This window comes from Mauremys reevesii, linkage group 1 (assembly GCF_016161935.1).
Source record: "Mauremys reevesii isolate NIE-2019 linkage group 1, ASM1616193v1, whole genome shotgun sequence".
In the NCBI taxonomy this organism is placed as follows: Eukaryota; Metazoa; Chordata; order Testudines; family Geoemydidae; genus Mauremys; species Mauremys reevesii.
The window spans coordinates 260,294,103-260,582,460 of NC_052623.1; the positions used below are offsets into that span (position 1 = coordinate 260,294,103).

General features: G+C 44.0%; 3 protein-coding genes across 20 annotated transcripts; 1 reads left to right on the forward strand and 2 right to left on the reverse strand.

Annotated features, from left to right (window-relative positions):
- Nucleotides 1–10,425: 10,425 nt before the first annotated feature.
- WASHC3 (WASH complex subunit 3) lies at nucleotides 10,426–44,529 on the reverse strand. 5 transcript variants are annotated; one of them, XM_039520604.1, is made up of 7 exons: nucleotides 44,354–44,529; nucleotides 41,624–41,722; nucleotides 37,169–37,231; nucleotides 35,425–35,556; nucleotides 29,500–29,610; nucleotides 18,635–18,699; nucleotides 10,426–12,513 (listed from the first exon to the last, which is right to left on the reverse strand). In XM_039520604.1, the coding sequence occupies exons 1-7, from the start codon at nucleotides 44,402–44,404 to the stop codon at nucleotides 12,429–12,431; spliced, it is 606 nt and encodes a 201-aa protein (XP_039376538.1). In that variant the 5' UTR covers nucleotides 44,405–44,529; the 3' UTR covers nucleotides 10,426–12,428. The 5 variants fall into 5 exon arrangements, with proteins under 5 accessions (XP_039376538.1, XP_039376537.1, XP_039376536.1 ...); XM_039520603.1 differs by having other exon boundaries at nucleotides 29,500–29,607; nucleotides 37,169–37,234; nucleotides 44,354–44,527; XM_039520602.1 differs by having other exon boundaries at nucleotides 37,169–37,234; nucleotides 44,354–44,510.
- An 18,215-nt stretch (nucleotides 44,530–62,744) lies between these two features.
- Nucleotides 62,745–97,022, reverse strand: NUP37 (nucleoporin 37). Of its 3 annotated transcripts, none has more exons than XM_039483923.1 (10): nucleotides 96,938–97,003; nucleotides 92,872–93,083; nucleotides 88,444–88,568; nucleotides 87,308–87,380; nucleotides 82,566–82,660; nucleotides 71,411–71,501; nucleotides 67,671–67,852; nucleotides 65,215–65,265; nucleotides 64,531–64,624; nucleotides 62,745–63,194 (listed from the first exon to the last, which is right to left on the reverse strand). In XM_039483923.1, the coding sequence occupies exons 2-10, from the start codon at nucleotides 93,031–93,033 to the stop codon at nucleotides 63,081–63,083; spliced, it is 987 nt and encodes a 328-aa protein (XP_039339857.1). In that variant the 5' UTR covers nucleotides 93,034–93,083; nucleotides 96,938–97,003; the 3' UTR covers nucleotides 62,745–63,080. The 3 variants fall into 3 exon arrangements, with proteins under 3 accessions (XP_039339857.1, XP_039339864.1, XP_039339847.1); XM_039483930.1 differs by having other exon boundaries at nucleotides 96,879–96,977; XM_039483913.1 differs by having other exon boundaries at nucleotides 62,746–63,194; nucleotides 96,883–97,022.
- A 23-nt stretch (nucleotides 97,023–97,045) lies between these two features.
- Nucleotides 97,046–214,974, forward strand: LOC120369950 (PARP1 binding protein). Of its 12 annotated transcripts, none has more exons than XM_039483803.1 (12): nucleotides 97,046–97,150; nucleotides 99,048–99,201; nucleotides 112,115–112,345; nucleotides 118,177–118,275; nucleotides 120,024–120,194; nucleotides 129,362–129,516; nucleotides 174,738–174,921; nucleotides 179,038–179,216; nucleotides 182,642–182,723; nucleotides 207,176–207,341; nucleotides 208,113–208,409; nucleotides 210,565–210,650. In XM_039483803.1, the coding sequence occupies exons 2-12, from the start codon at nucleotides 99,052–99,054 to the stop codon at nucleotides 210,633–210,635; spliced, it is 1,785 nt and encodes a 594-aa protein (XP_039339737.1). In that variant the 5' UTR covers nucleotides 97,046–97,150; nucleotides 99,048–99,051; the 3' UTR covers nucleotides 210,636–210,650. The 12 variants fall into 12 exon arrangements, with proteins under 12 accessions (XP_039339737.1, XP_039339771.1, XP_039339775.1 ...); XM_039483828.1 differs by lacking the exon at nucleotides 210,565–210,650 and adding an exon at nucleotides 214,927–214,974 and having other exon boundaries at nucleotides 97,047–97,150; XM_039483810.1 differs by lacking the exon at nucleotides 97,046–97,150 and adding an exon at nucleotides 97,512–97,761.
- Nucleotides 214,975–288,358: the final 73,384 nt, after the last annotated feature.

Here is a 288,358-nt window from a genome sequence, read left to right on the forward strand (position 1 = left end):
TTTTAAATGCATTCAGGTGGTTGGAAATAATCTTTTCAATATGTTTGTAATTTGGTGGCCAGCTTCTTGTCTATGTCTGTTCTCTAAACTAAACTGAACGTAGGTCAATGGTATTATGAGCCATTACCACTCTAATCAAAGAATATGCAGACAATGGCTGTTAACAACTGATCACAGAACTTCATCTCTTGCCATTGATAATGCCAGCATTAGTCTGGGTAAACAATCTAGCATTGCTCAAGGGTTCTTGGCAAAGTCCTCCAATGTCATCATCTGGCACTTACTGAATCACAGCAGTGAACAAATAGCGAAGAGTGCAGCAACCGAGAAAAACAGAAACTCTTTTTCACTGTTCTTCCACTCTCTCCCTTGTCATACTCTTCTTCTTGTTAAATAGATACACTGGATACAGCAAAGACCAAATGTTCATTTGGAAAGCAGGGGGATACATAATCTACAACTGGTTAAAACATTAACTGTGTGTGTTTAGTTTCCTACATCAAGGAAAGATTCCTATAGGTTCTCAAAGCCAGCATAAACTTGGGACTTCACTATGAGAACATAACTAAGTATTTGGGAAGACTCATGGTGGGAATAAGGCATAAAATTGTTGGAGAATGAAGTAAACGAACTATTAGAGAGCACACTCGTGAAAGCAGAGGAAGAATGCATCCTTTGCTAGATTTGTCATTTATGATAGGTCTTATAAAACATTCCATATTGTCTCTCTCAGCAGCAGTGTGATGGTAGGATCATTTGATACCCAGTTTCTCACTGTGCTGCAAGATTTCACGTGACAATGTGGCAAAGCTATTGTTACTACAGAGCTCCTGATACAGAAAAGTTTATAGAAGAGTTATAATTTATTTAGACCAGATTTTGATAAACAAGACCAAGTACTAATCCATATGCATGTATAAAATATTTGATCTCCATCTCTTCCTGTGTACAATTTTTCCCATTCACTTTCTTCGCTTTATGAGCTGCACTTCTCCAATAAGAGGCTGCTTCCAAGATCATGAACCATTTTACTAGGGTTTTGGCTTCACAGACATAGTCCAAAAATACATTCAGGAAGAAAAAGGGACCATCAAGCTAAAGGACACAGCACATATCCTCGGATGGAGTGTATTACAACTTCCAACTAGAAGTTTCTGTGTCAGTTATATAGAGAAAGGGCAGAACAGCAAAGATCCATACTTTCCTCACGTCTAAGCATGTTCGAATATGGAGTTTAAGTTCAGTCCATCAGAGACATGATACCAGTCATTAAGATAGTACAAGATCCAAATTTCCTCAAAGGTTATGGCTGTTCAGATGCAGGATTTTACTTTGGACCCATCTCTAACATTTAGGGTTACCAGATAGCAATGGTGAAAAAAAACGGGACATGGGGTGGAGGGTGATAGGAGCCTATATACGAAAAAGTCCCAAAAAACAGGACTGTTCCTTTAAAAATGGGACATCTGGTCACCCTACTAACATTTATCATCTCAACATCAAAAAAAAAAATGGCCTGAAGATGGGCCATAGCTTGCTCAAGAAGAGAGTAGCAATTGCTGAGGCTGAAGATGCTGCCATGTTCAGTTGTTTCTAATCCAAGTTAAAAAAACAAAATCTTAAACTAAATATACAGGTGTCCTGCTGCATTTTGTCCATACTCTTGGTCTAGTTTTGGATTTGGATTTAAATTTACAGGATTTTAAAATAAATAGTGGTTTAAATCAGTAGTTCTCAACCAGAATACACTCACCCCAGGGGTACACAGAGGTCTTCCAGGGGAACATCAACTCATCTAGATATTTGCTACATAAAAAGCACTAGCGAAGTCAGTACAAATTAAAATTACACAGTCAATGACTTGTTTATATTGCTCTGAAATGTAAGTGTTACCGAAATATTGGGTCCGTCTAGCTGAGAGCCAACAACAGCCTGACAGGGATAAGGAAAGATTGCTTTATTTTGCAGAAAAAAGGAGAGTTCTGTACTCAGGTACAAAGAACTCTGCTTCATACAAATTTTACAAACTTTTTATACACTTTTAGACAAAGACCATGCCATGTTAACACTTCATTGGTGGTTGCCAGACCCCGTGAAACTGTTATCTGGTCAGTGAAAACCGGCTTGGAGCTAGTTTTTTCTGCTTTAAGGCAGAGGAGAAAAGACAGTTCAAAAGTTCAGGTTACTGTGTACGTGAGGCTTCTGCTTCCCTCTACTGGCTGCCTGCTAGTTGTTAAGGGGAGCTACCAGTAACTTTCACAGTCCCCCCTTCGGGCCTGGCAAGCCCACATTGTCAGGCCCGTTACGCAATTTGCGGTCTAGTTGGAGGGACAGGAACTGAGTTTTTCTTTGGACAGCAGAGCTTCTGGTTACAGCAGTACACAGACATTTTGCACATTGAATTATTATTATTTAAATAACACATAAAAAGAAAAGGAGGAAAATAATTTACTTAACAATTGTTCGGAAGAGCCCTGTAAACCAGGACCCAAGGTCTGGGAGAAGGTCCTTAAAACTAAAAGTGTGATTAAGAGATACAGCATGAAATACAACAGCAGCATTTTTAATAGCTTGTAAAAAAATTTTAATTAAGCCAGAGTGATTAACATAAAAACAACATTTTTCCCTGATGCGAGCGCAAGCCCCCCCTATTTTAGCATTTATGGCATTTAGCACACATTTATTCTGCAAAGCTACTTTTGCTACCTTATTAATTTTTTGTTGTAATTTTTGGAAAGCGTTTATTGATGCATTAGCCGTTTTTTTAAGCTTTGCAGAAATATTTACTATTGCTTTTTTGAGCTTTGCCACCCCCAACCCAGGAATAAGAGCACGGACAAAGGAATGGAATCCTGTTTGTCTGACAACTAAGGGATTTACGGCTCGTTTTGCTCGAGCTTTTATGGAGGGGGTGAAAAGCTTGTGAGAATAGCTTTTCAGGTACCGTCTGCTTTTGGCTTTTCCGGGTCACGGTGGGAAGAGCTGGCGGTGCTCCCTCGAGGTCCGGAGTCGTTTGCTTTTGGCCCCGGCCTAAGGGCTAGTTTGACTTGGGTATGATGAATCCAAGTGTCTCGCTCTTTTACACGAATCGCAGTGTGGGAAGTAAGGAGGACTTGGAAAGGGCCCGCCCACCGGGGTTGGAGAGGCTTGTGTTTTTACTTTTTTACATAGACCCAGTTTTTTGGAGTGATCCAATGGGCAGGGATATTAGCGGGTAGTGACTGAAATTGAGCTGCGTACCTGTGGAGAGATATGAGAGTAGTTTGGAGGGAAACAACATATTTGGTTAGCTCCTCGTCACCCCAAGTGGCTAAATTAGTCACAGGTCCTGGATTAGCAAATCCGGTGTATTGCCTGCCAAATAAAAGTTTAAAGGGTGAGAGACGGAGCCAGCCTTTGGGGGCGGTTCGAACTGCCAAAAGAGCCAGGGGCAGGGCCTGAAGCCATTTTAACCCAGTCTGAGCACACAGTTTAGAGAGTTTAAGTTTTAACGTTTGATTTTTTTTTATTTGCTTAGAAGATGGTGGTCTTTAAGGGGTGTATAAAAGCCAGGTGATACCTAGGGCTTTTGTAATGTATTGAATAACCTGGGCAGTGAAATGGGTTTTTTGGTCAGAGTTAATAGACCTAGGAGGGCCAAACCTAGGAATTACGTGGTTTAGTAGGGTTTTTTTTTACTTTTAAGGTGGTTGCTTGTTTAGTTGGGAATGCTTTGATTTAACCAGTCAGTTGGCACACGATTATAAGAAGGTACTTGTAGCCTTGGCACTTAGGCATTTTTGAGTAGTCAATTTGGAGTCGTTTAAAGGGTGTGTATGCCCATAACCTGGCTTCGGGGGGGGGGGGCCTTTAGGTTCCCCCCTTGGATTGAATTTTGCATAGATGTTATAGGTAACAAGGATTTGTTTAGCTTCCTGGAATACTTTAGGGGCATACCAAAGTCTATTCACAGTAGCCGCTATAGCTTTTGCTCCACCGTGTGTTTTTTGATGTAGTTTAAGTAGGGCAGGCCGCAGAGCAGCTTGGGGCAAAGCCCTTTTTTTATTTGGCAGTTGCCACTTCCCCCTTGGCGTCTTGGTGGCCCCTATGCTTTTCCAATGCTTAACTTTTAAAGGCTCAGGGGTAAAAGGGGCCAGGACTGGAGTTGGTGGGAGAGGGGACGTGAGTGCCATCTGGTGTGCAACATAAGGCTGCAAGGAAGCCACTTTTGAAGCTGTACTAGCCAGCCGGTTGCCACGGACGGTGGGATCATTTTCTTTTTGATGGGCCCGGACATGGACGATGGCAACCTTAGATGGCAAATGAATGGCTTTTAATAATTTTAGGATTAAGGGCCCATGTGCTACCTTAGTGCCACTGGAAGTAATAAACCCATGTTGTGCCCACAATTGGCCTGTGGCATGGCAAATACCAAAGGCATATTTTGAGTCGGTATATATGTTTACAGACTGACCTGCTGCCAGCTCACATGCTCGGGTGAGGGCTACCAATTTTGCTGCCTGGGCTAAAGTGGAGGGTCCCAGGGGGGCAGACTGTAATATATTAAACTGAGTAGTTACTGCGAATCCAGATACTCGCTGGCCTTTTATAACCCGTGCAGAGCCATTCGTATACAGTTTCAGTTTAGCATTTGGAATGGGCACATCTGAAAGATCTGATTGAGGTTTTTTTTGATGCTGGATTACCTGAAGGCAGTCATGTGAGGGCTTATGCTCACTGTCCGGGAATGGTAAAAGGGTAGCAGGGTTCAAGGTATGGCACTGTTTAATTTTTAGGTTGGTTTTAGATAACAAAAACTTTTAAATGAGTTAGTCTTTGAGAGGTTAAATGTTGAGTGCCCTTTTGGACTAACAGTTGTTGGGCTGCATGTGGGGTCCGTAAGGTCATTGGATGGCCCAAGGTAATTTTTTTTGCTTGGGGGTAGCAGGAGACCAGCTGCAACAACTGCTTGGAGGCAACCAGGAAACCCTTGTGCCATAGCATTCAATTTTTGGGAATAATAAGCTACAGGCTGTTCCTTAGGTTTAAAAGCTTGTGTAAGTACACCGGAGGCCACCCCTAGACGCTTATGAACATAGAGCACAAAAGGCTTTTGATAATCGGGGAGTTCAAGGGCTGGGGCTGAGGCCAAAGCTGCTTTGATTCCCTGGAAGGCCCTAACAGCCCCAGAATTCCAATGGAGGGGCTCCTCGGCATTATGAGTGATTAATTTAAAGAGGGGTTTAGCCATTTCCCCAAAACCTTCGAATTCAGGAACAGCAAAATCCTGCAAGGCCTAGAAATTCCCGCATTTCACGCTTTGTTTTTGGTAGGGGAATGTTAAGGACCGACTGAATACGGGTACTGGATAACGCTCGATGCCCCGGGGTGAGCACATGACCAAGATAGGTTACCTTATTTTTGGCAAACTGAAGCTTAGAAGGGGATACTTTTTTTTTTTTTTTGCCAGGCAATTTAGCAAGTAAATAGTGTCCATTTTACATGTTACCTGATCCGGGGAACAAACCAGGACGTTATTCACATACAAGAGATATGTAGACCCACGCGGTAGGTTAATATTAGCTAAATTGCGTGTCAGGATGGAGGAGAAAATAGTTGGAGACTCGACATATCCCTGTGGTAGCCGGGTCCAGGTTAGTTGCTTTGCTTTCCCCATCTCTGGATCCGTCCATGTGAAGACAAAGATATTTCAGCTGTCTTGATTTAGAGGAATACTGAATAAGGCATTACACAAGTCTATTACTGAATAACAAGCGGTACCTGCTGGAATGGCAGAGAGGATAGTGTGGGGGTTAGGTACCGCATTGTGATTAGCCTGGATGACTTTATTTACTGCACGCAAATTTTGGACAAATCGGTATACCGGTTTTTCCTCTGGATTCAGGTCAGGTTTTTTAACAGGCAGAATGGAGGTGTTGAAAGGAGACTTAGTGCGAACCAACACTCCCAACCGCAGGAATGTGTTGATAAGATTCCGGAGGCCGAGCAAGGCTTCTCGGGGGATGGGGTACTGACGAATTCGAGGAATGTCAATGCCTGGCTTTAGGGTTATTCTTACCGGCTTTGTCCGGAGAGTTCCCAAGTCTGCCTTTGAAGTGCCCCACAGGGAGGTTTTTACCTCCTGTTTGAGTCGCTCAGGTAGGATCGAGCCCGCAGGCAGGATCGAGTCCTCTGAAGCCTGGGTCAAAATAGCACATAGCTTGGGGAGTTGGTTTTCAGGCAGCCGAAGGATGATTTTGTTATTTGAAAAGAAAATCTGAGCACGCAGTTTACGCAACAGATTTTTACCCAAGAGGTTAACTGGAGAGTCAGGAGCTAATAGGAAAGCATGGGAGGCAGAAACACCAGAGATTTTTACAGCAGCCTTTTGTAATACAGGACTGTTAAATGGCTTTCCGCCTATACCCATTACCGGAATGCTTTTATTTGTGAGATTCCCCCTTCTTTGGCTTGGCAGTAACAGTAGAAAGGGCAGCCCCTGAGTCCAGAAGACAAGAATAAGCGGTTCCTCCCAAAGTTAAACGGACCTGGGGGGCTGTGGAGGAACAAACATAAATGGTAAAGTCATTTGAATAGTTAACAAGTGAACCCCCTGGTCGCCGTTATTTGTTACTATTAACAGCGTCAGTTTTTTTTTTTTTTTTACAGCCATTTGGTGTTGAGGTCGGGGTTGTCGTCCGGTACGTCTGTTTGGGCACTCCCTTTTTCAGTGACCAAGCTGTTTACAGTAATTACATATGTTATTAGCATGACTTGGGGCCCCCCCTTGATTTGTTTTTGGTTGCCACTTGGGGTTCCCCCACCTTCCTCCTTGTTTCTTACTTCCAGTGTTTACAAGGGCTGCTAGCATTTTCACCTGTTTGGTTTTTTGAACTTTATTTTTTGTGTGATACACACAGGTGGCCACGCTTACCAGTTCCTTTAGGGATTTTCCCTCAGCGCCCTCGAGCTGCTGCAACCGCTTATTGATGTCCGGGGCTGACTGAGAAATAAAAATAAGCTTGACCGTGGACTGTGTGTCCGAGGCCTGGGGGTCTATGTTAGTAAAGGTACAAAATGCTTTACAAAGTCTTTTATAGACATTTGTATATTTTAAGCAATAATTTACTGCCCTTAAGGGGTATATTTATACAAATAACAAGAACATCCAGAGGTATAACAGTTAATCCAAAAGAATATGGAAAGGTTAAAGCCCTCATGCTTCAGTGTTTAAATTAATCTCTTTTAGGGATTAGGATGAGACTTTCACATGGAGGGCACCCTCCTCTTAAGCACCTTTTCTGAAGCATCCAGTGCTGGCCACTGTCAGGCAAGATATTGGATTAGGTGGACCACATGTTTGATCCAGTATGGCAATTCCTAAGTTCCTATATAGAGCTTTGAACATATAAAGCACTACACACATGGTAAGTATTAATAGCATGACATTTTAGACATAAGAGACCTGCAATCATCCCATAAAATAAGATCCCAAATTTGGTGGAAATAATTAAAAGAACCACATGTACACTGTTCTGCAGATAAAGCTATATACAGCAATTCCAAGGTGAATATGGAGGCTAGATTCCTGATGAAACTTAAGCCTATGATTTACTTTACAATGCTTTGCCATGCCACCACTATCAAAAGCAAAACTGATTTCAGTAAATGTACTAGACTGTTAGACTGCAAATGGGTGTTGGTGCTGATTCTAGTGACAAAGTATTATATTGCGTATGAAGTTCTTATTACTTCATTGATAAAGCAGCAGACCATGAAGTGAAGAACTATTTATTTCATTTACTCATAAAATGGGGAAAAAATCCCCAGAGAGCATGGTTATCTTTTCCTTTCATTAGGCACTGACTGTAAAATTCAACTGCAGCAATGGGATTTTCCCTGCCTGATATCCAAAACAAATGAGTCAGTCAACATATTAAAGGGGCAACTGCATGAAGGTTAAAATATTGCTGTGAGCTTGAAGCATCTCATATCAGTGCAGAACCAAGTGTCCCCATCCTCACACTCGTCACCAGATATTTAAAAATCAAAAAACAAATAATGTCAACTTGCAAGAAGGACCATGAAACTTCTTTTCAATCTACAGCTGATCAGGGGAATTGGGTGGAAGGACAGCCCAGTGGTTTGGGTGCTAGACTAGGACTTTGGGAGACCCAAGTTCAATTTGCTGATCTGCCATAGACTTCCTGCATGACCGTGGGCAAGTCACTAAGCCACTCAGTGCAGATGGGGAAACTGAGGCACGCTGGGGATAATAGCACTTCCCTACCTCACAGGGATGTTGTGAAGATAAATAATAAAGATTACTGCAATATCGGAGTGCTCCCTATGGAGGCTAAGTACCTTAAAGAGTTATTCCAGCTATGGACTGAAATAGCCCTCAGGCCTATAAAATGTAGCATTGCCCTAGATAGAAGTTTTAAAATATCTATGACTTGGCTGCAGAAAGGTGTATTTATCTGAATGTCTTTCACCTCATTTATTCTCTACTGCATCTTTTAGGAGTAAATTGCTGCTGGCAACTGCTTTTTAAAGCAGGCTTACCTGGAAAGCTGGCCTTTCTGTGGAACGAAATACTATTTGAAACTAGCATGGACCCAAGATGAACCGCTCTCTTGCGCTGTTTTGCATTGCACAGAAGACCATGAATGCTTACTGAATGGAATAGGTTTAGCCTGCAGGAAGTGTTTAAGGACAAATCAGAGTTAGAACCAGGTAACTAGAGAATTCTAGGATAGAGAAGGGAGGGCTAGGGCAACAATTTTGACAATATCCAGTCCTAAACCAATCTCCCATATATGGACTCATTGTTTCAGCAGGTGCACTGTGCTTCCCTTCCCCTTCCTGGCAGAGGCACAGCCCCTCCCTCAGCAATGAGATGGTAGTAACATGCAGATGAAGTTGAGGCTGGAGGCCAGGTGGAAACAGCACATTCCTGGCACCACAGGAGCAGGATTGTGATTGGCACTCAGGTAATGCAGGTGGAGAGGGCAAGACGTCACATATTCAATAGAGGGTCTAAAGAGGTTGAGGAGGGGAGGGGGAATCTCTCACTGAAGCTAAGAGGGAGGGGATAGTTATTTCAGCTTCTACACTTCAGTTTAAAACCAACAGGCATGTTTAAGATTTTCAAAGTTAAGTTATATTTCCACTGAAGTGGGAACAACTGTGAAGAAGTGCAGATGGCAGCAAGATGTCTGTAAACCACGCAAAAGAACTGCATGACAACTTTGTAAAGTGCTGACCCCTCCCCCTGCGTAGAAATGGTACCCAAAAAACCAAATGATTCTAACCTGCCCAATAGCAAATACTACAGTTAAGGTCACATACAAGCTTCCATTTAAGGCTGGTCAGTCATAAGTGTCTGAAATGCCACCATTAAAAACAAACATTTTAATCCAAGTTCTTTGAAGTAAATGAAGAAATTCAGCTGTTCAATTATTAGTGACCAGAGGAAAAAAAATCCTTTAGTTTAAAAAAGTCTCAATTCACTGTTAATTTAAAAGTGGCATTAAAAAAACAAATTAAAATAACCTCTGAATCGTCTTGCTAAATTCTTCTTGAGGAATAATCTCTGCTATATCTGAGTTAGATATGTTGTATCTTATGTTTGGTGAGTAACAATTTTAAAGATTAACCACTAACCCCACCCTTTATGTGACATAATCATAGCAAGGTCAGAACAATCTGGAACAATTTACCAAAGGTCATGGTGGATTCCCCATCACTGACTTTTTTAAAATCAAGATTTAGAAATACAACCAACATCTGCTCTAGGAATTATTTTAGGAAAGTTCTATGGCCTATGGTATTCAAGGGGCCAACTAGATGATTACAATGGTCTCTTCTGGCCTTGGAATCTATAAGAAGAGACAAGGTTTTGCAAATTAGTTTCTCTTGCCAGGGCCTAACAACAGGAAGTTGCCCCTCATAGGAGACCATCCTCTGCTCATTTAGGGTGTATCTACAATGGAAAAAGAGGCAGAGGACAGGACTTGGCTTTCAAAAGTGCAGAGCACCCAGCAGCCACCATCAACTTAAAGCAAGAATGCAGGTCACTATTGGGATTTCAGTGGGAGCTGCTGGATCCTCAGCAGTTTTGAGAGTCAGGTCACTTATTCAGTTGCCTAAATATGGACTGAGAAGTCTATTTGCTCCTCTTCTTAAAAATCCCCCCCCACCACCAACTGTGCTTCAGCACATTCAGAATCAAGATACGTAGAAAAATTAAATAATTTACCTTTAGAGAAGATTACAGATCCTCCACAGGTAGCCTTATGTAACTGTGTAAAGTGATCATTGTGCAACTCCACCAATGAGAAAATGAAATGCAAAAATGTTAACTTGTTTTAAATAGGATTATGACAATTCTGTGAAACCGGCAGACTAAAGATTTTAATATCCGTTAAAATGAACAGTCACAACTTGTTTACAAAACATAGCTTTAATTATATACACATGCGTCAATCAGTTTCAAACAGACTTCATGAAGTACCAGTGTTTTAGTATATGTGAAAAAACATTACAATACGCATTTAGGTTCTGAAATAACTATTTATTGCTAACATATCTTAATACTTCTTACTTGAGCAAGTGCTACCTTAAATGTGATCTATTAATATTAATTAGTTATTCTTTAGTGCACATCGCGTTCATATGGGTTATAGATATTTTAAACGTAGAGGTTATACAGAGAGGCTATGTCCACACTACAAGAGCTACAGCAGCACAGATTCAGCACTGCAGCTTTGCCATAGTGTAGAAGTTTTCTATAGTGATGGAAGGGGTTTTTAGAAGAATACTGCTGTCAGCCTAGCTGTGTCTACATTGGGGCTTAAGGTGGCTCAACTACAGTGCTCGGGGATGTGAATTTTTTCACATCCCCTATGTGACATAGCTTCGCCAATCTAATTTTTAAGTGTAGTCCAGGCCAGAGTTTCATCTCTTCCCATTTTGCTTATATAAGAGCTGTCCTTAAAAGTTACCGAATGAGCAGATGAATTGCTGGAGCAAAGCCTTTATCTGAAGCAGGAGGATGTAATGAGCTCTTTAATGAAACCTGGTAAGTTTGCTCATAATCAAAGCTGCAATTCTAGTCTTCCCTCTGTGTTTTAAGATGAATGTGAAAAGACACTGTTTAAATGATCCAGCCAATCTAGTAGTTCTGCTGCACTTAGCCTAACATTTCAGTGTAGAAATTCAACTGTGACCCACTGAGACCAAGTACATGGAAGACTTTGATGTAAAACACATGGTATCATACAAGTCTTACAGAATTTCATGCTGTTTGGTCCATACAGTGAATTAAGTGCTTTAGAAAAAGATATTAGCTCTGTGGATAAGTCAGGCACAGAATGGGTTTCCTCATACCTCTCCCCACTTCAATCCCCCCCATGTAGCTTTACGCTGGTTCAAAGACACCACCTCCAGAGGTGAGAGGATGTTTTATCATCTGGATAAATTAATCCTTGGTTTTTCTGATGAAACTATCAAAAAGGACACCAATTATGAGAGGGTTTCTTATCCAACATAAGATGGACTAAGACCACAGACCACTTTAAATGAGCCAAACAGCTATCAGAGTGTGGTTTCTACTTTTGGTTATTACAGACCTGTATCACAGTGACTAAGTGGTGAAAGGCTTCAGAATTCCATTAGTAATTTTCTGGTAACCCATTTCCTTCACAATGCCATTTTCAAAACAACTCACTGGAGTTGTGTAGTCTTATACTCCACTCTAATCTGGATTTATACAGATTCATTTTTTTTAAAACAGAAATTTCTTTATCAAACTTTATATCAAATTCAGAGTCTGAAGCCAGAATAGCAGTTTACACTTTGAAAGTTAGATTTAATTTTTTTTTAATATCTGATTTTTAGATCAGTTTGCTATACAGAACTCATTGGGTTCATTATAAAATAGCTAACTTTTGTATTTCTTGCTGCATCATTTAAATATAAAACCATCGCATAAGAAACATTACAGTGCATCAGTCTGAAATTAGGCCATTCCAATTTGAAAAGCCTAGCCTGCAAGCTATGGGATTGGAAGAATGAATTTAGATAAACAAAATGTTAAATTACAAGTCTAATCATATCAGACCAAAGTCTTTAATATTAGAGTTTCACAAATGACAGTAATATATAAATAGTATTTTTTACTTCTGCAAGACAGAAGAATCTTGTATAAGGCCTTCTCAGTGTGTGATAATGCATTATGAGCTATACCAATTGAGATCTTAGTTCAGGTTGAATGTGTTTGTCTGTTAAAACTTTCTGGAAGAGAACATGAGGACCTCAGCACCAAAAAAGGTGTTTGGTTTTGTTTGAGCCATATGAATAATTATTTACCATTCTCCTGCTATAATGTAAAAAGCGCCGAATATATAGCACTTAGCAGAAGTTGTCTAAGGCAGAAATCAGTTTCTTTAGTCACTAAATGAAGATTCACTGTCAGAACTTTCTTCTGCATTCACTTCATCTCCCCACGCAGGCACTAAGGCATCTGGTGTCCTAAAAGTGAAGAGAAAGATTATACTTCGTTAAATTCCAAGGGAAAAAATATGATCAAAAAGCTATTAATAGCTTGGTTTATTTAGCAGCTTTCACCATAAACTTACACAGCATTTTAAAAACAATAAAACCCGAGTTTACAATACAAGATATAAAAATACATTGGGTTGGAACCTCTTCATTTTCAACTGATGTGTAACTTCAGAGCTTTCAGTCCACTGGATTTTAAGACCCAGTAGAGTTCAGTTTGGAGACACATTAAGAGAGCACCAGAAAATTCCTTAGTCACTAAAAGAAGTTTTACTGGCACCTGAAGAGAAAGCTGAAAGCAGATAGTATTGATTAATCCAAATTCTTGTACAATCTTCATGAGTTCTAGGACCATTACAGAATGGAACATGCTGTGCCCCATTAAGCAGTGAAAACAGTACATGACAGGAAGTGAATACAGTATGCAACTAAAACTGCAGGATAATTTTAGGTAGGCAAAAACAATTAATTACTCAGACTGGAATTTGGCTAGGATACCAAGACTGAAAATCTGACTTGCAGAAAGTCACAGGATCTTCAGTGACTACAAGCAGTCAACCCTTTGCATTTACTCTGAAATACAGGAAGTAGTGTACTCTTAGATATGCTAACACTATGCCAGAACATTTGTTCTGTATAAATTCATGGGAAAACATGCCACCTAATGAATCACCAGCATCACTTCCTGCAGAACCTGTTTTTTCTTGGAGGTCCCCCAGCCAAGTATTTCCTAGGCTCAATCCCGCTTAGTTTGTGAAATGTGACAAAGATAAGTGCCTGATGGGGCATCTCTCCTGGCACAATTTGACATTAAGCGTGTACATAGACTCACAGACTTTAAGGTCAGAAGGGACCATTATGATTATCTAGTCTGACCTCCTGCACAACGCAGACCACAGAATCTCACCCACCCACTCCTGTAACAAACCCCATACCTATGTCTGAGTTACTGAAGTCCTCAAATTGTGGTTTAAAGACCTCAAGGTGCAGAGAATCCTCCAGCAAGTGACCAGTGCCCCACACTGCAGAGGAAGGCGAAAAGCCTCCAAGGCCTCTGACAATCTACCCTGGAGGAAAATTCCTTCCCAACCCCAAATATGGCGATCAGTTAAACCCTGATCATGTGGGCAAGACTCACCAGCCAGCACCCAGGAAAGAATTCTCTGTAGTAACTCAGATCCCACCCCATCTAACATCCCATCACAGGCCATTGGGCATATTTACCTACTAATAATCAAAGATCAATTAATTGCCAAAATTAGGCTATCCCATCATACTATCCCTTCCATAAACTTATCAAGCTTAGTCTTGAAGCCAGATATGTCTTTTGCCCCCACTACTCCCCTTGGAAGGCTGTTCCAGAACTCCACTCCTCTAATGGTTAGAAACCTTCATCTAATTTCAAGTCTAAACTTCCTAATGTCCAGTTTATATCCATTTGTTCTTGTGTCCACATTGGTACTAAGGTTAAATAATTCCTCTCCCTCCCTGATATTTATCCCTCTGATATATTTATAAAGAGCAATCATATTCCCCCTCAACCTTCTTTTGGTTAGGCTAAACAAGCCAAGCTCTTTGAGTCTCCTTTTATATGACAGGTTTTCCATTCCTCCGATAATCCTAGTAGCCCTTCTCTGTACCTGTTCCAGTTTGAATTCATCCTTCTTAAACATGGGAGACCAGAACTGCACACAATATTCCAGATGAGGTCTCACCAGTGTCTTGTATAACGGTACTAACACCTCCTTATCTTTACTGGAAATACCTCACTTGATGCATCCTAAGACCGCATTAGCTTTTTTAATGGCCATATCACATTGGCGGCTCATAGTCATCCCGTGATCAACCAATACTCCAAGGTCCTTCTCCTCCTCTGTTACTTCCAACTAATGTGTCCCCAATTTATAACCAAAATTCTTGTTATTACTCCCTAAATGCATAACCTTGCACTTTTCACTATTAAATTTCATCCTATTACTATTACTCCAGTTTACAAGGTCATCCAGATCTTCCTGTATGATATTCCAGTCCTTCTCTGTATTAGTAATACCTCCCAGCTTCGTGTCATCCGCAAACTTTATTAGCACATTCCCACTTTTTGTGCCAAGGTCAGTAATAAAAAGATTAAATAAGATTGGTCCCAAAACCGATCCCTGAGGAACTCCACTAGTAACCTCCTTCCAGCCTGACAGTTCACCTTTCAGTATGATCCGTTGTAGTCTCCCCTTTAACCAGTTCCTTATCCACCTTTCAATTTTCATACTGATGCCCATGTTTTCCAATTTAGCTAATAATTCCCCATGTGGAACCGTATCAAATGCCTTACTGAAATTGAGGTAAATTAGATCCACTGCGTTTCCTTTGTCTAAAAAAAATCTGTTACCTTCTCAAAGAAGGAGATCAGTTTGGTTTGGCACGATCTACCTTTTGTAAAACCATGTTGTACTTTGTCCCAATTACCATTTACCTCAATGTCCTTAACTACTTTCTCCTTCAAAAATTTTTCCAAGACCTTGTATACTACAGATATCAAACTAACAGGCCTATAGTTACTCAGATCCCTTTTTTTTAACCTCTCTTAAAAATAGGAACTATGTTAGCAATTCTCCAGTCATACGGTACAACCCCTGAGTTTACTGATTCATTAAAAATTCTTGTTAATGGGCTTGCAATTTCATGTGCCAGTTCCTTTAATATTCTTGGATGAAGACTATCTGGGCCCCCCGATTTAGTCCCATTAAGCTGTTTGAGTTTGGCCTCTACCTCGGATGTGGTAATATCTACCTCCATATCCTCATTCCCATTTGTTATCCTACCATTATCCCTAAGCTCTTCATTAGCCTCATTAAAGACTGAGGCAAAGTATTTGTTCAGATATTGGGCCATATCTAGATTAGCCTTAACCTCCACTCCATCCTCAGTGTTTAGCGGTCCCACTTCTTCTTTCTTTGTTTTCTTATTTATATGGCTATAGAACCTTTTACTATTGGTTTTAATTCCCTTTGCAAGGTCCAGCTCTGCCTGGCTTTTAGCCTCTCACTTTATCCCTACATGTTCTGACCTCAATAAGGTAGCTTTCCTTGCTAATCCCTCCCATCTTCCACTCCTTGTACTTACTCAATTTCAGTAAGGCTTTCTGCTTTTTCTTAATCACCTCTCTAAGATGCTTGCTCATCCAGCTTTGTCTAGAACTCCTGCCTATGAATTTTTTCCCCTTTCTTGGGATGCAGGCTTCTGATAGTTTCTGCAACTTTGACTTGAAGTAATTCCAGGCCTCCTGCGCCTTTAGATCCACAAGTTCTTCAGTCCAATCTACTTCCCTAACTAATTTCCTTAATTATTTAAAGTTAGCCCTTTTGAAATAAAAAACCCTAGTCCCAGATCTATTTTTGTTTATCCTTCCATCTAGTTTGAACTGAATTAGCTCATGATCACTTGAACTACGGTTGTCCCCTACAACCATTTCTTCTATGAGGTCCTCACTGCTCACCAAAACCAAATCTAAAATGGCATACCCTCTTGTTGGTTCTTCAACTATTTGGTGAAGGAATCCATCAGCTATCGCATCCAGGAAAATCTGAGCCCTATTATTGTTACTAGCACTTGTCCTCCAGTCTACATCTGGGAAGTTAAAGTCTCCCATGATCACACAATTCCCATTAGTGTTTACTTCATTAAAAACATTAAAGAGGTCTCTATCTATATCCAAATCGGATCCCGGCGGTCTGTAGCACACCCCAACCACTATCTCAGGGGAGGCTCTAGTAGCTTTCTTTCCCAATGTGATTTTTGCCCAGACAGACCCTGTCTTATCCATTCCATCACTTATTTCTTTACAGTCTACCTCATCATTGATATACAATGCTACTCCACCACCTTTGCCTTTATTTCTGTCTTTCCTAAACAGCACATACCCTTCAATACCTGTACTCCAGTCATGACTACTATTCCACCATGTTTCTGTTATCCCTATAATATCCGGTTTCGCTTCCTGCACCAGTAGCTCTAGTTCCTCCATTTTGTAACCTAAGCTTCTCGCATTAGTGTGTAAACAATCTTAATTTTTGCCGTTTGGCTTCACTGACATTCTTTACCCGATTAGACACAGACATTCTACCACCAGTATCACCTATGAGACTGGTATCTACACTACCCTTCCTCCTTATGTCCATTCTCCTACCCACAATTATATCCTTTCTTACTTTGTTTTCTTCCCTCTCAATGTTAAAGTCTGGCGTGGAGATTACTTGGACATCTCCCAACCATCTCCCCCAAATTCCTAGTTTAAAACTCTCTTAATCAGTTGTGCCAGCCTCCACCCTAGAAGTCTATTTCCCTCCTTACTCAGGTGAAGTCCATCCCAAGAGAACAGTTCTCTGTCCACGAATGCTTCCCAGTGGCCATACATCCCAAAGCCCTCCTTATAGCACCACTGCCTGAGCCATCTGTTGATCGCCATAATCTTGTCACACCTTTGTTGCCCTTCTTTAGGAACAGGCAGAATCCCACTGAAGATCACCTGAGCCTCAATTTCCTTAAGCATCTTCCCCTGTCTGGCATAGTCTCCCTTGATACGTTCCAGTGAGAATCTAGCCATACCATTTGTTCCCACATGAAGGACAATCAGCAGATTCTTTCCCGCTCCCGTTAGGATCCTTTTCAGCCTCAGGTCTACATCCCGTATCTTAGCACCCGGCAGACAGCACACCCTTCTGTTCTCCAGATCAGCTCTGGTTACAGGCCTGTCTATTCTTCTCAGTAAGGAGTCTCCAATCACGTAGACCTGCCTTTTCCTGGTGATGGTGCGATTCTCCGGTCTATCTCCAGTTCCCTCTGGATGCAAGTCTTCTCGATTTCTACTGTCCCTTGCAATTCTCCGCAACCCATCCCATATCCTCCTGGGGCTCATATTTGGTGTTATTGTCTCTATTGACTCTTCCTCTCTTCCTACAGGACTAGTTGCTCTTCTCTTCTTTCTTGCCCTCTCACCTTCAGCAACCACCTGCTGTGCCCCTTCTTCATTTTCCAACTCCACAAACCTGTTCCTGAGCTCTATTTCTCCTTCACTAGCCCGTCTTTTCCTCTGCCTGGTTCTCTTAGTCACATGCTTCCACTGTCCACTTTCCTCACCCAGCAGTCTCCCCTCAGAATTCTTTGGTCCTGATTCCATCTGCAAGTCTGAGCTTTTCCCTTCAGCCTCATGTCTTTGCTCCATCATCTGTTCGAACTCAACCAGAGTTTCCACCTGCATCTCCAATCCTCGGATCTTTTCTTCCATCAACTCTATCAGGCGGCACTTCATGCAGATGAAACTCTTATCAGGTACCCCCTCCAGGATCATGTACATGCCGCAGCTTCCACATCCAGTCATCTTCATTGTGTCTTCCACTGCTGCCGTTGTATCGGTCATAGCCTTCCCACCTAAAAACTGTTAGTCCAGGAAACAAAACAAAACCACCACCACCCACAGCAAAACAAACCCCCCAACGGGCACCAGAACACTGGCAGAACACCACCCACTCCCTTCGCTAGCCTGTCTATTCCTCTGCCTAGCTCTCTTAGTCTCCCCCGCAAACTCCCCTTGCAAACTCCCACTGAAACTCCTGTTTACAGCTCTGTTTGCTAGCTCCTGTGCCGCTGCAGCTGTCTATGCCGCTGCCTGACTGGCACCTTTATAGGACCCCTAAGCAGAGAAGCCCATATTTATTTTATAAACCTTCAGATAGGCTACAGGCATGGTCTTTGGTGTAAGATCTAGGATCCCAATTGATCTGAGGTCTCTTGGGACTGAAAGCAACCTGAATTTTTGGTGTAAGTGACCATTTGTCACTAAATCCAGTTTGTTGGGGTGGTAGGATAGACTAGAGACTACAAGGGGACTGTCTGTGACTCCATGGTAAGACTGTTCTAGCGATCCAGGAGTTCACATTCATTACTGGCTTGGTAAAATCTAATTGTAGAACATACCACCTGTTTGAGATACCTGCCCTGAGATAGGCACTCTCAGTTGTTAACCATTCCAGACAACATGACTGAAGCCTTTAAGTGTGTAGCATTCCAACCTTAGTATAAAGATAGAAGTATTACTTACTCAAGGAGATCTGGGTCTAGCCCCTCAGAAATCATTTTGTTTCTTATTGCCATTACAGGAACACCCTGTGAGGGAGGGGAAAAAAAGTGTTTAAGTGGTATACTACTACTAAACAAAAAGTGAAAATCTACTGGAACAAATAGACTCCACAGTTGCTTTTAGGCACAGATCACGTGCAATGCTTTGCTGTGGTGACTGAACCATATCACTGCTGTTGAATATATGGAAACTGTTTAGCTATGGTGGCACCTGGAGCAACAGGGCAAATGTTCATAATTTTAAGCTTCTGAGGGATTTCTCTAGTTAAACAAGGAATAGAGAGGGTGATCTGCATTTACAGCTGTAGGCATCAGCAATACAGCTGACAACGTTAATGTACTGTATGTTCAAAACAAAAATTATTGCATTAACAAGACACTTTCTAAACTTCATTGTTCAACCATTTGCTTTTTGCTACATCCCATTCCTCATCTGTATATTGTCTGTTTAGACTGTAACCCTGTAGTGAAACGGCCTGGCTCCCAGCTGCACCTGAGGGGGCCGAGCCAGCACAGCCACCAAAGTGGGTGGAGTCACCGCCACCTGTCCCCGCCCCCTGGAAGTCAAGGGGCGGGACAGGAAGTATAAAGCCCCGGCCCCAACGCTCAGTTGTGGCTCGGCCGCTGGAGAGGACAGACACTGGTGCCCGAGCTCCTGCTGAACCGAGCCTGCCCCGAGCCCGGTACCCCGAGGAGGACTGGCCGAGCCTGCCCCAAGCCCAGTACCCCGAGGAGGACTGGCCGAGCCCACCCGTGCACCCGTCTCCTGAGGAGCCAATGCTGGTGGACCCCCCTACCGAAGCCATGATGACACAGGTACCAACGGAGGGGGAACTTGGAAGTGGCCCGGGGATAGCCGACCCCAGTCTGGCTGCCGCCGACCCTGAGCCTATGTCAGTGTGTTGCAGCCAGGATCCCCACTGACTGCAGCGGATCCACGCCGCTGCTAGGGCCCCGGGCTGGGATGCGGTGGAGTGGGTGGGCCCGCGTCCCCCCTGCCACCCCCCCTCACGGGTGGCAGTCTCCCCCCTCAACCCAACGCTCAGGCTTAGAAGCCTGGACTTACCTGTCTGCTGCTCAGCCCTGCCTGAGGGTCTGAGCCCTGTACCTGAACTGCTGCTCAGCCCTGCCTGAGGGTCTGAGCCCTGTACCTGTTGCTGCCCCGCCCTGAGCTAGGGCTTGGACTTTGACAAACTGAACTGCTGTGTATTTACTCAGCCCCTGCCCAAGGGTCTGAGCCCTGGACTACTGTTTGTTGCCCCGCCCTGACCTAGGGCTCGGGCTTAAGGTACTGTGTGTCTGCTCAGCCCTGCCTGAGGGTCTGAGCCTAGGACTACTGCCTATTGCCCCGCCCTGATTTAGGGCGTGGAATTTGAGACTGAACGGCTACTCAGCCTCCTGTAGTGAGGTGGCCTGGTTCCCAGGCGCCGCGAAGGCGAAGAGCGACCCCTCACCTGACAAGGGGACCCATACACAGACCCTTACAAACCCCTTTCGGGCAGAGTCAGTCATTTTACCACTACTAACGTGCCTAGTACTCTAAGGCTTTGACCTTACTTACACACGTGTAACTTTACTCACAATACAATTATGTACATGCATGTTTAACTTTAGGCCCTAATCCTAATTTATAGCAAAGGATGTTCAAGTATTTTCTATCTTACTCTTTCCTGACTTGTTAATTTTTTTGTAACCATCCAAAGTTATTTAATTCATAAAGATACTGTTCCATCAATATTTTCCATAAGCTTGAAAATTAGGTATTCTAATATGTTATAGTCCACAAAAAGAGCAAACTACTTGGTACACAAGATACAACTAGATTTGTTTGTGTCTAAAGACTTAAAGGAAAGTTATCAATTACACATTACAATGCCAAGAGTAGCAAACATTTGACTGCTTAACAGTGCAAGGAGTGGGACTGAACCCCGTAATTGAACACACATCCTTTCTGCCTTTAGGTAGCCAGTCGGAGGGGATTAAAAAAAGATGATTAAAACAAACTTTAAAGGATTTTTTTATTTAAAATTAAATAAAAGGTTTATTTTTTTAAAAAAACTATTGAATTACATTTAACATAGGTTGTCAATGTTAAGACCTACATTTACTAAAATCTATTAAATTAAATATTCAGTACATATTTGCTACTAAGTTTTAAAGAAAGTAAAACCACTGAATGGGTGGAAGCTACTGGTGAAGCACCTGGAACCAGAATTTGTTGAACTGTTAAACCATCTTTTGACAGCAGTGGCTTCCTCTGTAGGTGCAGAGAGATTATTTTCTTCATTTCAGTTTAATGATTAGTTCATTCAAAATTAAGAAACAAATTGGGAGTTGAAGAAGAAAACAAGTTTTCCTGCTTTTTCTTCTTCCAATCTATGAATAAAAATTAGGTGTGAGGATGAAATCTACTGGTTCCAAAACCTTGAGGGACATAGTGACCAGAAATAATCAGATGAAATAAATAATTAATAATTTACTACAGTTAATACTTCCTTTAGTAAATCAACTTTAAATGCAAAAAATATATCCAGGCCATTTAATACCAATTTAATACAAAATTAAAATGCTGGCTTTGTGCATTAATTGAATTTGAGTATCCATCCAAATAGAGCTTAACATAAAGCACAGGTAAAAAATTAATCTAGTAAATAAGAAACTCATCATTCACCATTTTCTAAAATATAAAAATTAAGAATCTGAAAAAAGTAAATTAAGCTATACAATTGCTTAAATTCTGTAGAGATATAGCGTATCCTCCTGATTAGCAAAAAGAAGCACCAAATTTAGTGTAAAAGCTATATTTAGTTGCAAATAAACATGTTTTAATGACTACCGACAAATTAGAATTTAGTCTTTCTTCAGGAAAATGACTAAAAAAGTACAAATGTAATACATGATTAAAATTGATATTTAAATTACGGTTTCCTGCTTGCTGATTTAAATCAGTGATTTAAGTCTGTCACCCCATGGCCAGTTCAAATCTGGTGCATAAGGTAGTGGACAAGTAATATTACACAATGGCTGTTCAGTGATTTATAGACAACGAGACTGAACTACTCCATCATTGCTAGAAGTAGTCCCTTCAAATCAGCATTAAAACACTGATCTCATCTACAAAAGCACTTCACTAGTCATTTTCCCACCATCGTCTAGCACTGGTGAAGTTTCACTTTTAGTAATAGAGGAAGTCCTAGAGTAGGCAGGGTGCAGATGTGAGGGGCTTCCAGTTTATTGCACTGAATGAAGCATGTATAATTACCTGCCTCGTGGACAGGTGGTGTATGTGTGCATTCGGTGCAAGCAACTCGTGGCCCTCAGAGACCGAGTACAGGCTCTTTAAATCAGAGTGGCTGAACTGGAGGAGCTAAGAGACAGAGATATACAGACGAGACTTTCAGGGACACAGTAGAACAGTTCTACCCCACAGTCTGATGGAAACAATCCCATAGTTGGGACAATCCTTCCAGATGATGTCATGGTCTCGTCTCATTAAGTCTACCACTGTAGGGGCGGGGAATCCAGTTATTAGGAAGAGACAGGTAACAGCAGTGGGGGATTCCAGAAGATGACCAGGAGAACTGTGTGGTGAATTGCCTGCCAGGTGCAAATCTTGCAGACCTCTCAAGACGCCTTGATAGACAATATGCAATGGTCATGGTACACGTAGGTACCAATGACATAGGGAACGGTAGGAGAGAGATCCTGGAGGCCAAATTTAGGCTGCTAGGTAAGAGATTAAAGTCCAGGACGTCCATGGGAAGCATTCTCCGAAATGCTTCCATTTCCACACATAGGGCGACTTAGACAGGAAGAACTGTTGACTGGATTCATGTCACCTCAGGATAGAATGCTGAGAAAATTTTGACACCATTAATGACTGCTTCTTGGAACAGCTAGTCCTGGAACTCACAAGTGGAGAGGCAATTCTTGATTTAGTCCTAAGTGGACCACAGGATCTGGTCCAAGAGGTGAATAGCTGAACCACTTGGTAATAACCATAATGTAATAAAATGTAACATCCTTATGGGGGCAGAAAAATACCATTGAAACAAATCACATTATCATTTAACTTCAAGAGGTGCAACTACATAAAAATGAGGAAGCTAGTTAAATGGAAATTAAAAGGAAGAGTCACAAAAGTGAAATGTCTGCAAGATGAATGGAAACTATTTAAAAACACCATAAGAGGTTCAAACTAAATGTAATCCCAAATTTTTTATATATATTAAAATTAAAAAACACGGCTAATCATGTCTCACTAATCTATTAGAATTATTTGATGGTGTCAGAAAACACATGCACAAGGATCATCCAGTTGAGATTTTCAAAAAGCCTTTGACAAGGTACCATCCCAAAGGCTTTTAAGCAAATTAAGCAGTCATGGGTTAAGAGGGAAGGTCCTCTCAAGGATCAGTAACTGGTTAAAAGATAGGAAACACAAAGTAGGAATAAATGGTCAGTTTTCACAGTAGAGAGAAGTAAATAGCAGGATCCCCTAAGGATCTGTATTGGACTAGTGCTGTTCAACATTTATAAGTGATCTGGAAAAAAGGGGTAAACAGTGAGGTGGCAAAATGAAGATACAAAATTACTCAAGATAGTTAAGGCCAAAGCTGACTGCAAAGACTTTCAAATCGATCTCACAAAACTGGGCAAGAAACTGGCAGATGAAATTCAATGTTGATAAATGCAAAGTAATGCACATTGCAAAAAAAATCCCAACTATATGTACAAAATGATATGGTCTAAATTAGCCGTTACCACTTAAAAAAAGATCTTGGAGTCATCATGGATAGTTGAGCAGATGTTTTCAGAAAATCTGCAGTGGCAGTCAAAAAAGCTAGCAATGTTAGAAACCATTCTGAAAGGAACAGATATGACAGAAAATATCAGTACCGCTATGTAAATCCACATCTTGAATACTGTGTGCAGTTCTGCTCTCCCCATCTCAAAAAAGATATTAGAATTGGAAAAAGTACAGAGAAAGGCAACAAAAAAAAGATTAGGGGTATGGAACAGCTTCCATATGAGGAGAGATTAAAAAGACTTGCACTTTTCAGTTTGGAAAAGAGATGACTAAAGGAGGATATGATAGAGGTCTATAAAATCATGAATTGTGTGGAGAAAAAGAATAAGGAAGTATTATTTATCCCTTCAGATAACACAAGAACCAGGGGTCACTCAATGAAATTAACTGGCAGCAGGTTTAAAACAACATAAGGAAGTACTTCCTGAGACATAGACAGTCAACTTGAACTCATTGGCAGGAGATCTTGTGAAGGCCAGAAGTGTAACTGGGTTAAAAAATGAATTAGAGAAGTTCATGGAGGAAAGGTCCATCATCAATGGCTATTAGCCAAGATGGTCAAGGACAACTCTATGCTCCAGGTGTCCAGACCAGGGACTGGATGATGGGCTGAATCACTTGAAATTGCACTGTTCTGTTCATTCCCTCTAATGCCTCTGGCACAGGCCACTGTTGGAAGACAGACTACTCTGCTAGCTGGACCACTGATCTGACCCAGTATGGCCATTCTTATGTTCTTTCCATCATGTTATCTAATTTATTAACTGGCTACTCACGTGTGTCATGGCAGAAGTGAGCCTTTAGGAAATATTAGAATGCTGAGAGGGCAGAGAGACCATGCAGTCATCCAACTCATGAAGGGCATTCCAGATGTAAGAGAGCATGGGGACAGTTGTGGGACAAGCAGACAAATGTGTTGAGGCAGGCACCATCAGTGGAGTGGATGTGACTAGAAGCAAAAGGAAAAGGTGGAAAAGCAAGAAGGGGTGATTTACATAGAGCCTTGAAAGCAAGGCCCAGAAGCCTAAACTTGATGTAATGGAGGAGAGTTGACAGTGAAAGGATTCAAGGGGTGGGGTGTGTGCGACAATGGTCAGATAACAGGTAAGAGATTATTTTAGCAGTTGTGTTTTGTATGAATTGGGAGGCACAGAATAAGGTTAACAGGAAGAGCAGACAGGAGGATACTTCAATCAAAGGCAAGAAGTGAGGGTCTGAATGAGAATTTTAGCAGGAAATGGAGGGGAAAAAAAAAGAGTGTTGGAAATTATACAAGAAGGAATGGCAGGATTTAGACACAGGCTGGATCTGAAAAATCAAATAGGTCGTTGGGAGATGACTCCCTTCCTGAACCTGCTAGCTGTGAGCCTGGGTGACAAGGAAGACACTGGTGTTGGCAGGGTCGCAGAGAAAGAGGGAGCAAAAAGAGCTTGGGAGGAATCATCAGTTCAGTTTGGGCCATATTAAGCTTATGGCAATACATCCAAACAGAGAATGAGACGTAAGATTCAGTGAAAGGAGGAAAGTCGGGAGTGGACAGGTAGATTCGCAGTAGTGTAAGATGGCAAGTTGAAGTCATGTGAGCAGTTACTACTTGGAAGAGGACAAAATGAGAAAGGCAGGCAGGAAAGGAGGACCTCCTAAAAGATACACTGAAGGTATGGCCAGAGAGGCAGGAAAGGACAATAATCTGGACATTTAAAGGAAGAATTAGAATGGGGAAACAGTTAAAGGATGCAGCAGGAAAGAGGAAATAAGAACGGAATCACAATTTAAAATGACTCCTCTGAATATAATATTAACATATAAAGTCAAGCCTGAGTGTGCACTGGAATATAGGCATTCAAATATATATTAGAGAGAAAAATGCCTTCCTTTCATTGCAAACCCCTCAACAGCTTGTACGCATATTCAGCAACAGCTAAACATTCTCCCACTGGACAGATACCCTAGAACAGTTTGGCCCACAACATTTTGAAAGGAATGTTCCAACAGTATCTGCTCCTGTGTTTCCACTAGTACTGCTCAAAGAAAACTTGTTGCTTTGCCATCCTCTGCTGCAGAGGTCAAGAAACACCATCTGGATGACTGCATGCCAAAAAGAAAGTGTCTAGTTTCTGATCTCCAAGGGACTGAGCTTCTGGTGGTCCAAAAAGGACATGGGAGACCTCAAAAGGTAAATGAACAGCAGTGTGGGATTTTTTGGCATTGAAAAAAATACAGTTTGTCCAAGGTAAGTAAAAAAAAAAAAAAGCAGGCACCCATGACTGATGGATTAGAGAAGCATGTCTGTACTACCATCACAGGAGACAGAACACAGAATGTCCAGTCTGGTGAAACAATAGCAATGCTAATTCTGTTGCTGTGATTAACATTTTCCTGTGTGCGCTTGCATTGAAAAAAAAATAAATCACAACTCTAATTTTATATATAAGTGGTCACATCCAACAAACAATTAAGTTCAGGAGTTTATAATAGTGTCAGATATAGATTAATTTATTTTTATTACTGGGTGTCACACAGCTCTGTTGCCATCTGCCACATTGAAACTTCAACCCAAAGTTTGTTTTTTTTTTAAATGCATAAATCCTTTGGAGTTGTACACAGCTACAAAATATCTAACATTCTCTCCTGAATTTTAGGATTCATAAGCCCTGGAAGCTAATTGTTTTAACAACTAAATTAGAAAAACAGAACAATTTAATCTTTTGCACTTGTGTTGTAGCAGTTTCAGAAAACATCAGACTTGTCAGCTTCTACATGAATTTGTTATGTGTCACCTGTGATGAAAATACATAAAAGGTGTAAGCTGGTGAAGTTCCTATCCAGTTCTAAACAAAAGCTTTACACAAGTAAAAAACTGACTTATCCTGGGACTTTTTTTTAAACAGGTAATTCCAAAATACTACAAATATCCCTAGCCTAAATCTTGTGTGTAGTTCAGTTACTTCTAGGGTTCCTTTCCCCAGCCTAGCCAAGTGAAATGGGACCCATACTCACTTTCTGAATACTTAAATACTGGCTCAGACTGAGGAAAAATACCAGACTTACGGGTCTGATCAGATATGGCAAAACCTATATAGTATTTTATCTGTTTTGGTATATCAACAAAGATTTTGTACATAAATCCAGTAAGGATGAGTTCTGATAAGTGCCCAAGGAATTTTTGTTTGCAATGTTGTTGCAGCTCTGCTGGTCCCAGGATATTAGAAAGACAAGGTGAGTAAGGTAATATCTTTTATCGGACCTCTGGATGACGTCATTTGTCAGCGGCATTTCGGTGGATGCTCGTCCGCCACCACAGTCCTCCGTGGCTCGTCATCTGGCACTTGCCAGACGAAAAAGATTGGGGACCACTGGAACAGGGTGACCAGATAGCAAGTGAAAAATCGGGACAAAGGATGGGGGGTAATAGGCACCTATGTAAGAAAAAGCCCCAAATATCTGGACTGTCCCTATAAAATCAGGACATCTGGTCACCTAGTACTACAACCACTGCTGGCAACAGCTACATGAACTGAGATAATTCATTAATCAGAAGACAGTAACTTTAAAAATATTTGTTTGAACAGACTGTCTTGGCAAATACAAAAAAAAGCATGTTTACTTTTAGCATGGAAGTTTGACTTTCCTACCACACCATTTATTGCTGGCAATGGAGCCACCAGGACTGCCAGAACAAAGGATAAATGTGGAAAGCGAGATCTCACTCAGTTACTAAAATCAATGTAATTACATATAAAAGACTTGGGTACCCTACTATCACTAAATCAATCATTAAAGCAACAAGTTAAAGTAATGTTCTCCTCCCAGAAGTATTACTGACCCTCAAGTGTTCCAAATAGCTTGTAATAAACTAGCCATAAACTGCTAATTTGTTACTCAAAAAAAAATCAACAGAAAATTTCTGGGACAGCACTGAGGTCTGGTGGTAGATCCCAAAAACTGCACCAAGTTTGAATCTTGAGTGCTTTGCTTGCAGTTAATTCAACTGCAAGGAAGAAGGGATGAACTGAGTGGTTGGTTCTGCAATTCACATCTCTAGGACCTCTAGCAAAACAGGAAAAAAAAACAGATTTACATTAGATATTTCAAATGTAAATAAGTAGAGGAAAAAAATCTAAGAGTTGTTCATGCCCTATTTATACATGAAGTGCCAACAAAAATAGGGCTTCTAATTAAAATATAAAATTGGGGGTGTCTATCTTCTACAGTTTTGCAATTTGATTGATTTTTTTAAAACTTGCCTCCCCATAAAATCTCCGGTGTTGCGTCTGTGTGATGGGGTATAAAAAAAAATAAATCAATCAGTACTTATCCAATAAAATACAGAAAAAAACCCAACAGAAATGGTTACTTGGTACCTAAGGGCAATCATATGACTGTCGGAATGTGATTTCTAAAGTGCACTAACGTATTAAACATCAATTGGTGCATGCAGACCCTACTGGTGCGCACTAAAAGGTCACATTACAAAGAGATTACTCATTACCAGTGTACAAAGAGAAAGTTCCCCAAAAATCTTAATTTTGGACATCTACAGAGAACTCAAAGTTGCTAACAATAAACCCTGAAAACCCCCCAAAACAGAAATCCTAAATAAAAAGGTATAAGATGTCTAATTTGTAAAATTCATACTTTCTTCTTAAAGGAGATCGGTTTCTCAGGTGGTAACAAAACCAAAAGGTGTGAAATTTATCACACATGTTCACAATAGCATGTCAGCAACTACTATTTTGCAGAGGCACTGTAAACACATCAATGCTTGGTGTTGAACAACACCCACAAGATTCTTTTGTATCATTCCCTCAAAAAAAAGGAAGCTCTATTAATGATACCACTGTAACAAAATTAAGCAGAAATGTGCTCCAGTGCACATGGCTGATATCTGAATAGACAAGTAAATAGTCTAGCAGTTTTGGATCTATAACTAGATCTAGTGTTACACTTTACTTTGCCTGAGATCATAAGATTTACTCTAGCTTTTATAAAGGTATAAATTGAGCTAAGAGGCTTATGTCACAGCAAATGCAATACATATGAATATTCAATTGATAACAGTTTTCTGCAAGTTAAAGTCATGGGGAACACTTGAGTTACAACTGTTAGAAAAATAATGGAGACCAATGAAGTGTTCCCTGGGAAGGAGGAATGCAAGAGCAGGAATATGCTATTCCTCTCACTATAGCATTATTCTCTTAAATTTAAGAATAATTAGTCTATTACATATGTAATCTAAGACGGTGGTTTTCAAATGGGGCCACTGGTGCTCAGTGGAGCACTTACAGGTCAAATGGTGCTGGCTCCTCTGTTTCAAGTTGTTTCTAGTCTTTTCATTATGAAGAGCAACCTGGACCCCTTGATAGATGGGGCTGAAAACATGGAGCAACAGCCAGTCAATTTGCCTTCACGTAGAATCAGTGCTACTTAAGGGGAAGAGGAAACCAGAGCTATCCGTGAGACAGGAGCTGCCAGACATCAAGAGAGAAATACCCCAGGATAAAGAGAAACCAGCTGCAAAGCAGTGTGTATGTCCACGGTAAAGGGAGAAACAAAAATAAACAAGAGGAGAGAGGAACAGAATGGGTGAGGGACAGATGAAGAGCAAAAGTAGACTGATCCTCCCAACCCCCCAAAAAAGATATTATAAAGAGTTAAAATATATACATTTTCCTGTTACCTTCACACTTAATGATATCATAGCTGTCAGATCTTGCATGAATTGGAGAGGTGATGATCTACAAGATACTCTATTCAGAAGCGGCCCACATTAAAACAATGTTTGAGGCCCCTCAGTCTAAAGTGTGAAGGGCTGCATATTTTCCCAACTTAATTTGTGATATCCTATCTGCCCTTCAGATAGGTGCAATAGTCAGAAGTCACCATAATAAGAAGTTTGTGTAAATTAGGAAATCTCTGGAAATGAAGAAACTATTAGTTATATTCATATACAATTTCATCATAAAAAAATGTCAAGGAATTTCAAATGAAACTAGAGAAAGAACAAACAGGCTTACCACTTGGACCATTTTGAGATATCTGGCATATCTTGGATCCTTGGCTACAGTCATGACATTTTCTGCTGCTGCTTCTGTTTTCTGTTGTCCTATCTCATGTATGCTATTCTGCTGTATACAGAGAACACTGTATGTAAATCTTGAGCAACAACATAGATCAGGAGTACATAAGGAGAGTTCAGCTAATAAGATTTGGGAGTAAGGTAAAATTATCTCCTGTTTGCCCCAATGGACAAACTATAGACTTCTACATGTACACACATTGCCACTTGGGATTACTTTCATTACAGTGTTTGTCACAATATATTTTTGAAAGAGAAATTGTTTTCAACAGCATAAATAATTTAATTATATTCAAAGTTTGTGTGTTAAAGAAGTCATGAAAAAGCTGTCAGGCTGATGATCAAAAGCAATTCTGCTTCACTCAAACAGCTTTATTACATATCATTCAGTCAATTCAAAGTACTATACAAAAAAAAAAAAGCTGAGATTTTTCAAGTGTTTCATTTGCCTATGTCAGAGTAATATTGACCTCTCTAAAAAGAAAGTCTTAAAAAAGACTGATCCTGTTCCTTTAAATTATACACTTATCCCAAACAGGTCATTCATAAAGAACATTATCTATTACCTAAAAAGTAGTTATTTATGTTTATCTTCTACTGTTTTGCAATTTCATTGTATTTTTAAAAACTTGCCTTCTATATGGTATACTGTATAGGTAGTACCTGCGTTGTGTCTGTGTGATGGAGTTTACAAATTCTACACCAGGTAAGAAGGGGTTAAAGAGCAGCTTTGGGCTCAGGCAGCCACAGTATGCTGCATCAGTGAGGCATGCCAATTTTGGAGAAGCCTTAAAAGGCAGAAACTCAGTTCAGAAGGCCAAAACCTTGGGAGATGGACAGATCTCTTCCCACTAGCTCCCAGGAAGGAGAACTGCAGAGGACAAAGATGGCAGAGGGTTCCTGCAAACCCTGCAAGATAGCCCTAAGGACACTGGGCGATGCTACAGTTCATCAGGTATCTCCTGAAAGGAGGGAGGGCTAGGGATGTATTTGGATTATTCTTGTGTTGTGCCTTTCGTTTGAGGTCTGGGGAAAGAAGGCTGCAATAGGAAGAAGCAGGAGGTCTGAAGAACCAGATCTTGACTAGCAGCAAAGAATCCTATGGCACCTTATAGACTAACAGACGTTTTGCAGCATAGATCTTGACTGCCTGCAACAGGGGCCCTGGGCTGGAAATGAAGTTCCCTCTAAGCTGTGTGGCTGTGTAGCCGCTTATTAAGCGCTGCACAGGCACTCAGGGCTGTGGTGCAGAGAGAGGCCTCTTCCCAAGCCCTGGACCTGCCCCAGCGTCCCTCCCCAAGCTCAGTCAAGCCCCGGCCCTGCTGCAGCCAGGCAGGGCTGGTGCAACCACTAGGCAAACTAGGCAGCTGCCTAGGGTGCCAAGATTTGAGGGCGCCAAAAAGCGGTGCCCAAAGCGTCTGGGATGCTCACCCGGCGCTGGCTAAACGTGTAACCCTCTTCCCGCCGCTGTGCGAGGGGGCGCTGCGGCTTTGATCAGCTCCGGCCGGCAGGCTGGGAAGTGATGTCATTCCTTCTCCAGCCGCCGGGGGCACTGCGCTGCTCCCTGCTGCTCTGGATCTGCCCCAGGGCCCCCGCCCCCTCTCCCCTGAGCTCTGCAGCAGAGCCAGGCCTGCACTCACTGGTGGGGGGAAGTGTAGAGACGCGGCCGCAGCTGCGCCGCCGGGGAGTGCTGGGGCGTGGTTCCCCCCTATCCCCCAAGCCAGACCCCCCCGCTCCCGTTCCCTGCCCCACAGAGGCCTGGGGCACCACACACCCACCCCCGCAGGGGGGCTGCGTAGGGCCCCAGAATATCTAGGGATGGCCCTGGTACCTGCCACCCTGCCCGCAGCCAGCCCCTGCCACACCCCCTGCCCTGCCCGCAGCCAGCCCCACACCCCGTCCCCAGCCAACCACTGCCTGAAGCCAGCCATCCCCACACCCTGTCTCTAGCCAGTCCCTGCCACACACCCCCTGCCCTGCCTGCAGCCAGCCCCACACCTACTGCTCTGCCCGCGGCCAGCCCCACACCTCTGTCTCCAGCCAACCCCGCACCCCATCTCCAACCAGCTCCGCATCCCCTGCTCTGCCCGAAGCCAGCTAGCCCCACACCCCCGGTCTCTATCCAACCCCTCACACACCAGCCCCGCACTCCCGTTTCCAGCCAGCCCCTGCTGCACCCCCGTGCCTAAAGCCAGCCTCCACACCCTGTCAGGTTATTCATTTATTTTCATTAAATATGTAGACTAAATAATTAAATTAATAAATTTTCAAGATGAATCTGTATTAATTCTAATGAACTTTTTGAAAGTTTATAATAAGTGATGCTCCAAGGGGAGGTGTGGGGGCGCAAGGTGGAAGTTTCGCCTAGGGCGCAAAATATTCTTGCACCGGCTGTGCAGCCAGGGGACAGGTGCCCCTCCCCTGGCCCAGCTCAGGCCCAAATGTGCCAGGGCCAGGAGCGCCCCCCCCGGCCCAGCCCCAAACCTGCTGTGGGCAGGGGACAAGGGCCCCTCCCCTGACCCTGACTTGCTGAGGCTAGGTGGCCAGCTGCTGCTGCAGGGAGAGAGAGCTGCCCACTGTAGACCCAGGGAGTCCCACTGCACCCCAAACCCCTCATCCCCAGCCCCACTCCAGAGCCTGCACCTCCAGTTGGAGCCCTCATCCTCTGCACCCTACCCCTCTGCCCCAGCCCCTCATCCCCAGCCCAGAACCTGCACCCCCGAGCTGGAGCCCTCACCCCTCCCGCACTCCAACCCTCTGCCCCTCATCCCCGGCTCCACTCCAGAGCCTGAATTCCCAGCCAGAGCCCTCACCTCCCCACACACCCCAACCCTCTGCACCAGCTCTGAGCCCCCTCCCACACTCCAAACCCCTTGGCCTCAGCCTGCCACATTAATTTTATTATGTGCACTAATATGGAGGTGATGTGTCATATTGGTGCACATAACAAAATTCATTCCACACATGGGTGGGGAAAAATTAAAGGGAACACTGGAACCCAGGGTAGAGGGAGACTGAGTTCCCCTTCAGGCCACCAACAAAAGGTCCAGGGCCCTCACCAGGCAAGGTTCATGAGGTCTAGGGGGTCTAGAATCTCGCTTTAGTCCTACCTAGTACATGGCTGCTGGACTGTCACTAGACTGGACTCAATTTTACCTCAAAGGGGTGAGACTAAAAAGTGACCTGGCTGGAGGGCAGAGTCACAAGACAAAGCAGGCTGACTGGAGGTATATCTACACAGGCATGAAAGATGCATGGCACGGGAGCAGCTGGCCCTGGTCCACTGACTCTGAGTCAGAGGGCTAAAAATTGCTGTGTTCATGTTCAGGCTTGAGCCTGAGCTCTGGGACCCTCCACCCCTACATGATCCCAGAGCTTGGGCTCCAGTTTGAGCCCGAAAGTCTACACCGCAGCTTCACAGCTCCAGAACCCGAGCCTTGCAACCTCAAGGCAGCTGACCCAGACCAGCCACAGGTTTTTTTTTGTAATCCCTGTGAAGACCTGAACGGTGGGTGGGTCAACAAGGCTATGGAGAGGAAAACCTTGACACCGCCACATCCAGCCACAAGATGGGTACACTGGCTAGTGAGTCACTTTGTCACAGTCTGAATCAAGGACAAAGCTACACAAGTTTCTGAGAAGCTTACGTTATAGGTAAGGCCCTGTAAAAATCACAATTTCACAGGTGGCACAGAAATTGTGAAAATGCCCTCAAACTATAATCTTTAAAAAAAATTAAAAGCAAATGTCTACAAAAACTCTTTAATACAAAAAATTAACCTGGCTAGTCAATTTCAAGAACAGAAGGAATTGTACAGGTAATGTCAGTCAATTTTGACTAAGGTTACTTGTAAAATTCATTCCATCTTTAGCCCTAATTACAGGACATTAAGACAACATTTTCAATTGCCAGATGCCTACTTGATGCTACCTCTTGGACTTTTATTTCTTGGCTCTGACACCACCACCAGGGTAGTGGCTCATCATCAGAATCCTGAGATATCTATCTAGCTCAATTTCCCCATGTTGTACTTTTTACCTTTAGGGGATAAGAGTAAAATGGTAATTTTTTACATTAGGTAAAGCATTTTAGTTGCTATTTAAGTAATCTGTGTAGCACCCTCTAGTGGTAAAATGTATAAACTACCTTTTTTTTTATTAAACCCCTCTGCCAAGTGTTCAAACGTCATTTTATCAGTAAGAGACCATACATACTAGAGAATCAACAAAGATTTTAAAGTAATAATTTGTCGGTTGTGTCAAATTTTAAAACAGTTTGTAAAATTTCATTGATATATCTAATACTTAATATGTATTGTTCAGTTAAACATAAGGAATCTTAACAGTAATATCCATTACAAACACTGAGAATACAAAACCCACAATACCAGATTAAAGAAAAATTCAAAATCTTAAAAAAACAAAAACACCTGAGTCAAGCATATTGTTTTGTTTGTAGGCAGAATACGTAGCGAGAACAAATTTCAATTGTATTTGACTAGATTTTAAAATCCTGATCATTGGCACAAATTAAAAATACTCCTTTATACTAACATACCAATAACCCCCAAATGACTCTGATGTTAGTCCTAACTTATTCCCCATATAAATTGAGTGTTCTCACTTAAAGGTATGAAAAAAAATACAAAAGATTAAAGGAAGTATTTTTGCTAATATAATTAGATTATCTTTTTGCACTAATGTTTCCCTCATCTATCATTTTGATCTCCAATATTTGGACTTGGGAGGACAGAAAAAGATTAAACTATTAAACTCATTCTCCCAGACTATGTCAAACTGCACATTTGTTGACAACACTTAATTGTCCATCTGAAGATATGAACCTGAAGCCCATTTTCAGAAATATGTAGTATTGCTTTAAAATGCAGAGTCAGTGGAAGTTTTCAGAGAAAAGTTTAAAAGAACTGCTAATTATTGACTGAAATGACTGACATTGTGCAATACTGCCTAAGAAACTGTCCATGTTTGCGTCTACTTTGCTATTTCCCTTTAGGGTCAGTGTAAATGAGCAGAATGTGTCTAAAAGTGAGAGATTATTTCATACCGCAATTCTGCAGATGAATCTACAGTTACTAAGTATTAATAAGCCAGGAAGAGCAACAATCTGTTGGATTTTCAATACTGCAGCCATCATCACTTCACAGCAACTCCTGCCAAGTTTGAGACTATCTGGGCTGAGGCAAGCTATTACACAGTAATTGCTATAAAACAGAGAAGAGTGGGAGACTGAGGGTGAAATGATCAGGAAAATCCATCAGTTCTTTATCTCAAAAATAAGGCAAGAGAGTCGTGCTTTGTGAAATGGCCAACAGGAGTGCTAATTCTTAATAAACCAAGAGCATATGTAAAGCATATCTAGCCTCCTTTATGCTGATAATCATTTATAGTAAAAGTGCTCCTCTAATAAACAGAGGATTTAATAGGGCAAGAATGCATTTGCAATAGAATGTGCTAGAAACTTGTTGGTTTCAGCTGAAAGCTCAGATTCTTAAAAAAAGGGGGTAAAACTGGAATGGTGGGATTTGAAATTTTAATCTCATGCATGATGTTCCCTGACCCTTCTTACCTACCTAGTTCAAGTTGATGTTTCAATGGGATTTAAGAAAAATGTAGGAAATAATTTCTCAGTATAATATTTATTAAATGACTTCAAACATAATTAAACAAAAAAGTGTAAGAAGCTTTTTTAAAAAACAACACTTAAATAACATGAAATGGAAAACATATTAGAGTTAAAGTTTGGTCTGATTTTTTCCTTACACATACTTGTTCGCTCCATCTTGTTCAACCAAGAGGAAACACTTTCCAAGAAGAAGTATATTTTTTATACTTTGATACTTACTTCTGACTGAGGAGATACAGATACTGAGTGCTGATCTGTAGTGGCTTGTGGAATGGGACCATTTGTAACACTGTTCATATTTGCACTCGATACTTCAAATTTGACATCTTCTAAGCCGGGAATAGATGACAACTAAATGCAGAAGATAATTTTCAAATAAACTGAGCGTAACATCTTAAGTTTAGCCGATAACATGTATTCCCATCACCTAGAAGTCAGCACATACACCAGTCTAGCAAGGAATTCAATGGATAGTACCCATGTCAGCAAGATAATAGTTTTGGATTTCTTCATTCAGGCCTGGTCTACTAGAGTTGTGTGAAATTTTTTAGACAAACAGTTGATTTGCAAAAAGTGTGTTTCATTTGACTCAAAATTATGGTAAATCCATGTCAAGTTCACAATTATTTTGGCCTCAAAAATATTTTTCAGGACTTAGATACTGAGTGGTGGTGCCTCTCTTCTAACTTTTAACCCAGTGGTTAAAGTAGTCACCTGAGATATGAGAGACTCAAGCTCAATTTGCCCCTCTGCTAGAGGGGGAGAAAGGATTTGAACTGGAGTCTCTCACATTACAGGTGAGTGCCTGAGCCACTAGGCTACAAGATATTCTGAGGCCGGTCTCAGGGTCTCCTATTGAAACTGTTCCACTATATATAAACAAACAAACACTGGAGAAAGGACTTGAACATCCTAAGTGAGTACACTAATCGCCAGGCTAAAGAGTCATTCTGGTTCTCTTTCCTTGGACCAGTAACTACTCAAGGTCATTTATAATGGCAATATGTAGTCATTCATGATTGCTTAGATTCTGCAGATGTTGACAGCATTGGATATTCATCCAGGACAACCCTCCTACTCAGCCTGTACAAGCAGGATTTTTCAATGCTTCTATTTCACAACCGCCAAGAAAGATAAATATATAGATGCATGGGAACCTTCTGCTTCCATTTAAACTTTTGCACTTTGAAGTTTGAGTTAATTCCAAACAGAGGGCCTCCTCCTAGTGAAATCAAGGGGAGTTCTGTTACTAATGTCACCAGAAGCAGGTATATATTTGTAAGTAGATGACTACAAAGCTGTATCTTTTGGTCATACAGGATACATGTTTTCATCCAAATTATATATCTGCCTTAAATTTGACATAGTTCAGGTTATACTTTTAATTAAAGCTTTATAAGCCATCTAGTTACTTAAAAATAACTTTTTACTTTATGTGGAAGTTGGTGGAAACACATCCAACCATAAACAAACTAATCCACCAAGGTCTAGTGACATTAACCCCAAGACCTTTACTTTAAAGTAGATATAACAGCTAACAGAGTTAGTGTGGTATGTGCAGTTTAGGAGCAAATTACTTATTGTAATAAAGGATAAAATTATATTTAATCTTTCCCTCCTCCAAACGAAGAAAAACTTAACAGAAGAGAGTACTAAGGATAAAACCAACATCACTTTCTACTACATGCTGCCTGCTCCTTTGTTCCGTGTTCCACAGCTGTTTAAACTGTACAGTAAGTGGTAAAGCATGAGAAAGTAAAGAGTTTGCAGTAAGTTTTGATTTAGCTTGAGCTATAATTTAAAGTTGTCATTCTGACAATTTATTTTAATACATTAAATTCCATTACAGCACAGTTCTGATGACAATTGTACTTCAGTGCAAAAGTCTGCTAATTATAAGGAAGTTAGACTTTGAGCATCATAAACAAAAACCACCAAAACACATCTATATATACATACACACCTTTGCATCCAAAATGTTAAGTGTCGTTTCAATTTGTTGGATACGGAGAGAGAGAGCTGACAACTTCTAGGAGAGAAAAAAAATTAAGACATAACAGCACTATTCAATGCCCTTTTAAAATCCAAAACTGGCGATGGTAAATCAAGGAACATGTAGATAAACAAGAAATATACTTCTGTCCTCAGCCTATTGAAGATGCAAAATAAGTGATATGGCAACCCTTGTTAGAACAAGAATGAAGTGTGCTAACTGTACACCATTAGACACTGCTTCATGTTGATTCCTATATAGCATGTGTTGGCATTAAAGTAATTTCACTACCTACAGCTCTTTCCCCATTAATAGCAATGCTGCCAACAGGCAGTAATGGGTATATATAGAGAGTCTACATGCAAATGAGAATAATAGTTAATTGAATCTTACTCAGGGTATTGGGGTAATGAAGTAGGCATACTGTATCCTCAAAGTTGCTTGCTTCAAAGAACTTATATCAAAAATGTGAAAGATGAGAAGCATATATAAGTAACTGACATACAAGGAGGGACTAGAGGAGAAAAGAGACAAATCAGAAAAAATACAGGGAAGTGAATGGGAGTCATTGACAGTCAAAACCATTGGTAAGCCAGAACAAACTAAAACCTCACCATGCTCCAGTTCCATCTCACAAGCAATTTTTGTATAAGGTTCTTTTAAAATGTAACTTATATTTAACAAAAAATTAATCCACAAGAACTGTCACTTCTTTATCTAACCATTGCCATATCTAGCCAGACCATCGTAAAGTTGGGTAGCAAGTATGTAGCATTTTGACTGCCTTCTGGCATGCTAGCAAGATTCTGCCCAGCTCATAAGCAGAACTTTAAAACCTCAGAAAATGGCAATCCTTGCCAACGCTTTAGAGAAACAAAGAGGGGCAGAGTGAGACAAAAATTACAGTATCTTGACTTGTTTACAGATGAGTCTTTGCTCTTTACAATAAGTTAATCTACTATTTAGGGAAAAAACAAGCCACAATCATACATAATATTACACATCTTGTTTAATTTGACAAAAGCCAGGAAATTCAAATTAAAGACAGTATCAGATTCAACTCTGAATTTCCTGGCTTTTGTCAATTTACGTTGGGGCCTTTACATTTAATATAGTTTTTGTACTTAATAAAAAAATGAATTTATATTTCAGAAAATACATATTTTAAACCGTGGGTAAATATGTAGTTTGTGCATGAGACTTAACAGTTTTTGTGTGTGCTGATTAAATATATAGTTCTGTTTTGGAAAGTGTGTATTTAATAGGCATCCTAAGGAGATATTGAGGTCCTATGGCTTCACGGAAATCTCATAGATTTTGGAGTACTGACAAAAATTCTATTGAGGTAGTCAAGCTGCCACAAATACCAAGAGCTTCTTCTGCTAAAAATCCAGAATTATGTTTAGTTTCTCCTCTTCAACTCTTTATGCTGGCACAGTAGCCAAATATTACATTTAAAGAGTCAGGTGGATGATTCAAGGCAGCCTTAATAGATTACAGAATCTTTCATATCTGTATTAGTCAAACTGGATTTGACTAAATTGTTACCACTGATAAGATTGTTTGGTACTCTAAAGCAAGCTAAAGGACAATCACAAAAAAGTTACTACTGACACCCTCAGCAAAAATGAGGCGGCAAGAAAGCACATTGAGACTGAACTAACATCTCATCTTCAGAAGAAGCCCTTTCAGAAGGAAGACAGCTTGCATGGTGCTGCCTGTGACTAATCAGAAAAACTTTCTTGTGCTGTCAATAGGGAACATTTTCATAGGCACTAAATTCACCTTAAAAACCTGTCACTGTCCGCTGGTTTTAGCACTTTGAAATAAAAGAAATTAAAAACTGGCCCACATTATGCACTAACTACATGTCAATTTTTTTTTAAATCAAAGTAATTTTAAAACTATAGGACAAAAAAGCATCTTAAATAATTACCTTCTTTAAAAAATGGAGTCAGAAGGAGCGAGAGAGAGAAGCAAGTCAAAAGTTGGATAATTTGGTGATAGTGGATAATTACATTATTCAGCTATGAAGAAGGATCAGATTTATGAAATGGACCCAGTGCCCCTGCTTCAAATAAGCCACAGCAAATGTTTAATGGCTGAGCCATGCTGAAGAAGGTAATGCTGAAAATCCATCATCTTCCTCCTTACTCCCAGTTTCTTGGTAATGTACTATGCATATGTCTAATGTAGGAGCAGGATTTTATAATGTCCCATGAGAATTAATGTATGATTTGATTTCATCCTGTCAGCCTCCCTTTTTGAATAGCAGAAAGGAATGACAAAGCAAAACAATCCTTATGGTCACCTGTTTGTTTTAGGATAAGTTATAATGTCTACTATGGTTTCCTATATGTATTACAAATTAGGCACTCTAGTTAAATATACATTTCTTTGTTTTAAGGTTTTAGTAAGCAAGAGACAGGATCTTGTATTGTATTTATGTTAAGGAGATTAGAGGAATGTTGAGGGCCTGAAGCCCCAATGTGAATGGTTTTAGTTATAAGATTTAGCAAGGTTTGATTTACAATGTATTCTGCTGAATATACAGTACTGCTGTCTGTATACCTTTGAAGGTTTCTGTAAGAGATTGTTTGTGTGAATGAGGAATGCATGCATCAGGAAAAGATAAGGTGTGAAAGCCATCACAAAAGTCCAGATGGTCAAGAAAAAGTGAGAGACTTGGAAAGACCAGGAGACAATCAGAAAACATCCATTGTATCCGATGCTAAACGTGTTAGCAGCAATGACGACCTCAGAGGTGAGGCAGGCACCCCTGAAGGCGAGACAACAAATAGAAGATAACAATGGGAAGCCTGACAATAACCATCAAATGATAACAGCACTTAAGGACTAATGATTAGAGGATGACATTGCAAAATGCATGGACTCAAATGGGAATTGCGACCGACAAGAGTCCAGCTCCTCACTTGTGCTCAATCTAACTGGCCATTAGCAGGCCTGCAGCCCGGGCTGGGGCTCCAGCTATCTCTGCCACCCGGTCCTTTAAATAGCTGCCAGAGCCCTATGCATTCATCAGGGCTCAGCGCTATTTAAAAGGTCTGATGCCTGCAGCCAGCTCTGCCCCCTGCCCTGTCTCCAGCCTGCCCAAAGCCAGCCAGCCCTTCACACACCCCTGCCAGCCCTGCACCCCTGCTCTGTCTCCAGCCTGCCTGAAGCCAGCCAGTCCCACAATCCTGTCTCCAGCCCTGACAATCCCTGCTGCACTTGCCTTGCCTGCAGCTAGACCCTACCTCCAGTCAGCCCCTGCCCTGCCTCCAACCAGCCCCCATGTCCACTGCTGCCCTGCAGTTCCCAGGGCAGTAACCCTGCATACCTGCCTCAATGAGGAATCAACAGCATATATGAATCAATGTACATAATATATAATTTTATTATTTATATAGTTATGGAAAGTAAATAATAGAAGGAAGAAATGAAAGGCTTTTTGCCCTGGCCATTAGATTGACGTGGGCTACAACAGACTGGTAACTATAAACATCAACTGGCGGGGGAGGGGGGGGGGGAAGGGAGGGAGAGAGAGAGAGAGAGAGAGAGAAAGTGTGTGTGTCTAAAAAGCATATGCTAACTGTTGTATTTTCAATAAATGCAGTGTTTTTGCCTTCTCCTATAAAAGATCCCATGTGCTTTGTATAGCATAACACTAAGCTGTAGCTCACGAAAGCTCATGCTGAAATAAATTTGTTAGTCTCTAAGGTGCCACAAGTACTCCTGTTCTTTTTGCGGATACACACTAACACGGCTGCTACTCTGAAACTAATCCTACACTATCCTCAGACTCCCAGACCAAAAAAAAACAAAACAAAAAACAAACCCCCCAGTAAAGCATAGAATGACACCAAAAAACCTAATCTGACATTTTTATTAGACTTTTGATTGAGGTTAAATGGACTGAGATATTTATTTCACAACTTTCACATCTCCGCACGACCACCACCACTAATGTTTAACAGGTACTTCTGTTGGCAGATTCTGCTAAAAGAAAAAGGAACTGAATGGGCATACAGAATGAAGTACCCTCTCAACCTGTGCTGGTCTCGCTATTTTATGGTTGAAACACATTGATAAGGTAGGAGATTTTGCATGCATTTGTATCATACCTGCTTTGTGGAAGAGAACAGTCTCTAAGACTATCAAATCATGTAAAATGTCCAAACTTCAAGACATAAAAATGGGCTATTGGCTTAGTAAAATTAGAGGTTTCTCTTACACAGGTGAAGAAATCTGCATTAGTCCACTTACTCAGCCTAAACCTTAAGTGGGGAGTGGACTAATCCTTTCAACTCCAACTAATATGCATGGTCAACTGGCACTGAAAGATGCAAAAAAACCGAGCAATACTATACTAGTATATGTTTATCCATGTGAAGACTGATGCAAAGTGATGCAATATGAACATACCTCTTCACAAACAGTAGAAAAGCGGTTAAGGAACTGCACTGTGTGAACCACAAACTGGTTTAGAAATGCCACAGTTCTTTTCTGCTGAATAGCTGGAACCTGTAACAAGATTAAATTAAAATGAAGACAAGTGCAAAGTACTTCACTTTGTAAAGAAAAATTAAATGCAAAACTACAAAGTGGGAAATAACTGGGTAGGTGGTAGTACTGCTGAAAGATGTGCAGGTTATAGTGGATCGCAAATTGAATAAGTCAACAAGGTGATGCAGTCATGAAAAAGCTAACAACATTAACAGGAGTGCTGTATGGAAGACACAGGAGGTATGTGACCCATTCTACTTGGCACTCGGAACACACACTCAACTTGAGAACCGTGTCCAATTTTGGGTATCATGCTTTAGGGGATGTGGACAAATTACAGAGAGTCCAGAGGAGAGGACCAAAAGTGATAAAAAGTTTAGAAAACCTGATCATAAGGAAAGTTTAAAAAAATGGGACATGTTGAGTCTTGAGAAAAGAAGAGCGAGGGGGGACGTGATAACATATTTGAAGACAGTTAAGGGCTGTTATAAACAGAACTGATCAGTTGCTCGCTGTGTACACTGAAGACAGGACAAAAAGTCATGGGCTTAATCTGCAGCAAGGAAGATTTAGATTAGGGGTTCTCAAACTGTGGGTCAGGACCCCAAAAAAGGCCAAGGCTGGTGTTAGACTTCTTGCTGGGGCCTAGAGGCGAGGCTGAATCTGAAGCCCCACCACCCAGGGCTTCAGCCGAAGCCTGAGCCCCACCATCTGGGGCTGAAGCCCAATGGCTTCAGCCCTGGGAAGGGGGCTAAGGTTATATGTCCCCTGCCCAGGGCAGAAGCCCTTGGGTTTCAGCTTTGCCCGCCCCTCCACCCCCACCCGGACTCAGGCTTCAATCCCACCCCCCGGGATCATGTACTAATTTTTGTTGTCAAAAGGGGGTCATGGTGAAATGAAGTTTGAGAACCACTGGATTAGACATAGTTAAGCTAAGAAATAGGCTTCCAAGGGAGGTTGTGGAATCCCCATCATAAGAGGTTTTTAAGAACAAGTTAGACAAACATGTCAGGGATGGTTTAGGTTTACTTGATCCTGTTTCAGTGCAGGGCACTAGACTTGAGGACTTTGAGGTCTTTTCCAGCCCTACATTTCTATGATTCCATACTCAACAGATCAGCCAATATTCTCATAACTCCTAGCATTAGAGAAAGCAAAGTGTTTAGATTTGAGATGGTATCCAGCATTAGCTTTAGCTCCAATAGCATGACATGGCAACCATTAAGGTCTTGTTATACACTAACTAGAAGCGGGAAAGAGGCATGAAGATAATCGGAATGGTGTGATTTTAATAGCCTGTATTTCACAAACACAACAAGAAATGAATGCTATGTAAATCATTAGAAACACATTCCCAGCTTCTGAATGGGGTTGTATAGAATCTATATAGCCCTGATGACTCAACACACAACATTTTTTGAATGGCCACTGATTTCTCACCCATGTATTCTCTTGGGTCCAGGACCTAAAATAGCAAGCCTTAAGACAGTGCAATATTGTAACCCAGTGGATAGTATTTCTATAGTATCAGAGAGGTAGCCGTGTTAGTCTGGTTCTGTAAAAGCAGCAAAGAGTCCTGTGGCACCTTATAGACTAACAGACGTTTTGCAGCATGAGCTTTCGTGGGTGAATGCCCACTTCGTCGGATGCAAGCATTCACCCACGAAAGCTCATGCTGCAAAACGTCTGTTAGTCTATAAGGTGCCACAGGACTCTTTGCAGTATTTCTATAGTGAGACAAGCTGCCTCACCTGTATGTGACTCAGCAGCTGGGCTTAAATTGCCCTTAAAAAGACACTGAGTATTTGTAATAGAATAGTTTTGTTATAAACAAATGAAAAGGTTTACAAAGTTTGTTTAGCCACATTATTAATGGTCATTATCTTTCACAAGAACAGGAATCTTTTTCTTTTTAGATACCACACAGAAATACATTGGATACCAAAGTGAAGGAGCAGGGAGAACAGAAATGGCCTGATACTGCTAGTTGGGGAGGAACTGCTCCAACTCACAGATTTTAGCTGGCAATGAGCACAGAGGAATGACACAGGACATTGTGCAGGTGTGCTTCCCAAATAGTTTGCTACTATAGTTATTTGCCACGGAGTTTAATGACGGAAATGCAAACCAATGCAGGAGATTTCCATCGGGAAATACATAGTTTGAGGTCAATATTACTTCACTGGCTTGGCACACTACATACCTACTACATACCTGCTGAAGTAGAATATGCAAAAGAGTCATGTCTGCATCCTGCACAGAAGTGCAACCACGATTCCCGAACGTTTCCCTCGTGCAAGGATTTAAAAGACTTTCACCTCATATACATCTCGGGGGGGGGGAGCGGGGGAAGAGTCACAGAGAAAACACCAGCGACTCGCTCGAGGTGACTCTCAGGCTCCTGCTTTACAACTGAGGCTCAACTCCCCCCTCCCGTCCCGCAAGGGAAACAGCCCCCGGTGCGGGGAGTGCGAGACGAGAACCACCATCGATCCGTCAAACTGAGCCCCTCCCGCGGAGCGCTGCGCTGGTGGGGCTGGGTAGGGCGCTCCCCAGCGAGGCTCACACGCGAGGCCGAGGGGAGCGGGCCCCAGGGGAAGGGCCCCCGCGCCGGGGAAGCTGAGGTGAGGGCAATGGGGGAGGCCATACCTTGGTCAGGTCGATGCCAGAGCCCACGAGGGGCAGCCCATCCTCATCCATCCCCTGCGGCCAGAGCAAGCGATACCCCCACCAGACCCCAGCCCGGAAGTCTCCGGCACTCCGTACCGAGGTTGAGCTCTACCCCCGGATACAAAACTTACTCTACAGGGCATGGCCGGACGCCCCTAGAGAAGGGAACCGGTGTTCCGGCGCATGCGCATAGGCAAGCGGAGAACGCGGAAGACCCTCGGTCGCCCTACTGCATCATGGGAGTTGTAGTTCGACGGGGCGGGAGCGGCTCTGGCGCTAGGGCGGGTTTCTCTCCCTGTGCTCAGCCAGTGCGTGTCTAGAGGCGACTGGCTCGCCCGCCTGCGGGTGCATGTCCCGCCCCTCCCGCCCTCCTTGGCCTTCGCCTGGGCGCTCCCACGCCCTCGCTTGCCTGCACAGGTTGTGGGTAGCGGGGCTCTGTGAGCCCAGGGGACCCACCCCCGCCCCTCCCAATTTTATTCCAATTCCATTTTGTAGCAAAACGAGCCTTCTCCAGCACCACCATAGTAGCTGTCATGGGGTGATAACCGAGGGTGACCAAGTGTCTGGTTTTTGACCAGAACACCCGGTCGAAAAGGGATCCTGGTGCTTCTGGTCAGCACCACTGAGCGGCCCGTTAAAGGTCCAGTCGGCAGGGCTGTGGCGCTAAGGCAGGCTAATCCCTAGCTGTCCTGGCTCCACACTGTGCCCTGGAAGTGGCCAGCAGGTCTAGGTGACTAGCGGCTTAGGTGTGGGGAGGGCGGGCAAGGGCTCCATGCACTGCCCCCACCCTAAGCACCAGCTGCTTGTTAGTTGCAAGGGAAAAAGCATCATACTACTGCTATAGCTACCAAGATGCTCACCAATTACTTTGCCCGATCTGCTCACAAGCATGTGTGTCACGCTTTGGACTTTGGAGTCACTCCAAAATACACAAAAAGAGCATGAAAATGTCATTGTCAAACCAATGGACTATACACACGTTTCAAGACACATACTGGGTTTCTTCAGCATTTCTTCGAAATCTTGGACTGACAACAAATGTATGACACCTCCACAACCAAGCAAGGCCATTCTGATGCTTATTATTAATTATCCTGAGTGAATAATAACTTTTTTAAAACCATAACAACATTAACTTTAAGAGCATAAACCAAATAAATAAAATCCCACAGTCCTTTACAGAGCTATAACTCCAGCTACTTAACTACCACACAAGTACAAGGGACTGAGTAATTCTGCACAGTAGGCTTTTTAAAGTGAAGTGGGGTGGGGGAAAGACACACAGGCCCCTATGCAGCAGTCCATCCCTAGTCAGCAAAGCACATAAGCACATGATAAACTGTAGACCCATGTTTAAATCCCATTGACCTCAACAGGATGCAATCACACTTTTAAGATTAAGCATTTGCTCAGTTGCTTTGCTGAATAGAAAGGACTTAAGCGCACATGTAAATGCTTTGCTGCATTGGGAATAGCAGCAGCATACCTCTATACAAACTCTTTGCCTCTGACCAGACCAGAAAAATTGAAAAGAGTTCAGAACAGAGCAATAAGAATGATCTGAAGTCTGGAAAACCTGCCTTACAATAAGAGACTTAAGAAGCTCAATCTGTTTAGCTTATCCAAAAAACGGCTAAGGAGTGACTTAATCTTGGTCTACCAGTACCTACCTGGGTGAGAGATTTCTGATAGTAGATGGCTTTTTAATCTAGCAAAATCATAATGAGATCCAATGGAAGCTAAAGATAGACAAATTCAAATGAAATAAGGAACAACACCATTAAACAGTGGCATTAACTAACCCTTGGAACAATTTACCTAAGAATGCAGTAGATCTTCCATCACTTGACGTCTTTAAATCAGGATTGGATGTCTCTTTAAAAGATGTGTTCTAGCTCACTGTTTCTCAACTGGTGGGCTATTACCTCTATAGGGCTCAAGAAAGACACTGAAGGAGATCACAAGGTGCTGAAAATTTTAATACAATCTAAAGCAAAGAAATCTCACTCCCCCACTTCTTATACTCTCTTGCCCTCTAACGTCAAGTATTCTCTGTCAATCTGTCAAAATCTGCCCACAAATAAATTATATAGGCTTATTATGGTTATCATTGGTACATTTTTACTCTTACTTTTATAGTAAATGTAAGGAGGTCACAACGATGTTTAACATCAAATAAGGGATCGACACCCTGAAAGGCTTGAGAAACACTGGTCTAGCTCAAGCAGAAGTTATGCGTTTCATGCAGAAATTTTGGGGTGAAATTCTATGGCCTCTCTTATACAGGAGGTCAGACTAGATTATCATAATGACCCATTCTGGCCTCAAAAATCTATGAATTTGTGCTGTTGAATTCCTGGTCAAAAATCTTGGAAAAATAAAATTCTCTAGTCCTGATATTTAATTATGTCCATTTTCCAATCAGTCCACAGCACTGTCTATATTCGTCTTTGAGGTTGCAGAAGTGAACTGTTACATCTCTCATATTCTGGGAACTGTCCTGCCAAGGACAAAGTATGTGATGAGCTTGTTTTAATTTTATTTTTTCCAAATAAATTTAAATTTTCAGGGATCTACATTTCATCAGGCTAAACTAGGCCTTTGTTTTCCATATCTTTTAGTTGTGGGATAAGGCATTTTTTTCTCTATTGCTTAAATCTTTGAGCTGGTCCTGTAATTTCATCACAGTCTATTCCAGTTGTATAGTGCTGTGGGCACTGATCCAGGTCTTAACTTATGTGCCAGATAGTTGCTTTCTAACTTACTGGATAGATCAAGATTCCCCCTCCCCCATTTTTTGTATTACACCTCATTTAATTTTCTAAGCTAGAAAAATTGGTATCTAAAATAGCTGAAATTAGCAGAGATATCATTCATCAGACTTTATGCCAGCATGGCACAAAGAGCTGTGTGTCCTTCATATTTTCTCCTTCAACTTCTACAATGATCTGCTATTCATTTTCCCCCCTCCACTTTTCATATTTTCACTAACTCGAGGCCAGAAATTCTGCAGAGATATTCTAAGAAATATTATCTGCCCAGTTTTTACAAACAGGAAGAATCTATAGCTTATAAAATGGGGTTTAAATCAGGTCCAGTGGGTGATCTCTGAGCCCTCATGTCCTTCCTCAAACTGTGAAAAACATGACCTATGCCCTCCCACTGAGGTAAGTGCCACCCGGCCACAGCCTCACCCCAAACTCCTTCCCACACCTCAACCCCCTTCCCCAGGTCTGAACACTGTCCCACACCAAACTCCTTCCTCCCCCCCAACCCTCTGTCCTGCCCCTGAGCCCCCTCCTGCACCCCAAATTACCTCCCAAAGCCTGCACTCCACAGCCCCTCCTGCACCCCAACTCTCTGTTCCAGCCCTGAGCCCCCTCCTGCACCCCAAACACCTCATCCCTGGCCCCACCTCAGAGCCTGCACCCCCAGTCAGAGCCCTCACTCCCTCCCATACCCCACCCCTCTTCCTGAACTCAGAGCCCCCTACAGCATCCTGAACCCCTCACTTCTGGCCCCGCTGGAGCCTGCACCCCTAGCCAGAGCCCTCACTCCCTCCCACATCCTACCCCTCTGCCCCAGCCCAGTGAGGGTGAATGAGGGTGGAGGAGAGCAAGTGACGGATGGAGGGGGGAATGGAGTGAGCAGGGACGCAGGGAAGGTACGGGGCAGGGCAAGGGTGTTCGGTTTTGTGTGATTATAAAGTTGGCAACCCTAGCAGCGGCATGAGATTTGCGGAGGTTTAACCTCCTCCAGCCTCCATTACGTGCTGCCTATACCCTAGGTATTTCAAGTTGAATGGACACTTGGCAATTTCAAACTTCTCTTTCCTGTGCATCAGATCCCCAGCTGTATAATAGGGATAATGCCATCTCACTTCAGAAGGGGGTTGTGAAGATATATAAATATTTGTGAAGCAGTCAGAAACTAAAGTGATGAACACTATAGAGTATATTAATAATTTTGTATGTAGGGCAGGCTTTGGATGGCATGTGTGTAATAAGGCCTGTGTCCACATATTGAATGTGGAGAAAAAAATAAATATTGAGTATCTTCCCATTTACTGAAAGTGGCAGGGGTCTTATGAAAAAAATAGGATGTGATTGTGTAAATAAAGACTGTAACAAAATGCATATGCACAAGGCAGGCACAGTGAGGTTGCACAATAACTGACTTCTGGCATTTCTGAACTTTTGAGTGCTTTATTTTGCAAACTTAATGTTCTTCTAACAAGGTATTATTTATGTGATCATGTGTATAAACTGTAATGCCAGGTTCATTCAAATTTTAACAGCTGGATTCCATAATATTTTATCCCTAGTGAATTGAAAGGTAGTAAAAGCTGTATAGCTAATATCCTCCTGAAATACATCTTCTGTGTTGTTCAGCACCATTGTATTTGTGCAGAGGCCTTTGGCCCAATGCAGGAAAGTACATGTTGTTTTCTCTAACGTTCAAAAAGAAATAGCTCATTCCTTTGTGTGCATGTTTGTTTATGTTAGAGATAGGGAAAGAGTAGAGGTCATTGTTGTTATAATTTCTAAGACCTGACAATTTCAAACGTAATGATGCTCCCACCTGTTTATTCTTCTTCAAAAAATCCTTAAAGAATGTTTTAGAGGCTGCTTTTTTCACAGCAGTAGATTGGAAAAGTTGGTGGAGCTCTCTTTGGTAGAGATTGACTATCCTGGGGCTCTACTAAGCCAAGAGAGTAACATTATCTTGTACAAGATTCTGAAATGGGAATACCTTCCATTTACATTTTGAAAAAAATTGCAGGTTTACACTATATTCCTCATTAAACTTAGCTGAATCCTTACTTAGAGCTTCCTGCAATAACCTGTGGCCTTTACTGTACACCAGAGCTAAATGTTGTCAGAGGGCAAATTCAGAGCAGACACAGCAAAGGATGGGACTTATCGTACAAATATGGAAACATACATGGGCAGGGATGGTGTCCCTGGTCTCTGTTTGCCAGAAGCTGGAATGCGCAACAAGGAATGGATCACTTGATAATTACCTGTTTTAATCATTCCCTCTGGGGCACCTGGCATTGGCCACTGTCGGAAGACAGGATACTGGGCTGGATGTACCTTCGGTCTGACCCAGTATGGCCGTTCTTATGTTCTTATCCAAGGTAACTACAAAGTGTTTTGAAAAGGTTCTCAAGGCAAATAAATACATGATACAAGAATAAAAGCATCCCAGGAAATGCAGAATATCTATTTTTCCTACAAAGGAATTAGGAGGGCACTAAAAATACTTAGTTTTATTGTGTCTGCTTCATCTAAAGTAATATAACTGATTCTTGTACAGACAATCACATATTACTGCTACTGAGGCTACAGAAAGTGTGTCTGCTAGGCACTTACTATGAAAACACTTGCGCTTGTACTTAAGTTTACTCCTATGAGTAGTCCCACTGATTTCAATGGGACTACTCACAGAAGTAAACATAAGCACATATAGTGCTTGCAGGATGGGGCCTTGGTATGCAAATATAAAGGCTGATTAATTGAGTTCTCAGAAGTCAGAAAATGCAACTTAAGCTTTACCTGAATTCTTCCTTCTTGTGTGTATTCTTTAAAACATGTCCTGTTCTCTTTTTCTCATTGTTAAGGATATGACTTGGTCATGGAGGGCACATTAACAGATCTTTATGACTTCTTCGGCTTCAGCCCCTTGTGGCGGGGCTCAGGCTACAGCTTCTGACCTGCCATGACCATACCCCGATTTTGTACTTTTTTACCATAGTGCTCCATGAATTTTGCCTAATTTCACTGGGACAAAATCTTATCCATACTCATTGTAGGTGACTTGTCACTAAAATCTTTATGAACTCTCAAAATGCAAGTTGTAATAGCGTATACAAACTCACAAATAGTAATATAATGTACAGTAATATAGACTTCAGTCTTGGTTTAATTTATAAGCTTCAATGAGATCTACAAAGCAAGCTATGTTTTAAGAAAACTGGGTCAATGGTTTGTCAAGGTTTGGTAGGATATGTGCTATTCCCCGATTTTAATGGGCCACTTCACCTTGAATCGTCTCTTAGAAAAGTGTTAACTACTTATGTTAAACAATCTTTTCCACCTTGTATTTAGCTTTGGCACTTCTAAGGCTTTGTCTACACCAGCACTTTTGTGGGCAAAACTTTTGTTGGTCAGGGCTGTGAAAAAACAAACCCTGAACAACATACGTTTCACTGACAAAAGTGCTGGTGTTGACAGCGCTATGTTGGTGGAAGAGTATCTCCTACTGACATAGCTACCACTGCTCGTTGGGAGTAGTTTAATTATGCCGGTGGAAGAGCTCTCTCGCTGGCATACAGCAGCTACACAGTAGACCTTACAGCTGTGCCACTGTAAGGTCCATAGTGTAGACAGCCTAAGAACCTTTCCCAGACCTGAAGAAGAGCTCTGTGTAAGCTCAAAAGCTTGTCTCTTTCACCAGCAATAAAGGGTATTACCTCACCCAACTTGCCCATATTTAACAACCTCTTGGGAGGACCCCTATTTCTTTGCCAAAACCAGCAAATAGGCTTTCAAAAGGGTGAGCTCCACAGCTCTCTGACTCAGAGACTGGGCCATCTGGCTTCTTCATTCCTGTTTCTCTTTGTGAGTTCTCAACAGCGAGTCCAACTGAGTTCAAACTCTAGCTGAGACTTTTTTTTAACCTCTTCAGGGAGCTATGCAATTGGTAAGTATCTACAGTGACCCAGAGAAACTTTTTAAAAACAAAACCAGAATGCAGTGTCTGAGACTCCATAGGTTAGGATGGAAAGGCTAAGCTTAACAGAGTCTATACAGACAGAAACAAATGCCCTAGTATCCTATGCTCTCCCAGAATCCATCTTGGCTCTCTCCCTGTCTGTCTCCTTGTTTGACTTCCTGAGCGCTGTGTGTCTCTGGCAGCACCCCTAAAACACAGTTGCTGGACCTCTTCTGTTTTTGTTCCAAACTGCAGTCCTGGTGTTTCCACATCTCCTCCTTCTGGGGCTGCCAGGTATTAAGAGCTAATGTCCTGGGTGTAGAGCCTTTGATTCATATTTGGTGATTCCATTCAGTTCTTGAGGGCACGTTCTTACTAACTCAGACACGCTACTGACTCAGACATCCCAGCCCTTACCCCCTGTTCAGGGGAAGCAATTAATGCCTATATACCAGTGGCTAGTAATACAAAGTCAGTGGGTAAAATGAGTCACACATATTGGTCATTGACATATTACAAACATTCTCTCATTCTCCATTAAGCTGTAAACAGTTAAAGCTGAAAAGCCCAGAGTTTGATAAAGTCACAAATTTAGTCTTTTTTGATTCAGCCCAGTCAAACTCTTAGGACTCGTTCATATTAGGGAAATTTGCAGTAATGTAACTACATCAAGGTCATTTTACCAGAGCAAATCCATGCAGATATAGTCTGCTCATACAAAATGAGAATTACATCACTGCACCATGTCTACATTAAGGGTTTGCACCAGAGGAACTACACTGCCTTATTACACTAGTATGAATATACCTAATCTAGGCAAGCCCTAAATCTGAGCCAGGGTTAAATGTGATCAAAAGATGAAGTGTCTCACAGTATCCCCAAAGTCCTGGACCTTTCTAGTTTTTTATCAATCAAAAATTCAAACAACAAATTCTATTTAATGTGTTATAAACACATTTTACTTATTTCCTAGATCTCAATGAGCAATTAGTTCTGCTATTTTTGAGTTCTACATGCACATTTCATTAGAAGATAGAAGCAAGTTGGTGTTGGATTTAATATAATACAAACACAAGGGCAGTTTATTTTGTTTAAAGTTAAAAAAAAATTCCACTCTGAAAAGCCAAACCCTGGAAAATTTCAGTCCCAAAGGAATATGTTTCAAGAAGTCATTTAAAATCCCAATTGCTCATAATAGTTGGAACTCTATCTTAAATATAGTATGTGTTACCAGTGTATTTTTTGAGGAAGATGTTATCCAGAAGATGCCTAAAAGAACTCTTTTAAACTACCTTAACAGTAAAAAGAACAGGAGTACTTGTGGCACCTTAGAGACTAACAAATTTATTTCAGCATGAGCTTTCGTGAGCTACAGCTCACTTCTTCGGAAGTGAGCTATAGCTCACGAAAGCTCATGCTGAAATAAATTTGTTAGTCTCTAAGGTGCCACAAGTACTCCTGTTCTTTTTGCAGATACAGACTAACACGGCTGCTACTCTGATACCTTAACAGTGTACACTCTATGGAAGAAGAATGAATCTCCTTTAACAAAGAAATGTCTGTAGTTTAATGTTTCCAGACAGCACTGGGGAAACTAGTAATGATTGAGCTTCCAAAGCTTTAGATACTTAGTGAAACCTTATCTGAACTTCTTTGGTCTGCAAAATTGGACAAGAGATCTTGCAAGAATAGACTTTCTTGTGAGATTTCTAATACTTCCTGCTTATGGTCAGGCCAAAAATACTGCAAGGAAAGCTGTCTCAGAGCACTTCTGCTCCCAGCTGGAACCAGGAAGTACAGAGGGGAATGAAAATGAAATAAACATAGAAGCAGCAGGAAAATTATCCAAATATTTTCAAACCCTATTAAAAGGTGTTTTTTATTTTATCTGAACTAGTTCTTCCATCTCTAGGTCAAACTTTAAATACTAATTCCTACTAATAAGTAAAGAATGAATAAACTCCAGTGGAAAGATATATAATAAATGTGACATAATATCCAAGTTTACTCAGTAAATGGTTTGAATTATTGTATCTTATCATCCCCTTTATTGGATAATTATCAACTGATACAAGCTATGGGTCAAAGTAAAGTAGATAATGTGTGCACATAACTGAAGGAAGAACATGGTCACACACACACAAAGTGAAGTGCTGTCCAGGTTCAGGACAGCTGTTTTAAAAATTATTTTTAAGGTGAGCTTGCGTGTTGGTGAGAAGCTAATCTTAGAGGGACTTAAGCCAACTAGAAGTACTAAAGCTGCATCTACACAGAAAATATCAAAGTTGTGTCTCCAGCACCAGGAAGATCAAATATCCCATCAGCACGTCTTGTGATTTGCATGCCCTAATGACAATAATATGGAAAACTAAATTGGCATTGAAATTCTTATATTGCATAAAAATGGAACTTCTAGTCAACAACAGAATGAAACATCAATAATTCAAATTGTTTGCACAAGCTGAGTAAACTGGCAAATACTACTGTAACTTGCAATTGTTCATATATATTTTATAATCTTATACAAATGTTACAGTTCCCAAGATACAGTACTCTGTTAATAATCAGCACAGAAATAAAATAGCCATACAACTAAGAAGTAAATTAAACAGAAACAAAAAGCTGATCCAAGGAAATTTCCCAGACATGGTGTCATCTGATCCTCCATAGGGGCAACAATTGTTTTTACTAAGGTGGTCCAATAGACAAGCTGAAAATGTCAGCAAGTAGATTCATTTTTTCCCCCCATGAAGTCCTCTAAATCCATGCTTACAAAGGAAACTCTGGCAAAACTACATGTAAGAAATTGATGTGTCCTCAACAGATTTTTTTTTCATAGTTTGAAGCAAATAAAAAACCGCTGATATCCCAATGACTTAGCTATATGTTAATATGCACCACTGGCAAATAAAAGGTTCCTGGCATATCAGCCCTTCACAGTTAAATACATTCACAAAAGCAAATTTCTAGTGTAATCTCTTTTTTAAAAGACTTAATTAAAAACAAATGTTAGCTGGTTTGAAATTCTTTGGCTATGCCTGTTATGTTTTTAAATCCACCAAGTGTTATACTAAGGAAACTTCATAGCATTCTCCTCCTATTCTTAATCCTGGACACTGACAATTTGATCAAAACATGTTTGAACAAGCTGACTTTTAAAATACTTTTATTAGTGCAACATTTATTGTAATACTGTAATATCTTCATCTGAGCTATGACTGTGCTAATAAAAATGGAATTAGCAAAAGTGCTACAGTCTGAACTCTGGTAAAGAACAAAAATGATTTTGTTCTGTAGAAAAGTACATGAGAAACACACTGAACAAATAGTGACTGCTCTTTTTTTTTTCCCCCCCCAAACACACACTTTATAGAGGATTGAAACAGTACTAAGAAAAGCAGACTTGGCAATACACCTCCAAATCCTGGAAAGCAGTTCTGAGATAGTCCTTAAAAGAAATTTAAAAAAATCAAAAAAATCTTGGCCTTAAAACTTAAATACATAACCACGCAAAGTAGAAAATAATTTCTTCTCCAGTAGTATGGGATTTGAGCAGCACCAGGAACACCACAATATTTAGGTCTGTCTCAAAATGTAACAACAAATTCTCAAAGCAGATTGGATTGCGTATGTGAGATATCGTCAACTGCACGTATAAGTCCAATATAAAAATGCTTATAATATACAGGTGAAATAAAAATGGGATTTCTAGGGCACCAAGACATTTCTCTGTCTATGCACTTCTATAGTGCTCATCACTGTTTCAGTGTCTAGGATGCATAGGCTTTGGCAGTTTAAATTTCACCTTAGAGCAATGGTTCCCAAACTTTTACAACCCGTGAACCCCTTTCACTAAAATGTCAAGTCTCGTGAACCCCCTCCTAAAAATGAATATTTCCAGGGATTTTCTCCTTTACCTGAGGATAAAGTATAAAAGCGGTAATCTTGGAAGTATAACATTTCTTTTTATGACATGCTTATTACACACTATTATTTATCATTACAGTATTTTATTACGTTATGAAAACGGCACCACTCTTCCAAGATCTCACTTTTGCAGCTTGTGTCACTTTGATGAAGCCTGTTATAAGACAAGTCTCCTAGGTTTCATCAAGGAGTATCAGATGTGAAACAGCACGAAGGTATTTAAAGAGCCAACTCGAAGAGTTCCTCCTACACAACATTCAGGTCTTGAGCAGTCCAGGCAAACAACGCACGTTCCACAAAGCTTAAACTTGTTCTTCATAATAATTTAAAAAACAACACTAGCAGCCTATTTAATTTTAAAAACAGTAAAAAAAAATCCACCTCCCTTTCAATTTCTTATAAGGCATCTTGAAGTTTAAATATTCTCAGTGTGATGATATGCTTGCTTTGATCTCCTTAGCTCTTGGAAGGCCCCCGGGGCTCTGGGCTGCTGGCCCTGTGGTGCCTGGGATCCCTAGGGACAGCTCTGTCTGCCATTAGAGAATTTTTTCCCCAAGAACCCCCTGTAACATTTCATGAACCTCAGTTTGGGAACCACTGAGGTAGGGGCACTGTTCTTTGATTGCTAATCCATATGAACTGTTTTTGGCAGATGCCACCCATTTGTCCTTGCTTCTCTTCTGACCTATGGAGGGGGTAGATCTTCAGTGCCCCCTTCCTGAACTTGCAGAAAAATGGTTATGCCTTGGGAAAAAGCATGCCTATATCTGCTTCCATAGGTTCAATAAGAGGAAATGCACAAGTGGAACATATTTTTGGTTTGCTTCCCATGCTAGAGCTAGAGACTTGCTGTAGTTGCAAGGTAAAAATATGCTGCAGTACCTCAAAGCAAGAGAATGCTAGCTCAACAAATACCCCCTAGGTACACACCTCTGACAATATCATTCAATTCGCTGAAATGCATCCACCAATATCAGGAGAAACTTAGTCCCTGCTTATGATCAGGGGCGGCTCTAGAGCCCAGCGGGGCAAGCACCCGCCTGGGGCGGCCCTTTCCCAGGGGGGCGGCAGGCTGCGCCGGTGGACCTGCCGCAGTCATGCCTGCGGGAGGTCCACCGGAGCCCGGGGACGACCGGACCTGCCGCAGGCATGACTGCGGACGGTTCGCTGGTCCCGCGGCTCGGCTGGACCTCCCGCAGGCATGACTGCGGCAGCTCAACCGGAGCCGCCGGACCAGCGAACCGCCCGCAGCTGCGGGAGGTCCAGCTGAGCCGCGCGACCAGCGGACCCTCCGCAGTCATGCCCGCGGCAGTTCCGCTGCTCCCGCGGCTCGGGGGCGCCTCCCGGGCATGATTGCTTGGGGCGGCCAAATTTGTAGAGCCGCCCCTGCTTATGATTGACTAGTTTGACTGCCTTTGAAGCTGCGAATACCCTGAAGATCCCAGTAAGGATCTGTGGACCTGCCTCGGCCAAAGAACACTTTCCCAACGGTTCTGTCCTCTAAATCATTGGACAACACTTACTCTCTTCCCCTACTAAACGGATGGGGCAGATCCTCAGCTGTTGTAAATTGTCATAACTCCACCAAAGTCAATGAAGCTCTGACAATTTACACCAGCCGAGGCTCTGTCTATTAGCATATTTGTTGATTAGATAAATGTCTCCCAAATGTTCACATACTGTACTCAATGTTTTGCCTAGCATAGACAGTTAGTGAAAAGAAAGATAATTTACAGAAAATGGCAAATCTAATTTATGGTAGCACCCAGAGTATCAATCAGCATCCGGGCCCATTGACATGGTCCCTGCCCAAAATACCTTACAATCTAACGAGGCAGTGACATATGAAGAAGGGTGATGTGGGAAAGAGGGATACAATCAAATTACACAATTTTTAAAAAAAGGTACATTTACTTCTCTCTCATTATACGTAAAATGGAGACAGCTAACTCCATTTGTTCCTCAATCTAGCTATCCCTAAAACCAGCTGATTTTTCATCAGTATTGTGGCAGAGGTAGGTCTTGCAGAAGCATCTAGAACAGGGATGGGCAAACTTTTTGTCCCAAGGGCCACATTGGGCTTACAAAACTGTATGGAGGGCCGGGTAGGGAAGGCTGTGGTTCCCCAAACACCCTGGCCTCCGTCCCCTATCCGCCCCCTCCTATTTCCCGCCCCCTGACTGCCCCACTCAGAATCCCCGACCCATCCAACCCCCCCTAACCGCTCCCTCCCGAGACCTCCTGCCCCTAACCACCCCGGGACCCCACCCCCTATCCAACCCCCCTGCTCCCAGTCCCCTGACTGCTCTGACCCCTATCTACACCCCACCCCTTAACAGGCCCCCTGGGACCCTACCTTGTTCCCTGTCCCCTATCCACATCCCTGCCCCCGACAGGTCCCCCCCACGCGTATCCAACCCCCCTGTCCCCCATCCCCTGACTGCCCCCCAGAACCTCCGCCCCATCCAACCGCCCCTTGCTCCCTGTCCCGAGACTGCCCCTCGGGACCCTCTGTCCCTTATCCAACCCCCCCACCCCAGCCCCCGTACCATGCCGCTCAGAGCAGCATGTCTGGCAGCTGCACCGCCCGGCCGGAGCTAGACACGCTGCTGTTCTGCTCCGCAGAAGTGTGCAACCCTGCTGCCCGCGTGGTGGCGTGGCTGTGGGAGACAGGGGGCAGTGGGGAAGGGGCCAGGGGCAGCGTCCCTGGCTGGGAGCTCAAGGGCTGGGCAGGACGGTCCCACGGGCTGGATGTGGCCTGCGGGCCGTAGTTTGCCCACCTCTGATCTAGAGTGAAACCAAAGGTGGTGGCTTTCTGGATCATGGCCGTTGGATACTACTACTAATTGCCTGATTTACAGCACATCATCATCCAAGATTTTCTATCAGTTAATTTAAAGCTCAGGAGTGCAGCTCATCTAGATCTTAAATCTCTAAATTACTGGAAATCATGTAGGGAAGGTCTCACTCTGGCAGAGTTATGCATGGGAGTACCAAATGGAAGTATTCATGTGCATAACTCTTTGCAGGAATGGGTCCTAATTATGCTCACGGCTAGTATCCAGGGGTTCCTTTCATTGTTACTCTTATCCCCAATCCCTGTCCTTTCCCCTCCAATTATTTGTTGCATCTTATCTTTCATTATTAAACTTTTCAAGGCAGAGATGGTTTTTAAATGGTGGTTTCCTACACGGTCCAGACATAGTGGGGCCCTGATTCTAATACGACCCCACGGTTATACCAAAATCGTTATCTATATTTAGTTCTATCAGATATTCTCACACCAACTCTAGTTACCCTGTCTTTGTGGTATCCAACTGTTGTCGCTAATAATTTCCTTGCTTTCCCCACAAGGATCTCAGATATCTTTTCAATAATTATCCCTTTCATTGGAAGCCTAGCAAAATGAGCTGTTTTTAATATTTCAGCATTTTAAACTCCTCCGATTTCTATATTGACAAGTTGCTTTAATTTGTGTTTTGGAATTGTTCACATCCAAAGCTTTGTAGGAGGTAGCTTTGTGATAACATCAGCTTTTGTTTCTTTAGTAAGGATAACTGGAACTCAAGCTGCAGCAGATGGTAACCCTATGACAGAAAGTTAAAGGGCTTCCAAATAATTTAGAATAGTCTAATTTTAAGACTGTTCATGGTGGCAAGGAAAATTAACAGCTGTATAAATGAGTGTTTCCAATCTAGGTTAGATGCACAATACTTAAGTTATTATAGCTTTTTTTGTGTGTGGAAAGGAATCAAGCAAGTAATATAATCAGCATTTTAATGCATAACAAAATGGCGATGACACACTGACATGACTTTCCTGTTTAGAAGAGGGCAATTTTAAACTTAATTGGAATCACATGACAATTCATATGGTTAAAATGACTGTCTGGTTTGTAGCCATATCAACTGAATTTATAAGAAACACTTTCCTTTTATTGATAATTAAAATGATAAAATTTGAAACAATGTGACATAGTAGGCTCTAAACAGATTTTTGTTTGTTTGGTTGTAACAGCTTGTGGGGAATAAATAAGCGTGCAGTATTTTCCCAACAATTGGCAGCTAAACAATTTTAATATTAGTTTATCCCCAAATATAATTGTGGTAGTAATCTTTTTATAAGCTATACCTAGAACTGGGGGTCCAAGCAGTCACACCATGCTTCCAGGGACCAGACATAGAGAAAAACTGGAGGAAAGTGGATTAGATTGAGGCTTTACAATTAGGACTCAGCTATTAGGCACAGGAGCTTTTGTCTCCTTAGGTGGAGCTGTAATGTTGTACTGCCTTAACTGTCCCTAGGCTGGAAGAAGAGAGCTCTACAACAGCAAGAAATCTATTATGGTAAACTTCATGTCAGTTTTCACTATGTCAAGCCTCCTAACATAAGAGAAGAATTGTTTAAACTAACTCTGAAAAGCAAAGCAAGTGTGCAGGGCTTTGGAGCTGTGCTCCGGCTCCGCTCCAGCTCCGGGCAAAAACCTGCAGCTCCACTGTTCCAGTGCTGCTCCGCGCTCCAGCTCCAGGCTCCACTCCAAAGCCCTGCAAGTGTGTCTATTATCTACTGATATAAAGTGTCAAACATTTCTAATTGAATAGTGGTCAGAATAATTGTTCATCTCCTTGGATGCATTAATACAATGAAAATAAGTCAATTTTCCAGATTTCTCATAGGCATAGCAGTGGGAAAATGGCTTTGATTTTGCTGTAAAAAGTGAAAAATGATTACTCTTTGACCAGGCTGGATTTAGAGTCAGGCGACCGCCTAGGGTGCTGGCCTTGGTGGGGGCCGGTCTTGGTGTGCTGTGTTTGTTGTTAGCAACAAAAGGGAAAATAGAATATCTGAAGTAAAATGTTTCAGGTATTCCATATGTAGATTAATTTTTCACTAGCCTCCTGGAATGTTCTGGACCTTTGTAGAATCTCATGGAACCTTCCAAACTTTCTGAGAACTACATTTTCCTTGAACCCTCCAAGAATGCTATCAGCTATGCTTTCATGGGGATATAACGGGCAAGGCATTGCCAGTCAGTCAGTGAGATATAAGAACGAACTGAAGTGAGGTGAGAGCTCAGCTGAGATATTGTGAACCTTGTTTTATTGTGTAATTGTGAAAGTGTACTTGTGTTTTAAGACTTGAAGAGTGTAATAGTGACTAATAAAGGATGTTATTTAATGAGACGCCAGAGATATCTATCAAACCCTGATCTATGCAACAATATAAAAGAAATACTGTTACTTCTTTTATCATGCTTAATATGTAATGTTTGATGACTTTCTAAGACCATGGAACATAGGCTTTTGCTCTCCCTAATATTCTCTGTTTTCAATACAAATGCAATAAAAAATAAGGTATTCAAAAGTTTAACAAATGGAAGGGGAGAAGCCAAATATGTTTCTTGCCTGAGGTGCCATTTGGTCTAGGGCGAGCCCTGTTCTTTGATTATAATTATGATTATCCATTTCAATATTATTCATCCCAAGTATATCTAGTAAATGTGCTCACCACAGTAACTTGATAAAACTAAGGACATTTCCTGACAACAGATAAAATTGTTTATCTTTTTAGAATATTGTTGTTCATGAAAGCTAACTATAAACATTGGCTAGAGCCAGGCATGTTGGTTGCAGGTGCAATACACAGAACTTTAAAGAGCTCTGCTAATGCTGTTCATATTGACAAACAATATACAAATTCCTCTAGCAATAAGCCTCTCCTGGCTGAGATTGTCAACTAAATGGTCTAAAGCAGTGTTTTTCAATCTGTGGGTTGTGACCCAGTACTAGGTCACGGCACGTAAGGCGCTGGGTTGCCTTGCTCTGGTCAGCACTGCCGACCGGGACATTAAAAAGTTCCGTTGGCGGCATGATGGGTTTGGTCACAGAAACTCCCTCAAGATTGTCACTAGATATGCTGGGATACCACTGAGAATAAACCCCCCTGCCAGAGAAGGCTTCCCTCCACTCCGATCTTGCTGAGCTAGACACACAGCACAGACCAAGAGATTGGGCCATGCCCCCACACAGTTCTACCGAAACTAAGATTTCCCTTAGCAGGGACTTCTCAGTTAACAGGGACTTTCCCAGCACCCAGTATTCAGTCTTTCTGGGAGCCTAAACCCCAAGTGAACCCATTTTTCTCTGTATAAAGCTTATACAGGGTAAGCTCATATTGCTTGCCTTCTATAACACCGATAGAGAGATACGCACAGCTGTTTGCTCCCTCAATATTACTTACTTACTCTGGGTTAATTAATAAGCAAACATGATTTTATTAAGTATAAAAAGTAGGATTTAAGTGGTTCCAAGTAAGTTACCAAGCAAAATCAAACAAAAACACTCAAGTCTAAGCCTAACACATTAACAAACTGAATACAGGTAAATCTCACCCTCTGAGATACTCCAATAAGCTTCTTTCACAGACTGGACGCCTTCCTAGTCTGGGCCCAATCCTTTTCAGACCAACATTGTAGTTTACGGCCTGGGTCCAGCAATCACTCACACACCCGTAGTTACTGTCCTTTGTTCATTTCCTTTCAGGCATCTCTTTGGGGTGGAGAGGCCATCTCTTGAGCCAGTTGAAGACAAAATTGAGGGGCTTCCAGGGCCTTTTATATTCTCTCTGGTGAGCAGAAACCCCTTTCTTCTTCTGTGCAAAATCACAGCAACAAGATGGAATTTGTAGCCACCTGGGTAAGTCACATGTCCATGAATGATTCAGTTTTTTGCAGGCCGACGCCGTTGTTTTCATGTTAGTTTGAATGTTCCCAGGAAAGCTCAGATGTGGATTGGCATCTCCCAAAGTCCACTGTCAGTTAAGTGTTTCTTGATTGGGCACTTACTCAGAATAGTCCCTTCTCAAGAAGCTGACCAAATGCTTCACTGATGCTACTTAGAATCAAACACATAGCCAAAATTCGTAACTTCAAATACAAAAATGATACACACATACAGACAGCATAATCATAAACAGCAAATCAAAACCTTTCTATAGACACCTTACTTGACTCCCTTTGTACAAGTTTTGGTGCAACTATAGGACCTTGGTTGCAACAATGATCTATACGGTCACAGTTCACGTCAATAATGTCACAGGTGGTGCTGCCCAGCTAAGGCAGGCTAGTGCCTACCTATTTCCACACCGCGCTGAGCACTGGAAGTGGCCAGCACCGGTCTGGCTTCTAGGAAAGGGGGGCCACAGGGCTCCGTGCACTGCCCCTGCCCCGAGCACTGGCTCCACACTCCCGTTGGCCAGGAACCGGTCAAAGGGACCGGGTGGGGGGGGGGGCTGGAGGGGGAAGAGGAAGGGGGCAGTGCTTGCGTGTCTCCGCCTAGGAGCCAGACCTGCTGCTGGCTGCTTCCGTGGCGCAGTGCGGTCCACCCCGGCTGTGCCACTGAACTGCCGGAGGTAAGTCCGTGCCCCAATCCCCTGTCCCAGCCCTGAGCCCCCCCACAAACCTGGAGCCCTCCTGCACCCCAAGCCCCCCAGCCTCAGCCCAGAACCCTGACCCCCTTCCGCACCCCAACCCCCTGCCCCGAACACCCCCCAAACCCAGAACCCCTTCCTGCACCCCAAGCCCCTCATCCCTGGCCCTACCCCAGAGCCTGCACCCCCAGCCCAGTGCCCTGACCCGCCCCGCACCCTAACCCCCTGCCCCAGCCCAGAGCCCTCTCCCACACCCCAAACCCCTCATCCCCATTGAGTCGTGGGCATCAACAATTTTCTTCAACTGGGTCCCCAGAAAAAAAAGTTTGAAAACCACTGGTCTAAAGAAGGTTGTTTAAAAAACATCTCATCAACAAATATTGTGAAAAAAGGTACTTATGTTTTATTATGAAAGTCACACCACTATCTGAAATATAGTATCTGCCTTAACAAATCTTGTTATAATTGTCATCTAAAAACAAGCAAAAGGGATTTAAGTTTAGTTTCGTGTGTTTTGGTTATTTTATTCTTGTTCCAATAAATATTAATATACAAGAATGACTAGATTTCTTCACTTCTTACTACAAAAAGGGACAATATTTGAGAATTTAATAAATCAGAGCACCCATTTATTTTACATTTCTGTTACCCAAAAGAAAAGTTTATGATCTCCGCCAACTGCACATAATGGAAGAGTCCTATGCCAGGTCAAACCAGATCCTACAGCTGCAGAGCCAATAAGAATGGGCTAAAAATAATAATAATAAAAAAAATAAATAAAGACTTTTTTTCAACATATCATACAGATATTTACTAAACCAGAGCTAAATATGCAATCACAAGTTCAATAGGCAACTAAAATGTGAGACTTTTGCAAAAAAAAAAAAAAAAAAAAAAAAAAAAACAAACCCACCACACCATTCCTTAAAGGAAAAAAAAAAAGATTATTTAAGTTAAAAATCTCACTGCCTACTATCTATTTCTGTCAGCTATTATACGCATATTGTTAAAATACAATACTGCAAAATGTTCTACAAGTGACAGAATTGAATCTTTGCAGAGTATCTACAAAGGCTGTCTCCACACCCCAGATGATTTTAGTAAAAGCTGCTGTTATTCAAGGTTACAATTAGTATGCTTGGAAATAGTATGCTTTTTGTGCCCAAGACAATGAAAATCTGCCTAATATAAAACCTCCTTTCCTCTGTTCTATTAGAGAACTGGAATACATTTGAATTATAAAATACTGTAGGATATCTTATAGGTTATTTAGTTTGTACCTTGCAGAATGCAAATAAAACTCAAAAGTGGTATGATTTAAGTTGCCTTAATAAAGCAGATACAATTAATATTTTCTAAGATTCTGAACAGTCTTAATGCTTGCATGTGAAAAAACAGAGACAAATGATGGAAAGAACAAAGATCAACAGATTCTCATTCCTCTTGCAATTGTACAAAAAGCAGTGTGTGGCATATGTCCGCTTGATTTGACTGATGATCCTTGCTTACTGCTTCAAAGGCACGACTTATTCTACCATCCTTCCCAATATCATACTCTGGGATAGTATTTCTCCAGCCTCAACTTGGTAATCAGTTCAATAATATAGATGTGACAAAAAGCCACCACAGTTAATCATCTGATTGCATTTGTAAACTATGATTGTCCAATTTGTTTTTGAGCCATTAATACCACTAATGATGATTCTGTCAGTATTACTTGGAGTGGAGAATTCCATGGTAATTAAAAGATATAAAAGAAAGTCCCTCCTTGTACCTTACATACATTTTATTTGTATGTATTTTCAGAACACCGAGAATTGTAAATAAGCTTTTTTTAAACATAATAAAGTATCAGAACCTTCTGATTTGGCCTTAGTATAACTAAAAAGAGTGGGGGAAAAAGTGCTAAACCCAGAGTTGAGAGTATTCTAAGATTTTCCTCTGGTAACTTTTGGCACGGAAAAAGATGAAGTAGTAACAGTTTCTACATGATCCTCATAAAATTTTAAAGGTATAGCTGTTTATACATGGATTTAAAGAGAATGGACTGATACAAAACAAAACATAGAATTGTATAATTTTACCTGAGGGTGTCCTAAATGATGAACTAGAAGCTGGGAAGTCATCTTTCCTGGATAGCCAGTGGTTGCAAACAAGTTTTCATTCACTCTGGACCACCTATGAATAAATCCAAGGTGCTCTTAAATACATGTGTTATACCATCACGAGCATACGCAAATCTGATTTTTTGCCTGCAGTTAAATATTGTGTAAAGCCACCCTAAATTCTGCTGCAACCTGTGAAATACATGCACTGAGATACTTTATATTTAAGACACACCCCATTCAGTCCTATCTACATGAATTAAAAATGAATTAATTAATGTGTTATACATTAAGGACCCTATCCTATCAAGTCCCAATCACTCTCAACTCCCGTTGAGATTAGAATCTTGCGGGATGGAGCTAACAGTCTATTGATGGAAAGAAGACATGAACGCTAGAAGGAATTAGGACCCCAATCCCACAGCTGCGTACATGCAGGCAGACCCCTGCACTTGTGTAGAGCCCCACCGATTAGCAACATACAAACTGTTAAATTCTTTCACTTTGTAACATTGCTGTACTACAAGATGCAACTCACTGTAGGCATTACTGGAAACAATAAACAACACTTGCTAAAATGAGCTTTTAAAAATTAAACAGGCTACTAATATAATTTTTCTTCAAATTAATTTATTAATTTAACCCCTCTCCCCCAAACTATACCTGAATAATCTGGCTCGATCCACATGGACAGGTCTCTTATCTTGTGGATAACTATATAAAAAAGGCATTTTGAGTAAGCATCCATTCCACAAACTATAGGAAATGATACACTTCACTTCATATCACAAGGACAAAAAGTACAGATCATTTAAAAGAGTAGCAGGTTCAAGTTGTAGGGTGGGAAAACATCTACTGACAGACAAAAATTCTTTTGACAATCATGCCATGTCTCGTATTGTTTTCCACATGTGAGTTTTGACAGGTTAAAGTAGTACAGCTGGATGAGAGGGAGGGGGAAAAAGATGAAAGCTGCAATAGCTCTCAAAAATGACTTTTTAGTTTTTAACAATTTTCTTCAGGCTTTACAGAATTTATCCTGTGAATGGTGGTTGTAGTTTGTCACAGAAACTAAAAGATATTTCTAGTTCTCTGTTCAAGACATATTAGTGCCTATACTCTAGAAGAGACCTCAATATGATTAATATACAAAAAAACATGCTGTGAAGCAGTTTGAGTTGCTACATGTACATTATGCCTCATATAAAACTAGAAAAACAAGGAAGTGAAAAGTTAAGCCACCTAATAATACATCCCCTATCCCTCCACACTCAAGCACACCCCATTACCACAATTACCATGTGCAACAGACCATGCACTACAACCTTAATTCTGCCCCACTGTCACCATTTCTGCACGCTCCCCTTTAAGCAGATTATTTCCCTCCTCCACCATACACCGAGATGGCTTCATGGAGTAGTTGGTTGTGTTGGTAGAGGGCAGTTTGATAAAAGATGGAGTGGAAAAGATTGATTAAAGAGGGTGAAAGAATGCTCAGATCCCTCGAAGGGCTGTAATTATGCCCTGTAGTGATACTATGAGGGGAAGAAAATCTAATGTGACTTTAAAAAAAAAATCAATTGAATCTAAGGAGACCACACAAACTAAAATGAGAGCTCTTAACCGCTTTCAAGTTCTTTTTCTAAAAGCCGAGCCTCGGGGGAGACTGAGGATCTGAAGAAAAGAAGAGTGTAACATGGTACCCAGGAGAATGGGCGGGAGGTGGAGAACCCAAGGCCTACCAACTTGTGTGAAGCAAATGTTATATTTATGCAAGACAATATGTGCTTAGGCATTTGTTGATTTAACCCTTTTCTCTCTGCTTGTCATATTCTATGGATTAACAAATAATACTTTGTTTTGAAGGAGCTGTTCTTTGTCACTGTGTTTACCAGCTGGTTACAGCTCCTGGAGAGAAGTTGATAGCAGAGGCCAAAGACAGTTGGTTCCGGTGAGATAATGTAATGGATGAACAAGACCGGTGATCGATTTTAAAAGTGGGGCAAATTGTGGCGTTTTACTCTAAAAGTGTAGGTGTAGGCCTATCACTTTAAAGAGATGCCACTGGAAAGGTCAAAGGCACAGCACACTCCTGAACTTTAACAACTTGAGCCCTGATTCTGCAAAGACGAATTCATACGTTTAACTTCGTGACCTGTAAGTAGTCCCATTTAACTGATCAGGGCCTTACTTGCACAAGTAGTCTCACTGAAGTCAATGAATATGCTTACCAAAGTAAACGCTCACCATCCTGAATGAGGAAGGCATGATTTGGCCCATAAAGTTCAATTTTCAAATAAAAGTTCAAAAGGAATTGTCATCTTCTAAATCTTAAACATATGTTTTCCATTTATTCTCTATTTTCAGAATTTTAATTGTGTAAAAGAACTTTGCTTTTGGTACAATCACCAGAAGCCGTACAGTCCCAACACTTATAGTAAATATATGTTTAAAAAATAGTGTAACATGTGAATGGACTGGATGGCTGGGGAGGGGAGGCTTACATCATTCTTGAGATCAGACAGGCCCGGTTAGGTCACACCCTACTCAGCTGAAAGGATGGGTGGGCCAGATGCTGAGTCTCTGTTGGGAAGAGGAAGGAAAGAAAGGGAAAATATATCGGTGAAGAGGGAGGGAAAAGAAGTGTGTGTGTGTGTGGTGGGGAATGGAAATTCTGAGGAAACTCTCGTAATCCTTTCTAAACCCCTACTTTCTCCCTCAATTCATCAAAAGGCACTAGTCTAAATTCAATTCCACCAACATTTCAATTGTAACAGCAATTTAGCTGAAGTAACAAATAATGCATTACACACTATTTAAAAAGAAATCATTATAAGAATTTGTTTGTGAATGATAACGGTAAAGTCACAAATTCCCTGGAGAAGAGAGCAGGAGTGGTTTATTATAGAAATGCTAGATACTAAAGCCCCAGTTCATTTCCATTTAGCAAAGCATCTAAGCATGTGCTTAAAAGCTTCGTCAAACTGGGGCCTTAAGCACTGGCTATAACTATAATGAAGTTCTACTTAGCTAAGTAAAACATTATCAAAAATATCATCCCTAATCATGCAAATGGAAGAGATGGTGTGGGGAAGTCTTCCCCAGTTTGACAATGATACCTGGAGCGAGTAATATCCCAGATTAACCAATCATTTCCAGCAACCACTCCAATTTTAAGGGTGTTTCTTAAACACCAATGTGCGGACATCAATGGCATTTGTTCAGACTGGAGAGACAGAATGGCCTGCTGGGTAATGAGATCGTAAAATCGAATTGTTCCATTCTTCTCTGCTACCATCAACTGCAAAAGAAAGCAACACAAGGATTTTACTCAAACTTTTGTAAACTGCATTCTTTGTAATTTTGGCCATAATTTAAATCTTTATTACTGCACAGCAAACCAAGTGCTCCTGCAACAAAGCATTAACAGGAATGGAAGGTGTGACACCTAGCTTTTTGGGGTGAAAGTGGTCATGTATGTTAACATTCTGGCAACAATTAAAACAAAATGATAACCCAGCCACTGGTATTTAATTTTTTATGAGATGGGTGGGTATTGGAGAAAATATAAATGTCAGTTAATATAAATAACTGACATCTATCAATTCACATGCTACACATGATGCACTATAGGCTTTTTCATGTACGCACAGCAAGGGTTTAATCATGTGGAATGATGGCTGAAGCATGAAGGGGCATACAAATGTTTAGCATATCTGGCATGTAAATATCTTGCAATGCCAGCTACAAAAATACCATGCGAACGCCTGTTCTCACTTTCAGGTGACATTGTAAATAAGAAGCGGGCAGCATTATCCCCCGTAAATGTAACAAACTTGTTTGTCTTAGCGATTGGCTGAACAAGAAGTAGGACTGAATGGACTTTAAAGTTTTACATTCTTTTGTTTTTGAGTGCATTTATGTAACAAAAAAAAATCTACATTTGTAAGTTGCACTTTCACGATAAAGAGATTGCACTACAGTACTTGTATGAAGTAAACTGAAAAATATTATTTCTTTTATCATTTTTACAGTGCAAATATTTGTAATAAAAATCATATAAAGTGAGCACTGTACATTTTGTATTCTGTGTTGTAATTAAAATCAATATATTTGAAAATGTAGAAAAACATCCAAAAATATTTAATAAATTTCAATTGGTATTCTATTATTTAACAGTGCAATGAAACACAGTAAATGTTTTAATCGCAATTAATTTTTTTGAGTTAATCGCATGAGTTACCTGCAATTAATCAACTGCCCTATAAATAACACCAATAATAATACAGTGATTTGAATTATAAGCTGTGATCTGCTTCATAATGATCAGGAAATACCAAAGTCATTCTATGTGGGAACTGAGGCTGAACATAAGAAAAATGTTATCAGAGCTCAGAACGCAGAGGTTACTTACCATGTACAGTAACTGGAGTTCTTCAAGATGTACCTCTCTGTGGCTGTTCCAATTGAGGTGCGCATGCATCTTTGATTGAAGATTTTCAACAGTAGTGCTTGTCTGGTTCACACATGTGTTCTAGCAACCCATATGCCCCATGCCAAGGGATTACAGGGCTGTGGTGGATGACCTGCACACAGTTCCTTCTCCTCTGCAAAAGCCCCATAAAGATGAGACTCTGAAGCAAAGGGGAAGGAAGGGCAGGTAGTGAAACATCCATAGGGGGGATACATCTCAAATAACTCAATTTAGTGCACAAGGGTAGGTAATCTTTCCTTCTTTCAGTAGAGCCCCTATGGGTGCTCCACTTCAAGTGACTCTCAAGCAGTACCCTCCAAAGGAGGTGGGAACTTCAGAATCTGGCCTAGAACTGATTGCAAATCTGAAGGCAGCATCTGGTCTACCGGCATGCACTAAGGCATAGTGTCTCAAGACGGTGTGAACAAAGACTCATGTAGCAGCTTTCCACTATAGGAACTCTTTTAATAGGGGAACAGATGTAGACTGAGATCTGATAGAGTGAGCTATGACCTTAGATGGGCACAGCACATTAGCAGCTCCATGACAGGAGAGGATGCAGCCGGAAACTCACCAGAAAATCTCTGGGTGGACACTGGCATTCTGCTAGGTCTTTGACAGACACAGTTAGTCTCAGAAAGACTCTAAAAGATTTAGTACCATCCAATATGTACTAGCACTCTCCTAATGTCAAGAGAATGAAGGGCAGCATCCTCCTTATTCCGATGGGGTTTAAGGTGGAAAACTGGCTGATGAACAGTCTAATTGATATGGAAGTCAAATGACTTTGGTAGGACGCATTGATGTGGTCTGAGGTATACCTTTACCTCAAAGACAGTATAAGGCAGGTCAGCCATCAAAGCCCCTAATTCTCACACTCTTTGAGCAGAGGTAACTGCCACTAGAAAGATGGTTTCCATGGAAAGTTTTAAAAGCAAACAAGTAGCTAGTGGCTGAAAGGGAAGTTTCATAAGAGAATTAAGAACTAAGTTCAAATCCCAAGTTGGCGTTCTCTCTCTAACATTTGAGAATGATGAATCTGGAAGTTGCAACATGAGCAAATACTTAGAAACCTTCCAATGGAGAATGGAATGCTGTGACAGCCACTTGGTGGATTTTGTGCTCCATTAAAGAGAGACCTCAGATAGGAGATCTGAACCTCTTCCCAAATGTGGAAGAGAACGTGGAAGGTGTGCTGAGAAATCAAAATTAATTAAAATTCCAGGCTATTTATCTATGCTACCACAAAAGGGACAACCGCTACAGAAAGTATCACTAGATTCTGCCCTTTTCTTAGAGGCTTTACATGAGTAGCTTGCAGGCGTCTCCCTGGGCTCACCTCCCTTCGAAGTAGAGGGTTGCAGTAAGGGCTCCTGCTGGGACTCCAGAGGTTGAAGGGCTGACTCCATGAGTAGGAGTTTGAGCCTCAGGTCTCTGTCTTTCCTGAATCTGGGCTTCAGTTGTTGACACAAGCCACACTTCTGTGGAATGTGTTTCTCTCCCAAGCAATGAATGCACTGCGAGTGTCTGTCAGTCACTGGGATAGATTCCTTACAACTGAGGCAATTTTTGAAGCCTGGGAAGCTGGGCATACTCTTGTACAGTGGGGACCTCCCAACAGCGGTTAGCAGGAGACAAAGTCCTCTTCTTTTCTTTAGTTTTTTTTTTTAAAAGGCGATGGCCAAAATAAAATGTAAATGAAGTGAATAAAGAAAAAGAGGCTTTAAAAGAAGCTACAATTAGCAATTGGTGAGTTAACAATCCAGGAAGGACAACTATAGCTCCACCTCTAGCCAGGAGCTGTTGAGAAGAAACTGAGGAGGGATCGCCCGTGCACACTAGCTAGCCTCGTAGTAGGCAGGGAGCGGTGCGTGAGTGGGCTGAACGGACACCAGAGGTGCTGGAACAGAGAGGGCTGGTGGCCATGGCCCCATCCCTTTTTACCAGTTGTAAGGGCAAGCGGGGGGGGGGGGAGAGAAAGGGCAGCGGCGTGGAGAAGAGCGAGCTTGGGATGGAGCTTCAGGGGAAAGGGGAAGTGCAAGGGCAGGGTCTTGGAGAGAAGGGGTGGCATGAGGAGACAGGGCCACAGTTTGCATGCTGGTGGCCCCACACTGTTAGGAAGCTTCCACTGGTCCAGATGGAGACTGCTACCAAAATTCTCCAATCAGCATCGCAGGGACACAGACACACTTACAGTGGAGCACCCAAAGGGACACTACTTGAAGAAGAACCAGACAAATTACAGAATCTGCTGATAATGAGGAATAATACTGAATGTGCTTCTACAGCGAACTCCAGTCATACTATAGCTTCAAAATTTTATAGTTTAGAAAAGCGACACACATTTACATACTGGTTTAAGAAAAATAAGCCGCAAAGTACAACCTTAAAAGCCTCCTCAGGATGCCAGCACACACTCATTCCAGGGGAACGTAGAACAAAATAAGCCTTTTGATTTCCTTCCAAGTCCCAAACCCTAATTAAAAAAAAAAAAAAAAAGTATTTACTGCTGTTTGTAAAAACATTAATTTCCAGCCTTAGCCTGCTGACAGAGGTGGCCAGAACCAGATGAGATCTGGTATCTAGACTCCATCTTTTGAACACAAAGGTATCTAACAGAAGGCCTGATACTGAGAGGTGTTAAACACCTACAAATCTCACTCAAGTTGAAGGGAGTTGTGAGTGCTGAGTACTTCAATGGGTGAGACCCAGATGTGAAAATGAAATTTTTAGGAGACACAAAGGTAATACATTATTATTTTCTCTTCCTATATTCAAGCATTCTCCCTCCATAATTAACTTGGGGATGGAAACAAAGAAGTGTTATAATCAGAGGCCCACTTGACCCTCACCCACCCTGAACCATAATTTGGGAGCTACTCCGTACAATAACCCTATAGTGCTATACAGAATAGGGGTTGGCAACCTTTCAGAAGTGGTGTACAGAGTCTTCATTTATTCACTTTAAGGTTTCGTGTGCCAGTAATACATTTTAACATTTTTTAGAAGTCTATATATTATATAACTAAACTATTGTCATATGCAAAGTAAACAAGGTTTTCAAAATGTGTAAAATTAAATTAAAATGCCGATCTTCCGCCGCCGGCCTGCTCAGCCCGCTGCTGGCCATTCACCTAGGCCAGCAATGGGCTGAGCGGGGCCTGCAGCCAGGATCCCAGCTGGCAAGGTGCCGGAAGCCAGAACCCCAGACCAGCAGTGGGCTGAGCGGATCAGCCCGCTGCCGGTCTGGGGTCCCAGCCCTGCTCACATAGAGTGGGTACCTACCTTCTCCCTGGTTTTAGCCCATTCTCTTCCTCTCTCTCTGCACTGAGCTGAGGGTGGGAGTGCACTGAGCACAGGGCTGGGGGTTGGGGTGTAGGGTCTGGCCAGGATCTAGAATGAGGGAGGGGGCTCAGGGTTGGGGCAGGAGGTTTGGGTGTGGAGTGCTTACCTGGACAGCTCCCATTTGGTGTGAGGGGTGCAGGTGGGAATGGGGGGTGGGGTGCAGGAGCTTCTGTTTGGTGCTCAGGGTAGGGGTGGGGATGTGGGAGGTGCAAGAGTCAGGGCATGGAGTGTGGGGGGCTAGATATGTGTGGGCGGTGCAGGAGTCAGGGCAGAGGGCTGGGTGTGTGTGAGGGGGGTGCAGGAGTCAGGGCTGGGGTCTTGAGGGGTTGCAGGGGTCAGGGCAGGGGCTGGGAGGTGTGGAGGGTGCAGGACTCAGGGCAGAGGACTGGGGGTTTGTGTGGGGTTCAGGAGTCAGGGCAGGGGGTCTGGGCTATAGTCGTGGGGATGCTCCCAGCCCCCTGCCCTGAGCGGCTCATAGCAGGGGGCTGGAGGGGATATGCCCTAATTTCACCCTCCTTCCCCAAGGCCCTGTCCCCGCCTCTTCTCCGGAGCAGCGAGCACGCTGTGGCTGTGGTTCTGATTCTTCCCCCTCCCTCTCCAGGGCCATCAGCTGTTCGGCTGCAGGGAGGGAGAGGAAAAGGGGCAGGAACCCAGCATGCTGGGGGGAGTTGGGGGAGGAGGGAGCTTGGCTGCTGGTGGAGGCTGCCCTGCAGCAGCAGCCAGCAAGACCAACCTTCTGCCCCCACTGCCCCTGCAGGAGAAAGCGGTGGGGGGTGGGCAGAGAAGAGCAGGCTGGGCTGGGCAGGATTTTTAATGGCACGCTGCTGCCCGCCGGGGTCCCAGCTGCCAGCCCTGCCCAGCTCGCTGCTGGCCTGTGTTCAGCAGTGGGCTGAGCGGAGACGGCGGCCAGGACCCTGGCAAGCAGCAGCGTGCCACTAAAAATCGGCTCGCGTGCAGTCTTTGGCATGCGTGCCATAGGTTGCCGACCCTCGGGTTGCAGTAGAACCTCAGAGTTACGAACACCAGAGTTACAAACTGACCAGTCAACCACACACCTCATTTGAAACCAAAAGTATGTAATCAGGCAGCAGCAGATACACTCCCTCCCCTCCCAAAAGCAAATACAGTACATTACTCTGTTAAACATAAACTACTAAAAAAATAAAGGGAAAGCAGCATTTTTCTTCTGCATAGTAAAGTTTCAAAACTGTATTAAGTCAATGTTCAGTTATAAACTTTTGAAAGAATCATAACATTTTGTACAGAATTACGAACTTTTCAGAGGTACAAATAACCTCCATTCCCAAGGTGTTAGTAACTCTGAGGTTCAACTGTATATGAAACGTGGATGATGCTTTCACAATACAGGGTGATATCTAAAGCTCCTGCCCCTGCAAAAACTCTTTTTCTTCAAAATAAATAGTTCAATTATACAGGGGTGACATCACATTGTAAACTATACTCATTAAAACAGTAAGTTCGTACTGTGTGGATATGTATATTCTTTACAGACGCATAAGGCTATAGAAATATGGCAGTTCATAAGGTTTTAAATAAAATGCCCTGTATAGTCTTTAGAGTTGAGTAGTTACACACTTCTATTGTTTATTCTAGGGGAACTTTCACTGACTTCCAGGGTGCTTAACATTTTAAATGTAAGAGATTTCAACACACTCTCAAATAATACATCACAAGTCTAGACAAAATAGATATGAAGTAAAGTAAACACATTTAGTGAACAATGTTAGCTTCCTATGCCAAACCACAGCAGATCAAATATTTGTTTTCCCTGTAGAAATCATAGGGTTTCCAATCCTGAGGGATCAGTGTCTATTTAAAAAGCTAACAAGTGTTTTTAAAAAATGGAATATATGCTTGATTAGGTAATTTAGAAATGTACAGTACTTTCTTCCACTGCCAGATATTGTGCCTTGTAGATATTCCAAGTCAAATCAACACTTTTCATCTGTATTTACTGTGTGGGAGAGAATTATGATATAACTGAGGATGGTGAATCATTCTGGCTAAGGGAGCATGCTATCGTGTCTTCTTTCCAGCTGTGAATGAGGTTATTAGGTGTGGAGACAAATGTATGCTCTCTCCTTTACTCTGTAAACAGCAAAGTGCTATGCTTGTATCTGGTTTATTCTATGTTGAAATGGTAGGATTAGGCACGTTATCTTTCATGAGTCCTATGGGAGAACAATATGGCCATTTCTTCTGTCCATTTCTTTTCTGCATAACAATAGGGGCCATCTCACTTAATCTGAAAGGATTTACTCTCAGATAGGCAGCATGTACCAGAACAGTTCCTTTTGACTAAAAGGATCGGGACAAGGTTATTTATGACCATTTACAATTACATACGTATTTGATTATGTACTCATTTACTAGTTCTCTGTGGTTCAGTAATGAGAGTAACAAACATGTAAAAAGCAAAGCTTTGGCCAAACTGGATTGCAGTCAGTTAATCAGTTATCATAACCAAACTGGCAGAAGTAAAATTTTGCTCTCCCTTTACTGTTTTCTCCACAGCTCCTGATCTTTTCCCCCTCTTTTGTACAAGTCTTTTTATAGCACTCAATAATTTTGTCTTTGATTTTGTATCTTACCCTAGAGAAACAAGGTGGTGAGGTAGTATCTTTTATTGGACCAACTTGTGCTGGTGAGAGAGACAAGCTTTTGAGCTTACATAGAGCTCTTCTTCAGGTCTGGGAAATGCACTGTCACCGCTAAATACAAGGTGCCATAACTATAAAGGGAAGGGTAACAACCCTCCTGTATACAATAATATAAAATCCCTCCTGGCCAGAGGCACCAAAATCCTTTTACTTGCAAAGGGTTAAGAAGCTCAGGTAACCTGGCTGACACCTGACCCAAAGGACCAATAAGGGGACAAGATACTTTCAAATCTTGGGGGGATGGGGGTGGGAGGAGGCTTTTGTTTGTGCTTTTTTTCTGAATGGAGGTGCAGACCCCTTTGGAAATCTTAGGCAGTCTGCAGACCCTTAGGGGTCCATGGACCACACACTGAAAACCACTGGCATAAGCAGTTAGCACATATTCTAAGGGACCATTCAAGGTAGAGAGGTCTGTTAACACCACTGCAGTCATAGGGCAAAAAGGGAGGGAGGATTCATGGGTTACAGTCTGTTGTAATAAGCCATAAATCCAGTGTCTCTGTTCAGTCCGTGATTTTTCAGTCCGTGTCTAGCAGAGCTAAGAAATTTAAGTTCCTTGGTTTGTCTTCTGAAAGTATTATGCAGGTTTCCTTTGAAGATGAGGACTGATAGGTCAGATATAGAGTGATTGCTTGTGAAAAGTGTTTCCCTACAGATGATAGGGTGTTTTTGTCTTTTATCATTTTCCAGTGTGAGCTTATTCAAGGGTGTAGTGATTTTCTGGTTTCAGTCACATAGTAATCATTGGGGCATTTAGTGCACTAGATGAGGTATTCCAACTGTTGTGATAGGTATAGTGTAGGATCCATGGATCTGCAGGTTTTACATCTGTTGATATCTGCAGGTTTTACATCTGTTGTTCTGGCAAAGTCTGGTGCTGCTTTGAGTTGGTGCGTCTTGGGGGAGCTTGCTTCTGATGATGAGCTTGGAGTAGGATGTAGGAGTGTTCCAGAGAGAGTTTAATGGTGAGGTGGTAACTGTTGAAGATGTGGTTGTCAGGTGCTGGAAATCTATGAGGGAGTTTAAGCCATGAAATATCATTCATGTATCTCAGTTTTATCATTGGCTGTGTGGTGTATTTGTCCAGAAATTCTTCAAGGTGGCCCATGAAGAAGTTGGCATATTGAGGAGTCATACTAGTTCCCATGGTTTGGACAAAATGTTTGCTGTTGAATGTAAAATTGTTATGGGTGAGGATATAATTGATGAGTTTGGCAATGAGCTTGGGGTGAATATCTGAGGGTTGTCCATTGTCTTGTAAATATTTGAAGCAGGCAGTTATACTGTCATTTTGAGGGATGTTGGTGTTTAGGGAATTGACATCTATGGTGGCGAGGATGATGTTCTGAGGCAGGTTGTTAATGTCGCGGAGTTTGTGGAGGAAGTCAGTTGTGTCCAGAGGAAGCTGGTCCTTTGCGTGGTGAGTGGTCTGAGGATGGTTTCTATGAGTCCAGATATTCCTTCAGTAGGAGTGCCGTGGCCAGATCTTGCATTTAGCTGTATCTTTCCCAGACCTGAAGATGAGCTCTATGTGGCTTGAAAGCTTGTCTCTCTCACCAACAGAAGCTGGTCCAATAAAAGATATTACCCTCACCCACCTTGTCTCTCTAATATCCTCGGACTGACATGGCTACAAATACAGTAAGTTATTTTAAGATTAAAAAGGCTCAATCGTTACTCTGTGAAGAAAATCTTTTGCAAGGATCAGAGGGGTAGCCGTGTTAGTCTGGATCTGTAAAAGCAGCAAAGAGTCCTGTGGCAACTTATAGACTAACAGACGTTTTGGAGCATGAGCTTTTGTGGGTGAATACCCACTTTGTTGAATGCACGTAGTGGAAATTTCCAGGGCAGGTATATATATGCAATCCTTAAAGTACTAGCTTTCTTTCACCAGAAAACAAGAAATTGGCTGGGGTTATTCTATCTGAGCTCCTTAGATATTAACATACTTCCTTCCTAATGTGAACTAAAAAAATCCCTCAAAACTTTTAAATAAACTGTTTTTGAAAGATGATCGTACTGAGAAACTGAACTTTGTTTCTGCCAGTAACCTTTGAAAAAAGTCCATGAGGTAGTTTTCAAACAGATTAAATGTAGTGATTTCATTTTTAAGGAATTTACAGTACAGAATAAAAGTTCTCACTACCACTTCATGATCCTCAGTATAAATCATAACAATGTCACACAGGAAACTCTTCACATTTCATTAAAACAAAAAAACCCAAAAAAACGGTTACTTAGTATTACATTAATAGCACAAAATTAACCTGAAATGTTTCTTTTTGAATAACTTCATAATTAAAGCTTATTCAACTAAATTCCAAAGATTTGTTTCAGAAACTGCTTTTACTTTTACAGGATTATCAGATACTGTACATAGGAGACAGGCTTAAACTTTCACAATGACCACAAACAGCAGTGCAATAGAAGCTAAACAGAATCACATCTGGGGGACATATTAGGATGCATACAACAACAAAAAATGGGCAGAATATAAGACTATGGAATCCAAAAATCAGGAAATATTTTTATTATGTCACAATCTTTAATCTTATTCCAATTCCTTCTCCATTGTAACCCATTACAATGCATAATAGCTGTCTTGGTGAATGAGCTCAACAAGTCTTGGATTTGAAAAGTCTCAGTCCTTAAAGAAGAAATGTTTTGGTAGCATTATAAAAAAGAGGTATCAATGCATTCCAGATACTGGAGGTGGTGTTCTGCCAGAATAAATAGGGTAAGGATAAAATAATACAGAGTACAATAAAAATCTGCTAATTTTTTAATTCTGGCAAGAAAAAAAAAAGGAATAATTTTGAACATGTGCTATAAAGACTAAATAAGAGTGGTGACAAAGATATTCAACATTGCAGGAGGCAGGAACAAATGAGGACAGGCAGCAATTTTGTGCACACTATGGCCAAGAGTCTGAAATGTTTATTGAATTAACAAAATGACACCCAGGAACAACATGTCCTGACAATGGTTTTAACAAAAGTGAAGGACAAGGGAAAGAAACAGCAGTCCAGAGCCATCACTAGCTTTCCTTCATTTTGGTTTTTATAATACTGAGCAACCCAACTGTTCAAAGGTCAAATATCTACCAAGGTTCATAATGTTGGGCAAGCTACTGCACAAGGAAACCACTGAACATTGCACTAAATTTTGGAATTCCAGCAAATCCAATCTCTAACAATGAAACACACCTTCCTGATGTCAATCCTTCTCCCACATATCTCCATTCAAGAAGCTAATCTAACCCTTGCTGCCAGGATGCATTAGCAAAATTTGTGGTCACGTGAAATAAAAAGAAAAAAAGATTGAACCTGATTGTGACCCACATAAATTCCTAGAGTCCATGTCAATGAAACAGCCTGTACCTTGGCATGAATAGTCCAAAATGAATGGAAGTGAGAAATTATCTGAGATGCAGCAACAGACACATACAAAAAAAGGGGGAACGAGCCTGCAATATATATCTCTTTTGTCAGGATATAAAAAATAGGGGTGGGTAGGTGGGTGCTGCTGTGCGTGCTAGAGTAGGAAGGTTATGTGTCTGACCCCAGCCTTGGATGGTGACAGCCAATCCTAACACATGACACAGACAGCATTACTGACCAACTGCTGCCCTTCCAACAAGGGGTGCCTGCCATTGGCCGACAAGAGTTCTGATGCTACCCGGGGGAGTTCAAACAGGTTTTCAGATCATTTCCCAGCAAATTGGTGCTAACCAGTGTATTCACAACCCTTTGACATACTTGAGTTTCAGCTTGGTTCTCAACCCGTGGCCCAAATCAGCACGCAGCTGCGGCCCACGTGACATCCTCAGGGTCATACAGGTAGTACTGGATGCAGCCCACAATAGTAAATAGGTTGAGAACCACTGATAAGAGCATGAAAAACCAACTGAAACTCTAGTCAAGCAGTGAGATGACATCCAAAATCAAATTGTGCAGTTTATTTTTTTATTAGAACAGTATGTGGCTCTCAGTTGGAAGTATATCAATGCCCAAACTTGAGTATTCTTTGAAGAGATATAAAATAATAAAAAAAAAATGTTGTGCATAACTACTTTGCTTTTACTTTGCTCTGATATATTCCACATTAATTTGCATGGTTTACCACTGAAATGAAATGATTTTTAAAGTTTGGTTAATATAATAATTATGATTAACATTTGTTTCAGGTATGACACCTGCCTCTATGGCCCTCTGTTAATTGTTGTGATTTTGCCATTACATTTTCAATTTAAAAAAAAAAATGATTTTCTCTCTTCTTCTGTGAAAAAAAGACTCACCCAAAGTACATGGGAAATTGCTTGACATATTATACAGCGAAAACTGTGCTGCCAAATGCACAAAGTAAAACTGAAAAATCCAGAAAAATATCTCCCTGCAAACTCCAAGATCTCCTATTTACCTACATCTTAGGTTAAAAAGAATGTGCACAAGTGAGATTTTAAAAATCAACAGCATCCCTTTAAGTTGATACACAAACTTGAGACAGTAACTCGCCTCTGTCCCGGCTCCGCGTCGCGTCTGTGCAATGCATAGCGCATGCCTACTCCAGCCTCTGGCGGGCGGCTAGTGCACTTATTCCTGTTGTCTTAAGTTCCTGTCTCTAATCACTTGTGTTCTTAGCAAGTGATTTCATCCACCATTTCATCCACCACCACAGAAATGTAGCTACCTCTGGAATTAAATGGATCAACTGTAACGTACAGATGTTTAGGAGAGGAAGTTAAAAAAAATAAAAAATCAGTTGACTCTGCATGTAGGCAGATTAGGCTCTTTAATGGCCATGATCGATCAGCTTTGACATTTTCACTGAAAGATGGCACCTCCAGCAGAATATCGCTTCTTAATGCTATATCAGAACAGAAATTCTCAACATTTTTAATAGTGCAGACCATATTTTAAACACAGAAATGGACTTCTGGACACCTCTCCTTTTGTTCATGACTCCACACACCATTACTGGAACTGCTTTCATAGAAAATCAGTGTATTTATTCTCATTTCAATTTTGCAGCTGGAAATAAGGGGGTCCCTTCATCATTGACTCCTAGCAAGTGCTACAGTTTGGGAATTGTTGAACTACAGGACTTATTCAACCTGGACTCACAAGGAATGTACCACCTAATGAATCATCAAAGCAGAATCTAGACTTTTACTGGAGGTCTTCATCCCAGAACTGTTCAGGCCCATCCCTGATATGCTGACAGCATTATAGCAAAAAGTTTTAGTGAATAAAATATTTCTATATCTCCACAGAATTAATATTTCTGATATATTAGTGCCTTTAAAACTGCATTAAATCCACTGTTGTAGAGATGAAAATAGGAAAAAACTAGAGACACTTCTATGAAGTCCAGAAAGCTGTATCTTGAGAATTACTGTATCAACTACAGGCAAGTTGGAATGAGAGCACTGTTCGTATCTATACAGGACCTAACAGTGAGAAATCTAGCAATACCCCAAACACTGGAAACTTTATCCTTTTTGTATTCTTGTACTAATTGCTCTAGTATTGCATGGCATAACCATTTCAACAGATGGTCTATTTCTAGAGTAACTAATAGCTGTTTTCACATTTTTGTTGAAGAGGCAAATTATACAACAAATTAAATATGATTTCTATTAATTTTTAGAAGGCCTTTGTAAGACCTGTGGATTGTACTCTCTTTTGATTTTTGGAGCATAGCTCTATATTCAATTTTTAAATGAAAATGTTATCGTCATTCTCCATGTTTCTATCCCATGAATAGAAAAAAATATGAGAACTCTCTGGTGGCCAAATACATCCCACTTCTTCCCATGGCTGTTAGCCAGATTTTACAGTCTACAATGGATAAAGTGGCTGTCTTATATTTCACAGCTATTGAGTTCAAACTTCGGTGGTGTTATACTTTCATTAAAAAAGCTTATCTTTTATTCTTTTGGTGTCAAGTGGATTACTATAGTTTAAACAGTTCTTTCTTTCATCACTAAATATGTTGTATTTAATGGAAATATTTAAACAACTCTTTGCTGAAGAAACACCTAGAACTAGTCTATTTTAATGAAGAAACCAAGGACATGGATTGAAAAGAGAATGCTCTTAGTATCTCTTAAAAGTATCATTTTTAAAAGACTTTTGTTGTATGTTTTGAAAAAAAATACAGGACCCTTCTAGTGACCAAGGTAATACCTCTGAATTCCCAGTGGGCATTAATTTAACATTGTGTAGCCCACTGTATGAAATGTCTTCCTTACTCACAGAGGTAAGGCGCTCATGGCCTTTGAGTTGTATTTATTAAGTCTTCTCTTCATTTTTTTCCGCTAAAAGACAGACCAAAATCTCATCCAAAATGATAAATTAGAAAGTCCAGCTATTGTGCATAATAATGAGATATTTAAAAAATAATTCCTTTAGAAAAGGATTGCCTAGAAGTTTAAATGGTCTTGTTTAACAAAATACAATTCGGAATAATGTGGCTCCTCCCACTTACGTTTACAACTCCCATTCTAGGTTTATAAACCCTACAAGTGTCTTACTTTGCCATTTAAAAGAGTAATGCTTTTCCAATATGGCTGATTTTAACAATATAAGTTACACTGAACATTTGGTAAAGGGGTGTGTGTTTGTGTGTGTGTGTGCGCGCGCGCGCACACTTTTTACCATGGGTTCTAAAGGCCAAATCCTCAGCTGCTGTAAATCAATGTAGTTCAGTTTAAGTTACTGGAGCAATGATGATCTGTCCCAGAGTACACACATCACATATCGTATCTAGCTTTAATTTTATTTGTTTCTGGCTGTGAAGGAGGAACCTCACTCCTACTCTTAAATGGAAAAATCAGAGGTAGGGGTTATTTTGGGTGTTATTTGGCTACTGAACTATTTAAGAGTGACTGTTATAAAAACACAATCATCTTAAACTACACAAATCACCTCTGTTCTGACATCTTCCCCATCTCTTTGGAATATTCAAGGGTCACCATTTTCTTCGGCTTTCCTCTCCCTTGTAGAATGCTCTATTCCAGCACTCCTTGTCATGTAGCCTTGAAGAGTCTCTACTGCATTATTTATCACTGAACCATTAGCGCAGAGGCATCAACCTGTGGTTTTGGGATCACTATGGCCCTTGACTCTCTAACCATATTTGATTTTTAATTAAATATGTTTCCTGAGTCTTCCCCTGTGATTTTTAAACATAAGTGTTGAGTAAAGGCACTGCCTCCTCATAAACCTGCCATCACTTCCTCTGCAGCTCACGAGGAATTCTGAGCAGCTACTGTCCCTTCCCTGCTGCAGATGCTCAGCAGTCCTGATGTCTGCTACATTGCAGGGGACAGAGAAAGAGTATCTCTGGCTGTTACATCTGCAGTGTTGTGGCAGCCTCTGGTACAGTAGGATAGGCGCTTGGCTCTCTTTGCCTAAGCTTACAGGAGTTGCTAGCAAGGGATAGCTTCCCTCCTCATTGGAGCCATCTAAGGCAGTCCAGGATTTCCATCACACTGTGAAGAGAATACATACCTGCAGGTGTGATCATCACTCACACTTGCAATATCCTGACCTTCTTTAGGGGCAAACACCAGATCATTAATGTAATCTGAGTGGCCATCAAAGATCTGTCAATCAGAACAAAGAAATATTTTCATACTGAGGTCATAAAAATAATAATTCTGATAAACAGCAATATTTGAGCATTCCAGAAGCTTCTACAATGTGTTTGAGAATTGCTACAGGGAAAGCATATACATTTAAAATGAAGTTGGGGTTCTAAAGTTAGGAATACAAACTTATCCCATTATTAAATATTTGTATTACCATAGTGCCTACAAGCTCCAGTCACAGTCCAGAACCCCATTGTGCTAGGTGCTCTACAAATGCAGAACAGAAAGGGTACGTCTACACTACGGGACTATTCCGAATTTGCATAAACCGGTTTTGTAAAACAGATTTTATAAAATCGAGTGCGCGCGGCCACACTAAGCACATTAATTCGGTGGTGTGCGTCCGCGGTCCGAGGCTAGCGTCGATTTCTGGAGCGTTGCACTGTGGGTAGCTATTCCCTAGCTATCCCACAGTTCCCGCAGCCTTATTTCCGGGTTGAGATCCCAGTGCCTGATGGGGCAAAAATCATTGCGGGTGGTTCTGGGTAAATGTCGTCAGTCACTCCTTCCTCCGGGAAAGCAACGGCAGACAAGCATTTCGCGGCTTTTTTCCCTGGATTGCCCTGGCAGATGCCATAGCATGGCAATCATGGAGCCTGTTTTGCCTTTTGTGACTGTCACCGTATGTGTGCTAGATGCCACTCACAGAGGCGATTCAGCAGCGCTACACAGCAGCATGCTTTTGCATGACAGCAGAGATGGTTACCAACCATACTGTACCATCTACCAATCCATAAATTGGTAAAAAGATGATCATGGTTACCAGTCCTTTTGCACTGCGCCATCTGTTGCTGTCATAAGTGCCCCTGGCTGCTCTTAGCCAGGGGCGCAAAAGCCAAAATTGGGAATGACTCCCCGAGTCAATCCCTCCTTTATGGTATCAAAAAACAGAATCAGTCCTGCCTAGAATATGGGCAAGTGTACTAGAGAACCACTGTATCATAGAACCAGAGAGCACAGCTGCTCTGTGTCAGATCCTGCAAGAATGATGAGCTGTATGCTATTCACAGGGGGTGCTCCTGCAACAACCCCACCTGTTGATTCCGTTCTTCCCACAGCCTTCCTGGGCTACCATAGCAGTGTCCCCCCCACTTGTGTGATGAAGTAATAAAGAATGCAAGAATAAGACACAGTGATTTGTTAGTGATAAATGAGTGGAAGGCAGCCTCCAGCTGCTATGATAGTCCAGACAGGACATTAAGGAGTGTGGAGGAGAGGAGCCCAGCATCCTGCTGCTAGTCCAGGGGCAATTGAATCTTTTCTTTACACATGAAGGGTGGGGGCTGATGAAGCTCAGACCCCCTGTTGCTATGATGAAGACGGTTATCAACCATACTGCACCATCTATCATGAAAAATTAGGTGCACATGACATTGGGGGACCTGACAGATGCTAGTCGGCATGGTTACCAGTCCTTTTGCACTGCACCACGTGCCAAAAAGCTCATGATGATGAGGACGGATACCAGTCATATTGCACCATCAGCCACCCATAGCGGGGGAGGTGGGAGCAAGGATGTTGGTGTTGACTGCTGCAGCATTGCGTCTATCTGCAGCATTCAGTAAAGATAGGGTGACATGTTAAATAGTCACGAGAGGATTTTTTCCCTTTTACTTCTGGGGTGGGTGGGGGGGTGTACATTGCCGAGCTATGCCCTGAACCACCATGGACACTGTTTGTTTGACCCTAGAGGCACTTGGAGCTCAGCCAAGAATGCAAATGCTTTTCGGAGACTGCAGGAACTGTGGGATAGCTTGAGTCCTCCAGTCCATGAGCGTCCATTTGATTCTTTGGCTTTCCGTTACGCTTGTCACGCTGCAGTGCGCTGAGTCCCTGCTATGGCGTCTGTCTGGAGATTTTTTAAAAATGATTTTGAATTTCGTCTTCTGTAACGGAGCGCTGATAGAACGGATTTGCCTGCCCTTACTGCGATCACATCCGCATGGTCCATGCTGGAGCTCTTTTTTTATTTTGATTTCGGACTGCATCGCCACCCGTGCTGATCGGAGCTCCACGCTGGGCAAACAGGAAATATTCAAAAGTTCGCTGGGCTTTTCCTGTCTACCTGACCACTGCATCCGAGTTCAGATTGCGGTCCAGAGCGGTCAGTGGTGCACTGTGGGATAGCTCCCGGAGGCCAATACCGTCGATTTGCGGCCACACTAACCCTAATCCGATATGGCAATTCCGATACTAGCGCTACTCCTCTCGTTAGGGAGGAGTACAGAAACCAGTTTAAAGAGCCCTTTATATCGGTATAAAGGGCCTCTTGGTGTGGACGGGTGCAGCGTTAAATCGGTTTTATGCTTCTAAAACCGGTTTAAACGCGTAGTGTAGACCAGGCCAAAGATAATGTCTGCCCCCAAAGGGTTTACAGTTTAACTTTAAGACAAGATACAACACATATACACAGATGGGGGAGAACAAGGAAAAGAGACAGCATTGGTCAGCGTGGTAGACAGTGGTCTTACACACCAGCAGTCTAACTGTTCTAAGTTATTTTTTATGGGCAACACCGCAAATGAGAGTTTTAAGGAGGAGCATTAAGGAGGATAATGAAGTAGCTTAACAGATGTTTACAGGGAGCTCAACCAAGTGTTTGGGGCAGCAGGGGAGAAAGCCCAAAGGTGCCTGTTTGAAAATGTAACAAGTGTCTGCTTTCAGTTCTTTGCTGATAATTAGATCAAACCAGGTTTTCCTCTAAGACAGTAATGTCAGACTATAGTCTGTGAAATCCTTCCAAAAGTGCCAAATGCAAATGAGGTTTACTATTAAAAAACAAAAATGGCTTAGGGGTTACAGTCCGACTAATCCTATTCTTTAACTGCTTTTGCATGTTTTGTGTATCTCTACAAAGTCCCTTATTGTGTAAAATGTGTACTATGTTGAATCAAAGTCCTCCATACATCCACTGTAATTTTGACACCCAGCTATATGCAACAGGTAGTTTTCAATCAAATGTCATTAGGAAACTGGGGTCTCTAGTTAAAAAAAAACAAAACCAAAAAAACAGCCAAACATGAGGCTGGTCTGATCCTGGATGCTCAACAAGTTCTGAGCATCTATAACATGTTTTAGGACTGTGTTGTGTTTTACAGAAGCTCTCACCTTTAAAAAAATTTTTTTCAGAGCAAACAGATAAAATTCCCTTGGATGGCATTTTCAGCAACTTTGACACAATGCTCTTTTGCTTACAGAGGAGGAGCAACTGGTCAGGTGGCTTAGGAGGGTGGATCAAGAGTGGCACAACAGTAAAGACAGTGATAGCTGCAGCCTCTCCTCCTTTTAGGAAAGTGCTGGATCTAGGGGCAGGAGTGTATACACATGCTACAGCACTGCTGGGTGGTGCATGCAACATCATGTGCACATGTGTTTAAATTCCAAACACCCATACTCATTTTGGTTCTTTACTGATTGAATTATGGCTTTTTTCCATTGTCTGTTTAATCACACAGAAGAAAATCAATCATCATACATAAGGCAGATGAGCTGAAACCTGATTAAGGTACAATACAATAAGTAAAAATGAAAGAATTTATAAAGCAAAAATGCATAATATTTTATAAAAATATAAAACTGACAGGTTAATACACCACAAATGAAAATGCTGATGAGAAAAAAATAAATGTAGTTCTCAGCAGTGTTGATTTTCCTAGCAAATTTTTCTTGAATTTCAATTGAACATTTGTATGCACTAATCAGTACACAGTCAATTACACAATAAGTGTAGGAACTAGAATGCTATTATGCATCAAGATGTAAGGTAGAATTTTCAGAAGCCCAAAATGCTTAAGTCACTTTTGAAAAGGGACTTTGGAGCCTAAGTCACTTAGGCGTTACAAAAAATGACTGTAGATAAAATTTTCCACAAGACAAATTTCTAAAGCAGATGTATGAGTTCTCCACTGGTGCAGGTGGCGGCACTGCCTTCAGAGCTGGGTGGCCAGAGAGCAGCAGCTGCTGGCCAGGTGCCCAGCTCTTAAGGCAGCACCCAATGATGGCAATACTACACCATGCCACACTTACTTCCTTCAGAGCTGGGTGCCAGGCCAGCAACTGCCGCTCTCCAGCCCACTCAGCTCTGAAGGCAAGAGCGGCTTCTCCCAACCTCCCAACCATGGGAATACATCCCGTACCCTCTAGTTGGAGAACCTCTGCCTTAAATAAATGGAATAAAAGACTAATGCATTTATAAACATTCTTTGAAATATGTGTTTGTTTTCATATGGCTTCAAAAAAAAGCAATTGCTGGTCTAAGAATGTATTTCTCAGAATTGTCTACAATTATGGTATAAGTGTTCTAGAATTGTGTTAAATTCAGTTATGCAGTCATTTTTCTTTTCTATTAAGTAGTACAGAACAGGAATAAATTGTGATTATCCATTGCATACAGACCTTTCCTTCTTTAATGTGTTGATTAAATGTTTCCAGGTATTAGGACACATTCAATGCTGCGGATCATAACAGTAGATATTTCTTTTACAGTACAATTACAGTTAGCTAGCTTTTAATACAACATGTAGGATAGGGGATAAAGCGTTCAGACTAAATTCTACTAGAGGCTAAAAAGATAAAAATAAATTCTAATAATGTGTATCTTACCTTATATTCATTCTTATCCTGGAGATCTGAAGTGAATAGCCTTAACTTCCTATCAGCAGCTGCAGTACAAAATCTAGAATAATCAGAAGGGGGGGGGGGGGAAAGCCCTTTAATCATTTCTCACTTGCAAAATTTCCATCCCAACTTAAGTTAAAGATTCACTTCAATTTTCAGAAGGAAATTCAGATTATGCTTTTGAAAATGAAAATGCTTCTAGATATTATATTTCCCTTTTGGACATAACAGTCTTTAAAGTATTAATTGGAATGAAGTGTATTGTAGCTGCATGTCAGGTGGCAGGGATACTTTATATTGAAAGAAAACTATCCATTTTGCCCAACCAAATAAGTCACATAATGAATCAACTGTGAAATCTTTGAAAATAGTAAATTATAATTAGCATTTGCACTTATTGTTACCAGTGGTGGTCAAATGGCTAGAGAAGTTAAAACATTTATAATAGCAATTGAAGGAGATCCTAATGTAAGTTCATAAAGCAATTTCTAGCATGCTTTAGTAGCGGTTTAAAATAGAAGAATGATATTAATACTAAACATTTTATTTTTAACAAACATCAGATTTGGCATTTATACACCATGTTTGAAACACTGCTTGAACATTAAAAGTACTTCTAATTGTTAAACAGGTACTACTATTTAAGGGTCAACAGTTTGTTCAGACTTAATAAAAGCATAAAACCAGGTTTTAAAACTCTTTTACTGTAGTCCCAGAGTTCATCAAATAACATCTGATTCTTGCATGACGCTGGCTTGTACCAGAGAGAGAATTTCATCCAGTCCTAATGCAGACTTATTGTTGTAGAATAGGGCATTACGGACAGTCCCTAGCAGTGTTCTTTCTAGACAAACTACAGAGAAGGTTAATTACATTTTATTTACACCCACTTTCATATTAATTATTTTGACTAATTCACAACTGAATGGTTCTTTGAAAAAAGTAAAAATTAAAGTCAAAGGGTGAAATTCTGACCTCGCTGCAGTCAATGGGAGTTTTGCCATTGACTCCAGTGGGGCTAGGATTTCATTCAAAGAGTCTAACTTTACTTTTGTATTAAGGAATAAAAGGCGGACAGACAAAAGAAAAGTTGTTTCAGAACTTAAATGTTTTTAAAATACCTTATCTGGGGAGGTAAAGCATCCAGTCTGGTTTCTGGACTCCATGCTATGGCATCGACTCTGATTCCATGATGAAATGTTCTTAATGTCTCATATTGTATTCCTTCCACTTCTGCATCCTCCTCCTAAATATATAAAACATTGTAATAAACAGAAAATGGTATGCTATTACTGACCCTCCAAACAAGCCCTTAAATTCTAGATTAGTGTGAATTAAGTCTTGTGGTGACCCAAAACTACTACACCTCTACCCCAATATAACGTGACCTGATATAAGGCGGGTTCGCATACAAGGCGGTAAAGCTCTGACACGATGCTCTGAGGAGCGTGTTAAGGGTGTCGGGCCAGGCTGGGGCCGAGGGGTTCGATAAGGGGCAGAGGGTCTCAGGGGCGGTCAGGGGCTCCCCCCACCCAAGGTCTGGGGGGCAGCTGTGGGAAGGCACTTTTGGGGGGCCCGCAGTCCCAGAGTGGCCCGGGAGCAGCCCACTCTGCTTCCCTCACCCCGGCCCCAGCCGTGTCGCTCGGGGGAGTGGGCTTGGGGGGAGGAATCCCCCCCGCACTCACCAGCAGCAGCAGAAGCGGAGCAGCCCACCCCCAGCCCGCTCCACTCCGCCAGCTCCCAGATGCAGTGCTCCACTTCCTGCTGCAGGTGAGTGCGGAGGGCGTCCTTTCCCCAACCTCCCCTCACTCACCGATGACAGGAAGCGGAGCAGCCCAGCCCCAGCCAGCTCCACTCTGCCAGCTCCCAGCCGTGGCACTCCGCTTCCCGCTGCTGGTGAGTGCAGAACCTTTCCCCAGCCACCCCCCAGCGACATGGCTGGGGCCAAGGCAAGGAAAGCGGAGAGGGCTGGGGCCACGTCGCTCCGATTCTCGCCGCAGGTGAGTGCGGGGGGGGGGGGGGAGCAACCTTTCCCCAACCTCCCCACACTCACTGGCAGCGGGAAGCGGAGCGCCACGGCTGGGAGCTGGCAGAGTGGAGCAGGCTGGGTTCCGGGTGCTCTGCTTCCCGCTGCTGCCAGTGAGTGCCTGTCAGGGGGCAGGAGGTGGATGGGGGTCAGAGCAGTCAGGGGATGGGGGGTTGGGTAGGGGGTGGGTTCCTGGGGGTGATTAGGGATGGGGGTTTCTGGAGAGGGCAGTCAGGGAACAAGGAACGGGGAGGAGGGCGCAAAGCAAGTTTGATATAACGCGGTCTCACCTATAACGCGGTGAGATTTTTTGTCTCCCGAGGACCAAGTTATAACGGGGTAGAGGTGTATTTGATTGCTTTTCTATAATGTAAGCTCCTCATGGCAGGGACCATGTCTTTCGATATGCTTGTACAGTGACAAAAATCATACTTTGAGTGATTTTACAATATAAACAACAATAATAATATTCAGTAACTTGTGATACATAAGTGAGTGGTTGGTCTCCATCCAGTTTCTAGTGAACAAGTAAGCATATCACAAAGCCAACAGTGCAAGTCACATCTTTGTTAGCAGCCTCAGTAGAAAGGTAAAACTCTGAATGGGCAAAAAGATTGAGACTGTAACTCTCAGAGATAGGAACTTCACAGACTTCAGGTACATTATCTGAAGGATATGGAAAAATTTGTACTGCATCTGATCTCTGAGTACATATAGGATATTATTTTCAAGTGTTGTCCATTTAGAACCTTTGACAAGAGCTAAGAAAGAAGTCAAAGCACCATAAAGGTCAACAGTTTGTAGTAGGTTTTCCAAGCTAACTAGTTTCCAAATTAGTTACTGAACATTGTTAAATGTGTGGAGAACTGCTATCATACAGCAGATAAAATAAAGGTAAATCCTGAACTATGTAGTAAAGAGTATCTAAGTTAACTACAGAAACTGTTAGAAATGTACTGCTGTACTGTGTCAGCTACTGGCAGAAAAAGAAAAAAAATCCTATGAATATATTAGAGGGGTAGCCGTGTTAGTCTGGATATGTAAAAAGCAACAGAGTTGCTTCTGACAAAATGGGTACTCATCCACGAAAGCTTATGCTCCAATACATCTGTTAGTCTATAACAGGGGTGGGCAAACTTTTTGGCCCAAGGGCCACATTGGGGTTGCAAAACAGTATGGAGGGCCAGGTAGGGAAGACTGTGCCCCCTCCCAAACAGCCTGCCTCCCACCCCTTATCCACCCCCTCCCACTTCCTGCCCCCTGACTGCCCCCCTAAGAACCTCCAAACCCATCCAACCCCTCCGCTCCTTGTCCTCAACCGACCCCCCTCCATCCACCCCCCCCACCCCCTGACCGCCCCCTTCCAGGACCCCCTGCCCCTGACCGCCCCTTCCAGGACCCTACCCTTATCCATCTCCCCAGCCCCTTTCGGAATGTGGCCCGCAAACATGGGCGGAGGACTCAACAGGAGCAGGGGCAGCCGCTGACCAGAGAGAAGCGGCGGTTTCCCCTTCAAAGGGCCGCTTCTCTCTGGCCGGCTGCGTGGCCTCCCAGTGCTCCCCGAGTCCTCCGCCTGCGTTCCCTGCGCTCCCGCCATCTGCACCGCCCGCCTGCATATGATTTCAGTGCAGCCAGTGTTGAGTTGCCCGAGTGCCCGGCCCTGGGTCCCCCTGTTGTTGGGGGGCCTTTGCCAGGGCACCCTGTGTTCACTTGTAAATCTGCCCCTGCACCGCGCTGCCCAGCCCCGGAGCCAGCCAGGATGCCGCGCTGCCAGCACAGAAAGCTGAGGCTGCAGGGGAGGAAGGACAGCCGGAGAGGGGCCGGGGCCAGCTGGGAGCTCAGGGGCTGGGCAGGATGGCCCCGCAGGCCAGATGTGGCTCGCGGTCCGTAATTTGCCCACCTCTGCCCTATCCACACCCCCGCCCTCTGACCACCACCCCAAACTCCTCTGCCCTCTATCCAACCCCCCCGTCCCCTGCCCCCTTACCACACTGCCTGGAGCACCGCTGGCTGGCGGCGCTACAGCCACGCAGCCGCCGCCACCGTGCAGCACAGAGACTGGGTCAGGCCAGGCTCCGCAGCTCGCTGCCCCAGGAGCTTGCAGCCCCGCCGCCCAGAGCATTGCGCCAGCGGCGGAGCGAGCGAGCTGAGGCTGCGGGGGATGGGGGATAGCAAGGGAGGGGCCAAGGGTGAGCCTCCTGGGTCAGCTCGGGGGCCGGGCAGGACAGTCCCGCGAGCCGTAGTTTGCCCACCCCTGGTCTATAAGGTGCCACAGGACTCTTTGTTGCTTTTATGAATATATTGTTGTTATTGCATATGCCTTAGTGTTCTATCACACACAGCCAAGTGCAAAGATTTTAGAAATTTGGTTCAAGGATAAAAAGCTCCCCCATGGGTTTCTTTTTGGTTTATGTGCTTGAAAACCTAACACTATAAGATACTGTACGCCCCTTTTTAAACAATTTGTATTACTTGATTATTTATAAAATTATGGGCACAGAATAATATCTTAAAGTTTTACCCAGCTATTTGCCAACAGTAAGTATGCAGAGATGTTCATAGTCAAATAAAACTGTTTCTACTTGTAAAATTCTGTATTTCAATGCAGATAAAGCAGTATAAGAATTTTAAACATGTGAGTGCCATTCATTTGATATATTTTGTGGGGTTCTGCCATGTTTGCTAGGAATACTTCAAGATTTTTCCCTCTTATCTGAGACCCTTTTAAAAGTAATCACTAGTTTATGGCATAATTTTTATCACTGAGTCAGTTATCATGAAAAAAGGCACCTTGCGAACTATATACTACTTATCACAAAGTTAGGTCCTCATTTCAGGCCTAACCATTTCTTAAAAAGCCAGATAGATCTAAGAGAAAAATCACAAATGCAAAATATTTGTACCACACAGGACAACAGCTCACTCTTTCCTTCAAAATATTATTTTCTGAAATATTGCAATATTTTAATATAACTCATTTAGAAGCAGAAATAATTTAATTAATCTCTGGGATTTTGGGAGCTAGCCAGAAACTTAACATGGACACAAATCATTAATAATAGGTACCCAAAATACAGATCAGGACTCAGATTGGTGTTAAAGAAAAAGTTGAATAGAATGTGATAAAACACAGCACTTCGTAGATGCACAGCAGATACCCAATTACATAAAGAATAGTGTGAACTCAGAATTGCATAACTTTTCAGGTAGTAGTTAGGATCTTCAGAGATGCTGCAACAAAGATTATTTTCCAAGTAATCTTCAGTGTAAATCTTGTTCATTGTGAACTATGACATTATGAAACTTTGTAGTAGCAGAATGAAAACCTCACAGAGAACTATCTATAATTTCAGTTACAATGTGTTTCTGTGTGAAGCAGAGCTATTTGGCGAATATATATTAGACCCATTACAAATAGAGTAAAAATGTTTTTGTTCCAACATACTATTTTATCAGTGCCTTTTAATTCATCTTTATTAAATATTGTAAACTAACAAAATCTTTGATAAAAACATATACTCACCTGAAATCTGCAAGTCCCAATAACTACATAATTATTGCCACCGTATGCAATTAGGGAACCTACATTTCCACTATCAAATGGATTGAATTCCACCACATGCACATAATCCTCACAATCCACAGTGTAGGTAGCATTTCGAGCAGAGTCTTGCTTCATCTTCATTGGTAAAAATCAAGTTAGCACAGATGTAACTTCTTCTGTAGGGCATGGAGCTATATATCAAAATAAATATATATGTTTTAGAGAACTTGCTGCCACAGTAGTGTATCAAAATACAACATTAGTTTATCAGCAGCTACAACAACAAAACAGAAGAGGTTGTCTTTAGAATCAATATTTAAAAGTCAGAATGCAGTTCTACTCTTGAAATTGTCATCTAAGATGACAACTTCCTGACATGAATTCTTTTCTGGCTTGTACATCGAGATAATTGTTCATTCCCAACTGTAAGGCCACCTTTGCAACCCCATGGTCTTCTAATTCTGATCTAATTTATATTTATGCAATAGGTTTGCATATCTATAACTGAAGGTAGAATGTGAACACAATTGGGGTTGACCAGATGTAAATGAGGGCACTTGGCCTGCAGAATCTTTATTATTGACAATGATGATAAACAGCTATAATTTCAGTTCCCAGGCTGCCTTTGCAGGGTTGGTAGTTTGAAGGTTCAAGTATTAATTTTTTAAACTTATAAACTGGACAAACTTGATGTGAAAGTCACTGGCACACATAAGCAACTCAGACTTATTTTCTTTTGGTGTTGGCAATAATGACTGCAGTATCACTTAAAACTGTTTAAACAATTTAAACATTTTAAATATTTTTAAATGCTCATTTTGTTTTGTTTGTTTAATATTACTTTTAGGGCTGTCAAGTGATTTAAAAAATTAATCGCAATTAATTGCACAATTAAAAAATTTGTGATTAATCGCACTATTAAACAATAATAGAATACAATTTATTTAAATATTTTTGGATGTTTTCTACATTTTCAAATATACTGATTTCAATTACAACACAGAATACAAAGTTTACAGTGTTCACTTAATATTTATTTTTGAATTACAAGTATTTGCACTGTAAAAAACCCCAAAAGAAATAGTATTTTTCAATTCACCTAATAATAGACAAAGAAGTTTGTTTACATTTGCAGGAGGTAATGCTATCTGCTTCTTGTTCAACTGAAAGTGAGAACAGGTGTTCTCATGGCACTGTTGTAGCCGGCATCGCAAGATATTTACATGCCAGATGCGCTAAATATTCACATGTCCGTTCATGCTTCAACCATCATTACAGAAGACATGCATCCATGCTGATGACGGGTTCTGCTCGATAACAATACAAAGCAATGCGGACTGACGATGTTGATTTTCATTATCTGAGTCAGATGCCACCAGCAGAAGGTTGATTTTCTTTTTTGGTGGTTTGAGTTCTGTAGTTTCCGCATCCGAGTGTTGCTCTTTTAAGACTTCTGAAAGCAAGCTCCACATCTCATCCCTCTCAGATTTTGGAAGGCACTTCAGATTCTTAAACCTTGGGTCGAGTGCTGTAGCTATCTTTAGAAATCTCACACTGGTATCGTCTTTGTGTTTTGTCAAATTTGCAGTGAAAGTGTTCTTAAAATGAACATGTGCTGGTTCATCATCCTATCACAGGAAATATATGGTATAATGCGGGTGAAACAGAGCAGGGGACATACAATTCGTTCAGTCAGAAATTTAATTAACACTTATTTTTTTTAAATGAGTGTCATCAGCATGGAAGCATGTCCTCTGGAATGGTGGCCAAAGATGAGGGGCATACGAATGTTTAGCATATCTGGCATGTAAATACCTTGCAATGCCTGCTACAAAAGTGCCATGCAAATGCCTGTTCTCACTTTCTGGTGACATTGTAAATAAGAAGAGAGCAGCATTCTCTCCCTTAAATGTGAATGAACTTGTTTGTCTTAGTGATTGGTTGAACAAGAAGTAGGACTGAGTGGACTTGTAGGCTCTGAAATTTTACATTGGTTTTGTTTTTGAGTGCAGTCATGTAACAAAAAAAAAATCTACATTTATAAATTGCACTTTCACGACAAAGATTGCACTACAGTACTTGTATGAGGGGAATTGAAAAATACTATTTCTTTTGTTTATCATTTTTACAGTGCAAATGTCTGTAAGCAAAAATAATATACACTTTGATTTCAATTACAACACAGAATACGATATATATGAAAATGTAGAAATATTTTCCAAAATATTTAATAAATTTCAATTGGTATTCTATTAACATTGCAATTAAAATTGCGATTAATCGCAATATTTTTAATCGCAATTAATTTTTTTGAGTTGTTCATCTGAGTTAACTGCAATTAATCGACAGCCCTAATTACTTTTGAAAATATATAGTCATTTTTTCTGGAGTCACTTTTCAGAATGGAACCAAGTTTTAACACTTTCGCCATGTCCACCCTTCAATAAGCCATCAATCAATAAAGATACTCCCTAAATATAAAGCTCTAAAACCAGATGAAACCAAAATGTCCACTGAATTTTTTGTGTATGACTAGTTCAGATCTGCTGTAGAACTGGTGGTTGCAGGGAGCTCACAACAGTTTTCTTTATTCAGTCCACTGGCATTCGACAGCTAACACTGATGTGGAAGAATCCTCACATCTCCAACATATTCAGATCCCTAAGCAAGCACGTGCACGGATGTTAGATATCTCAGGGAGCTTTTCACAGGAGTAAAGGACAAAATCTTCCCTGCCACACTCTTGTGTAGCCCACTGTGCAGAGGAGGACTACTACATTTTAGTGGTGCTGCTTATGTGTGGTGTTACAAGCATGTTTGGATAAAAGATAAATAAATGTCAGAAAACAGAATTGTAATGCCTGTTGTTCTACACTATGAAGGGAGGTTGATGCAAGTTGCCTTGCATCAACATATTTGTGCATGTGTCTGGTGGACGTAAGCACCTTGTTATATTGATACAGATAATGAGTCATAGTTGGCCTATTGAGCTCCCCTCCACTATCCCTCTGGAAAAAGGCAAATGTTGAGGCCTATGCTTCTCACAGCTCCTTAGATTCTTCTTCTTATACTGAAAAACATGATTGATGACATCATATTCCACATTTGATATTAAAAGAAACCATTTTTCACATAATTAAGATTTGTAGAAGGCCTATCAAAGTGCTGAACGTAAACAAAACCAAGCATCTAGTAACTTACGAGCATCAACAAATTGGTAAGGAAAGATTTAAAGCGCTGACTTAAAGCAGGCAAAAAAGTCACCCATTGGGAGAAAAATCTATGAATATCTTTGACTGAGTTTTCTTGGTCACCTCTATGTTAGTTTCCCCATCTATAAGGATAACAAATGTTATCACCCAATAGAGTGGGAACTCATCTCAGCGGGGGGAAGGCAGCAGGAGATATGTTATTAGTGTTGCTAACTCGTGATTTTATGAGAAATCTTGCCCTATTTGGTATTCTTCTTAAGGTCCCAGCTCCTGGAGCCAAACAAAAAAGCTTGGATTCTCATCTAAAGCAAGTTTCTCTGGGGGAGAGGAACCTTGAAAACCAGGAGCCAAATACATCCGAGAGATTCAAAACCCACAGGGCGAATTTAAATCACCCCTCCTCCCAAACCTGCTGCCGATCTGGGGCCTGGCTCCCGCTTTGTTAACGGTGGGGGCTAGCAGCAGGGCATTGCTTCGCTCCCTGAGCGCGCCCTGGGCACACGGGACACGCCGCACCCGGGTCTCTTTGAACACAGCTGGGAAAGGGACGAAGCGTGGAGGAGACACGGGGCGAGGGGAGCAAGCAGCAGACATTGGGGGTGGGGGGGGTGCAGAGGACAAGGCCAAGGGCTGCAGCCCAGAGAGCCCCCGACAGGGCAGATTCTACGGGGCCCCTTCTCCCCCGGCCCCCACGGGAGCGCAGGCCTGGGCCCCAGCGCGCGACGGCTGGCGGCACCGGGCGGCACACAAACGCACGCACGCGCTGCCACCTACGTACATCTGCGCCTCCCTGCCTGCCTGCCGATCTCTCTCCCGCGAAGAGTTTGTACTACCTCGTGGGCGCTTCCGGCCCTAGCGCCTTGTGTTTCCGGGTCAGAGGCTACCCGCTCTGTGATTGGGCAGCTGCGGGAGATTTAAATTTAAACCTCCGGCGGCTGGGCGCGTGCGAGTGGGTAACTAGGCAACCAATCAACCAACCGCCCGCCCTCCCGCCCGCTCGCTCCTCTCTGCGCTAGGGACCGGCCGAGCTGCCCCAGGCGGGCCAGGTAACTCTCTGCTCCCTCCCGCGGGGAGAGGGGACGGGGGTGGCGGGATTGGGAGTGCCTGGGGCGGGAGTCTAGGGCGGGGGGCAGCGGCCGTGACCATTGCGCTCTGGCGGGGCCGGGCCGTGCTCCAGCTGCCCCCGGAAGGGCCAGTCCCTGCGGCTGGCTCGGGCGGAGTCTCTGCGCGGCCTCTCGCTTCTCGCGCGGGCCCCGCAGCCTAGTGGGCTGTGACAGGGCGATGCCCAGCCCGGGGGCTCTCTAAATAGAGTGGGGCCACCGGTGACTTCCCCGCCCTCCATGGGCTGTGTCAGCTTCTAGCACCGTCCTAACCCTGTCCACTACCCCCCTCCCTCCCGCTGGATTTCCAATTAGCCACAGTAGGCACGTGCCTGGGGTGCCTAAAAGTTAAACATGGGTTAAAAGTTTCAGTTTTTATGGACAACAGGAAGGTGCAGCCGTGTCTGGAATACTGTGGGCAGGACTGGTCATCCTGTCTCAAAAAGGATGTTGTAGTGTTAGAGGAGGGTTCAGAGAAGGGTGATGAGAATGATTAAGGGCCTGGAAGCATGCTCATGAAGACAGATTGAAAGGATTGGGATTGCCTACTTTAGGAGGTGAGTAAGAGGGGACATGATAAAAAGCATATAAAAATGAATGGAACAAAGAATCCTGTGGCACCTTATAGACTAACAGACGTTTTGCAGCATGAGCTTTCGTGGGTGAATACCCACTTCTTCAGATGCAAGTGACTTGCATCTGAAGAAGTGGGTATTCACCCACGAAAGCTCATGCTGCAAAACGTCTGTTAGTCTATAAGGTGCCACAGGATTCTTTGTTGCTTTTACAGATCCAGACTAACACGGCTACCCCTCTGATACATAAAAATGAATGGTATAGGGAGCTTCTGTTTCCCCTGTCCCATAATACAAGAAAAGGGGGGACATTCAATGAAATTAAAAGGTGGCAAATTAAAAACTGAAAAGAGGAAATAGTTTTCGTACAATGTGTAGTTAAATGGAAGAACACATTGCCACGGGAAGTCAATGAGGCCAAGAATTTTGCAAGCTTCAGAAAGAGTTTGGCTATTTATATGAATAATGAGGATAGTGGAGTTAGTATTAAACCCATGTTTCAGGATTTAAGCTGATCGCAAGTTATTTGAGATCATGATGAGATCTAATGTGGGGTGCATTTCTGATTATTGCAGAGTTCTTACACCTTTCTGAAGCATCTGGTGCTGGCTGCATTAGATGCTGAATTAGATATACTTGATCAGACCTGAAGTCTGGCACTTCCTATGATGATTTTGTACAGGCAGAACTAGAGGTGGTGATGGATGATGCAAGTGCCTTGGCACCAGAAGTACTTCTCTTCTGGGGGATAGAAGAAGAGAGGGAATACAGCTTAGCCTGCTACAATGAGTAGTTATCCTTAGAGCAGAGGTTTTCAAACTGTGGGGCATCCCCCCTGGTGGTGCAGAGGAACATTTGGGGAGTTGCGGGGGATGAGCAGTGATGCCAGGCGGCTCAGGCTTCAGCCCAGTGTGATGAGGCTCGGGGAGGGAGTGTTCCACTGCACCCCTGACTCGCTTCTTTTTGTCTAGGTTGAGGGTGCAACCAAAAATTTTAACTCAAAGGAGTGGCTCAGCTCAAAAAGTTTGAAAACCACTGCCGTAGTCTTTTTGCATAAACTCTGTATTCTGATTTCTTTATGGGGAGGGGGCACTATGTTGAGACAAGTCAGAGGAATAAATCACAGCAATTGCATAGAATTAGCGAGAATGGAGAGAGAGTGATAAATGTGGGGTGCCTTGTCCCCAAAGTGTTAATTAGAAAATGATGGTTTTAACACTGCATTTATATTTATAGACTTAATTCACTCTCTCTGTGTTCCACTTCAGGAGTATGGCTACCTTTCAGCAAAAGATCGTAAATATGATCAAGTGTTTTAGAAGACAATGGTGCTTATTTTCAGACTCAGAAAGGACTACTGTTTGTGGTGCAGACTGCATGATGATGGCTTTACAGCTATCAATGGCTGAAGTCAATAAACAGGTTAGTGATCTGCCAATGGAAGCTGCTGGGCAATCAGTTCTTATGAAAATCAGACTGCTATATTTAGGCATTAATAAGATTTAGGAGCCTTAACTTTAGGCACACATTTTAAAACATTGGACTTAATTTGCTGACTTTTGTATGCCTAATTTCTCAACTTCAGTATTACAATAATATTTCCGAGATTTGTTTTTTTCGTGTGACTTCTCAATTTCTCCCTCTTCCATCAATGTTCATTCTGGCCACTAGGGGGTAGATTCACAAAGGAGCTCGGTTGTGGTGATGCTGAGTGTTGCCACACCTAACATTCAGGTGCCTAGAAAATCACTGGGATTCACACAGCTTGAGTTTGGTGCCACTGTACAATGAATGGGGGGAGATAGAGGCAACTTAGAATGGGATTCACAAAAGCCAGGATGCTAGGTGGCTCATTGCCTGAGGTGCCAAGCTGAGCGATGTGTGTTAAGCCCTGCTCTTCTCTTGGAGATAGGCACCTATCTCTGCTTGGGATTCTCAGAGGCAAACCCGTTCTTGGTGTTAGGTGCCTGTGACACTGTACCACATACTCTTTATAGTGATATTATGATATGGTTATGACATCATTACTTATCTTGCATAAAATGAATGTGAGATTTCATTGGAGAGGTTATGATTTACTGAATATGATTACCCTATTTGTGTTCATGTATTGCTTCTGTATCTGAAGTTAGGAATATTGACTATACATTTGTATTACAAATGTGTTTACACCTGGGGAATGCCCACTAGGCAAAAGGCTCTCAGTCTAGATGGCTGGCTGGGAAGGGCCCATTCAATTATTGAGCCATTAGGAAAAAACAATAGGTCTTAGAAGCTTATCTCCCACCAGGGTGGGGGTGGAGGAGTCTTTCTGAGGATGCTAGAAACAGCCTCTGACTCATGAGTGCTTTGACACTACAGGGACATGTGACCAGGTCACATGGTGCTGGACTCTCTCTTGGGATATCAGAGTTTTTCCACTGACTGGCATGGGAACCAAGCTTTGAAACAAAGGGTTCCCACCATATGCAAAGGTTATTTAAGGCAGGGGAGTGACATCATGGTTCTTCATTAACTCTCCACCCAAAGAGACAGTTGGAAACACCTGAGGAACAAAGACTGAACTGGGGGAAGTGCTGGACCCAGGCTAAAGGGATTTTTAGCCTGTGAATAGAACACCTGGGGATTCCAAGCTGTAAGCCAATGTAGTTTGCCCCTTAAGAATCTGCAGCCTGCTTGTATCATCACTTAGGGCAAGGATTTGCTATTCATATCCGATGTACTACATAGGTTAAGCTTAGTTTGCGTGTTTTGTTTATTTGCTAGGTAATCTGCTTGTTATCCATTATAAATCACTTAAAATCTATCCTTTTGTAGTTAATAAACTTATTTTATGTTTTAATCCAAACCAGTATAGAATCATAGAATCATAGATCAGAAGGGACCAATATGATCATCTAGTCTGACCTCCTGCAAGATGCAGGCCACATTAGCCGATCTCCCCACTCCATTAGCAAGCGACCCCTGCCCCATGCTTCGGAGGAAGGCGAAAAACCTCCAGGGCCACAGCCAATCTACCCTGGAGGAAAATTCCTTCCCGACCCCAAATATGGCGGTCAGCTGAACCCCGAGCATGCGGGCAAGACTCTCCAGCCATACCCTCTGGAAAAAGGTTAAGAATAACATATCATTGACCCATTGTACTATTTACCAGTGTGGCACTTAATTAACCTATTGAAGTATGTGTTTGATTAAGGTGTCTGGGGAAAATCTCAGCTTGGTTACCACAAGTGTGCCTAGTCCTCTTCACATTGAGGGAGAGATGGACTGGGTATTAAACCCATATAGTGGCCAGATTTGACCAGCGCAGGATGGTACTACTCTGGGGTCCACGCTATAGGGGCTTGATCTGATTGGTGAGTTCTGAATACACTTTCTGGATTGGGCCCCACAGGAGTGTTAGGTGGAGGAACATCTACTTGTCTTCCCCTAGTTCATGTACTGGGGCATGCCTATACTGCAAAATTAAGTTGACTTAAGTTAAGCCAATCTGTAGCCACTGCAGTAATTAAATCGGCTCTGTGTCCACATTATGCTTTGTCTGGTGGTGGTGTGTGCCTCACCAGGAGTGCTTGCACCAATTTAAGTGGGGCATTGTGGGGGCACTGACAGCTGGAGCCCTGCTGCCCAGGGGTAGTGGGATTTGGGTTGGCAACAACAGGCAATTTAAGCAATGTAGTGTCTACACAGACACTACCTTACTACATCAACCTCAGCGTTACACCTATCACAGAGGTGTAGTTTTTAGGTTGGTATAGTGGGCAACTTACAACAATGGGAGCAACATGGTAGTGTAGATGCTTACAGAGTTAGGTTGACAGAAGACCGCTTATGTTAACCTAACTCTGTAGTGTAGCTCAAGCCTTCCTCTGTGGCTTACGCATCGGTATTCTAAAAGGGAGGCTGCGGTGCATATGCACCAATTAGCTGTCTTTGTGCCTTATCCACTGGGAGAAGACAGTGTTTTTTCTTGTCCTCTTCTTCTGTTCCTCTTCCATCACTTCTCCTAATGAAGCCCCAGATTTGGACCTCGCTGGAGAGGTCAGAATTTTGTTACTGCTGTGGCCAGGACTGTACCCTGAAAGATGGTGTACTGGCTTAGCCCACGTAGGTCAGTCTGACCAGGATGTGCCACTGATACAGCAGTCTTCTCACTGAAGGGTGTCTGTTGGCTGAGGTGAATGACCAGTCCATCCACTGTTATGTCTTTTTGATTATTTTTTACTGCCTAGTTAAATGATATTAGTGGGAGTGATCTGGTGTGCCCTCACTCACGCAAAGGAAGTAAATCCTGTTGCATTATACTCACTTCAAAGCTATTGTGTAAACTCAATCCCCATTAAGGAACTTGGAGAGCTGTACTTCGTCTTGTTTGGGGTTTCATCTTTTTTCTTTTAAATATCTCCATGAGGACTGAAACAAAAAGTGTGATCCCATGATGTGTAATTAATAGATGTTTGTATTTTATTGGTACATAACTTAATTACTTAGAATGGTATGAAATATTTTCAATACTACCGTATTTTCCGGCGTATAAGACGACTTTTTAAACTAAAAAACAACCCCCAAAAATCGGGGGTCGTCTTATACGCCGGGTATAAACAGGCTTCGGCTGAGCCAATCCTGGGAGGCGTCTCTCTGGTGTATGCCATTAATGCATACAAAGCCTGCTCGGATTGGCAAAGGTTGTAATAGCCTGCCTCTCTGACTCAGCCAATCCGAGCAGGCTTAATAGATGACACCGCTCCCCTGAACGCTCCGCCCTCCTTCTCCTCCCTTTCCCCGGCTTCCCGCGAATCAAATGTTCGCGGAAAGCCTGAAAAAAGGAGTGGGCAGGTAAGCCGGGCGTGTGGGGGAGGGGGAGGGGGCAGGACGGCTTACCTGCGGCGCCGGTCCCGGTGTCGGCTCGGGGAGCCGGGCCCCGTGGCTGCGGCGCCGGTCCCGGTGTCGGCCCGGGGAGCTGGGCCCCGCGGCTGCGGCTCCGGCTCCGGTGTCGGCCGGGCCCGGGGAGCCGGGCCCCGCGGCTCCGGCTCCGACCCTGGCCCCCGGCAGGGGTAAGAGGTCAGGGCCAGGGCTGGGACTGGGGGGGGGGAGGAGGGGTTGGATCGGGCCGAGGTTCTGGGGGGGCAGACAGGGGATGGGGAAGGGGGGGTTGGGTAGGTGCCGCGTGGGAATTCCTGGGGTCTGTTGGGCTGGTGGTGGATGGAGTCGGGGCAGTCAGGGGACAGGGAGTGGGGCAAGTTTGGCAGGGGGTAGGGTCCTGGGGGGGAGTTAGGGTTGGGGGTCTTGGGAAGGAGTGGTCAGGGGACAAGGAGCAGGGCGGGGGGGTTATGGGTTGTGGTTTCTGAGGGGGGGCAGGACATGGGTGGGGGGGTGTACTCACTGGACGGTTCCCTACCGGGTCTTCGGTGGTGGGTCCTTCAGCCTCGGAAGGGGGGGGTAGTCTTATACGGCGAGTATAGGCCAAAACCTATGTTTTAAGTGGAAAATTAGGGGGTCGTCTTATACGCCCAGTCATCTTATACGCCGGAAAATACGGTAATAAACACTAAATAGTAGTGTTTTAATAAAGCTCAAAGATCATGCTTTGTGACAGTTTGGGGAACATGTCTGTGTTTGATATGAATATGAATTCTTCTGTTTTATAGCATTTAATTATAACCTTCAGAGTGGCTTTAACTTCCATTTTTATAGCAGAAAACAGGCGATGTCTGGGAAACTGAACCATGGCCGTCATCAACATTGATTAGCTCTACCCTAGAGTTAGAGGCAGATCTCTTGACTTCTAACAACTCTTTGCCAGCAATCCCATACAAGGTTGCAGGAAAAAAAATCCCAGCAGAAGGACAGGACCGAAGAAAAATTGTTGCTGTTTCTAAAAATGATATGCTTTTAGCAAGGGGAGCTATGTCATTGCCAGAACCAGAAATCTCAGCAGAAAAAATGGTTGCAGGAGGGACCTGGCCCCCCCTTAAGGACTTGAACCAAATCCAGAGACCCACAGTAGGGGTGAAACCAGTCTAAGGGGGACAGTATTCAGAAGCTTTGTTTTGCATAGCTTTAACTCTTGTGCTTTCTGGGTAAAGTGTGTGTGTTTGCAAAGCCTCAAAGGAACATGTGTACCCCAAAAAGTTAAACTATAATCCAGAGTGCCTGTTGGGCTAGATAGAGAGAATGCATAAACTACTGGGTTGGCTTGGGAAGTTCAGGATGGTCTGAGGGTAGATAGAAGTTGGGATTTTGCAGTCTTCATGCCAAGGAGGGGTGCTGGGCAGTGAATCAGCATCTCAGTGGTATGCCTGAAAGGCCCAAGTTAAACACAACTTGGCTGCTGCTCAGACAGTTATCTTGAAGCTCTGGGGGATCCAAAGGTTGGGTCCAATACAGCAAAATGGTGACCATCTACTAGGAGGACTCAGCCAGGGAGAGGGCTGCAACATGCATCTCTTTCTATCCTTAAACAACTTTTACAATAATAGCAGGTGCCTTGCTAACTAGTTAGCCCTAGAAAGAACCTGCAGTATCTGTGAAGTCTCTTTATAAAAAACCCTCTAAAACCTGAATAATTAAGATTTAATCCTAGGTTGAGCAAAGACTCTAATAAAAGTCCAAAGAGAGTATGTGTGATATAACATACTAGTAAAAAGTACAACTGAAGTGCTTTTAAAATGTGTAAACCTTGCTTTCCTTGTTTTATGCTTGTGAAATAGAATCTTCATGATGTCTATCACAGAAAGAAGGCATTGAACTTTTTGAACTTCCTTCAGATATTAGCCAGCTGGCATGTGTTCCTAGCAAAACATTTTCTGACTTTTTTTTTTTAAACCACAGACTCTCACAATCGGTTCTATGAATAATAGAATATAATGTCATGGTGGGCACCTGATCATGGAAATGGATATCTGAAGTGCATTTTTATTTGGATTTAAAATGTTTTTACAACACAAATGTAAACACTTAATCTCTGCAAATTCTTGATCTAGTGAGAAGGTTTGGGCTGAGTTATCATACTGAAGTCTTATTTTAACTAGTTACATTTGAAGGAATTTGTTGCAAAACAAAGTGAGAAAACACTTTTATCTACTGCTGTTTTAATTGGGTAAAGGTTTCACAGTTACTAGCCTTATGAAGGGGTTTACATGGCAAATTTGAAATAGGAATATTTTAGAAAATGTATGTATACTCTTTCAGATAAGATGACAATTTATAATCTGCAGAATAATATTCATGTCAGTAGTACTGACATGTCCTAATCAATACAGTATATTAAAAGAAAGCGGAAATAACATCTATTATTAGTAGGTCAGAGGTTTAAAGCCAATGCTGGTTCATAGCAATTGAAAATGTTAATATATGACTGCCATTTAAAGGTTTAGTAGCCTATGTAAAATGAATAAAACATTGTTCAAAGAAGATGGTCCAGTAGGAACTGTACTGTGGGTTTGTCTGCACTACAAAATTAAGTTGACTTTATCTAATGACCTCAAGCCCCCTGAATTAATGAAGTTGATTGTGCGTGGCCACACCATGCTCATTGTCTCGATGGAGTGCGTCCTCACTAGTAGTGCCTGCATCGATGCACAAAGCAGTGCATTGAGGGTATATATCCCAAAGGGCAACTTGCCGCAGTGTATTTTGGGAAGTATGTGCAATGCCTCATTGGACCAAAACATTGTCGGAGGGGAGAATGGGAACATGGCGTTGGCATCCCATGATGCATTGTGCTCCCTCCCTCATATCAACAGGAAACGACCCAGTGGTTTTTGTGCCTTCAAACTGCTGTGCGTATGTCATAACCCCAGAAGCATGGAGCCTACTCAGTTGTGCACTCTTTCTGTGAGCATCTCAAACACCTCACGCCTTCTCCTGCAGTATTTCCAGAGGCGAAGTAGGACCCGCTGCATGGAACATAGTGATGTCCTGCAAGCAGCCCTGCTGGAAGCCATTGGGGAGGAAAAAAAAATTCACAGTTGCTGCTGGCAGTCACAGTGCAGCTGCACTCTGAGTGCCATTTTTGGTCCCGTGAAACAAGCACTGACTGGTGGGACGGCATCGTTTTGCAGATATGGGATGATGAGCAGTGACCGCAGAACTTTTGAATGCGGAAGACCACCTTCCAGGAACTTTGTGCAGAGCTTTCCCCTGCCCTGTGGTTCAGCAACACAAAAATGAGAGCTGCTCTGACAGTGGAGAAGTGAGTGGCAATTGCTATTTGGAAGCTTGCAGTTGCAGACAATACAGGTCAGTGGGGAATCAATTTGGAGTAGGTAAATCAACTGTGGGAGCTGCTGTGCACCAAGTCTGCAGAGCCATAAATCAACTTCTGTTATGAAGGGTAGTGAGTCTGGGAAATGTTCAGGACATAGTGGATGGTTTTGCCATGAGGGGGTTCCCTAATTGAGGTTGGGGCGATATTCCCATCTTGGCACCAGACCACCTTGCCAAATAGTACATGAACCAAAAGGGATACTTTTTCAATGGTGTTGCCAAGTGCTGGTAGATCACGGGGCATTTCACCAACATCAACATAGGATGATCAGGAAAGATGCATGACACACGCATCTTTAGTAACTTGGGTCTGTTCAAAAAGCTGCAATCCGTGACTTTCTTTCCAGACCACAAAATTAACATTGATGATGTTGAGAAGCCTGTAGTTATCCTGGGGGACCCAGCCTACCCCTTGCTCCCATGGCTCATGAAGCCATACACCGGCCCTCTGGACAGCAGTAAAGAACGGTTCAACTATAGGCTCAGCAAGTGCAGAATGGTGGTTGAATGTGCCTTTGGTCATTTGAAAAGGTGCTGGAGAAGCCTACTAACAAGGTTGGACCTTAGTGAGGAGAACATCCCCATGGTTATAGCTGCCTGCTGTGTGCTCCATAATATCCGGGGGGAGGCGGGAAAATTTTCCGCAGGGGTGGGTAGTTGAGACAGATCACATGGCAGCCATTTTTGAGTAGCCAGACACCAGAGCAATAAGTGCACAGCAAGTGGTGATGTGTATTTGCAAGGCTTTGAATATCCATTTCAATAATGAGTCACAGTAATGTGAGCTGCTTGTGTGCATTGTGCTTTCCCAAATCTTCACCTGCATTGTATTACTGTCCCTGTAAATACAACCCCCTGCCCAAGCCCACTATTCTTTAGTCTACTCAGTAAAGAACATTTTTTTTCTTGAATCTATTTACTTTATTTAACAAACATAAGTAAAGAGGGAGAACAGAGAAAAGCTAACCTTGGGGAAAGGGGGTTGTACAGTTGGAACAGGAGAAACATTTTCAGCTGTGTAACATAACACCGCATTCCAGACCATCAGAGGTCTGTGAATGGGTGCCTTCTGTTTTTTTGTACCTTCCTCCCTCCCTGAGTTAAGTGAAAGTGAGAATGGACTTTTTGCCCACGCCTAATGGAACGCTTGGGGGAGGGTGATTCTGCACCAAGCAATGCTGTCTGCCTGTCCACCAGGGTCTGCAGAGGGACTCTACCCTCCTGCTTCTGTTCCTACAGTTCAACCAGATGCCTCAACATGTCTGCTTGGTCCCTCATAATCCAAAGCATCTCATCCTGCGCCGCACACTCTCATTGGAAGCTTTCCTGCTCTCCATGTCCATGTCTAACTTCTCAGACAGTGAAATCCTCCATGCTCTTAACTCAGTGTCAGCTGTCCTGGAGGCATTCATTATCTCGGTGAACATGTCCTCCTATGTTCTTTCTCCTTCTAATCACACTGCTTTCAGGTGTTGATGACACACCAAAGGACACATTTCCAGCTGTCAGGGAAAAAAATAAAGGAGCCATTGTACATGAATAAAACTGTTTCCATAGCAAGACTGTTTTAAAAAAACAACAAAAAACCACCCTTATTATAGTAGGTGCAAGCCATAACATAATGGAATCCGTAACTGTTCACTGTACTGTTTTGCTGCTCCAGCCATGGTGAGTGTGCCACCTCTGGGTCATTGGTGACCGCACCTTTAATGAAATTTATGGCAGGCTCATGTCGGGAGCACAGGTAGCTAATCGAACAATGGCCCTCCCCCATAGCACCACAGGAAACTGTTTACGAATGGGGTGGGGGGAACATTTTCACTCCCAAATTGTGGAATCTCTCATATGGGGCCTCAGTCCTTTATCAGCCACTTTAAACTATTTGCTGAGCACAGTAAAGGCATATTAGTGGCCACATGGTTTGGTGATCTGGAACGTGGGGGCCAGGGTGCATCTACATGCCCCTTTTTCCCCATGTAAGAGCACCTTTAAAGAGAACTTCCCCTGTTTCTCCTAGGCCACCCTATGTGATATCAGTCTCCTGAGGCTAACAGAGGTGGAAAGGAAGGAGATGCTGCAAGCATCTGGGTATAGACCTGGGCCTTATGCTGCTATGCTGTGTCCTGCAATGATGCCAGCAGAATTAATTCAGGAGTTGCGCGGGAAAGTGTCCTACCATGGTGAAAGAAATAAGACTACCCTGCCCAGAAACCTTCTGCAAAGGATTGAAGAGTACCTCCATGAAAGTTTCCTAGAGAGATCCATGGAGGATTCCTTGGCTATCCCAGTCCACATAAATAGTCTTTTCCGGGGGCCAGCCTCAGCGTAGCTGGAACGGCCTCTTGTAAGCAGAGAACCACAGCACCTCCCTTGTTTTTCAGTGGCATTGCATGTTTACTGTGAATGTGTGTGCCTGCTAAAGTTTAACTGGACTTTCATTGTAATTGTATACTCATCTGAGGTGCCTTCCCTGGCATCATGGTTGGCCACCATGATGTCCTGCGACCCACAGGGCTCCAGGGTAAAAATATTTCCTGGTTCTTGGGGAGAATGGATCCATGGCTCGCCTGCCTCCCATTCTCCTCCTCCTCTTCCTCATCCACCATATCATCCTCCTTGTTGTCCATAGACTCACACACCTGTGAGTTGTCCACATTGCTTGTGGGGGTGCTGGTTGGGTCACCCCCGAGATTCGCATGCAGCTCGTTGTAGAACTGGCGTGTGTCGGGTTCAGCACCAGAATGACTGTTCACCTCCCTTGCCTTCTGGTATGCTTGGCGAACTTTTTATTTTCACATGGCACTGCTGTGTGTCCCTCATGTAGCCCTTCTCCCACATTCCATGGGTGATGTTTGCATAGATGTCGACATTTCTTCTGCTGGATTGGAGCTCTGCCTGTACAGACTCTTCTCCCCACACAACGATGATGAGATCCAACACCTCCTATGCAGACCAGGCTGGAGCGCGTTTGGGGCATGTAGTCTCCATGATCCGCTGTGTTCAAGCTGGCACGCTCCCAAAGCTGATCAAACAGGAAATGAGAAATCAAAAGTTCCTGGGGCTTTAGCAGGGGAGGGGCTGTTTCCTGTGTATCTGTCTGCAGTGCAGCAGAGTTGAGAACGATCTCCAGAGCGGTCACAGATGAATATTGTGGGACACTACCTGGAGGCCAATCAAGTCAAATTACACTATGCTGCATCTGCACTACCTTGCAGTCGGCCCATGAAAATTGAACTAAATTCCACGCCTCTCACAGAGGTGGATTACAGAAGTTGACGTCAGAGGCGACTTAGGTCAATGTAAAGGACCCGGTAGTGTGGACACATACGTTAACAGGTCGACTTAAGGCAGCTTCCTTTGACCTAACTCAAGTGTAGATCAGGCCTGAATCTACTAATAGGAACAAACAACTGAGAACAAAGAAACTTGCTGCTAGTGACCATAACTTACTCACAGAACATACTGGTAGAGCATTCTCCTTGAGGACTCTCTGCATTGGAACTTACTTCCCCAGCACCTTGGCTCGAAAGAGATCGAACCTTCTGTAGGATATTGCAATTCGTTCTTCCACCCTGCATAACTTCCTCATCATTGGCCAAGCAAAGCGAGGCTGTACACTGTTTCTCTGTATGTGACATGATAGCTTTGGAACAGCACATCTGATTCCAAAACCTCAGGGAGTGTTCTAGGCATCCGTGGTCAGAACCATATTGATTTTGGGTGAAAATCAGAAATACCTGATTTAGAGCAAAGTCAAGCTAACAAGCTGCCAGACGCTGGAGCCTAGGCGGAGCGGAGAAACACCTGACCCTGCGCCCCTAGCAGAAGCGCTGGGTGGGTGGAGTGGGGCAAGCCCCCATGCTCCGGCATGGCGGGCAGAGTGGGAGCACACTTTTTTTTTTTTTTTTTTACAGGACCCCCTATTTTTATGGGAGCCCTGGCCTGAGCATCTATTGCCCTCACCCCAAGTGTTCCTTCATGCTTACCCCACTGCTGTACCAGCGGGTCCCTGGTATATATCCTTTTGGTATCTGTTGCCTTTTTCAAGAACACAACCCCAACATATACCAGGGACCTGCTGTATCTAACCTGAATCTCCCTTGTGGCAGATTAAGATGATTACTACTTGTCCTATCTTCAGTGGACATAGAGCACAATTGATCACTGTCATTATTACAGCCCTTAACTTATTTGAAGATTTATCAGGCCCCTCAGCTGTCATCTTCTCAAGACTAAACATCCCTATTTTTTTAACTTTTCCTCTCTCAGGCAGCAACTGCCTCCTCCTGAGGTGTGGCCCACTCTCCTGGGCCAGATCAGTCCTAGGGCTTTCCCCTGCTGGGGTAGCCCAAACAAAGTAAAGGGGAATTAACAAAACTTGGAGCCCATATGGAAAGGAGAGGGGAATGCTTCCCTCTCAGACTGTAGCAGGTCCTCCCTTCCCTCCTGGAGACACCTTTCGGGCAGAGATTCTGCCTTTCCCTCAGCTCACTGCTGGAGTTGCAGGTCTGCTCTCCTCCTTGGTCTGCCATCAAATGAGCTGCTCCTCTGCCTTTTAACTCCTCCTTCAGTTGAAGCATTTCCTACAAGTGTGATGGGTGTGGCTGGCTGAGCCTAGAGCAGTTCCTTAACCACTGGTTGCCCATGTAGGGTTTGTATACTCTGTCACAGGTGGCTGAAATTTTCATTTTATTGCTTTTGTTGGTTTGTTTGAGTATGTGGGTGTAGTAACCCTAGCAGCTTCACAATAAAGACTTGGAGTATTAACTACATTATAGAAAAATAAAAATAGCTTACCTTTTTGGATATCCATGCTCCTTCTCACACAGGGTACTTTGTTTCAAGTATTCTGTTAATGCATATTTTAAAGGTAGGGGTTTCCTCCAAAAATTGTCATGCAGATTCCTACTTCTGGAATGCACATGGCCTCCTTGTTGCAAACCTATACTACAAGCACTTAAGCACATGCTGAACTTTCTGCATGTGAATACTCCTGTTGAAGTCAATCGGACTACTCTCATAAACAGTGGCGGATTATCCAGTGGGCCAATAGGGCCCATGCCCGGGGGGTCCCTGGAAAAATTGGCGCCTCTGGTGGGCCGGGGGAAGCCCCAGCGCTGGGACTTCCGCTGTGGCCCCGAGATAGGAGGAGCTTTCGCTCCCTGCTGCTGCCTCAGGACTGGGGGAATTCTCACTCCCCGCTGTGGCAGAGGAGCAAAGCTTTTTTTAGTCTTGGGGCTGCAGTGGGGGTGGGCAGAAAGAAGCAAACAGATTGCGGGGCTGGAGTGGGTGGTCAGGAATGTGGGTGGAATAGGGGTGGGGCCATGGAGGAAGGGGCAGAATTGGGTAAGGCTGGGGTGAGACCACAGGCCGAAGGAGCGGAATGGGCTGGGACTGCAGGCATAAAGGGGTGTGGAGGGGCCTCCCGCTTGCTTTGACCCGGGGCCGCAGGAACCTTAATCCACATCTGCTCATAAATATAGTTTTATGAGCAGATATAAATATAGTATATGTGCATAGGTCTTTAAAGATCCATAGATTTTTTTTTTTAAAGCCAGAAGGAACCATTGTTATCTTAAAAATTAGAGACTAATAGGTTGCATATTCTAAGGCTACGTCTACAGTGGGGGGCGGGAGTTGACCTAAAGATACATCCACTTCAGTTACGCTATTCGCGTAGCTGAAGTGGGTGTATCTTAGGTTGATTTACCTGGCCGTGAGGACGGTGGCGAGTCGACTGCTGCCACAACCCCGCGCTGCAGTGGAGTTCCGGAGTCAATGGTAGAGCGATCTGAGGTCGATTTTTATCACGTCTACACTAGATGCAATAAATTGATCCCCAATAAATAGCCTAAGTCTGTTGAACTGCATGGTCAATACACTTCAAGAACTCTAGTTAGAAGTAACATTTTTTTCCTTGAGTTTAATATAAATGAATCAGCATTAAAATATTTCAGTGTACAGAGTGTATTAAAAATATATGAATGTTGTTTTATTAAAGTTTTTGATATCTACACTACCAGCAAAGCATAATGCTTTTCTTTTACTTTTCCTGTTTTTATATTAGCTTCATGGAGATTTCACAGTGTCTCTTAGTGATGTGGTGGAAACCTGGAAATACTTGTTACATGATAAACTGGGATTGACATGTGAGAATATGGAAGCACCTGAAAATTATGCTGATATCAAAAAAGCTTATGACTCCTTCTTAAAGAGGAGTAATATGTTAGATCTAATTGATATCTGCCAGCAGTGTCATACATTAATACCTGAATCTGAAATTGAAGAGATGTCCCCTGTAAGTATGTCTCTCTTTATATTTGAAATTGTGTACCAATATGGTTAACTCCAGTTCAGAAATGCAATAATATTAAGATCTGTTCAGAAGCCATGAATTGTTCATACCTGTTGCTTAATTTTTCTGTGGGGAAGAAAGTTTAGTTTTGTAATTACTAAATTGTTTTTAAAGAGTAAACTTTTGTGATTTAAACATTTCTCCCTACCCTCCCGTCTCATGGAAACCACAGTCCTTCTAAGGGTCAGCTAGTCTTTGGGGGCAGAAAACTCACCTGACTGAAATGTAATAAGTGAGTAGCAGACACCACCCATTTGGTTGACTTAATATACCCTCTCTACAAACATACACATCACATACCATTTAAAAGCTTATTATGTCTACTTTAAGATGAGATATGATGTGGAGTTGTGGTGCTGTTATAGAAACGGGATAAACAATGATGCCATAAACATTAAAAAGACCACTTTTAAATATTTGCTTTTGTTCCTGTTAATTTAATGACTGTATATATTATTTCAAGACATAAAATTGGATTTCTTTGTGACTTCATAAGAACATAAGAAAGAACATAAGAAAGGCCGTACCGGGTCAGACCAAAGGTCCATCTAGCCCAGTATCTGTCTACCGACAGTGGCCAATGCCAGGTGCCCCTGAGGGAGTGAACCTAACAGGCAATGATCAAGTGATCTCTCTCTCCTGCCATCCATCTCCATCCTCTGACGAACAGAGGCTTCAAAGCATCACGACAACAATCCAAGGATATTACAAAATCTAGTAATTGATACAGGTATCATTTAAATGTAATAGCTCTGGTGACTTCTAGTCAACATCATTATCATCATCTTAGTCACCATTATCTCTGAGAGTGGGTGGGTGTGACCCTAAGAGCCCCTCAATGCCCACTGCTAACGGGTTCAATGTCACGTAACAGCTACTCCTGTCAAGCCTGACAAACTTATTACACCAAATACCATTTTTGTCACAATATTTATCTATAAAGAATGTTGTGTAAGATATCAAGTGAAAGCTGGTGACATATTAGTCATTAATATCATTATGAAATGTATGTATTAAGGAATTAGACACTTTTACTGTTATACTTTAAAGTCTGCAACGAAACAAAGGGAGAAACAGGGTTTTCTTCCATAAAAGAGGGAGAATAGTGATCTTCCTATCTCCAGTAAAAATTGAGCATGGTGATGGAAGAGACAATAGGCGGTTCGTTTGCATCCTTGATACACGGGAGGAACAAATTAACATGAGGATGTGAAATCTTCAGTATGGGAAGACACTGGAGTCTGAACTCCAGGGGTTCATCCTGACTCTGGTGACACAGACCATAAATTTTGAGGCTATGAGGAGAAGCAAAAAGACGTTTTGGTTATCCATCACTCGGAACAAAAAGGTCAATGCTCTTTGCATTCATGAACAGTGGATCCCCAGTCATGTGGGTTGCATGGTGCTAAGAAGTGGCTGTAGATGAGAAAACTGCATTAGACAAGGATTGTAGCCTGTTGAGTTGAGTTTTAGTCCCTAGAAAGTGTGATTTATACTTTTATTTGTAACCATATTCTGTTTCTGTGATCTGATAGTATCCCCTAAATCTCTGTTCTTTATTAATAAACTTATTCTTGTTTTATTATAAATTCATCTTAGTAGTGTTTTAAAGTGAGGTGTGCATTCTCAGCTGAGACCACAGGCTGATGTGTATTCTGTTTCTTTGTAGACAATAGATTTGTGAGTGTACAGTAACAGGGCTGGATACTGCAGAGAAATGCTCTTCCAGGGGGTTCAGGAACTGCAAGACAGTGTTCAGGAAGTGTTACCTGCAAGGCAAGTAAGGGCTGACGAGAGTTCTAAGGAGTTTGGCTGGTAACAGATTGGAGTGACAGGGAGCTGTCACACCGTTTAGCACCAACAAATTCCTTTTATGCTGTGGCAGAGGAATAACAGGGTGACTTACACTTGTGGACACACCAAGAAAGCATCACAGTGGGTTACCACAGTCTTCGCTGCCTTGGCATGTACACTTCTATGCAGGGAATATTGTCTGTAGGCAGCACACAGTTCATTGTGCAGTGACCCCTACTGGTAGAGGCACAAATAAGGTCTTGAAGATGCTCCGATGCCTTTGCACTCTTGAAGAACAGGGCTTTGGACCTGTTGCTCCGCGCTCCAGCTCTGGGCTCCGCTCCAAAACCCTGTTGAAGAATACAGAAAGTTGTTCATCATCCACATTTTTCCATCTATTTTGCAGTGGTGATCCAATATCTGGTTTACCTGTGTGCTAAGACATCTAAATCTTTGTTTGCCAAGATGCTCTTTTGACATACTCTTCAAAACTGTCCTCACATGATAGTTTGGCCTGTGGCTTGTCCTTTTTGATGGCTAGATTGAGGCATAAGTAAATCAGGTGTCTGTGGGTCTTTGGGTTGGTTGGTTGGTTTGTTGGTCTGGTTGTACAGCACTGCTACCAACTTCTTGCAGCAGAAGTTGTGCCTTGTCTATCACTCTCTTCCAATTTGGCAAGACCTCTGAAGCAGTAAGCTCTCTGTTTTGATAACACTAAATAACGATTCCTTCCTCCCTTCCCCATACCAAATAAGGATGACAGAGTCACACTCTGTTGATGCATGTACAGCAGGAAGTATGTTGCAGAAGTCAAGGGAGTGCATTACAAATTGCACATGCAGGTATGAAGTGACACATCAGTTGTGCTGGTAATGGTGCCTGCTTCAATCCACATTTTATCTATCTGTGCTCCATTTTTTTGAAGGTAGTAAACAGCAAAGACTAAAACATCTGTATCAGATGACCTAATTCTATGGTTCCTTTGGCATTAAGAGACCCAGAAGCCATGTTGGCACATATAGTATGCAGAAGCATTTTTTGCGTCTGCTTCCTCTTGAGTACTGTATGAGACTTGAGCTTCTTCAACATCTCTACCGGTGATGGACTTTGCTACTTCACCGCTGGACAAGTCTGCAGTAAGGAAGAGTGTTTGTGGTGGGTGTGCTCCTATGCTTTCAGGTGCATCGTGAACCATGCATTCACAGAGGAATCTTACAAGTGACTGTTTCTTGGATGCCCCATTTAGAAATTTTTTCCATGGAGGCACAGGGCATCCACCAATCACTGGGTATTTCTTGCATCCCGCCTTAGATCCCGTCCAGCGCTGTCTTTCTGAAGTTTTCAAGGAGTTATTGTTGTCACATCTGCCAAAGACTTTGATTACAGAATTAGCTTTGTCAGATCCTTTTAGGACCTGCCTCAAGTGTTCAGCAACCAGTTCACTGTATGTGTGGAATTTGTCTCCAGACATTGTTTGTATGACAGCCATGACATCTCTGATGTACACTGTGGTTTTTGTTGCATGCTCTTAGCTCATGGATTCTTTCAGCTTGAGCTTCCAGCTGATGCACTAATTCAGCTTTTTTGTTCTTTTCATTATTCCATTGCATGAAAGAGGAACATAGGCACAGGTTCTATTCTGTGACTAAGAACAATTGCCATTGAAACATCATCTCTGCATCCTTACTAAGGACAAGGCTCTGTGGAAAACAATTTATGGACTGATAGCTGCTGTGATTGTTCCTCCCTTGCCAGACTTAAATTTGGTCTTCGAGGCCATGTTGGCAAATGTTTTTGATGCCAGATTTCTTAGCTTCTTCTGTCAAGTTATGTGTTCCATCAGAATTGGGTGCATCTCTCCCAAATCTCTCCATTTGTTCTTCACCAACATCTGTTGTTTTCAGTAGAGAGTTGTGCACCTGATGTTACCTGCAGTCCAATAAATATGATAATGATGATCACCTCCTGGATGTGATTCAAGGTCAAATGGGTTTGTCATATTGTTGATGAAATGGTTGATAAGAGCTGTAACATGCTCTTTATGCCCCTTCAGTGCAGAGTCGTGGACTTTGTTTTCACTACTTATTAGGTTAATTGTTGCTCTCATAGCTTCATATTACAAATATGCAAAAGCTATGTATTTTCATCTCTAATACTAATACTGACCTTTGCATAAATGTCACTGAATTAAAAAGCTAGTTTCCAGAATATTTCAAGAAGGCTAGTACTGCATGCGTAGGCAGTTACAAATTAAATCTTTTATCAGAATAGATGCTACATTGTATGTACAAAAGCTTACAAATGGAGAAGCAGTACATTAGGAATTCATGTACATTTATATCTATCCACTATGTAGTACAAACAGTGGTCATGACTTGTGAGATACTTTGGCGATTAATGTGTGATGTGAAATATGCAATATGTTGATATCTGCCATTTTTGCCACCTGCTAAAGAGCTTCATCAGATCTGAAAAAAAATATATATTTACCCATGCAAAACCAGTATACATCTTTGAATACATTCTTGTTTGATGGTTTTGGCCATATTAAGGTGTTAATTAACACACATTAAGGTGTTAATTTTAACTTAAACAGAAAAAACTGTAGTCATAGTCCAGTTTCAGTATTTCTGGAACTGGACAAAAAAATTATTCTAATTTAGGGAACGATTGTTTCACCTCACCTATAGTCTTATGGCACCACTTGACCCACATCATAGCTCATCTAAACATACATAAAATACGTTTTGTAATGATATATCAATGTGGATATGAGGGTACATTAAATTCCAAAAATATGACCTGTTTTGGATAATTGCTGTGTGCCTATAACAATTTACAGTACTTCTGAACGTGGAGAATCAAGAGACTGATTCAAAGATTCTGTGGGGGAAACAATTGAAATGAATACATAATAATAAGATAAGTTAGTGAAAGGCAGTTTTGGTTTAATTACAGTTAATTATAGTTATTTATTTGATCCAAACCCTAAATTTTATAAATCGTGAGAAGATAAAAGTAAAAGGCTACTAGTAATAATGAACTGAACAGATGATTGATTTGAGACAGCCTCATCCATCTTTAGGGCCCAGTTTGAGTGAGATAAGTGATGGTAAGTCATTCATGTTCTATTTTTTGCTGCCATGTCTGTCAACTATAGAAATGTCACCAAATACTATTTTTTTTCTTCCTAAATTTTAGTTATTTTGAATCGACCTCCAGAGTACAATGAGTACGTATCTGAGTTTCAGTGAGTGAGCCTCAATTTTCGCTGTAGCACTTGGTGGTTTTCCGTAAACCACATCTAATTGAAAAGGAATTTGACATAAAATCTAAATATCATAATCAGAATGCTTGACTATAGGATGAAAAATGGCATACACAATTTTAGATCTATGTCAAGATTCTTAAAGTGTAGCTAAATAGAAAGGAGCAGAAGATGGTTTTGCGCCTCTGGTCTAGATTCTGGGAAAGTTTTTCATGTTTGAGGCCAATAGCTGTCCATCTTGCCCCTGCCTCCACCTTTCCTCCTAGCATCCTTAGGCATGGATTTGACTCTGCCTCCAGTGTCCTAAGTTGTTCTTTAGCTGTCTTTTCTTCCTTCTGTGTGCAGCTTCCTTTTTTTGGTTAACCATTACCAGTATTCCCACATTTTCTGTTTTGGAGGCATCAGCTGAAACAGTGACAAACATAGCTTTCAACACAAGCCTGAGTATGCTGCTGCCCAGCATCGTCATATAAAAACTCTTCCCGTAAACTAGTTTTTCAGGCTTGCATCTCGGTTACTTGCTTATACAGGTTCCTCTTTGGTATTTTTGCCTCTTCAAGGGTAGAGAGGCCTTTGCAGGCTGCTTCCTCTTTCAAGGATTGGAGGAGACCATTGCTGGGATAAGGCTATTTACAGTACTGAAATAATTACTAACTTTTTTCAAGTTTCAATCATCTTCATATTTAATCCTATTCTATATATTTTACCGAAGGTTCAACTGTTAAAATTTATCTCTGGCTTATCAGAAGAGAACAGTTCTAGTCTTTCCATACCCTCAACACCAATGAGACACAGCCAGGATAATGTGAAGGTAAAACTTTGTTTGTCTTCATTACAACTTCTAACAAATATTCACTCTGTATACAAAAGTGAATAGGTGAAATGCAATAATTGAGGAAGAGCAAATTGTGTTGCAAGTCTAAATTGTCAGAGTAGGGAATGCTTGACCTCCAGTATCGCACCTGAGCTTGTTGGTAGTTCATGCCTCTGCTTATAGGACTAGAAAACATGCTATATGCTGCTCTCCTCTGCCCCCTTGAATCAAGAGACACGGGTCTTTTCTGCAAGCCTGAAGAGCAGGACCAGGCTTCTGTAGGAGCCCTTAGTTAGGGGGTGTAAGATTAGGTCCCCATTAAAGTGGAAGAAAAAGTTAACTTTCCTTATGCATAGTCATGGCAGGAGTTGTGGGCCATAACTTGTCTTTTCTCCTCCTTTTATACTCAGATGTTGCCTTGAATAGTGGTCTAGTGACTTGCTCACAAATGCACAGTGAGGTAATGGCTCCAGTAGGATTTTCACCTCAGATTTTATTTAACTTCCACTCCTTTACCCCACTTACACATTAGAGAAACACTCTCACCAACAGTAGTGATGCCAGCTCCAGCAAATCAAAGGGGACAGGGGCATAAGTTGGTGTTTGCTTGTCCTCAGTCAAACCAGCATGGGCTTCCTGGAAATGCTGGGTATCCATGCCTCCCCGTCCCTTCTCCTCTTGACCCCCACCACGGGGAGACTGACCAGCCAGTAGGAGTCTCTTGCCCCCTCCAGTATTCATACGCTCACCATAAGAGGGAGCTCCAGCATGGCATTTGGGGACAAGTCAGAACATGTCTGCTTCCATTCCCAGAACTACCTTCTCAGCTACCTGACATCAGACTTGTTGAAGTTTTGAAACTTGGACTCTTGTTTTCTCCTTACTCTGCCCCACTGCTACCAGCATAAGTCTTCCTTGGTCTACTTGACAAATACATTTCTCACCCTTCCTTCTTTTTCCTTTTTCTAAACTTCAGTTTTCCTCTACTTTTTTTCCTCTTGTTCTTAGTGTCTTCTCCCTTTCCTACGATTCTTCTTCCTACATCTCTGTCCCAGCTGTCCCATTAAAAAAAACAAAACTCAGATATGTATAACTTCCTAAGTAACCATATAATCTTGTTTACCTTCTTCACCAATCTATTTTCTTTTCCTTTTAGTGTGTCTGTTCTTGCTTAGACTGTAAATTCTTCAGGTCAGGGATTGCCTTCTTATGTTTGCATGGGGCCTAGCACACTAGAGTGCAACTGTAATATAAATACATTTTTGGGTGGTCACAGTTTATCACTTGAAGTTCTAGTGCCTTGTTGAAAAGTTGATTCACTAGAAATCAAATCATGAACCATTGGCAAAACTTCCAATGACTTCAGTGGGGCCCTAGATTATGAAAGAAGCGCCTTTGTTGGTAAGATGTTTATGGAGGAAGCCCTAGATAATGTCAGATAGAAATTGATGCTTATCAAAGTGTTGAAGAGAAAGGGAAATTAGAGTGCTCTAAATCTCAGGTGGATAATGTAGCATTATGTACAAAAACTTGCAACACATTAAAATGCCACATGTTCGGTCCATACTGGCTTACATTCATCATTTCCCAGTCTCCATATGTATAGAAGTCAATGTCTTGTAATTCAGCGTGACTGATATTCTTACTCTTTCAGAAAGGTATATGCAGAAATCATCAAATTCATTTTTAAATAGTTTATTTTAATTTTTTGAAGACATAAGCTAACTTGACACTTTCTTATGCAGTTGCTATTGATCGTGAAGAAGTTTGTTTATGCATATTTAAGCCTGTTGGTGAATTCTAAGAATGATCTGGCCCTGGCTCATGTTCTAAATATTCCTGATAGAGGACTTGGAAGAGAAGCCTTCACTGATCTAAAGCATGCTGCACAGAAGAGACAAATGTCCATTTTCCTGGTATGTGTAAAATCAGCATTAATCTTTCAAGAATACATATTTGGAGTAGATCAGAAGTAATGAAACAATTATAAAAATGCGAGTGCTGTGTCTTTAAACTCAGATGTAAGGCTGAGAACAAATTGGAATCAGGCTAACACATCCAGTCAGGACAAATAACCTGAAAAGCCTCTCTTAGACTAGAGCAGGGGTTGGCAACCTTTCAGAAGTGGTGTGCCGAGTCTTCATTTATTCACTCTAATTTAAGGTTTTGTGTGCCAGGAATACATTTGAACGTTTTTAGAAGGTCTTTCTATAATATAGAACTAAACTATAGTTGTATGTAAAGTAAATAAGGTTTTTAAAATGTTTAAGAAACTTCATTTAAAATGCAGAACCCCCCAGACCAGTGGTCAGGACCCCGGTAGTGTGAGTGCCTCTGAAAATCAGCTTGGTGCCGCCTTCGGCACATGTGTCATAGGTTGCCTACCCCTGGACTAGAGCAAAGAGCTTGCAGAGTGGGGTGGATGCCTACTTGAACATCAGATGCAGAGGTGAGCAAGGAAACAATTTTGTGTGCATGTACACCCAAGTTGTAAAAAGGATATGGGAACAACAGGAATCAAAACTGTCTATCCAAAGTAATGACTAGAATCCTGAATGAGTATGGTACACGTACTGATCTGGATTAACTTCTGCACAGTTTAGTTCTAAATATGTTATGCATGCATTTTCTTCTGCTTTAACTCAGTTTTTCTTTATTTTTAATACATTTTGTTTTACTACAAGCTTTATGATTTAGGCTCTCTGGGAATTTCATGCAGACCATATCAGAGCAGTGAAAATTCCCTCTAAGAGGTAGTGAAAGAAGAGTTTTGGAGCATATTCTGCTTACAATAAGTGTCAAAAAGGCAAATATAGAGATCCTGTCTCATAAGGTATATCACTGTCAGGGATGCTGTTTTAATTACACATAGTTGATAAGGAGATGAGAACTTTGTTTAAAGGTCTCCAACCTTTAAAGCACCCAACCTGTGTGCTTTTTTGTTTTTGTTTTGGTAAAGATCAGATTCTTTTGAATAGCAGTGTCTATTGGTGCCATACATGCCCCCTGTGCCTTCTCGTGCTTCTTCACAAGGGCTTATGCAGCAGTTGTGATCCTACCTCACTTCCCTCTTTCTGCTTATGACAGCAAGATGGAGCCTAGTGAGTGTGCGACACTTCTTAGATTCTTCAAAAACTGTTTTGTTTTCATTACATTTATGAAGAAAGCTTCATCTTTACACTCCTTTCATTTGGATGTCCCTTCTCCCTGCAAAAAAGAGGGGAGAAAAGTTCCTGGAAACCATGCCTGCACAGTCGGACAAGGTGCTGGGTGTCAGCTGCTATGCCTCATAGTGGACTCCATACTGTCAAGGTTTAAACCTTGCCCATCCTGTGAGAGACTGATCCCTATCAAGCATGGACAATTGATGCCTCTTTTGCCTAGACTAGGATATCTACAGCCTGGACAGGTGCTCTATGTACAAGTCCTTTTCACTCAAGCTACATCTATTGGAGCAGTCCATATGCATCATTTTGGAACCACAGGAGATGGTCACTGCCAGATAAACCAGTATGGATAGGGGTAGCTCAGTGGTTTGAGCATTGGTCTGCTAAACCCAGGGTTGTGAGTTCAATCCTTGAGGAGGCCACTTAGGGATCTGGGGCAAAAATTGGTCCTGCTAGTGAAGGCAGGACCTTTCAATGACCTTTCAAGGTCCCTTCCAGTTCTAGGAGATTGGTATATCTCCAATTATTATTATATTATTATTATTATTATATGTGCCAGCACTTCCTCGAGCATACATTGTACATAGAGATCGAGCACTAGAAAGAATCTGAAGAAAGCACCAGCAGAGCCAGCACTGGTGACTTTGATGCCGACTCCTTCAACACTGGCCAGGTCCTTGGAACTGAAAACCTTGGCACCAAAAATGGACAGCCTTGGAGCCTATCCAAGGCAGGAAATCCAGCACCTGTGCCTATACATAAAGATGAGGCTCATTCATGGAGCTGAATGGAGTTCAAACATAGATGCAAATGTTAAGTGAAGTCCCATAAAGAGGAAAGAAAACATGATTCCTCAAAGGACAGAGCATGAGAGTCCTCAACCAGATCAGGAATGGCAGAGGGAATGAGATCTCTGATGCTGACCTTTCTATCTTTGATGGAACCCAGCAAAGGTCTGAGACCTACTCTGGAGGAATCTGAATAATATCCAGAGTTGTTCCCTGCAATGGAAAAAGGCTATCAGCCCCAGTACCCTATCTATCTATGGCACTGCTGTACAAAGATGATATGCTCTTCCATGCCATTGTTGGTGTATTCATTCTTGCTGGTGTTGAACAGAGATTTTTTTTTTCTTTCCTCTGCCTTTAGCGTGTGACCCTAAGGACGACTTGTGGGCGTCCTTTGTTAAGAGCACTGCCCCGGATGAGTGGTACTTGGGCTAGCACTGGTCAGGCCAGTACCCATATGACATGATACCTTGGCCATATTGTCTTTACTGGAGACTGTCATGGCATGTGTTCAGGAATAGATTCCTCCCCCGCCCCCCCATGTTTACAGAAAGAGGGGGAGATCCCATTCTCTGGTTGCATCATTAGCCAGGCCTCCCACACTAGAACTGGACATGGTCCCCAAGAGCAAGATGTGACAGAGGGATCACAACAGTCCCTGTCTCCACCCACAGAGTCTTCATCATTGCCAGAATAGGTACTGACACCAGCCCCAGTGCCAGTGATTGACTTTAGATCTTCAGGACTTCTAGACCCACATTGTGAAGACCCTGGATGTTGAGACTTCATTTATACTAAAGAAGCATCTCAGACTTTGGTATTTTGAGTGTCACAATGCCAGTCAGAATTGTTCTCCCTGTTAATGAAGGGATCCTGGAAGTGGTCAGAGGACTGTGACAAACCCTGGCAACTCTTCCTCCCACTTTGAAGAGAGTGGAGAAGAGATATTGTGTGACCCTCAAAGGCTTTGAACACTTTTATGCAAATCCAAACCCAGAGTCTTTAGTTGTTCTGGAAGTATAAGAAAAATCCAAGTCCATAAAAGGCATACCAAAGGATACAGATCCAAAAAAATTGGACCTCTCTGGATGTAAGACATGTTGATCAGTCTCACTCTAACTCTGATAAATTACTAGGCCCTATTTGCCAAAGTACTGTTTTCTCTCTTGGGTTGAAGGTCACTCCCTTCTCATCCAAAATCCAAGAGAAACAGGGATGAGTTAAAGGAAATCATTAAGTGGGACCAGATGGTCATCAGAATGTAGCTATGGGTATCCATGGACACAACTGATATGGCTATAGGGTTGATAGCTGGGCAGCCACTATGAGATGGGCCTCATGGTTCCAGGTGTCTGGCATACTGTCAGGTGCAGGCCATTTTAGAAGACCTGCCCTTTGAGGGGATGGAGCTCTTCAGCCAGAAAATAGACTAAGTACTCCACTCCCTTTCAAAGCAATGGTATTTTAAAAAGTATAAGCCCCAGCAGAGGACACAGTTCTATTTTTTGTGGTTGTCAATCAAAGCACCCACAGAGAGCCCAGTACTCCAGGGGGTGACTCTTTTCCACCTCCTTGGCTAACCCAACTCGCTCTCAGAAACAGCAGATTTGATGGGAGTGTTGAGAGTCAATCTGGAGCTTTCACCTATCTTTGGGAACCACCTTGCCCCTTCTTCGCCATGCCTAGGCAGCCTTTACAGCTGGCAAATTGTCACTAGAGGCTATCCTGTCCATTTCCAGACATTATCCTTACCAAATTTCCTGCCCTTTCCTTCAGGATCCCTCTCATGAGAAAATATTACAACAAGAAGTGGTCTTACTGCTTTATCTAAGAGCCATAAAGTACCTACAGAGTACCGGGGAACAGGGTTTCTTCTCTTTCAGGAAGAAGACAAAAATATCAGAAGAAAGTGGTCTTAATAGTATACTAGACCTTAGACTGAACAAATACATATGATGCCTGAGTTTCAGAATGGTAACATTTGGTCTCCTCTTGACTTGCAGGATGCGTACTTCTACATAGCCATCCATCCAGCCCACAAGAGGTACCTAAGATTCACAGTGGGACTCAATCATTACCAAAACAAGATACTGCCATTCAGACTTTCCATGGCATCAAATCTTCATTAAGTGCCTAGCAATAGTAGTCGCTCATTTCAGAAGGAGAGGTAGCCATGTCTGTGATTACCTCAACAATTGGCTGATCATAGGCATATCTTGGGAGGGGATGGCTGTGAGCCTGAACTATGGTCTGTCCCTATTCTCTCAGCTGAGTCTCCTGGTGAACGACAAAAAAACAATCTATTCCATCACAGGTGACAGTGTTCATAGAAGCCTAGATCAAATCCAGGTTTGCGGGAGCATACCTTCCCAATGACAGATTCCTCTCAATGCAACTGCTATTACTTGCAATAAAAACCAAGTCAACGATGACAGTATGAATGCGTCTGGGGCTGCTATGCCCTATGTTAGCATGCATGTATGTTGCACTGCTTGCCAGACTTCCCCTGTAGCCACTCTGACTCTCTTCCCCAGCAAAACACCCAAATAAAAAAGAATGTTGTGGTTCCACTTCATGGCACTGCATAACAGAGATGGTAGAAGGAACCCAAAAATGGACATGGAGGTGTGCATTTCTACACCCCACCTCCTAACAAGAACTTTAATTACTAGTGCATCAGGAGCAAGTGAGGGAGACAACCTGGACCATCTACAGATTCGAGGGACCTGGTTCCTGGAAGACTTTCAGCTTTATATCAATGTCCTGTATGGACTTACTATCTGGTCTTCAAAATTCCACAGTGGTGAACCTGATGTACTACATCAGGGGTAGGCAACCTATGGCACACGTGCCGAAGGCGGCACGTGAGCTGATTTTCAGCGGCACTTACACCACCCGGGTCCTCGCCACCAGTCCGGGGGGCTCTGCATTTTAATTTAATTTTAAACGAAGCTTCTTAAACATTTTAACAACATTATTTACTTTACATAAAACAATAGTTTAGTTTATATATTATACACTTATAGAAAGAGACCTTCTAAAAATATTAAAATGTATTACTGGCACACGAAACCTAAAATTAGCGTGAATAAATGAAGACTCGGCACACCACTTCTGAAAGGTTGCCGAACCCTGTACTACATCAACAAGCCAGGAAGTTCATACTCATTTCTTCTGTGTTTGGTGGACCATCAAGTTATGGATGTGATGCCATTGACTTGGGATAACCCCAATGTCGCATCTCCGGGGATTCAGCAATAACCTGGCAGACTGCCTGAGCAGGCAGTCCATGGCCAATCGCAAATTCTTCCTGTGGAGATCCATCATACACCCAGTATTCTGTAACTGTCTGGGTTCCTGTGGTAGACATATTTGCCACCCAGGATGATGCCAATTGTCAGAATTTCTGTTTCAGAGGGATCATGAGTCTGGGATCATTGCCTAACTCCTTTCTACTGCAGTGGAATCCAAGCTTTCTTTATGCCTTTCCACTGACTCTCCTTTATCCTCAGGGTGATTTCCAAAATTGAGACAGACAAAATTGTTTGTGTAGCTCCATACTGGCAGAGGCAGCACTGTAGTCAGATACTTCATCTAGAATCTGCATCTGATAGTCTGGATGTTGTCTGGTTAAGTGCCATAGACGGACTGCTCTAGATAAGTCTAGGATATCCTGATACAGAGCAGGAAAATGTCCACCAGAAGAACTTATTCGTCAAATTGGAAGAAGTTCTTTATTTGGGGTGCTCTATGGGGCCTGAACCCTATTTAGGTTTCAGTACTGCAGATCTGCTACTACTTCCTTCATTTTACTATGCTTTGGCCAGTTGAGGTCCACCTTGTGTCATGATCAGTGGACCTGGAGTCAGAGGACCCATGTTCCCTGGAGGGGCTGTCACTGAGGGGACACCATGGGAACAGGGAGCACAGATTTAAACTGGAAGCAACTCAGCCAGATGGACAGAGCAGTTCATAAGGTTTAATAAAGTTCCACTTAACCTGTAGTCAGCATCACTGATGCAGATGAAACCTACTTCACGGCCATTTTTGCTTGCTATTTGCCTGTACAGTCATGCTTGGTCTCCACTCACTTGATGGTATCGGATTTCCTCAAAGGCCAACTTCCTCTTAGGACCTCAACTTTGTCCTCTCAGGACTCTAAAGACCACCCTTTGAGCTCCCTTCAGAGTGCATTTTACTCCAGACTATCTTCCTAGTTGCAATTGCATCAGCCAGGAGAACGAGGGAGCTCCAAGTACTTGCAGCAGGGCCTTCCTACACAATGTTTCATGGGGTTATGGTGGTGCTGAAACCTCAATCAAAGTTCATCCCCATGGTGGGCTTGGGATTCCATCTGAATCAACCAATAAATCTGCCTGTCTTCCTCCTGAAACCCACTCTTCTTCAGGAGCGAAGTTGTATACATTAGAAGTTTCCTGAGCCTTACTTTACTACATTGACAGAAACAAACTGTTCAGACAGTCTCCCTTTTTTTCTGTCTGTAGACAGCCATTCCAAGGGCCAGGCCATCTCATTACATTCTGATACCCACTTAAATATTCTTTGTATCTCCCTGTTACCCGTTGGATGGTGTGCTCCTCCCACTGACCATCAAGCCTCACACCACCAGGGCTCAAATTACATCCTTCACCTGCTTCAGAAATGTTTCCATTTCCGAGATCTGCAAACCCACTGACAGGTTTTTCCCCCACCTCCAAACATACACTTGACTTAGTTGCTAGAGCAGATGCTAGATTCAGGAGAGCAATACTAAAATCTGTTCAACTGAGGAAGATACTACTCATCCTATTATCCAGAAGGAGAGTGCTGTTTGTGACGAAGTGGGGCTGTTCTTAATGTTTCCTCTGAATAGTGTGTGAGTGCCTCAGTTTCCCCTATGCATTTCTTAAGTCTCTAGGGGGTGAGATTGTTGCAGAGCAAAGGGCCAGTGCACATAAATGGCCGACACGCTATCTCCTGGCAACTAATGGCCGGGGCCCTTCCTCCCCTGCAAGGAGATAGCTAAAGGTGTTGGAGAACAAAGAGATCAGGTGACCTCCTGGCCCAGCAAAGGAACAAAGCCCAGAGGAGTAGGGGCTGGAGGGGGAGTTAGTTTTGGAGCTAGCTGGGGAGGAGGAGTGAGTGCAGACGTGGGTGTCTGGCTCGCTGGCCCCCAGGATGGACCCGGCTGAGGGTCCTGTTCTCTGTACCTACAAGCTCTGTTTTAGACCATGTTCCTGTCATCTAATAAACTTCTGTTTTACTGGTTGGTTAAGAGTCACGTCTGACTGTGAAGTGGGGGTGCAGGACCCTGTGGCTTCCCCAGGAGCCCGCCAGGGCGAACTTGCTGCGGGAAGTGCACGGAGGGGCAGAGGATGCTGAATGCTCCAAAGGTCAGACCCAGGAAGGTGGAAGCCGTGTGAGTTCCTTGCCCTGAAGACAGTCTGCTCACAGAGAGGAGACTTCACCAGAATCTTAACTGGCTTCGTAGGGAGCAGTTCCAGAGCATCGCCCGGGGACTCCGTGACACCGTTTGTCAAGTCACTTATAATGGGAGCCACACTGACACATACAGGGAGAGAAGTTACTTACCTTACACTAACTGGTTCTTTAAGATGTTATTGTCAGTGTGGATCCCACAACCTGCCCTCCATCCTTGCTTTTCAGAGTCCTCCACTACCATGGGATTCAAACGGCAAAGAAACTAAGGGAGGGTTGCAGCAGCTCTGCCCTTTGTCCTTGTGTGGGAGCACAAGAAGTCATAGGGTGTGTATGTGGCCCTGAGAAACACTGCTATTTGAAAGAGTTTGATCTTGTGTACATGAGGTGCATGAGCAGCTACAGTGAAAGACACTGATGCAGTGAAAAACCACTCTTACTGTAGGGTAAAGTAACCTTTATTTATGCTGAAGCAGCTGAACTCCCATGATCTTATGGTTGAATAAATATGGAAAAAATTGTGAAACCTCAGTTCTAGGATTATTTCAGCTCCTAATGTTGTATTAATGTTGTAAAAAAAAAAGTGTTTGGACTGGATTCATTACCCTCTCTTTCTCAGTTGCCAAAGGGGAAACTTCTTTACTGTATAAAGAAGCCTTCTCTTTTTGGCATCTTTGTCTAGGATAAATTACATGAAGCCAAAATATTTTCCATTGAGGAGGCAAGGTCCTGTGAACCACATGCAATCCACAGCAAATCTTTAACAGAGCAAAGATATGAATGTTGGCAGATCTGCTTTCTTTCTTTGCTAGAATTATTTCAGTTGTACTGTTTGCAAGTCCTAAGAGGTCATGAGCTTTTTATAATCTGAAGTTAAAAATTGTATACACAATTACTATTGCATCCTTGCAAACAGATAGGATTGTCAAAAGTTTTGTTTACCTAAAAAGGTAGAAGTAGAAAACTAATTCTTCTGAAGTTGCTCTAAAATAGTAAGTGTTCTGCTTGGGGCAGTCTTATATTTTTAATAATATTTTAGCTACTATATGTATAGATCTACTACATAAATATATGAAAACTTTACAATATGTATATAGTAGATAAAACTGACTTGATTGTAGAATATATAACTGACTTGATTTTTAGCAGTGGTGAACATCCTGAGCTCTCATTTTCTCCTCTTTCCCCGCAGGAAAGTTGTGGCTGTCTGGAAAATTAGGCCACTTCAGTGACTAACTTTTAGTCATTCTCACTTTAGAAAATGTTGTTAAAGCACAGTATGTCCCTGATCCTAGTCATATCTATGAGTAGGACTGTTGAGTTCAGCTTGCGTGCAAAAAGTTACTCATGTGCATATATCTATAAAATAATGCACAGTGATATTTTGAAGTTTAAGCACAACTTTTTGCCAAATTAATTACTTGGACCTAATTTTATATAATTTTGGCCCTCATATAATGCTGCACTATTTTAAGTTGTGATCTTGCCAATGGTTGTCACCAGGCATAATGCTTACTATAATGCGTAACCCCATTGACTTCACTAGGACTGTTCATGCTAACAACCAGTTGCCTTTTTGCCTTGGGAGAGGATTACTTCTTCAAAACAATTCATAATTGTCTCTTCCTAATGTTATACACATCTTTTACCACTATAGTTCTACCTACCTAAATATTTTTCTGATAATAGATGGCGACATCTTTCATCCGAATGATAGAACTTGGAGGAAAAGGTTATGCACCTTCACCATTTGATACTTTAAGAACCCATGTAAAGGGACTTTCAGATTTTGTTAATTTTATCGACAAGCTGGAAGAAATCATCGGCGAAGTCCTGGATCCACGGTAATGGAGTTTCCCTTTTCTTTCTTTTCTTTTCTTGCTGGGTGTGGGGGTGGTATTGTTTTTTGTTTGTGTTTTGTTTTCTGAATTCTGTAAATTTAGTTCTTCTTCGAGTGATTGCTCATATCCATTCCAGTTAGGTGTGTGTGTGCCGTGTGCACGTTCGTCGGAAGACTTTTACCCTAGCAATCCCAGTGGGTCGGCTGAGCGCCCCCTGGAGTGGCGCCATAACGGCACCGCATATATACCTCAGCCGACCCACCCGACCCTCAGTTCCTTCTTACCGCCCGTGTCGGTCGTTGGAACAGTGGAGTGCAGCTTGTCTGACCTCCGCTTCCCTAGCTTCCTCATAGTTTTTCTCTGTAAAATTTGTACATAGTTAATATCTTAGCTTAGGTTTTCTTGTTTTCCATAGTTTAATCAGTTTAGTGTTAGATAGTTAACGGGTTCGGGGTTTAGCCCCACCTGCACCCGGGACCGGAGCGTATGCCCGGCTCCCCGGGTTTCAAGCCGTGCTCGGCCTGCCGCAGGCCTATGCCTACAGGAGATCCTCATAGCTCCTGCTTAAAGTGCTTAGGAGAGTCGCACTTGTCCACTAAGTGCCCAATTTGCAAGGCTTTCAAGCCTCGCACAAAGAGGGAAAGAGACATTAGGCTTAAATGTCTCTTTAAGACAGGCCGCTGCCTCTACGGCACCGCCGGCTCCGAAGCACCAGAGTGCGCCCCGTCTGGACCGCCCGGCACCAAAACCTGCCGTGGCACCGGTTCCTCCGCCGCAGACGCTTCTGCCGGCACCGGCGACTCCGGCCCCTCAAAGGCCGTCGAGCCCGGCACCTGTGACCTCCCCAGCTCCGGCCGCGGTAGAGATGCCACTGCCGTCAACTCTGGAGACCTTCGTGGCGGCACGGGACCTCATCGCATTGACAGACCCAGCTATGCCACCGCCCCCGGCGCCGCCGGTGCGGGCGCCCCGCTCCATGGGCAAGCCGTCAATGTTTAAGCCACCTGCCGGCACCGACTCTGACCGGCACCGATCCCGTTCTCGCCACCGCTCATGCTCTCGACGCCGATCTCGATCTGGGCGCCGATTGCAACGCCGCTCGCAGTCCCGGCACTGCTCCACTACGCGGCACCGGTCAGACTCGCGGCACCGGTCATTCTCCCGCTCTCCTACTTGTCATTCCCGGCACCGCTCAAGCTCTCGGTACCGATATGGCCGCCGCTACTCGCGGAGTTGCTCCTGGCACCGGTCGTGGAGATCCCGATCAACCTCCCGGCACCGTACCGGTCGCAGGTCCCATTCTCGCTCCTGCTCTCGATATCGGGATGCCTCCCGGCACCGGTCACCACAGAGGCGGGAAATGCGATCCGTGGGTACTTCGGCGCAAGGGTTATCTGCTCCACCCTGGCCCTCTCGACACGCCTCGGCCTCTTCACACGCCGATAGCTACTACGTCGATGACCATGACCCTCTGGTCCCTTCAGGAGCTTTACATCAGTCCCATTACGCGGACCAGGACCCTCATCAGTGGGGTTATTGGACCCCTTGGGCTTACCACCAAGCCCAGGGTGCTCCTCTACCTACCACGCGTACCGTACCACACGAGTCACGCATCCCGGAGGCTACTGTAAGCCGCCCCCTGGTTGACACTGAGGCACCATTGGGCGCAGAGGAAGGTATTCAGCCTGTTCAGGAACCTCTGGAGCAGGAAGCATTGCAGGTTCCAGACGCTGACCGGGACACCATCATGCCCAGAATTTGTTCTTCCTCCTCTTCCCCCGATGAGGCGGTGGCGGGGTCGTCATCGACAGGTCACCCGCCAATTGACTTACGGGCGCACCAAGAGCTCCTTCGCAGGGTGGCACTGCGCATGGATCTCCAGGTTGAGGAGGTATCGGAAGTGAACGATCCGATTGTGACCATTTTGTCCGCGGACGCTCCAACCCGCATAGCTCTCCCCTTCATAAAGACTATCCAGGCTAATGCTGATACCACATGGCAGACTCCGTCCTCTATTGCGCCCACAGCCCGAGGGGTGGAACGCAAGTACATGGTCCCTTCCAAGGGATATGAGCATTTGTATGTGCACCCTGTCCCCTCGTCGTTGGTGGTGCAGTCTGTCAACGACAAAGAGCGACACGGCCAGCAAGGCGCGGCTCCGAAGTCGAAGGAAGCCAGGCGAATGGACTTGCTTGGTCGCAAGGTCTACTCTGCCGGTGCCCTGCAGATCCGAGTGGCTAACCAGCAGGCCTTGCTGAGCCGTTACAGGCATGACACTTGGGCTGAGGTAGAGAAATACAAAGAGCTCCTGCCTCAGGATTCCCGACAGGAGTTCGCAGCCTTCGTAGAGGAAGGTAAAAAGGTAGCGCGCACCTCGTTATAGGCCTCCTTAGATGCAGCTGACTCGGCGGCACGTACTGTAGCCTTGGGCGTTACCATGCACCGGATCTCTTGGCTCCAGAGTTCGACGCTCCCTCCTGAAGTTCAGTACACCATTCAGGACCTTCCTTTTGATTCAAAGGCGCTCTTCTCGGAAAAGACGGACTCCAGACTTCAAAATCTAAAGGACAACAGGGTTATCATCCGTACTTTGGGGATGCATACCCAGGCTACCCAGAGGCGTCCGTTCCGCCCCCAGTTTAACCGTCCTTACTATATGCCTCGCTACAGGCAGGACTCTGGTCGGCGACGGGGTCGCGGGGGACATAGGCGACAGCCTGGCAACCAACCGTCCCAAGGGCGAACCCCCTCTAAACCACCGGGGCCTAAACCATCTTTTTGAAGATGCGCCCGGGGACGGCATACCAGCTCTTTCTCCAAATTCCTCCCTGCCTTTTTCCAACCACCTTTCCTATTTCCTCCCGGCGTGGGCCCGGCTGACCACCGATGTCTGGGTCCTACGCACTGTGGAACATGGTTACCAACTCCAATTCGTTTCACCCCCACCTTCCCACCCTCCTTCCCGGTCCCTCTTCAGGGACCCCTCTCACGAGCATCTCCTCTTACAAGAGGTGCACTCGCTCCTAGCCATTGGAGCTGTCGAGAAGGTTCCGGACGCGGAACGGGGCAAGGGGTTTTATTCCCGTTATTTTTTGATCCCCAAGTCCAAAGGAGGCCTTCGACCCATCCTCGACCTGTGAAACCTCAACGCATACATGCTGAAAGTGAAGTTCCGCATGGTATCTCTCGGGACCATTATTATCCCTTCTTTGGATCCGGGAGACTGGTATGCCGCCCTCGATATGAAGGACGCTTATTTTCATATCGCTATCTTCCCACCGCACAGACGCTTCCTCCGCTTCATAATCACTCAACTACACTTCCAGTTTGCGGTACTCCCCTTCGGCCTCTCCACGGCCCCAAGGGTGTTCATGAAGTGCATGGCCGTTGTCGACGCCCACCTCCATCGGCGCGGCATCTCCGTTTTTCCCTACCTGGACGACTGGCTCATCAGGGGGGACTCGCAGGCCACGGTCCAGCTACATGTCGCAGAGATCAAGGACTTATTCACGCGCCTAGGCCTAGTTCTCAACATAGAGAAGTCCACCTTAGTTCCAACTCAGAGGTTGGATTTTATTGGCACGACCCTGGACTCATCCCTAGCCAGAGCCTACCTACCGCAGCTCCGGTTCCAGGCCCTTACGCAGCTAATCCGCGCTCTTCAGGCCTCTCGGATGACCTCGACCCGTGCTTGTCTCCGCCTCCTCGGTCATATGGCGGCTTGCACGCATGTCACTCCGTTTGCCAGGCTCCGCCTTCGCCCGCTTCAGCTCTGGCTCCACTCCAGATACCGCCCACACAGGGACCCTCTGGATACCATACTCACCATTCCAGCGGGTGTCCTTCAATCCCTGGATTGGTGGCTGACCCCTTCCCACGTGTGTGCGGGGGTCCCATTCCAGGCTCCTCAACCTACCCTGTCCCTGACAACGGACGCCTCGTCCCTTGGATGGGGAGCCCATCTCGGCGCTCTTCGTACTCAAGGCCTTTGGTCGCTGCAGGAATTGAACATGCACATCAACGTCAGGGAGCTCCGGGCAGTGCGCCTGGCATGCCAGGCGTTCCAAACTCGCCTCCACGGCCATTGTGTCTCGGTCTTTGCCATTGTGTTGTCCGTAATGTACTATAACAACAAGCAAGGTGGGACCCGCTCTTCCCCCCTCTGCGACGAGGCGATGCTACTGTGGGAATTTTGCATAGCCCACTCGATACATCTAGTGGCATCGTTCCTTCCTGGCGTCAAGAACACCATCGCGGATCGCCTGAGCAGGTCCTTTCTCTGCCATGAGTGGTCGCTGAGAGCAGACATCGCTCATGCCATTTTCCAACAGTGGGGGTTTCCCCATGTAGACCTGTTTGCATCCCGATTGAACCGCAAATGCCAGGAGTTTTGCTCCTTTCAAGGCCTGGCACCGGGCTCTCTGTCGGATGCGTTTCTCCTTCCATGGACTTGTCACCTGTGGCCGCCTTTCCTCCGTTTCCCCTCATACACAAGGTCCTGCTGAAGCTCCGACGGGACAAGGCACGTCTCATCTTAATTGCACCAGCGTGGCCCAGGCAACACTGGTTCACCACGCTGCTCCGTCTGTCGGTAGCCAGCCCAATTCCTCTGCCGCTTCACCCATATCTTATAACACAAGATCACGGCACTCTCCGTCACCCAGATCTGCCGGTCCTCCACCTCACGGCGTGGCTCTTGAGTGGCTAGACCAGACGGAATTGCGCTGCTCTGCTCCCGTGCAGCACATTTTATTGAGCAGCAGGAAGCCTTCCACTCGATCTACCTACATGGCCAAGTGGAAGCGCTTCGCTTGCTGGGCTCAAGCGTGCAATGCTATTCCTTCGGCGCTCCCGCTTCCAATGGTCCTTGACTATCTCTGGTCGCTGAAACAGCAAGGCCTTGCACTGTCCTCTATCAAGGTGCACTTAGCGGCCATCTCCGCTTTCCACCCCGGTGAGGGAGGGTATACGCTGTTCTCTCACCCGCTGACTACTCGTTTCAGGAAGGGCCTTGATTGTCTCTACCCCCAGGTGTGCCACCCGATTCCCACCTGGGACCTCAATCTCGTCCTCAGCAGGCTCATGTCCCCACCATTTGAGCCGCTGGCCACCTGCTCCTTGCTGTACCTGTCTTGGAAAACGGTTTTTCTAGTGGCTATCACATCAGCCAGACGGGTCTCTGAGCTCAAGGCGCTCATGGTGGACCCATCGTACACCGTTTTTCATAAGGACAAGGTGCAGCTACGACCACATCCGGCATTTCTCCCGAAGGTAGTGTCCGCGTTCCACAATAACCAGGACATCTTCCTTCCAGTTTTCTTTCCAAAGCCTCATGCATCCCCGCGAGAGCAACGACTTCACTCCCTCGATGTTCGCAGGGCTTTGGCTTTCTATGTTGATTGGACAAGACCGTTTCGCAAATCCCCGCAACTGTTTGTGGCAATTGCTGACCGGATGCGAGGTCTTCCTGTCTCGTCGCAGCGAATCTCCTCGTGGCTCACAGAGTGCATACGCACCTGCTATAACTTAGCTAATGTCCCCTTGGGCCATCTCACCGCCCACTCTACCAAGGCCCAGGGGTCCTCCGCTGCCTTTCTGGCGCAAGTACCAATACAAGAGATATGCCGAGCGGCGACCTGGTCGTCCGTCCATACTTTCGCCTCGCACTACGCCCTGGTCCAACAGTCGAGAGATGACGCAGCCTTTGGCTCTGCGGTCCTGCATACTGCCATGTCTCACTCCGACCCCACCGCCTAGGTAAGACTTGGGAATCACCTAACTGGAATGGATATGAGCAATCACTCGAAGAAGAAAAAACTGTTACTTACCTTTTGTAACTGTTGTTCTTCGAGATGTGTTGCTCATATCCATTCCACACCGACCCTCCTTCCCCACTGTCGGAGTAGCCGGCAAGAAGGAACTGAGGGTCGGGTGGGTCGGCTGAGGTATATATGCGGTGCCGTTATGGCGCCACTCCAGGGGGCACTCAGCCGACCCACTGGGGTTGCTAGAGTAAAAGTCTTCCGACGAACGTGCACGCGGCGCGCACACACCTAACTGGAATGGATATGAGCAACACATCTCGAAGAACAACAGTTGCAAAGGTAAGTAACCGTTTTTTATTGTTTGTTGATAGCTCGTGCCCCCTCCCCCGGAGTAGTAAAAGTTTATAGCTTAAATTATGTAGCTCTAGAAAATTTATTATTCATGGTCCCTATTGTTTTCACTCTCTTTGGGCAGCAGGACTGTCGTCTTCTGGATTAAATTTTTCTAATTCCAGACCTCGGTGTGCACATTAGGTCCCATAGGAACCTTTGATTGCTGTCTTCTATCTTGTGGTCTCTTTCAGGGATAGATTCTAGCAACCCCTGCTTCTTGCTTATTCCAATAGTTGTTGAGTTCCAGGTGGCTTCTGGTTTCCTGAGCTGTAGTTTCCAGCGGTATCCTCAAGATGTAAAATGCTCTCACAACAGTTTCTATGTATCTTGATAACCCTACAGTCATTATCATTGTAGTGGTTCAGCTGTCTGGTTTTGTTTCTTTGGCGAATCCTCTTTTTGTTAGCACTTGTAAAACGTTACTTAGGATCTGTCTTTGGACTCTTCTCTAGTCACCACTACTGCTGCACAGAAAACATCCAGTGCGGTTCTCCTCTTTGCTATTCTGTAAGGGGCATGGGAGAGGGAGGAAGGAGGAGTGGGGTGCTGTGGTTGCACCTCTAGCACTGACTGAAGGCACTGTTGCTAGATGCTGATTTTTCCATTGGACAGAGTAAATAGTGTTATTTGTGTAGTCTTCTCTCCCACATGTAAGGGTAAGTAAGAGAGGCAAGGAAGAACAAGGATCCAGATGGGATTCCCAGAAATAGCGAGGAGGGCTTAAAGAAAACAAGATGCTTGACAAGTGTATCCTAGGTGCTCTCCCAAAATACATATAGGTATCCTAGATTTTTACTGTGGGAAATCAACAACCTGAAGGTGGCCCAACACTTAGAGTGAGAACTTCAAACCTGTTCTTCCCACTTACTCTGGATAAAAGGGCCAGAGTAAAACAACAGTGAAACTTGCCCTGAGACACAACACAATGTTTCTTTGAACCCAGAGAGATCCTAGGCTTTCTAGGCCACAGCAGTAAAAATGGAAGGAAAACTGGCACTGAGGAGGGCAGATGGACCCTGCACCCCCACTTTTACTGACTGAGACAAATTGAACTGTTGGCTTGTGCTCAGCTTTATAAGGAGAGACAGACTACAGCGGTAGAGAGAGAGACTGCAGGGGGGCCCTAGGAGGAGGAATACTGGTGCTTTTTATAACCAGTTGGGGCCTGTGTTCTGCAGCTCATCTGAGAGGCATGCACATGCAATATTGCAGGGAACTTCTTTTACATCCTACACAGAGGGAGTCTGGGCTGGGACTTGATCTTCTGTTTCCAGTTAGTGCGGTTATTTCAAACATGATATAGTCTATTAATTACCCAGATATTGGACCTGGCTGGGGGAGAGGAAAGGAGCCAGAAAGCCCTTGCAAGAGCAGAGATTACCAAAGATTGAGCCAATGGAGAAGTCTTTGGTTTAGGCATCCATGTACTCAGGAGAGGCTGGGTGGCTGCTAAGGAGCAGGACAGGCTACTTTGGAGAGCAGTTGCTGGAGCAGGGCATTTGACAGGGAAATGGGTATCCAGCAAAGTGAGAGAGCTGGCATCTTCTATGGCTGCTGTGAAGACCAGATCCCTTTGTATAAAAACCTTGAGACAGGAACTGTGTGGCTTTCATGGGGAACAGAGGGGAAGGAATCACTGGAACTACAGGAAGCCTAAGGATCATGGGAAGGGATAAGAATGACATGAGGCTGAGAAGCTGCAGTTGGAGTGGCAGAAATATCTAAGGAGGCGAAGAAGCAGGCGGCTACTGTAAGGTCCAGGAAGAGGTAGAAGAAATAACAGCTAAAAGGGGACTTACCAGTATCGGGGCAACTGGGAAACCTCAGGTCCAGGAGCCCCATACCCTGTGGAGGCAGAGAAGTTGCTGCTAGAGCTGGGTTGGCTCTAGTACATGTCTGCAAGCCCCAGGAAGGGGCACCTGGCAAGTATTCCAGTCCCATATGTAGACTTTTTAGTTACCTGCTCTCATGGATGTCTTCCTTCTGTCATTTTCTTCTAGCCTTCATCCCCGGGAAGGGTATGGTCTCCACAGCTATCCCTACTCCAGGGAAGAGGAAGAAGGAGAGCATGTGCAGATTCTGTCCTGCCCTGGTTCAGGCAGTTAGGTTGATTCCCAGAAACAGCAATACACTAGATCCTCCCAGTTCCATCTTCATCAGAGTCTAGGGAGAAAGAGAATGGAGCAGTCAAAATCCCTAGCTACTGGGGAAGTCTCCAGGAGTCTGTTTAGGCACACAGGAGTGTGCACAGGTACCAGCATTAGCAGTTCATGTTGGAAAATCCAGCTAACTTGTCCCCACTATAGGGAGTTCAAAGGAACTGTTCCAGTGGCAGCAGCAGCTTCTCTGTGTTGCTGACTCCAATTCTAGAAGAAAACCTAGTCAGAGAAGGGAAGGAACCATTTCAGCTCCAGCAGCTCTCATACGACCTGTAGCTACAGTGGTATGGATCCTTGTGAGAAGCCCCTCATACTGGCTAATGGTTGAGAAGCCTCTCAACCTGCAGTTGCAGGAGAAAGGCAGAATGTTACTCGAGTGCTTGCTCATATTGATTCCAATTAGGTGTGTGCGCGCCGTGTGCACAATCGTCGGAAGATTTTTACCCTAGCAACACTCGGTGGGTCGGCTAAGGCGCCCCTTGAAGTGGCGCCCTTACGGTGCCGGATATATACCCCAGCCGACCCAGCGCCCTCTCAGTTCCTTCTTACCGCCTGTGACGGTCATTGGAACTGTGGACCGCGGCTTAGCTGAACTCCACTTCCCTAGCTTCTAGTGTAGCACTTGTTTATAGTTTTAAAAGTAGTTGTTAGTTCTTTAGTAGTAGTTAATAGTTATTGTTCTTAGTGTAAATAGTAGTTGGGGATAAGGGGCCCCTCCCTCCTGGTACCCTGGCTGATGCCTAGGTCTCTGGGTTTCAAACCATGCTTGACCTGCCTTAAACCGATGCCTACGGGAGACCCCCATCACTCCTGTTTGAAGTGCCTGGGGAATCTCATCAATCCGATAAGCGCCGCATTTGTAAGGCATTCAAGCCTCGGACTAAAAAGGAGCGGGACTTTCGCTTGAAGCAGCTCCTTATGGAAGCGGCACTTAGCCGGATGTTCTCAGCTCCGCACCGAGACCCGGTGCCGACCTCGTCAGTTCGAAGCGCACTTGTGGCACCAGAAGGGTCAGCACCACGTCCGGACACCGGCAAAGACTCCCGGCACCGGACACCTCTGGCACTTCTACCAGTGTGGCGCCACTCGCTGTCTCCAGAACCGAAGAAGCAGCATAAACAACCTGCTGCTCCCTTGCAGTTGCCGGCACCACCTATGCCTCCCTCGGAGCTCCATCCCGTGTTGGACCGTCCCGCAAAGGCACCAACCCCTGGACCTGCGCGGACTCAACAAATTCATGGTAAGGTTGAAGTTCTGCATGGTTTCTCTGGGGACCATTATTCAGTATATTTCCAGTATATTTCTGGTTTTGAAATGAATGATTCCCCAAATCGACCAGTTTTGTTCCACATATGCTGTAGTACACGGAAGTATTAAAAGAATTTCTGCCACTGTAGCTAGAGTTCTAGGAGGACATGACCCTTTCTACGAGGAAGCAGCAAGTTGTTTTGATTCATCTGCTGGGATTGCACTTCATGTTGTTTTATGACTGAACAGTCTGCTGCTTGCTTTATAAGTTGCTATCTCCATCAGAATTGTATTTTTGTTTGTTTGTATATCCTTTAAAATTTACAACAGCCACTCTGAGATCACAAATTGGATCAAATTCATCATCAGAAAGGTCACTTGATTTTGCTGTGATACTATTTTGGGTTTTTTCCCCCTCTTCAGCTTCTGTAAATGGACTGTGTTCAGTATCTCATAAATGTGTTTTTTAATGTCCAGGAACTTGTTCTTGGCATCAGACAGAATAGAACCATCATTTTTCATTTTCGGAATGAACTGAGCTACAGATTCAAGCAATGAAATTAATTTTAAATTCTGCATCCTTCAGGCATAGTCAAGAATTTCAGTTTGGATTACTGGGGGTCACACCAAGCCATCCTTTCTTCAGCAGCAACTGAGTGAAGAACCTTCTTGCATATTTTAAGATCTTTGAGACATTTATAATAGAAGATACCTATTGAGTACAACAAGGCTTACTCAATGTGGATGAAACTAAATTTGTGCTGGAAAAAATGGCTGCTGGTACTTGTTTGCTTTTTGTAAAACAAAATGCTTTTAACTTTTGACATGCGATGAGAAAGTTGTCAGATCTTCAACATTTCTCGTGAAAAGCTGCATTATATGAACAGCACATCCATAATGCAGAAGGTATGGATTCTCATTCATCAACAAAAAGCCCAAGCTGCTTTCATGTTAACTGCATTTCTGCCACAACAGAAACAACTTTTTGTGGACCCAATTCATTGATTATATTTTTAAACTAGTCATCAATATATTGGGCTACGTGGTGATGCTCAGTTGCACATTATTATGAGTAAAACTCTAGTTGTGGAGTTGTTACCATGAAGCTGATGACACCCTCATTTTGAATATTGCTCCATCCATCAGACACTAGACCGGGGGGCCACATCGGGTCGCGGAAATTGTATGGAGGGCCGGTTAGGGTAGCCTGTGCCTCCCTGAACAGCCAGATGTGGCCCGGCCCCAGACTCCTGCCCCATCCAACCCCCTGTTCCCTGACAGCCCCCAGAACCCCTGCTGCCCAATCCAATCCCTCCTCTCATTCCTGATGCACCCCCCCCCCCCGGGACCCCTGCCCCATCCAACCACCCCTTTTCCCTGTTCCCTGATCGCCCCTGGAATCCCCTCCTCTGACTGCCCCCCCGCCCCCAACCCCTCCTCCTTCCTGACTGCCCCCTGGGGACCCCTGCACCCATTCAGCCTGTTCCCTGCCCTCTGACTGCCCTCACCCCTATTCACACTTATGCCCCCTGACAGCCACCCTGAATTCTCCTGCCCTCTATCCAACCACCTCTGCTCCCTGCCCCCTTACCGCGCTGCCTGGAGCACCAGTGGCTGGCGGCACTACAGCCACGCTGCCCGGCTGGAGCCAGCCACGCCACCGCACAGCACAGAGAACTGCGCAGTACAGGGTCAGGCTGGGCTCTGCAGCTGTGCTGCCCCAGGAGCTCGCAGCCCTGCCGCCCAGAGCATTGTGCCAGCGGCTCAGTGAGCTGAGGCTGCGGGGAAGGGGAAACAATGGGGGAGGAGCCAGGGGCTAGCCTCCTGGCCCAGGAGCTCAGGGGCCAGGCAGGAGGGTCCTGCGGGCCGGATGTGGCCTGCAGGCTGTAGTTTGCCCACCTCTGCACTAGACACACATGAGGAGCTTGCACAATAAGAACACCAACTCCTTTTCACATTGATCACTTCAGCATTCAGAAGACTTCTCACAAGCCATTTCCTACTTGGTATTTTGCACACTGGATACAATTTATGAAAAAATCTAGCATACAAGGGTTTTCAACTATATGAAATGGTGTAATGCTGGTGTAAATACCTTTAGCAAACATACTGTCAAGTTTTGTCTTTGGATAGAATGTCCCATTACCAGAAAAACCTCTTAACACCGATTTGATGAATGTCTGAAGACTTTCCAGAAGTAGAAGTTTTCAATGCTGAACCAAATGAAGCAGCAAAAATCTTATCGGAAGATTGAAGAAGTGGAATTAGGGTCACTATCATTGTCACTCACATCACTGTCTTCATCAGCAGACTTTGTGCTTCAAGATGCTGCTGCAAAAGATTGAGTTGTGCACAGAAGAAGACAAATTTTGATGCAGACTAGTTTTCCCTTTCTTGCTGTTTTGAATGCAATAATCTTGTTCTGACAGAAACTGGACACATCTCAAGAATGCAACAAGTTTTGTTCCATTCTATCTGTCACGTACTCAAAAGAACAGGACTTGTATTTTAGCTATAACAGTTTTTCCACGTTCATGTCTAGTAAAAAAATTTCCATATAAATGATTTTTTACTTTCCAAGGCTGTGTAATTTATTGTCACTGTTTTTAATGTTTCACTACTTTCTGGAATGCTCTCTAGATTATGAAATATCTCTTGTATTTTAATCAACCAGTAGCCATTCAGTTCTGTTTGTAACTGCTGCTGTTCCAGAAGATTCCAGACAATCAAAATGTTTTCAGGCATACTGCCCCATCTGTCCTAGGATGCTTAGAGACTCCACATCACATAGAGGGAAAGGGGATAGGCAGCCCCTCCTCCTCCATGTAGCAAACACAATGGGCTCAAACTTCAGCAGGAGGAGGACAAGAGCGGGAAGGGAGGGAGGGACCTCAATATAAATGTGATGTCAGCCCCATTATTAGCATAGAACTTTTCATATTATCTGCAAGGTTTGGTTGGGGATATATGCAGGAGGTGGACACATGGTTTATGAAGGGGATATTTGTTGAGAGGGGGAGGAGTGAGGGCTTATTTACATGGGCATTTAATGTGAATTGTTTGCTTTGAGGATGGGAGAAGTGTTGGGAGTGGGCGTTAATAGTTGAGATGATTTTGTTTAAGGAAAAGGCTTAATGGCTGTGTACATTTTCTTTGTGTTGTGGAAGGAGGCTTAATGACTGTGAACCCTCCTCTCCCACCCCCACTCCCTTTTGGAGTTAATTTCTGTGTATCTGGTCAGTTTAGATTGTAAACTCTTCAGGGCAGGGACCATGTCTTTTAGCTTAATATGCCTTGTAAACAACCATGTACATAACCTGGTATAAAAATAAAGATATACATACAGCATTTGTTCTAGAAGACTGCAGCTAGTCAAGATGCCCAACTTCCCCTTTTTTCCTAATAGGGGGCATTAGCATGTAGAAAAGAGAGTGATGGAGATGTTTAAGTAGCCAAAGATGGCACTTTGATGCAATCAAAAACCACCTATGTCAGGGCAATCTTGCTGGAATATGTGACAGTATTTGACCATAATAGGCAGTCAATTGACCTACTTGCCAAGCTATGGAAAGGTACAGAATTCTTCAGCAGGTTCAAAGAACCTGGGTCCAGCAGAATAAATATGTTTGCAATTCCCTGGAACTTGGAACTGTTTTGTCTTCTTTTCTTCAGTAACCCTACCTTTGTAGGGTTCTACAGAAAATTGCCAGGTTTCAAGGAACTGTCATCCTTGCCACTAAGAAATGGTTGAGGAGGCCCTGGAACGAACAAATATATTCAGTTTCTTGTTATAGATGACTTTCGGGTTAAGAACCAGGTAACAGAGCCCAGCATGCCTAGTCTAGTTGTGAAGCACATGAATCTGAATGATTCCATGATAAGCAAGTATACACAATGATGCATTGCCAGTGAAATTGACACCTTTCTGTATACTTGAGGATTTGGAGAATGTAATTTCTTTTGGTGTATTGCTCTAAAAAAATCCATAAATCCACTGTATGAGCAGTTCTGAAGATCCTTATTCCTTCAGACCAGTTTGGAGATGGGCCTGAGTGCCAGTTACATTAAGGTTCAGTCTCTCTAGAATGCCATCATGAAGTTTCCAGGCTTCTAAAAGCTGTAGATAAGCTGCAGTCCCATGGTCTGACCCTTGGAGTTTGTGATGGTTATGGTCATATAAATCTCTGAGTTTAGGGAGGAGCAGACTGAGTAGATCAGCAGCAGGGTTGCTGTGCCTGGGTGGGGCTCTGGCTTCCCTGTGTAAAACTAGCCACTAAGTGGCGCTGTTGCACAGCTCTTAGAATTAGCAATAAGAGCCTGAAGCAGCCACTTCAAGCCCTCTGATCCAACACTTTTGGTCAACATGCAGTTCTCAGAGGATCTGTGTGAGCCCCATGAACCATAATCTTTGCAGTTGCTTATTCAGCCTGAGGCTGAAATTGACCATGAGTATAGGTCAGTGGATAGGCTTTCTTTTGAGAAGGAATGACTCAATTTCTCTTACTTTGTGTTCTGCCATTGTAAAGCCACACCCACATTTGAAGGCTTAGAAGATGATTGTATTTTAGGTAAGAGAAAATGAGGCAGTTGTGGTTGCAGAGCTTTATATAGCCTTGCACTGAATGTTTGGATCCACTTGGTGGTGGTCAGGTGGCCTCAAAGTATCTGCATTCTGAACTGCTGTGGAACTTGTAGCTCAGAGTTGTCCATCTCTTAAGAGTGTGGATCTGCAGAGGCAATATACTCAGTAAACCTTCCATTTATATAGGGACTCTTTAAACTTTCACGGTTACATGAAAAATTGTAAGGTAAGTCTGTTTTCAGTTACTTGGGAACATTTACAATGTATTGCAATTCAGTGAAACAGAAATATTGTTTAAATGAATCTTGGAAACTACCACAAAACTGCTTTGTATCTGTCAGTTCATAGTACAGAACAGATGCTAACCTGTATTTTGGCATTTAAAATGTTAGGGGGAAAAGTTGCTGATCATAAATAGTGCCAGTTTTAAAATACATTAAAAGGGTTGGACTAATTACTTCTAAAATCATAAAAATAATTTTGTACATTTTTAGAAAGTGCAAAGGTCTTCCAGGACTTTTCAAAGATAATTGCAAATGGCTCAGACATTTCAGTCATCTCCTCAAGTATTCTAGGCAATTCAGGGCAATTGTTTCGGACCCCACGCCACAGTGGGCCCTGTGAAGATAAGTTGCTCAGACTTCGGCTTCAGCCCTGGGTGGCGGGGCTTGGAAGCCCAGGCTTCAGCCCCATGTAATGGGGCTTTGTCTTTCTGCCCTGAGCCACAGCAAGTCTAATGCCAACCCTGCTTGGTGGACCCACTGAAACCTGCTTCGGGGCCCCCACAGTGGGTCCTGGACCCCTGGTTTAGAACGATTATTCTAGGATGCATTTCATCAGGTCCTGGTGACTTGAAGACCTCTAACTTTTTTTAACTAGTTCTTTTCCTATTTTAGCCTCTGATCCTATGTAATTTTCACTGACATTCACTATATTAGATGTCCAATCACCACCAACCTTCTTAGTGAAAACTGAAACAAAGAAGTCATTAAGCACCTCTGCCATTTCCACATTTTCTGTTATTTCCCCCCCACCCCCTCCATTGAGTAACGGGCCTGCCCTGTCCTTGGTCTTCCTCTTGCTTCTAATGTATTTGTAAAATGTTTTCTTGTTACCCTTTTTGTCTCTAGCTAGTTTGATCTTGTTTTGTGCCTTGGCCTTTCTAATTTTGTCCCTACATACTGGTGTTATTTCTTTATATTCATCCTTTGTAATTTGACCTAGTTTCTACTTTTTGGAGGACACTAATTTTTAATCATTGAAGATCTCCTGGTTAAGCCAGGGTGGTCTCTTGCTATACTTCCTATCTTTCCTACGCAGTGGGATAATTTGCTCTTGTGCCCTTAATGTCTCTGAAAAACTGCCAACTGTCTTCAATTGTTTTCCCCCTTAGACTTTGCTTCCCATAGAATTTTACCTACCAATTCAGTTTGCTAAAGTCTGCCTTCTTAAAATCCGTTGTCTTTATTTTGCTGTTCTCCCTTCTACCATTCCTTAGAATGAACTGTATCATTTCATGATCACTGTCACCCAAGTTACCTTCCACTTTCATATTCTCACCCAGTTCTTCCCTATTTGTCAAAATCAAGTCTAGAACAGCCTCTCTCCTAGTAGCTTTCTCTACTTTCTGAAATAAAAAAAACCTCTCCAATATATTCTAAGAACTTGTTGGATAATCTGTGTCTTGCTGTGTTATTTTCCCAACAGATGTCTGGGTAGTTGAAGTCCCCCATCACTACCAAGTCCTGTGCTTTGGATGATTTTGTTAGTTGTTTAAAAAAAGCCGTATCTACCTCTTCTTCCTGATAAGGTGTCATGGTAGGGGTCTACTACAGACCATCAGCCTTGTTTTTTACCCCTTTTATCCTTACCCAGAGACTTTCAATAAGTCTATCTCCTATTTCCATCTCAACCTCAGTCCAAGTGTATATATTTTTAATATATAAGGTAACAACTCCTCCCTTTTTTCCCTGCCCGTCCTTCCTGAGTAAGCTGTACCCTTCTATACCAATATTCCAGTCATGAGTATTATCCCACCAAGTCAATCTGTGATGCCAACTATGTCAGTTGTGTTTATTTACTAGCATTTTGAGTTCTTCCTGCCTATTCCCCATACTTTTCGCATTAGTGTACAGACATCTAAGGCCTGGTCTACACTGGGGCGGGGGATCGATCTAAGATACGCAACTTCAGCTATGAGAATAGTCGACGTATCTTAGGTGGACTTACTTCGTATCCTCAGGCATGGGGTTGACTGCCGCTGCTCCCCCATGGACTCCACTTCTTCCTCTCGCTGCGGTGGAGTACAGGAGTCGACGGCAGAGCAATCGGGGATCAGTTTATCGCGTCTACACTAGACAGGAGAAATTGAGCCCCGATGAATCGATCACTACCCGCCAGATTGGCGGGTAGTGTAGATGTATCCTAAAATACTGATTTTATTTCTCCCCACCCCCTTCTCCCCTTCCAGTTCTGTCTTGTCTCTCCTTTATCGCTGCTATAACAGCCCATGCTCTCCCTAAATTCTGACTCTTCTCCCAGGTCTCCATTTTTTTGGACTTACCTGTTGGTTTTGGTCACCTGCCCTCTTTGAACCTAGTTTAAAGCCCTCCTCAGTAGGTTAGCCAGTCTGTATCCAAATATGCTCTTCCCCTTCAGATATTCCTGGAGGTTTGTGATCAGCTTTGCCCTGACCCTCCAGTGCCAGGACACATGCATGAGGGACATCATGCTGGTCCAGAAGCAAAACTGCTAGAATAGTCTGGAAGTTGGCTACTCCATGCTGATACAGGCCTGTTGCTAGCCAGTTTGGAGTTAGCAAGTCAATTGTGGTGGAGGTTTGTGGAGCAATCAAGACTATGATTTACCCAAAGGTGAGGGGTATTAAAAATGTTCCTGAAATAGTTGCTGGCTTTGAGAGAGTGAACTTTTCAAACTGGGCCAGGGTTATTGATATGGCACTCATGACCATAGTTTGTCCCCTGCAAGGAGCATGTGAATACATAAACCGTAACAGGTATTCTTCTTCGAGTGCTTGCTCATATCGATTCCAATTAGGTGTGCGTGCGCCGCGTGCACGCTCGTCGGAAGATTTTTACTCTAGCAACACTCGGTGGGTCAGCCTGGGTCACCCCCTAGAGTGGCGCCGCCATAGCACTGAATATATACCCCTGCCGACCCAACGGCCCTTCAGTTCCTTCTTACCGCACGTGTCGGTCGTTGGAACAGTGGAGCGCGGCTTAGCTGATCTCCACTTCCCTAGCTACTCGTAGTTATCTCGTTAATTCTTGTGTATATAGTTGAAGTTAATTTTATTAGTTCTTAACATAGTGTATATAGTTAAGAGGGGTTCAGGGATTATCCCCTTCCCCGCACCCGGTGCCGGGGCCCATGCCCGGTTCACCGGGTTTCAAACTGTGCTCGGCCTGTCACAAGCCAATGCCAACAGGAGATCCTCACGACTCCTGTCTTATGAGCCTCGGGGAATCTCACCTCACAGATAAGTGCCGTATTAGCAAGGCCTTTAAGCTGAGGACAAAAAAGGAGCGGGACTTTTGTCTCAAGCAGCTCCTGATGGAGGCGGCTCTTACCCCTCCACCCTCGGCATCGAGCGCTGGACAGTCTACAACCAGAAGCGCTTCCTTGGCACCGGATCACACCGGTACTGCTAAGGCCTCTTGGCACCAACCGTCGCCGGCACCGACATCTGTTCGGCACCGCTCCCTCTCCCCGAGGGTGAAGAGACAGAAGACTCCGGCTGCTTCCGTGACATCTGCACTGCAGCCAGAGCACTCTATTTAGGTCGGACCGCCCGGTACCGACACCTGCCGTGGCACCGACAACATCAGCACCGTCGATTCCGGTCCCGCAAGGGCCCTCGAGTCCGGTGTCTGAAAGCTCCCCGGCGAGAGCCGTGATTGAGCTCACTATTCCCTCCAGGCCGGAGACATTTTTCACGGCGAGGGAGCTGATCGCAATGACAGTCTGTGTTGCCTCAACCCCCGGCACTGCCGGTGCGGGTCATACAGTCAATCGGCAAGCCTGCCTTGATCAGACCACCCTCTGTCGGCACCGCAGAGCGGCACTGTTCACGATCGCGGTCCCGCAGACGTTCTCTGTTCCGACGCCGCTTGCAGTCCCGGCCCGGTACTCTCAGCACCACTCCAGGCACCGTGACTCTCGCAGCCGCTCCCGTCGTCGAGCCTTGAGATCTCGGTCGACCTCCCGGCACCGTTCTGGTCGCAAGTCCTGATCTCGTTCCCGGTACCGGTAAGGCTCCCGGTACCAATTCCCCGGTGCCGAGTAGAGCGAGATCGGTCAGAGAGGGAGACTCTGCCCAGGGCTTTTCAGCCCCTCCATGGCCATCTTGACACACATCGGTGTCGTCTCATGCGGACAGTTCCTATGCTCAGGACCGTGATTCCGATGTGCCCACCAGAGTCTTCCAGGAGACCCAGGCCCAAGACCAAGGCCCCCCATCAGTGGTCATTCTGGACACCTTGGGTGTACCACCAGGCCCAAAGTGTACCGGTAATTCCGTCTCGCTCTGTCCCATCAGAGCACCGAGTGCCAGAGGCTACTGTTAGCTGTCCCCCTCCGACCGGTACGGAGGAAGCTCCAATTCAGCCACCAGACTCTCAGATCCACCTGGAGCAGGAGGTCGTCCAGGAACAAGAGCCCACACAGGACCCGCTTGTCCCCGGCCTTTCCTCTTCCTCCTCTCCAGATGAGGCGGTGGTAGGAACATCCTCCTCGGGCCCTCCTCCAATCGATCTGAGGGCCCATCAGGACGACCTGAGACGGGTGGCATTCAATATGAACCTCCCAGGTGGAGGAAGTCCCGGAGATAGAGGACCTGGTAGTAGATATCCTATCGGCTGACGCACCCACAAGAGTGGCTTTACTGTTTATCCAGACGTTTCAGGCCAATGCTGATACCATCTGGCAGTCTCCAACCTCTATCCCGCCCGCTGCCAGGGGAGTTGAGCGCAAGTACATGGTGCCCTCTAAGGGGTACGAGTACTTGTATGTGCATCCTCCTCCCTGCTCCCTCGTAGTGCAGTCTGTCAATGAGAGGGAACGCCATGGCCAGCAAGCGCCGGCTCCAAAATCGAAGGCTAGGCGTATGGACCTACTGGGCCGTAAGGTGTACTCGGCAGGGGCCCTACAACTCCGGGTGGCAACCAACAAGCCCTGCTTAGCCGCTACAATTATAACACCTGGGCAGCGGTGGTAAATTTACAGAGTTAGTCCCTCAAGACTCCCGTCAAGAGTTTGCCACTCCCTTGGAGGAGGGGAAGAAAGTGGCGAGAACTTCCCTCCAGGCCTCGTTGGATGCAGCCGACTCCGCAGCCAGGACTCTGGCCTCGGGTGTTGCCATGAGACACATTTCATGGCTTCAGGTGTCAGGCCTCCCGCTGGAGCTACAGCATACCATACAGGACTTGCCCTTTGACGGTAGAGGCCTGTTTTCTGAAAAGACTGACCCTAGGCTACAAAGCCTAAAGGACAACAGGGTCATTATGCGCTCTCTCGGCATGCACACTCCGGTAACTCAGTGCAGACCTTTCCGTCCCTAACCTCACCGCCCTTACCCTGCACCTAGACAAAGACAGGACTTTGGCAGAAGGCGTGGCCGAGGCGGTCGTAGGTGACAGTCAGGACCCCAAGGGGGCCAAAATCAGGGTCCCGCCAAACCACCAGAGGGGCCAAAGCCAAACTTTTGAAGGCACGCCCGAGGACAGCGTACCAGTTATTACCCAGGATCTGTTCCCTCCGTTTTACAACCGCCTCTCCTTTTTCCTCCCTGCATGGTCCCATCTAACCTCGGATCGTTGGGTCCTACGCACGGTGGAACTTGGATACCGCCTCCAGTTTATTTCGCCCCCTCCCTCCCACCCTTCCTCCTCGTCCCTCTTCAGGGACCCCTCTTACGAGCAGTTCCTCTTGCAAGAGGTACGGCCACTCCTCGCCATAGGAGCTATAGAGCAGGTCCCAAAGGACGAAAGGGGCAAGGGGTTTTACTCCTGCTATTTCCTAATCCCCAAGGCAAAGGGAGGTCTCAGACCTATCCTAGACCTGCGAGAACTCAACAAGTTCATGATAAAGCTGAAGTTCCGCATGGTATCCCTAGGGACCATCATCCCATCCTTGGATCCCGGAGACTGGTATGCCGCCCTCAATATGAAGGACGCATATTTTCACGTCGCCATTTATCCTCCACACAGAAGGTACCTCCGGTTTGTGGCCAACCGTCAACATTTCCAGTTTACGGTCCTTCTGTTTGGCCTCTCTACAGCCCCAAGAGTATTCAGAAAGTGCATGGCTGTAGTCGCCGCCTCCCTCCGCCGCCGGATACATGTTTTTCCGTATCTAGACGATTGGCTCATTCGAGGGACCTCCGAGGCCCAAGTCACTCATCATGTGGGCATCGTCAAGGACCTATTCCTGCATCTAGACCTGATGATCAATATAGAGAAATCCACTCTGATTCCCACACAGAGATTAGAATTCATTGGGGCCATCCTGGACTCCAATCTCGCCAGAGCCTGCTTACCTCAGCCTCGGTTTCAGGTGATGGTAACAATTATACAAGGTCTACGGAACTTCCCGACAACTTCGGCTCGCACTGGCCTCGGTCTCCTGGGTCACATGGCTGCCTGCACGTTCGTGACCAAACATGCCAGGCTACGCCTCCGTCCCCTCCAATCATGGCTCGCCTTGGTATACCACCCGGGCAGAGACAGCATAGACGTGACCGTCACGATCCCCCTGAGCATCCTAGGCTCCCTCGACTGGTGGTTGACGCCCTCCTTTGTGTGTGCAGGGATGCCGTTTCATCCGCCTCAGCCCTCGGTGTCCCTGACGACAGACGCATCATCTCTCGGCTGGGGTGCTCACCTTGGTCAGCTTCGCACTCAAGGCCTTGCACATCAAGAGCTCAAGAGTTGGTCTTGCACATCAGTGTCCGAGAGCTCAGAGCAGTCCGCCTTGCGTGCCAGGCGTTTCAGCAGCACCTACAAGGCCGTTGTGTCTGTGTTCACAGACACCACAAAGGCCATGTATTACATAAACAAGCAGGGAGGAGCACGGTCCTCCCCTGTTTGTCAGGAAGCCATCCAGCTCTGGGACTTCTGCATAGCCCAATCGATAGACCTGGTAGCGTCCTTTCTCCCAGCGGTTCGGAACACTCTGGCGGATCGCCTCAGCAGATCCTTCCTGTCTCACGAGTGGTCGATTTTGTCCAGACATTATCCATTCTGTTTTCTGGAAGTGGGGCTTTCCCCGCATAGACCTCTTCGCTTTTCGCGAGAACAGGAAGTGCCAGGCGTTCTGCTCATTCCAAGGCCTCTCCCCGGGCTCAATCTTGGACGCTTTTCTGATGCCATGGACGAGCCATCTGCTATACGCTTTTCCACCGTTCCCGCTGGTTCACAGGATCCTGCTAAAACTCTGCAAGGACAGTGTAAAGGGTCGGACTCACCCCTGCGGCGCCTCCTGCTGGTGATTCCAGGGAATTAGTTTGGTGTCCAGCTCGGAGCGTCCTCTGCAGGCCAGTGATCCGCCTGTTCTCTGGCCCCGAGTCCCTCCCTGGACCCCGGTGCCCTTTTACATGGGGTGCTGCCCCCTCGGCAGTAACCCCTTTCTTTCAGGGTCTCCCTTTCAGGGAACCCGCACCCTCTATCCCCACCTTGCCTCAGTGTATGGCTACTGCTAGTCATTGTCTAGCCCCACATCCTGGGGCCAGCCTATTCATCACTGGCAAGGAGGGTTTGGACCTGCTGCTTTGGCCTACCCCTGGGCTGCCTCTGCAACCCCCAGTACCTGTTAGCCCAATGCTAGGCCGCAGCCTGGGGCTTTCCAGACTGGAGCTTCCCAGCTCCTCAGCCTTTTCCCAGCCCTGCTTCACCCTCAGGTACTTTGTCTCAGCTCCCTGCAGCCAGGCCCTTCTCCCTCTACAGGCAGAGGGAGACTGACTGGGCTTCTGGCTTCCCTGGCCTTTTTATAGGGGCCAGCTGGGCCTGATTGGGGCGTGGTCCAGCTGCAGCCACTTCCCAATCAGCCCAGCTTAAAAGCTGCTTTCTCAAGCCTCAGCCCCTTCCCAGGGCTGTTTTTAACACCTTCAGGGCCGGAGCAGGGGTCCACCCTGCTACAGACAGAGCGCACCTGATCGTGATCGCTCCAGTGTGGCCCAGGCAGCACTGGTACACCATGTTGCTAGACCTGTCGATAGCCAACCCGATTCCCCTGCCTCTTCGCCCAGACCTCATAACGCAGGATCACGGCAGACTTCACCACCCAGACCTGCAATCCCTGCACCTCACAGCATGGCTGCTGCATGGTTAAACCGATCCGAGTTACGTTGCTCTGCCTCGGTACAACAAGTACTCCTGGGTAGTAGGAAACCTTCCACTCGGTTAACATATCTGGACAAGTGGAAGCGTTTCTCCTGCTGGTGTGAAACGCACAATGTTACTCCCACCGAGGTCCAGATCCATTCCATCTTGGACTACCTCTGGTCTCTCAAACAGCAGGGCCTGGCGGTGTCATCATTGAGGGTGCACTTGGCAGCCATCTCTACCTTCCACCCAGGGGAGAGTGGCCGCTCTGTATTCTTGCACCCTATGGTTTCTAGGTTCCTCAAGGGCTTGGAGCGCTTATACCCCCAAGTTCACCGCCCTGCCCAAACCTGGGACCTTAAGCTGGTTCTAACCAGACTTATGACTGCCCCCATTTGAGCCGCTGGCAACCTGCTCACTGCTATACCTGTCCTGGAAGACAGTTTTCCTCGTAGCCATTACATCAGCCAGACGAGTCTCCGAGCTTCGAGCTCTCACGGTGGACCCACCGTATACTGTGTTTCACAAGGACAAGGTGCAGTTGCGACCACATCCAGCCTTCCTCCCTAAGGTAGTGTCGGCCTTTCATATCAACCAGGATATCTTCCTTCCGGTCTTCTTTCTGAAGCCACGCTCATCGTGAAAGGAGCAACAATTGCACTCCCTAGACGTCTGTAGGGCGCTCGCATTTTATATCGAGCGGACAAAGTCCTTTCGTAAAACGCCCCAACTCTTCGTCACAGTGGCAGACCGAATGAAGGGCCTACCTGTCTCCTCCCAGAGGATTTCATCTTGGGTGACGTCGTGCATCCGCACCTGCTATGACTTGGCCCATGTTTCATCGAGCCACCTCACTGCACGTTCTACCAGGGCTCAGGCTTCTGCTGCTGCCTTCCTGGCCCACGTACCCATCCAGGAGATCTGTCGTGCAGCTACCTGGTCCTCGGTCCACACCTTTGCCTCACATTACGCACTGGTCCAACAGTCCAGAGATGATGCAGCCTTTGGCTCAGCAGTTTTGCATTCTGCAACATCTCACTCCGACCCCACCGCCTAGGTAAGGCTTCGGAATCACCTAATTGGAATCGATATGAGCAAGCACTCGAAGAAGAAAAGACGGTTGCTCACCTTTGTAACTGTTGTTCTTCGAGATGTGTTGCTCATATCCATTCCAAACCAAATCTCCTTTCCCTCTGTCGGAGTAGCCAGCAAGAAGGAACGGAAGGGCTGTTGGGTCGGCAGGCGTATATATTCAGTGCCATGGCGGCGCCACTCTAGGGGGCGACCCAGTTGACCCACTGAGTGTTGGTAGGGTAAAAATCCTCCGACGAGCGTGCACGCGGCGCGCGCGCACACCTAATTGGAATGGATATGAGCAATACATCTCGAAGAACAACAGTTACAAAGGTGAGCAACCGTCTTTTGCTCCATTGTTATGCAGGCCCTGGTCAACTGAGACAGATTCATGGACACTAATGTGGGATGCACTGGTGCATGATGTAAGGGTATCCTAGAGATCGAGATTTTTACCTTCATGGATAAGCTATGACATTATTTGCACCAAATGCCATTGTTATAAATGGAGTCACTATTCCTACTATTTGAGTGGACCCTTCTTAACCCCTTTAGCCATGACTTATGAAACTATACCTTGATTTCAGAGGACCTGGTAAAGGAAGATTCAACTACACTCAGTAGCTGTAGGCTAGTGGTGGCATGTGCATTTGGCAGATTGAAATTCTGTTGGTGCTTGTCATGGGGTGCAGTCCTTCATTGTCATACTGGCACCTCCTCCTGGTCATGCTGGGGATTAGCTTGAGGCTGATGCCTACCTCTGCGGTCTGCACCCCAGCACTTTCTTTGCTCCTGCCTACAGCTCCCAGAAACTCAGTGTCCACTTAGCAACTCAGCTTTTTGGCCGTGCCACCATCCAAGTTACCCTCCATCTTCTCCCACCCCACCCCTTGGAAGGGGGAATCTCTGTCCAACCACTTCCCCAGTGGTGAGTGGAAGGACTCAGGCCCACCCACTACTCTGGGTCCTGACCCAGGGACCCAGTGAACTGCATTCACCTACTGTATTCCTTTGCCTTGACTAGCACTGCATTTCCCTGGGCCGCTTCCCTGTGGCCACAGCACCCTACTCAGTCGCAGCAACTTGTCTGGAGCTCTTTCTGTACTCCCCAGGTCTCTGCCTGCACTGCTCTGTCCAAGGTCCTGCAGGGTTGCAGCCTATTAGGGACACAGTCCTCTCCTCGAGCTCCCAGCAGCCACTAACTACCTCTGGACCTCAGCCCTTTTTATGTGAGCCTGCTAGGCTCTGATTGGCTATTCTTTGCAGCCGCTCTCGTATTGGCTGCTTCCTGCGCAGCCTCCTTAGGCCTCTTTTAATCTCTTACATGCCAATGTGGGGCGGATGCCCTATTACAGTGCTGCATTCAAAACCGTGAGGATACCAGTGTCATCAATGATGTCCATATTATTGTGGCTAGCAGTGTTCTGCATGATGTTTGGGAAGACAGAGGAGAACCTTTTTCCCAGGAGTGGACTCTAGGCACCACCAAATTGCAGAACTGGTGTACACAGCCCTTTTGTAATATGGAGGATTTTTTTTAATTTTATATATAATTAGTGGTTGAAGGGAAGGGGCTGGGAGAAGAAGAGTGCTGGTATTCTAAAGCAAGCATTACTTGTTACCTATATCCAACGTGTGATCTTAATTATGGCTGGGTCTGGTAGCATTGCATATGATAAGGTTGCCTCATATTTCCCATTTCAGTTGCTTATAACTTTGCTAAACTTTAACCATTTGGACTGAAATTTTCTATGCTGGAGAGAGCAGAAAGTTGCTGTGCTATAGGAATTCTGCCAGCAGTATGGCGAGGGGCCAGTACACATTGAAGGTCTCAAACAGATGTAGTTGCCCACATTGAAACCCCCTTTGCGGGTACTCTGGAACTTTCCCCCAACTACTATGAGAATACTGACTTTTTGAGAAGAAGAATGTGGAAACCCTTCCCCAACATTGGGACTACAACTGTCTGTAGAACTTCAGCCAGGAGTGAAGATGCCATTTTGACAGATGTATACAATGTCAAGTCTGAACTAGCAGCATTGCAAGAATATCTCTGAGAACCTGGCCTGGGGGGTTGTCTGCAAGTTGACTTCACTGGCTGGCACCTCCGTCCTTTTCGTATAAAGATGGCGGCCTCTGCTTCAATTACTGAGCACTCCGTCAGATAATCTGGAACTGTTACCTGGTGTCCAATTTCCTGATTGCTGGATCACAGGGGTGCTCCTTGTGTATTCACTAAACTGGATCTCTGGGGAGCTTATTTTAGAGAGGGGATGAATGGAAGACTGCCTTTTGAACCTGTTATGGCCACTTTCAGACTGATTTAATGCCCTAGTGACATTCCAGCCCTTCATTAACGATGTACTATGAGACCTACTGGACCAGTTTTGTGGGGGTGTACTTAAATGACATATTGATCTTGTCGGACAATTTGGACCAACACACCACTTACATCCACACAATCCTGTAGAAACTATGAGAACATGGTCTCTATGCTAAACTTGAGAAGTGTGCATTTGATCAGACCTTCACAGAGTTGCTGGCGTTCATCATGGACCCAGAAGGAATCAAGATGGATCCATGCAAGGTCTATGCTGTTCGCGACTGGGGAATCCTGTGCAATATTTGTGACCTACAACATGTTTTAGGCTTCACAAATTTCTGCTGGGGGTTCATTTCCAACGCTTCAAAACCAAGCTGAGTCCCTCACTGCCCTATTCTGGGAAAAATGCCCAGTTCCATTGGTTGCCTGAGGCTGAGTGCACCTTCAGGCAGTTGAAACTTGTCTTCACTACTGCTCCAGTATTGGTCTACCCAGACATGATGCAAGCTTTCACTGTGGAAGCCAAAGCCTCTAATATAGTGTTTGTGGCAGTCCTCTCCCAGAGGCATGCATCTGGGAAAATACTGCATGTTATCACATACTACTCAAGGAAGCTCATCCCTGCTGAGCAAAACTACACGATCTTGTAAATCAGGCCTGCACAACTCGTAAAGCAGCGAGGGCCATATTACTCCAAAGAAAACAGCTGAGGGCCAAACCCCCCTGCCCCACCATCCCCGAAACAGAACACACACACCCCCAGTGCTGCCTGCACCGTGGAAACAAACTCTCCTTCCCCAGCGCTGCTGCACCGAAACAACTGTGGGCCGAAAAGGAAGGTTGGGGGGGAAGAGTGATACTTAAGAATTTTTCAATTAAAGCAAACAATTTTTTAAAATTATTTTAATTTTATCAATCATGGAAAAATGAAAAACACCTGATCTGTTGAAAGAAAACATTTGTACTTTTCATAATTACCTTGCAAATTTAATGAGATATTACATCTCTTTTTGGTTCATTGAGAGGCAAATCCCAATGAGCCTTTATAGACCCCAGGGGCCAGCTATGCCCAGGGGCTGCTCCCCAGACCAGGTTCTCCCCCCCCCCCCCCAAAACTCCCCTGGAGGGTGCACAGCCCCCCACGAGCCCTCCCCACCCCATCCCGGTAGCCTCCGCCCCGAGTCCACTCACTGGCTTTGCCAGGCTTGGGCCGCTGCAGCAGCTTGGCAGGGAGAAGCTGCCTTCTGGAGGCACCAGAGAGCCAGAGCATCCCGCTTGTGGCAGTGGTGAGCCCTAGCCATGGAGGGGCTGGCATGGTGCAAGGGGGCAGCCACGCCCCCCACCATTCCTGCCCAGACTGCAGCCTGGCACCCCCCCCGGGCCTCCTGCAAGCTGCAGCGGATGCATATGGGTGCCAGCCCCCCCATGCACTCCCCTGCCGTGCTGGGCTCTATGGCTCCTGGGAGTGTGAGCCGCCACTGCTCCTCCTGGAGCATGCTCAGTGCCCCGTGCCCTGGCGGCTCACACACCCAGGAGCTGCAAAGCCCAAGTGTGGTGAAGGAGGAGCTGGGGGGCGCATGGGGGCTGCCAACCGCATGCATCTGCTGCAGCCTGCAGGAGCCCCAGTGGTGGGGGAGTGCCAGGCTGCAGGAGGAGCAGGGGGTGCGGCTGCTCCCCGCTAGCGGTGCCTCCACTTTTGCAGAGCTGCTACCCCCCTGTGCCGCGCTGGCTCCTCCATGGCTGGGGCTTGTCGCCCCTGCAAGCCGACACTTTGGCTCTCCGGTGCCTCTGGAAGGCGGCTCCTCCCTGCCGAGCCAGGGCACCACTTTTTTTAAGGTTACCACATTTCAACAATCAAAAAAGATGATGGGAAGAGAGCCCCCCCTGAGCCCTGCCCCACCCCCACCCCACCCCAGTTACCACCCCTCAGAATCCCCAACCCCCTCGCTCCTTGTCCTCTGACTGCCTTCTACTAAGACTCCGCCCCCAGGACCCTACCCCATACCTGTTCCCTGGCTGCCCCAACCCTTATCCACCCCCCCCGCCCCCAGACAAACCCCTGGAACTCCCATGCCCCATCCAACCACTCCCCGTCTCTGACAGCCCCTCCGCCCCAGAACTCCCGACTCATCCAACCCTCCTCCTGCTCTCTGACTGCCCCCCCCGCCCCGGGCCTCCCCTTACCACCATGCCACTCCAGCCGCTGGCTTCACGTGGATCCAACCAAACAAGCTGCTGAGCACACAGCCCCTCCCCTGCAGAGTGCTGCGATGCTGAGGCAGGGGGAGGGGAGCAGTGGGGGAGGGACTCTGCCTGCTGGAGGCCAATGGGAGCAGCTAAGTCAGGCCCAGTCGCCCAATCAGCCGTGCCACACTGCGTGAGGGGAAGGGAGGGGAGGGAGGAAAAATCCCAGACAGTTGCACCGGCCCTGGGCAAAACTGACAGCCCCACCGCGCTGCTTGCCCGCGGGCTGCACAGTGAGCCCATGCGGGCTGCATGTTGTGCAGGCCTGTTGTAAAGGAACACTTGGCAATTAAGACCACCACTGGAGAGTGGAGATACCACTTTGAAGGGGCCTGCCATCTGGTCCAAATGCTTATCAACTATAAGAACCAGGAGTATCTGTATATGGCCTTGGCCCTACACCAACAACTGCTCCGGTGGGCCCTATTCTTCTCTCAGTTCAACTTTACCTTTTACCTACAGCCTTGGAGCCAGGAATGGTAATGCCAACGGCTGTCCTAAAGATACGGCTCTGACCCATGAGACCCCAGTCCAGAACCAGCTCAGGTTCTTCTTCGAGTGATTGCTCATATGCATTCCAGTTAGGTGTGCGCGCGCCGCGTGCACGCTTGTTGGAAGATTTTTACCCTAGCAACACTTGGTGGGTCGGCTGGGCGCCCCCTGGAGTGGTGCCGCTATAGCGCTAGTTATATACCCCTGCCGACCCGTCCGCTCCTCAGTTCCTTCTTACCGCCCGTGACGGTCGTTGGAACAGTGGAGTGCGGCACTGCTGACCTCCACAGCCCTAGCTTCTCACTTGTTTTCTCTACATACTCACCCTGCTCCATGCTCGTTGGTGGTCCAATCGGTTAACGACCGTGAACGCCATGGCCAACAAGCGCCTAAGTCTAAGGAGGCGCGGCCCATGGACTTTTTGGGCCGCAAGGTTTACTCTGCGGGTGGCCTTCAGTTACGGGTTGCCAACCAACTGGCTTTCCTGAGCAGATACACCTTTAACACCTTGGTGTCTCTGTCAAAATTCTCTGAGCTTGTGCCACAGGAGTCCCGTCCTTAGTTCACGGCTTTGGTGGAGGAGGGTAAGAAAGCGTCCCCATTGGCCCTCCAAGCCTCTCTGGACTCAGCAGATTTGGGAGCCAGGACCCTGGCCTCTGGGGTAACCATGAGGCGCATTTCGTGGCTTCAGGCCTCGACGCTCCCGCCGGAAGTCCAACAAACCATTCAGGACTTGCCCTTTGACGGCCAGGGTCTCTTCTCCAAGAAGACCGACTCAAGGCTGCAGACCCTTAAGGATGGTCGCGTCACGATCCGCTCCCTGGGCATGCACACCTTGGTTACCCAGAGGAGGTCTTTCCGGCCACAACCATACCGCCCGTACAGCCAGCCCAGGCTGCGGCTGGATAATAGGCGCCGGGGCAGAGTGAATCGGCGCAGACAGTCGGGCAATCAGGGGAACCAGTCCCAACCGCCCTCAAAGCCTGCTTCAGGGCCTAAACAGAATATTTGATGGGACGCCCGAGGACGGCCCACCAGTTTCCTTACCGGATCCTTCCCCGTTGTTTTCCAATCGTCTTTCCCAATTCCTACCGGCTTGGTCCCAGATAACATCAGACAGCTGGGTGCTTTGCATGGTGCAATCTGGTTACCGCCTTCAGTTTGTTTCGCCCCCTCCCTTGCACCCACCCTACCCGTACCTCTTCAGGGACCCCTCTCACGAGCAATTCCTCTTGCAAGAGGTCGAGACTCTGTTGAGTTTGGGTGCCATAGAGGAGGTGCCAGAAGGCATGCGGGGCAGGGGTTTTTACTCCCGCTACTTCCTGATCCCCAAGGCGAAGGGAGGTCTGTGTCCAATCCTAGACCTCCGAGAGCTCAACAGATTTCTCGTGAAGCTCAAGTTCCACATGGTGATCCTGGGGACCATTATTCCCTCCCTGGATCCGGGAGACTGGTTTGCCGCCCTCCATATGAAGGGCATATCACCATTTACCCTCCTCATCGACGCTACCTTCGCTTTGTTGTCAACCACCAGCGCTACCAGTTTACGGTGCTTCCCTTCGGCCCCTCCACGGCACTGAGGGTCTTCACCAAGTGCATGGCAGTGGTCGCCGCGACCCTCCGCCGCCGTCGGATACATGTCTACCCATATCTCGACGACTGGCTGGTCCGCGGAACGTCCCAGCAGCTCGTAGCTCAACAAATGTCCGTGATCATAGGGCTGTTTCAAAAGCTAGGCCTTATGATCAACACCGAGAAGTCTACCTTGACTCTGACGCAGAGGATAGAGTTCATCGGCGCAGTCCTGGACTCCAATCTGGCCAGGGTCTGCTTCCCTCTGCCCCGACACCAGTCCATGGCTTCCATCATCCGAAGCCTACAGTCCTTCCCGACGACAACGGTGCGCACCTGCCTCAGCCTCCTAGGCCACATGGCAGCATGCACTTTCGTGACCCTATATGCGAAGCTCCGCCTTCGCACCTTTCAAACTTGGTTAGCGTCGGTTTACTGCCCGCACAGGGACTCTATAGACACGGTGGTCACGATCCCGAGGTCGGCCCTCGAATCACTCAACTGGTGGTTGGACCCAGAGGTAGTGTGTGCCGGGGTTCCGTTCCACCCCTCCATCACTCTGACCATGGGGTGGGGTGCGCACCTCGGCAGCCTACACACCCAGGGCCTCTGGTCACCCCGCGAGCTGACCCTGCACATCAACATCAGGGAACTGCGAGCGGTTCGCTTAGCGTGCCAAACCTTTTGCTCCCACCTCCAAGGTCGCTGCGTGTCAGTCTTCACAGACAACACGACAGCGATGTTCTATATAAACAAGCAGGGCGGGGCACGTTCCTCCCTGCTTTGCTCGGAAGCGATGCGACTGTGGGACTTCTGCATAGCCCACGCCATACACCTAGTAGCATCGTTTCTTCCGGGAGTACAGAACACGCTGGCGGACCATCTCAGCAGGTCATTCCTCTCCCACGAGTGGTCGATTCGCCCCGATGTTATCCACACAGTTTTCCGGAGGTGGGGCTTTCCCCAAATAGACCTGTTTGCCTCCAAAGAGAACAGGAAATGCCACCAGTTCTGCTCTTACCAGGGACACTCCTAGGGCTCCCTATCGGACACGTTCCTCCTGCCGTGGACGGATCACCTGCTGTATGCCTTCCCTCCGTTCCCCCTCATACACCGGGTGCTACTCAAGCTCCGGAGGGACAGGGCCCGCCTCATTCTCATTGCTCCGGCTTGGCCGAGACAGCACTGGTACACCCTGCTGTTCGACCTCTCAGTGCGGGATCCCATTCCCCTCCCGTCATGGCCGGACCTCATAACTCAGGACTTCGGCAGGCTTCGCCACCCAGACCTGCAGTCCCTTCACCTTACGGCTTGGCTCCTGCGTGGCTGACCCGAGCAGAGCGTGACTGTTCCGCTGCAGTACAGCAGGTGCTGCTGGAAAGCAGGAAACCCTCGACTCGGTCAACTTACCTTGCCAAGTGGAAGCGTTTCGCACACTGGTGCAATCAGAAGGATCTGAACCCTCTCCTGGTGCCTATTCCCAAGATCTTGGACTACCTCTGGTCGCTCAAGGAGTAAGGCCTCGCGGTCTCCTCCTTGAAGGTGCACCTGGTGGCCATTTCCGCCTTTAGGCCCAGCATAGGGGAACAATCCATCTTCTCTAATCAGATGGTTTCTCGCTTCCTTAAGGGGCTAGAACGATTGTACCCACAGGTACGGCGCCCTACACCTACCTGGGATTTGAACTTGGTTTTAGCCAAGCTTATGGGAGCCCCCTTTGAGCCCTTGGCCACGTGTTCCCTACTCTATTTGTCCTGGAAAATGGCCTTCCTCGTCGCTATTACTTCAGCGAGACGAGTTTCTGAGCTCCGTGCCCTAACAGCTGACCCGCCATATACCATCTTCCATAAGGACAAGGTGCAGCTTCGGCCACACCCCGCCTTCCTCCCTAAGGTGGTGTCGGCTTTCCATGTAAACCAGAACATCTTCCTCTCGGTTTTCTTCCTGAAGCCACACGCATCACGTCGGGAACAACAGCTTCATAGCCTTGACGTGCGTAGGGCCCTCGCTTTTTATATAGAGCAAACGAAACCCTTCCGGCGTTCGTCCCAGCTATTTGTAGCGGTTGCAGATCGCATGAAGGGCAAGCCAGTCTCTGCTCAGCGAATTTCGTCCTGGGTGACGTCATGTATCAGGACATGCTACGAGCTTGCTCGGGTTCCAGCTAGCCATCTCACCGCTCATTCTACAAGAGCACAAGCCTCTTCTGCCGCCTTCCTGGCCCATGTCCCTATCCAGGACATCTGTCGGGCGGCTACCTGGTCTTCCGTTCACACCTTTGCTTTTCACTACGCATTGGTGCAACAATCCAGAGACGATGCAGCCTTTGGCTCAGCAGTCTTACACTCTGCCACATCTCACTCCGACCCCACCGCTTAGGTAAGGCTTGGGAATCACCTAACTGGAATGCATATGAGCAATCACTCAAAGAAGAAAAGACGGTTACTCACCGTTGTAACTGTTGTTCTTCGAGATGTGTTGCTCATATCCATTCCAGATCCGCCCTTCTTCCCCACTGTCGTAGTAGCCGGCAAGAAGGAACTGAGGAGCGGACGGGTCGGCAGGGGTATATAACTAGCGCTATAGCGGCGCTACTCCAGGGGGCGCCCAGCTGACCCACCGAGTGTTGCTAGGGTAAAAATCGTCCGACGAGCGTGCACGCAGCGCGCGCACAACTAACTGGAATGGATATGAGCAACACATCTCGAAGAACAACAGTTACAACGGTGAGTAACCGTCTTTTTTTCAAGTCCCATAACTTCCTTAATACAACTGGCTGCTAGGACCTGTCTACACTCATCCACTCTGTCTCTGTGTCTGAAATTGTGCCCAATGAGTTGTGTATTTCTTTGTTGATAATAGCCAACACCCAGGAAGGGATCACATGCCTCTGTGTTCCCTCCGGACCTGTGATTAGCAGTTCTTCAACTGTGCCATGATGCTACTTTGACAGGATGTTTAGGGTGATTTAAAATCCAACAATTAATGTCCCATTTCTTCTGCTGGCCCTGAATGTGCCCTATGAGAGAGACCTTTGTAGCTTCCTGCAAGGTTTGTGCTCACACCAATATCCTATGTCAGAAACCCTGCAGCCTCCTCCAATCTTTAGACACCCCATCTTGGTCCTCAGAGGCCATTTCCGTGGACTTTGTAATGGAACTACCAGAGTCCAGTGGTTTTATGACTATCCTGATTGTAGTTGGTTGATTTGCGTTGCTAAGATGGTTTAGTTAATTCCCTGCATAGGTTTACGCTCCACTGGGAAAAGAGTCCAGCTCTGGATAAACAATGTAGTCCATCTTCATGGCCTCCCAAGTCATGGCATCTCCAACCGGGGTCACAGTATATTGCCCTCTTCTAGCATGAGGGCCTATGTTTGTTAGGAGGCCACACACGCCTGTCAGTCAAATGACCAAATACAATCGACCAACAATCTTCCAACAATATTTCTTCTTTGAGTGCTGTCCCTGTGGGTGCTCCACTCTAGGTGATGGTGTGTCCTGTCGCCGTTGATCAGAGATCTTCAGTAGCAGTGCCTGATCGGGACGCACGCACTCAGCTGGCATCTTGCGGTCTTGTTAGAATCTTCCTGAATGCACGCGTCCCGCCCCTCTCTCAGTTCCTTCTCAACCGTCCTCGGCTGAAGACAGGACTCGGGGCAGTGCTGATTCTCTTGCTTGGTCTCTCTAGGAAACAGTTGCAAAGAACATAGGAATAGTTGTTAGTAACATCCCAGTAGTTTCCCTTCCATTAGAATAGTTACATAATTTAGTTAATTTAAAAAAAAAAACAAAAACTTTTTCACCTTAGGCTTGTCTCCCGCTGAGACACTCTCCCCTGCCATTTCTAATTCATAATGCCAGGGACTTCAGGATTTAAGAAGTGTGTTTTCCTGTCAGGACTCCATGCCAAGGTCTGATGGGCACTCCACGCTGTATGAAGTTCCTCGGCGAAACACACGTTCCCGTAAAGTGCCTCTACGGTACGAGCCTCAAGACCAGGGCTCGTCGCGACAGGGACCTGCGCCTTAAAATGCTATTAATGGAAATATCTCTACAGCCACCTTCGGAGATGGGGAAAGTGAAACCCTTTCCCTCACGCTCCCCAGCCACATCTGAACCAATTGGGAGCATGGCTTTACCCTCTCAGGAGCAGAGGCAAGAAGCGCAACAGTCTCCGAGGAGAGACTTTAACAAGGATAAAGGGTCTCTCGCGAGATCCTTACCCTCTGTATTGACAGTGCAGAAGGCAGGAGCCTCAGGCTGTCACAACGCCTCAGCCACAGCTCCTGCGGAGCACAGAGGCAGGGACCCGATCTCCCGTACCAGGAAGGTCTCCTCAGCACCAGTCCGCTCAGCACCGAAAACAGACACGGTGCCAACAGCGCACTCTGCCCCAGTGCCGAAAAGAATATCGGCACTGAGCCTGCCTGCTGCCCCAGTACCGGCAGTGGACCTCCTACAGGGCACCTCCAAGCGAACCGTGGCACCGGAAAAACTCAAACTCAGTAATGCGCCTGAGTGCAGATCATGCTCAGTGCAGCCCAGGGAGCAGGAGCAACAGTTTCTCAGTCAATGTGACCTTTCAGTGGCACCTGAATCTAATTCCCCGCTCCTGGATACACAGAGCTCACTTTTTGAACAGCCGCTCTGGCTACCTTTACTGACAGTGAACCTGATATGCAGCAGCAGGTGGAGTTCTCCCCACCTGCGCCACCTCCTCCACCAGAACCTTTTCCACTTCAGGTCAAGGCTCACAACCACCAACTTCAGTTTCCCTATTTTGTCCCCCCTCCCCCTCCCCAATGGGCAGAGCCTGGGTTCTCCTACCCTATGCCTTGGCCTCAGTGGTACCCTTGGCCACCTCCTACTGCCACTCACCCTCAAGCCCCTTCCACCGAACCTCTACCTCCTTCTGCGCCTCGATCTCCAGCTCTGTCTACTTCTAGAGTGTCTGAGACGACCCCCCCCCCCCCCCCGAGAATGTGAGCTACGGACCATATCCTGACTCACCGACCCCTAACTCTCCATCACCTCCAGACGGAGCCCTCTTCTCTCTGTCTCAGCAGAACGTGGATGACTGTAAACCATTTCAAGAACTTTTCAAGAGAGTGGCACTCAGCCAAGACATCCCCTTAGAAGAGGTTCAGGAGACACAACACAGACTCCTCAAAATCCTCCAACCCTCTGTGCCCTCTAGGATTGCGCTCCCCATAAATGATGCACGCCTGGAACCAGCTGACATTCTCTGGCAGACTCCAGCCTCTCTCTTACAAACTTCCAAAAAGGCTGAACGTAAATACTAAATTCCCGCTAAGGATGCTGACTTCTTATTTTCTCATCCACAACCAAACTCTGTTGTTATGGATGCAGTTGCACAAAGGACGAAACAGCCACACTGTCAACCCACCCCACAAGACAAGGACCTTAAATGCCTTGATGTCTTGGGTCGCAAGGTTTATACGTCCTCCACTCTACAATTCAGAATTGCTAACTATTCTGCCCTCCTTGCAAGCTATGACTTCGATAATTACAATAAAATTTATGAATTTGCCTCCTATATTCCAGAGGATAGGAGAGCAGATTTCAAGTCAGTCCTTGTTGAGGGCCAATTGATTTCAAGAACGGCCCTACAAGCATCTCTAAAGACAGCAGACACAGCAGCCCGTACTACTGCAGCTGCTGTGGTTTATGCACAGATCTTCATGGCTCTCTGCATCTGGCATCCCTAAAGACCTGCAGACCAAAGTGGAGGACCTCCCCTTTGATAAGGATAAGCTCTTTTCCATAAAAAATGATTGAAGTCCTTCACACCATGAAAGATTCTAGAGCGACACTGCGCACCCTGGGCATTCACCCATCCCTTCCCAGGAGACGACGATACCAACCTTATCAAAGACCACGCACACAACAGTATTACCAGCCTCAATCCAAACCATACAATGTAACCAGGAATCGTGCTAAACCTCCTAAGCGCAGACAGAATCAAGCACAAGCAACTACCTTCCACCCATCGGGAAATAAACAACAATTTTGAAGCGTTGGTCAAGGGTCTGCACGACCACCCCTTGATTCCACCACCTACTTGCCCATTTGGCCACCGCCTCCAGGGTTTCCAACTGTCTGGCCGCAGATTATGCAGGACCGTTGGATCCTCGAAATAGTTCAGTCTGGTTACTCCATCCCTTTTATATCCTACCCTCCTACACTTCCCCCTTCCCTGTCCCTCTTCAGGGACCCTTCTCACGAGTGCTTACTTTGCGCAGAAGTGGCTCAGCTTCTACAACTAGGCGCAGTGGAATCTGTGCCGACACAACATCGGGGGGAAGGGTTCTATTCCCATTACTTTCTGGCCCAGAAAAAGACTGGGGGATGGAGGCCTATGCTAGACCTATGCCAACTTGAACAAATTCATGAGGATACAAAGATTCAAGATGGTCACACTGGGCACAATAATACCTGCAGTAGATCAAGGGGACTGGTATACAGCCCTTGACCTACAGGATGCTTATTTTCATATATCAATTCATCCAGCCCACAGACGCTTCCTACGATTCACAATCAGACACAACCATTTTTAATACAGAGTTCTTCCTTTTGGACTCTCCACAGCGCTGAGAGCATTTTCCGAGACTCTAACCATAGTTTGTGGCTCACCTCCACAGACATGGGATCACGCTTTTCCCTTACCTAGACGATTGCCTCATCAAGGGCAACTCCTATGGCGAGACACTACAAGCTACCTATTTTGCCATCTCCCTCTTCCACAGCCTAGGCCTCCAAATAAATGTCCAGAAATCCACCCTGACACCTACATATCAGATTGAGTTCATTGGAGCTCATCTGGACTCAATCTGAACCAGAGCCTCACTCCCACATCACAGATTCCTAGCTATCACACAGCTCATACGCATGCTCTCTGTTCATCCCAGGATATAGGCAAGAATTTGCCTACAGCTCCTTGGTCACATAGCAGCCGCCACCTTCGTGGTCAAGTACTCCAGGCTACACAGATGTCTTCAGGGCTGGCTCAACTCCAACTTCAAACCCAAGAGACACACCTTAGGTATGCTACTAACTCCTCCAGCCAATGTTCTAGCTTCTCCACAATGGTGGACAAGACCAGAAAACCTCTGCACAGACGTACCCTTCCATCAACGATCCCCAACGCTCATGCTCATCACGGACGCTTCCCTAATTGCTTGGGGAGCACATCTAGGGGGACACAGGGCACAAGGTTGCTGGTCTGCGTCAGAGACGCGCCTACACATAACTCTTAGAACTCAGAGCAGTGAAACGAGCGTGCCTTCACTTTCTTCCCCTCATAAAGAACAAATCTATTCAGATCCTAACAAACAACACAACATGTACGTTCTACATCAACAGACGAGGGGGAGCCTGATCACCTTCCCTATGCATGGAAGCCATCCAGCTATGGAATTGGTGCATACAACATCACATACAAATCATTGCTTCATACCTGGCTGCCACAACACTGCCGATGCACTCAGCAGGCACTTCTTGTCAGAACACAAATGGGAACTGCACCCCGCAATACTTCTACAGCTCGTCTCCCTCCGGGATACCCCGTCAATAGACCTCTTTGCCACATCCCAGAATTGAAAATGTCATCTATTTTGTTCCAGAGTGGGACTCAGGACTGCATCCCTAGGAGATGCGTTCCTCATCCTGTGGAACAACTCTCTCCTGTACACCTTCCCCACCAATCCCTCTGCTACACAGGGTTCTTCGCAAGATCAGAGACGATAAGGCCCGGGTCATACTTATTGCCCCAGCTTGGCCGAAACAGATGTGGTATCCATACCTACTCTGCATGTCCTCCCGTCATTCATGGACACTCTCCCCAGGAGATCAGATCTGCTTTCCCAGGACAATGGATGGCTTCTTCACCCTTAGCTCCAGAAGCTCCACCTGACAGTGTGGTTTCTTCATGGTTCCAAACCCACAAACTAGCTTATTCCGCGCAAGTTCTGTATGTCCTCCTGCACAGTAGAAAAGACTCCACTCGTAAAACTTACCTGCAGAAGTGGAAACATTTCTCACTCTGGTGCTCACATAATCACTTAATGACCATACGATAACCCTACCTAACATCTTAGACTACTTTCTAAAATTGAAACCGGATGGACTCTCGCTCAGTTTAATCAAAGCATACCTGGCGGCACTTACCACTTTCCATGACTTGTTAGAAGGCTACTCACTCTTTACCCACCCCACAACAAAACGATTTATCACGAGTCTACAAAATCTCTACCCAGAAATGTATCCAATGGCAGCTACATGGAATCTTAACTTCGTTCTTTGTGGTCTCATGAAACCTCCATTTGAGCCCTTGGCTACCTTCTCTCTTCTTCATATGTCTATGAAGGTAGCTTTCTTAGTTGCAATAACGTCAGCAAGGAGAGTAGGAGAAATAAGCACTCTGATGGCCTATCCTCCCTACACAATCTTCTCCAAAGACAAAGTCACTCTGACACCACATCCTAAGTTTCTCACTAAGGGGGTGTCCACCTTCCACCTTAACCAACCAATATACTTACCTATTTTCTATCCCAAACCTCACAAGACTCTGCACGAGGCAACTCTGCATGCTCTCGACATCAGGCGTGCAATCACCTTTTATTTAGACAGGAGTAAACCATTTTGTAAGTCCCTGCGACTCTTTGTCTCCATTACCGAAAGATCGAAAGGTACGGCTATCTCTAGGCAATGCCCGTCCAAATGGATCTCTGACTGCATCAGATCCTGTTACCGCATCCAAAATATTCAACCACCCGAAGGCATTAGAACTCATTCCACTTGAGCCATGTCGACATCCGTTGCCTTCCTACATAATGTACCCATTCCTGACATCTGTAAAGCAGCTACATGGTCATCTGAACACACATTTTCTAAACACTATGCTATCACGCAGGATACCACGGCAGACACTATAGTAAGTCATACAGTACTCACTGCCACATCTCCAAAGTCCCACCAACCTTAATGGGTACTGCTCCACATTCACCTAGAGTGGAGCACCCACAGGGGCAGCACTTGAAGAAGAGAAAGTTACTCACCTTACAGTAACTGAGGTTCTTTGAGATGCGTGTCCCTGTGGGTGCTCCACTCCTTGCCCTCCTCCCCTCTACTTTGGAGTACTATGATTTCTCTACGGTAGAGAAGGAACTGAGGGGGCCGCAGGTTGCGCACACTCAGGCAGATTTTAACGAGACCACAAGACACCAGCTGAGCGTGTGTGTCCTGACTAGGCACTGCTACTGAAGATCTCCAATTAACGGCGTTGGGACACACAGTCACCTAGAATGGAGCACCCGCAGACACACACATCTCAAAGAACCTCAGTTACTGCAAGGTGAGTAACTTTCTCTTATGCTACATCAACCACTGCCAGCATGACTGGTCTTCACTGTTTTCCTGTGCAGAATTCTTGTACAATAATGCAGACCGTGCCTCCACAAACCACAGCCCCTTCTTTATCAACTATGAATACTACCCCTAATTTCACCCATGACTACACACATCCTCGACCAATCCATCTGCCTCAGACCTAGTACAATATATTCATCACATCCAAGAGGAAGTGAAAGGACATCTTGATAAGGCGAAAGAGGACTACAAAAGTCATGTGGACAAACATAAACAACAGGGCCCTACCAACCCTATAGGACAAAGGGTATAGGTTTCAACAGAACATATTCTCACGGCCAGTCCTGGATTCGGCAACAAATCAACCCAGTAACCTTCAAGCTCCGGCTCCCTTGATCTCTTAGAATCCACCCTGTAGTCCATGTCTCACTTATAAAACCATACACAAAGAACACATTTCCCCATAGAGCCCAGCTGCTGCCCTCATTGGCACAAATACAGGGTCAGGAGGAATACATTGTACATTAAATCCTTGACTAAGATAAAGCAGGGCAAATTAGGGTACCTGTTTATTGGGAAGGTTATGGCATGGAGAAACACACTTAGGAGCCAGCTGAAAACATTTGTACTCACTCTGGTTCAGGCCTTCCACAGGAGTCACCCTAAGAAACCTGGATCCCCTGTACCCGCCCCTACAGAAGAGGGCGATGTCATGATCCAGGGGTCTCAAAGCTGGGATCAGCCACACTCTAACCCAATACCTGGCTGCCTGTTGGTAGTAGCTTACCTGAGACTCATGAAGCCCAGCCTCAGTGTCAGGCTCCTCCCCTGAGATCTAACTGACAGAGTCCAAGAGTGAGTGATTTGACAGCTTCCAATTCCTGCTGCTGTGTTAAGTACAGCCAGCAGGTCAGACAACTGAGCTCCATCCTGCCCCAGACTGTGTGCTTTGTGGTTCCTGCTACCTTTTCCTGCTACCCCAGCTTGATCTCCTGTCATTCTGAGCTGGCTTGACTCCTGACATCTGACTTGTGGTTCCCCACCTCCAGTTTGTCTCCTGCTTCTCACCTCCCAGAATCCAGACCTAGCTGACTCTTGACTCTGGTCTCATGACTACAGACTTTGACTTTGCCTACTAGGTCTGGCTGCCCATGATCTGGCCTGTGAAACACCCTTTCTGTGTATTCCTCATTTGTGTCCCACCTCTTTCTGACTGTTTCTTTTTACATCTCTCTCCAGTTTTCTTGTCCTTTCTTTGTTTTTCCCCTCCTTCTGTCTCTCTTCTTCCTTTTGTTTTCACTGAACTATGGGGAAAAGTGTGCCTGTCAGCAGCAGGGTTTTTTGGGGGCATGAGGAGAAGGCAGTGGGCAGAGCAGGTACAAGGCCTATATCTGATTGCTCCCTGAACTATCTAAGATGCTCTCTTCTTCTGTCTTCTGAGCATGGTATGGCTGAGACAGGAGTGAGTGGTGGGTGTGGGAACCAGCAACATGTCTTCCAAGTGGTCTGTACACTGTCCTCTTGTGGTACAGAGGGAAGTCGTCTTTGGTCAGTGAGATGTCCAGGATTTTAGGACTATATTCACCTAGGACTGTGTTTAAAATCTCAGGGCAATCTTGGGGAAAAAACGGACAACTTAAAACTTCAGCTTGGAAAAGAGGAGACTAAGGGGGGATATGATAGAGGTATATAAAATCATGAGTGATGTGGAGAAAGTGGATAAGGAAAAGTTATTTACTTATTCCCATAATACAAGAACTAGGGGTCACCAAATGAAATTAATAGGCAGCAGGTTTAAAACAAATAAAAGGAAGTTCTTCTTCATGCAGCGCACAGTCAACTTGTGGAACTTCTTACCTGAGGAGGTTGTGAAGGCTAGGACGATAACAGTGTTTAAAAGAGAACTGGATACATTCATGGTGGTTAAGTCCATAAATGGCTATTAGCCAGGATGGGTAAGGAATGGTGTCCCTAGCCTCTGTTTGTCAGAGGATGGAGATGGATGGCAGGACAGAGATCACTTGATCATTGCCTGTTAGGTTCACTCCCTCTGGGGCACCTGGCATTGGCCACTGTCGGTAGACAGATACTGGGCTAGATGGACCTTTGGTCTGACCCGGTACAGCCGTTTGTATGTTCTTATGTAAATATACTGTTCTCATACTACAAAATGTGAAGCAACTTCCTAGATCTTCTTTACCAGCAACCTGTCAAAATACTTCTGCACTTTCTGCATACCTATGTGCACTCACTTTTCCTTGTATTTGATATTGTAGAATTGCTCTTCTGTCATTGAAGATGTGATGGATTAATACATTTATTTATGTACTGTTGTTTAAATAGACATTCAAATTTCAACTTACATTTACACATTTCTTAACCAGCAACCTCTTCCATACAAATTCACAAACACTATAGTTTGGTCTAATTTCTACTACATCGTATTATGTATAGTTTGTTTGTTTGTTCTGCGCTTTTTAACCATTCCGTATTCTCCATTCCAGCTTTGTGTCTCTTAGCCAAAGTTCAGACTATTCTTCTCCCGCAACACTGACTCACAACCCTTGCGCTCCTGGCTTTACAGCAAGCTCCAATTTCAAAGCAACATGTGACTAGACCCCTGATCTCAGCTCTCTCACATAAGTGTTTTTTCTTCTCCACCTTGCCTCAAGCGTGCCTCTAGACTAGGAAAAAATTTTACGCTACAAGTTTGCATCTCAAGGGAAGTTCCAGGTTCTTTTTCGTTTTACTTTCCATACCACTGACTGAAGCTAGTAACTGTCTTTGATGAATCAGTTAGATGACCTACTCTCCCTCCACTGAACCAGAAGAGAAGGGGCTGCTGTAAAGAGGTCTCTGTCTGTTAGCATGAATTTGTCCGCATTTATATATGAATGCATGCATTCACTCTAGTGTGACTATTTGAGTCACTGAAGCCTCAGTTAAATTTACATTCTTTTCTATAAAATATGTTATCCTATTGACAGTAGCCCTTTAACAAATACTATGAGGTAATATTCCAGATCCATTTTCAGTATGAAAACTAACTTGTTTGTTAAACTAGTTTTCCTTAACCCAGGCCTTGTCATATTTGATGGGTGTATTGTCATTTTGGGCAAAAGCTGCTATTCCCTTAACCAATGTTTCCCACTGTAATAACTTATTCATCAACCACCTCCATCTATATATGGGTAAATATTGTACTAAAATAATACCTTTCCCTCCATGGACTAGGTAGAGGCCATATTCTCTAAAGTCAGCAGTTCTGGTAGTTTGACCCTTCTGTAATAAATTTTAAATCATTCATGAAATATAACTATTGAGGTAAAATCAACCTTTGGGCACTGTATTCCAGCCTTGACTAAAACCAAATCTCAAAACATAGAGTATTCTATTATAGTGTACTCTGGTTCAAAATGAAATAAACTATGTCACAATGTCTTAATATAATCTGCACACACATTAGATTAGCAGCTTATGCCTTGGCTTGTTTTTATAAATTCTAGTTGAAGAATGAATAAACTTTTCCTTTCATTGCTCCAGCTAGAATTTGTATATCTGATGGGGAACTGGAACTCTCTTTTCCTGGAAAGGAGGGAGGAACATAGGCAGAAAGAGAGATTAAATGAACTTTACTTCAAGTAGCAAATATCCTCAATTGGCATGAGGTAGAGACTAAGAAAAAAAGTATTGAATGTGATTTTACTGCTCCTCCCTCCTCCCCCCCCCCCCCCCGAATGAAAACTGGAGTGATCAAGGATCAGGTAAAGTAGGTAAACATTTATGGAGAACTAAAAATATCAATAAACCTGTGATGAAATGTATACACATAAATATTGGAATTCTGTTCATTTGAATGAGCCAAATTCTTCATTTAAATGCTTGAGAAATATGTCATCTTTTTTACATAAATTCAGGATTTCTGCAGTTAGAGGACTCAATCCAGCTAATAAAGACTGCTAACTTTAGGTGGTTCCTTCATCTGTTTGTCTACCTTATGTACTTCAGGTTGATTACAGTATTTATGGAATAGGCCTTACTACAGTTATCACAGTACATTTCTCATTGATAGTAAGCATTGTTTCTGGAGATGTCAATTAAACACCGCAAGGAATAAGCAGTTTGGCATGAAATTTCAAGAGAGTTGGCTAGCACTCCTAGTGTGTAAATCCTTCAAACACAGAATTTTCTTCAGAAATGCTCTGCTCTTACCTGTTAACAACTGCATTGGATGACTTTTTTCTTTGGAATTTTCCATTTCATGCGCTTAAATCTGACTTTTTTGGAGCAAAGGTTCCCCATCTAGGAGATTTTTTTTTTTTTATATACTCTCCTGTCTAAAATCAGATAGCCCTTGACTTGTGGGCAGACTGACTCCACATGGGTGTTTCCCTTTGGCTACATCCAAGCATTATACTTAAACTTTTTGTAGTGGGTTAGCAGTTGTCCCTTTCCCTCTCTGGTTCACTGGGAGGGCACTTCACCTCACTGCATCACTGGGATGTCGCCCACTAATGGAGAATTACAAATTGAACATGAAGGGGCCCTGGTGGCGGGAGCAGGGCTAACCAATATCATGGTCTAAGACCCTCGGGCCAGGCAGAGCAAACCAACAGTTTTAGGGAGCTCATGCCCTCAGGCAGGGGAAAGCTATAAGCAGTCCAGCGGCTCAGGCCTTCGGGCAGGGTAGAACAGTTAGTCTATCACCTGATGTCCTGGCTCAGGCAGATGGCAGACAAACACAGGTCTCTTGGCCTAAGATGGGGAGGCTGCCACCCCAGGGGTGGGGTTGGCAGCAGGAGGTAGGAGGACTTAGGCCCACCCTACTTCACCAGGTCCCAGCTTGGGGCCCTAACAGTGGCAGAGGGTTCTGCCACTGGGTCAGTGTGAATCCTATCAACACACTGACTGGGGTTCTAACAGTGAAACTGGGCCAATATCTGGTTTCCCTGGGCTACTTCCTACCATAGTCTGGGCGAGGGGATCCAGAGATATGATGCCTACTACAAAGCTTCTCTAGCACAATCAGGAGTGCCTGATTCATAGTCAAATTTGCATTGCAGTATGTGCTCTCTGATTGTAGAGGAATCTTTCCTGCTCTGTTATGGAATGGGAAATTGTACACCTTTTATAACAAATATCAGTGCTCAACTAGTCTCTTTGGCAATCTGATATTTTAGTTAAACTGAAAACAAACTGGTTGTTGGAAGGGCTTATGTGAAACAGAAATATATTTGCAAATAAAGCATTATGCCTTACTATGTAGTGGTTCAGTTCTCCTAGAACTTTGTCACACGCTCATGATCTATGAGCAAAACAGAAAGATGTGGATTTGCAGAAGATACGTTTATCAGAACTTACTTTCCAGCCAAGATAGTTCTTCTTTGTTTTGTAGATCAGCGTACTGCCAAATGTTGAATTGGTTACCTTTTTATTTTTCCTTTTGATTTGTCTAATCTTTAATATTTTAGTAAACTATTATGTCAAAGGATAGTATTTAATTGCACACTGCTGTTTTATTTAAAAGATCAAAGCTATTCTCTGAACAGTTTTGATTAACTGTGAAGACTCTGTGTTCAGAAGTAATAGGTATATTAAAGCATTGCCAAGATTAATGTGGGGATGACTCTATGCCTATTTTCAGAATTGCAGGGGGGCGAATTCTATCAACAATCAAGATGCACTTGATAAAAGGCCGAAACAGTGGGGATCCCTTCTGTCGAGCAGCAGAGGAAGTTTTACAAGATTTGGATTTGAGGATTAAAAATATTATCAATTCTCAACATGAAGCTGTGACTGCTAGCACCACTGGAATCAGTCCAGCCCGGGTAATGGGCCTCCTTTTGTTCTCCTACTATATAGCTTTACAAGAAAGCTAATGTCTTTTTTAATAACTTGAAATACAGAATAATCTTTTTCCAATCATACAGAATAGTGTCATTTCCTGTGTAGCGAAGTACACTTACATTTGTTGAAAGACTCTTTAAATCCTTTAGGATTATAGTGTGGTTTTCAAAAAGCCATTGTACTTTAACTAAAAAATTCTTACATTAAAGTGATAAACTTATTAAAATAACTTTTTAAAATGCAGTTTATTGTTCGCATTCATAACAGAGTTTGTAAAATATTACATATTCATAAAATAACTCATCTGTTACTAATATGAATACAGTTAATTTTATCGGGGAATTTAAATGACAATTTATGTTAAGATGCAGTTAAGGCTGAGCGTACATATAAGTAATTTAGGATAAAATACATTGATGACATAGTTATCCCAAAATCAATCCATATAAACTCAGAACACACTACGTTAAATTTAAATCCAAACATGTTAAGATACAGTAATGCATATCCAAAGAACCTTAACTCTGCTCTGTAGAGACCATGCAATAATGGTATGATTATGATTACTATTTGTGGTCCCAGATTATATTAGTGATTTTAAATTGACTTGTAAAGACTCATTAGATTTTTCTCTCTGTCTTGCTCTCCCCATTTCTCTCTTCCCCCAAAAAAGTGTGGGGGAGGTATCGCTACAGTGCAGAGTTCAGGTTACTTAGGTGGTGAAACTGTGATTTCCATAATTTTAAAATGTTTGGGTTTCTTTTAAATTTAATATTAATTCTGATTTTTCCTGGTTTATAATGCTTTGTTTTGGGATCTCTTCAGTGCAGTAATAGGTAGTTATAGCCGTGTCGGTCCCAGGATATTAGAGAGACAAAGTGGGTGAGGTAATATCTTTTATTGGACCAACTTCTGTTGGTGAGAGAGAGAAGCTTTCGAGCGCACATATCTCTTCTTCGTCACCACTTTGTCTCTCTAACATCTCTGTAATGTATTTTACTGTAGATTACTGATATGTACCCTCAACCTTAACTTCATCTTCATTTCGGTTTTGTCTAGGAATTTTCTTTGTTTAGTGTTCATGTATAAAATTTTAATTAAAAAAGTCAGAATGGTGCCATTTGATATTCCTAATGATTTGAAGAGATCCCTTAAATTATTTTCTATAGGTTTAACTTTCTGTGTCCAGATTTACCAATATGGACTGGCTGCTTTATGCCACTCTGAAAGAGCACAAGCAGCTAGAGTTTATATCTCATTTGCCTCTCTTTTCATGTCCCCCAGTTTCTACTTCTTGCCCCACTCTGTTTCCCTGTGCAGTTTCCCTTTTGTGCAGTTTCCCCTTTTCTCCTGTCCTCCATATTTTCCATATAAACACATCCTACTTCTCCCACCCACTGATTCTCTGCATGTGAACATTTTCCTTCTCTATCCTACCTTCTGAATAGATCTGGTGGAACAGGTAGCTTTTGAAAATAAATATTTAGGATTAATAGTCACTCTTGTTGTTTTTCATAACTGAAAGTTTTTCTGCCAGCAGAGGCTTCTGCATGAAATCTTATTATTGAGGAAAAATTCTCAAAGAACTATTACATCAAAATGGCTGCCATCTCTTGTTGTTCTCAATGGAACATAAGTCATAGGTTGATGTCCCCTATCAACATGGCCACTATTTCCCTTGTTCCCTGCAGGAGAGAAGCCAAAGACGGTGGCATCCTATATTGTGAGGAAGTGAAGAGGAATACTTGGGCCCATTGAGAACAATGGGGAATAGAGGCCCTTCTCTAAATGGGCAACTGAGGGCAGCCTGTAATGTCAGTCCCTTTGAGAACAATGAGAGATTCAGCAATTTTGAAAAAGTGCAGTTTTTGGTGAAACTTTGTAGAAGAATATTATTCTTTAGTGTCTGCTGAAAAAATATACAGTTATTAAGAATAATAGGGGCAAAATAGCCATTAATTCTTGAAAAAAATCAAATATAGCCTATGTTTATGAGTTCAGTGAGGTTTTTTAACTGTATGGGAGACATGAAGCATCTGTATTTTGTGAAGATCTTTTTGGACAAAAAAGGCCCAGCCCTGGGTGCTATATTTCTTATAGAATTCACTAATAGATTCCATTATAAAGTCTCAGAAAAATAGGTTTTTTATTAACAGTAAGTGCTGTGATTTTTGGGGAGGGTATGCTGTGTATTTTTTGTACCTAACAAAGGTTAATCCCTTCTTTAAGTGCAAAATTCAACTTCATTTTAACTATGGAGCCACAACTGGTGCTTTAACAATGTAGTATTGCTAGGAAGGCTGTCTATCTAATTCATTTCTGAATAAAATGCACTTGAAAAAGTTGCCTTGCAGCAAATAGATACAAAACTTTTAACCTGGCAATATTTTTATTTGCCATATTGATGTTGTGGGAATCCCTGGGCTTCAGCTAAATATTTATTCCACAGGGGAGGAAGCTTTGCTTTAATTTAATTATATTAAGCCTGAATTAATAGTTAATGGGATTTTTCATCACTTTCTGAGAAGTTTACTATTCTGGCCAGAATTTGGCTGTTGTGACCTGGATTGATCAATATAGGACCTGGAGTAGCAGAAAGTCATTCATGAGAGACTAGTCAATTTATTTTGGAGGCAAGAAGAAATGGGCCATGGGAGCAGCTTTAACAAGCATCAGAGAAATGATGCTTGCATGTGGCTGCTTTTTCCATTCAAGTCTGTAGTGGAGCTTTTTTTAGTCTGTGTGCATAGTTATAGTCGAGACTGCTCTTTTTTGCAGTTTTCACAGTAAGACAGTTGTGCTATGACACAACATGATATTGTACAAAAGTCATTATATGGTAATGTAATGGCTGCATTGGCTCAGAATATAATTTTAGGGAAGTTAAATGGTAATGAAATAGACAATTCTGTTTTAATTTTAGGTGACAACCATAGCTGTAGTTGCTATTTCTATTTACTAGTTGTTAACTTATAGCAATAAAAATGTCAGACATTTACTATACTACTTGAAAGGTAGATACACTAACTGGTGTAATCAGGTAGATAGAAGAATAGAATTTGATTTATTCAAAGAGATTGTTTAAGATTAGTTAACTGATTCTATACATTCTGTTGCTACTTGTCCTATCTTTTAGAACAAATTTAAACCGCAGTAAGAAGTGACAAGGAGTCCTGTGGCACCTTATAGACTAACTTAAGCTTTTGTGGGTGAATGCCCACTTCGTCAGACGAATTCACCCATGAAAGCTTATGCTCCAATACTTCTGTTAGTCTATAAGGTGCCACCGGACTCCTTGTCACTTTTTACAGATCCAGACTAACACGGCTACCCCTCTGATACTTAACCTACAGTGTGTTTTTTACATGTAAACAAGAAACCCTGTGGTTTTAAAAATCTACTACTGTACATTTAAAAAACAAACCAAAAACAAACCCTAAACCCTAAATTTCTGTACAGGATTGTTACTTTTTTTTTAACTTTTTTTTTTATAGCAACCCTGCAATTCTTGCAGTACCACAGTAGTTATGAAGTTCTACGTCTCTGCTGCTGAGAGCAGCATTGAGCATTTCCAGATGTAGATTATTTTCTTTGAGAACTTCTCCATTGTTGTGGAAAATCCTGAGGGATCTATTTGATGCCAATCTGGAGGCTGTTGTACCTAACACACCTCTGGTCAGGTCTGTGAAAAGAGTTGGCTAATTGGTAAAAAGGGATTGGTGTTAGACTGCCCCAGAGTGTAGCTGTGTGCTCCATAGCACTCAAGAATACGTGATGGAGAACTGTTCATTTTCTTCCCAACCTAACTTCTGTAGTGCAGTCTCATTGCTCAGACTCCGATATTTATCTGTGTATCTTATTAAGCTCATGCTTCCATCTAGCAATTAGCTAAATATCACTAATTGCCTGGGGTAGGAGGAAAATTCCCTTTGGTAGGTTATTCCATAATTGTCTGTGGGCGATTTCTTGCACCTTCTGAAGCACCTCGCTGCTGTTGAAGATGGATTCCTTGTTGATTGGTTTAATGCATTGTGCATTTCTTATTGTATGCTCCTATTAATATTTACTTAGATGGAATAATTTCTATTTACTTTCAGCCAAAATTACATGCCATAAACCATGGCACTGCCTACTGCGGCAGAGAAACTGTGAAGGCCTTACTAGTTCTTTTGGATGAAGAAGCTGCCAATCTTCCCACCAAAAACAAAGCAGAACTATTATATGGTGATGAAAATGTAACACCATTTGGAATCACCTCTGTCTTAACACTCTTTAGGTGAGTACTAGTAAATCTATAAAATAAAACAAACACCTGTAATAAATAGTCCGAAGAACAAGAATAATGTTCTTGCTTATACAAAGCAAATAATTTAGTAGCAAACTAAGAGATGTATTGTCAATTTGCTGTCAACTTTTTGTTTCCATTTTTTTTGTTTACTCAGTATGTCTAATTTTCACTTCATTTGAGAATAGTGTGTTCATAGCTCAAAAAACATAATTTTAACACTAGCAACTTATTCAAAGAAGTGAATCTACCACACTAAACAGTCACTTTTTAAAGTAAAAGTAAGATACTTTACACAAACTGAGGGATTCTTTTTGCTAAAACAGTGGAAATCACATTTATTTCCTCTTTTTCCTTTCTTCTCTTCAGACTCTAAAATCTCTTAACAATTTGTACTTCTGTAGCACCTTTATTCGGAGGTTCTCAGTTGCTTTACAAACAATAAAACTCTCAACGTTGTGTGAGATCACTTCATCCTCCACCTAAATACAGTCACTTCTGGGGTATAATACTGTTTGTAAGTTCTTACATTTCACCGCATAGGTAAAACATTTTTATAACGTATCACTTTCCCCAAAAATACCATATTCTGCTAATCTATAACACTACCAATACATTTGCGTTCCAGGTTGGTCACTGGTAGAAACATAGGAAATATTAAATCTTACTATAGTTTGCCATCTTATTTGTTAGTTTAAAATTCTCAATTTTAGCATCAGATGACTTGGTTCTAAGTATCTTCTGAATTTTAACAAATTTATTTGTTGTGTCAAGAGATTCCATTATTTTTTATACTGAACGGTCCCAAAAATCTGTTTAAACTTTATGGTCAGCTGTGCTTGGGATCTGATCACTTTCCGGAAAGCTGTGTTTATTTTTAGGGCCAAGGTTGGAAGAGAAAACTAACATGTCTCATGTATGAAACTTTGAGAGATTCAGATCATTTCTCTTCATCCCTCCCCTATAGCTCTGTGTTGGCCTTGACAGAGCTTTCAGTTTAAATGGTTAGACTGGATGGTTCCAGGGCTTTATCTTTTGATTCTTAAACTTGGCAAGAAGTTCACAATGAAAAAAACCTTCCACAGAGGTACTGGTAAGGAGTGGTTACAATCTCCTTTATCTGATATTATAGTATTTTGTTGCTGGCATCTATGTATCTTTTGGCAATGAAAGTACCAATATTAACAATAAATCATCAAAAATATTTTAGAATTTTCAGACAAAGTGAGATTTTTCTCACTGAATCAGTCTCTTCTGTGTATACTGCAAATCTGACAGAAGATGTTTCATCCTTCCCTTATTAGATGGATCCCTGCTGCTCTCCACTGGAGACTATATTGAAACAATTTCTTGTGTGTATATATTCTTGGAGTGCAAATACTTAAGAAAAATAAGGGGTGGTTGTAATTATTGTGAAGTCTTATTGATGGCAGAAAGGGGTTACCTGCTGTGTTTCCCATAGCATTTTCAGCTTTTCTTTTTTAGCCACCAGAGAAAATGCATTGAAGAGAATATCAAAATAAGGAGACTGCTCCAGTTAGGGCTACTATCTGTGTTTTTTAGGGTAAATTTGGAATGAACATAGACTAAATATTTCCATAATGTATTAAGAAAATGTTCACAATTCTTTCTTCTCTGGCTCCCTGCCTCATTGATAAGCCTTCAAGGTCCTACGTAACTTTGCTTCTCCCAGTTTTCTATTGTCAAAGTTATGTTGCTACTCCCATCCCCTTCATTCCGTCAAGGATGCCATCTTTGGCATTCCATTTGTCTACTTTCCCATAACTGTTTCTGTGCTTTCTTCCATGTTGCTCCCTACTCATCAAATGCCCTTCTGTGATGGGGTGCCTGGCCCACACTGGGCTTTAAGGGGTTAATAGAGCCCTTGAGAGGCTGCACAGGAGGCAGCCATCAGAGATGGGCTGCGAGGAGCAGCCAGTTGGGGCCGGGCTGGCCCATATAAGAAGCGCTACAGAGCAGCTTCAGTCACTCTCTGGAGCTTGAGAAGGGAGGAAGACTGGCTGCTTGTAGGCTGAAGGCAGCAAGCACTGTGGACAGAACAGGACTGCAGGCGGAGACCCGGGGAGCTAAAGGCAGCTTCTGGTGTGCTGCACAGATTTGCAGGCTGAGGCCCTGAGGCAAGGGCAAAGAGTGTGCTGGGGCCACGGGGAAGTGGCCCAGGGAGATCTAAAGAGGAGTTAGAGAGGATACAGCAAGTAGCTGCCATCTACAGGGTTTCCGGGCTGGCACCTGGAGTAATGGGCGGACCTGGGACCCCTCCTTTCCAGTTGCCCATGGGGAAATGGCGGAACTGTGCAGTTGCCACTGAGGGAAGTGGCTGGACAGATATTGCAGAGCCCCCAAAATGGGGGAACCCAGAGCGTAACATGGCCGGAGTGCTGTGTCACTGAAGGGGATGCCATGGTACTGGGAGTGACGTGGGTCTCAGAGCAGAAGTGATGGCAGCGAGGCACCACCAGAAGAGGGTGCACTGGCAAGAAGAGCTAATTCTCGTGACAGCCAGTAGGAGGCGTTGGAGTGGTGAGTTGCACCCCATCACACCTTCCTATACTGGTCTGCAAAGCTAATAATATCCTGAACACCCACTTTTTGTAGGTGTTGTGGAAGGAACTAGGTCACTGAGCTAGAGAAGCTACTAATGTTGGCAATTCATCTTGCCAAATTTGTACCTCATCTTGCAGAAGTCTTGGCACAGCTAAAAGTGTCTTAACGAGACTCAGATCTTCGGGGGAACACCTAGAAAGGTTCCGTGTCTGCTGAAATGAAACCGGTACTTGTCAGAGCAGGCACATTGGCTGAAAGTGATAATAAAGAGGTAACCATTAGGTGTATATTTCCAAGCAAAGAACAGATTTTGTTACTGCAAGAAGCAAAACCACTTGTGTATGCATCCAAGTCTTGTGTCATTGGAAATGAACTATGCACAAACTGAAAAATAGAAGTGTAATTGTTTGTCTGTGAGAACTTCTATCAGAGTGTGGGTGGGTGAGAGAGAGAGAGAGATAGACAGACAGAAGTTACTGTGGAGACTGACCAGAAGCCTTTGAAGACAATCATGGGAAGAAACTTGCTGTAGCACTGCCAATGCCACAAGTAACAATGATGTGTCTGCAGAATCACAACTTTGTGGTTAAACTTAAATCCTAACAGCATATGCCAGTTGCTGAAACCTTAAGTCAGAAATTTTATTGTACTTCCCATCAGTACTTCACATGCACACAGGGTGGGTTTTTTTCGGGGTGGGGAGGTGTGGGAGAAGGGCAGGAGAAAGGATAGAGGAACAGAAACTTGGATTCCTCCATTCCCCCTGTTTCTGAGGGGCTCTTAAGCGTAGGAATTTTTGTTACAAAATGCTGAAGTGTAATTAGTTAAGAATTTTTTTGTTTTTTATGTAGATCTCCAGCACAATCCACTGGGTCTTCTCCAAAACCTCTCAGACAACGTATTAAAACATCTGTTGGTGAAAGAAAAATTAAGGTGTTGTATGGTTGTTTTATATAATATTATAATATATATTGTATGAATGTAATATAATACTTTTGTGTTATGCATTCAGTCTCTCTCACACACACACACACACACACACACACACACACACACACACACACACACACACACATAAATAAATAGTGTAAATAATATTAATACATATTGGTAATTTTTACCAAAATCCCAATTTGAGAAAGGATTCCATAAATGAAGAAGCATATTGGTGATTATATTAGTTATATCTCCTTAAAGAGGGAGCAATACAGACATAGGCCTGACTAGAAGAGTGACATGATAAATGAGAACAGCAAAGTTTGTAGGAAAAAGAGGCTTAAAAACTTGGTTGTGGACATGCCATTCTAGTGCATGGAGGAATGTTGAATTAATCTATATATTTTCATAGTCTGTGTAATTTTAAAAAAGTATAATAAAAGCAAAAATGACGACAAACACATGCTCCTTAACTCTTAATTTTGCATTCCTGCTAAACTGTGCTCTGCCAAAGACCAATAATGGAATTTTTCAGTATCATTTTATGGGCATCTTTTTATGTTTCTAATTTTCAAAATCCTGTTACATGGCAAGAACTCTCTGAACAAGAAACTTAAATACTTAAAATTAAAAACTTAAATTCTATATCTTGTTGTGTTGTTCAGACAGAAATCTTACTTGATAATAGTGAGTTATAGTGTTAGAAACATCATTTAGGAGAATGTCTTTAACAGCACTGACAGCTCCATGAATGCTTTTTTATCAGAAGTGCAAAATTTAGTCTGTGTTGGGACTATGCTAGGACTAATCCCTCTCATGTGGATGTTGGGAGCTAAATGAAAGTTGGCCATCTAGTTCCAGGAGATGGGCTCTAGCAATAGATAATGAAATAAATTAGATCCATTTTAATAGTTGAGGGAAGAATATAGTGGTATTATCAATTTGTGGTAAAATGTACTTATTTAGCAATAAGAGCAAACAGTAGACTAGCATAACTAAAAGTAACTTTCCATAAGTGGGAAATAATTTGTAAACAATATATATTTGGGGTGTGTGAGGAAGAAACAAAACAATCACGCCCCCCCAGTACCAAAATGAATTAACTTGGCATGTTGGGGCAATGTTTAGTTATTCACAGGGTGCAGCCTAGTGCGTGTAGTCCTCTGTGACATAATGTTATCAGGGGTCTCAACCCGAGGTAGATTTATTGGGTTTTCAGTACAATTCCTTGTGGAACTAAAATAAAGCAAACCATCAAACTTGAAGCATGTCTGTGTATCCTAAATGTATTCCTGTTTCATATAAATAGGTTTAGCTATCAAATAAATGAAGGAACAATCATGGTAAACTAAGAGTGAAATTAAGACTAAAACAGATTCCAAAAATATGTCAGCTGAAAAATAAACCGGATAACAATGATTTTAGCCTGCTTGTTAGTGATAAATTAAACTCCGGTTAGATCCATCAAAATATGAAAATACGTTAGTTAAAGTACATTGTAGGGCTTATTGAAATCAATAGGAGCTCTTTTGCCTGAATGAAGAGTTCAAGCCTGGGTCAATGATCAATTGTGCTCAATATCAGAAAGTCCAGAGTGTTTATTAATTAAAAATAATTATCCTTAATATTCAAAAAACCTTTTCAAGTCTCTTAAAAGAGATGCATAGGAGTCAAGCTTCCATAACAGAACTTACCAAAAATGTGACTCTGGAAGCTGATTCCTGATTACTAAAACACTTTGACTTTTTCAGCAGGGTAAGAACAGAAAAATAATGTAAACAATAGTACAGTAACTCCTCGCTTAACGTTGTAGTTATGTTCCTGAAAAATGTGACTTTAAACGAAACGATGTTAAGCGAATCCAATTTCCCCATAAGAATTAATGTAAATAGGGAGGGTTAGGTTCCAGGGAATTTTTTTTTTCACCAGACAAAAAAATATGTATACACACAGTATAAGTTTTAAACAAACAATTTAATATTGTACACAGCAATGATGATTGTGAAGCTTGGTTGAGGTGGTGGAGTCAGAGAGTGGAAGAGGGTGGGATATTTCCTGGGGAATGCCTTACTGTTAAATGATGAACTAGCATTTGCCTGAGCCCTCAAGGTTTAACACATTGTTAATGTAGCCTCACACTCTACAAGGCAGCACGAATGGAGGGAGGGGAGACAGCACGGCAGACAGAGACACGTGTCCTGTGTGTGAGAGAGAGAGATGCGCACTGCCCCTTTAAGTAAGCTGACCCCACTCTTAAGTACATTGCCTTTAAAAAAAATCAGGAAGTTGAGACAGCAGCTGCGGCCAGCTGTGGCCATCTCTCCGTCCTGAGCCCTGTCCTGTCCCCACCCTGCTCTATATGAAGAAGGAAGGGGTAAGTGTGGGGCAGGAGTAGGGGGGGAGGGGACACCCTGACATTAGCCCCCTCTTCCCCTCTTCCCTGCAGAGCAAACAGGAGGCTCCTGGGAGCAGCTCCGAGGCAGAGGGCAGGAGCAGCACATGGCAGTGTGGGGAGGGACAGTTGAACTGCCAGCAATTGTTAGATTGCTGGGTGGCTGCTGCACAAGGAACTTAGAGGAGTGGGGATCTGATGAGGGGCTGCCAGTCCACCCTGGTTCCAAGCCCCCACCAGCTACCTGCAACGGGCTGCTCTTCCTGCAAGCAGTGGACAAAGCAGGCAGCTTCCAAACAACGTTGTAAGGGAGCATTGCGCAACTTTAAACGACCATATTCCCTAATTGATCAGCAACGTAACAATGTTAACAGGGATGACTGTAAGTGAGGAGTTATTGTGGATCGGGTTTTTTGATTCTTAGGTAAAGGAGGTTTTATGGTGTAATCAAAATTAGTCTTAGTGCTGCAGAGGATCATTACTTGGTAGCAGTCTTTTGTGACTTTTAAAGCCACTGCCACACCAAAAAGGAATGTAGAGAATCACCGTGGTCACAGCAGTTCCCAGAGACATTCTGAAGAATGTGGCCAGACAGAAATACTTGTGGGGTGGTAAAAGGCACATGTAGCAGTGGCAATCTTTACAACCTTGACTAGGGTGCTTGCAGACACCTCTCCAATGGCAGGAACACACTGAGGAGGAAGCATGGCTATGGTTCTACCCATTCTTGTCTGTGCTCCTTCTGGTGGTGCTGTGACTCCTACCCAATTTATTTTTATAGCACAAGATTGACTGGCTTTTTTGCAGGAGCTGAGGGAAGGGGAAAGACTATGAAACTACTCGGGAGGCAAAACCAACCTCTAGTTTTTCCCTTAGGACACAGAGAGCCATAACTATTTCCTTTAAGCAAAGATTAGTGCCTAATACTTCTAAGAATTTTTTCCTTGAAAAAAATTCATATGGCTCAAATTAGTTTAATGATATCCAGATTATTGAAGACTTTTTAATTGCATTTAATTGAAGAGTCTACTTACGAAGCATAAATTATAATGCAAAATATTCAGACAAATGTAAGTTTGTTGGCTAAAGACTACTTACAATCAAGTCTTCTTATTTTAGGGGTGAAAGGCAAACAAATTGCCATCTTGTAGTAGTAGTGTTCTACTGTATTATTTTTAGAATGTATACGGCCTCTTTACATTGATACTTCATAGTTACAAGACCAGCATCTACTGTAGCTGCAGACAATTGGCACAGAATATATAGGGGTTTATTTAAAGTAAAATTTACTCTTCTGTCTCATCATCTACACCTCTACCCCTTTATAACGCCACCCTTTATAACACGAATTCGGCTATAACGCGGTAAAGCAGCGCTCCAGGTGGGCGGGGCTGTGCACTCCAGCGGATCAAATCAAGTTTGATATAACGCGGTTTCACCTATAACATGGTAAGATTTTTTGGCTCCTGAGGAGAGCGTTATATCGAGGTAGAGGTGTACTAAGCATTTCTTTTTAACAATTAAATATTAGAGCCATTGCTAAGAAGAGTTTTATACATATTTCAAATAAGTCAGTAATTACTTAGGAGTTGTTCTTTCATTAATGTTTCTCCTCAGGAGCTTTTTAAGATGTGCAAATTGGTTTTCTCCCCAAATGGTCTAACATATTCTATTGCAATGAAAAGCATCTGTCTATGGGCTTGTCTATACAAAGCAGTAATACAAAGTACAGGAGTGTGATTTCTAAATCTTGCTGACATGGTGCACATTAATTGGTTCATGTAGACCCTGCTGGTGTGAACTAAAATTCCCTGCTGAGTTTTAATGTAATACTGTGTAATAAAGATCTCTAAGAAAATCTGGTAAACGAAAAGTGGAACACTTGCATGCACTAATTTTTACAAAGAAATGTATCCTCCAAAGCAGTTGTTTACCAAAGCATATTCAAAGTTATGAATAGAACTACAGATTTGTAAGTTTGAAACCAGGAGCTTTGTAAGTTTGAAACCAGGAGCTGTGTGTGTGTGTGTGTGTGTGTGTGTGTGTGTGTGTGTGTAGTTTAAAGAAATACAGATGGTGGACAAAGCAACTAAGTTATTGTGGATTTGTGATTTTAGAGTAAAAATCTGTGGAGAGTTTCCATTGTGCCAAATTTTAGCTGCATGAGTTAGCGAAGTGTAAGTGAAAGCATGAGGAATAATGCAGTATAATTTGGGGCATGTTCGTCCCATACTGCTTTGCCATTCAAGATGGGGGCAGAAGACGCAGAAATGTTTGCACATCCCATTCCTGAAGAGTTATTGGAGGTGGTACAAAAAGATCAAACATCCTTCAAAAGGAGATCTAGTGAGGAAGTATGCCTATTATTCTTGACTCCTTGAAGGAAGGGGAGAAAGTATGCTCCTGCTCATCCTCCCTAGCAGACTTGCAAGAGCTGGGAAGGATAAGAGATGCTTGAATCTCCTGCATCTTCCTCTGGAAAAAAAGTAAGGAGGCAAATCAAATATCTAAACATTCTCAAAGTTCATGTTTAGTCTGAAAGATCTAAGAAGTTTTGTAAAATGGGAAAGAGGATTATTAGTTTATCTGGACTAATTAATTCAGCCCTATTTATGAGGTACATTGAATCATGCAGCTATGTTGCTTAGAAAGGTTTAGGTGCTCTTTGGGCTGGATTGTGCCTGCCTTATTTTCCCTAACTTCAGTGGGATTATTTGTATGACTATCTACTCATCAGGGTGAGTAAGGTGGTCAAAGTCTGACTTCTAGCAATTAGATGCTAAAAAGACTTAGGCCCATAGGCAACCTTACTTGAAGACTGCTTACCTCTTCCTCGGGCTACTCTTGCCTCTGTTTCCTTTGGCTAAGAGGGCTGCTTTTTGAGAAGCCAAGCTTTCTCTTTAGTCACACAAACTTACCTGTAGTTCTTTACTTAGTGGTCAGAGTGAGGTGTTCATATTTCTGTATGATGTTTTTTGGATTGGGTTTGGTCCTTGGTTGAATTCTTTTAATAGAGTCATAGTGGATTTTTTTTTTTCATTGAAGAAAACCCTCATTTCTTCTTCGAGTGATTGCTCCTATGCATTCCAGTCAGGTGTGCGCGCCGTGCGTGCACGGTTCTTCAGAACATTTTTACCCTAGCAACTCCGGCGGGCCGGCTGGCGCCTCCTGGAGTGGCGCCGCTATGGCGCCTGTTATATACCCCAGCCGGCCCGTCCACTCCTCAGTTCCTTCTTACCGCCCGTGACGGCCAGTTGGAACTGTGGAGTGCTCTCTGTCCTCTACAACCCTAGCTCTCGCTACTTTTTCCTGTATATAGTTCTTTCATTACTTAGTGTAGATAGTTCTGTTAGTTAGTTAGTTAGTTTTAGGATAAGGATAAGGGGGGTTCCCCCTCCCTTTCCTCTCCCGGTGCGGGCTCATGCCCAAGGCACCGGGCTTTAAGCCCTGCGCATCTTGCCAGCGGCCTATGCCTGTCGGGGATCCTCACGAATCCTGCCTCCGTTGCCTCGGGGAGAGTCACAGGACAGATAAGTGCCCTATCTGCTCCGCTTTCAAACCCCGGACGCGTAAGGAGTGGGACATTAGGTTAAAGCAGCTCCTAATGGAGGCGTCGCTCCTGCCCCCGGCACCGTCCGCGCCGGCACCGAAGACTACATCGGTGCGGAGCGCACCGGCGGCCCCGAGCCGCTCCGGCACAGAGGCTCCGCGACCTCAGCCAGCGGCACCGAAGGCCCGGCACCGCTCCCTGTCGCCATCAAAGAAGCGCAAGCCGGCGAAGGCAGCTGCCAAGTCCCACGCTGAGGGCCCAGCAGCCAAGTCAATTACGCCACCTGCGGTCTCCGCTGTGGCCGTGCACAAGACGTGCACCGGGCCGTTGACTCTGGCGCCGCGGTTGAGCTTCGGCTGCCATCCACGCCTGAGACTTTCTCTACGGCGCACGAGCTCATAGAGCTCACAGAGGCTCCAAGCCTCCGGCCCCCGGCACCGCCGGTGCGGGCTGTTGTATCGGCGGGAAAGCCGGCAATGATGATGCGGCCCCCCTCTCCGGACGGACGACACAGACGGCGCTCCCGGTCCCAGTCTCGTTCACGGTCCCGACGCAGGTCACCGTCCCGCCGCTCAAGATCCTGGCGCCGCTCACCATTGCGGTACCGGTTGCCGTCCCGGTACCGTTCGACATTGTGGTACCGGTCGCACTCCCAGCGTCGCTCCAGGTCCCGATCGCCTTCGCGCCGGTACCGACGGAGATCTGCTTCCCGGCACCATTCCCGGCACCGTGACTCGCGCAGCCGCTCCCGGCACCACAGGTCTGGATCCCGGTCGAGCTCCCGGCACCGGTCGAGCTCCCAGCACCGCGGCGGACGTTGGTCTCGGTCACCATCCCGATACCGTGATGCCCGGCACCGATCCTCGGCACCGTCCGGGGCCAGACTGCCTCTCTCCAAGGCGCAGTCCGTCAGCGCCTCTGCACCCCCATGGCCATCCCGCCCCGCGTCGGTCGCTTCCGGGGCAGACAGCAACGGGCACCTGCCACCTACTCCGCAGAGCCAGCCTCAGGGTGCACAACAGTAGGGCTTCTGGGTCCCCTGGGCCCAATACGACACTCAAGGGGTACCCTTTCCTCCAAGAGCCCCTGCCTCTGAGCGCAGGGTGCCGGAGGCCACCGTCAGCCGACCGCCCCCTTCGCCACCGGGTTCGGTTTCGGTACTGCCTGACCCCCAGAGGCATCCTCAGCCCGAGCCAGCCGATCAACCGCTGGAAGATCCATCCACGGAGGCTGTCGTCCAGGGCTTGTCCTCGTCGTCGTCACCAGACGAGGCGGTGGCCGGAGCATCTGCCAAGGATCCTCCACCGATAGACCTGAGGGCCCACCAAGACCTCCTTCGCCGCGTGGCGAAGGCCATAGATCTCCCTGTAGCAGAGGTCCAGGAGGATGAGGACCCCGTCACGAACGTCATTGGAGCGGAGGCTCCAGTACGGGTGGCCTTACCGTTCATTCGGACAATCCAGAAGAACGCCACCACGCTCTGGCAGTCGCCGGCATCCATCCCCTCAGTGGGAGATGGGGGTCTCATTACCTGAGTTTTCTGACTTGAATTGGGAACGAGGGGGCAGGATGGATATGAGCCCTGCTTCTCTCCTGCAAGCATTTAAGACCCATTGACAGCACTGCAAGGGTCTTACCTTTGCGGTCCTGTGTCGCTCCAGGACATACCACCTGGGCTAGCTGACTGAAGTCCTCCTCATCGTTAGAATTTCTCCCTGCTCTGCTCTGTCTCTCCGGGTTGGGTTTTTCCTGTGTTGTAGTTGCAGCTATTTGGAGAAGTATGGTCTCCAACATCCTTATCTGATTCAGAGCTCAGGGCCTAGAAGAGATGGGGGTCAGCTGGATGGGAACAGGCTGGGTGTAATTCACTTTCTGCCAAGCCTGGAAAAGCTGTCTCATGTATAGAGCACTGTTTGGATTTTGCCTAATGCTTGCACAGCTGTTTTGCCATGCCTGAAAGGGGGCAGAGGAGCTGTGCAGGGAGTTGCTGCAGCAGAGGCTCTGCATGGCTATAAGCACTATGCTGTTAAGACCCTGACCGGAAGGAGGCTTGGAAGAGCAGAAAATTGCTCCTCACTGCTCAAAAAATGGTTGAAAAAAGGAAGGTATGGGAATAAAATGAACTGCCACTGACCTGGTATCACAAAGGTAGAAGATCTGGCAGCAATCAGGAGAAGGGGTGTGGCCAACATGAGCAGTGCTGCAACTTTAAACTGCCTCCAGAACTGCACAGTGAAGGGGAGCTGCCTGGATGTAACAGAATTGTGGGAGATGTTGGGCTGCAGAAGTCCTCTCCCCACCCAATAAAGCAAGGTATTATGTGGAAACCAACCCAGTAGCACTCTTCTATCAAAGGCTGTCTCTGCAGAGCAATGGAAATTTACTTTGCAAATCTTCCTTAGATGAGACCCATACACTTTTTCTCAGCGCCTCTAGGGATTTCTGTGAATAATCTCACAGATGCCTTGCATGCCAGCTGGTGCAGAATTTTAACCTCTTGCCTGCAGCACCCTTGTGGCCCTGAGGCCTTGGTATTTTGGATAAAATGAGATGAACAGAGTGCAATTGGTGTGAGCAATTCTCTGCATTCTCCAAATACTTGAGATACATCTTTAGAGTACTAGGAATGTTAAGGGTTAGAATAAAATGGTGGTAGAACTATTTCCCAGGAAAGAGGAACTTACCTTACATAGAGAGGTTTCTGGAGCCATAGGAATCCTTCTCCTCACAACAGCAATTTGGTTCTTGTGCAGGTAGCGGAACTAATTCCAAAACCTGCCTATCAAGGTAACGGCAACTAGAAAGGCCAGCTATAGGCTTGTGTAATCTGTCATTGATTAATCTTGGCTTCTGATGTCTGATGTGCCTGCATATGGAACACCACCAGGGCTGGTTCCCATGTTTGCATGGTGCTTGGCTGTAGGACTCAAATCAGAACTTTTGTGATTATTTTTATTATATTTATATTGAGGTAACATCTAGAGGTCAGGGCCCCGTTGTGCTAGACACTATACAAACAAAGAGGTAGTCAGTGCCCCAAAGAGCTTTCTGTTTCCTCTTTCATAAGAAAAGTAAATTTGACCAAATCAATTAATGAAATTCCCTGGCTGGATACCAAAATACATCATAGGTTAATGGAGAATCCATGCTGAAGTACACTTCTCTTCTAATGTCCAGGATGTTAACTGTAGGTCTTGCTGGTCTGGATGAAGGAGTCTTTGCTTCAAGAGAACTGGTCTTTTTCTTCAGGTACGTGTGTTCCTTGGCTAACTAGCAAGTCAAAAGTGCCATTTGAGCCAGTGGAGGACTAGGAACCCTTCAACTTTCTTTTTCCCCTTTCTTTTGTATCCTTTATGTGAACTGTCTTGCAAGGTAGCAGATTCTTCTCTTCCCAGGACATTATTTCCATTGTCATGGAGTACCTTTGACCTCTGGTTTCTCCCTGGTTTTGGAAGGGATAAAAACATTCATGCCTCAATCATAAGCCAACCTTTAATGAGAGATAGGAGGAGACATCCTCTGTGAGTATCATAATTGCCTAGTACATGGTTTCTTGTACCTTCTTCTGAAGCAGCTGGTATCTGGCCACTCTCATAGGCAGGATACTGCACTCAATGGACAACTGATCCGATTCCATAGAATCATGTTTACATGTGAGATTGTTTGTTTGTTTTTGTTCAAACACATGACTGTGATATAGTGTCAAGGTGAACTAAAAGGATTTGTATTCTGAAATTTTGGAAATTTGTCTTCCAAGTATGTTTCCTGCCTTATGAATCTTCCTTCCATAGTGAGTGTGTGCAATCTAGAGTGGAAAATTGGGTTGGCTTTCAGCATGTTTGTACTTACCTGCTCACAGAGACATTAGGATGTGATCTCAGTATGATGCCTAACTTGGCATTGTATCAGGTGTGTGGTTCCATATTCTCAGAAGAAATTTCTGCGAATGCATTTTGAAAAACCCACTTGTGATGAAGTCAATGCATGGCACCTGCAATTCTAGCCATTGGGGATAACTGGCTACAGATGATCACTGTCAGGGAATGACTGATGCAATGAAGTTTTGGATCTTTGCAAATCTTTACCTTGATGAACTTTGCAGTCCCTTCTAATCCTGTGATTCTATGATAGTAAAATTATGGCCAGAGACATGCCTGCTATGACTCCTGGGTGAGCAATTCTTTGCATTGGGTTCAAAAGCTTTACTTGACTTTGAACAACTGGTGGATGTGAATCCTTTCCAGCAGCTGTCCAGTTGTGAATGGGTTTGTTTCTTTGGGCAGGGCTCTGATTGGCATGTTGACAAGGTATGTAACGTGTGACCTGTACTTTGCTATGACAATTACCAACCATTTCTTAGGATTCTGGATCTGGAGGATAGATAAGAAGGAAGAGTCTGATACAGGAATTATGAGCTCTCGTATACAAATATGGTCTTTGGCATGTTGAGGATTTTGTTGGTTCGAAGGAAAAGTTATCTAGGTTTCCTTGTAGTGTCTGCTCTAGAATTTTTTCCTCTGCCAGAGTAATAGTCTCTACTTGAATACCCTTGATGGTGTTAAACCCAATGGATTGCTATGCTGGCTATGATAGTGAGGGTTGTGGCCTCTCTTCTGTCTCAGCTACTAGTTTCTCTGTCTCCCCAAATAACTCCTCACCTGTAAGTTTGGATACACAAGATATCTGTTCAGGATAACTGATTTTGTTATATGTGGGAGTACCATGGTATAACAGCCCTTTTAAAGCTCCCCCTGCTGGACACTCACCAGGAGACTTTGAGTCCCCCATAGTTGAACTATGTGATTCTAAACTTCCCTTGGTCTGAGTAAGCTCCAGCACTCTCTCTTTCTTTGACCTCTCTGACACAGTTCCTGGGCACAGACTTTCTGCCTGTGGTCCGGCTGCCCTAGGCACCAAGGACCAGTGCTGACAGCCTATTTGCTTAAATACACAGTTTCCCTGAGCTCCAACCTTGGGGTCATTCTGGTTTACCATTTATTTCTCCAGAAACACGTGATACTTTAAGCACATAACGCACAGTCTTTGTAAAGGTTTCTAACACAATGATTCTTTATTTTAACTAGCATAAGAAATATACAGATACAGACAAAACAATAAAACACCTGTTGGGAAATCCCTACCTCAGCTTCCTCACTGATGAGCTTTCTTTGGGCGTGGGTCAGAGTCTTTTATGGATTCACGATCCTTTCTGTCTCTCCCTTTCCTTCTGCACATGGCTTCTCCTTGGGAACATGAAGTCTCCTCTCACTTCTGTAGTCATCTGTCTGTTTCTAGTACATTGCTCTCAAAAACGACTGGTGGGACCCATTTTTTTTATAACTGCCAGTCTCCTTTCATAGAATCATAGAATCTCAGGGTTGGAAGGGACCTCAGGAGGTCATCTAGTCCAACCCCCTGCTCAAAGCAGGACCAAACCCAACTAAATCATCCCAGCCAGGGCTTTGTCAAGCCTGACCTTAAAAGCCTCTAAGGAAGGAGATTCCACCACCTCCCTAGGTAACCCATTCCAGTTCTTCACCACCCTACTAGTGAAAAAGTTTTTCCTAATGTCCAACCTAAACCTCCCCCTCTGCAACTTGAGACCATTACTCCTTGTTCTGTCATCTTCTACCACTGAGAACAGTCTAGATCCATCCTCTTTGGAACCCTCTTTCAGGTAGTTGAAAGCAGCTATCAAATCCCCCCTCATTCTTCTCTTCTGCAGGCTAAACAATCTCCGTTCCCTCAGCCTCTCCTCATAAGTCATGTGCTCCAGCCCCCTAATCATTTTTGTTGCCCTCCGCTGGACTCTCTCCAATTTATCCACATCCTTCTTGTAGTGTGGGGCCCAAAACTGGACACAGTACTCCAAATGAGGCCTTTGTCATGTGACCTCCCCCATCAACCTTGTCAGGTGATCAAAATGCCCCACAAGGTGATCTGTTGCTTAGTTACGTCCTCCCCTGGAGTTCAGACGTAGAAAACTGGCTTGTTCTGAGTGGTAGCCAACTATTTACCCATTGGGCTTCCATGTGATTAGAGGACAATAAAAATTGAATGACCCTCCATTGTTAACCCTGTGTCGTTACCCCTTAGAATTTCAGTCCAGCATGGAAGTAAAGGACAACAGAGAAGGCAGACAAGCCTCATGTTCAAATTAGAGTGTGTAATATGACACAGACATAGTCCCCAATACTAAACAGAATTTGGCTTCCTTGCACCGGTGAATTAGAAATAATTGCACTTGTCACAAATCACACAAAATGTTTGACCAGGACCAAATCAGTGATGTCTCAGTCCAAGCAAAGAACCTATCGCAAGACAATGAACCACTTACTTACCACCAAGTAGGCTTTTCTTACTAAATATATGAAAAACCTTTGGTATGAAAGGCTGTAGCTAAGGATTTGAAATTGTTGTGTAGTGTGTCCTCTGTTATGGTCTTTGGAAGGAAGTCTCTTTCTGAAGGTATGATTACCTTTCACTGGTGGAGCTAGTGCTGCATCAACCTTAGGCTCCCAAAACTTAAGAAATTTCTTTGCTTACATATAAAACATTATAGTTTAACATTTGGTTTTAATCAGCAGTCCATCCTTATTTGGATCTTATAATGTCCCTCAAAGGAGGAATATACAGGAAACCATCTATCAAATAATGCTTGAAAGGCATTTATTGCTTGCCTGGCTGTACTACAGGTGAGAGATAGCACAGTATTTATTCTGGCCTGAGGACCTCTCAACCAATGAGAGGTGCTGGTGCATATATCTCGACTGAAGAAGTAGCTTGCTAGATGTACACAGGAGCAGAAAGGGTTGCTTGCTTCCCAAGGCTGGCTAGCTCCCAAGTAAGTACTGTAGAAGCAACCTAGTACCACTCAGGGCTTTACTTAATAAACCAGGATAATTTTGGCCACGGGAAGGGATTTCTCACTTACCACCCTGTAATCTCATAATGGGTCAACTTTGTGCGGAGCATAATCTTCATGTGCCTTGGAGCTGTTCACAGGCTGCCTGAAGGCATGCCTTACATTTCAGTGTGGAGCTAGACTGTGGAGAAGAGGAGTAGAGAGAGACTTTTGTTTCCCACCTCTTAGGATCTGAGCCTCCTTCCCTGGCAGAGCAAGGGAATGATCAGAAGGCACAATTCCCATTTTGCTGCTGCCTGAAATCTGAGCCCCTTTCCCTGACTGTGAGTGAGGGTTCTTGGGATGAAACCAGACAGGCGCAATTCCCATTACACAGCAATCTGAGTGAGGGATTCAAGGGAGTGACAGGCTTCTCTGCATGGCCAGACATGTTGTAGGGTGGGAAGGGCATGGTGAACCTCCTACCTCCATGTACGAGAAAAGCCCCAGCAAAGCTCAGTAGTTTGAGCATTGGCCTGCTAAACCCCGGGTTGTGAGTTCAGTCCTTGAGGGGGCCATTTAGGGATCTGGGGCAAAAATCTGTCTGGGGATTGGTCCTGCTTTGAGCAGGGGGTTGGACTAGATGACCTCCTGAGGTCCCTTCCAACCCTGATATTCTATTCTATTCTAACACTCCCTCAGATAAGAGGGTGCTGAAGGCAAAGGAGAAGGGGCTTGACTCTTGATTTTCACCTACTTGTTCACTAACAATACTAAATGCTGCCTCTGATGGTGATGCTTGCTTTTGCCGTTTTGGAACTTGGAGTCTCTTTGGTTTGCAAGATCATGAGGATCCCTTGCTTCATAGTGAGAGGAAGGGGAGCAGCGCAGGCACCCTGTTTCTTTTCCCAGAGAGCTGAGAACTCTCTTCTTATCTGTGGGATGGGACATTTAGAGCATTTCAGGGTTTAATCTTCCTCCTGCTTGGATCTGTTGCAGGACATAGCCCCTGAGCTGACTGGATATTGTCCTTAGACTCATTCTTTGAGTGCTCAGAAACTCCTGCTTGGGCTTTGCTGCATTGGAGTCACAGATTCTTGGCGGAACCTGACATGCCAATCCGACTTTGAGCCCCATGCCCTGGCAGTCCCAGGGTCAGCTGGTTGTGAACAGGCAGGGCATAATTTGCCCACTGAAGAGCCTGTAAATGTTGCTTCACATAGGGACCACTGCTTAGATTTAGCCTGTGTCCATTTAATTTGTTTATAGTTCTTCTGTAGTTAGTAGAAGTATTATAGTTAGTTAGTTTAGAGTGTGTTGGGGGTCGTCCCCCCCAACTCCCCCGAGCCATGGTATGCTGCAGTCACTGGGCTTCAAAAAGTGTGAGGTCTGCGCTAAGCGCATGCCAAAAAGTGACCCACAGACTGCATGTTTAAGCTGCCTAGATGAGGGTAATCAAAAGGACCATTGCAGAATCTGCTGCAAGTTTTGCCCCAGAACTTTAAAAGACAGGGAGCAGCGGCTCAAAGTTCTGCTCATGGAGGCAGCTCTGTGCTCCGACTCAGACCCGGGGTCAGGGGATCCCGCGCCCGGCACCACCTCCTTGGTGCAGAGTGCCCCAGCGCCATCATCCCGGGAACTGGTGCTGAGAAAGGACTCTGTGCGAGACCCTCAACACCGTCATGGCTCCTCCTGAGTCCATTCGGTGGGTAGGCACCAGTCTCAATCACCGGTACCTCAGAAGAAAAAGAAGTCGGAGAGGGATCGTTCTTCCCTGAACAAATCTAAAGAGCCAATGACTGAGAGACCCCATATCGGACACGACCAAAACTTTATGGCAGACCCCATCCTCATTGTCCCCCAGAGCTAAGCGCAATGAAGGGCTCTATTTTATGCCATCTAGGGGCTACGAGCATCTGTACTCGCACCCGCCACCTGATTCCCTTATCGTGAACACTGACAATTAGTGCGAGCGGTAAGGTTACCAGGGACCCTCCCTTAAGAATAGGGAGACGAAAAGACTCTACCTTTTTGAGAGGAAGGTCTCCTCTATGGGCCGATTGCAGCTCTGCATTTCAAATCATCAGGTCATTGTCAGCAGGTACTGCTATAATACATGCAGGGCAATGGCAAAATTTGCAGAGCTGCTGCCGCAAGACTCCTGTGCTGAATTCTAGGCCCTCATTGATGAGGGTAAGCTCATTTCCCGAGCTTCCCTGCAGGTGGCACTGGACGGAGCTGATGCGGCCCTGGGGGTGATGGCTATAGGGGTGGCCATGAGAAGGGTCGCCTGGCTCCAGGTCTCTTGCCTCTCTTATGAGGTCCAACAGACAATACCAGACCTTCCTTTTGAGGGTGTGACTCTGTTTTCCGAAAAGACAGATAAAAGGCTTCACAGTCTGAAGGACTCCAGAGCCACCTTCAAAACCTTGGGCCTTCACATCCCCAGCATGCAGCGGAGACACTTCAGGCTGCAAGCTCCGCCACAGTTCTTCCAACAACAGAACCGACAGGATGGCTCAAGGAGGAGGAATAGGAGTGGCAGAAAGAGGCCGCACCCGTCCTCAGGCCAGGGCTCTGGCCAATGCAAGCCACCTCCAGGCCTGATAAAGGCCTTTGAAGGGGCAGTCTAGGACGGTGTACCAGCGCAAGGACTGGATCCACCCTGCCCTATTTTTGTCCCAACTATTCCCTTTCTGCCCTGTGTCGTCCTGCATCACATCGGACCATTGGATTCTCCGCACGGTAGAGAGGGGATACTCCATTCAATTCTGTGCCCTTCCACCCCTCCCTTCCCCGTCCCTCTTCAGGGATCCCTCTCATGAGCAATTCCTTGTACAGGAGGTGCACTCGCGCCTGTCGCTAGGAGCAGCGGAAGAAGTTTCTCAGGAGCAGAAGGGCAAGGGCTTCTATTTCTGGTATTTTCTAATACCGAAAGCCAAGGGCAGGCTCAGGCCATCCTAGACTTGCAGGAGCTCAACAGATTCTTAAAGAAACTCAAGTTCCGCATGGTCTCCTTGGCTTCCATCATCCCTTCCTTGGATCCAGGGGACTGGTATGCCACCCTCTTTGAAGGACTCGTATTTTCATATTGCAATCATTCCGTCCCACAGAAGGTACCTCAGGTTTGTGGTGAACAACAACCACTGTCAATTCACAGTCCTCCTGTTCGGCCTGTCAGCAGCACCTCGGGTGTTTACCAAATGCATGGCAGTTGTGGCCACGTTCCTGCACAGGCGGCAGGAACAGGTGTTCCCATACCTCAACGACTGTCTCATCAAGGGCCGCTCCAGGTCTCAAGTGGAGGCACAAGTCAACTTCATAAGAATGACATTTGACATTTTCCTCAATGTGGGGAAATCAACCCTGTCCCTGGTTCAGCAGATAGAGTTCATAGGGGTGGTACTGGACTCGACACAGGCATATCTCCTGGAAGTGAGGTTTTGGGCCCTGGGCGACATCTATCGAAGTCTCAGTTTCCCACCACCACAGCAAGGAATTGCCTGAAACTTCTAAGACACATTGCCTCTTGTACCTATGTGGTGCAACATGTCAGGCTCAGACTCTGGCCGCTCCAGTCATGGCTAGCATTGGTGTATCGGGTGGTTCGGGACAGTTTGGACAGGGTCATGACTCTACCTCACCCGGTCCTTGACTCCCTCCAGTGGTGGCTCAACCCACAGGTAGTCGGTGCAGTGGTCCCCTTCACCGGTCCTCAGCCATCCCTCTCGCTAGTGACGGACGTGTCAGCTTTGGGCTGGGGAGCACATCTGGGAGACCTCAGGACACAAGGCCTCTGGTCTCAGGAGGAACTTGCTCTCCACATCAATGTCAGCTGAGTGTGGTGTGCCTGGGATGCCAGACTTTCCGAGCCCACTTGAGAGGGAGATGTGTATCAGTCATGACAGACAACACCATGGCGATGTTCTATATCAACAAATGGGGTGCACGCTCCTCTCCCCTGGGCCAGGAAGCCCTCATGTTGTGGGACTTCTGCGTAGAGCATTAAATACACTTGCAAGCATTGTACCTCTCCGGGTACCATTGTACCTCTCAGCAGGTTGTTCCACAGCTATGAGTGGTCCTTACACCCGGACGTCACAAACTCAATCTTCCAATGGTGGGGCTTTCCCCAGATAGACCTGTTCGCCATGCGATGCAACAGGAATCACCAGCAGTTTTTCTCCTTCCTGAATCACAGCCCGGGCTCCATCGCGGACATGTTCCTCCTCCGATGGGGAGGCCGTCTCCTCTACATGTTCCCGCCCTTCCCTCTCATTCACAAGGTGCTCCTCAAGATATGGAGGGAAGAGGCTTCAGTGATATTGATAGCTCCAGCCTGGCACGGCCAACACTGTGTACACGTCTCTCCTGGAAATATCCGTGGAAGCTCCAGTCACCTTGCTGCTCCTCCTGAATTTAGTAATTCAGGATCATGGCGGTCTTCAGCACCCTTGAGTCGTTGCACTTCATGGCATGGAAGCTCCATGGCTGGACCCCATTGAGTTCTCTTGCTCAGACCCTGTTAGACAAGTCCTCCCTGGCAGTAGGAAACCCTCCACCAGGGCTACCTACCTTGCCAAGTGGAAGAGATTCTCAATCTGGTCGGTGCAGCATCATTCATCCTCAACGCTCGCCTCTATACCACTCATACTGGACTACCTTCTCCACTTCAGGCAGCAGGGACTGTCCATGTCATCAATAAGGGTTCACTTGGCCGCAATCTCTGTCTTCCATCCAGGCACAGAGGGCTGGTCGGTCTTTGCCAACCCTAAAGGTAATAATAATTGGAGATATACCAATCTCCTAGAACTGGAAGGGACCTTGAAAGGTCATCGAGTCCAGCCCCCTGCGTTCACTAGCAGGACCAGTTTTTGCCCCAGATCCCTAAGTGGCCTCCTCAAGGATTGAACTCACAACCCTGGGTTTAACAGGCCAATGCTCAAACCACTGAGCTACATAGCTACCCTATGATTAACCGTTTCCTGAAAGGTCTCGACAGGCTAGATCCGCATATCTGGCAGCTGGTCCCAGCCTGGAACCTCAATCTGGTCCTTTCCAGACTGACGGGGGCCGCCCTTCGAACCACTGGCGACATGCTCCTTGCTCTATCTCCTCGTACAAGGTGGCATTTCTGGTAGCGATAACCTCAGCCAGGAGGGTGTCTGAGCTCAAGGCCCTAACATTGGAGCCTCCTTATACCGTGTTCTATAAGGACAAGGTTCAGCTCAGGCCATATCCAGCTTTCCTCCCGAAGGTTGTTTCCCAATTTCACATCAACCAGGACATCTTCCTCCTTGTGTTCTATTCTAAGCTGCACTGAAGTGGCAGGGAGCAGAGGCTTCACTCATTGGATGTCCACAAAGCGCTAGCCTTCTACATCGAGAGAATGAAACCATTCCGGGAGTCCATTCAACTGTTTGTGGCTGTGGCAGACAGGATGAAAGGTCTTCCAGTCTCCTCCCAACGAATTTTGTCATGGATCACATCCTGCATCTGGGAGTGCTCCTCCGCTCACGGCGCACTCCACCAGGGTGCAGGCTTCTTCATCAGCATTCTGGGTGCAAGTTCCCAGCCAGGAAGTATGCAGAGCAGCGATGTGGTCCTCCATACATACTTTCACTGCGCATTATGTGATTAGCCAGCAGGCCAGAGATGATGCTGCCTTTGGAAGAGCATTGCTCCAGTCAGTGCATAACTCCAACCCTGCCTCCAGAATTTAGGCTTGGGAGTCACCTGATTGGAATGGACATGAACAAGAACTCGAAGACAAAACAGTTTATCACCCTCTTGTAACTGTTGTTCTTCGATATGTGGTGTTCATGTCCATTCCAATACCCACTCTTCTACCCCTCTGTCGGAGTAGCCGGCAAGAAGGAACTGAGGGGATGACGGGTCGACAGTGCTCTAAATTGAGCACTATGAAGGAGTGACCCCAGGGAGCACCCAGGCCGACCCAATGGATGCTGTTATGGGAAAAATCTTCCTGCTGCCGTGCACATGCGCACATACACACCTGATTGGAATGGACATGAACAACACATCACGAAGAACAACAGTTATGAGAAGGTGAGTAACCATTTTTTCATTGTTAGCACATTTAGCCCAAAACAACTGTAGTGAACTTTCAGTAGTTTGGCTTATTTCGCTTCTTAATATAACTGAAGTCAACCTTTCCTATATGAGGTACTCTTTTCTTCCAAAAAGGAACCTAACACTAATTTAAGTTTAAAAAAAAAATTGTGGCTAAAGGACTCTAGCAAACCTTGTCAAGTTTGAAGTTCATTATAATTTTACTGTGTATGGAAATTCTTCCAAGGCAAAAGCTCTAGAAAACAGAGAATTTCAGTCTGCCTTTCTCATGTGACTTGATTATGTCTATATAAAGTGACTTGACAGCAATGCATGAAGCTAGATATTATTCTTAGTTGTTTAGTTCTCCAAGAGCTGTTGCTAGTGAGAATTGTTTTGCCTATTTATGATTCCAGTACAAATAAAGAGAGACTTGGAAGGCCATCAACAGGAAGCTATCAAGATTTTCTGTGTATCCAATACACTTTTGCAAAAAAAACTCGACATTTGACTAAGGAAAAGCTATCTTTCTGAGATACTGGTCTCATCTACTGCACCAAAAAAAATTTGTTTGTTTTTAATGGAGAATTATGAGAAACATTTTTGCTTAGTGTTTTCAACCTCTAAGGAGTGCACTAAGCATTTTTTCTTGTTTTTTGGCACAATAGAAATTCTGCAGAAAGAATAATTCTAGCCTTTTTTTGCTATGCATTAATTTCTGTTAGAAAAAGCAAATGACATTTTGCCATTCCTTCTTTCTCTTTCCTTGTAAACCTCTTTCAACCTCCCCTTCCTATTTTTTCCACAAAGGGTGAGGAAAAGATTTCCTCTCTCTCTCTCCACTCTTTTTTCCTTCTCCAGAGGATATCTTGATTGGTTGGCCAAAAAATAAAAACAGGTGTTTGTTGTTACTGATGTATTCTTTTAAATTATATTATTCTATCCCAGTATATAAAAACCCACTCTGAGCATTTTTACTGACTAAGTGTTGGCAGTTCTGTCTGTATGCAGAGGCTGGAGGGAGATCTGGAGTAGATTATCAGATGTAACTTTTTAGAAATAAATAGAAGGGCATACATTAGTAACAATTAATACAAGGGAAAATATGGGCTTCTCAGTGGCATATCATAAACAAACTAAATAAAATGCATTTTTTAAAAGGTACAAGAAGACCAAGTGAGAGCATATGCTAACTAATCTGGCCCTTAGGGCCCCACATATGCCTCTGGCATACCACAAAATGAGGCATCCAAGCCCATTGTCGTGACCCCCTTTGGGAGTGGCCGTGACAGGGGATCCCTCTCCTCTTCTAGCAAGGGAGGGGAAACTGCATGATCTCCCTTTCCTCCACACAGGAGCACAGCAGGACCCTCTTGTCTCTGGGGGCAGCAGATCTACCCCATAGTACAGCTGTTGGGGTATATCTGCTTCAGTGGATCTTGGGACTTAATATCACATTGAAATGAAAAGGGTAGTTCAAATCTCTAAGAACTATTATTTCATGCTGTCTGCAGACTCAGGCAGTCATCACTGTATCAAATATACTCAGGTGGACAATTATTTTATTTAGGGTTTTGCAGTGCACAGTTGGAAATGACTTACACAGGGTGTAATGCAGAGGAGAACTAGACCTTGAGACCAAGAGCCAAGGCCCAATGAAGTATATAGACAAATGGCTTTTTGTCAGGCCCCTAGTGTTTAAGTCCTAAAGTGTCCAAGTTTGAAAACGATCTCAGTGGACATCACCCATAACATTTGAATCATTATGTTCTTATAAGCTTTCAGAGCTGACTTGCCTCACTGAGGCCTGTGAAAGTAAAAAAGAAACCCTTGTGGTTTCTTTGACTACTTTGATGTTCTATGTACTGGTTCTGTCATGTAGATGAAATATCTTAGTCAGCTCTGCACAAATTGTAACTCATCCATGTTACCATGAAGAACATGGGAAAGATCTGTAATATTTTTTACTATTATGTGATCCTCTGGATGGTTGATGGTTAATGTGTTGCTTCCTAAGGATAAGTGAGGGTTATTTCTGTCTTAGGTGGTTTTGCAGATCTGCAGGAATCAAAATCAGTGGTGTTAACCTAATAACCAATGTTTGACAATATAAATGTCAAGGCCTTTGAGGTTTTGTCCCTGTCCAAGTGGGGCACAACATCTGCTAGCTTAGAAGAGGGGAAGAGTCCTCCAGGCTGGAAACCTTAAACCAGTGATACTCAGACTGAGGCTTGGAAGCCACAAGTGGTTCTTTAATGTGTCTCCTGTGTCTCTTTGCAGCGCATGATATTAAAACACTGTGATTTAATTATTGACCAATGTAAGTTATTAGCCAGTCAGGATGCTTTTTCTATGTTATTCACCAACTGTAGAATACTTGGTCAGTCATTTTGCTGTGAGAATAATACAGTACAAGCTTTTTTATCCAGCATTTTGGGGAAATGGGGGGGTGGGTTTGCCGGTAAGTGAAAAATTCCGGTTAACTAAGAGGGAAGGAGTTTGGGTACAGGAGGGGGTTCAGGGTTGGGGCAGGTGAGGGGGTGTGGGGCGTGGGCTCTGGGAGGGAGTCTGTGAGAGGAGGCTTGAGGCAGGGGGTTGGGGTGTAGGAGGGGGCTTGGGGTGCCAGATCCACGGGGTGCTCACCTCAGGAGGCTCCCTGCAAGTGGCACCTTGTCCCTGCTGCTCCTAGGCAGAGGCGTGGCAGGTGGCTCTGTGTGCTGCCCCCGCACGCTGCCCCCACTGCAAGCACTGGCTCTGCAGCTCCCATTGGCCAGGAACCAATTTCAATTGATTTCAATTAGGACACAGAATGCAAAGTGTACAGTGCTCACTTTCTATTATTTTTATTACAAATATTTGCACTGTAAAAATGATGAACAAAAGAAATAGTATTTTTCAATTCACCTCATACAATACAGTAGTGCACTCTCTTTATCATGAAAGTATAACTTACAAATGTAGATTTTTTTGTTTTTTACATAACTGCACTCAAAAACAGAACAATGTAAAACTTTAGAGCCTACAGGTCCACTCAGTCCTACTTCTTGTTCAGCCAATCGCTAAGACAAACAAGTTTGTTTACATTTACGGAAGATACTCCTGCCTGCTTCTTATTTACACTGTCACCTGAATGTGAGAACAGGCATTCACATGGCACTTTTGTAGCTGGCATTGCAAGGTATTTACATGCCAGACATGCAAAACATTTGTATGCCCCTTCATGCTTTGGACACCATTCCAGAGGACATGCTTCCATGCTGATGATGCTCATTAAAAAATTGCATTACTTACATTTGTGACTGAATTCCTTGGGGGAGAATTATGTCCCCTGCTCTGTTTTACCCACTTTCTTCCATATATTTCATGTTATAGCAGTTTTGGATGATGACACAGCACATGTTGTTCATTTTAAGAACACTTTCACTGCAGATTTGACAAAAAGCAAAAAGGTACCAATGTGAAATTTCTAAAGATAGCCAGAGCACTCGACCCAAGGTTTAAAAATCTGAAGTGCCTTCCAAAATCTGAGAGGGATGAGGTGTGAAGCATGCTTTCAGAAGTCTTAAAAGAGCAACACTCCAATGTGGAAACTACAGAACCTGAACCACCAAAAAAGAAAATCAACCTTCTACTGGTGGCATCTGACTCAGATGATGAAAGTGAACATGTGTCGGTCCGCACTGCTTTGGATAGTTATCGAGCAGAACCCCTCATTAGCAGGACATATGTCCTTTGGAATGGTGGTTGAAGCATGAAGGGACATATGAATCTTCACTGCTTCTGGCACGTAAATATCTTGCGACACCGGGTACAGTGCCATGGAAAACACCTGTTCTCACTTTCAGGTGACATTGAAAAACAAGAAACCAGCAGCATTATCTCCTGCAAATGTAAACAAACTTGTTTGCCTGAGTGACTGACTGAACAAGAAGTAGGACTGAGTTGACTTGTAGGCTCTAAAGCTTTACATTGTTTTATTTTTGAGTACAGTTTTTTTTGTACATAATTCTACATTTGTAAGTTCAACTTTCATGATCTAGAGATTGTATGACAGTACTTGTATGAGGTGAATTGAAAAATACCATTTCTTTTGTTTTTTTATAGCACAAATATTTGTAATAAAAAATAAATATAAAGTGAGCACTGTACATTTTGTGTTGTTGTAATTGAAATCAATATATTAGAAAATGTAGAAAACATCCAAAATATTTACATAAATGGTATTCTATTATTGTTTAAGTGTAATTAATCACGTGACAGCCCTACTTGTATGTTATCAGTAGAGTTGTTAGTTGGCTATTCTAATTATAAAGTAATTGTTTCCTTTATTGATGCCTGTCAGCCACTTTGAAGTCTGCTGAATTCTATAGCTAGAACTCAGGACAGAATTTGGTCTGCAGAATCTATATTCTTGGAGATAAATGGTCCAGAAAGAACAAAGCTTGATATTTTTTTCAAATCCCAGATTGATTTAGTAGTGGTGGTAGCTGGGGAAACCATATTTTTGTATATAAACTGAGCAAATTTGATCTGGAGTCCTTGACTCTAGTGAATACGGAAATACAGCCCATAATGTCACTTTTATTCTTTTTTTATTGTTGAACAATACTTTCTGATTGATCTATACTAATCAGCTGGGTTTCTGGCTTTGGAAGCTTAGGGGTGGAAATAAATTGTCTCTAAAATACAGCAGAGGTAGATATGATAGTGTTCTTTGGTATTGTAAAATTCTGACAACTCAGGCTATGCAGATGCTTTTAATGCATTTGGAACTTGGTCAGTATATCTGTGGAAATCGTATGGCCTGCCTTTTACACTCTGTATGGAAATTATTTGGTTTTGTGAGGGAGTTGAAAATTTCAAATTTTCATCTAACAAGAAGAGGATATAATAATATTGAGTGTTCTACAGTTAGACCAATTTTTAGTATATTTGACTCAAATTTTATATTGGGCTATAGGTATTTGTCTCTCTCTTTGGGGTGTGTGTTCTTTTTTGAGGTTTCATTTTTTCCATTCTTTTACATAGTTTGTTTTGATGGGGAGCCTTATCCCAATGAAAGTTGCTTGTTGACTCTTCAAAGGAAATAGTGGGCTCATCTTGTTCATAGCTTGTGTAAGGGATGATTTGGCTCTAGACAAATACTCGCTATGATAGCAGCTCAAAATGGTAAACCGGTGCTACCAAATGTGAAGGCAAAAGAAAAATCTCTTACAGAGAGGCTTAGGCTGATGGGCTTTTAAAAGGCTTAAATATGCAGCTTTCTAAAAGAGACCAGTCAAAAAAATCAAACAAATATTCATTTTAGAATGCCTCAATTCACTGTTAAATAAAATGTTTCTAGAACTAGTTTATATATAATTACAAAATATCATAAACAATTTATTTCACCTTGGTTGTGTTGTGTTAACTTTCCTCGTAGTTTAGGTAATTTTTGATTAATTTTACCTTTTAAGTTAAAACTGGGAGGAAGGGAGGGAGGGGGAAACAATGATACCCAAGACTTTTTATTTTACCAATAATAAAAAAGTTTAAAATAATTTTCTAAACAAACATTAAAAATTAAAAGTAGTGTCATTCACCCTTTATAGATGAAGCAACCCTTAATCAGGTCCCAGTTCGCTTGTACCTACAAGGATGACCTGATGACTGAGAAGAAGGGTCAGCACTTCTTCAGTAGGAGCCAAATCCCGACTTGCATACATCCAGCACCAAAACAAATGCTTTCTCTCTGTTTAGAAGCTGAGACTTTTGCAGGTAAACTGAATTATGTTTGAGTGAATGAGAAATTTTTATTCCTGATTTTTCAGGTCTTATACCTGTTGATTTTTATCAAATAGACTACTACAACAATCTTTATTAAAAGTCAAATGTAAAGGATTTTTTTCAAGGAAAAACAAAACTGAGGGTTTAATAGCTTTGCACAAGTTACAGTCAGTAAAAACTGATCTAAAATATTTTTTAGTCTATGCTATGTGAGATAAGTGCTTTGAAATTAGCAGTATAGATTGTAAATGATTTATTATTTACTGCCTTCATAATCCCCAAATAAATTTTAATCATCAGTATGTCAGGTTTCTTTTTACCTATTTTACGGAGATGACGTAGTGCTTGAGGGAAATTTATGTATTGAATGGGAAAATTATGACTAATTGTTAATTTTACTTTTTAAACAAGAACACATTACAAGATGTGTGTTATATAAATTACTGTTAGGACATAAGTATAGTCATCCTTTGCAACATTTTGACCTTTGTATATAAACTTATTTCCTGAAGTTGTTGATGGTTACATTTATGCATGCATTTTAAAATTTAATGGTGAAGTGTCTATGTTTAGGTGTGTTTATAGTTTTTGGCTAGCTGATAGCCTGTCAAATTATTATTATTCATTTTATTTAAGAAAGCACTCTCTTTCTAAAATACATGACCTTTATGCCATTTAAATCCTAGGACTATCCTGGCTAACTACTTTAGGAGTAATAACTTTTTTTTTCTTCCTAAAATATTTTATTCTCTTACACAATAGAAGGTGTAAAGTCACCTCCTGAAAGACCAGCACTTGGAACCAGTTCTGAAAATGTTCTTCAGAATGGAAGTAAAAGTGAAAAAGCAAAAAGTTGTCAGCCAAGAAACAAGAGCTCAAAGAGGAAACACATGGCTCTGAATAGTGAGAAAGTCATCTGCAATAATGAAAATGAACCATCTCAGTACACAAATATTAAGAGACCCAAGATATCAAACATACTACAGGAGAAATTGGACAGCAGACTAGATGGAGCAGCAAAAAGCAACAAGGCTACAGCCAAGAATAAATTGATTGCTGGTCAGAAAAAGTTAACTGACTTTTTTAGACTATGAATCTTATTTTTATTTTGATGTATATAGTAAATTTACTATTCCATAATAAACATTGTACATTTTGAAAGAACAAGATAACAGGTGCATTAACACATTTTGGCTTCATAGTGTCCAAATATATGATGTTAAAGTAGGTTACATATATTCTTCATTAGACAAATATAGTGACAGTCTTGATTTGTAGAATTGTCAGTTTCAGTAACAATACATCATAACTATTACAACTAGGTTATCTAGTGAAAATGTCAATCATGTTTCCCTCTATTTTGAAATACAGATAGTAGTATTTAGATGTACATATATAGCAATACCAAAAGCACAGTAACTTCAAGTTTCATTAAATTGGCAACCAATGCTTCTTTAGAGAGGAGGCCAACAGTTTTCAAACTTGCCAACAAGGTCGATAGACTCTTCCCAACATACACCTGAGCACTGAAGAAAAAAATCATTTTACTCTTTTTATATTCTAAGTTGAAATATTTTTTCTGTGGAAAAATACACACATACTTACTGTCAAAATCTCTCCTTCCTATAGGAAATTTAGCTGAGTTTTCTTCATCCCCGGTCTCTCGCCTTTCCTGTATTGATTCAATAGTCTGAATTTCAGTGTCAGCTGGAAAAGCCATAGATCCTTTCAATGCAAGATAAGGTAGCTGTTTTATACCTAGGTTCATTGGCGAACCATGGCTTATGAAATTGTGTTTGGAACCTATATTCTGAAGTAAGAAAAAAAGATTTAAACAAAGGCATTATAACAGATAGTCATTTAAAAGACATACAATGCCACACATTGGGACTTTGGCTAAGAAACCTTAAAATCAAAGTGCATGTTAGAATAAGGTGGATGATCAGCTTAATTTCAATTTAGTTATTCAGTGGGATTGAAACCATCTTGGTATGTATGGCTAATCCAGTTGACATTCTAAGATATATTTTTAGTACAGAATGGGCAAAATTTTCAAACAGTGATAAAAAAGTAGACTGATATTTTCTTACAGGTTCTGACCACCTGGAATCCTGGTAAAAATCAAGTCATTTGTTTAGTTTCCCAAACTCAGATTTAGGTGACTAATATTAGATACCTATATTTGAAAATTTAGCATTAAATAATTGCATGATCTTGTAACTGAAACCATCCACCACAACATTCTTTTAAATTGTAAGCTTTTAACCCTTTTAAAAGGACTGTAAATTGAGCTTTTATTCATGTTTTAGTGTTCAATAAAAAATGGAAACTCACTAAGAATTTTGGGTTTCTGTCTTCCTCTTCATCCAGAAAGCTGCTGTCCTCCATCTTGTAGTGCTCAAGAGTAGGTGTAGTCTCTGTCTTCTCTGTTTTACCTCCATTCCAAAGAGCTTTTCCTATATTGAGCGCATTTAGTATCATATCATCATCTTCTACCTTTCGCATAGACTTCGAAACTGAAAGTAAAAAACCTTGAGAAAAGAGAGAGAAGATTAGTATTAACATATAGGATGAAATATGCATTCTTAGATGTTTAATGTTTGCATAGAAGTTAAGCAGCTTTCAGATATATTTAAGAAAGGTGTCCCTTGTAAATTAATGTGTTCTCCAATCATGTCTACCTTTATATATTTTACAGATTGAATAGAAGCCACTTCAGTTGCTTATGAGTTCACCCTGTATAAATGACTCATTATAAAGAGGCTAACCCTTTGAATAGTACTTGTAATGCCATATATTGGTTAGAACTACTTAAGTATGGGTATTTTTTACCATGGATTATTAGCTCCTTTGTAGACTTTTAGAACAGTGCAGATTAGTAGTTCCTTTTAATGGATCAGTTTTAGAAAAATTCACAGGATACCATAATCTCTACACGTGCTCTTTTTAAATTAGGCTTTACTTTTCACTTAAGGCAGTTTTAGAAAAGAACTATTACACATGTAAGAAGGAGGGTCAGCAAAGTAATTTATTTTGTTTTAAACCCTGGCCTTCTCTATTTTAAAGAGCAATTGATTTTCAAATCTTTTTAAGAAATAAATTGAAAAAAAACTTTGAAGGTAGCAATGGTTTAAAATACTACCATTGCCTTAATACAGGCAAAGCTGAATCCTTTAACTTGTGTCCAGTAAATTGTGTACCTTTTTATCTGAAGATATAGCTGGCAATCCTCACTCATTGCTGATGCATGTACTTGTCAGAGTTTGGAGGCAGTTTCCCATCTGAAAGGATCAGTGCTGCAAACACCAATAGGTCGGTACCCAGATCATAATTTCAGATGTTGCTCCCTCTCCCACTCTGAATAGAAACTTCAATTTTTGCCTCAAAGAATCTTCCAGATTTAATGTCCTATTATCCCCTCCTGTGTTTAGAAACACGATAAAGGTGTATGGAAGGAAATTTCTGTGGCGATTCCTCCACATTTTGCTGTTTGAGGGGCAGCATTTGTCCCCCCACGGGGAAAGTGTTTGGGGGCCTGCCCAGACCTAGCAGATCCCTAAGGGATCTATTTGATGCCAGGGCCATCTGCATAGTAACCGTGTACCTCTGCACTAGTTCTGACTTCCATTTATCCACCCTGTGAGGATCTGTGGGTCCTGAACCCGGGCCCGTAGGCCACTGCTGCATCCCCAACACCACTGGATGGCTATAGTAATGACAGGAGAATTGGGAGCCCTAAGGCCTTGCACTCCACCAAACAGAGTCCCTTATTGGGCTGGTTACACTATTTAAGGTAGAAAGAGAAACAGGAAGTTGTCTGTGCAACAAGATGGATTCTGGGTTACTGCTGGTACAGACCCTCTTGTTCAATACCTGACTTTCAGTCTTGTCTCCAGTTCCTGACTTCAACCTTGCCCTGTACCTGGCATCCGCCCTCAGCCTCGTTCTGGTTGCGGAACCCTGTCGACCTGTTTTTTGACTGCTCCAGCTCCAACCTTATGCTACTGACCCTCAGCTTTGGCTTCTGTTTCCTGTTTGACCCCAGTTCTGACTTTTGCCCCTGGTCCCATGGTTCCTGTCTTTGGACTGCCCATTAGCCTATGGTTCCTGAACACTGTACTGAATGGCAGGCTGGCCTGCCTATGTCCAGTTCATTGCGCCAGTCTTCCACAGGCTCTGACACACCCGTACTCCAGTCTTTAAGAGGTATCTGCATGCACATGGCACTCAGCTAGTCAGAGCAACTTACCTAGGGTGACCAGATGAGAGGGAGAAAATATCGGGACACAGAGGGAGGGGTGGGGGCAGTCTGCTGGCAGAGAGGGTGGAAAAAAGCTAAGTGCTGCCGGTGTAGCAGCAATAAATAAAGGCGAGTGCTGCCGGCGGAACGAAATATCGGGACAAATTGTGTCCCGACAAAAGATCGGTCGGGACTCAAGACAAACACCTAAATATCGGAACGGTCCCAATTTTATCGGGAAATCTGGTCAACCTAAACTTACCAGACCATCAGGAAACTGTCCACGAAACTGAGTAAAGAAAAAAAATGAGCACCTCCCCTTTCCCAATTTCTTTAATATTTACTTTTTACTTTTTTTTTTTTTTTTGTAATTCCACTTTTTATTTAACTAAAATTCACTTTTGCATCAAACCGCTATTGTGGTTTCTTGCACTAACCCTTTTTCTCTATCAGCAGGTATCTTCTCTCCACTACTGACTGGCACCAAGGAGAGACCTGGACCAGTGCCTACTTCTGTTTCAGACAATTATAATAAATGTCATCAGAGGTTCATGAAAACTTACTTCAAAATAGAAGTTTACCAAATGCTTTCAATTCTCAATCAAACAACAAAATTCATGTTTTGGATCAGTTTGAACCAGTTTGATCAAAATAGCAGGCTCTCTTTGCTCTCTTGTGGCTAGCATGAAATCCCAGAGCTATAATCCATCCTTGGATGGCTGAGGGAGGAATGAAGATAAGCTTTGGTTTGGGTTGAGCCTTTTTAAGAAAATAAAAAAAAACGCTTATCTGTGAGTTGGGAAGGGCACTTTCCTTCCCACATTGTTGTTACTGAGGACTCTGCAGTTGCTATTGTTTGGGGAGAAAGTCCTATTATCTAAAAGTCATGGGGTATGTTGTCACCAAAATGAATGCCAATTTTTTGGGGTGGGGTGGGGAGCTAAAAGACCTAAGACCTCCTCCTTGGTTAACTGCTAAAACAAAGCTGTCAGTTGAGAGAAAACCGAAAATACAGCCCTTGGCCTCTTTTAAAATTCAGCGGTGTCTGTCTGATAGTTGAAGAAAATAGAACACGCTCAGTACGGTCTCCAACCCACATTACAAAAAGCACAGTTGCTATACATGGCTGTAGTATCAGGTAAAGTCATAAATTGTGGTCAGTACAGACCGTAGAGAGTATACTTGTCTTTTTCAGATTTGGAGTAGCTTCCGTGGCTGCAGAGACTGAGCACAAGGTAGCCTCTGTCAGGCTGCAGCCTCACAAATTCAATAGGTGCATCTGTGTCCAATGCATCTAGGTGTTCACAATCTAAATAAAATGCATATTTTTCCTTTTAGGCTTCAAATACTCCACTTCTGGCAGAAAACTAAAATGTTTTAAATTACGACAACTAAATTCATATTATAAATTGCTGCCTAAAATCTTGTCTGTTATCAAATGGCCTTTTCTTTTCACGTTTAATATTAACGTAGTTCTTCTTAGTACCGCTTGCATCAGTAATTTACAATTATTTTGAGTAACTCCTCTTGCTTTTACATGGAATCGTGTTACTGTGAAATCAGACTTAATCTAAAATCTAATGTGAAATGCAAAAGTAAATAAATTTGGTCGATGACGCTTAATATAGCTGGAACTTATCTTTTATTCTGTTTGCATGCCTGTAAAAATAAATATTTGATAGACCTTTTGTTTCAGTAAGTTAGTTTATTGACACTTAATGTTCATTTCTGAGCTTTTGAGTCTAATAAGCACTGTCTGTTTCTGAACAATAAATAAAACCAGGTAAACTTTTTCTGTTTTTTACAGGGTTTTTTTTAAGACTTAAGTGAAATGAAAAGCAATAAATAGTATAGTGTGGCATACTATTGAATGGATATTTAAATATTGAAAAATTACTGAATTTTAGACTGTAGTGCCAAAATCCGTGTTCAGTGATCATTTCTACACTAGTATACTGTTTTTCAGTTATCCTTCCTTAGCCACCAACATTGGGTTTTGCTCCATATTTAGAGTTAATGGTCTGTTTTATAGAATCATGATTTTATTAATCTCTAGCATGCTATGGAAAATTTTGTTTGCACTTAATATTTTCCTCTTAAGTTATATTTTATTTCAGTTTTACCAACACTTCTCATCTTTTTTTTTAAATGGCAGTTGCTGCCTCTTGTTAATGTTCTGGATGAAGTTCATCTCTGTGCAAAGAGCCCAGCACAAGGCCTATTTTTTCCACAGGACTTGTTCTGTACCATTGCATGTGGGTGAATTTGACCCTACAAGTACCTACTCTTTTCCCCATGACATTTCTCAATTAGCTTGACTTCTTTAAGCAATCATATTAAACGATAAGCATATCTCTTAGTGTGTTTAAATGTACAAACATATGTTTCTATAATATATATAGTACTGTATGTGCATATATAAATAATATTTTAGCAGCAGAAGCTATCCTAGGTAGAAAATCAATTGCAGAAATTTAAAATAAAACAGCACTTTGAAATTGTTGAACAGGTAGATAGCTGCAAGAAGATTTTTACCTAGGATTTTGTACCTTTTATTCGGGTGGCTATATTTCAGTTATATACTGACAACATCCTCATAAAATCAGAACCTACTCAACTTTCAGACTGAGAACCAAATGTCTTGAGGTTCAAAAGTTTGCCTAAAAACACTTCATAATGTGTCTGTTCAATTTCTGTAATGCTGTTACTGTGCAGAGGGAGCAAGGGAGATATTTTGACTCCTACAATGCTGTAAATAGGTGGAGCAGTTGAATGTGTGTGTGACAGTTATAGGTGGTTTTGAGATAATCAGGTGTCTTGAAGTAATATAACGGCATGTTCTTTCCTTGACATTTATAACTAAAGATGTTGTTAGTGATCATGAAATTATCAGTTCCTTAGAAAATCCACCTAAATATTTTGACGCAACTATGTATTGCAGCAATAAATTCCACAGTTTTGAGTACTACTTCACACAGCTTATATTTGCTTAAATTTATGCTGGTCAGCTTTTGTAATATTGGACAGAGTAAAAGCAAAAGACTGTAGTACTGTTAAGTGTAGATCTGGATGTCTTTTGTTCAGCACTGAAGGAAAATAGTAAAATCTGAATAGTATGCAGTGTACTGCATTTGCCTGCACGTGTTGCCAATAGAAGCTTCAAAAGGGTATTCAAGTGTTTTCTGCCACTCATTATTCTTAAGAGGAATTTGAAGATCTCAACCAGAGGGTATAAAACTCGGTGTACACATTTCTTTCTGAATGAAAAAGTTGTACAGTAAGAGAGAGACAATTATTGGGTTAGGTCATTTATTGAATTTTTCTTGCTCTTCCTAGGCATGATTACTACAGGAGAAACTCCATAGTTGGGTAAAAATGGACGAGGCTTCAACTACAGGAAAGTTTTCTGAGCTTGATTCTGAAGCAAGTACAGAACAAGTATACCATTATCTTGCACCTTCCCCTTCCTTCCCCAACAAACACCATGACCATCATGAAGCAGTTTTGACGGGTGTTATCCTTATTTGTTTTAGAAGGTCTCAGAAATTCAAACCATCTTGCTATAAAACTGTACAATCCACAAATTTTGCATATAGTCAAGCCAAAGGGTCTGGTTTGGCTCTATGAGCCAAAACATGAGCTGAGCCATTTGAGCTGACTAGCCAAATACAAAAAGAAAATACATAAGTTGAATATATAAATATATATAACATCACAGTGGCTGACAGGGAATAATGAAAAAAGTATTTAACTATCTTGACTTTTTCTTGGCTCATCTTTATTTATGGATGAAGAGCTGAATCAGAACCAGATTGTAACTTTCAATAATTTTCCTATCTCTAATTTCTTGACATTTAAAAGTAGAAATTTGTGGGACTTATTTCTGCAACTATTATAGAGATCTTAGAGAGGATTTTTTTATTTACACTTCCCCATGCCTTTTCATTAAATCATACTTACCAGTCTTTTCATCCATCTTCTGGAACAATCCACAAATGTCTCCTCAGAACCTGAGGAGATGACCTCCAAGATCCTGCTAGTGGACAAGCCAATATCATCCAGTACCTCATCTGGCAGACAAACTACACCAAAAACTGGCACAAAGAAGACTGCACCAAAAAGGAACCAGTTACCATCACTTCGGCACAAAAGATGATTCCAATGTCAACAGCATCAAAACAGGAACTAATCACCTCTGGTGTTGAAGTTTGGCATCAAAAGGGGCTGGTCTGAATGCAGAGGAACCAGGTAGAGCTTGGTGTCCTCCTATGACAGACCATCCAAAACCTCTGGAGAGAAATCGATCAGGCCTCATACAGTGTTGAGGACTAGGGATAAGGAGCAGCCTACAGTGACACAAATCATGAATCTGGTCATGCACCTCTCAGCATCAACAGAGAATGAGCCGGGGAGAACTGGAACCACCATTGGTGCTGAAACACCTACCAGTATCTGTGACAGAGGCCCATTAGTACCAGTGGGCAAAGGTTCTTTACAAGCAACTCCTATCTCAGACCTGACAAACTCACTCCATCTAATACACTACTTTCCTGGTATTTATTCAGGAAATGTAGTAGGTGAGGTCTCTTCTGAAAGCTTGTAACTTAACGATATTCATAATCATTGTGAGATGTGTGTATAGGAAATATTTTGGGAATAATGTAACTATATTGAAAACTGTGCTTTATGGTCTTGGAATAAGTTAGTCACCAGAAAATCATGTGTCTCAGTGATGGTCCATTCAAGTGGGAAAGAGTTGTTACCCTTCCCTAGAACTGCTGATGAAATGCAAGGTTAAATTGTCTACCCTTGCCTCATCCCAGAACAGCCAATGGAAAACTATTAAAGACAATTGCAAACAATCAAAACCACTTGGAGGTTAATAGGAACATTATAACAGGGTGGGGATGACCCTGTCTGTGAATAAAGACAAAAGACTGATTCAGTATATCAGGGTTGAGAAAGACACTTTGCATCCATTTACTGAGAAGACATATTGTTGAACAGGTGTTTTTCATGAAGGATTGGAACCTGGTTCCTGTGAAGCCAGCCAGCTCTGCAACCAACTGAACTCTGAAGGGATAACCTACTTCATTGGATAGGAAAAAGTAACTATTAATAAGTGTAGGCCCTACTTTGTGTTTTATGATTTTGTTTTGTGTTACAACATTTATTTCTGTCATTCTTTTGTTTCCAGTGGAACCTCTATTTTTCTTAAATAAATCTTTTGTTTTATTATAAGTGCTCATAAGTGCTGTGTGTTATACAGTAGCAGTGATTTAAGATAAATACACTATTCCTTTGAGATCAGAGGATCTGGGATTTCTGTGAGTAACCAGTTTCAGGGGCTAGATACCTGGCACAGGGGAATGCTTCAAGGGGACTTGTCAATCAACAAGGAAAAGAAAGGGCTGGCATAGTCCTGAGAAGAGTGGTTGAGAGGCTATTAGGCTGGTGGTGTTAGGGAGCTAACCCCCAGCTATCACAGGCAAGATGTTCGAGGAAGGAGGTAACAAGGTGACACACAGTCCTGGGTACCCGAGACCCATAACAGTATCAGGACAGATGCCAGTACCAAGACCCCTTGTCATAGGTTTTCTCCCCGACTTGGAGCTGTTGGGTTCCAAGATGGGGACCTGCATGGACTCCTCTAAACTAAAATCCTAGTTTAGATCTACTACGCTGCCACCAGCTACGTTTTTAAGTGTTTAGCACACTCCCTGTTCCCCTGAACTTTCCCTGGGGAACACAGATCCAACCACCTTGAATCTCAGCACATAGGGAAGCAGCCCACTTCCCCCCTCCCTCTCTCCTAGCCACTCTGGAGAGATACACACCGATTCAACTCTGTGAATCAACCTCAGGAGGAACTCACTCTTCCCCCCCTCCCCTTGAAAATCCAAACAAGGGAAGAAATCAATCAAGTTCTAAAAAAGAAAAGATTTTATTAAAGAAAGAAAAAAGTACACTATCTCTGTATTACCAGGATGCAAAAATACAGGGTCTAACTTATAAAAACTGGAGAGACTTCCCCCTCCCTCCTCCTCAGAATAATCAGTAACAGCAACAGAAATAAAGAATTTCCTTCAGCAAACACACAATTGCAAATGTAGAAATCAAATTATAAGACTAATCCGCCTTTCTAATTAATACTCACTATTGGATAGTAGGAACTACTCCAGGAGAACTTGGAGACATGTCTGGCCTCTCTTAGATCCAAAGAGAGAACACAGAGCAAACAAAGAACACAGACAAAGGCTTCCCTCCACAGAGATTTGAAATTATTCTGTCCCTTGATTGGTCCTCTGGTCAGGTGTTTCTCAGGTTACTGAGCTTGTTAACCCTTTCCAGGTAAAAGAGACCTTAACCCTGATCTGTTTATTTATGACACGCCCCCCAAATCGCAGACAGTGGGGGAACCACACTGGCGGTGATTTACTTCTAGAACTTTAAAATAAACAGATTAACAAAACACATGCACTATTACATATACTACTAAGTATGTAAACAACAAGATATTTGACATTTAAGAACACTTTTTAACCATTTGACCGGACATACTTGGCAACGTCCTTGCCCATCCCCTCCCAGTGGAAGGACTTCCCCAACCTGTCCTTGGTTCTGTTCACCCCAGAATGACCACTGGGATGTTATGGCCTAAGCTTAAGAGCTTGTCCTGGTACTTAGTTGGAACTACCAACTGTTTTTGAGGATGCTGGCCTTTCTGGTGTCCACCAGAAAGAATCTTCTTATATAAAAGTCCTATATGCTGCATCACTGCCTCTGGAGATCCACATTCCACACCATCACTGGAGCATACATTTTCCCCATATTGAAGTAGAGTACCCTCTCCTGGGAGGTCAGTGGTTGACACCATGGAAAGGTCTGCTTGCTTCCCCTACAGCGCTGCACCACCACTGGCTCATTGGGGCTGATGCTTGATTAACCAACACCCAGTGAATCAACCATACTTGTATGGTATGCAACCATGGCCCTAACTGTGTTACTGGAGTCCACCATCTCATGCATCAAGAGGCTGGTTTCATAACACATTTGAGGAAGAAGACAGGATCACTCCAAGGTATCAGGAGGAATTAGTTCCAGCAGCAGAGCAGCACCAGTGCCCCATATTGCCACCAAAGGGCCTTTTGTGATGAATTGGCTTCCTTGGCATTGAGGCCAGTGGCTGATGATGTTCAATCATTTCAGGAGGACCATGTGAAGGCTCCTGACACTCTAAAGATAGAGATCACAGCAATATCAGCAAAATCCCATAAGCTATTTGATTTTTTGTAAGCTTCTGGTCCAGCCAGGATTGTGTTTCCCACAAATGAGGGACTGTTGGACCTTGCTAAGGCCTTATGGCATATTCTGTCCACAATGGCACCTATTGCAAAGTAGGTAGAGAAAGGGTACTAAGTACTTCCAGCAGGATTTGAGTACTTACCCCAGCCAGGCTCCTTAAATCATGTCAGCAGTACATGAGAAATCCAAGTTGAGCATGAATACCCCAAGGTCAAGGAGGACCCCAAATGGCTCAGTTTGCATGGGAACAAGTCATACTCCTCTGACTGTCCAGTTGCCTGTGGCTAACACTCAGAATTTACTGGCCAACTGTGACTTCCTAACCTGGGACAGGGTGGCAGCTTTCCCAGAGAAGCTCTTGCACAACAGCAGGGAGGAACTAAGAGATAATTAAGGAAAGTTCACTTGCGACCAAGACTACATTACAGGTGGTTACTGATTACTCCCAGACCATAGCAAGGTCTGTGGCCAATGAGGTGAAAATACGCAGAGCATTGTCTCTCCAAGCATCAGGTATCTCAAGAGAAGTATAGGCCATGATGAAGGATTTGCCCTTTGAAGGTATGGGGGCTATTTAGTGAGCAGACAGACAGCATTCTACAGTCACTGAATAACTAAAAAGTTGCTCTGTTCTCCCTGAAGATTTACTCCCCAGACCCATCCAACAGGCTGTACTGTCCTTAATCCCAGTCAAAGTCATGGATGCCATCCTAAATATCAAGCCAAGAAAATCCCATGATACAGAGGGAGCCAACCCTCCTTGTCTTCCAGAACTCACCTTGCTCCTAACCACATCAGTAAATTTGACAGAATAGTCATGAGCCACATCCAATTCAGTCAAGTGAGTGCTACTTTCAGCAGCTGCCTTGCTCTGTTCCACCAGGCATGATCTATCATAAAATTGGACAGATGGATGTTTAGAGATCATTGTCCATGGCTACCCCCATCCAACTCCCCTTTTTGCTCCCTACCCACATCATTTCCCTGCCTCTCTTCAGGGACCCTTCTCATCAGAGCCTAGTACAGTCAGATGGCCTTGTTGTTTCATCTTGTTGATTTCTGAAGAAGAAAGTGGATCTTCATTCTTTCCTTGACATGAGCAGACTCAACAAATACATGAGCCATCTCAGGTTCAGGATGGTAACGCTTTCCTCCATCATCCCATCTCTTCAAGCTCAAGAGTACTTTGTTGCTTTCAACTTGCAAGATGCATACTTCCATATAGCTAGCCATCTGGCCCACAAGAAGTACCTGAGAGTCACAGTGGGATCCAACCATTACTACTACAGGGTTTTGCCCTTTGAACTTTCCATGGCACCAAGAGTCTTCAAGAAATGCCTAGCAGTGGCAGCACATTTAAGGAGACCGTGGCACGGCCCTCCTTGGTCCTGCCTCTTCTCCATTCCAAAACCACTCAAAACCTTCTGGCTCAGCAATCACCAGTGCAGTTTATTTACAGCTTGCAGTCCCACCACCTTCTCACCATATACTTCTTGGGGGTTTCAGCCTTAAGGGCTTCTCAGTCCTGCAGCCAGGAGGGGAGAGTTTACCCTTCTTCTACTCCCTGGCTTCTCCCCTGCATCCTTCCTCTGGGCCTGTATATAGCCCCAGGCTAATTAGGCTGGCAGCTGTTTCCCCTTCGCCAATCAGGTGCAGGTTTCTCTAGCCAGCTCCAATTTACCTCCCTTAATTGGAGCTGGGGTGACAAACGGCTGGCTCAGGAGTTTCTGATTAGCACCCTATCACAGAGACCCTTACCTCGATGATTAACTGATCAGAGTCAGGTCCCAACAAGAGACTGCAATAACCTTGAGGATATATCCTTTCTCTTTTCTCTCAGCTAGGACTCCATGTTGTGATCTATGAGAAATCATGCCTCACAGATGATAAAGTTCATAGGAGTTATAATCAACCACTAATTGGCCAGAGCCTACCTTCCAGAGGAAAGTTCTCCAGCTGACAGTAAATTTAGACTAAAGTCGAATCTGATTGATTATGGTAGTTCATATGTACTTAGGACTCTAAGGGTATGTTTACACTGCAGTTAAAAACCTGTGGCTGGCCTGTGCCTGCTGACTGGGGCTAACAGGGCTTGGGCTAAGATGCTGTTTAATTACAGTGTAGATGTTCAGGCTTAGGTTGCAGCCGAAGCTCTGGGACCCTTCCACCTCACAGGGTCCCAGAGCTTGGGCTGCAGCCTCAGCCTGAATGTCTACAATGCAGTTTAAACAGCCTTGCGAGCCCAAGTCAGCTGGCACAGGCCAAACATACATGTCTAAATGCAGTATAGACAAGCTGTGAAGGTCACAGCTGCTCCCTTTTTTTATACCTTCATGTGGGAGCACAAGGAGGCACAGGACACACTGGGTGGCTCTGATGGACATTGCTGTTAAAATATATCTGATTTTTGTGTGATTGAGGTACAGTACGGGTTGACGCCTCTTCACTGCCTTCTTACCGCCACATGGCCTGAGTCTGAATCCTGTCCTTTGCTATTGCTCATTCTGGAAGACTTTATTGTAAATAGTTATATATTTTAGCTTATGAATTCTAGTTTGTACATAATCTAGTATAGAAGAGAATAACACACCTTCATACCGGGCGGGGTGGGGGGGGAATCCTCCTCTGCCCCACGAACTATGCCCAGGGACCTGGACTTCAAGAATTTAATCTCTTGCCTCTGTTCCTTTTCCAGCAACAATGAGCATCACCAATGCCTCTATTGTCTGGGTGAGATGCACATTTCTTCAAAGTGCAGTATCTTCAAGTCCTTCACGCCCAGAACTAAAGAGCCCCAAGAGCTCCACCTAAAGAAGCTCTTGATGGAAGAGGCTATGCTCCACTCTGTCCCAAGCCTGGGAGACACTCCCTGTACATCAGTCTCACTGACCAGCTATGCCCCTCCAAGCATGAGCCATGAAGCAGAACCACCAATACCAAAGCCCAAGGACTCAGCACGCAGGACTCCCCATGAGAGTAAGAAATATTCCCGTGGGTGTAAGGACAGATCCCCACAGCAGACCGTCCGAGACAAATGCGTTTCCTCCTCAAACCACTCCAGTTGGGGGAGACATCGCATACAGAACCCATTAAACTAGCACCAAAGAGACACACCCCCTCGGCTGGAGGGTAAGGTGCAAAAGAAGAGGATCCGCCAGTTCCAGTAGTGACTGTGGTACCAGGGTGAAAAGATAAACACTCACCAGTCTCATCCATGAGTGCAGGTCTGGATTCCTAATTGGTACCACCTTGTCAATATAGAGACCATCCAGCCACGATGGAGGAAGCAGGCCCTTCAGGCATCTCTGGGCCACATAGAGACCTTTCTAACAATGGAGGATATCTTCCAACTACCTGCAGTCTCCATTTCTTTTGGACCCTGCTTTACTAAGAGACATTCTTACCCCAGAGGAGGAAACACTGCCATTGTTGCAGGAAGGGCTCCATTCCTATCTATCGGTCAGGAGCACCTCAGTACCAATGGTACCACCACTGCCAATGGAACTGTCCTCAGAATTGGAGGAGATAGCTGCATCAGTATCTCTGCGACGGTCCAAAAGCCTGGACAGACATCTGAAGCATTATTATTCCTGTGGTTATGACCCCTTCTCAGGGACACATGGTATTGATTCCCATTAGAACCTCCATTACTGATGGATACTTTCTTTTGGCCTTATTGGAGGCTCCTGTGATCCTTATGACAGGCGCCCAGACCTGTTGTGGGAGTCATACCACTTCCCCCTCTCGGCAGCCAGTTCCATTGGTGTATGAGGAGGAAGAATCAGAACTGGTACTGCCAGTTCTGACTGGGGCCTCCTTGTCCACTCTGGATGATGAAGTCATCCCATTGTCAACCTCTCCACCACATGATCACCAGCAATTTCAAGAGTTACTGCAAAGAATCACTAATGACTTACAAATCCTGTTTAGAGGTGACCCATGACCCCCAACACTGACTCCTCGACCTTTTACAGCCACAGGGACTGACCAATGTGGCCCTTCTGATCAACGAGGCCATATTAGAACTGGCCAGAGTGGTCTGGAACACACCAGCATCTTTGCCCCTACCCAAAAGAGAGCCAAAAAATGCTATTTTGTTCCAGCCAGGAGTGCTGACATTTTATTTTCCCACCCTGCCGCTAATTTGCTGGTAGTACAGGCGGCTATGGAGAGAGCTCAACAACACTCACAGAAATCCACTTTGCTGGATAAAGGGTCAAAGAGTTTGGACCTTCTGCATAGGAAGGTCTTCTCTGCAGGCCTCCAATTTTATATAACCAATTACCAAGCTCTGCAGGCTAAATGCAATTTTAATACCTACACCAGGCTTGTTGAATTTAAAGGTAAACTCACCATGGAAGATCAATCCCAGTTCCAATACTTTCTGGATGAAAGGAAATTGATGGCAAAGATAGTTCTCTAGGCCATGGTAGATGCTGCAGATACAGCATCCCAATCTTTGGCCAACCATACCGGTCATGCCTAGGAAGGAGTACTGCGGAAAGGGATCTGGGGCTCATAGTTGATCACAAGCTAGATATGAGTCAACAATGTAACACTTGCAAAAAAAGCGAACATTCTGGGATTTATTCGCAGGAGTATTATACGCAAGACACGAGAAGTAATTCTTCTGCTCTACTCCGTGCTGATTAGACCTCAACTGGAGTATTGTGTCCAGTTCTGGGTGCCACATTTCAGGACAGATATGGACAAATTGGAGAAAGTCCAGAGAAGAGCAACAAAAATGATTAAAGGTCTAGAAAACATGACCTATGAGGGTCAGGCTAAGCAGAAATTTCTCTACAGACCACAAATGAAAGGTGCACGGCACAGTTCTGACCAACATATTTACAGGATGGGGTACTCCCCTATGGGACCTTTTGCATCTCAGATGAACAGGAAGCTTTCCATGTATTGCTCCAGAGGAACCATATGCCGCAATTCCCAGGGCAATACTCTTGCTTTTTTGGACAGACAGCCTCAGATACGCCTTTTCCCCCCATCTCTCTCATATCACAAGTCATACGGAAGAGCCACCACCATCCTACTAGCCCAGACAATTCTGGTTCATGGAATTCCTAAGGATGTCCACATACCCACCCATCAGGATCTGCCCACTTCCAGATCTCCAAACCCAAGATGGCAGGAAACTCAAGCTCCCCAACTTGGGCTCACTACACGTCATGGCCTGGTATTTGGATAGGCATCAGAAATAGAACACTTATGATCTACCCTGACCAGGAAATCCTTACTCAAAGTAGGAAAGATTCTAGTACAGCTTACCACTAGGCTGAATGGCATCGCTTTTTGGCCTGGGCACAATGCCACCAACATCCCCTTGATACAACGAGCATTCAGGTTATCCTAGACTATCACTTCTCCTTAAAGATGTCAGGCCTAGCCCTTCGTTCACTGCAGGTACATCTAGCAGCAGTTAGTGCTTTCCTTTCTCTGGTGGAGGGATAGTCTGTCTTTCCTCACCTAGTTACAGTGCCATTTATGAAAGGCTTGATCAGGACCTTCCCACCAGTCATTAAATCAGAATACACCTAAGGCAGTTAGCGGAGAAGGAGGTGAAAAGAGACTGCACTGGGATAAAAAAGGATTTGCTTAGGAAGCTGAGGAGAGGAAACTGGACCCTGAAGGGCAGTGTGCCAGGGCCTTGGGGAATGGGTCTGGCTCTCTGGGTGAAGAGTTGCTGTTTGTGACTCGACCTGTTGGAAAGTGATGTGGTCATTGCAATGTTGAAGCAAAGGAGCATCGCAAGCTGAAGAGAGGTGAAGGCAGGATAATTCGGGTGAAGCTTGACTTTGCAGCCAGGGAGAGAAGGAGCTGATTCCTTCTTGGAGGGACACAGTGTTGAAAAACATCTTTTATTATGATGGTAATTTGCAGTTTACTAATTTTCTAAGCAAGTATTTGATGTTACTTCTTATTTATATTATATTATTATTCTGTTAATTTTTTATATTATTGTTCCTGCCCAATGTCTTGGTTTTTCTTTTATAAAGTTTAGAAGTTTAAGATTATCTCCATTATGTTGGTTTGCCTCTGCCTCTCTTCACAGTAGACATAGCCTAGCTGGGGCCTGGGACACTGCAACACCTTCAGTTTAGAGTAGGGGGCCCATCTAGACAATCTTCAAACTCAAGGCCTACCGTGTCCTCAAGAAGCTTATTTATATATAAATGTCCTAAAACTAAGGGCTATTCATTGGGTTTCACATATTCCTGACAATTTTGAACTGTTTAAGTGTGTTGTGACAGATAACATCATAATGATGTTTTATATAAACAGGCCAGGGCGGAGGGCAAGATCCACCCCTCTTTGTCAAAATGCTGTACACCTTTGGTACACTTCACTTACCAGGCTTGCAGGATGTTGGCAGACCACCTTAGCAGGCAATTTGTGAGCAACCATTAAGGTTGCCAGATGGGCTCAACCCTCTTCATGAGAAAACAGAACAAAAAATGTCACAAGTTCTGTCTCCAAATTCTGCCAGGACCAGGGATCTTTGTCAAATATGCTCCTGATTCACTGGACTTTGGGTCTAATGTATGCATAGCCTCCAATTCTGCTAATTCCAAGAGTCATCAGGAACCTAGGAGAGGACTCAGCCAAGATAATCATGCTGGTATCGATATGGCCCAGGAAATTTTAATTCTCGGACCTGATGAATCTCTCCATTAAACTTCCAATCTCCAGCCAGATATAGTATCTCAAAGTGAGGGAAAGATTCTCCATCCAGATCCAGTTTCTCTGCACCTCACAGCATGGATTGTGGCTGTATAACAGCAGTAGAGGGAAGCTGCTCTTCGGAGCTCCAGAATACTTTTATCCATAGTAGAAAAGACTCTGAGGTTATGCTATGAAATAGTTAACACAGACCCACTATTGAGAGTATGGCCCACTCCACTAGGGCTCAAAGAGCTTCTGCAGCTTCTTTGAGAAATGTTCCAATATTTGGAAATACGTAGGGCAGCAACTTGGAGTTCACCAATTGCAAGACACCAAGAGTGGAATATGTATGGACAAGCACTTGAAGAACGACAGTTATTGTAGATAAATAACTAATTCTTCTTTGAGATGTGTTGTCCATACATATTCAATGATGTGTCCTTTCCCTACCACTATGGAGTTCTATGACACTTGGAATCTGTGTTGTTGCCCTGTCCATGCTACTCATTCTCTGGGTGGGAGGCACAAGGAAACTTTTGAGTGGAGACTGCTGGCCAAAAGAATCCAAAGTCGAGTGTTTGGGGCACAAGTACATTAACAATAGAATGTATATGGCCATCATATCTTAAAGAACAAGTTAGTTGAAAGTAAATAATCGTTTCTTCTTCCGAGTCTAACAGTTGCATAAGGGTGTGGGGAGAAGAGTGATTAAGGGCCCATGAAACTAATTGAGATAAAAATCTCTCTGAGGAGTGTCAATGTATATGGCTGTGCTTTCCCCACATCCCACCTTCTCTTTAATATGGAGAACTCACTTCTCTAACTCTGTTAAGTCTTTCTCTGAATACTTAGAATGATGGAATAAAACATTGTTTCTCTAGCAGAAGGTCTTTGAAATATGAATAGGGAAAGGCTGGGTCTGAGACTCCCTGGGTGGCCACGAGCAGCTTTCAAGGGGGTTCGCCAAGATAAACCAGAGAGCAGGGCTGGCATTAGTCATGAGGCCTAGGGAAGAAAGCTGAAGCATGAGCTCCACCATGTGGGTCTGAAGATGAAGCCCAAGCCCTGCCACGTGGGGCTGAAGATGAAGCCCAAGCAACTTAGCTTTGCAGGGCTCTCTGTGGCGTGTGGCACTGGGCAATTGCCCTGCTTGCTACCGCCTAACGCTGGCCCTAGCTTTTAATGTACTAGATATGCAGAAAAACAGTTGTTATGGCACAGGTGGGCAGGCAGTTTTTATAACGTGTGGGGGGAGGGGAGCTCAGAAAGAAAAAGGTTGAGAACACCTGTTTTACCATACCTCAAAAAAAATTATTGATGTTTTCAGCAACTTTGGCATTGGAACACTAATAAAATTAAAGCTTGTCCAATATAACTAAAAATACACAAAGCAATGAAGCTAGATACCTACAGTTAACTAATTTGTCTAAACTCAGAAAGCAAACTCTTAAAGTCCAATTTCAGTTACAAATTCCAAATTTTGCACCCAGGACTTAATGGTGGGCACAAGTTATGGCATTTATATATCTAATAATTTGACTGTGCTCACAAAATCGGAGGCCAGTTCTCTTTTAAAAAAAAAGAAAAAGAAAAAAATTCTTTTTTGAAAATATGCTACAGGGTCATAAAGTTTTATAAAACTCTTCTTATTCTGAATAAACTGCTAAATGTACTTGAAAATAAAAATGTGCATAGACTGGCCTTTATAAATTTACCCTCCTGTTGATATATTATGTTAATACAATTATGAAACAATTTATAATCATTAAACTTCAGTGCTTAAAAATTGAATGTTTTTTAAAAAAGGTTAGCCATTAAAGATTTTCTCTGAACTGCAGAAGTAGTATTAAATCAAGTTTGAAATTAGTTTATTTACAATCTCTGGAACATGGTTTCTAGACAGCCAATGTCACAAAGCAAGATGGTTGCCACCAGCTGAGGATTTAAGACTCCAACTGTAATTTAAAATGTTATTTTCAAATAAATCTAACAGCTTATTCATGGTCAGCAGCGCTTTTTTACTTTATGAACTTGTAGATTTCTAGGCTAACCAAAATGGGTGGAGTTTTCTTTTAAGATACATAAATTAGAGTGTCTGCATTCCTATTGGCACTCATATGCAGTCTCATGTCTACACACTCTGCTAATGCTTTCCTAAATTGTGATATATCCATCATCAAGACTTTGTATACCTGTAAGCAATGTCTCCTGTCCCAAAAAAGGACACATGGATCTGACTGCATGATTTGCTAATGCATCCAGCATAAAAACTGGAATCTTTGGGAAATACAGGTAAGTGGAGGTATGTAATTAGTAAGAATATTATCTTCTTAATTTAATAGCTCAGAAGGAATTGGTTTTCCATCTGACCTTGTCTGGTCATGGGTTGGAAATGTATTTTCTGTTTAGCTATTTAAGTTAATGAATAAATGTTTGAGTTTAACATTTACAGTAACTATTTTAAATTTATATTTAAATTGTACGCTTGATTGTTCTCTCTCTCTCTCTCTCTCTCTCCCAAGACCACTGGTTTCTGCTGAAATAGCTTTTAATCATTATTGATGTTTTATAACAGACTTGTCTAGACATTGGTACGCATGATTTACTTGTAATTAAACACACATTTATTGAGAAATCAGTGGTTCTATTAAGTATTACATTCACATATTTTAAAATAGTAATAGAACACGTCTGCAAATGTGCTATGAGTCTTTTTGATAATGGGAAAACTTTCTGTGTTACCACATTGTAGTCTGTGCTGATATTTAATGGGAGAACAATACGTGTGTGTGTGTGTGTGTATACACATACATTTATATATATAAAAATCCTGCAAGATAGGAACCATGAATGAGAACAGAAATTCTACTAAATATGCAAAAGTTTGTTCCATGTAGCATAGCTACATATACCACACAACAATGTAATACCAAGAAAATGAGATACTTGACTTCTAAATTGGACATATTTGAATATATATATACTATCAGATTCACACTAATTAGGTTTGCTGTAGGAAGAGTGGATTATTATGTGACCTTTTCAAGAATGTTATTTGCAGATAATAATTTTGTATAATTCTAATGAATTAACATCCAGTAAAGTCAGGCAACTTTATACCATAGATGACCTTGAAAGCCAACAGTGTTTGGCGTTAGAAAAGCATATCTAATTGTGATCATTGGGATTTTTTCCTGTTGTTGCATTTTTGTTTGTTAAACAGGCAAACATTGTTAGAACTCTAAGGAAATCATTTAACATCAGCTTACTAAAATGGGTTCACACACTAAATAGTTACATATAAAAATGAATATATTGGATGTTTGTCACATAGTGACTGTACAAAGCCTTGCTTCGTATGACTTATATGATTATATGCCTTTGAATACTTTTACATTAGAAAGAAATAACTCAACTGTTAAGTTTGTTGCGTACTATCATTAACTAGTATATTTCTGTGAAGAAAACTGGTGTGTGTAATGAATAGTCAGTTATAAAATAATTGTTATCAAAAGATGCTTATTTAACACTTCCTTTTCATTTAAACTTTAACTTAAAATTTTTGCTTTCGGAGTTTTAATTATTTATAGCCCAGACTTATTAAATGATAGTGCTTTTTGCCAACAAACAAGGATTTATCAAGTAAGTCCTATGACTGAATCAAGACACTTCTCGGGAAATACTGGCAAGCATCACAAAAGGGGCTGAAATAGTGGAAATGTAGTAAATTTAAATAAGGTATTTTTTGTACCAAAAATAACTGACAATTTTTAGTACAAATGCAATAGCAGTGCATTTGTAATAACAGTTTTGAACTATAATTATGCTGTTTTTCTAAAAGATCTGCTACAGGAATTATTCTGGGAAAGTTCTATAGACCTGTGCTATATAGGAGGTAAGATTAGATCATCATAACAATCCCTTCTGGCCTTGGAATCTATGAATCTACAGTATTTATGTTAAATCAGCCCAGTTCCCCAAACAAAAGAGACTTATTTGGGGCGGGGGGGGGGGGTGAGGAAAATATAGAATACATGTTGGTGTGGTGTAAGCACAGGTTTTAGATGATTGCATTATCCACAAATGACAAATCCATGGTTGAGTTATGAGTGTCTTCCACGTATTCTGTAGAAGCCACATGTTATAGTATAACTAAGACTATCTTAGTACATTATAAAGAATTTTATTGGGACTTTCTTTTATCCCTCAGCTAGAAAGGCCAGAGAGGCCTTAGTTACTACCAATCCAACTTTGCAGGGCTCAGAGGAGAGCAAAATGAAAAATAAATTTAAAATGCCTCCAATAATGACCCAAAATAGATTTCCTTAGTTAAAAAAAAGAATGACTTTAAAGTTCATCCCCTCGGAACCTTCTAGGCTAGAGGCATCTTCACAATGGCTTAAAGTTTCTAGCCCTACATGTCTGTGAAAGAGTTGATATTTAAAGTTGTCATTTTTAGGTATAGCAAAGATGTACTAGCCCAAGACTGAATAGTGCTCCGCCCGGCCATCAGGCAGATATCATTTTGGAGAAACTTTCACATTGAGAGAAGAAAATATTACTCTGACGGACTACAACAAATGAACAAAAAGGCATCTGATTGAACTAGTAAGATGGATTAGTGAGCAAGGGTCAGGTGAGGCAGTCAAAAGTCTCATACATTTATTACATGACATCACCTATACATCTGGCAGTTTCAATTTGAGGAGAGAACTGGCTGCTTTTTTAGGGGGATGATCTCTTTCTTTTAAGAGTGGAAGGAGCTGGGTCTACAGCCTGAAAGAGAAGAAAGCAGGACTGGCCTTGTGTAGGAGAAGGCTCACCCCTAGAGCTTCCAGGGAGCTGGTCTCACAAGCCTTAGGCCTACAGCTAGCTGGTGGGGAAGGGGAGGCTCAAGTCAACAAGTTGTCTGGCCACTTGGTGATCAGGGAGAGACTTGCAGGTCTTGCTGAGGAAAAGGAAGACTGGGATATGTACTAAATGGGCATTTCCCCTCTCAAGCTGACCCCAGGCTGTATCCAGCTTGGGCAAGAATACTTTGCTGATTTGCTTGTTTGAGTAAAGAGGGTTTTTCCAATACCACCTAAAGGTGTATCTCTTTAGGTCCAGCTGTGGCCACTGGGTACACCACTATTGATGTGAAACCTGTACAGGTACTGCCTATAGACAAATAGTTTAATGCCAGACTGCATTCTACCCAGTTTACCAGGAGGGGCATTTACCTGCATATTCCAATATCATTCTACCAGTTGGGTGCCCCCTCTCCAGTATTCTTTTCAGACATAACCATCCTCAATAATCTTCTGTAAAGCACATTTATTTTTTAAAAATATTTTTTAAAACTTACACTCTCCCCTTCTTAAAAAAACAACAACCCTGTTCAGTCTCCAAATTAAAATACTGATTAATATTTTCAAGCATGTGCATTAGTCACAGTTATATGTAAACCACACTTTGTCTAACATAAGTTTTTGTTTTGTTTTGCCTAGAATTTTCATACTTTATAGTCTGTAAACCCTTGAGACCCAGTTTTGTTGTACATAACTCATGAACCCATTGTAAACTGAAACTGGGAGGGCTGACAAAGTTCTACCCAAACTCAAACCTAACTTCTAAAGTTGGAAAATGTCATCTGTCCATATGTAAGATACCAATTCTTTGCCTATAGATTAATATTAGTTAAAGCACAGTTTTGTATTAATATTTACTGAAACTTTGAATTTTTTGTTCAGTTAAGTATGAAAATTGAAAAGGAGCTAGATAATATGACAATAAAGTATGAAACAGCTGCAGTGTCTAGGCCAAACAATGTGTATCTGATAATATTTGAAGGTAAAAGGACATTAGAGCTCTTTCTTTTCTCTTCCTTTTTTTTTTTTTTTTTTTTTTGTGATTCCCATATTCCAAAGTGGCTTAAAGTGTGTGAGGAGGTCAATGAGAGCTGTGGTTCTTCTTTTAGTATGTGTCCTTGTGGATTCACTATAGATGTACATGCACGAGAGATCAGATTTGATACTGTAAGGTGTGAGGAAATTGGAATCTGACAAAATTGGTGCATTATGCACCGATATTGCTGCTAGATGGATTTTGAAAGAGCTAAAGGTGAGTACTGACTGTTTCAGAAACAGCATATAATCCAGGATCCTTGGAATCAGATTCACATAGTTCTTCTTCAAGTGGTTGTTCATGTCCATTCAAAGTAGATGTGCATGCGCTGCGTGCACGCCAGCCGGAAGATTTTCCCCTAGCAGCGTCTGTAGGGTCGGCCCTGGTGCCCCCTGGAGTGGCGCCATTATGGCGCCCTATAAATGGGCCCGCCGACCCTCCACCCCCTCAGTTCCTTCTTACCGCCAGTGACGGCTAGCTGGAACTTCTCTTGCGCATAGCAAGTTAGCAGTGTCCTATCCTTGTGTATAGTCCGTGTATATAGTTGCGTTATAGTTAGTTTACTTAGATTATTGTATATAGTTCTTTGTAGTTGGGGGGGTCCCCCTGCAAGTCGTCGTCGCCCGCTGGGGCATGCCCGGGTCCCCTGGGTTTAAACTCTGCAAGGACTGTGGGAAATTCATGCCCAAGAGTGACCCGCACTCTGCTTGTTTGAGGTGCCTCGGAGAGAGCCACCAAAAGGACCGATGCTCTATCTGCAGAGGCTTCCGCCCGAGAACTCTCAAAGACAGAGCTCAAAGACTTAGAGTCCTCCTGATTTAGGCTGCCCTGAGGCCATCCTCGGACCCGGAACTGGGCGAGGCGGTGCCCAGCATGTCTTCCTCGGTGCAGAGTGCCCCGGCACTGACATCAGGACTTAGGGCCCAGCCAAAGTCATCTAAAACCCAGTACCGGATGGAGTTGGGTCATAGGAAGTCGGCCTCAGTGCGGCACCGCTCACCGTCGCTGGTGCCCACCAAGAAGAGAAAGCCGGTGAGGGAACGGGTCACCCCACCAGGATCTGAGGCCGACGCCGTCCGTGGGTGCAAGCGGACAGGCTGGGCTACAGCCCTCGGCTGCTCCATCGACTCTCGCACCGCAGAGAGGGTGGTCGAGTCCGGACCGGCCTAGATCCCCGGACCTCAGCAGAGACTTGCGCCTCCCTTCAACGCCGGAGACGTTCGAGGCGGCCTCAGACTTGATGGGACTCCTGGCGCTGGCCTCCCCGCACCGTAGGGAGTTGCCTACCGCGGCCCATCCCCCGGTACAATCGAGGGGCAAGCCGGCCATGCTGTCGCCTCCCTCCCCGCACCGCGCCGCTAAGGCGGCACCGGACCAGATAAGAGGCTCTCCGCCGCCTCAGCACTGCTCTCCAACGGCACTGGGTGCTGCTCCCCCCCAGGTCCTCGTACTCAGACCTCAGACTCAGAGGCAGACTCCTACCACTCCAGCCAGTCGCGGAGCAGGAGATCGGTTTCGGGGGCGAGCCACTAGCGTTACCCACAGTGGCAGCAGCAATGGCATCTACCCTCACATTGGCCGTTTTGGACCCCCTGGGCCTACCACCACTTGGTAGGCCAGGCGTTTGGTCCTCGATCGAGGTCAGCCTCAGTCTCCTCAGCGTCAGTGGCCCCGGTGCAGCTGCCTCCTCCACCATCACTGTCACCGGGCAGGGGTGTGCCATATCCAAGTTCAGCACCCCCTAGCCAGGCAGTGGCACCAGCAGCAGCTTCAGTTCGGGCTCCACAGGCACCGCCCGATACGCCAAGCCGCTCACTGGCGACCCCAATACTGGTCGCGGTGCTGTATTTAGAATTGGAACTGGCACTGCAACCACAGTACCATGTGCTGCAGGACCCCGAAGGGCTGCATGCACCGGAGGAAGGGCCGATCCATGTAATTTCCTCGTCTTCCTCCCCGGACGAAGCGGTCTCGGGCACGGCTACGGCACCGGCCCTGGAGGACACTCGAATCCTCCAACAATTGCTCTGATGAGCAGTTCAGAGCCTCGCAATCCAAGCTGAGGAAATTGAGGTGGACGCGGACCCTGTAATAGATATCCTGGCTCCCTCAGGGCCATCCAGGGTGGCTCTCCCGCTGATAAAGACTATAGCGGATACATCCCGCACCTTATGGCAAACGCCAGCCTCACTGGCCCCTACTGCCAAGAGAATGGAGCGGCGCTATTTCGTTCCCTCTAAAGGGCACGAACACTTGTACACCCCCCACCCCCGGACTCCCTGGTGGTGGATGCGGCCAACCAGCGGGAGCGTCAAGGGTTTCAGGGGTCAACACCAAAGAGCAGGGGCGCTAAAAGACTCAACCTCTTTGGTAGAAAGGTGTACTCCACGGCAGGCCTACAACTCCGCATTGCCAACCAACAGGCAATTGTAAGCCGATATGGTCATGACACGTGTTCAGCCATGTCGAAGTTTACGGAGCTCCTTCCCCAGGACTCGAGGTCAGAGTTTTCGGCCCTAGTGGAGGAGGGAAAGCTGATCTCCCGAGCCTCTCTCCAGGCTGCCTTAGATGCAGCGGACTCAGCCTCGCGCACCCTGGCCACGGGCCTGGTCATGCGGTGAGGAACCTGGCTCCAGGTCTCAGGCCTGCCCTATGAGGTCCAGCAGACCATTCAAGACCTCCCCTTCGAGGGGCAGATGTTATTTTCAGAAAAGACGGACAAACGTCTGCATAGCCTAAAGGACTCGCGGGCCACGCTTCGCTCGCTGGGCTTGCATACCCCTGTGACCCAGCGCAGGCAGTTTAGGACGCAGACAGCCCCACACCCCTACCAGCCTCAGACTCACCAGGAGCTGGGGCGCAGGCAGGGCAGAAATGGCAGGAGGCGTCACCAACGCCACCCCTCCGGCCAGCTGTCCGGTCAATCGAGACCACCATCAGGGCCTAGACCCCCTATTTGATGGTATGGTCGAGGGCGACCTACCTATCGAGACTCTGGATCCTTCTACCCCTACCTTTGGGTCATGTCTGTCCCCCTTCTACCGTGCCTGGTCCCAATCACGTCGGACAGCTGGGTGCTCCGCACGGTAGAGAGGGGATATTCTATCCAGTTCTCCTCCCTCCCGCCCCACCAGCCCCCCTCCCCGTCCCTCTTCAGGGACCCATCTCACGAGCAACTTCTAACTCAAGAAGTGAAGTCCCTCACGGAGGCAGGGGTGGTGGAGGAAGTCCCTCGGGAGCTCAGGGGCGAAAGCTTCTACTCCCGGTATTTCCTAATACCGAAGGCGAAAGGGGGCCTGAGACCCATCCTAGACTTGCGGCGGCTGAACAAGTTTGTTTGAAAGCTCAAGTTCCGCATGGGTCTCCCTGTCCTCAATTATTCCCTTGAGTTGCATATCAATGTCAGAGAGCTGAGAGCGGTTCGCCTGGCTTGTTTGACCTTCCGGTCCCACCTGGCTGGCAGATGTGTTTCAGTCCTCTCAGACAACACGTCGGCAGTCTTTTATATCAACAAACAGGGGGGTGCACGCTCCTCTCCCCTGTGCAGGGAAGCCCTCGCGCTGTGGGATTTCTGCGTCCACAATGCTACCCACCTGACGGTGTTCTACCTTCCGGGGGACCAGAACAGTTTGGCGGACACCCTCAGCCGCTCGTTCCGGGGTCACGAGTGGTCCCTCCGATGGGACGTGGTACGCTCAATTTTCCAGCTCTGGGGCTTTCCCCGGTTAGACCTGTTCGCCTCGAAGGAAAACAGAAAGTGCCGACGGTTCTGCTCCCTCCTGGGCTGCAGTCAGGGGTCTCTGTCGGATGCCTTCCTACAGTCTTGGGGGGGGGTCAGTCTGCTCTATGCCTTTCCTCCGATCCCCCTGATACACAGGGTGATTTTGAAGATTCGCAGGGATCACGCACGGGTAATCCTGATAGCTCCAGCGTGGCCGCACCAGCATTGGTACACGTCACTCCTGCACATGTCCGTTCAGGCGCCCCTAACGCTGCCCCTGCTCCCGGACCTGATCACTCAGAACCGGGGCTCCCTCCGCCACCCGAACCTCGAGTCCCTTCACCTCACAGACAAGTGCTGCTCGGTAGTAGGTAACCGTCAACTAGGGCCACCTACCTGGCCAAATGGAAGCGCTTCTCCCTACGGTCGGGTCACAATCCGCTGGGGGTCCCAATCCCCATTGTCCTAGACTATTTGCTCCACTCAGACAACTGGGCCTCTCCCTCTCCTCGATTTGTGTTCCATTGGCGGCCATCTCGGCTTTCCATCCGGGAGAGGGGGGTACCTCGGTATTTGCACACCCGCTGGTCGGGCGTTTCCTCAAAGGTATGGACAGGCTATTCCCGCATGTTCGTCAGCCGGCCCCTGCTTGGGACCTGAATCTGGTCCTCTCCACCCTCTCGGGACCTCCCTTTGAGCCTCTGGCTTCGTGCTCCCTGTTGTACTTGTTGTATAAGACCGCCTTCCTGGTGGTGATCACCTCGGCCAGGAAGGTGTCGGAGCTCAGGGCGTTAACATCCGAGTCCCCGTACACTGTCTTCTATAAGGACAAGGTCCAACTTAGACCTCACCCGGCTTTCCTACCCAAGGTCGTCTCACAGTTCCACATGGGTCAAGATATTTTTCTCCCGGTGTTTTATCCGAAACCACACTCTTCTAATGAGGAGCAGAGGTTACATTCCCTGGATGTCTGCAGGGCCTTGGCTTTTTACATCGAGCGTACCAAGCCGTTCAGTCACTCAACTCAGCTCTTCATCGCAGTGGCGGATAGGATGAAGTCTCCTCTCAGCGAATCTCTTCGTGGATCGCGACCTGCATCCGGGAGTGTTACCGTATAGCTAAGACCCCTGTCCCTCCGGTCACGGCCCACTCCACTAGGGCGCAGGCCTCCTCTGCAGCGTTCCTGGCTCAGATCCCGACTCAGGAGATTTGTAGAGCGGCCACGTGGTCCTCCATCCACACGTTCTCGGCACACTACGCCATCACGCACCAGGCTAGGGATGATGCAGCCTTCGGTTGTGCAGTACTCCAATCAGCAGTGATCTCCGACCCCGCCACCTAAGGTTAGGCTTGTGAGTCACCTACTTTGAGTGGACATGAACAACCACTCGAAGAAGAAAAAACGGTTACCCACCTTTTAGTAACTGTTGTTCTTCGAGATGTGTTGTTCACGTCCATTCCAATACCCACCCTCCTGCCCCTCTGTCGGAGTGCCGGCAAGAAGGAACTGAGGGGGTGGAGGGTCGGCGGGCCCCTTTATAGGGTGCCGTAGTGGTGCCACTCCAGGGGGCACCAGGGCCGACCCTACGGACGCTGCTAGGGGAAAATCTTCCGGCTGGTGTGCACGCGGCGCACGCACACCTACTTTGAATGGACATGAACAACACATCTCGAAGAACAACAGTTACTAAAAGGTGGGTAACTTTTTTCTGGGTCACCCATTTGGAAAGCCTCCTTCATTTTTCAGAGCAGGTCCTTTGAGTGGCAGCTTTTCCTGCTCTGCATGAGAATTTCTTGCACTTGCTTGGAGCACTCTCTCAGTGATGCTCATCCAGCCAGCATCCAGGCCCAATACAGGCCAGCCCAGGGGTCCTCATCTCTAGGATATTCATGTACAGTTTCAGGTCATCTGGGGACCACGTTCCTTGCAGTTGGAGGTGATTCAGGTGGGCATTCCATCCTGTCCCTGATTGTGTCCATAATAAGAGTCATTGCCAGGGATAGGAGTGAGAAGGACACACCCCTTTCCTGTATGCAATGTTGTAGCCATGTCGGTCCCAGGATATGTGAGAGACAAGGTGGGTGAGGTAATACCTTTTATTGGACCGACTTCTGTTGGTAAGAGAGAGAAGCTTTTGAGCTTACATAGAGCTCTTCTTCAGGTCTGAGAAACACTCTAAGTTTGCCTGACCTGAAGAAGAGCTCTGTGTAAGCTCGAAAGCTTGTCTCTCTCACCAACAGAAGTTGGTCCAGTAAAAGATATTACCTCACTCAACTTGTCTCTCTAATAACCCCCTCACCCCGCCTTTCCACATATTCAGAGGGTCTATCCATCAAGTTAGTTCTAGCAGTTCTTGGGGTGGTACTGTGACCAATTTGTTCATACAGTATTTGGCAGGGAGGTACAGTGTCAAGATTAATCAAGGGCCTTCTTCATGCCTGCCTTCGCGTTAGAGACCCAAATCCCACCTCGGACCTCAGTGTGGTCCTCTTACAGCTTGTGAAGCCTTCCTTGAAACTATAATTGAATATTCCTTGTACCACCTTTACTATCAAGATGGTGGTCTTAGTCACAATCACATCAGCTCAGAGAGTCAGCAAGACTGAAGCCCTCATGGTTGGACTGCCACACATGTTATTTCACAGGCACAAGTGGTGATGAAATGACACCAGAAGTTCATTTGCAAAGTAGTGTCAGTCACTCACCTTTCCAGTCTTCTTTCTGAAACATTTGTCTCCAGGAGCAAAGAAACTTCACATTCAGGACATTTCCAGACCTCAACTGTATAACCTAGACAGGACTAAGCCCTTCTGGCTCTCTCTCCATCTCTTTGTGGCCATATTAGGTGTATTGAAAGGCCAGGCTCACAGAGACTTTCCAAGTGGGTTACACAGGGCATTTCCACATATTATCAGCTGACTTGTGAGCTTTTCCTGCCAAACATCAATGCACACTCCATCAGAGTGCAGATGACCTCGTCAGCCTGCTTCAGAAATGTGCCAGTCTCAGAGCTTTGTAAGGCAGCCACATGGAATAACCCCCGCTGACTTTTGTTAAACATTATGCAGTTACCAAGGCAGCCAAGGCAGGTACCAGGTTCTTCAATCTTTATTTGATTAACACAGCTGATATGCCTCATACACACCATCTGAAAGAGGATACTGCTTGCCAGTCATCTACAGTGGGACCCTCACTGACATGCTCGAAGAAGAAAGTATGATTGTTTACCCTATAATAACGGAGGCTCTTTGAGATGTTGCAGTCAGCATGGATCCCACAATCCAACTTCCATCCATGCTTTTCAGAATCCTCAGATACACAGGCTATGAATTGTGAGATAACTGAGGGAGAGTTTCAGCTGCCCTCCCTTTATGATCCTCTCAACCGATCTACATAATTTCACCTTATAATTTGTGCATCCAGCCCAATAAATTATCATTGCCTGCAAACTTCTTAAAATGTGGACTTAGATTCTTTTCAGCTAAAAGTCAGTGGGGAAAAATGTATGGTGTCTATCACTGCTTATGTAGACTGAGTTTGTTTATTTTGCCACTTAATATGTTAGAGGTAAAAAAAAATTCTAGTGTTGGGAAAAATTGATTTAACACATCCCTCTCAAAAGAACACCCCTCCCCTTAAAGCGACTAACATTGACAGTAGTAAATGTTCTGGCCTACCAAGTATGTCCCTATGTTAAAACGCAGTTTTAAAGAACAAGGAAGAAAAGCAAGCCTGAGGCCATTTTTGTTAATGATGTAGAGGTTAAAACTGTGAGATAAAGGGAGTCCAAAAGACACTTTAGTGATAAACAAAAGCTGAGGTAATAATGGGACAAATTTTGCTCTGTCAGTTGATGTTTATACAAAATAACTTTTTTGAAGTAATTGGAATTATTCTGGATTTACAACAGTGTAAATGAGAACAGAATTTGGCCTTTTAAAATTGTGAGGTAATGAATAGCAATTCAGCTGAGGCAATTTTTAGATTCTACTGGAAAAGTTTAAAGAAAGGAGCCAGAGTTGGATTTTGCTACAGAGTCAAACTTTGAGCTAGTTGTTATTAGCTCAGTCTTTTAACTAATCCCTCTTTGGTGTGCATGGTGATCTGGGCTTGGGATGGGGTATTTAACATTTAAACTCTGAATAAATTACACAATCTAATTAGCTTTCACTTCCAGAAGTGAAGTATATTAGTTTAGCTTGTAATAATTTGCTTAAACTAGGGCTTGCCACATTTTAACTAGAAGAGTGTTTCTGTGTGACCTCTCACTTAAAAAAAAATGTAGCCATAAAAATACTTCTTGTCAAGACATTACTCTCCTGGAGTATGTTTTGTGCTCAATACTTCTGAAAGTGAGAGACTGCTGATGGCAGGGATTCTATACAGGGAAACTAAGAAAGCCTTGCTGAAAATGAGGCTTTGTGAATAATCCCCATTTTGCTTCATACTATTAAAAGAATTAAAAAGCAATCTGGCCCAACTTCAGCAGATTGATTAACCACATGTCTACATTTCAAGCATGTGAGTAGCAGGGCCAGCTCCAGGCACCAGCTTATCAAGCAGGTGCTTGGGGCGGCAACTCGGGAGTGGGGCGGCACTTTCAGGGATTCGGCGGCAATTCGGCGGAGGGTCCCTCACTCCCGCTGAATTGCCACAGATTGCGGCAAAACCCCTGGAGCCGGCCCTGGTGAGTAGTGTTCTTGAAGTCAGCTGGACTACTCGTGTGAGTAAATTTAGGCACACACTTAAGAACTTTGCTAAATTGGGGCATATAGTAGCATTGTGGTTACCTTGTTCTGCTGCCATCAATACCTTTATGAAATGTTTAAGATCTCTGCATTACCAGTTACTGTCACATGACTGTGTGTTGCTAATAGGCTACTACAGGGATAAACATAGATATTTCCCAATTCCAGGTTAGCCATTGACTCTAGTGGTAGGAAATATTTACTAAGATGATGGTGAATGTTGAATCTCACCAGTTTTTCCAAGAAATGTGGAAAATATACCACTGTAACATGTCTGCATTGGTTTTTACATTAGTATGGGCCTGGACACTTTGAAATGGGAGTAGATCAAAGTGCATTAAGGAATTGTTGGTGCATAGTAGCATGGTCCACACAGACACAGTGTAGAGCAGGCTAGCATGGGGTAGATTCACACTCAAGCTTGCCTCAGACTAAATGTTTGTGTAGACATGCCCATATTAATAGTTATCAGAAGGTAGTATCTATCTAGTGGTGTAGTAGTTTAAAAAAAACAAGTGGATACACTAACCTAAACTAAGCTCCATATTCCCCAAATGAAAAATGAGTACATTCAGTTTATCTGAGGTTACCCTCAACTACGCTACTGGTAGTATCTGACATACAATCTAAAATATAATTAGAATTTGTACCACATATCTCACATACCATTCTGTGGTAACTGTTTGCAAATACTGATTTTATTTTTTAAATGGTGATCACCATGCCTACCTCATAGAAATGCTGTAAGTGTGTGTTAGTTTAATGTTTTTTCAAAGAATGGAACATGTGTTTTTTATAAATGTTAATTAGTATTCTTAACCAAGTAGCTAAGTAAAAAATATTGGCCTTTTGGATGTGAGTGTTCCATTTGATCTGCATTTTGGAAATGTGGAGGGCAGTGGGTGAAAGGGATGGGAATATCCTTGTTGTGTTTTGAGATGCAAATACTGTTGTCCAGACTGAATGCTGCACAGTTTTGCCATCGTTTTTGGCCTTTCAACACACACAGAGGCTGAAAATGTGAGGTGAGTTCAGAACTTTTAAAATTAGAAAGTAGCAAACATTTTGGCATTTAGGTAGACAGCCAAGACATTTGAGTTTGCAGAAGCCACCTAAACATAAAGAAAGACTGAGTCTCTATGGTTCTATGTACAGAAATTAGAAAGCAAAGAAACCTTTTGTGTTTCTGTTATTTTGTGTAGATTTAAGAAACATAAACACTCTTGCCAAAGAAACTTCTTATAACCTGCTGGGAAGGGTGTCATATCTCGTGGTCTATAAACCATCAGCTTATGCTGGAATGACCATATTATGGAAACTAGAGCGCTGATGAAAATGTGTACATGTGTGATACCCTTGGATTCAGGACACTTAAAGAAATAAAAAAGCTAATATACATCATAACTGATATCCCAAAGTTATAGTATAGGAAAGGGGAAGGGAATTGTTATAATTACTTTTATTTTTTGCCTTTGTTTATATTTGTAAGGGTTCCTTCCCCACTCTGAACTCTGGGGTACAGATGTGGGGACCCGCATAAAAGATCCCCTAAGCTTATTTTTACCAGCTTAGGTTAAAACTTCACCAAGGCACAAATCCCTTCCTTGCCTTAGTATCGCTGCAAGTGATTTAACCAAACATTCAGGGAGGGCCACTTGGAGCCCTACCTTCCCCAAATATCCCCCCAAGCCCTACACCCCCTTTCCTGGGGAGGCTTGAGAATAATATCCTCAACAATTGGTACAGGTGAACACAGACCCAAACCCTTGGATCTTAAGAACAATGAAAAATCAATTGGGTTCTTAAAAGAAGAATTTTAATTAAAGAAAAGGTAAAAGAATCACCTCTGTAAAATCAGGATGGTAAGTACTTTACAGAATAACAAAAGACTCAGAAACACAGAAGATTTCCCCTCTAGGCAAAACTTTAAAGTTACAAAAACAGGGATAAACCTCCCCCTTAGCACAGGGAAAAATCACAAGTTAAAACAAAAGGTAATCTAACGCATTTCTTTTCTGCTATTATTTACTATTTCTGCAAGACTAGATGCTTAGTTCAGATATAGCTAGGGAGATGTATTTCTCCCCTGCCCTGTTTCCTGGCTGGCTCCCAGAGACACAGACAAAAACCCTTTCCCCACAGGTTTGAAAGTATCTTCTCCCCTTATTGGTCCATTTGGTCAAGTGCCCCCCAGGTTATCTGAGCTTCTTAATCCTTTACAGGTAAAAGAGGAATTAACCCTTTACAGGGTAAAGAGGGATTTTATGCTATCCTTAGCTGTATGTTTATGACAATATTGTTTAAAGCTTCAAGTAGGTCCTTTTGAAAACGTTACCTTAAGCCTAAATCCCATTTTCAAAAATGACTTTGGAGCCAAAGTCCTATTGATTTGAATTTCTTAGGCGCTTTTGAAACTGTTACCTACAGAATAGAAATTTTGTCCATTTTTAAAATTATTTATTTTTCAGTTGATTTCACAGACCATAAGATATAGATGTAGATTAACCATTGCTTGACATACAAAAGTAATAAAGATTGTATTTATTGAACACAAATATATCCGGGAATATATAGCTGGTAGAATGTAATAGGTATACTAATTATTAAATATTTAGTGACAATTCCTAAATTATTCATAGACTTTTTTCGCTGGAAGGAGGACCATTACAATCATCTAGTCAAGTGGTGGGCAACCTGTGGCCCATGGGCCGCATGTGGTCTGTAAGGGTAATCCACTAGTGGGCTGCAAGACAGTTGTTTACAATGACCATCCACAGGCACGGCCGCCCGCAGTTCCCAGTGGCTGTGGTTTGCCATTCCTAGCCAATGGGAGCTGTGGGAAGCAGTAGCTATCATGTCCCTGTGGCCTGTGTCGCTTCCCGCAGTTCCCATTGGCTGGGAACGGCAAACTGCGGCCACTGGGAGCTGTGGGTGGCCGTGCCTATGGACGATCAATGTAAACTAACTGTCTTGCGGCCCACCAGCAGATTACGCTGATGGGCCGTGTGCAGCCCGTGCGCCACAGGTTGCCCCTACTGAACTAGTCTGATCTCTTGCATCCCACAGGCCATAGAATTTCACACAGTGATTCTTGCATCTACTCTACAATTTGTGGTTGAACTAGAGCATAGCTTTTAGAAGGGCATCCAGTTTTGGTTTAAAAACTTCAAGTGGTTCAGAGTCCACCACATCCTTGAGTATGGGTCCAATGAGAGAGACAAGCTGGGTGAAGCAATATCTTTTACTGGACTAACTTTTATTGATGAAAGAGACAAGGTTTCCATGGCCAATTACCTCCACCGTTAAAATTATTCTCCGAATTTCTAGTCTGAATTTGTCTATCTTCAGTTTCCAGCCATTGGATCTTCTTATACCTGTGTTTGCTAGAGTGAAGAGCCTTCTACGATCAGAAATCTTTTTCTATATTTAGGTTCTCATAGACCATGACCAAGTCACTTGTTAACCTTTGTTAAGATAACATTAAACTTCTATAATCAAATGTTTAGTATTGGCCTTGTAAATTACTGTCTGATTTGTTATTGCCAAGTTATGTATGCAAAATATGTATGTACGTTGGTGCCAGGGTTTGGAAATTAAACTTTCCTTGCACTGCTTCTTTTGGTCTTTGCAAAGAAAGTTTAACTTCCAAAACCTTGAGTCAACGTGCATACATATTTTGTAAAGGTGTAGAATTCATATGCATGGCATGGTATTTCATTCTCGTATTGTTGGTTTGGTCTAATAAAGCAAGTGGCTTTAATATGGCTGGAACGATGAAACTCAAAAAGCACTTCAAGTCTGATATTTCAGCAGGCATTCTCATATAAGTAGGGAAATGGATGTGGTACTATTGCCATTAGGATATTCACATTGCTCTTTGTTTTTGTATTGCTAGTGATACATGGGAGAAAGTCAGAGAAAATGGGAGCTCTTTTCAAACAATGTATTTTTATTTTGAGCCATATTCAGGTATGAAGGCATAGTTATGTAACTTTAAGTGTTCACTCTGTGTAGTTTTATAAAGTATATATTGTACCATGCACCAGAGTATCATTGTTCTCCGAATGTTATAATTTGTCTAGGTAGTGTAGTAGTAGCTTGAGGCATGAAATAACATTTTGGCTCCCATTCTTTTAGATATTTGTGTGAGAATGTTTATGGTACTTTTGGAAAGGATTTCAGCTCTTCAGAGTTTGTATTTGTGTCGCATAAAAATGTACACATTTCCTAGATTTACATTGGCCTAAAAATGTCATTAACTATTTGAATTTTGAGTGCATTTTTGGTACAATAAACTAATAATGTAAGTTACATAATCTTAATGACATTAAAAGTTGCAGAATGAAGGGAAAAAAGAAATCACAGCTAGCACAGAATACTGCATCCAAATGAACACATTATTGTCAGAGTTGAATTGCCCTTTTTAAATTTTATTTTTTTAAAAGTGAATTTAATGTTGATAGAAGGTGCTGATTGAGAGCTCTGGAGAAATCTTCTGAAATCTTCTATCAGTCATATTTAAGGCTAAGATTTTGTCATGGTTATTTTTAGTAAAAGTCATGGACAGGTCATGGGCAATAAACAAAAATTCACAGAAGCCGTGACCTGTCTGTGACTTTTGCTGCTGTGGCTCCATGATTTTCCCCAACACCATGGTGGCTGGGAGCTGTGGGGTTCCCCCTCCACCCACGGCGGCTGGGAGCTGCAGGGTGACTGTATTTTCCAAGAAGAAAATGGGACACCCCAGCCGCTTGCCCGAGGCTGTCGCCTGTTGCTGGAACCCTGAGAAGGACGTCCTCAGGAGTCTGCCACCTGTTGCTGGATCTTAGCAGGGGGCCTTTTGTTGCCTGTCACCAGAACCCTGTTAGGACCCCACTGACTGTCAGCTCCAGAGTTCCGCGGACCCTGGGGCTGAAACAGAGACTGTCAGCGAGGTCTCTGGAAGTCATGGATTCCGTGACCTTCATTACCTCCGTGACATAAATGTAGCCTTCATCATATTGTATATGTTAAAGGGGTTATGTTACCAAGTGTTAAATAGTGATTTTAAAATAGTTTAAATGTTGAACCAATACTGGTTTAACCAGTCATGATTCTGTCTGGACCTAACTCAAGTATAAAGCAGGCATAGTTGTACAAAATAGGTATATTTGTTACTATTGTATTTTAATAATACTATTGATGCAAAATGACTATTGAGATCGTGATAACAGGCTAGGGCAATCAGATTTTTTTTTTAGTGGGAAAGATGTTTGGCGTCTACCAATAATTGAGAGAGATGAGCCTATTAGACCATTTTACCATGAACCACATTCAACTATAATGTCACTACTTTTATTTATAAAGCTGTGAAAACAAAATGATTGCCAAGATAAAACTAACACAGAATGGTATTGTTTATTTAATCACTAATGTCTAAGCCATGTGCAGTGTATGTAGTGCCTTTCTCTTAGTTGAAAGCTGATTGGGACAGTTTGACCTGTAAGACCAGATTGCTCACCAAAGAAGCACAGGAAAATGGACTTATTTGTTGGCAATTTCTTGATTCGGAAACCTGCAGCAATACCACATTATTTTTTTCATCATCATCAGGAGTCACCACTTTTGCTTGTGATTTTTTTCAGGTGGAAAATGTAACTTGCTAGTACTGGAGGCTTGGTATGGTGTTCCTGCAATCAAGGGCGGCTCTAGCCATTTCGCAGCCCCAAGCACGGCGGCACGCCGCCGGGGGCGCTCTGCTGGTCGCCAGTCGCGCGGCTCCGGTGGATCTCCCGTGTGCTTGTGGATGCTCCACTGAAGCCGCGGGACCAGTGGACCCTCCGCAGGCACGCCTGCGGGAGGTCCACCGGAGCCGCCTGCCGCCCTCCCGGCGACCGGCAGAGCGCCCCCCGCGGCATGCCTCCCCAAGCACGCGCTTGGCGTGCTGGGGCCTGGAGCCACCCCTGCCTGCAATAGCAAGGGGTTTGTCATTAGATTTTGCCCTTGATAATGGTCTGTTTTGCTTGAAAAATGAGTAGTAGGAGTCCCGTCTAGAGTAAACCAACATAAGAACATAAGAAAGGCCGTACCGGGTCAGACCAAAGGTCCATCTAGCCCAGTATCTGTCTACCGACAGTGGCCAATGCCAGGTGCCCCTGAGGGAGTGAACCTAACAGGCAATGATCAAGTGATCTCTCTCCTGCCATCCATCTCCATCCTCTGACGAACAGAGGCTAGGGACACCATTCTTACCAGTGCCTGTGGAAGAAATGAAAAGTCCTGAATATATTGCATCACCCCTAGAGCTTCTCCAGGGTAAAGAGCTGAATGATGTGAACTCGCAGTAACAAATTTGACAGCTTGTCTTATTAACAGACCATCCAAAGTATATCCAGAATTAAAAGATGTAATGGTTTTCCATCACAGGTCATGTTTGTTGTACAAACTGGTAGAAAAAAAACTTTTTGTGAGATAAATGAAATGTTTCCAGGTTATAATTGCATTGTATCGATGAAGACATCACTTGAGTTCCATATCTATCTTGCTATTAATGCTTTCATTCGCTCTTCTGCCAAGTTATGCCTTTGTTGTTTAAGAATGCCTAAATAAAAATGCTTTGAGAATTATTTTTAATGCAAAGCAAAGATGTTGTAGAAGATGCCAGTTATGTTAAGAAGCTTCATGCAGGTGGCATTCTGACCTCCACCAAACAGCATTTACACACTAGCCACCAAACTTGCTCCTTTCTTGGGGTTTGCCTTTTACAGTTAAGGTAAATGATAGCAGAGTAGATCTCAGCCTAAGCTTCCTCCTGATCTTAGCTATTCTTCGAACTATTCTTGTAGGATTCTTGCACCTTCCTCTGTTTACCTTTGTCTCAGGGAGAGGCTCAAATGTTTTTACTGCTGGATTGGTACTAACAGGACCCATCTGATCTGTGAGCAGATATCCCAATATTAGGGGTTTTATCTTCCATAGTCACGCTTCTAATCCTTAATCTACAAGATGTCCTGCAAAAATTTCATTTTAAAACATTGAATGTGGTCAGTACTCCATGAAAATCAGTCTAAGCTTTGGCTTGTACCTAGTGGATGCTTGAAAGCCAGAGCAGTGTAAGTAGGCATTAACATAAATAAGAATCAGGCCCATCGTCTCCTGAATGAATTGTATTTTAGAGCTCACCACCCTTTTTCTTGGGAACACCATTTTAAAACTCACAGCATTTAAAATAAAATGTTATTAGTTCTGATATAGCTACAGTGCTTTTAAAATTAAATTTCTTTTATATGTTGGGCTGTTCACTTCTTTTTAGCTGTTCATTGCTGCTTTCTTGTGGGGTTAGTGAATCTGGAAGATTGTCAAGCACAGACAACACAGTTTTCATGCTGTCTGCAAATACTCAACTATAGATTTGGAGGTTTTGGTACAAAAATGAAAAATGCCAGCCAGCTCCTTTTTGCTATTTTTTTTATAAGACAAGGCTTGTAATACTGCCAGAAGAACACTATCAAGCTATCTGGTTTACCTGAAGAAACTCTTTCTGTGAGAATCCTTTTCTAATATTCATTTAAATTCTCCATTTATGATGAAAGTCTGTCTCTTTTCTTTTGATAACAAAAATATGAAGTGGGCTCCACTTTCTCTTACAAAAATAGCAGTGCTTACAAAGTGAGTAATAAGGGATTCTTAACTTTTTCCAAATTTTTGATGAGATCTGTAAAACAGAACTTCTTGGTTCCATGTAATGTCAAGGAGCTAATTGGGAAGATATTTACACTATGACTGGCTGTTTTGTAATTAGCAGTGTGGTATTATTCTAATATTTCCATTGCTTCATCTGTGGCTCTGATGTCAAGAAAAGGTGCAAAGGAGATGAACAGTCAATAGAGATTACATAGTTCTCTACCAGACAAACTATAGACCCCAATTCTGGAAAGCATCTCTATTCAGGTAGAACATTAGGTATCCACTAGTGAAAATTTTAGCCAGGAATTTTGGAACCAGAGATATGTATTCACAACACTAATCATTCATTGCATTGGTTAAAAACTAGGGTATAGGTTTTGCAAGTCTACTTTCTAAGATCCTTTTGAAATGGACTTTCTTCTTCGAGTGATTGCTCCAATGCATTCCAGTTAGGTGTGCGCGCCGCGCGTGCACGGTATTCGGAACTTTTTTACCCTAGCAACCCCGGCGGGCCGGCTGGGCGCCCCCTGGAGTGGCGCCGCTATGGCGCTGAATATATATCCCAGCCGGCCCGTCCGCTCCTCAGTTCCTTCTTCCCGCCCGTGACGGTTAGCTGGAACTGTGGAGAGCTCTGTTAGTCCTCCACACCCCTAGCAGTTTTCTCCGGTTTTCTTGTACATAGTTAGTTAGTTTAGTTCATAGTTAGTTAGTTTAGAGTAGTAGATAAGGAATTAGGGGGGGTCCCCCTCCTTTTCCCCCCACCCGGTGGGGCTCATGCCCCAGACACCGGGTTTCAAGCCGTGCTCGGCTTGTCAACGGTTGATGCCCGTTGGGGACGCTCACGAGTCCTGCCTCCGCTGCCTGGGGGAATCGCATCGTACAGACAAGTGTCCCATTTGTGCTGCCTTTAAACCGCGGACCAGGAAAGAGCGGGACTCCAGGCTCAAACAGATCCTGATGGAGTCCGCGCTGCGTCCACCGGCACCGCTCCCTACGGCACCGAAATCGGGCTCGGTGCGCAGCGCATCGGCGGCACCAACCCGGACCTCGGAGGCGTCCCGTCCACCGAAGCCGGCACCGGTATCACGGCGCCGCTCCCCGTCCCCGGCGCGCAAAAAGAAGGCGCCAGCGGCGGCGAAAGCCCCGACTTCGGGACCGATTGGCCAGCCACTGACAACTTCTGTGGCTCCTGCGGTGGTGGTGCACGCACAGTGCATAGAACCGGCAGCTCCGGCGCCAGAAGAGCCGTTGAGCCCGGCCACCCCCTGCTCCCCGGCACCGCCCGAGGTAGAGCTGTAACTCCCGACCACGCCAGAGACATACTCAAAGGCGCGGGAGCTTATTGCACTGACAGAGGCTCCGAGCCGCCGGCCCCCGGCACCGCCGGTGCGGGCTGTACCTTCTGCTGGGAAACCAGCCATGATGCAGCGCCCAGGCGCCGAGGAACACCGCGCAAGGGTCTACAGTCGGTCCCGCTCGCGCAGTAGATCACCTTCTCGGCGACCTCGCTCCCGGCGCCGATCAACACCTCGGCACCGCTCCTCATCTCGGCACCGATCTCGTTCGCGGTACCGCTCGGCGTCGAGGTACCGCTCTCGAAGCCCGGATCGCCGGTACCGCCGAAGGTCGGCCTCTAGAGACAGATCACGGCACCGCGGTGACCGCAGTCCTTCTCGGCACCGTGACCGCAGCCGCTCCAGGCGACGGGACCGCAGCTACTCCAGACGCCACGACCGCAGTGCTTCCTGATACCGAAGCCGCAGCAGGTCGCCGTCCCGGCACCGATGCGACCGTTGGTCCCGGTCGTGCTCCCGGTACCGTGACAACAGACATGGGCCGCCGGTACCGCCAGCGGACGCGCACCGGCCATCCGCGGGACACTCGATCAGTGCGTCGGCCCCCCAGTGGTTACGCCAGGCATCGGTCGTTTCCCAGGGCGGAAGCGGAGCGGGCCTCAGAGCGGATACCCCAGGTCCAGCCTATGGCCCACAGCAATGGGGTTTCTGGGTTCCTTGGGCACAGCATGAGTCACAAGGGCCCCCCTTGCCCACTCGACCTCCGGGTTCTGAGCGCCGCGCGCCAGAAGCGACTGTTAGTAAGGCCCCGCCATCGCCTGCAGCAGGAGCTTCGCAGCCACTCCCGTCGGTGCAGCCAGCCGCAGAGGTCCCTGCTCCAATGGTGGACGAACCGCCACCAGAACCTACGGGCCCGGGTCTGTCGTCGTCCTCATCACCTGACGAGGCGGTCGCAGGCTCGTCAACAGCGGACCCGCCACCAATAGACTTAAAGGCGCACCAAGACCTGCTCCGTAGGGTCGCGCAGTCCATTGACCTCCCAATTGCAGACGTGGTGGAAAATGACGACCCCGGGGACGGGTCGGAGGCTCCAGTCCGGGTGGCGCTCCCCTTTATTCGGACAATTCAGCGTAATGCCAATACCATCTGGCAAACGCCGGCATCCATACCTCCCACGGCCCGAGGAGTGGAGCGCAAATACTCGGTTCCCCCTACGGGGTACGAGTATTTGTATACTCATCCGACTCCGGACTCCCTCGTCGTCCAGTCGGTAAACGACCGAGAGCGCAACGGTCAACCAGCGGCGACCCCCAAGTCCAAAGACGCAAGACGTATGGACCTCTTGGGCCGTAAAATCTACTCGGCTGGGGGCCTGCAGCTCCGCATCGCCAATCAATCGGCGTTGCTGGCCCGATACACCTATGAAATGCTGCTCTCGCTCTCCAAGTTTACCGAACTTGTCCCGGCGTCCTCGCGTCAGGAGTTCAGCGCCCTCCTTGAGGACGGGAAAAAGTCCGCGCGCTCCTCCATCCAAGCTGCGCTTGATTCAGCAGACTCGGGAGCCCGCACACTCGCCTCTGGCGTCACTATGCGGCGGATTTCCTGGCTACAATCCTCCACCTTGGCCCCGGAGGTACAGTACTCTCTCCAGGACCTGCCGTTCGAAACACACGGGCTTTTCTCGGAAAAGACGGACGCCCGTATACAGACCCTTAAGGACGGTCGCGTGGCTATCCGAACACTGGGGATGCACACGCCGGCGACCCAGAGGCAACCATTCCGTAGACAGCCATCACGGCCGTTCACCCAGGCCAGGTCCCGACCATATAACAGCCGCAGGAACAACCTCATGCGCCGCCGACCATCAGGCAACAGGCGCAATCAGTCTCAGACGTCCGCTAAGGCCCCCCAAGGGCCTAAGCAGGCGTTTTGATGGGACGCCCGGGGACGGCTCTTCAGTCTCTCCATCGGATCCTTCCCCTTTGTTTTCGAACCGCCTCTCCTATTTCCTCCCGGCATGGGCCAGCTTAACATCGGACAGTTGGGTCCTACGTACGGTCCAATCCGGGTACCGCCTCCGGTTTATTTCGCCCCCTCCTTCCCACCCGCCTTCCCTGTCCCTCTTCAGGGACCCTGCTCACGAGCAGGTCCTTCGACAAGAGATCGAGACTCTCCTGAGCTTGGGTGCCATAGAGGAGGTGCCTCCAGACCGGCGGGGCAGGGGTTTCTATTCCCGTTATTTCCTCATCCCCAAAGCCAAAGGAGGCCTCCGTCCGATCCTGGACCTCCGGAAGCTCAACCGGTACCTGATAAAACTCAAATTCCGCATGGTATCCCTGGGGACTATTATTCCCTCCCTGGATCCGGGAGACTGGTTTGCCGCCCTCGACATGCGAGACGCATATTTCCATGTCGCAATCTACCCCCCTCATCGTCGATACCTTCGTTTCATGGTGAACGACAGACACTACCAGTTCGCGGTGCTGCCCTTCGGCCTCTCCACTGCCCCGAGGGTGTTCACCAAGTGTATGGCGGTGGTTGCCACAGCCCTCCGTCGTCGTCGGGTGCACGTGTATCCGTACCTCGACGATTGGTTGATACGCGGTCCATCGCGTCAGCTGGTAGCAGACCAAGTGGCCGATATCCTGTCATTGTTTCGAGAGCTCGGTCTGCTCATCAACTTCGAAAAGTCTGCCCTAACTCCAGCTCAAAGGGTGGAGTTCATCGGAGCAGTCCTGGATTCCCAGTTGGCCAGGGCCTGTCTTCCGCTCACTCGGTACCAGACTCTGGCGGCTTGCATCACGGAGCTCCAAGCCTTTCCCACGACGACAGCGCGGTCCTGTCTTCGCCTCCTAGGCCACATGGCGTCGTGCACTTTTGTGACAACTTATGCCAGGTTGCACCTTCGCCCGTTCCAGACGTGGCTGGCCTCTGTGTACCGTCCACATCGCGACCCCATGGACTTGATCGTCACAGTCCCGAGGGCCACTCTCGACACCCTCAATTGGTGGCTAATCCCTCAGGTCGTCTGTGCAGGGGTACCATTCCGCCCGCCGTGTCCCTCCATTACCTTGACCACAGATGCCTCGGACATGGGTTGGGGAGCGCACCTAGGCGATGTTCACACGCAAGGCACCTGGTCCCCGCCGGAGCTCTCCCTACACATCAACGTACGGGAGCTCCGGGCGATTCGGTTGGCGTGTCAGGCCTTCGAAGCCCATCTCCGCGGCCGCTGTGTCACCGTGCTGACAGACAATACATCCGCGATGTTCTATGTCAACAAGCAGGGCGGAGCACGCTCCTCCCTGCTTTGCACGGAAGCGCTTCGCCTGTGGGACTTTTGCATAGCCCGCTCCATTCACCTAACAGCGTCGTTTCTTCCGGGCATTCAGAACACACTAGCCGACCGCCTCAGCAGGTCCTTCCTCGCACACGAGTGGTCCCTTCGCCCAGACGTGGTGTATACGATCTTCCGAAGGTGGGGATTTCCCCAACTAGACCTCTTTGCGTCGGAGACCAACAGGAAGTGCACCCGGTTCTGCTCCTTCCAGGGACGCTCCCGCGGGTCCCTGTCGGACGCGTTCCTTTGCTCATGGAAGGATCACCTCCTATACGCCTTCCCTCCGTTCCCACTTGTTCATCGGGTGCTCCTAAAGCTTCGGAGGGACAAGGCCCGTCTCATCCTGATCGCTCCGGCCTGGCCGAGACAACATTGGTTCACCCTGCTGCTCGAGCTGTCCGTCCGGGAACCCATTCCTCTCCCGTTGTGGCCGGACCTTATCACACAAGACTTCGGCCGGCTCCGCCACCCGGACCTCCGCTCCCTGCATCTTACAGCCTGGTACCTGACTGGTTGACTTGCGCCGAGCAATCCTGTTCGCGGGCTGTTCAGCGGGTCCTAACGGAGAGCAGAAAGCCGTCAACGCGGTCCACCTATCTAGCAAAATGGAAACGCTTCGCTATTTGGTGCGACCAGAAAGGCCGGAACCCCTTTCTCGTCCCTATTCCGGTTATCCTGGACTACCTTTGGTCCCTTAAGGAGCAAGGCCTCGCGGTCTCCTCCTTAAGGGTACACCTGGCAGCTTTATCTGCGTTTCGCCCGCCGGTTGAGGGACGCTCCATATTTTCCAACCATATGGTCTCCCGCTTCCTCAAGGGGTTAGACCGGATGTTCCCACCCGTCCGCCGTCCGACGCCGGTCTGGGACTTGAACCTGGTGTTGGCCAAGCTCATGGGTCCACCGTTTGAGCCTCTGGCGTCTTGCTCCCTGCTTCATCTATCGTGGAAGACAGCCTTCCTCGTCGCGATAACATCGGCGAGACGGGTCTCCGAGCTCAGTGCCTTGACTGTCGGTCCCCCTTATACTGTCTTCCACACGGACAAAGTCCAGCTCCGACCGCATCCGGCCTTCCTCCCGAAGGTCGTGTCGGCCTTCCATATAAACCAGGACATCTTCCTCCCGGTGTTCTACCCGAGGCCGCACGCCTCATCTCGGGAACAGCGGCTTCACTCCCTGGATGTCCGCAGGGCCCTCGCCTTCTATATCGAGCGCACAAAGCCCTTCCGGCGTTCGCCCCAGCTCTTTGTTGCAATTGCGGAGCGTATGAGGGGCGAACCGGTATCCTCACAGAGGATTTCTTTGTGGGTGACGGCTTGTATTCGGGCGTGTTACGATCTCGCTCGAGTTCCACCACCTCGACTGACGGCCCACTCTACCAGAGCACAAGCCTCTTCGGCTGCCTTCCTGGCCCATATTCCAATCCAGGACATATGCAGAGCAGCCACCTGGTCCTCCGTCCATACCTTCGCGGCACACTATGCGTTGGTGCAACAATCAAGAGACGATGCAGCCTTCGGCTCCGCGGTCCTGCACTCCGCCACGTCTCACTCCGACCCCACCGCCTAGGTAAGGCTTGGGAATCACCTAACTGGAATGCATTGGAGCAATCACTCGAAGAAGAAAAGACGGTTACTCACCTGTAGTAACTGGTGTTCTTCGAGATGTGTTGCTCCAATCCATTCCAGACCCGCCCTCCTTCCCCACTGTCGGAGTAGCCGGCAAGAAGGAACTGAGGAGCGGACGGGCCGGCTGGGATATATATTCAGCGCCATAGCGGTGCCACTCCAGGGGGCGCCCAGCCGGCCCGCCGGGGTTGCTAGGGTAAAAAAGTTCCGAATACCGTGCACGCGCGGCGCGCACACCTAACTGGAATGGATTGGAGCAACACATCTCGAAGAACACCAGTTACTACAGGTGAGTAACCGTCTTTTTAAAGACTACAAATGTACATATGCAGCATCACAGCCATTATTGGATGAATTATTCATTATGAAAAATGCATCTGACAAATACTGGCCTCTTGTATTTGAAATAATTTGCAAATTGATTCTGTTGCTATGATTGTATTTGTTATCCATAGGTATCCATTGAATACTTTATGAACAAACTCTGGCATTTGCACTTTTCATGAGCTATTTGCTGTCACTATTGCTTTGTGTATTCACTACTCATTGTTTGTGGTGTATAACTGATCACTTAAGTCACCTGGTATTACTTATGGCCTGTGACTGGACGGTGACTTTTAAACAGGATAATAGTGAATAACAAATAACAATAACTAGAAAAATAATTTCAAGTGAAAAGCTTATTGTTGTATGCAATATAAATTGAATATTTTTATTTCAGGAAGACCCAGTCACAATGAGTTTGATCCATAATCTATTTAATCCAATGGTAAGACTCCCATATGAGCTGTCCTTTTAATTAAAACTGCTATGGCAAGCATGAATTTTAGGTGGCATGATAAAATTCTGCTAATTATTTTATCAATAGGGGCTGGCTGGATGGCCTGCCCATTAAGGGAGATGGGGCTCAGCCTTGCCTGTGAAAGATCAACTGCCTCCCCAGCTGATCATTATCTGCTGGGAAAGTGGGCAATTCAGTTATCAAACTCAGCTGGGGAAGAGCTGGGTGACTGCTATCAAGGGCTGGGAAGGCTGAGTTGGTGAGGAGAGATGCATGAGGGAGGTTGTGTCCTGTGACTTGTCCTAGAGAAAGGTTGATAGTGGAGAAGGAGACTCCTATTGCAGCCATGGGAAAAGGCCAACCCGCAGGCAGATGGCCTGGAGGTAGACTGGGAATAAGGATCCAACCTGGGGAAAACCAGACTTGGGGAAGGATTCCAGGGGAAAAATCCAGAGGGTCAGCACTACAAGTGAATGGGGTAGAAGGATAGCCTAGAAGGGGCAGAAGAACCTTTTGTTTTATGTTCTTTGGACTAGAGACTGCAGTATTACCCACAATAGAAATCCCAAATCATGAGTCAGACCGCCAAAATTGTGTGTGTGTGTGTGTGTGTGTGTGTTTTAAACAGATGTTATTGTGGGTTTTTTGGCTGGTCTTGATTTTTTGACCTCTCCTTGGCCATCCCCAATGTATGTGTGTACATGACAGTTAGTTTTGCCAATTCTCTCAAATTTCTGGGGTAAGATGATTTTTGGCCCCTGCTGTAGTAGCTCTCAGCCTCCACATCTCCCCATCAATTAAGCTTGCCCCACCCCAACCTCCACATCAATTCTGTTCCCCAATACTTGCATCAGTCATGCTCCCATCTCCATCAGTTCTGCATCCCCCAAGCCTGCAATCAGGTCAGCTCTTGCCCTCACCTCTGCTCCTCTGGGGGTTCTTCATCCCCTCTGATAGGCCTGGGGGCTGCAGCTGCATCCCCTTCCCCCCATTCAGGCTGGGGGGCAGCTCCAGGGGATCTTCATCCCACATTTGCCTCTTCCTGGACAGAGTTTGTAAGGGGGGAGAAGGGAAGAGCCAATCCTGTTGCTCACAGGAGAGGAGGGGGCAGAGCTACCCTGATCTGCTGGGCTCTTTCTGTCCCCGAGGCCCCCGAGAATGGGGCTTGCTGAGGAGGTGGGGTGGGGGATAGAGCTCTTTCGGTGACAGCACTGATGGGTTTCTCTGTCCCAGGAGATGGGCAAGTCGGGCAGCAGCCAGTCAAAGGTTGGCTTTCCCCAGGCAGGGCTCAAATTTGGTTGAGGGCTGGAGCTTCTGGGTTACTTGTGAGTCTGAGCTCCAGCCCCAGCTTCAGCCAAAACTTGTCACTTGCAGAAAAATCATGAGGTTTGGCAACACTGAGACCGCTGCTTGGCAGGGCCTTGCTGAGGTAAGGTAAACCTCTCGCAGGGCTATTGTTGGGATGAAGAGGGAAATGGAGGTGGAACCACTGCCACAGTGTGCCACAAGGGGGCACAGGGAAGTCAGCTTGCCCCAGGCTTTAAAATAGCCCATAGAGAAGGGGTGGTCAAACTGTGGCTCAAGCATGCGGATCTTTTACAGTTAAAGTGAAGCTGGCAAAGCCCCCCACACTCCTCCCCCATTCTCCACCTACCAGACTGGGGAGTGGGGAGCTTGGGACCTCTGCCTTGCAGCAAGGTGGTGAGGTAGGGGCTTCTGCCCAGTGAGGAGAGGGATCTTGGGGCTTCAGCCACATGGAGCGTGCCTGCCGGGGCTTGGGGCATTAGCAGGAGTGGAGCAGAAGCCCCAAGCCCTGGCAGGTGCCTTCCATGGGGCAGAAGTCCCGAGCCCCAGCAGGTGTGCCCCATCTCTTGAACTTTTCTGAAGATTGTCATATGCGGCTCAGGGGGTCAGTAAGTTTTGTCCAACCCTACTATAGAGAAAAAAGAACAGGAGTACTTGTGGCACCTTAGAGACTAACAAATTTATCTGGGCATAAGTTTTTGTGGGCTAAAGCCCACTTCATCGGATGCATGCAGTGGAAAATACAATAGGAAGCTATCTATCTATCTATCTATCTATCTAGATATACAGAGAACATGGAAAAAATGGGTTTTGCCATACCAACTCTAACGAGACTAATCAATTAAGGTGAGCTATTAGAGTTGGTATGGCAACACCCATTTTTTCATGTTCTGTTTGTTTGTGTGTGTGTATGTGTATATATCTATCTATCTTCCTACTGTATTTTCCACTGCATGCATCCAATGAAGTGGGCTTTAGCCCACGAAAGTTTATGCCCAAATAAATCTGTTAGCCTCTAAGGTTCCACAAGTACTTCTCATTCTTTTTGCTGATGCAGACTAACACGGCTACCACTCTGAAACCTACTATAGAGAGTAACTGGCTCAGCCTCTCAGTAAAGAGCACATCAGGTTCCTGACAATCTTGGGCTCTTTGAACCTAAGGCCTGGTCCACACTAAAAAGGGGGTTCGAATTAGGGTACGCAAATTCAGCTATGGGAATAGCGTAGCTGAATTCGAAGTACCCTAATTCGAACTACTCACCCGTCCAGACGCGGCGGGGTCGAACTCCACGGCTCCCCCGTCGACTCCACCACCGCCGTTTGCAGTGGTGGAGTACCGAGTCGCATGGCGCTTCGAGTTCGAACTATCGCGTCTAGATCAGACGCGATAGTTCGAACTCCGTGAAGTCGAACTCACCGCGTCGACCCGCGCGGTGAGTATGGACCTGCCCTAAGTGATCCTGTGTGAACTGTCAATGCCTCCAAAGCCTGTGCTTGGATGACTGAGAGTGAAGGGGGCCTTCAGATTAATTTCTAAGGTTGCTTTTGTGGTGTATTGAAAATTGTTAAAATTGTAAGCTGTTGTTTTAAAATATCTAGGAGTTTCCTAGTCCTGCTTGCAGGCTAAGATGTGATCTTGACCTTGCAGCAGTCTGTCAGCAGCTATCCAGCCTACAATAAGGTGGGGTGAGTTGTGCCTCTCTGTTCTAGGGAGCAGCCTGCTTTGTTACTCTCTGTCTTGTGGCACTTTGGTGTTATCATTCTGAATTCCAAGGAATAAAATATTTTTAGGCTGTATGCATAAAACATAAGCCATCTTTTTAGACTTTGTTCTCAAGAACTTTGGGGACTTTTTGAGTCTGGCTTGTGCTTCCTGCCTTTTGGAATTTGATGGTCTTACTATTGGTGTCAATGGGATTGGGCACTATTGGTTTCTGTTGCCATGGTCAACGTTCTGTGCAGCAAACAAGCCATAGAAAAGGATGTAGCTCCACTGCAGAGCTATAAAAATATCCATGGTTAGTCTTCAAAATTTCTGTTTGGAATGCAGCAAAATTTTATGTAGGAATACTGTAGGCATTTTTGTTTTCTTCTGAGTGTGGTATCCAAGCAGTGGGGCTGCATAGGGACATATATCTTAATGATAAATACACCATTTATAAAGCGATTACTTCTTTACTTTAAACAATGCACACATAGATCCTGAATTCTGACACACACTTAATAGTCATGGCAAGAACACTGGGTGATTTAATGCTCATCATGTAATTCTCCTGTCCTCTTTCTTATTTAAATAACATTCAAAAGTGTGCTAGGCACTCTACAGAACAAATAAAATGGCAAGTTTACTTACAATCTAATTTTTGATGTGACTCTGAATGCGAGTATTAAATAAGGGTAGGGTGGAGGGGGGTGAGGCTGAGGAAAGATAAGGGTAATGGTAAAAAGATTCTGCAGTAACTCAGTCATGGTTATCTTCATTTGTTTTGTTTTTTTTATGAATTAAATAAGGCTCTCCTCCCACAACTGGACTTAGATTGTAAGTTGTTTCTGGCAGGGACATTGTCTTCTATTACATCTTATGCTGCATGCACAATTATGATGCTCTATAAAACATAAATTTAATGATATTCCTTATGTATTCAGACTTATATTTGCAAGTTCTTCTGATTTTAATTCTTGTGCCAATAGAAATAATTTTTTAAGTTTGCTCTTTAGCCAGAAAGGAATCATGATGTTTAAATAATCCTTCCAAGCATCAGAACATGCTAGACTTAGTGTCTTTCATATCCCTTTACATTTTTCATCATTTTGTGCATGGCCTCACAATTTAGTATTTATTCATTGTTTACTTTGATTTAGAAATCATACACACTAGGACCCTTTATCCCCATGCTCTGAGAACCCTTTCCCATAATAAAAGCACAGTAATCACCAAGAACACAGAACTGCTACAATCTTCCCTCCCCCACATTCAAAAATGAAAATATCAAATAGTATAAAAACTGATTGTATAGTCTTCTGTTCTTTAACGGGGGTCTTCTTCTGTTTCATCTAAAAACTTAGTTAAAGAAACTGGTTTGTGGAAAAGCAAGTATTTTAAAATAGATTTGTCTTGAAGGATAGGTTACCATCAACATTAGCATTCATGTGTGGAACTTTGCCAGGCTCCCTATATGGATGTACTTGTTTTGCACATGAGAAGCAGCTAGTAAGTGGTCAGCAAAACGGGTGAACTGTTGGGACCTTTCTGCCCCAGCATATCTCTGACTTTAATATTTGTGTGAGAATTCAGTCGAATGACCTGGAGAACTGAAGGCCTCTATTTCTCCATAGAATAAGTGCAGTATAAGCAGCAATTGGGACCACTTTTGGAGTAGCCACTTTTAGAGGTAAAAAGGTCACTCAGTCTCCATGTATGTAACTAACTACAAGCTCAGTATAACACAAAGAAAAGCAGCAAGGAGGCAAACTGTCTCAGTGGATTCATAGATTTTTAAGGCCAGAAGAGATCATTATGATCTGATCTGACCTCCTGCATAACACAGGCCATAGAGCTTTCCTGAATTAATTCCTGCTTCAAGTTCAACAGCTGTGGGTGAACTATTATTTTTAAGAAAAAAAATCAATCTTGACTTAAAAAATTGCTAGTGATGGAGAATCTACTGCAAACATGGTGAGTTCTAACGGTTAATTATCCTCATTGTTAAAAATATGCACTTATGACTGCTTGAAAGCTTAAGCAGACCTGGTCAGGTGAAGAAGCTAGCTTTGTTTAAAAATAAAACATGGCTGTCATTGCAAACTTATCTTAATCAGCAAACATTAGGAAAAATAGGATCATTAGAAGTAATTTAAAATAAAATAAAAATCTCTACTTGGACACTGTCTAATTGCAGTTCATACTTCCTACCAGCGAGCTGAATAGCATCCATATTAACACAGAAGTCTTATCTCATGTTTTCTGTGTAAGCTGCCACCTTTTAATTTCTTTTTGAGTTCAGTCAGAAACCCCGGAGCCAGTTTAAGATATTAGCAGCCTATAATTGTCATAGAACAACAGGAAGAGTCTCTTCTTGACCTTTGATTTAACAGGAAGGCTGTCTTGTACCGAAGTACTCTGCTGCTACAGCTTTTGCAATGTATCATTACAATCAGTATCTTTTGTTCCAAGCTTTCTCAGCATCTGTGAAGCAGCAGCTGGTTACTTGTCTTCATCATCAAAGTGTGTTCAAGGACATTGGTCTAAAAACTTATTCTTCTAACCAAATTTCATTGGTTTGCAAAATTAAAACTTGGGGCTTGAATGTTTTAAAAGATGGTTTTAGCAAGATAGGTAAAAATAATAGAAGGGATCTTCCATCATGGAAATACTTACTTAAATAGAGAGATGCTGCAGCTAGAACTACAACTACTTATCCAAACCCCCAAATGTTGGAGGTTTAGATAAAGTGGAACAGAGGTTGAATACACCTCTGGGTTGGGATTCTCTGAGCCACAGTATAAGGGAGGCTTTTCAAAATTCTAACCCTTCCTGTTTCTAAGCAGCTCTAATTTTTATGTATGCTAGAAAATGAATGAGGCAGATTACTTGGCAGCCACCAGTCTAGGTTTTACTACATCCAACATGGTTGCTAAAAGCTACGGTAGGATTATGACATCATACAGCAGTTCTCTGCTATTTAGAAGCCATTGTTCCAGGAGCTTTTGCTTTACCTCATTGTTCTTATATTTGTGTATTGAAGTGGGGATTTTTGTTGCTTTACTATTTCATGAAGCTTATTTAAAAAAAAAAAGAGGAGTTGAAACTTTTGTTGAATGACTAAAAAGAGTGCCGATTCGGGGAGAAAAAATGCTCAGAATAATCAACACATTAAAACAAGCTAATAAAAATGGGCACCAGCAGGAGTTAGTGTAGAAAGAGTGGCACATATGAGAGCTGACTGACCTTACACTCCTCCTTCATTATTTGCTCCATTGTCACTTATGATAAAGCCAGCAGGGGTGATGATAATAGTAACTACACATCGATAGAGCCATGCATGCTTCTGAACAGCATTAATAGTACCGTACGCTGGCAGCTGTGTGATCTTTATTAAACCTAGAAATATAAACTGCTGCTTGTTTTCAAAAATCCTTTGTATTGACTGAGACAGATGCCTTTGGAAAGAGATCCAGCAAGGTTTGAAACAGGTGAAGTGTTTGTCTACATAATGTCAATGCATCCTTTGCTTATGTGAATGATTACTCTGTCTCCTTCATGGCTTGTCTTCACTAAGCTGGCTAAGTATTGCAAAAATGTAGCTGTACGTGATTTTCAAGCTACTGAGGCTTAAATTCTGATCACTTCTGAACATTTGTCCCTGGGAGGTTTGAGGGGCCCTGTCATGTTCCAGACCCACTAGATGCTCAGAAAATCTGATTTGTTTGGCCTTACCCCAATCAATTTCAGGGAACTGAAGGTGCACACTTCATTGCAAGAGTTGGCTGGAAGGCCGGAACACTGCAAGGGGCCTAAGTGAGTTGAGCACTTTCCTCCCCTTGACCTTCAGTGAGAGTTAGGTGTCTATTTCCCTATAGGCCCTTGTGAAAATGTCAGCTTTACTTGTTACCACTCACAGAATTCTGCCACTCTTTTCTTTCTCTTTTTAAGTGTTGTAACAATTCAGATGAACTATTGACTGAAGCGGTCTGTATTTCTCCCTCAATTATTTCCTTTTCCTAGCAATAGCCTTTTTCTAACTAGTATCTTTTCTGAAAATTTTCTGGCTCCTGAATTATTTGTAGCCTCTCAGGATAAAGATCTGTCATCATATTTCACAGTGTGTTTGCATTCTTAATTACTGACTAAAGGTCTCCTGTACAGTACGTTCCCCCAGATAAAGAGGATAGTGAAAGATGGAAAAGAATGTGAACTCCAAATGGGAAAACCAGACAAAAGGTTTCTGGCATGGGCTTATTTATTAGAACTGTTAATAGATCAGTAAGGGCTAAATGTTGAAGTTCTCACTCAGTTTTTAATCCAGTCTCTTTCTAAGGGCTCATCTACACTGCTCCGCAGTTTGGATTTTTGGGGTGTGAATAGCAGTGTACACCAAAGTGCTGTGCTGTAACATGTGGATGCTGTGGGCACAAATGAAAAGGTCCCTAGTTTGCATTAACATAGTTCAAATGTGAACAAGGAACCTATTAGTTTGTACCTGTAGCATCCACATGGGGGAGTTACAGCGCAGCACTTTGATGTGCACTGCTATCACCCCCGCTCATCCTCCCCACCCCACCCCCCGCCCAGTCTGAACTGCAGGTTAATGTAGACATAGCCCAAGGCAATGTTTCATTGTGGCCAAGGATCTCAGTCCTAGAAGAAATATGGGAAGAGGTTTTTAATCCCATTTATTACCAATTTTTAACACCTATGCATAAAGAGATTTGTATAGTCATTAAGGGATGAGAACACATACTTACTAGTGAGAGCTGACTGGGAGAAACACTTAGTTTCCTTTATATGAATTGCAGGATATAGAAGAACACAAAGTATATATGTCTATGAGATAAGGCTTGTATATCAAAACAAATAATGACAAAACATTTTTAAGGAGGAATTGGAAAAAAAACAAGGCAGGCTTAGCAAGGCTTTCAGTGCAGTCAAGATTTGAAATACTACACAATCTATGCATTTTATAGTCATTAGAAAACTAGTGAATACCCATTCCATCTTCCCATCCTTGCTGTTTGCACAATCCCAGCATTCTATAAGTATCTGAGGTTTGGCCAGTTAAATGCTCCTCCTGGATGTGCATTCAGGTTAGAGCCAGGATGCAGGCAACAGTAAGATATAGTCTTTTAGAAGAAACTTTTTTTTAATCCCCTGATTTTTACATAAATGATTGTTTGACCAGACCAATTGGAATTTACCCTTTTTCTTTTCCTAATTGTGTGTAGCTATCACATGCTTCATTGTAATGAAAGGCATGAAGTCTTTGATTCACTGTTGGGGAGTAATTTGTCACATCCAGATGAAAGTAATCCTGATTTTTTGCTAAGTAACACACAGTCCAAAGTGTCATTGTCTGTGTCGTGTCTCCTTTATCCCGTAGACCACTATCTTCTTATTTTGTTAAATATGAGGCTTTTGATGGCTTTATTTAGCCATTGAAAGGGAGTTTTTTTCACATTTTCTGCAATATTTTTTCCATCATAACAACTTTTAGACATTGTTTCCATTTAACCTATCAAACAACATTCCCAGTTATGAATATATATACTTACGTTATGGAAACCCTGGGCCTGCTCCTGCTCCCACTTAAGTCAGTGGTAAAACTCCCTATTTTTCCACTCTTCTTTTTCTCCTAATATATTTAACAGTTCTATTGGTGTAGGGAATTTGGAGAAGTTTAAAGATTCTCTATGGATACTAACAATTGTGTAGTTCTTAAATATCTGTATTGCTTCAATCACAGTGGGTCAAATTCTGTGGTTTTTAATTGAGCAAAACTCCTGTTGACTTCAGTGGGAGTTTTTGCTCAATTTAACAAATGCAGAGTTTGGCCTATAGCTTTTCCTGTATTAAATTAAAGGGTATAACCATGTTTTCATGAAATAAGCCTACCATTCCTCCCCCTTTTTGCTTTTCCTCTCCAGGAACTCATTTCCTCCAAGGCATTCTGGCAGCCCAAGATTGTCCCTCAGGAGCATTTCCTGGTGCATAAGCCCTGGAATCTTAGCACTCTGTAAAGTTTTATACCATATCATGTGTGTTTTTAATAATGTTGGGAAAGATAATTTTTCAATTTGTTCTTATGCACAAATTTGCAAGACTTTTGCTCTTAACAGTAGCTTGACCAGCTGCCATATGCAGCATCTGAACTACAGGGGGGTACAACATATACTGCCACTAGTCAGTCAGGTAATCAGTCTTAAAATTAGAGGCCAAACCTCTTCTCTCCTCTGAAACAAAGCATATTAAAAAGTTCATATCTTAAATCTGGGTTCTTTCTCTCACTGTATTATTTACTTTCTATTGTGAGCTTAGTATGCTAATTTAAATGATTGTTCAGCAAAATCTGAATGCTCTTAAAAGAAGAGATGAAAACTTAGGGTCTGGTCCATCCCTCACTGAAATCAATGGAGAGATTGCCATTGACTTCAATAGGAGTAGTACAGAGCCCTTAGGGAGCCTCATTATCTTAACTTTTTATTTTATTTTGCCTATCAGTGAGAATAGACATTCACAACTGAAACCTTGAAGGCAACGGAGTGCATCCCAGCTGAGCTCTCATACATTCAAGGAAATGCAGTTCCTGCTGACAGCTGGAGGGGCTGGTGTGGCTCTTACTTTCAGGCAGCCAGGTGAGTGCCAGGTCAATTGAAGCCTGCAAGGCTGAGGAGGTGGAGGCTGCAGGTGCAGCAACTGGTTGGGGAGGCAAAGATGCAGAGTGAGGGACAGAATAGGAGTCTGAAGGGGACAAACTAAGGGGGCAGGGGCTGAAAGAGGAGAAAATGGGGCCAGAATTTCAGGGGGAGCAAATGAAGGGAGCTACCTTAAGTTCCCCCATAACCTCTACAACCCTGCAGAAGCTTCCCAGCTAGAATCTTTTTATCCAACACTTAAAAGATGGTGTTTATGTAACTGCTGGAGTTTCTACCGGTATGAAGGGCCAAGTGTCTTAATCTGTCGTGTGCGGTATGGGTGATCAGCAAAAGCTGAGATTTTTCTCTTAATTTTTTAGAGTGCAGAACAGCTTACAATGCTCCCCATGGTTTTGAATAGCCTGATTAGGATTTGCACCAGAACAGAGATGTTAAATAGTACGTCATCAGTATATCCTGATAATATGTTGGGGCTGCCACTTGTTTTTCTGAACTTTATTCCCTTCCCTTTTTCTCCTTTAATAGTGTTAGATGGAATCCTGTGGGTAAAAGTGAATGCACTGTAAAAGAAGGTGAAGCACTTGTGCAATCCAGCAGTTGTGGTGTTGGCAGAGTAAAGATGTGTGTGTTATCTGGGGGTATTGGAGCATTACCGAAAGAGGGCAGGGTTAAGGATACATGGGGAACTTTACCTGTGTATTTTCTGTTTTTTTCAGACGTTTGATTTTTGTTCCTCTGTGTTCTGCTAGCAGATGACATACCACCAAGCAACCTTAACTCTGCATTGATTGAATTTCCTAGTTTTTTTAAACAGGAAAAGATATGTTGTTAATAGGAGTAAGTAATCATTTAGTCACTTGTACATATGCATCAGTTAACAGACAGACAGCCCCCTCCTGCCCCCACACACGTCAGCTGAGCTGCATCAGTCTTGCTTTGGCATGCCATGCCCTTGACCCATTCACTCCATTCTCCCTTCCAACCTCATCCCCTCCCCACTACTCTACCTACCCCCTCCCTGCAAGCAGGGAACATATCTCCCTGAAGTCCTCACTCTCCAGTATATAAACATTTCTATTGCCATTGCTTGTCTCCCTCCTGTGACCTGACTCACATGCAGTGCCTTTAATGATGGACAACTGTATTACAGTGGAATGGTGTTCCTGGTCGTGTTTCAGAATAGTTGGAGGGTGGAGTTTGTGGCAGGGCTGGTGAGAGAATCACAGACAGGCTTTCTGTTCCAAAATACTGACCGTTTTATGTTTGAGAGAAAGATTCTCTGACCCCGTCCAATAGATGTACCCCATCTCTGAGAAATAGTGAGGTGTCAGAGCTTGTAATGCTTCTGTGACATACAATTTCACACACACATTTTCTGTCATGACCCCCTCCCATTTCCCGATTAATGTTCTTCTAACACTTATTAATAGCTTTCATACTCGCTGTATTCAGACGCTCAGCCAGATCACAGAAAACTATCACAACTCCTGAACACAAATCTTGTATGAGATCAGATTTGGACCTCATCAGTTTGTATGAGGTGCACACCAAGAACAAGGCCCGGGTCATTTCCACCTGTGTGAATCATTCCAATGTCTGGTAGATCACAGCCTCTTAAGTTGTTGGTTAGATGCAGCAGAGTGGGCAAAAACATAATACCAAGGCAGTCCATCTCTCTCCACCCAATCAGCATGTAGTCAGCAAAATCCCTGTGTCATGGTGTATTCCTTTCTCTCCTGCAGATTTCTGCAACGTTATGATCTAGGAATTACCCAAAATCCATATGTTGGCAATCCTCGCAGTGCAGATGTTTCTTTTCTCTTAGCAGTCAAGGTACCTGTGCTGTCAGTTCCAAACCTCTGTATATATCTGTGGAAAGACTACATTAATCTGCTCTGAGATCAGGAAGTTACCACTCCCTGCCCCCCTCCACTCCTCCTCCATGGGCTAGTATAATATAGATTTTCCCCAAACAATCAAGCCAAGGTTTACCTACCACTCATCCTCATTTCATAGAATATTAGGGTTGGAAGGTATCTCAGGAGGTCATCTAGTCCAATCCCCTGCTCAAAGCAGGACAAATCCCCAGACAGATTTTTGCCCTAGATCCCTAAATGGCCCCATCAAGGATTGAACTCACAACCCTGGGTTTAGCAGACCAATCCTTAAACCACTGAGCTCCCCCCCCTGCACCTGTCCCCAAAGGACCCCACATTTAGATCACTGATGCTACACCATATCCCCATGAGTCACACCAAATTTCAAAGCAATTGAAGTAACCATTTTCATTTTAGAGCAGTTACAAGTGTCAAGTTTTAAAGCATACAAAAAGATGGGAACGGCATGGGTGCTGGAACAAGTTTTATAGTGGGGGTGCTGAGAGCCATTGAATCAAATCGTAAACGCGCTATATGATGGAAACCACTTCAAGCCAGGGAGTGTGGCAGCACCCACAGCACCCCTAGTTCCAGTACCAGTGGGGAACTAACATTCTAGCTGTTTCTCTGTATTGGCACATGCACACTGTAAAAGAGTACATTTTCTCAAACACCATTCTCAGTTTTGGTCCCCCAAAGATGTAATGGGTGCCATGCCCTACCTTGGTAAAACTCAAGAGAGTGAGACGATCTTGATCTATATCACTTCAATAGTTTGATATCTAGCTCTATGCAAAAAATCCTCCTCCCGCTGGTAACTTTTTGAAAAAATGGCTATTTTTAAGAGCCTATATTTCTGCAACCTCTAGCTCAGATGACTCCAAGTTTGGGTCACCAACCCTAGCCTGAACCCCCCTGAGGCACACTGTATTTCAAAGGAATCTGACTTGATTTGAGAGGGCTTAGAAATGTTAACCTTTAAACAGAAGTTGTGACGTAATCTTAACAATAGCGGTGCTGCCACACCACTATAATGTAACATGAATGACAGGTTCATAGAATCAAACGTTCTTTTTTGCATCCAAGTTTTCAAGATCAGTTGAGTCACACTATTGTTAGGTTATTAGTTATTATAAATAGTTGAGGTAGTCATACTTATGACAACCTAGTCTGAGTACAGCCAAGAATTAAAAACAAAAATTAATGTTATACACAAGAATTTTACCAAGTCTACATGGGTCCTAGTTCAATGCACATTCTCCAGGTTTATTTTTAATGAGTGAGAGATTTAGATGGTGCACTGCTAAATGTTTACTATTATGGGGCCCACTGTACAGATTAATGACAGTTAGCAGCTGTACTTAGACTAGACATTTCTAAACTAATTCAAATGATGCAATATCATGAAACAAATGAGAAGAACTATGTTCAAAGCTGGGGTTTGTTTTCTTGGGTGCAATCCTGGCTCCACTGAGGTCAATGGGAATTTTGCAATTCACTTCAATGGAACCAGAACTGCAGTCCTGATCTCAAGCTCAGTAATAGCTTATAACAAGTATTTGATTATTCTTTATGGAGAGGCCATTCCATAGTACCCATTATTGGGCAATTTTAGCTGCCAGTTGCCCTTGTTCTCTGAGCTTATATAAAGCATGCCACAGAGCTAATGCTGGCAAAATAATTTGACATAACTAGACTCATTGTTGAGTAAATTAGAGGTGAGGGTAAGCATATAGACAATGTTTTTCTTAATGCTAACTGTACTTAATAAGAATGCCCAGACACTGAAATGTATGTAATGGTAATATTAGTCCCAAATTGCACATTGGCTTGTAGTTGACATCTTTTAGAGTATAGATAGAGGAGAGATGTGGTACGGGCAGAATTCAAACCTCTTGCTTCTGAAATTGTTGAGCTGGAGACAGTTGTCTGGAAGACTGGCTAGGCAGGATAATTACACTTTGACATAAGACAGGCTGCTTTTGTGAAGAAAAGTTTATAAACTTCAAGTTCTTTAAAAATAAATCTTGGAGTTTGTAGGAAAAAACTAAAATCTACAAACTTTCCACACCTGCAGTTTTTCCACCATTTTTGATTATTACAAAAAAAGTCATGTTGATTTTAGACGACACCCCTGCTTCTGTCTTCCAATCTTTATTTCTTCTGCTGGATCTTCTGTTTTGCCCTTTAATTTAAGGATGTTTGGTCAGCAACAGAGCTGCGCTTCTTCCATAACATAATAATAGCCACAAAAAAATCTCAAGAATATATACTGCCTTTAATAGACTAAAAAAGTTAATGTATCTTTGGGTATGTCTACACTACCCGCCAGATCGGCGGGTAGTGATTGATCTATCGGGGATCGGTGTATCGCATCTCATCTAGATGCAATACATCGATCCCCGAACGCGCTCTCCGTCAACTCTGGAACTCCACCAGGGCGAGAGGCGGAAGCGGAGTCAAGGGGGGGAGCGGTGGCCGTCGATCCCGCGCCATGAGGACACAAAGTAAGTCAGCCTAAGTCGATCTAAGATACATTGACTTCAGCTATGCTATTCTCGTAGCTGAAGTTGTGTATCTTAGATCGATTCCTCCCCTCCCCCAGTGTAGACCAGGCCTTTATGCAGAGTTAAATAAGGTATATGGGTAGTTCTTATTGTCATGTAAACATCTTTCCACCAATCCTTTGTTGCCAAGCAGACCACATTTACCCTCACTTAAAAGGAACTCCTTAGCTTAGTACAGAAACACAATTGTAATGCTGTTAGAGGCTCTCATACGTCTCTGTACAGACCCAAGAATTCCAGTGACCTACTTCTGTAAAAGGAAGTGCTGCATATACTTAATTCTACAGGAGTAGGTGCTATTGGTGCTATGTAATCAGCAATATGAGTAGTTAAATTGAAAGGGTATTGCTGGTAGCATCACTAGGGTTGGTCTATATATGTAAGGGGTCCCCTTACTAACATTCAGTGCGGGTGTTTTGGTTGGCTAGCTCCCAGTACTAAAAGAAAGGGGAAGGGTCAATGAGAAATCAGGACCCTGAGACTAACAGTCCCCAGGGGCAATGGGGAGAGGCCAATGCTCCAGGTCAGCCTGATTGACAGGGCAGGCAGGCTAATCAAGAAGTCAGGAGGCCAGGGTGGGTCCCATCCTTCGTGTGAGCTGGAATTGCCTGGGTCAGACAGAGTGGGGCTGAGCTAAGGAGAGAGCAGGGGTCCAAGCTGAGCTGGGGAGCAGAGCTGTGCCAGATCTAGAGGGGCCAGAGAAGCAGCCCAGGTAGCTGGAGGCAGAGCAGCAGCAGCAGCTGTGCTGAGGCAGAGTGGGGCAGTCCGGAGCTGGGTGTGGTGAGCAGCTGGGAAGTGCGAGGGGGACCCTGGGCAGTGGGCCCAGCACAGGGAGATGCCAGACTTGGAGGGGGATTGTAACCCCGACAAGGTGGGGGGCGACGCTGGGAAGAATGGTCCTGCCACCTAGCGCCTGAGAGCGTGTGGCCACCACTAGAACAAGTGTCTGACCTGCAGCATCCCTGCAGCACAGCCAGGGCCTGAGAAGAAGGCCTGGAACCTACAAGAAACAGACTGAACTGCCTTGACATTCCAGAGACACTGTTTGTGATGTTCCCTGCCACAGAGCGGGGTGATGTGTTTCCTTCAACCTTTCCCATTTTCCCTTATTCCTTTTTAAACTAATTGCTGATTAAATAAATTGTATTTGCTTTACATCGTATGTAATGATCAGTGGGTCACGGAAGTGTCCAGTGCAGAGAGAGTACCCCGGAGTGGGGACACCCTAGCCCCTGTCCTGAGTGACCACAGCAGGGTTGGGGGTCGAGCCCCCCAGGAATCCCGGGCCCAGCCTTGTTGGGGTTACAAGGACTCTGACGGACAGGAGAGTGCAAGGGGAGTCCTCGAGGGCAGGGAGGCCTCTGGGTAAAGGAGGCTAGCCCATTTCACCGGGGTAGTGCAGAAGCCAGGAAAGTTCCCCACAGTAGCGGGACCATTCCCCTGCTTACATATACAAGCATTTAAACAGTTTCTTTTTTTTTTTTTTTTTTACTAAGGACTTTTTGGGGCTAGTCTGTAAGAAATCCCCCAGTGTAGCGATTTGAACTCTGGCTCCATATGAGCATCCACACGATTGTTAAGATTTTGTTTCTAACAGCTGTAGAAAGAGAGTAGTACTAATCTTTTGCCATAGGTTTCCTGCTAATGGAAGGTTGAGATATCAAAACTTGTTAATTGACACCTCAAGATTATGAAGAGTGTAATGAATTCTAAATGGTTTCTCCTTTTTTAATTTGTTTTTCATAGTATGAGAACAAAGAATGTGATTAAATTAAAAGGCTGTACATTTATAATCAATTATAGTAAATACAGGTACCAGATTAGTTTGTGGAATGTAGTCAATTCATGTAATTCACAGGAGTTTATCAAGATAAATACTATGGTTGGATTTGTGTATAAAAATTGGATAACATGATCTTTAATATAAATAGCTATAAAGGTAATGGTAATCCTTTTTTGTGCTTGTGTTAAAGGGGCATAACCTGACTCTTGTAGGAGTCGGAAAGGACTCGTTCAAGCTGCTTTTATGGTACTATATTGCACAAGGAGATAAGCCAAAATTTTCAAACTTGAATGCCTGAAGTTAGGAAATCCATATCTGAGCACCTAAATAAGTGGCTTGATTTTCAGAGGTGCTTCTAGGTTAGCCCAAATTACTCCCAGGGTGCCTATTGCAGTGTGGCCCCTTTGAATACTCCAGAACATAGTCGTTTGAAAGCCACTTTTGAGCCCCGAGACTATAAACAAGCAAACAATTCTTGGTGACAAATTCAGCGTTGGGGTAAGCAGGTGCAATTCCATCAACTTCAAAGGCCTTTCACTTACTTAGGCCTGGCCAAATTTGGCCCTTGTCTCCTCCATTTCAGTGAGTAGTTTTCAATGCCAAGATGAACCAATTTAGTTTAGCCGCCTTGTGTAGAAAACAAAAGATAAAATAACCAAATCAATAGTGTAGTTGGCAGCAGTGTTCAAGTTAATCAGGCTCTTGATGCTTTTGTCTTCTGTGCTATCATGTGTTCTTTAGCTAATCTGGCATTCTGGGACATGGCAAATCCAGAAAATTAGTGTGTTTAAAAATCCCAACCAAGGAATATTTGAATGAAGTGTGTCAACTTTGTGTCTGTAAGTAGTGCAAGAGGTATTCCTCCTGTTCAGTCAGATGACATGGCAATTAAAATTTAAAATGTAAATGCATAAAGAGGAGTGGGGGCGGGGAATCTGATAACACTCTTTCAAATATATTAAGGGCTGTTATAAAGAGGACTGTGATCAATTGTTCTCCATGTTCACTGACAGTAGGAAAAGAAGTAATGGGCTTAATCTGCAGCAAGGGAGACTTAGGTAAAATGTTAGGAAAAACTTTCCAATGATAAGGGTAGCGAAACTCTGGAATAGGTTTCCAAGGGATGTTGTGGAATCCCCATTACTGGAAGTTGTTTTTAAAAACAGGTTGGACAAACACGGTCAGGGATGGTCTAGGTTTACTCGTTCTTGCTACACTGCAGTGGGCTGGTCTTGATGACTTCTCGGGGTCCTTTCCAACCCTGCAGTTCTATGATTCTATTATTCCTTTAAACTAGGAAAATGGGTGACATAATTTCTTATTAAGCTATCTGACCTTCAAGAACTCCTGGAATCAAAATGAGAAGAATGTTTTTCTTCAATCGATAATGAGATGCTTAAACGGTTTTTACTGCTTTCTCCCTGACACAATTGTATAAACAGAGACATTTTTGCCAAGTCTTTACGATGATCAAAATCTTGGTCCCTTTTTGAGTAAAATGCACGACAAATAAATTGGCACACAAATTTACTGTATCATCTTTTCCGTATTCAAAAACTGTCTGAGACTCATTTGATTAAGCTTAAAAATAACTCTGTGAATGTCATTAGAAGTGCTGATGAATATTCAATGTCAGTTGCCTGCATTTGTATTCTGGTAAGGAATTATTAAATTGCCTGTTAGTCTTTCCTCTTGTAAGAACTTGATTGTACTTGCCAGAGCCTGAAGGAATTATTTTCATATTGAGAGTTTTAAAGGGTTTAAATTTTCCACTTTCCATTGAAGAAGGAAACAGCTGGTAAATTAGTGAACACTTGTTACAATTTATTTGGCTACTGTAATCTTCTCTTGCTTCCTTGGTAAATAGAATTTAATAATACAAAATCTTTTGGTGACACCATGTAGTGTTCAGGAAAAGGCTGGGGGGAAGAGGGGAAAGGGGAAAAGAGAAGGGTAGCAACATTTCCACAGAGATTAGTTGGTTATCTTTGTGCTTGACTTTGTTTTTCTTATCCACCAGTTCTCTGCTTCTACCTTTCTGTCTGGTGGTGGTATTTGTACTGCAGCACAACTAACTGAGCAAGTGCAAAGTCCTTTACAACTGTCCTGATTCCTACTATGTCAGCATTACATGGCTGCTTGAGTTATGCAAAATGTCTTATTTTCTTTCTACCTGGGTACTAATCTCTGAAAAGAATAATTGACTGAGGTCCAGAAACCCCATGCTACCTCATTTTGAGTTTGAATTCCCATAAGGAACTCTTCAGGAGATGAGGGAGGGCATAGTTCAGAGGAATTGGACTAAAAGAAAAACTATTAGTAATATGTATAAAGTCCAAGTTGTAATGCAGCGAACTACATGTAACTGTTTATACTATTTCTAGAGACATAAGGACTGCGGGATGTTTTTCAGGAAGACTTCTAGGCCTTTTGGCTAAGATAAGTGTATTGCCAGCTTACTATTGTGCATCTTCTGAACTTGCAAGGTGATAGACTCTAATATCTTACAGTCTTTTCCATATTTAACTTCTATGATCCTCATTTGTTCATAATGTTATAAACTTTTCCCCTAATATCTCCATAGTGTCAAGTGTTTTCTCCATCTACATTCATGATATGTGCAAAGCCACTAAGATGTAAATTATTTCATTTTTTCAAAGTAACATAATGGGCCAAATTTTTCCCTGAAGTCCAGGATGACTTTGGTCCAGGGCATTTCATTTAGCATAGCTACTGTTGAAACCCCTCTTAATGGCTAAGGACAATGAGACCGTGGAACATTATACTACAGTATAGAAATTCTAAACTCCGAGAAACAATCAAGGCAAACTTAGATAAATGTATTAAACAGATAAACTGAAATCCTTCCATGAGGCATAGGGTTGGATCCAGGTGGTCTTCTATCATTGATTATGCTATCATGTTTGGTAACTGGAAGCATGTTTAACAGAAAGATCTTTTAAATACCCTGTTCACTCCTCTTCCATTTAAATGAAGCTACTCTTAATGAATGAAAGTGTTATAAGGAAAAAGTCAAAGTCAGTTAATTCATATAGGTGCTGCATTCCAAAGGTCATAGAGGTCAATGGGAGTCTTTTTCATTGATTTCCATGACTTTTGGATCAGGCCCATACTGCGCTATATCATCTTCCATTTGTTCTTTAATCCTAGAAAGAGTACGTGAAATGTGTGTAATGAGGTAGTGTGGGTCTAGTGCTAAGATCAAGCGACTGAGAGTTGGAACTCCTGGATACTGTTCCCAGCGCTACCACTGACTTGCTTTGAAGTTTTGAGCAGGTTACTTAAAACTCCTGAGTCTCAGCTTCCCTGTTTGTAAAAGGGGGCTAATGCTGTCGCACTGTCTGTAGTGGCTCACAGCTGTGAGTGCCTACCTCAGGGCAGACTGTCAGAAATAGGGCAGATTCCCCAAGCTGGCCGTGTGTTCTATCATGAGATTTCACCAAGCCAGTAACAAATGCGAACTCCTGGATCACTATGCCAGTCTTACCATGGAGTCACAGACAGTCCCCTTGGGCTCTCCAGTCTATCTCGACACCCAGGCAAACAGAACTTTGTGGTAATGGTCACTTAGAGCAAAAATCACACCACATCAGGTTGTTCCCAGTCCCAAGAGACCAGTCACTTCCCCCAGATCAATTGGTACTCTGGATCTTTCACCAAAGACAATGCTGGCAGCCAATTCTCTAGTAAACTAATGAAAGATTTATTAGCTAAGGACTAAATGAGAGTTATTCAGAGCTGAAAGCAGGTAAAATATATGTACAGATGAGTCACACTTTGTAACTCCAAATGGTGGCAGTGATGTAATAAGCTGCCAGTTTCGTCAAAGTCTTTTCAGGGCACCCAGATTGTCTCTCGGGATCACTGCTTTGCATCTGGTACACTTCCCTGTAAGAGTCCAAACAGTCCAGAGATGAAGGATCTTTCCTTGAATCCATATTTATAATTTCTCACAGAAAGCAACGTGACAGTTTCTCTCACACATGGGAATTTCCTTTGATGACAGTGAGTGAGGAATGCACGTTGAGTCATTGACTTCCAGTCATCACGCCCAATGGCCATTTGCTTTGAAACTAGAACTTTTTCTGATAAAGTCCTTCATTAACATTCCACAAGGTTTCTTTGATGGGTTATTTAGTTACAGGGATATACACAATGTAAATGTTTGCTGCTGTATCATAAGAGAATACAGATAAAAGAAAACAATGTCAGTAATGTCCTATTAGTTTTATGAAGTCTAAACACCAAATATACTCTTCTACCTTCAACAATCACTTTGATCTATACTAATATACAAGTGACTTGGCCTGAATACAGTCTGGCATGACCTGGTCTGCCAGCATCACACATACAACTTATTGACTTTCTGTGAAGCACACTGAGATATTCTATTTAAATACAAAGAGTTGTTATTTATTAATCTCATTACATCATCCTCTATTTTAGCTATTATAGAATCTTGTGTGTATGTTGTCGTGTGATCAAATTATTCAGTTACAATCACATGGTATATAGTATTGACATATGTGAATTTATGCAGCTACCTCCTTGTGCACTGAGATGAAGTTATGTTTTAGGGATTAATATTTCTCTTAAATCATACTTTACACCATTGAGTCTAAAGGAAAATGGATATGATTTATTCCAAGTACTTGAAGCCAGTTATCCTTACTATTTATACTCCTTGTCACTAAGGTTATAACTTCAGCTGCTTGAGTGAGGTAGCTCCTTAATAAATCATGATCTATGTTTTTGATTTCCTGTAATAGCATCAGGGCTGTAGGTAGCGCATCACCTTTGTAATATGCTCAGGATTTATCAACCTTAGCTACAGTAGGGTATATTTCCAAACTGGGAAGTGAGACTGCATCACTTACTATATAGTTACTGTTGTGTATCAGTTTTTATTATAAACTCCTGCACTCAGTTGTTCAGTTTTCTGAAACTTTAACTTTTGAGGCTGAAATTTCCCAGACTTGGTATCAACCTAAAAATGAATTTTATTTGAAAGTTGAAGAAGTCACGACCACTTTTCTGTGTGAGGATAATAGAGAAGGGAGAGAACCCACTATAATTTTTCCAACTGTTGAATTTTTTTTTCTACAGCCAAAAAAACTAGAAAGAATGTTTTTTGGCATGGAATAGCCATCACTCAGAAGAGGTACCTTTGATCCACTGAAAATTTGTTGTCTACTTGACTGAGTTATGAGCCTTTGGCAATTGCATTTTGCACCTGTAGTATAGCTTTTGAGCATGATTTTTCATTACGCTGGTAAAGTGTGTGTCTAAGTATGCCTGCATTGCGTATGCTTGTGAACTGACTTAACTGTTCATGCAAACTCTAGTTTCCTAATTACTCCCAAGTGATCAGGCCCCATTATCAAATGTTTCAAAGAAATGCAGGGTCAGGTTAAAGGGATGGAACTTCTCCTTGTAAAATATCCCTTTAGTGTAGGAGAATGAGCACAGGACTGAGAGTTGTGACCATCTGAGTTTTGTTCCCATCACTTCCTTTCACTGGCCTTAATTCACTACACATTAGTGAAGCCTCATACCACTTTCCTAACAGAAAAATATCAATTTGCAGTCAGAATAACTGAGGTACAAAGACGTTAAATATGTTGCCCAAAGTCACAGAGGAAGTTTGTGGTAGAATTAGGAACAGAATCCAGATCTTGGAAGCAATAAACCCAGATCCCTGCTGCTAGAGACCATTGTGATTCTCAGGAAAAAAAGGCCACAGATCTTGGTTAAGGCCTCTAAATAAGGCTAATCATGCCTTCTTGCCCACTCTTGTCAAATGCTTTGAGATGTACTATCTTTGGAAAGATACAGCTGTGCTTAAATAATTTTTAAATAATTTTATTTATTTTATTATCTGCCCCTGGAAAAGCAGGAGTAGAGAGTACTGCATGGAGCCGAGCACGCTTCCCTTCCTGTGTTCTAGACCTATTGTCTTACACAAAGCCCAGCAAGCATGGAGGATTCTCTGGATATGCCATTAGAAGGGTTGCAGGTTGGATGATAAATGTTCAGCACAGATACCTTCTATACAGAGGAAACTTTAAAAAGAAAACGAGGAAGAGAGAAGGTACTCAAAGTAGCAGTGAAAATTTAGGCTGGGCCAGAGGGGATGTTTTAGTGGTTTATAGATTATAACGTCTTTGGTGCTTGAACCAACTCTTTTTATTTGTACTGTAAAGCAGTCAAAACATTTTGGGTGCTGTAAAAATAAGAAATACTAATTCCATGCGTTGGCTGGCTTTTGTTTTCCCCAGAGCTTGCAGCAGTGTCATAGTGTTATAGGTATACAATGTGTAAAGTGCTGTGATGAAAGGTGTCATATAAATTTAGTATATACATTTACGTGTACTCTGCTTCACTGGGACAGAGTATATTAGAATAGCTGTGATTATTAGGTCATCTCTCGGAAAGCTAGCTTTGGCTAATGATAACACATGGTAATGGCAGTTGCTTAATTGGAACAGTATTAGCTGACAAAGCACTCTCAGTCAAGGGGATCCAGCTGTGGAATGAAAATCTAGAGATGGCTAGTTGAATCCAGAGTCTGACCATCTCTAGGAAATGCTACAGAAACCTCTTCTTTGAAAAAGCCTTTCTTCCATAGCAAGAATGACACTCCCACAGTTGACACCTCACACAGCCCCCTTAAGAAAATACCCAAGCTGAAACAAACAAAAAAACCCAAGAAGAAGTTTTTACCTTGGAAGGGGAGAAGAGCCAAAGACTCAACAAAGTCCAGCAGGGACTTTGCTATTGTTGTTTTATATGGAAGATGCTCAGATACTATGCTGATGGTAATTTAAAACCCTTAGATAAGATAAGATAATATGGAGGGTTTTCTGGATGTAAATGGATTTTTTTTTATTATTAAATGTTATAGGAAAAGGTTCAGAGAAGAAAATAGGAAAGAAAAGGCATAGTATTGCATCCCATACAACTATCATGAGCATATGTAATTAGTTTATTAAACCAGAAATATATAAGTTGAGGGAGAAGTCTGATCATTTTAATCCTAGATTCTTGGTAAAAGAAAGAGACTACTCATGTACTTAAAGTTAGGCATGTTCTGTTCATTCCTTCGGAAGCACCTGCCATTAGCCACTGTCGGTAGACAGGATACTGGCCTAGATGGACCTTTGGTCTGACCCAGTATGGCCGTTCTTATGTTCTTATGATCCCCTTAGAGAATATTACATTAGGTGAAGGGCTAACCTCAGTAGAAAAGAGAGAAGTCATGGTTGTGTTGAAAGCCAAGGAAAAATATTTTGTAACAAACTTAATCTCACTCATTTGGTGTTAATGTAGTGTTCTTGCAATGAGGCACACCCAGTAACTAGTAGGGCTTACAGGACAACCAAGGAACAGATCAAGGGGGATGTGTAAAGCATGCTAGATATGGGAATCATAACAGTCTCAGACAGCCGCTGGGCTTTCCCAGTTGTCCCAGTCACAAAGAAAAATCATACAGTAAGATTTTGTGTGGGTTATAGAAAACTTAATGCTGTTAAAAATCCCAGAAGCTTACCCTATGTCTCATGTGGCTGATATGTGAGATATACTTAACAGTAGGGCTCTCAAGCCATTAAAAATATTAATTGCAATTAATTGCACAATTAAAAAAATTAAACACAATCACACTGTTAATAATAAAATACCATTTATTTAAATATTTTTGGATGTTTTCTAAATGTTCCAATATATTGATTTCAATTAACACAGAATACAAAGTGTAAAGTGCTCACTTTATATTTACTTTTTATTACAAATATTTTCACTGTAAAAAAGAAAAATAATCATTTCAATTCACCCAATACGAATACTGTAGTGCAATCTCTTTTCATGAAAGTTTAACTTACAAATGTAGAATTATGTACAAAAAATAACTGCATTCAAAAATAAAACAATGTAAAACTTTAGAGCCTACAAGTCCATTCAGTCTTACGTCTTGTTCAGCCAATCACTCAGACAAACAAGTTTGGTTACAATTTGCAGGAGATAATGCTGCCCACTTCTTGTTTACAATGTCACCTGAAAGTGAGAACAGGCATTCACATGGCGTTGTTGTAGCTGGCGTCGCAAGATATGTGCTAAAGATTTATATGTCCCTTCATGCTTCAACAACCATTCCAGAGAACATGCGTCCATGCTGATGACAGGTTCTGTTTGATGACGATCCAAAGCAGAGTGGACCGACACATGTACATTTTCATCATCTGAGTCAGATGCCACTGGCAGAAGGTTAATTTTCTTTTTTTTGGTGGTTCAGGTTCTGTAGTTTCCATATTGGACTGTTGCTCTTTTAAGACTTCTGAAAGCATGCTCCACACCTTGTCCCTCTCAGATTTTGGACAGCCTTTCAGATTCTTAAACCTTGGCTCAAGTCCTGTAGCTATTTTTAGAAATCTCACATTGGTAACTTCTTTGCATTTTGTCAGATCTGCTGTGAAAGTGTTCTTAAAACAAACATGTGCTGGATCATCATCCGAGACTGCTATAACATGAAATATAGGTAAAACAGAACAGAAGCAGGGCTGGCTCCAGACCCCAGCGCGCCAAGCGTGCGCTTGGGGCGGCGTCCCGCAGCAGGCGGCTCCGGTGGACCTCCCGCAGGCATTCCTGCGGAGGGTCCGCTGGTCCCGTGGCTCCGGTGGAGCATCCGCAGGCATGCCTGCGGGAGGTCCACTGGAGCCGCAGGACCAGCGGACCCTCCGCAGGCACGTCTGCGGGAGATTCACCGCAGCCGCGGGACCGGCGACCGCCAAAGCGCCCCCCACGGTGTGCCGCCGTGCTTTGGGCAGCGGAAATCCTAGAGCCGCCCCTGAACAGAAGACATACAATTCTCCCCCAAGGAGTTCAGTCACAAATTTAATTAATGCATTTTTTTTAACAAGCATCATCAGCGTGGAAGCATGTACTCTGGAATGGTGTCCAAATCATGAAGGGGCATACAAATGTTTAGCATATCTGGCATGTAGATACCTTGCAATGCCAGCTACAAAAGTGCCATGTGGACACCTGTTCTCACTTTCAGGTAACATTGTAAATAAGAAGCAGGCAGCAGTATCTCGGTAAATATAAACCAACTTGTTTGTCATAGCAATTGCCTGAACAAGAAGTAGGACTGAATGGATTTGTAAGCTCTACAGTTTTGCATTGTTTTGTTTTTGAGTGCAATTATGTAACAAAAAACCCTACATTTTAAAGTTATGCTTTCACGATAAAGAGATTGCACGACAGTACTTGTATGAGGTGAATTGAAAAATACTATTTCTTTTGTTTATCATTTTTACGGTGCAAATATTTGTAATAAGAATAATAATAGAAAGTGAGCACTGTACACTTTGTATTCTGTGTTGTAATAGAAGTCAGTATACTTGAAAATATAGAAAAACATCCACAAATATTTAATAAATTTCAATTGGTATTCTATTTTTTAATGGTGCGATTAATCACGATTAATTTTTTTAAGTACGATTAATTTTTTTGAAGAAGCAGCAAAGAATCCTGTGGCACCTTATAGACTAACAGATGTTTTGCAGCATGAGCTTTCGTGGGTGAATACCCACTTCTTCGGACTGCTTGCATCCGAAGAAGTGGGTATTCACCCACGAAAGCTCATGCTGCAAAACATCTGTTAGTCTATAAGGTGCCACAGGATTCTTTGCTGCTTCTACAGAACCAGACTAACACGGCTACCCCTCTGATACTAATTTTTTTGAGTTAATCGTGTGAGTTAACTGTGATTAATCAACAGTCCTGCTTAGCAGAGTTAAATATTTAACTATTTTAGATTTAACCCAGGGGTACTGGCAGATTCCCTTGGATACGGCGTCACAGAAAAATTCTGCATTCATTACCAGTTTGGGCTTTTTGAGTTTAACGTATTACCCTTTGGATTAATTCATGCAGGAGTCAGATTCCAGAGACTGGTCAATCAGCTGTTACCTGAGTTCCAGGCCTTTGTTCTCAGCTACATAAATGATGTTGTTATATTTAGCAATACCTTGGAGGAACATAAAACACATGTGGGAAAGGTATTGAAAAGCCTCAGGGAGGCACGTCTCACAGTCAAGGTGTCAAAATGTGTGGTGGGGGCAGCGAAAATCCCTGACTTGGGTGATACTTTGTGGTCCTCATCTGCATAGCATACCATGTTTATTATAACCTCTCTGTTATGGTAAACTTTCAATCTGTTAATATTTACAGTTTGGGGTGAGTCCTTTCCATATGGTTTCTGTGCATGGAATGTCACTTCATTTAGTCTCTCTATTATCTCAAAGAGACCCTCCCAGGAGGTCTGTGTTTTATGTTTTTTTTCAAGGGCTAATACCAGAACCAAGTCACCTATCTCAAAGGCTCCATCACATGCCTTTTCATCATACCATGCTTTTCGTACAGCTTGGATTTTTCAAGATTATGCGGTGCCAGCTCCATAGTCGATTTTAGCGCAACCCTCAGTTTCAATACACATTCAGTCATTGGTTTCCCTTCTGAGTCAACGTCAGCTTCCCACACGTCTCTCACCAGATCTAGGGGGCCTCTGACCTTCCTTCCATACACGAAGTTGAATGGGGCAAACCTTGCTGATTCTTGGGGTACTTGTCTGTAAGCAAATTATAGGTAATGCAGTAACATGTCTCAGTCCCTTGCCTCCTGGTCTACATACATTGCTAGCATGAATTTCAATGTTCCATTAAATCTTCAACTAAATCATTTGCTCCTGGTGATATGGGTCAGATGTGAATTGTTTTACCCCACACTTTTTCTACAATTCAGAGAATATGTGGGACATGGAATCTGACAAATCAGATAATCTCTTTTGGGAAACTCACCCTATTAAATACAGAAAGGAGAGCAGTTGTCACTGTTTCTGTTTCTATATGAGCTAGGGCCACTGCCTGTAGCGAAGTCAACCACCACCAATATATATATTTTCCCCCATTTTTTGATGGCTTAGGCAATGGACTAATAACGTCCATGGCAACATCCTGGAACGCTTCTCCAATTACTGATAATAGTTGCAATGGGGCTTTGTAGAGATTTAGTCTTTCTGCTTTTGGGACAAGTCATAGGACTTATAGAATTCCTGTACTTATAGGTTTATTCCAGGCCAGTGAATTTTTTTCTGATGCATTTAAAATGTCCTCTGTATTCCTAGATGTCCAGTGAATGGATAATCATGGGCCAAACCTAGTAACACTGCCCTGCACTTTTTAGGCACTCGGCATTGTTTGTGGGATTCTCTGGGGCCCTTGATTTTACCCACTGCGACTTCTCTGTATATCCTACTATCTTTCATAAAATGCCTCCCCCTATTATCCTCCATATGGGTATTGCTATAAACTGTTTTCCTAATGCTCTCTAGGGAAGGGTCTGTGTCCTTATCTTTAACAAAGGCCACTTGCCGCTGGTTGGTTTTAGAGCTGGTTTGGTGAGACGTGCTGATGCCCCCTCCCCAGGAATGTGTTCCCACCCTACAATGCAGGCAAGATGTCCTTCCCTTCAGGGCTTTTGTTTGATACCCAGTCTGGTGTCCGCGTGCAAATCAGTAGCCCGACCAGCTACCTGCTGACCAGTGTCAGGCAATTGTTTGTTTCCCATATGGCAGCTCTGATTTTATCTGGGCATGCGTTCATTTATTCCTCCTGCTCTGTTACCTCTATCCTATCTGCTAATATTACAACCTGGGGACTTAAAGGTCTGTTCTGCAAGGTGCTAACCTCGCTCAACACCCATGGACTTCAGTTAGAGTCAAGAAAGCTGCTCATCTTATACCGAAAGAGAGAGAAAAGGAAAAAGCCCCTTTAAAAAGGAGGCTAGAAACGGAGGTCTTCATCAAGAAATGGAGGGACAATCACTTGGCATGTGCTCTCTCTGAAATGTTAAATCCCTGGTACGCTGGGAAACTGTTCAAAGCTAATAGGTAACTTCCTGCTTAGAGGTTGTCCCTCAGTTTTTTGATGGTCTTCAGTTCAAACCCCTTCTTTTTAAAAGGGGTTTATCCATTTTTCCTCTCTCAAACTATGGTGACTCATGATTATTCAGATTGGGGAAATTCTAACTTGGATGTCTCACTGTTCACAAGTTCACAGGCTAATCTAGTCCTAACAATTGGGAATGAGTGGGTTGTGTTTAATAAAGGTGAAGTTGGAGATGATGAAGATTTTGGCATGGAAGGCAGTGACACAAAATGTTGGTCTCTACAAAAATAGGTTTTGGAGGAATGTGAAATGAATAAGTGTCACTAATGCATGAGAAATATACAGTGGAAATATAGATTGTTATGGAGGTTGCAATCCAAAGTTGATTCAATAAAATCCAAATGCAAAATGGGCAAAAACCCCAATGTTTCTGTAAGAAGTGGATTATAAGACAAATGAACAGCATTAAAATGCGAAGAGATGGTGGAAATTTGGGAGAACAGTACAAATAAGCAGTACAAAGTAAAAGCTAAGTAGCTAAAGCTAGGAGGGGCAATAAGAAATGACAAGTGGCAAATTGAAGGAAATATTCCAAATAAAAATAAGGGACCAACTTCAGTTCTGGTGTAAGTGGATGCAACTCCACTGAAATAAATGAATTTGGTCCAAGAGATTTTTCAAATAAGTACACAATAGATAAAGGATAGAAGAATGTTTGGCCTGCTTACAATTGAGAATGAAGAACCTGTACCAAGGATAAGGAAATAGCAGAGTATTAAACTAGATTCTATTCCCTAAATACATCTTAAAAATCTACTGGTCAAGATTTTAAAAAGTGATTCTAGTGATTGTTGGGTGCATCAGTTTTTGGGTACCCAACTTCAGACACTTTAAAAGGGCCTGATTTTTAAAGGGTAGGTCCTCAGCACCTTCTGAAAACCATGCTCCTTTAACATGGTACAGGTTGGGCTCCCAAAATCAGAGTCACTTTTGAAAATTTCAGTCCACTCTTCATAAAGAAAATCAAGAGCTATTTTTTGGGAAACAGTGCTTCAGAAGCTTAATATTGACTATGTATATTCCTAAAATGACAATGTGCATTTAATTTAAAAAAATTCAATACACATCAGATGAAGAGGGTAGAAATTTAAGTGATGGATTCATTTCCCAAAACAATCCAAGCTCTTTTTTTCAGCGAGCTAAGGGAGTCTCTTCGCTGTCATTGCTTGGGGCATAGCACTGAACAACATTCATCTTAATCCTCTTCATTTTAGTTCTGAAGGATGCTGTGATGATCACTTTTACAATAGACTTCAGAAAATATTAGAGACTCTCCCAGACAAGGATATCACCATTCTTATGGGAGACTTCAATGCCAAAATTGGACCTGACAATACAGGATACGAACAAGTCCTGGGGACCCACGCTCTGGGAGAGAGGAGTGAGAATGGAGAGAGATTTGTGGATCTGTGTGCATTTAACAATCTGGTCATAGGAGGCAGCATCTTTCCTCACAAGCGGATCCACAAGAGTACTTGGGTATCGCCAGCAGGCATGACAGAAAACCAGATCGACCATGTCTGCATTAGCAAGAAGTTCAGAAGATCTTTACAGGACGTTAGAGTTAGAAGAGGAGCAGACGCAGCATCCGACCATCACTTAGTGGTGGCCAGATAGAAGCTGAAGCTGAAGAAGAACTGGATAGACGCGTCAGATAGAAGAACAAAATACAACATCAGCCTTCTGAAGGACCACAAGATCAAGGAAGATTTTGGACTGACGCTAAAGAATAAGTTTTCAGTACTACAGGATCGGTCTGAGGAAGACAGTGTACTCAACAGATGGCAGAAAGTGAGAGAGACACTTAGGTTAGCATGCCAGGAAGTTCTTGGAATTAAGAAATACCAGCAGAAAGAGTGGATTACAGCAGAGACCTTGACTAAGATAGAAGACAGAAAGAAGAAGAAGGCAGCAGTTAACAACAGCAGGACTAGAGCAGCAAAGGCCAAAGCTCAAAAAGAGTATGCTGAAGCTCACAGAGTAGTGAAGAGGAGTATTAGGAAGGATAAGAGAGATTATGTGGATGGACTGGCAGCAGAAGCGGAGCAGGCAGCATACAGCAGCAACATGAAACAACTGTATGACAACACCAAGCAACTGTCTGGAAAGTTCAGCAAGCCAGAACGTCCCGTTAAAGACAAGCAGGGAAAGTCTATAACAGGAATAGAACAACAGATGAATAGATGGGCGGAGCACTTTGAGGAACTCCTGAATAGACCAGCACCACCAAATATACCAGACATTGACCCAGCCAATGAGGACCTTCCAATCAATTGTGACAAACCAACCAGAGACGAGATCAGAAAAGCCATCACCATGATGAAGAACAGGAAGGCGTCTGGACCTGACGATATTCCAGCAGAGGCCCTGAAAGTAGACCTGGATGCTTCAGTGGAAATGCTGTACCCCCTTTTTGAGAAGATATGGGAAGAAGAAGCGATTCCGGCAGAGTGGAAAGAGGGATACCTCATCAAAATCCCTAAGAAAGGACACCTTAGCAACTGTGCCAACTACAGAGGAATCACACTTCTGTCGGTGCCTGGGAAGGTCTTCAATCGAGTCCTCTTAGAGAGAATGAAGGATGTAGTCGATCCACAGCTACGAGATGAGCAGGCAGGCTTCTGGCAGAATAGATCATGCACGGACCAGATAGCAATGCTCCGCATCATAGTCGAGCAGTCTATGGAGTGGAACTCCTCGTTGTATATCAACTTCGTTGACTATGAGAAAGCATTCGATAGCGTGGATCGAGAGACCCTCTGGAAGCTCCTTCGGCATTATGGCATCCCAGCAAAGGTGGTCAATTTGATTAAGAACTCATACGACGGCATACATTGTAGAGTGATCCATGGAGGGCAGCTCACAAACAGCTTCCAGGTACGAACCGGAGTCAGACAAGGATGCTTGTTGTCACCATTTCTCTTTCTCCTCATCATTGATTGGATTATGAAGACATCCACTTACGAGCGTAGGAACAGAATTCAGTGGACGTTGTGGACCCAGCTTGATGACCTGGACTTTGCCGACGACCTTGCACTCCTTTCACACAGCAAACAGCAGATGCAAGAGAAGATCAACGTAGTGGCAGCCATGTCATCACGGGTTGGCCTCAACATCCACAAGGACAAGACCAAGATCCTCAAGATTAACTCCATCAGCAACGACCCAGTCACACTGAATGGAAGCCCCCTGGAAGAAGTGCAGTCCTTCACCTACCTAGGCAGCATCATCAACCAGCGGGGTGGCACAGACGCAGACATCAAAGCAAGGATTGGTAAGGCAAGAGCAGCCTTCCTACAGCTCAAGAACATCTGGAGCTCCAGAGAGCTATCTTTGGCAATAAAGATTCGACTGTTCAATTCCAATGTGAAACCAGTCCTACTGTATGGAGCTGAAACCTGGAGGACAATTAAAACAACCACTAGGAAGATCCAGACCTTCATTAATAGCTGCCTTAGAAGGATTCTTCAGATCCGCTGGCCAGACACCATCAGTAACATCCACCTCTTGGAGAGGACTCGTCAACCTCAAGCAGAGGAAGAAATTAGAAGAAGAAGGTGGGGATGGATAGGGGACACACTACACAAGCGGCCAACCAACATCACCAGACAGGCATTGCGGTGGAACCCCCAAGGCAAGCATAAAAGAGGCCGTCCAAGAAACACCTGGTGATGCGACCTTCAGGCTGATTGCACAAAAATGGGCTATACCTGGAACCAGTTAGAGCAAATGGCCCAGGATAGAGGACTCTGGAGATCTGTGGTTGGCGGCCCATACCCCGACTGGGGTGATGGGCATGAATGAATGATAAGGGAGTCTGTCTCTCTCCATCCTCTCCCCTTTGTTTCCCTTGGGTCCAGTCAGTGTTTGTCTTTCCTGTACTCTCTGGTTCTCTGAAGAACAGCTCTATGGACCTAGAAAGCATGTCTCTTTCACCAACAGAAGTTGGGCCAATAGAAGATATTACTTCACCCATCTTGTGATTCTCTCTAGGCACTACTATTCTTCTCAAAGATATAGTCTCCTGGGAAAAATTCTCCCCTGTGAGGAGGACCAGCACAAGACCTGTGCTCCACTTCAGTTCCACTGAAAACCGCAAAATAGGGACTTCAGTTGTGCAGATGTCCTTGGGCAGATTGTCTGGATGGATGTGACTTTCCCTGTATCTTGTCTCACTTATTGAGATACATTGTTCATAAAGGATAAATCACTTTTGCTGGGGGGAAATAGTACCATAAAACCATCCTCACTCTTCTGTGTTATATTTATTCAGGATGTATTTACAAGATGTATAATAGACACTAGATGAAAGGATGCAATAGGAATATAAAATTATAAGGGCTCAAACAGAACTTAATTTAGTATTTTGTGACCGAGGCTATTCTTTAATCAACTATTGTACTACAAAAAATAAACACAAGAAAATATACAGATGAATAAAGTTTCTCCCAACAGATAAGTGTCCAATTTCTCACATAATGTTTGATTTTCAAGTATTTTTAACATCCGTGACCTTCTGCTCTCTTAACCTCCTCCTTTCCTATTGTCCTCTTTCTCTCTTACATAAGTACTTTCTGAATAAGTATCTTCTCAAGGGGCAATTTATTGTGAATTGACTTTCTCCTCAGCTGTGTCCCAAAACCCATTTTGAAGTTAGGGCAATGGCTGAATTAAGATTGCTTCCCCTTATGTCAGTATCTAGACCTGGGTCATTCAGAAAAACTTTTTCATCAAAAAAGTACTATAGATGATTCAATGACCTGCATCCCAGATATTGAGCTCTTGAAGAAAGGAGTTTGCCGCTATACCTGTGATCTAACTGAGCTATTAGTAACTTTGTCATGTTTTATAAATCTTTTGTCTGTGGGTTTTTTTTTACTGTTAACATGGCTTGACATACAATACATATATTGACAATTGTTCATATAAGAACTGAAACATATTGCAAAATATTTAATGCATTAACCATACACATGCAGTGATCTTGGTTTCTCAGTTCAAATTATGAACAAATTGTGGTTCAGATCACAAAACCCACACAACTGGTTGTGTCTCTGGCATCTGCATAATGTGCTCAGAGTTAAAGGATGAGTGTGTGTTGTTTATCCCTAGATCAACATTTTTTAAACAACAATTTCCATACATTTCCTAAGTATTATGTTAACATGGTAGTGTTTAAAATTGTTTTTGTTCTATGAAAATTTGTATAGAAATGTAAGTTGGTGCAAAGGAATGATATTACATTAGGGACAGCATAGGTAAGTACCCACAAACTTCAGGATGACTGCAGAATAAGTCACCAACAGGTAGCAAGGCCATCTGCCAGTAACCATCAAGATCATCTCCCTAAATCAAACCATATCTCAGCACTAAAACCTAATCTTCTGCAGTGTTGGTGGATGTCCCTGTTTTGATATATTCTAACCAACTGGAATGTGCATTTATAGAAGTCTAAACTAGTTTTCTTTCCAGAAAAATCATATACCATTATAGTGTGTGTGTGTTTGTGTACGTGTGTGTGTGTGAGAGAGAGAGAGGAAGGATGTTCAATACACAGTTGTTATTAACCATTATCCTTTATTAGACCTCACAGAGGTGTAAACTATACATACAAATACATTAGAAAGATACCCTCTTACAGTAATGCTTCACATTTTGGACCTGATACCAAGAGGGTTGCAAATATTTCAGTACATTCTACAAACCAAAGGGTGCATTAGCCTTTATGTATACAGAATGACAGAGCCCTTTACTGAAATCAAAGTAGATAAAAGTGAAAATCAGTCAGCTAGC

Coding starts and splice junctions, on each gene's coding strand:
- WASHC3 (XM_039520602.1), bottom strand. CDS start 44,404: ATGGATGAGGATGGGCTGCCCCTCGTGGGCTCTGGCATCGACCTGACC. Junction 41,723..44,353: donor CTGGCATCGACCTGACCAAG/GTATGGCCTCCC, acceptor ATCTTGTTACAG/GTTCCAGCTATTCAGCAGAA. Junction 18,700..29,499: donor ATCTCAAAATGGTCCAAGTG/GTAAGCCTGTTT, acceptor CCTCCCTCACAG/GGTGTTCCTGTAATGGCAAT.
- NUP37 (XM_039483923.1), bottom strand. CDS start 93,033: ATGAAGATGAAGCAAGACTCTGCTCGAAATGCTACCTACACTGTGGAT. Junction 82,661..87,307: donor AGGATAAGAATGAATATAAG/GTAAGATACACA, acceptor TCTGATTGACAG/ATCTTTGATGGCCACTCAGA. Junction 63,195..64,530: donor ATCATTTAGGACACCCTCAG/GTAAAATTATAC, acceptor TATTATTTTTAG/CCCATTCTTATTGGCTCTGC.
- LOC120369950 (XM_039483803.1), top strand. CDS start 99,052: ATGGCTACCTTTCAGCAAAAGATCGTAAATATGATCAAGTGTTTTAGA. Junction 207,342..208,112: donor AGAAGCTGAGACTTTTGCAG/GTAAACTGAATT, acceptor CTTACACAATAG/AAGGTGTAAAGTCACCTCCT. Junction 208,410..210,564: donor CAAGAATAAATTGATTGCTG/GTCAGAAAAAGT, acceptor TTTTATCTGAAG/ATATAGCTGGCAATCCTCAC.